The sequence below is a fragment of the Ochotona curzoniae genome, unplaced genomic scaffold (genome assembly GCF_017591425.1).
Source record: "Ochotona curzoniae isolate NIBS_2020 unplaced genomic scaffold, NIBS_Ocur_1.0 scaffold_4505, whole genome shotgun sequence".
In the NCBI taxonomy this organism is placed as follows: Eukaryota; Metazoa; Chordata; class Mammalia; order Lagomorpha; family Ochotonidae; genus Ochotona; species Ochotona curzoniae.
In genome coordinates, this window is record NW_024467118.1 from 25,691,233 (window position 1) to 25,979,590 (window position 288,358).

Here is a 288,358-nt window from a genome sequence, read left to right on the forward strand (position 1 = left end):
TCCGGATTAAATTTTTCCCCTCCTTTAGAGTTCAAATGAAAGCAGTAAAGGGAATTAAGTTTTTAAGAAGCTTCTCCCTCCGGCTGAGGGCCAGAGGCAGCCCACGGATGTGCCACGTGGCCTGCAGAGTCGAAGCAGAGGACCCTAAGAAAGTGGACTTCTCACTTTGTGTCATGCGAAGAAGAGGTGACATGATGGAGCCTGCCTCTTTCAACAGGACACCTGCCTGCCACTTTGCAGGCTTCCTGCCCCGGCTGACCGGGCCCCTGCAGGGCACTTTGGTAACCCAGGTTTATTTGAATTGGGACTATCACATGTCACTCTCAGTAGTTCTTTCTAAGCACAACTGGTTAAAGGTTGAATTTGGTTCTCAGAGAGTTGTATGGCCTTGCTTTGTTTCCACTTGAGGAAACAAGTTCAAAGATTCGCTCAGTCTAGTAGCTCTGACTTCCAGTCTGCTGCTTTCTTCCAGGTCCACCAGAGGCCCGATTCCCAGGTATCTCAAATTACTTCGAAGAATTCAGGAAAGAAGTGATGAGTGTCAAAGAATAAACACTGTGAGCATGCTCTGGCCACACTCCCGTAGCATTAGTGAGACTGCATTTGCTATTTATGGCTTGCTCTTCTTGAAGCGTTAAGTGAGCCTTTAGTGAGTTCTTCCTAGGAACAACACACTCCTCTAAATCTTTGCATGTATTAACTTCTCCTCCAAACAACCTTAACAGGGCAGTGGTATGACTCCTATTTTACAGATTTGGAAATGGAGGCACAGAAAACTAACCTGCCGTTGGCCCCACAGCTAGCTGCTCCGGGAGTTGCTGTGCAAAAACACATGCTTTGAGATTCTGACCACTCTGCACAAAATCCACTGCAGAAGCCCAATATGGGGTCAAGCCTCCCAGGCAGCGATCTTCAGTCCTGCTAACCCAATGAGCTCTCCTTGGAATCAGTGCTTTTTGACATCCCTGTAAATGTCCTACAATGAAACTCGTAGATAATTTCACTTTACCAATAATGCCATATTGGTAATTAGAAAGGAGCAAGATAAGGAAGGTGGTTTGTTTCAAAATAGAATGGCTTGAGCAGACGCACAGGACTCAGATGCTAATCCCTTGTACAGAATCACAGGGGTGTGACAGCCCTGAATCCAGACACCCAGGTGCTACATGGGCAGTCTCCCTGCTGCTGTCGGTATGATGTTTCTAAGAAGGAAAAGACTGAAAATTCTTTGACTGGTGTTGTGGTAGTATAATTGGAAATTTCCGTATATATGAAGACAAAAAACTGTTTTCCTTATAGGTAAGATGGAATTAACTATGTCCACCGATAGGAACGGTGGGACCTTCCAAGGTCATGGATGCCTTTATTGTATATACTGCTTTATGCACTGCAGGATCTCAGTTACAATCAAGTTTCATCCAATGAACGCCACACCCACATCTACCACCTAGCCATCTACTGAAGATGCACGGCTGTAATTCTGCGTTGTCCTCCAGGGGGTGCAGCTCAGCATGGTAGCACTGTTTAGTTCTTCATCCAGTTTCCCTTGTGGTTGTACTTTTGCCGTCCACTTGGAGAAATGTTATGTCCAATGAGCTAATTCATGCTAGGGAATTCATCGACCGCACATATCTGCAGGTTTTCCTCCATCAGTGGGGTGTCCCAATCAATTGAGTTAATACAGGCCATACATCATTTAAAATTAGGGAGATAATGTCTATGTCAGGCATTCAGTAACACTGTCTCAAATCATATTCTCACATACTCGGAGACACAGTGCATGTCTTTGACCTTATGATTAGAAGCTACATAGCTGGCAATATTACTTCACATCCTTAGGTTCTAAGTCCCTGCTGTGGCAGAATTCTAGAAGCTGTTCCTTTTTTTTTTATTAATGAAATTTATTTTGACATTCTTTACATAGTTAGAGTATGAAGGTTCAAGGGCTACAGGAAAGTGGATAATACTAGTATGTTTTCCATATTGTTACCTTCATGTTTAAAGGGGGGTATTAAGGGAGAAGGCCCACCCAATTTTCCACCCTCCCCAGGTCCTGGATGTAGGGCATGCTCTGAGGTTCTTGCTCAAGTGGCTTTGATATTGCCACAGTTATGAATCGCTGTCAACAAGCTTTTGTTGCATAGCATCTATGAGGCACTGTGCAACGTGCTGAGAGCACCAAGAATGAATACGCTCCAACCCAACAAGCTTCTGTTTCCTGGGTATTTGCAACAAGTATATTAGGTGCTTTATAAAAGAAGCTTGCTATCTTTTTGGCCCTGGGTGCTCACCCTGAGGGGAAAAGGGACTCATAAAATCAACACTTGAACTATACTGAACTAACTGTGGTCCTGATTGGGGAGTACAGAATAGCCAGGCAGCAGTCTCAGAGAGTATCAACTCATCTTGGGGAATTAATGTTGGATTTGAGCCTTAGGATTTGCCTAGAATTTGAATGAAGGAGAGTGGGGTCAGGAGTTGGAGAAGGAGGAAGAGAACAGTGATGGAAATAAGGTGATGAGCATATTAGGGAAGTATTCATGCACATGAAACAGCAAGGAATATCAGGAGAGTAGACACAGAATCCAGAAGAGGATGGTGGCAGCTGGAAAGGCACAAAAGCCTGACCTTTGCAGGGTTTTATACATGGCAATGACTTGACCTTATTTTCATTTTAGAGAGACTAGACAGCAAGGTTCAATCCAAACCACTTGGCTCTTGTAAGGGATATGATTAACCTGCCACCACACCAAAATAAGTAAACTCTGACACAGGCTTTGGTTACTGTCACAGAAGTTTGAGCCTTACTGTCTTCAAACCACGATTATTATTGAATGTGGAAGTTCTATTCTCTGAAAGATGGTTATGTCAATAATGAATAATAACATGTATTAAGCACTGCATGTATCCTATGTCCTTCATAACTTGTACCAATCTTCACACTCATGAAGTAGGGACTATCACGCATTCTTTGCAGATGAAATCCAAGCAGGAAGAATAATCCTCACATCCAGGGATAGACAAGAACAGTAGAGCCAAGATTTGAGCCAAGGAAGTTGGCTATGGAATTCTATAATTTTTATGGTGGTTAGGTTCAAAAGGCCTAATTTTCTCAGGAAACATATCCATCCCAATTTTCAGGAAATCTATGAGAGAAATATGATTAATTATATCATATTATATCCTTTAGATCCCCGGGGTTTTTGAAATAACCAAGTAGAGTTTGTGCTACATTGTGAAAACAGATAATACAAATGACTGAATAGAGGTACTAAATGATACACATTTCTCCCCTTAAGTATGAGAAACACAGGACACAAAAACTGGTGTAGCATGGATTTATTTTTTAATTACTTTATTTGAAAGATAGAGATTTTTTATTGACTTGTTCACAACATCTGAGTTTGGGTCCACTTGGGTAACGGACCTGAGTGAGCCCAGGAGTAACTAACTCCATCTCACCACTCCTTGCCAGCACACTAAGTAAGTTAAGAGTGTCTTGTTCTTTGTCACAGCCAGGTATACATCTGTGTTCCCACTTACCTGGACGGACACTGTGTTCTGTTTTCCTTATTTTCTCTTTGTGTTAAAAAATAAAACAAAGCAAAAACATAAAATATATTCCCAGAACAACCCTGCCTCATTTTGGCCATCTTTTCCACCATAAGTCATGTGTTTGCATCTCCTTTTGTAATCATAGTGCTTCTATTCCTACCATGTACAATTAATGTATTTTAAAAAGTTCTAACAGGAACAAATGACTGCTATATCCTGAGTCATCTCACAGCAACAGACTCAAATTGCTCTCCTTCCCCAATCAGTCTGATCGAGCATGTGGATCATCTGACCCCACACCAATGCCCTGGAACAGCAGGAAGCAGTCAGAAGGAAACCAGCGCCACGTTCCATTACTAGTACTCAGAGTCTGGACTGATGGGATAAGGGAACAGGCGTCAGCATCATGGCCTTTGAGTCCTCCATCAAGGACTTGCTCCTGCATTCCAAAAGACCAGTATAACAGGTGTATTATACTGCCCCCTTCCACAGGCCTTGCATTTCTCCCAAATTACCTTGCCCCTAGGAAGCAAGGTCTATCCAGGTCAGAAGGCCTGTCTACACTCCATTCTTTTGAATTCTCCTACCCCAATCTGGAACACCTCAAAACTCTTAATAAAAAGCCCAGTCTGGGCTGACGCTGAGGCTCACAGGCTAACCATCTACTCCATGGCCCCAGCACCCCATATGGGTGCCAGTTTGTTTTCCAGCTACTCCACTTCCCATCCAGCTCCCTGTTTATGGCCTGGGAAAGCAGTGGATGATGGCCAAAGTCCTTAGGACCCTGCACCCATGTGGGAAACCTGGAAGAGGCTCCTGGCTCCCAGCTTTGGATCAATTCAGCTCTGGCCATGTGGTCATTCAGGGGAATGAACCAGTGAATGGAAGACCTTTATCTCTTCTTCTCTTTGCAAATCTTTCAAATAAAAATAGTTAGATTTTAAAATAAATAAATAAATAAAAATCACAGCTTATTGAGAGACTGGGCCTCAGTCTTGTGGTCACTCCATCTAAACACAGCAGTGGGCAGCCTTCTCTGGATTCATTTTTCTTTTCTCTTCAATAGGAAATCTGATTTGACTGTGAATTCCTACCCTGTCTTGCTCTGTTCTGCCACTTTCTTAACAGGACCCAACCATTTGAGTCATCGTCACTGCCTCCCAAGTGCATTAGCAGGCTGTTGGAATCCCAAGGAGAGCCAGGACTCAAAGCCAGGCTGAGTTCGGGCATCGCAAGAAGCATCTTGATTAGTGCACCAATACCCGCTCTTAGGATGGATGTTGGGTCATAGTACATAGGTTAGTTTTCTATCAGTCTTTTCAAAGAGGAGTAGCTTTTGTCTATCTTATTTTTGTTTCTTCCTCTTACTTTAAAGATCTACTTATTTGAAAGGCAGAGTTAGACAGAAAGAGAGACACATACACGAGCATCTTCATGCATTGTTTCATTCTCTAAATGACGGCAATGGCCCGGGGCTAGACCAGTCCAAAATCAGGTGCCATAAATTTCACTTGTGTCTCTCACATGGATGTAGGGGTCAAAGCTCTTGGACCATTTTCTACTTCTTTTTCCAGGTGTGTTAGCAGGAGGCTGGATGGGAAGTGGAGCAGCCAGGACACAGTCTCTAACTATATGGGATGTCTATCTTTGGAGCAGTGTAACTCACTCTGCCACAATGCCAACTTCTTGGCTATTTTCTTAACTACAGGTTTAGTCTCCTCACCTGTGGACTGGAGCTACCTTACTGTTTAGATTTGTCCTGAGAAGTGAGACACATCCATCTCATATGATTTGCATCCCAATGGGGAGAGAGCCCTGCAGCAAGCTGGTATCGAATAGCAGGAAGCAGATGAAATGTTTTAGAGTGAGAAAAAATCCACTGGAGGGGCAGGAAACAGAAAGCATGGCTGAGAGTTTGATGGTTTTTGATAACTCCAGGTGTTTGATATCTTGTCTGGCCAACTTACCATTATTGCCTAGGTTAGGGAAGCCTCCAATTGTGTTGGAGATTCCTATGAGTTAATTTGTTTTCTGTTTCAGAGAGCACTTTCTTTGTCTTACTATAGTTTTTAATTCTAAAGACAAGGGATTAAATTTCCAGTTGTCTAGTTTTTTTCCCTATTTTTTTCCACCATGATAGAGAATTTATTAGTGACAATACACTAAACATTTACAGATAACCAAAAAGATTTCTGATTTTTGTATTTTCTTAAAGATTTGCTTATTTTTATTGAAAAGTCAGATATACAGAGAGAGAAAGTGTGAGGAATGATTCAAACATCATTGGACCCTGCGCCATTTCCTGCTCCCCCTTCCCCAGTTAGTGAAACTTGCAGCCTCTCGTTATCCACCAATCAGATGTAGCCTGGCACCTTACCTGCGAATCCCACTGCCCAATCCCTCCGGCGCCTCCCCCTAGTCTCTATCCACCTACCTGTGGCTCAAATAATTTCAGTCACCAGTCCCTGTGGCCAGCACACAGCCCACACAGCCCCTCCCTTCGCCCGGCTCTTCTCTATCCTCCTCCATCTTGTGCCTTCCCCTGCTCTGGCAGCGCCCATCCTGCCACCACGGCAAGAGATGCATCCCTTCCAATTTCCTCCCCCTCCATCCCTGCTCTCATTCCTACCCTGCTGGAATAAAGGACCTACTAAGTACCTTGCTGCATCTGAGATTTAGGCTTGCAGTAAACTAGTTGTGAAAAGAGGACCTGCTATGGGAATTAGCTTCATGTAACAAAGTAAGAATTGTAAGTGTGCTTAAAACCTAACAGGAGAGGCAGAAAGATCTTCCATCCGCTGGTTCACTCCCCAAGTGGATGCAATGGCGGAAGCCAAGTCAGAGGAAGCCGAGAACAAGGAGCTTCTTTCAAGTCCTCTGTGTGGGTGTAGGGTCCTAAGGCTCTGGGCCATCCTCATATGCTTTCCCAGGCCACAAGCAGGGAGTTGGTTTGGAAGTGAAGCAGCTGGGAAGCGATCAGGTGCCCATATGGGATCCCAGCACATGAAAGGTAAGGATTCTAGCTGCTAGGCTACTGCTCTGGGGCCTTTCTTCTTTTTTTTTTTAAGATTTATTTTTATTGGAAATGCAGTTTAGATTTATGCAGAGAAGGATATACAAAGACCTTCCATCTGCTGGCTCACTCCCCAAGTGGCTACAATGGGCAGAGCTGAGCCAATCCAAAACCAGGAGCCGGGAGCTTCTTCCGGATCTCCCATGTGGGTGCAGGGTCCTAAGACTTTGGGCCGTCCTCTGCTGCTTTCCTAGGCCACAAGCAGGGAGCTGGATGGGAGGAGGAGCTGCCAGGACTAGAACCTGCTTGCAGAGGATTAGCCAATTGAACTATTTCAACAGCCCCACAGAAAGATTTCTGAGAGTATACTCAAGGGGCCTTCCAAAAGTTAATGGAAATATGAAATGTTTATTTTTGTTGCAAAAAATTTGAAATCCATGGATAAGTTTTTCCTAGTACACATTTTTCATTTTGAAACCATCTCATACACTCACAACTGAAAATTTGATACATTTTATGGAGTTAGATTCAGTTCATTTTTACACAACCTAAAAGGTTTATTTAGTTTATGTCCAGGAAAAATAAGCATTTGTAGTCATGTTAAAACTGCTGAGAGGAAACTTGACATTTTTATTTTCAATGAAACATTCACTATTAAGTGAAATTATTCTGACGAAATTCTTACTTCAATTGTGAGTTACATAGTTTATGCTTTAGAGTCATAAAAACTGAAAGGCAAAAAAAAATATTGTATGTTTTCAAGTATTTTTATTAGCTTACTTGTGAAAATGTCCAGGTATGGAAGACCTTTCTTGGTTAAAGTGAGGTGGTTGTGTGTTGCTGGCATGGAGCTTTAGGTTTGAGACGTCATAAGCATGCAAAAACAATCTGTAAGAGGGGATGACATATTGAATTGATAGGAGTGCACGTGCTTCAAGTTTTCTGCTTCCCTCTGGTAGCATCAGCAGGCACCATCCAACACAAGGTCAGTGTAAGCACAGTGATTTGGAGTTGAATGGGATAAAATTGATACAATTCACAGGTAGCAGTTCTGGAGGTTTGCATGGAGACCCACGCCCAGTGGTTGACACTGAAGGCCTTGGGAGAACACAGAACTGAAGATGAGGCAAGCTGGCCTCCTGGTAAGATCGCCTCTGCTGAGCCAGTCCTATTCTAGGCATCCCAAACCGCAGGATGCTTGTTCAGACACAGCAATTGCCCTTATTTCTGATGTAGCCAGAACACTCATCCCATGGGCTCAGTTTTACAATTTTTTGTTACATCCTTCAAATGTTACCGATGAAACTTGACAACTCACACATGAGTTTGTGAAATGATGCAGACTTCAAAATGTATTTCTCTGATTGGCAGCACCTAATATAAGGTACAAAAAACCCTGTAATATGTATGAATGAGATTTATATCTTATGATTTTATAATCACTGATGACATTGTGTACTCCTACCGAAGAGTGGTCTTTCTACATTTTACATGAAGGACACTTTATTTAGAGTATCAATAGCCTGTGATTAAAAATCAAACTGAAAATAAGAATTTCCCCTCCAAAATAGAAAATAAAGAAAGGGGGAGGGAGGAGAGTGTTATTATGAGAACTGCATATTTGAAATGCATTAAGACCATGGCCTTCATGTTAACAAACAAAATATGAAAATATGAAAAGATGGAGCCATGAATTAGTTGTTTAGTTGCAAGCAGATTTCAGTCCATCCTGAGGGGTTTTACTGACAAGAGATTTTTAAAAATGCAGTGATTTTTTTTGTATTAGAATTTATTACTCACCAAAACAGCAGCTCTTATTAGATACACACCATTTCATACTTCACGTAGCTGGATTAAAGCGAAGCGATATGTGTATGTCACTGGAGTTGCAAATAAAAATATGTTATAAAAGTCCCTAGATGGAAATATCTCCCCAGAATGTGGATTTAATGATTTGATAGGGCAATATCATTTCTAAAACTAACAATCAAAGCTTCAACAATTTTCTTTTATGCAATGGTAAAGTTTATTTCATTATAATAACAATTAGCAAACAAAACGTTTGAAATTTGTGGTTTAAAACATGCACATTCACAAAAGCCCAAAGACACGTAACACTGCATAGAAATGAATATTACTCAACTGTAACAACTATTTATAAAACACAGTGCATCGAACATCAAGATAACAGACCTGAGAAAACCAGGATCACAGAGTCTCCACTCATGCAGCGTCACGACGCCTACAGCAGCTTCAGCAGGAACGGTGTTGCATGGAGCTGAGGACATGACTCGGTACTGAAAACTGCAGTTTCCCATGGTAGCTGCCTGCCAGGGCTGCCTCAATTTGAACCATATCAATTAGAAAAATGTAAAAAGTGAAACTTGAAGTAGTTAGACAACAGGATTTTGATTTTTTTGAATGCATTTATGGCTTTTTTCTAGAACCAGGAAACTTAAAACTTTACTTTTTAAATATTCAGCAAGAGCAGACTTAACCCATGGAGAGCTGCTGCTAATTCAAAGTAAGCAAATGTAAGACCTCAGTTTGTCTCCACTTCGGGGAGATTTATCTGCTGAGAAGTTACATTTTTTTAGAGGCAAGCAAAACAAAAGCTTCAATTGAAGTTGCTCAAATTTGTTTGTAAAATAATCTACTTATAAAAACATGTTGTGTGGAGGACCAATTAATTTGTCTGCTGAACATTAAATTCCAGGTAGGCCATGATAGATTTTTATAAGGCAGAACTAAACATGAAGATTTATTAGCAATAGCCATGCATTGGCCTGGATCGCTTTAAATATTAATTCATGCTAACCATAAACCTATCAAAAAACACAGCTGCTCTCAAACAGAAAATAAATCATGATGAAAATGGAAAACATTTATTTTATTTCCCTCAAAATTTAATCTACATTCCAGTGTAAAAGCTGTTGAAGGTTAATTAAAATGCAGCAAAGGATAACCAAGTTCCACAAGCCACTACAGTTATTTTAATGTGAGAAAAATCAGACTACGGTATCTTTAAGAGGCATTATAGAAATATTAATCATTAAAAAGCATTTATTAGGCACTGGACTGTATGGTGTTACCTTCAGAACCCACCAAAAGAATCCCATAGTGAAGTGAATGAGTTGGTCATCTCCTGATAAATTTTGTAAATGATTATTTATAAGATTTTAGATTGACTTGATGAAATAATTTATAAACTGGGAACTATCAGAGGGTAACTGCATAAAAATAAATACCAATGACTTTTTAGCTGTTAATAATTAGGACACTGTCTTAAGTAACCAAAACATGAAATATACATATCTAACTTCCTAACAAACATTTTAAGTGACTGCTGCAAGTTTTGGACACTGCACATATGGTAGAAGAAATGAGTGTGATTTGCACATGGAATATTTAGAATGCTGAATTGCAAAATCAATTAATGATCAGAATACAAATTGATATCTCAGAATTTAATTTTCCCCCTAGAAATCCAGAGGAATCACTACATCCAGTTGTGATTATACCATGCCTGTAAATGGCACTCCTTGCTTTTCAGAATACACATTCACTAAACTTCATTACAAAAGGTTCTCCACTGGGTGTGCCACGATGCTGAGCACAGAGTGGAAATGGGAGGATTCGAACTTCATCTATCAGTTTAAATCTGCTATGTTCCTGAGAAACACTAGTTTCCTGTGAATAACTTCTACAATATAGCATCTTTCTGGGTGTGAACCAGCAATAAATTTTTATATGTGTATATAAAATGCTTAGAAAGTTCATGCTTAATACTATAACTGTTACTCTTCCACATGAAAGAAGCAATTCCCCACTTTTCAATGTTAAAATTATGAGGATGTTATAATTATTTAATGTTAAAATTATTTCTACTTTAAGTAGCATTTCCTGTTTTTCAGGACATTTCAGCAATCGTCGTGAAGCAACCATGTGAGCATCTGCCTGAGTCCCTATAAGGGACTTTTAAGGGAAGAGTCTATGTCCTTTATTTCAGAAAACATATCTTCAAAGTTACTTCACTGTTCATTTTAATCCTAGTAAAGTCATGTGGCATTCTTCCCATGAAGGAAGTTTAAAAATACCAGAGCATTTCCAATTTAACATTATAAAGTGAATACAACTGCAATGATGAATTTTAAATTTTTATCCAGGAGGTCATCCCCTACTTTCTTGTCTGACCCGAGAAGCAAAGAGATTGACTTGATCATTCAAAACGAGGACCTCAGGTCAAAAAGGCCTAAAACAGGCACATTCCATTTTGAGATCACAGTGTCAGACACTAAATTACTATCTAGGAGAATTTTAGTCTTGAAAAGCTCTACTGAAATAATTCACAGTTTGAGATCAAAATTAAATTTTGTTTCCATACTGAAGTCAGAAAATTCAGTTCTCCTAGAACTACCATGATTTTGGAGAGAGGAGGCCACAGGTTCAGGGCCTCGCTGTTCTCTGGGATTGTTGTCACACGCTTTCCGGAAGGTGTACTTCATGCTTGCTGTCTGAGTTTTGTGGTTTGACCTCAACTCTCACTGCTGGGAGGCCCAGGAAAAGCAGCTCTGAATGTCCATTCAGTGGATGGTAACAAGTCTGTGGCTTCAGAACATTGAGTATGACCTTCAACTCTACACCTGAGGTCTTACAGATGTTTTGATTTATGCCTCTTTCATTCGGAACCCCGCACAGGAAGGGTCTTGGCAGAGGAGGATCGAACTTGTTGTTCCCTGTAGGTTAGAATTATGTCTGTATGTTGTAATCTTTTATTTGTACAAAATTGGGAGGCACACAGGGAACTAAATAATCACAAATACAGAGAAGGAAGCGATACACACCCTAATTGTAAATCTAGATTGGGCAAAAGAGCAAAAAAGAACATGAAATGATTAAATTCAAGGGGTGATTCAGAAAATCTTTCTTTTCAATTCCAGATGATTTTCTTTTTGTTAAAAAGAAGTTCTACCTATTTGCAGGTTAAGTCCACTTAAAGGCAATCTGAAAAAGGCAAAGAGTTTGCTTCAGCCTTAGAAATGTATCTGAAAATGAGCATTCCTTTCTTCTTTTTAACTGAAAATATTTGCTTTAAAAATAGTATAGAAAACTGCGGCCAATTCTTCTTCATTGTTGGTAGCAAAATAGGCATTTTTAGGACATGTCTCAGAAATGTTCAAGGTAAACTAGACATTCATTTCAAATATGCAAATAAAATCCACGTAGGACTGGTGTTTTCTGTAAAGGTACAGGCTTGAGTTAAACGCGTGTTTTCAAAACACCGGAAGTGCACCACTGCTTTATCCCAACAATCAGCCTGTGGGCAATTTGGGGAACTGCTTGCTAAGGGATTGGTGATGTTAACTATGGGTCTCAAGCACAGGGACCATCACAGTCACACTGAGTTTGCTACCCAGGACAGCAGGCATCTCCAGGGAAGCAAGTGAAGAGAACCAAGACACATCACAAGAGCCGAGACTGCGTACATGACAGAAGCCCATGCATTTATCAAACACGTTATCAGACACCTAGACAGAAGACTGGGAAACTCCACATTAATAGGTAAGCCTATTTTTCTTAAGAAGGAGAACTTAAAGACAAAATAACATCACACAATCTACAGCAGAAGCCAGATTTTGAAGAAAAATCTAAAGGGTGACAAAACATCCTCAGAAGTGACAGAGACACAGACACAGTTTTGAAGATCAGCATTGCTAATGACGGAGCCACTGGAACACTGGTGCCCTCCCACAGGTCAACAAGACAGACAACAAAGCAGCATTTGTAAGGCCGAAGGTGCAACATTGCAGATTTTAGTAGCCAATGCCTTGAGACAGTCATTTTGCAAAATCACTCTTAGACTGGGAAGTCAAGCATGCAGATCTCACAGCAGGACTCGAAGTAAGCTTTCTCTGAAATGTCTGAGCAAATGACTACCGAGTGAGAAATCCCCATCCTGAACTTCTTTGGCAAACATTTATCAAGACAGCTTTGACACAAACACAAAGTAATAATAATGCCTCGTTCAGAAATGCTCAGTAAGTTGAGTCAGGTCCTTCATGCTGATTAGTACCAGCACATGTATGTCTGCTTATCAAGAGTCCCTTTTAACTTCATATCACTGCAGAGTTGTTGCAATGCTTAGTCACTGTGGGGCAGAGCCAATAAACTGATAGTTACAGTCTAATGGTGTGAGAACGCCGACCTATTTCCATTTAAGAAAGCACTCTGGTGAGACACAAGATCACTTTCAACTGCTTTTTACAAAGACTTAGCAAAGACTTTAAAAATCGGAGAGCGATGATGTTACAGTATTCGCACAGTGCTCATGTCTACGACATACACGCATCTGCAGGTCCGCCTGGGAGACAAGCCCAGATCCACCTGTCTTCCCTGTGGACCCAGATGGACCGGGTTGGCAGACTGTGGTGACGACCTGTAGCTCTCCTTGGAGACAGAGCTGGGCCTGCCTCCCTGCCCCTTGCCATCACCATTCGTCAGGCCTCTGTTTTGTGGTGTCATAGGCTCGAATCACTTCAGATTGTGAAACGATCCCATTCTCATCTTGAGAGAAGGCATATCCATCTGCAATGCAAAGCAATAGAAATCGTCATCATGAAGTTGCTAGGAATCATTGTTGGTCTGAGTTTTGAGTAGTCATTTGACTTTAAAACTTTTTTTTTTCATTTTAATGATTTTTAAAGATTACTTTTTTTTGAAAGGCAGACTAGGAGAGGGAGAAGATGAGAGAAAATGAATCTTCCATCTGCTGTTTCACTCATCAAATGCCTGCAACAGGTGAAACCAGGAGGCTAGAGTTCAGCCCTGCATTTTCCACATGGGTGCCAGGAGCTCAAGTACTCAAGCCATCACCTGCCACGTCCCAGCACGCCCATTAGCAGAAAACCGGGAAAGCATCCTAACTGCTGTGCCGAAGGTCCATGCTTCGCGTCCTTATTTTGTAACTTTAGGAACTTATGTGTCTGTTTCACCTTCAAAAGCACAGGGACAATGATTAATCACATCCCGGAAAGACACAGACTCAAGTTGAAGATGAATTACAGGGTGCTTTATGGTTGTGGCTTGGAGTCTATGAACTCCTCCCAGAAGCCCAGGCAGGCATCCTCTACACCCGAATCCTCAGCTTCTGCAGTTCAACTCCCCTAATTTTTGCTTCATCATCACCAGGGAAGTGAAAGGAGTAAAGTGGGCATGTACATTTCTTTTTACATCTTTTTATGTATGTTGTATGGGGATGAGAAGGAAGGAAAAATGATATATGGATGAGGGGAGGTGCACAGCAACCAGCTGATTCAATCATCCAACATGTCTGCATATATACAGCATCCATTGCACCTCATAAACACATGTAATTCTTAGTGGACAATTCAAAAGATGCAGGAGAGGAAATGAAAACAAACGCAGCTGTTAAAGGAGGAAAAGAAGTCTCCTGCCTTCACGTGTCATGCCCTATGGGAGATGTCCCAGCATGGGCAGAGGGGGCGTGGGGATAAGAGCTGACCCCCAGGGGACTCACAGCCTCAGAACAGGCCGCTTGAAATACAACACACAAAAGCATTCAACATAAGGATACCTAAATGAAAATTAATCATACATGCAAACAATATGACATTAAAGATATATTATGAACTCCAATTGACTATGGGACTTTAAATATTATATTCCTCCTCAGATCCTTCAAATGCTAAAAGGGGAAAATACCTAATGATTTCTCACAACTCTAAATATTCATAAATATTTTTGAAGGGGAAAACACACGTTTCCCTGTGCTTCTTAAAAGATGAAGAGTCTTTAGGGAAGTTGTCCGAGTAGAAAAGATAACAATGCAGTGCTCACTTTTAAGGCAGGATTTATTTTACTGGTTCTTTGTAAGATTTAAGGGCACGCAGAATGTGAAAATATTATTGCTTTTTCTTTAAGCAAGATTTCAAAATGCTCTCTTTGTGTAAAAGCAAGATGACTGTGCCCAGAGGACTCTAACCATTTGCCAGTTACATTCCATGTTGCAAAGGACAACTTATTTTAGGTGTTAAACAGCTAAATACCTGCAAAATGCCACTCTAGTAAATGTTCTAATAGAGTTATGGCAAAGAATTTATTTAAAATAAGCACATTGACACTTACGGAGCAGGTTTTGTTGCAGTGACTCGGACCGGTACAGGTTCACATGGTTCTTCTTAAACACATTCTTGAGCAGCTGTGCTCGCTCGGTGAGGCTGCGGAGCAGGTGCAAACGTGAGAAACGAATACTCAGTTCTGCTGAGCCCAAGTATGCCCACAGGACTGCCAGAGTCTGACTCAAATAAAAGATCACTTGAAAAAATCTGTAGCCTAGCGATTCTTTTTACCCCATTTTCTCAAACAACAAATGAGATTTCCAGTATTTAGACAAGCCATTTTTTCCCCTACAGTCAAAGAGGGGGCTCTGTTTCTAATAATCCAATAGACAGATTTCCTCACACCTCCACATTTACATCCAATGATGATATAGAACCTGCACAGCACAATTAATAAAAAATACAAAACCACCCAGTAGTCTTTGCTCCTAAAAGCTTGGTTCACTTAGTACATGAATTCTAATTATGGCATTTGTAGAGTTAGAAATTAAGTAATTACTGCATATTTTTTGTAGTTTATATATATTTTAGTAGAAAATGGTGTTCCCTTAATTCCATTTTAAAAATTAACTTTTAAGAAAATAACAATAGTAGGTGAATAACAAGGAACATATTTATTCTTCTACAAATCTACATATTTGTTTATATATATATGTACATATTTGCCCCTTCTAAAAGCACAATGAAAAAGTAATGCCTCACTTTGCTCCCTGCACATTGGACTGTGTCTCACATAGTAGGAGCTCAAGTATTTGTTGGATAAATGGGTTTGAGTAATTCTGGAAGCGCACTTAACAGACACTGGGCTCAACAATCCTGATTGTGCCACCTCTCTCACGGAAGATTTACAAAACTTTGCTTTGATATGAAGAACTAAGCGTGTGAGCAGCAAATAAGTCATCCATATGTGCTGCCGAAAGTGTTTATGCCATTTTGTTTTAATAACTGGAACTGATTCAGTTGAAAAGTTTCCATCCTGTGTTTTTCCCACTATAAAGCTTTAGTGTAACTGCTATAAATTATGTGACTTCTGTATTTTGCCAGTTTTTGGAGGCTCTGAAATGGAACAATCTTTATCATATACAAAAAAAAAAAAAGGTCCCCTACAAAATGAGCTCATTGTGTAAATGAACTATACAAACATTTAGCCAGAAACTGAAGGGAAAATATTTAGAAATGCTGACATTTGCAGTAATCTTCCACATATTTTTTTTTTAAGTCTAGGGATGTTAACTAGTATTTATTAGGCATAGTTTATTGTCATTGGGAATAAGATGCATTAAGGCGAGAAAATGAATTAACCTAAGACTCCAGCAGTTCTGCAAATAGCTGTAAAGCTTATTTTTGACAGGGAGATAAACGGATAAAGGGAATGCAAAAGGACCCTTTTTTTTTTACTGAGTCACTTTTCTTTCCCCACTCATCTCTTTAAATGATCTAACATTACAGACCCCGGGACCCTGAGGGACACTAAAATATGTAACTGCTTTGAGGAAGTGTGCAGCCTTAGCCGCAGGTGGTCTGGTTTGCTTAACAGGCCTGCAGTGGAGGGGCTGCTGGACGGCTCTGGTGCCCAGCCCTGAAGGGGCTGCAGGAGACTTGCAGAGTGCAGTGTCACTGTGCCGCCTCCCCTTACCCAGACACATTTTCCAGGTTTCAGGCCCGCCTCACTGATGTGTGGCACTGCAGCACTGTAGTACTCAGCAGACAGAAGAATTGTGGAACCGAGTAACAAAATTCTGTTTTGTCACAGTTCTTATAAAGCTTTCCCTCACTCAGCTATTTCGAGTCAATGTCCAGTGAATGTGTGTGCGCGAGTGTATGTATGAGTTTGAAACAATATGAAAGTCTGTTTCTCTGGAAAGCAGCACATCATGGTGGAGTGTGAGTCATTTTTATGGGGGGGCGGTTTAGCTTTCAGTCTGCCACATCTTAGCCAGGTCACCCCTTTCTACATGTCAGGAGAACAATACTCAGCTCTCAGACAGACTGCAGATTTGTTAACACAGTGGCTGACACCCAGGAAGTACTCCACACACGCTGGTCCCTTCCACCAGCATCCTCCCGCATCCCAAGGGGAGTTTAGTAGAAAACAGAGATCATCAAAAAACAAAAGATACTCTGTAACAATCCTTGTCTTAAAAAGTAGCTAGCAAGCTAGTTAAAATTTATTTATTTGAGATAGAGGCAGGGAGCAAGAGAGGGGAAGAGGAGGCAGAGTCGGGGAGAAGACAAGACACAGGGAGAGAAAAGAAGAGAGAGGAGAAAGAGGAGAGAGACTGTGCTCACAAGTGCTTGCTCTTTACTCAAACGCCTGCAGCCACCACAATGAAGCTAGAAACCAGGAATTCAATCCATGTCTCCCTTATCTGGGGGAATTACCCGCTGCCTCCCAGGAAGGAAGCCATAATTAAGAGTGCATCTTGGACTTGAATTCAGGCACTCCATCATGGTATGTGGGCATTCCAAGCAGCGTCTTAATGATTGTACCAAACATCTACTCCTTAGGTTTATAGTTAACCTTACCTCAATGCAAGATGCCCATTGCTACACAGGAGTCTGAATTTAATGCACCCATTCCACCTCTTTAATAGGAAAACTGCTTGGTTTTCTTTTGCTTTTCCTTAGCTATTCAGAACCTGCTTTTCGTTTGGGATACAAATGCCGTTCAAAGGAGAGTACTTAACAAAGAATAAGTACTGGTAAGCTGTGTATCTGTAGACTTTCCTACCTTTGTGGAACTGCTCATCACTTCAAAATCTATGTACTTTTGTGCCACTCATGCTTGTGGATGCCGGCAGTACCACTGCAAGTCACATTATAAAGTATACTGGTAATGCATTAATAGGCACATTAAAGTCCAGCTTCTTCAAACAGCTTAACAAAACAAAAAATAAAACTAAGATACCTTATTACTAAAGCCACATATTCACAACTGTTGGCTAGCAGCTTTACCTAATCTTGTCTACTCTTTCATTTACATACCAAGCTTTGCAAATTCTGAGTTTTTAAAATGCAACTACACAATAACTAGCACTTAAACATTTCTACCTAATTTTCAAACATACTAAAAGCTGTAATTTAGATAGCTGGCAGACTAAAAAGACACCAGGTTTAAAAATATTTCTTTTATATAAGAAAATTTTACAGACCCAGCATATGTTGGGATGTGTTGTCTTTCAATATTTTCAGTGATCTTATAAGAGTGGTACATTTATACTTGTTTATATACTAGGTTGGATAAGCTATTTGGGTGGGCTCCTTTAAAATAAAACTCTAGACAGTAAAGAGTCTTTGATTCCTGGGCTGTTTGAAGAACAGCATGTGGAAAGCTGTCCTGTACTGGGAAGCAGTGGTGGAAGGAGGATAGCCCATAAACACAGCAGGTCTAATATCCACACCAGAGGGAATCACTTTCTGTTACTTGTCCTTACCTATCTGGGATAGAACCATTATCTCAGGCAGAAAGCTTTCGGAGCACATTTGATATATTTCTGTCTTCAACTCCTATGTAATACTGCTACAAAATTCAACGTGAACATTTAGCAATAAAAAATTCTTGTCCATTATTTTGGGAAATGTTAAATTGACCTTCAGTACTGTGAGCAATGCAAAGATTGGCTGGGAGGCAGCACCCATCACCATCTACACAGCTTCATTCTCAGACACTCCACTCTGCTCTCCTTTTCTGCTAAGGCTATGGGCCAATTGAAGGGACAGGCCCCAGGAAGCCAGGATAAAACTGTATTTCAGAATGGCTGAACAAGATGAACTGCTGGCACACACAGAGTGAGAAACAGAAATTACGAGTTTCATGTCCGTATCTGTCTATTAGATGTACTGCTTCACAAACATGCCCATCATACCCCCAAACAACTGCCCTGTCTCCAGTGAGCCCACCATGTTCACAATTATTTTTAAGAAACATTTGTTTTTGAATTCATATTTTTGAGGGTTTTGTTTAAGAAACAGTAATATGTTACATATAACTTCTGGATGCAATACTGAATGAGAGTCAGGAAATCTATATTCTAAGAAAGTAATGTATCTGCCACAAAATGTTTAAGTTCTTACATTGTGGGTTATGTAAACCCTATAATTGTCCTTACGTTTATAGGACAAATGGTTCCTGTCTTTCTTGCCAATGTTTGACACAAACATATGGAAAATAAATTTTTGAATTTTGAATTTTGGAACTGTTACGGTTCTAGTCTTCATTGCTGGAGTATGTCCACATAACAATTAAGGACAGAACATTCTTTCACATCTCATACATCGCTTTCTCAAGTAAAAATAAGAAGTCATTGGCTACATAGCTGATTAGGAGAAGGTCTGGGTTGGTTTTCCAACATTTTAGACTTAAATTGATTCTTACTATAATCTACAGCTCAGAGCAATACATTTAGATTGAATAAATGTACTTTCCTTCCCCAAATTTAATGGAATGTATCTAATTTTCTGGGTCCTGTGGTAAGCGCTGTACTATTTGTACTAAAAATGAGTATTTTAAGAAACATTTTTAATTTTTGAAAATGGAAAATATGCAAATACAGTGTTTACAATGTAGTTTCTCTGCAATATTTATTTTATAAATAACATATTATTGAGTTCAGTTCTTAGTGAAAATTAAGAATATTGGGGGTGGTCAAATCACAAAATTTGTTGAATAAAGAACTGCATTATTCTACAACAAATGATTAAATAATTGCTGCATTTAATATTGCCTAGTTTGGGAAGTATAACTTATATAATTTTGTGTTTTTAAGATCACTGCCTACAAACCAGCCATGCTTTTACCTGCCCTCTCATTTATTAATTTCTTTAGTCCATTTTCTTGACTGCTGATTCATCCACTAAATAAGTATTAGCAACTGCTTGGTGTTGGGTTGCAGCCACGGCTAAAACGCAGCCTGCTCCATTAAGGAACACAGCTAATAGGAGAGACAACAGTCCACAGGGTGAACAAACAGATCATGATACTATGCAATAAATGTAACAACAGAAGCTTACATATGATACAAAGGTAATAGGCTAACAATCCATTTTACATGTGGAATGTTGGAGAAATTGTGTTTAAAGTGGGTCTTGCAAACTAGAAAATGAGTAATGTAGGAGGGGTGTCTGGTGTGGTGGGACCAGTATGGATGAAGTCTGGGAAGTATCAAATAATGTGGTGTTTTAGAACCAAAGGATATCTGACAGTGCTGGAATATACACAATTCACGCTGTTTCCTCTTGACTAGGGAGATAAGATTCTTTATTATTCTTATTATATTAAATTTGAAATCCATCTTCTCCAAGATTCTTACAATACTATTGGTAGTAAAATCAACCTAGTAATTCCTTAACAACCTTCCCATGGAATTAGTTTAGCATGGAAGCTTTTCCACCCCACTGTTATTTTTCTCCTCTCTCAGCTCCTTTGTCTCCCCAGTTCTCTGAGATTTAGCAGCAAGCTACCATGGTCACCTGCATTACCGTCTGATCACATTAGTAGGCAACAAGGGCCATGGGACATTTGCTGTCCCAGGACTTTTTGTTAGCATTTTTCAGCAGTGGCTGAATGCTGACTTGTCCATGAGCTCCTGGGAAAAGCTAAGTAGCTATTTTAGGCTAATGAGTTAGGCAGCAATAGGAACTTTATCTGATACATTTTTCTACAGAGAACTTGGGAGTCATTGAGGGCAGAATCCACTTCCTCCCTCCCCTTTCTGACTCTTGGACCAATTTTATTTTATGGAAGAAGCTACAAGCATCACAGCCTGCACCATGTTCACGGCCAAGGGTGCTCACATTGAAATGTGGCCTGGTTATGATAGCTGAAGTTACTACAAACCAGGCAAGCAAGAATCCCAGGGAGGGGCTGATTGTAATATTTTATTGCAAATAGGATATAGTTCCTTGAAGAAAAGTAGTAGTATTGTCAGTGGCCTTTCTCTAATATGTGTTGATAAAGGGCTTTTTCACTATTTTATGAGCTGAAATTTTTTTGCCAGGAAAGAAAAACAAAGAGAAAACATGAACAGGCTCTTGGAGCTGAGATCTTACTTACTTACCTACTTATTTACTTGAGAAGCAAAATGACAGAGAGAACGAGGGAAGAAAAAGAGAGAGACTGATCTTCTATGTACTAGTTTACTTCCCATAAATGACAATGGCTAGGTTGGGTCACACCAAAGCCAGGAGCCAGGAGCTGCATCTGGGTTTTCTACATGGGTGGCAGGGACCCAGGTACTAAGGCCATCATCTGTTGCTCTCCTAGGTGAGTTATCATGGAGCTGCTTTGGAAGTAGAAGAGTTAGGACCCCACCAGCACAATATGAGATGCTGGCCTCTCAACTGACAGCTAAACTCTTTATGTCACAACACTGGTCCCCTGTATTTTAATGAAGGGGAAGACAGAGAGAATAGAATGCCAGCCACCCCAAAAGCAGGCATGATCATTCCCATTGTATACACAGAAACATTAATTCAGAGGTTTCAATACTTTGTGGCTAGAGGTGGTGCTGCACTAGCACATTCTTGACAAAGCAGCCGAAGGAGACGGAGGAGTAGATTGTTCAGAGCAGAAGCTCTATCAGCAGGCGTGGGCTCAGGGCCAAGTTTATGACTCCTATTCTTGGGAATTTAGTGTCTCAAGTCAAGGATGGGGATTGTTTTTCTGTTAAAGGCCTTTGAATGTTTATGATATCATTTGTAGGTCACACAACAATATCAACTTAAACATTAGCCTGCTATAGATGTACTGAATCCTGAATACTACCTGGGGTTGCCTGGGTAGGGCCAGACCCAATGCTTTCACAGGCCTTCCATGGCCCATGGGCCCCTTCCTTCCTCTCTAAGTCCTACTACCCTCATGTAGGAAAAAAAAAAAACAGTGATGTTCCATCTGCACAGGGCTATTGGAGGGACTCAATGAGACAGGACGTGTGAAATGCAGGTGAAGTGCTTTTCATTGCTGCCCCTTCTACAAGGAGGCACATGTTGTGTGCGAGGACCCGGCCTGGCCTAACCAGGGAGCAAGAGGTTAAGGTCTGAGCTTGAGTTCCCAGTCTGACACCTACTCCAGTCGATCAGGATTAAGGTGACATATGCACAGGGAAAATATTTCCTATATTTTAGACAAATCTTTGGATCCCTTTAGACTGATGAAAGAGAAAAAAATAGAACAACTCCTTGTCTTTATATTGATACTTTTTAAAATTGCAGACTATTTTCAAATATTTCAAATTTTTAGAAGGTTTCATGAATGCATTGAATTTGATTAGTCTTCTGACTGCTTTCCTTTGGGTTGGGGGAGGGAGGGTAACAGGGAAGAAGCGAACTTGATCAATGATATGCATTTATATCAGTTCCCAATAACATGCAAAAATCACAACTACAAACACAGGGCAGTCTGCCCTATGGCAAACAGATTTTGATGAGGTATCACTGTTTTAAGCTGGGTCTGCAACACGCTCTGTGTTTTATGATATTTTATTCTTACAATGTACTCTGGGGTAGGCATTATCACTCCATTTTATTGATTGAGCATCAGCCACGGGCTGAGGCTATAGATACCTTAGTGATAGACCTGATCGGAGTTCAGGAATCTCAGTTCCAAAATCTGTCAACAACACTGCCGGCTCCATGCCAGCTAATGAACACCAATGTCGCTGTGTATTTCCACAAACCAGTAAGAGATAACTTCAAGTTTACTCGGAAAAAAGCAAATTTATTGTATCTTACCTTTTCCCAAGCACAACGGCTCCTGGGTCTTCAGATTTTGCCTCCAGTTCCTGCACTTCATCTACTAATGTTTTAAAAGCGGTCCTCTTGATGCTGCAAGAAATAGAAAAAAGGCTTGCACGGAAATGCTTGTGTGGACGCCTGGTTTATTATCACGCTGTTCAGCACAACAACGAGTAGGGTCCAAGCGCTTTCCAACAGAAACTAAAACATGACAGGGATTTTGAACACCACTACGACAGGAGCAATAATCTTATTTAAAGTTAATGGTTTAGATTTAAATTTCACAGTCACCAAGTAAACATAATAGAATGAACTGTAATTATACCTTTTTTTTTTTTTTGGTGGGAAGAGATAGCATCCCAAAACTTACAAAAAAATCCTTAAAAAAATAAGTACAGTTTTCACCTCTTTCGTTTTCTATTTTATATGTATCTAGAAGCAGGCAATCAAACAACTACATCTTGCAACTATTGAAAAGGTGTATTGGGGTATGGCAGATTTTTTTTTCCTTCTACTCATTATGGGTTTTTCAGGATTATTTCTAAAAAATACTTGTACTTCTTAGTGTGTTTTTTCCTCCCATGCAGAGAATACAGTTCTTGGTAATATTGAAACTTCTTGCTTTAATTCTCTTCAACAATAATTTAGTTTTCAGATTTCTGAATCATTCCCTTCTTCTTTGTGTACAATTCAGCAATACATACCATTGTTAAATAGGAAACATCTTTAAAAAGCTCATGAAAAAGACATTTTGAAAAACTATGAATGGATTGAAAGTTTTACTTGCCTAGAAATAAACTCATCTTTCAGTTCGAAAAAATGAAACACATAAATAATATTTCTAAGTACCAATTTTGCCAACTCCCTGTGCTTGATTTGGCATTAAAGGAGTGAAACCTCGGATTTACTTGCACCTATGGCTCCTGGCGAAGAGCCGCATGCATACTTACACCTTGTACGCCACATCAAGAAGCAAGGCTGCCACAGGGATGAACAACAAACCCGTCCAAAAGACTCCAGAGCTGAACAACATGGCTGCCTGCAACAATCAGCACAAAGGGCCTTTAGAAACTCAGAAATGCATCATTCATGTTGTTTTCAGGTGATTTTAAAATAATTTTAACAATATAATTCTGCATCAGAACATATAATATATCTGGGTCAAACTTGTGAAATTAGCCAAATGTGCTAAAATATACACTTCATAAATCTTTTTTCCCCTCAAGCATGCATGATAACAAAATTTCCTCATGTTCCAAATTTTTTCATCTTCTTTTATGAATTTTTATAACTGTGGTCAAACAGAGTAATAAATCTCAACTTTCTTTTACAACTTGGAAAAATCACAATCAATCTTTTTGAACAAGCTAAAAATATACTTTGGATTAAATTTCTCTATAATATGATAAAATATAAAATACAAGGTAGGGAACTAAATTTACTATTTCTGGCAAGTGAAAAATATTTACTTTTGTAAAATTATAGGATATTAAAAACCATCCATATGAACCATGAATATAGCATAAACAAATTAAAATATTTATAAAAGCACGATTCAATTATTTGGGGCTCATATTATGAGGGTGGAATCTTAATTTTTATTCATTTACATGATATGTATCAATGTATGCCTGCTATTGTTAAAGTCAAACCAAATATACATTATTTAACCCAAATAAAAGTATATTAACACTAACTTTACTAATTCCTTTGTATTAAATCCCAAAGAGCTGTACCAGAGTCTTATAGGTTGTAAATAAAATGACCTTATAATTTAAAAAGTAATAAATTTTATTAGTTGGTTGTGATTATAGCAAAAAGTTGTGAAATCTGATTAGATAGCTCAACAGCTTAAAAAGAACTACACTATAAAATAAAATGGAAAGAAATATTTGCTTCACTTTTTTTAGTTCATTTGTTAAACAGTAAATTTACAGTGTCTAAATCCATAAATGTGTTATTGTAACTCCAGTAAAGAACAGTCTGAGAACACATCCACATTTGCATCCAACTATACATCACACAGGAAGATATGTTTTTAAACCAGACAACATTTCAGAATTAAAAATGATGTAGCGTTCAACTTTTCTAGGCACTTTCACAACTACACAAAACCAGTCCTAATCAATCAATCAAATACAAACGGTACTAATTTTAAACAATAGTTCAGACAACCTCTTCACGGACTCTCCAGTGAGCACCAGGAACTGCTTACGGGAGTTTCCTACAGCAACACAGATGTCCTGACACACAAATGTCCGTTCAAAGATGCTAAGCTTGTTAGCTACCTAAAATTGAAGAGTTCTGACTACATTTGAAATCAAACATGCTGCTGCTGCTGCAAAAAAACAAAAAACAAAAAAACAAAACCAAAAACCCAGCAATTTTTGCTACGTTGCTTCCATGAAATTAGCACCCATATTTTAGACACCAAGACGACAAAAAAAATATTCACATAAAAGTCACTTTATTTAATAAGCAAAACATGATCCTCCACATGTTCGCTGACATCCTCAATAGCGAAAACCAACACCAACTGCGTAACTGCGAATGCCTGTCAAGGCAGTGGGGTTTTGTTTCCAGTGAAGGGAGTTTTCTAATAAGGTAATAGAAAAATAAAACACACTTTCCCCCCTTTCTTGGTAGAGAAGGTAAAATAAAGCACAAAACTGAAAATACCATGTTGATTTAGCTTAATTTTCATACAGTTTAATTTGGGCGGCCAGAGAAGAAAGATTTATTCTCGCCCTCACCACCTTGTATTAAATGTCCCCAGTGGAAAAGGCAAAAGTGGTGGAGAGACGGGAGGCTGCTAATTCTGACCATTGTGATGCTAACGATGAATGAGGCAGCAAGTGGCTGCCCACTATTCAGTGCCCCAGCCTTTGGCTTTACAAATGAACAACATGAATTGAGGGGAAAAAAGTTTTTTTCTGCATCATATCTGAAAGCCTGTCAGATTTTTTTTTTTCTTTTGCAGAGTTAATCCAAACCTAAAAGATTTAAAGTCGACATTCACATTACAGACAGAGTCTCTTTGTATGTTTTGGATGAAGTGGGGGGGAGAAGAAATAAAATCCCATAGAGGTATTTCCTTCCTTTCTGCACAAGTAAGCTGGCCTCCTCCGCAGAAACCAGTTTTGTCTCTAACTTTTCACATCTCTGCACTTGCAGGCAGGTCAGCTGGGAAAAGGAGAACCACCCGCAGACAATGGTGGTCACAGGGGCCGCCTGTGCAGGGTTGGGCTGGGCTCCCACCCTGAGCCCTTTGCAAATTGCTCTTAGCTTAAGGAGATTGGCTCTCACTGCCCCTCCTCAAGGAGGCCCTGTGAAACCCAATGGAATCTGCCACAAAAGTGGCTCTGGGGCGACTTGAGAGGGATCAGCCTAGGGAACTGCAAAGCTGGTAAACTAGCAGGCACAGTCCTGCGTGGCGAACAAGCAACCGCTTGTCTCTGCAAGGCTGTGTTGGCTCGGAATTGGACCACGAGGGCTTCGGAAATAAACCACCATGGCCTGAAAGTGCAACTTGTGGTAAAGGAATTGTTCCGCAATTTCCGTGTGAACCTTGCAGGGAAAGAATGTTTGAGAAAATACGAGCCGGTGTGCATCTGGCCAAGCCAAGGGACCTGCAAAGAAAGGAGTGCCTTTTGACCCACAGTGGGGGTATCCGTTAGTGCTACATTCCCAGACCAGAGGAACTCTTGCTTACCTCCACTGTGCCCAGGTTCAATCTTGTAGGAGACAGAAATCAAGATGCCACCTGCCTACAAATAACTGGTGATGTGGATCTTAAGTTGAACTCTTGTAGCACTTTTATACTACAAAGGAAAGTTGTAATCTGCAGACAGCTTCTGAAAAAGAAGGTTCCTTGGCGAAACCTAAGATCCGGGCACTCCAACAGCAGGCAGTCTGGTGATAAAGGGCCCTGGAAATGCCTGTTCTGCCCTTCCCAGCTGTCAAACTCCACCGAAGTGACTCCTCTGTCTGCTGTCTTGGCTGGGACACAGATTGCAAGCATTGCACACCTGATAACATTTATAAAGTGGCTGCTATTTTTTTCTCAACACTGATTGTGAAAAATTCTTTCTTGTTCTTTCCACTTTTCTCCCATGAACCTCAAGAAAGGACATACTCCTATCTCAAATTAATTGTTAATTGGTTCATACATTTCATGATCTATATCACAATAATATTGCAATGCATGCTGGTCTCATCCAGTATTTTTAAATGCAATTCTGAAGTAACTGATAACTAATAAAGTGCTATTCATCTCAATTTGCTAATTTAGGAAATGCGCATACATTTTTCTCATAGGAATTATTATCAACTGCATAGGAATAACACATTAATTTAGGTAAGGGAAAATCATTCAAAAACAGTACTACAAAACTTTCTGGGTTATTTTTTGGTAGGAGATTGAAGGAAGAGAAATTAAATTTCAAAAGTCATTAGCGGCAATAACAACAAAGGAAAGCCCAAGAAGCAATTATTTGTTAAATCTGGATAAAGTTTACGGAAGCTTTTTAAAAGTTTAAAAACAGTGAAAAAACTACAAAAAGAAACAGAGAGAGCTCACAACTATGAAGAATTTCCACATGTCTTAAAGGAATACTACCAAAAAAATTAAATGAGAAATTGGGAGGATGAGTGAAATCAATACATGGAATTCTGCTGATATCCAATCATAACTACAGTCATTTATCTTCACAGGAATGGCTGAGAGCCCAAAAGACAGGCCAAAGATCTGGGGTGGAATTTCAAAATGCAACGGCAAGCAGTCAAGAACACAGAGATATGCAGGACCTCCCTGCAGTTACAGAAACACTACTACATCAGAGCAATGTAAAACCTTCACTGTCACAGCTGCAGGGGGGCCTGGTGGAACAGGAACTTGTCACAACTCATATTCCAATCAGCAATCCGTTGGCCTTCCTGAAAAGTCCTTGGCAAGCTCACTGTGGAAGCAAGACATTAATTTCTGTTCATTTGATCCTTCAACTTCAGAACTACGTGGTAAAGTCACATGTGGTCTTTGGTTATAGGTTAGCATCTCAAGAAGATGTTTGGTAGTCCTGAGCTCCCCAAAACAGAGTCTGGCCTGAGGTTTGGCTAAGGTGTAAACCTCAGCAGCTCCCTTTTAGAGAAATGTAGCATGGAGAAATGTAGTCAAGGCTTCCAGAACCAAGGTGTAGAGATCCATAAAGGGTGATGGAGACAGACAGAGGTAGATCTTCAGTCTGTTGGGTCACTTTCCCAATAGCTGGAGCCAGGAGCCAGGAGTTCAAGCAGAGTATTCCATATTGGGAGCAGGGGCTGAAGCAGTTGGGCTATCATTCACTGCCTTCAAAGATACATTAGTAGGGAGCTGGATCAAAAGCAGAACAGCCAGGATTGAAATGGGCACTCTGGGATAAAGGCATTGCAAGGGGCAGCCTTAATCTGCTGCCCTAATACTGGCTTCCTGAATTGTTTTTTTAAACCCTAGGTTTACCAAACGTATCTATCATCACATTCCCCTTCCTCCTTGGAATAATGCTTACTAACATCTCATGGAACTAATTTTGCAGAAAGCAAATATTCACTGTAGGTTATTTACACCAACAAAACATCAGCCAAAGCTAAGAGGATGCAAAGTAGCTGGCTAAGTAAAGGCATATCCATATGGCAAAATATTCTTTCTCTAAAAAAAATTATTAATTTTTATTGGAAAGCCAGATAGAGAAAAAGTGCTACATAAGGAAAAATTTTTCATCCTCTGATTCACTCCCCAAGTGGCCACAACGGCCAGAGCTGAGCTGATCTGAGGCTTGAAGCAAAGTACTCCCACGTGCACACAGGATACCAAGGCTTTGGGTCATCCTCGGCTACCTTTCCAGGTTACAAATAGGGAGCTGGATGGGAAGCAGAGCAGCCGGAGCATGAACGGGTGTCCATATGGGATCCCAGCGAATGCAAAGTGAGGGCTTAGCCACTAGGCCACCATGCAAGGTACTGTACAACTTTTTTTCTTAACTGCTAAAGATGCTGTTCACAGAGTATGGTGTTGGGGAACTGATCTTCTGAAGAGCCCTGAATAAAGGGAAAGCTGGCATTTTCTCAGAAGCCTGGGCTCTTGTAGAAATCCCTACATCACTCATAGAAAAATCAGCTAGAAATCCCTGCTTTGGCTAAGGTCTTTTGCTTCTACAACAGCACTTGAAAAGTACACACTTTGGTGCAAAAACTGTTAAAATTCATGTGCAAATTTTTCAAAATATGCATTTCAAATAACTTTTTCAAGACCAAATTTCATGTAGTAAAAACAGAATATCCAGCAGGCAAACAGTGTGGCTCACACACCTCACATCCAATGCAACTCAAACTGGACAGAAACTGCCTTACTCCAAGATTTGTTCTGTTCTTGTACAAGCCCCCTTGCCATACTCTTGAATTGTCTCTTTATACCACATCCACCACACCACAAATTCCACAGGGTTTTGGACTGTTTGTACCTAGCTACTTCTTGCCAATCATGCTGTTATCATCTTAGTCTTGTATATTTTCCTGTGATGGGCTCCTTGTTGGTTTCACTGACTTCCCAACTGCTGTGCTTCTAGCTACTCATCAAGCGGTCAAAAGGACATTTTCACAATGCAGAGCAAATTTGAGCACTTCCTGGGTCAAGTGCTGTCAATAGTTTCACATCGCTTTGACGATAGAAAATCTATAAAATGAACTCAAGATCTTCCCTGACTTCCGAGTGCTTCTCCAATATCATGTCTCAAGCCAGCTTGCAATCTTGAGCTATGTGTGTGGTTTCCATTCCTGAAAGGCAATTACTGGTTTCCTTGGATAGGATTGACTGGACCTACTTTGGGCTTCCATTAGTTTGGTACTTGTCACCCATTTTCTAATTGCTCTTCTGCCCTCCTGTTAGACTACAACCTCTGTAAGAGGAAGAGATATATTTTGATGAATTTTCACAACTTGTGTGCTTAACTGCTGAGCAGATGCTCAATAAATAATTGTTGGATAAATACCTCTTACAACCTAGCTTTTGGAGAGATTAAGTCAAAACCACGAGAGCCCTGGGACTCCATGAGCTGTGTTGCTTACAGTTTGCTTCAAGTTCTTATGTTCTGGCAGAGTTAATGCTAGATATTTATGTGTTTTGGAGAGAAGAGAGAAGAGACTAGTCCAAGTCTCTAGGCGTATTTTTCCAAAACATGTTTATTTTTTCTGCTAACAAAAGTGGAGTCATATGCATAAAAAGCAAAATATGCTAAATTATCTCTCCCCTCCCTCCAATCAATAGCAATATTACAGGGGACCAAAGGAAGTATGAGGCCTAAAAGTAATATATTTGCTTTTTTGGCTTTGTTTTTGTTTTGAGGAATGGGGAAGAAGGGAGTTTTCATACCAGCATTAATGAAGATTTTTTTTTCAGTGTTACATGGCATGAATCCTTCACTAGCTGCTCTAGCAAGAAAATACAGGGGTCATCCTCTTCTCCTTCCTTTTTCTCAAACTGTACACTGAATCTATTGGCCAATCTTACCTGTCCTACTTGAAAACTTCAAAACACTAATGTTCCTAGCAGTGCTATCCTCAACAACTAGAATGAGGAAGCAGTATCACCGGTCAGATAGGTAGGTACAATTTGGCATATTCAAATAATGGAACACTATTCAGCCTTAAAATGGAAGAAAATGTTGAAATATGCTGCAACAGAGATGTGCTAGGGGGAAAGGAGCTGGACACAAAAGGATACACGTTGTACGCTACTTGAGCATAGCAGCTAAAACAGCCAAGTTCAGAGACAAAGTAGAATGGCAGTAGCCAGAGGCTGGGGGTAGTGGTGACATGGTAGTAAAAGGACAGAAATTAATGTATGTAGATTTCATTTGGGGAAGATGAAGTCCTGGAAATGGACAGTGGTGATGATCACACAACACTGAGATTGCAATGAATGCCACAGAATCATATACTTAAAAATAAAAATGGTGAAAACACTCCATAATGCTAGCTATGTTCTACTACGAAGAACCATTTAAGTAAAACACACTTCCAAGGGCTATGTGTCCTGTCCTACCTCCCAAATCCAGAGTGTTTCTACCTCACAATCTCCACCCTGGCCTGAATCCTGTCACCCCGTCCAGAGCCCTAGCCAGCCTCCCGTGTAGGACCCTTGCCTTGAATCCTGTTGCCCCTATGCTATTTTGAACCAGGCACATGGCAAATCAACAGAGAGGTCCCTCTGTGACTCTGCCCACTATGTAGGGCCCTGGAGGAGGCACAAGTGTTTTCACCCTGGCTCCTGGCCCGTCTCCTGTTCTACCACATTCTGGCCTCTTCAGGGTATCCAAGGTTGCCAATTTCCTATCTGGAATTCTCTTTCTCCAGGAAGCTACAGGTCCTGCTCATGAACTGCTGGGTTTCTGCTCAAAGGTCATCTTTCCAGAAGCCCCTAGCATTTCTCACATAAAAGAGTCCTTATCGCACTCTATTCCCACACAGCTTCTTCCCTGGCTTTCCAGCCCTGCCCCAGCACGTGCTGTCACACAAGCTGCTCTATGGCTCTTTTCAAGGGAACAAGATTACAATTTTTCTGTGCTGTCCAAGGCTGAAGCCCTGGCAACTGGAAAAGGGCCCTGACAAGTATGAGTTGAAAAAAATAAACTGATGAGTCAAAATAGACAGTTAAGGATAGGAAACGACTAATAATATTCTTGCTTTTGCTCCTTCTTCCAAGTTTTATTCAATGGTTCTAAGTTACATTATTAACACATTTTTACTATGAATTTTATTTGTTTTTCAAAGATTTATTTATTTTTATTGGAAAGGCAGATATACAGAGCGGAGAGGAGGAGAGACACAGAGGAAGATCTTCCATCCGATGATTCACTCCCCAAGTGGCTGCAATGGCTGGAGCTGAGCCAATCTGAAGCCAGGAGCCAGGAACCTACTCCAGGTCTCCCATACGGGTGCAGGGTCCCAAAGCTTTGGGCCATCCTCGACTGCTTTCCCAGGCCACAAGCAGGGAGCTGGATGGGAAGTGGGGCCGCCGAGATTAGAACCGGTACCCATATGGGATCCCGGGCATGCAAGGCAACGACTTTAACCACTACGCTATCATGCCAGGCCCTGAATTTTATTTTTAAAGAAACAAAATAATGCCATTTTCAGACTCAGTGCCTGAGGCTAAGTTGTTGCAGATGGGATGTGCATATCACATTTGGGAGTGCCTAGTTGGGAGTTTTGGCTACTTTTGGTTTCTGATCCAACTTCTTGGTAATGCACCTAGGGAGTAACACAAGATGGCTCATGTGCTTGAATTCCTACCACCCACATGGGAGACTTGGAGGGATCTCCTGGCTCCTGGTGTTGGCATGGCAAGCTCCAGATGCAGTAGTAAACTAGCAAACAGAAAACTACTCTCTGGCTCTCCCATCACTGTGCCTTTGAAGTTAATCAATATAGTTTGCAAACGCAAAAACACTAACTTTTGCTGATACCAAAACAAGTAAAAATAAACATGATATCATCATCATTTTTAGTCACGTTCCAATCGCTTTTGCTCTATTTAAAGTATTTTCTTAGGCTACCTGACAGTTATAAGGAGAAAATGTGTTTAAAAAATATTTTCCTCCCTATGTCTACCCTCTCACTAGTAGGAAGAGCTGACAATTCAATAATAACTATCCTATTTGGAAGATGATATGTTTATTTGTTCAAATCATTAAAAATATTTCTCGACTTCAATCAAATTTTCTAGTTTCCTTCCCCCTAAGCACACATGTATCTGGCTAAGGTTTCTCTTCGCTGCTGCTGTCAATGGGCCCTTTCATGTTGTGTGTGTGCGTGTGTGTATGTAGGAGAGCTGGCTTGTCTTTCAAGATTTAGAGCTTTTCCAAAGGAGTTAACAAGCTGGAGGAAACCACAAACCTACCATACGTTCCTTAGGATTTGGACTCATAATGACCAAATTGGATCCAAGTAGTTGTTTCTGGCTATGATTCCAGTAAAACCTCCTGGTAGAACCATTCTTCAGAAAATCCATGGAAAATGCATATTATGAAAACATGTATGGGCTTCAATTTTTTTTCTCCCTCAAACTTATCTTTTACTTCAATTTTCCATGAATTTTTAAGCAATATGTATGGCTTGTGGCCATTCCCCAATACCTACGACTCCCATCTTATTGGTTTTGAAAGCCATTTTCCACGTCAAGAGATCATTCAGCATCTCCTGTTCCTCCTGTAGCATTTAATCCTTGTGGTCTCATAAGCAGGCGCTTTCTTCACAAAACCATCACCATCCAAAAATAAAAAAAAGTCCAAAGCTTAACTTCAAGTTCACAGGCACTCTTTATTTTAATTTTTCCTAGACCTTTCCAAATTTTGTCTCCTTTGCCTAATTTTTTTAATACTGTGTCAGGTATTTATTCATTTGGAAAAGATACAACTTGTGTTGCTGTGTATGAATTTCAGTGCCATCTTCTCCAATCCAGTGGTGGTGGTGTCTTTAATCTTGGCATTCTTAGCCATCCAATCTCAGAGGATTGAAAATATCTGATTCTCTGAATGCCAGACACAAAAATACCCTTTTGTAACCTGCTGAAATCCACAGCTTGAACATTTAGACTTTTATGGCAAAAAAGATATGTTAGTTGTCCCTTCCTGGCAATGCATCATGGATGTGTGGGGACTTCACACCAGCTCATCTAAACTAACTCTGCTTTCAGCAGTGAAAAGTGACATTATTTGATTTTAAACTTCAAAATATTTCTGAGAAAGTCCTTGTGCTCCAGGCCTGTGAAATACCCTGGTGTGACGTAGCAAAGGCCTCTAAGTGGTTTGACCCTTTCCCAGGGCCCATGTTTAATCTGTCTGAATCCATTAGGTCCTTGGCCACGAGGTGAAGCCTGAGAGTACAGAAGCATCTTTGGGCCAGTACTAAGTGAAGAATTTGTCGCCCTGCACTTCAGTCAGAGACAAATTCCAAGCTCATATGAAGTTTGGCTCAGAGACGTGAACTTCCACTGCAGTTCTCTAGTGGTTGTGTGCCTTGGGTATCTGTCTCAATACCCTCACTGTGAGGAAACCTATAAAAGAATGCCGATGCCAAGACATCTTTCATGTCTCCTGTGTTAGCTGAAAACATTTCTTTTTCTTTCTAAATAGTAATCAACATGCACTTTGCAATTTAATGGAAGTTTAATCATTTTTGCAACTGAGGCAAGAGATGATTCTTATGAAGAATTGGTTTACATGGGGAAACCGTTAGCGAAACATGTTAGAAAGGTGGTTGAATTAGTGCACAGTAGGTATCTGTATAAATCTTTGCACACAAAAATATGTTAAATGATATTTCACATAGATATAATAACCAATTCAGAAAAATCACTTATCTGTAATACAGTTAATTTGACCTAAGGGGAGTTAAAAAATATGCTTAGTCATGTCACTTTGTGATTCTTGAAGAAACAATGGTTAATGAACTACCTAAAAATGAAAATCTGCTTTCTTGTGTTCCTGGATATTATTAATGATAGGCCATGGTGTTAGTAATAAAAATAACAAAATCTGATTTTTAAAATATTGGCATTTTCCAACAATCCTTTGACTGACATTTTGTAATAATGAGATCTTCATGCCACAATTAATTCATGTCCACAATTAACCCCAATTATGCAAATGTAAAACAATTCAAATTGCAATGTTATATTGATTTAACTTGTGTTTTAGTTCAAATTCTATTATGGATTAGACATCAAATACTTGCATGCTTCATAAATAGCTATCGTGAGCTATTTATGAATTATAATAAACACTCATCAAAGAGAGCTGAAAACATTTCTTGCAAAGTTCAGTTATATGCTGAAAGCTCAAAATAATGTTTCATGGCTTAACCACCTATAACTGCCATTTATTGATTATTTCCTGTGACCCGAATCTTTATTCTCTAGCATTGGGATATTTTGGAGTATTGTAAAGAAAAACTATTTGCCTGGGCTGGTGCAGTGGGTAAGGCTACCACCAGCAATGTTGTTATTCCATATAGGTGCTGGTTTGAGTCCTGGCCACTCCACTTCCCATCCTGCTCCCTGCTAATGAGCCTGGGAAAGCAGTGGAGGATAGTCCAAGTGGATCCTTGCACCCATACAGGATATCCAGAAGAAACTCTTGGCTCTTGGCTTCTGCCTGGCCCATCCCTTTCTCTGGAACTCATTCAAATGAATAAATAAACCTTAAAGAAGTTATCTGCCACAACTAAAAGCAACTGTGATAGTGACATTCAGATAACTTTGTGACCTCATCTTTGCTTGCCTATTTATAGCTTCCAACATTTTCTGTTTTAGCAATACCAACTTTCTTCTTGCTCAAGTTGTTCTCTCTGAATCTTGTCCTCACATTTGCCTTTCTGGACAGCTCAGGTAATGGCAAGGAGGAGAAAGCTTCCTCAACAATGGCCTGGGCTTAAGTGCTCCTCTCCCTGTTAGCACCTGTGCCTCCACATCACAATGGTTAGCATCTCAGATGCTAAGGATCCCTTTGCTCTCTGAAACACATACTTCTCAAAATGGACTTTCCTTTTTCAGACTTTTGATCCACTAACACCCAGCATAGGTCTGGTCACACAGACGATGCACAAATCTCAGCTGAATTAAACTGCACTGGGCTCTTACACAGGATGAATGATTGTCTTCTCTATAAAAAGATAGGGCAGAACACTCAAAGAATAAGGAGAAGGGTGTTTCAGATAAACCCCAACATGTTTGCAATTATTTCCAGCAGCTCTTGATTACTCAGAAACAAAGACAACCCTTGGCTTGGGTAATTCCAAACAAACACACACAAATCTTAGAAACTATGCAAATTAGATTCTAGGCCACAGCATTTCTGAGTCTTTTCCTGAAGGACATTTGATGGTAAGGGGCTGAAAGCAGGGAGATCCCTGTGGGACTGAGAATCAACATTCAGAATAGTCACAGGAGCCAATGAATGATCTTTGTCTTTTCACTCTCTGCCAAAGGGACAGTGAAAAAAGCAAGCTCTTTCCCGCCCCCCCCCCAAGTAGGAACATTTGACTATCAATATATACTGAGAAGCAAATATGCAACAGAAAACAGTCCTTCTAAGAGGGTATCAAGAGAGCTAGAAATGTGTGGTTCTGAAACATTATTTTTCTAGGAATATAATTCTAAGAATAGTAGAAATAATGAAGAACAGAAAGTGTGTTGCTTCATTTTATTTTAATCTTCTTTAATGTGCTATTTAAAAACTTAAAAGCCACAGAAAAATGAGGACGGAATTAATAAAAAAGAATTTTTTTATTATAAGAAATAAGATTTTAACAAGTTATGTTAATGGTTAGACAAAACATAGTATCTCAATGCTAAATACATTTATTTGTCATATAAGTTTTTATACTTCTGTAATGTTTCTGTATTTCATCTCTTTGAAAACCATATCATACAGCATTGATTATTTGATTACTAGTAACTGAAGTTGTAAAACACAATGGCCTGTATATCAAGGCTAAAGGAGATGATTTTTTTTTAAGTTTTATTTATTTGAAAGAGAGGTGAGGAGGAGGAGAAGAGAGAGAAAGAGAAAGAGAAAGAGAGAGAGAGAGAGAGAGAGAGAGAGAGAGAGAGAGAGAGAAAGAGAAATAGATACATTGTACTGATTCACTTCCTCAATGCTTCCAACAGCTTTTGCTGGGCCAGGCTGAAGTCACAGGCCTGGCTATCTCATATGGGTATTAGGGATCCAAATACTTTGGGCCTGCACCTGCTGTATACCACGTGGATAGCAGGAGGCCGAATTGAAAGCAGAGGCAAGAACTGAATCCAGGCATTTGATAGGAGATATCGGCATTCCAAGTAAGAACTTAACCTACTCTACCATAACACTCACCAAGAAATGACCTCCAAAAGCCTTACAACTTCATCAAGCACTAAGCTTATGATCCCCTTATGAAAGACACATAAGAGGATTCTGAAAGTCCATTGGAAAAACAGAATTAAAAATTGAAAGTAAAAAATGTATATGGGCCTGGCATTGTGGCAAACAAGGTATATTGTTTGTAACACTGATAACTTATTTGGGTGGTGGTTCACGTTCCAGCTGCTGGACTTCTGATCCAGCTTTCTGCTTATGTGCCTGGGAAAACAGCAGCAGATGACTCATGGGCTTCAGCCCCTGAATCCAACAGGGATTGATGGAATTCCAGACTTCTGGCTTACTCCTGGGTGCAGACATTTGGGGAGTGAACTAGCAGATGAAGACCTTTGTATCTCTCCTACTCTCTGTAACTCTGACATTCCAATATATTAAAAAAGTTCATTAAAATATGTTCAACTTTCCAACACAAGTTCTGCCAAATTCAAGACATGTTTGTAAGCAATGGCACCAGAATGGTCTATCCGTCAGAGTTGGGGATATTGGGAATCTAGCCATGTCAATGTAGTCTTTCTTTTATTATTAACTAAACAAAAATGGGTGCCCTTTGAACACTTGGTAGAGTAGGAAGTGGAAGGAAGCTGAGAAGAGCCATGCCCCGTGATTTTTCCATTGAAACTCTTTCATAAAATTTCCCTTGCTGCTGAGAGGAATGATCGGAGGCATTTCACAGTGAGGGACTCTGATGAAGCGTTCCTGGGTGTTTTTCTGCTAGTGTTCACTAACTCTCACAAAACACTGTCCGAGTAAGATGTTACTTCTCTTTGGACCTCCACAATGTCAATTTACAAAATGTCCTGAGTATTCCAAATGACAGCTGTCCTGACCTCTGCTCTTCAGGGCCACTTTGGCTTTGACTGGGCCAATTCCACCCTTTGTAGCTATTGCTTTGATCGTACTTTGTCTTCAGGATTGTTTTGATAAAGTCATGCATACTCTTGTTACGATTTTTCCGATAAACGTTGCAGAAGCTTGATTCTCCTTAAAATTTTCATTGAAAACTATGCTATTGATTGCAGCCAATGTGGCTGCAACATTTTTGGCAGCTATTGTACACCTTCGTTTGTTCCAGCACATTTGTGCACTGAGATGTCTGTGGCGTGGGCTATTATTCTGAATTATTGGTCTTCTTAAATTGGGACACTGACAAAATTAATTTTTCCTTGAAATCTGGTGTGGAAGGCATGACCTGCCATGATGGAATCTGTCATCATCACTGTCAAAGTCCTTCTTAAGATCAATTATCCATTTGGAAATTGCTATTTATTTGAGGTATTATTTTTTTGAGGGGCGTGGGAAGCAAGGAGGCAGGTAGGGAAAAGAAGGAGAATTAATCTCCTATATGTTGCCTCGCTTTTCAAATGCTTACAACAGCCCAGGATGGGTCAGGCTGATTCTAGGAGCAGGAACTCAATCCAGGTGTCCCACATGGGCTTCAGGGACCCACTTAAGCCATCACTTGCTGCCTCCCAGAGCATTAGCAGGAAGCTAGAATCAGGACTCCACAGTCATCAGAGTCAGAAATCCAGTCCTGACACCATGATATAGGATGCAGGTCATTCCAAGCGGCACCCTTAACTGCTGTGCTAAACACCTGTTCCCCATAAAGCTTTAGTGATTTCACCATTCTTCCACCCAGGCTTTGCCATCAATGTGATGTTAGTTCTTGCTTCAATTTTAGCAGAATTCATGTTGTGCTGATAAGGGCTTTTTTTCCCCCCCAGACTGAATTCTTCTTCTCATCGCTTTAAATTAGATCCTATTCAGACATGCTATAATACGTCAGAACAAGTTTATTTTTTGCACCAAATCTTTGAAATTTGTGCAGTTTTTCATGATACATAACTTCCATGAATTTCTTGAAAATTTCTTACATAAAAGCTTTATATGTCTCATATAGAAAAGTTACTGACTTCCATGGCTGAGACTTGTAGTTACTTGCAGTCCATGTCTTACCCTCCCCTCCCATCTTCTTATATGAAATTAATTGATCCTTGGCTTTATACTTGGTCTTTCAGCTCAAAGACTACATTTCTGTTGACTTCTCTTTGCAGCCAGATGGGACCTCTGCTTATGATTTGGCTAATGCGATCTGTGTTGGAAAGGTAGGTGATTTAGAACAGGTTAATCTTTCCTTCTTTCGTTGGCTGGAAGTTCAGTAAAAGGACTAGTGTTTGGGCAGCCATTATTTTTTTAAAAGATATTTTATTTTCATTGGAAGGCAGATTTACAGAGAGAAGAAGAGACAGAAGCAAAGATCATCCATCTGCTGGTTCACTCCCCAAAGGTTCACAATGGCTGGAGCTGAGCCCATCTGAAGCCAGGAGACAGGAGCTTCTTCTGGATCTCCCATGTGGGTGCATGTTTCCAAGGCTTTGGGCATCCATTTTACACCCACTAAGGAATGACACTAAGGTTGGTGGGGTGGAAAAAGAAGATATTGGACTCTGATGACTGTGCAGCTGTTCTAGCAGTTGTGAAATGCCTGTTTCCCACGTGGCTCTTACACGAGAATGAAGTAACTCCTCATCTTGTTTAATCCATAGTTAATACAAAGCTACTTTTCTCTCTTACTGCTAGGAAAATATGCCATAAAATATCTAACTTTGGATGGTAAATGCTAGGGAGTTAGAGTGATAACTGAGAACTCACTGTTGACTCATTTTTCTTAATATATTATGAAATACAAGCATCATCTCCTATCACAAGTATTTTTGTACAACACACAGTATCATTTGCCACTATTTCTGGTAGCATCCTTGGCAGGCCATTCAAATGCTAGGTCTCATGAGTTAGGATCTGGGCTTGCATGGGGGTCCACTTCATATTCACCTCTCTGAATTTATCTCATAGTGCTTGCTCCAGTCACACTGGAATTTCTCTCTCTATTTAACAGAAGGCTCACTCGTATCTTAGAAGATATGTATCTGCTGTTCCTTGAACCTGAGTAGTTCTTCAGACGTCAGTTATCCCTGCATTGTTTAAGTTTCAGCTTAACTGTCCCATCTTCAAATACACACACATTGCCCAAAAACTTCCCACAACTCCCGTAACAGCCCGGTTCCCTATCTCATTATTCTTTTTCCTTCTTCTTCTTTTTTGAAAAAAGATTTTATTTATTTTCTTTTTTATTGGAAAGTCAGATTTACAGAGACAGGAGAGACACAGAGAGATCTATTTGCTGGTTCACTGCACAAGGGGCCACAACAGCAGGATATGAACTAATCCAAAGCCAGGAACCAGGAGTTTCTTCCAGGTTCTCACACAGGTGCAGTTTCCCAAGAATTTGGGCCGTCCCCTACTGCTTCCACAGGTCCTAAGCAGGGAGCTGGATGGGGAGCGGAGCAGCCAGGATATGAAACAGCACCTATATGGGATTCTGGCGCAAGCAGGGTGAGGACTTTAGCCACCAGGTTAATGTGCTGGGCCCATCCTTTTCCTTCTTATCACTTTGTAAAAATGATCTTTACTCATTGATCTTTGGTTACCCAGCTTATTAATTGCTTCTCTTTCCTATTCCCTGGTTCTCTTAATCTGAACTGCAATGGAGATCCTGTGCAATCAACCTGAAACAGTGCTGGACATTGATTAAGCCTTTAACACATATCTATGGAATGAAAGAATGAATTTGATGACAAATTGACTCACAGGAAAACAACTAAAATCTGTCTTATAAAAAGAGCTGCCTTTGGGCCCAGCGTGGTAGCCTAGTGGCTAAAGTCCTTGCTTTACACGTGCTCTGATCCCATATGGGCACCGGTTCTAATCTTGGCAGCCCTGTATCTCATCCAGCTCCCTGCCTGTGGCCTGGGAAAGCAGTAGAGGATGGCCCAAAGCCTTAAGACCCTGCACCTACGTGGGAGACCTAGAAAAAGCTCCTGGCTACTAGCTTCAGATCAGCTCAGTTCCGGTCGTTGTGGCCACTTGGGAAGTGAATCACTGGACAGAAGATCTTCCTCTCTGTCTCTCCTCCTCTCTGTATATCTGGCTTTCCAATAAAAAATTAACCAAACTTAACAACAATAACAACAAAGAGCTGGTTTCACTCAGCGTTCTTGCCTTGCTCACTGCTGCAGCCTCTTGGCATACCGTGACATTCCCTATTTCTATGGACATTAATGCCCCCTCACTAGCATTGAGATTCTTGTGGGCAAAGACCAGTTTCAGTCATCACTGCATCTTCCCATGCCTTGTACACAGCCTGGCACCCACTAGACACCCAAGACACACTAGACATGTGCTGCGTATTATGGGAGAAGATGCACTGTTTACAGAAAGCAACATTGGTCCTCACCCAGATCTAATGAGACCTCTGCAGTGAGCACCAACGTCCTGAGTCGTGATTACATTCATTACATCACATTACATCACACCTCACTATTTCTCTACATCCTTCTCTTTGGAAAGAGGGCTTGGGAGCGTCATACAGCCTGCTTCTTTGAGAACTGTGAAGTCCTCCTGTCTCATTTACTGCCAGGGGTGTGAGGACTGGGATCGATGACAAGTTTTACTGGATGGGCTTGCAATCAGGTTAGGGCAGTTGCTCCTCTAGGCCACCAGGCTACATATAGTAATACTGGTCATAACTCTGTCATATCAAAACACTGTTCCACCCCGTGCACAGAGGCTGATGTTATGGTCAATGCGTTATTACATGCTATCTAGGCAATTAAAATTGGATAAAGAAAGATCATTTCAACCAAGAAATTTATCACATGAAAAGTCATTTGTTATGTTGGATAAAATAGGCAACAGCACCATTTGGGGAAAAAAATAACCCATTGCTAATGTAGTTTATTAATGCTGTTCCTATGGGGGTGACTCCAAAGGGCTTGACAAAGATTTTTTATTGTTTTTCAGAGAGATTTTACCAACCTCAATCAAGAGATCTGAAATTCTGTAAAACACATGCTTGTTCCTTCACTTCAATTTCCTTCAGTAGTTTTATGGATCCCTGAGGCTGGGGCGAGCAGAAACAGATGGTGCTGCAAGGTCTTTATGGTGTGTGTCTGCAATGCCACGATAAATTCAGAAGTTTGCTGATACTAAGCTTCTGGTATTAATCCTGACATGAAATGATCCTTGGTGTGGCTTGTTTTCTTTTTAATATTTGAACCTAGTTTATTAATTATTTTGGCTGAAAGATTTTCTTCTGGAGAGTAAAAATACATATATGTGTATATGTACCCAAGCCCCTCACTCAGACCAGTTGGGCAAGCAGGCTAGCATGTGTTTATACAACATAGCAATTCTCCCCAGGGCCCAGCCTGCCTCATAAATTGTTGTACTGGTGTGAAAAAATACAAGTCGTATCTGAAAAAAAGTTCTCTTAAATCACAACCACATTTGTGAGAGGGAGGAAGCTGGTCACACTCGTTATTTTCCTTTCCTACATACTTTCTGGTTGTATTTTCCACCAAACTGTCTCCCTTCGTATAGCCTGCACCTCCCTCTTCTAAACGTCATCATCCCCTTTTCACAGTAAAATATCACAGTAATTTGTGGCACAGGGAGACTTGTTAATCGTTAGGATTTGGATCATGACTGTGGGCAGCAATGTACAATCACTACAATGGAAACAAAGTACAAAACTCCAGGAAGGAATGTTTCCCAAACGGGAACGCCCTGCCCACCAACGGCGGTGGGAACCGCCGAGACTGCCTGTGGCTGCAGCAAATGCAGCCTGCTCTCATTCCTGTAGGGACCAGCTGTGCAGTAACTTCATGCAAGTACAATGAGTTGAAAGAAGGGAAGGTATGGACTGAACCCCTGATTCATGAGAAAAATGTGCTTGAAGATAGCAGCTAAAGACAGAAATGCTGTCTGCACAGAATAGACTGCATTATTCCCAACCAGGTGGAAGTGAGTACTTAGCCCCATGGCAGTAAGCTTTAAACCTTTAAGGCTGATAAGGCTGGGAGGAAAGCCATCGTCGAGGGGAAAGAAAAAATCGGATCTCCCACATGGGTGCAGGGTTGCAAGTCCTTGAGCCGTCCTCAACTGCTTTCCCAGGCCAAAAGCAGGAAGCTGGATGGGAAGTGGGGCTTCAGGATTAGAACCGGCACCCATATGGGATCCTGGCACAAGAAAGGGGAGGACTTTAGCCACTAGGCTATTGCATGAGGCCCAACATTTCATGAGTAATAAGGTAGATATTACTCTTGCTAATATTGCTGTTAAGAGGAAGCATCGAAGGTGTCAACTGCTGATACATTTTCCACAGTGTGTAATAGCCAGGGCTAGGTCAGCCTGAAGTCGGAAACTTATTCTGGGCCTCTCACAGAGATCACCTGCTGCCTTCTAGGCTGCGCATCAGCAGGGAGCCAGAGGCATGAGTCGGAAGCACGCAATAATCCTGGGCACTTTGATGTTGGACACAGGCAACCCAACCAGTGTCCCAGCTGTTAGACCAAATGCCTGTTGCTCAGGACACATTTAGAAAGAGACAGGAGCACATCTAACTTACAACAAATTGATCAAGGCCTCAGGTAATCTGGGATGTAGCAGATCAACTCAAGGCCAGGAAGATGATTGCAGCAGCACAGGAAAGAGCTCTTCCAAGAGAGACGAAGGGCACTGGGTCCTAATTAGCAGGCATTGCATTCCTCAGGCTATTAATAGGAACTGGGAGATTTTCAAAGAAATGTGTGTTGAGTTCTCTGAATCCCTAGCTGTTGTTCTGCTTACCACAATGGGCTGTAATACAGGGTTAACCAAAACAAGGACACCTGGCATCAAAATAGTGCCTGAGGGACACAGTGGTTACATAGTAGGTACTGCTCGTCTTTCCTTGCCTTGTAGGTGAGTGGAGATTCCCCTTCATTAATGAGACATGGTTCTGTCTTCAGAGGGATGCTGCCATGATGAGTCAAGGTGACCATAAGATGCTGATCTACGTGTGAAACTGCACCTGGCTGAATATAGCCACAGGAACTTGTACCTGTCAAGCTGCCTAATTTGTATATTTTGTACCCTGAGGTTCTGCTAACTAGGGCAATACTGAAACTGTTGCTCTGAAGAGAACACAGCTAAAGAAGAACAGAGAAGCCCCATCTTAGGGACTGTAGGTCACCCTCAGGAGCACAGAGTACATAAAGCACTTCGAAGGCATTGCTGGTGGTGCCAGCCCATCCCCGAGCAGCACCGGAAGGAACAGCTAAATGTAACCAGCATCCATTTCTGCCATGGGAAATCTTGATATTCAGGGCAGCATCTAGAACAGAAGATCAGCCTTCCAAGTCACAATTTTATCTCTATATCTGACAAGATATTTTGTGTATCCCTGCCTCAGTTTACCCCTCTGTAACATGGTAATTTGAACACATTTGCTTGTGAGGAGCAAGTGACTTTATGACAAGTACATCTTCCTGACTCTCATAGCACATTTTGACTCCTTGTCCTTTTCCTCCTCTCGCGCAAACTGTTTGCATGTCCTGGTGACTTTCCCACCAGATTCCATCCACTGCCTGACCACGCTTCACCACTGCAGCCCTCCTGGCCCAAGGCACCATACAAACCACCTTCCTAGTTTTCTGCAATAATCAGAGTGGTTTGACACACAACAGTGAGTGTCCCATGTCTCCTCCTGCCCCTCTGCTGCCTCTTCACCTGAGCCCAGCAGATATTTGAGGCTCTATGGGGCACAGCGGCTCCCCGCCCGCAGTACTCTGCCCCACTGCACTTACATCCTTCCAAAGATCTCAGTCCTACAGGCTATCTCTTTCCACTAGAATCTTGAGTTGAAGGATAGCATGTGGCAATCTGCCTGCTTTGCTCAGCACTGAATCTCCAATGCCTGGAACACTGCTTGCCACACACAAGAACCTTGATAAATGCTTTCAAACAGATACAAAGTACTTAGAGCCTGGGATACAGTAAGTGTGCACTATGTGTTGGGCACCATTGCCATGGCCAATCTTCTCAGACCTGGCTGTCTTCCTGAAAACTCTATTCATGGATCATTTTCCCATGAAACCACACAGTGCAAGGGTGACACGAAGTCATCCTCTAAAATTCTTCCTGGAGTGGAAAAGAGATTGAGGGTTGCTATTTTCAGTGTATTCCACTTCTATGATGTGCCATTTTAACTGGTCTTTATTAAGCTTTTCGGCAACAAAATATACTTACATAAAAGGCAATCAAACTTACTGGTATGGACTCTGGATTAGGTATGCATGACTTATTAGTGGTGTTGACAAAGTTATCAGCACTCTACGTTGGAAATACTGTGGAATAGCAAATTCTGGGGGTTGCTCAGGTTATGTTCATTATATGGACCACACAACCCATGTCAATATAATTGGTTGTAGACATTTATCTATATGTTGGGGCTACAGCAATACAGCAGTATAAGTAATATGTGACAGATATGCAATATATATTGCTCTGAAATAAAAACGATGAATAAGTAAACTCTAATTTATCTGGCCACAAATATACACAAACATCATATCTATTTAACTATACACCCATCCGTTTCAAAAACTTTGTGGGAAATGGAATCACTTCACTTGAAGTCTGTGGTGGGCATTTTGCTTAATGCTTAGGATGCCTGTATCCATCCTGGAGTACTTAGAATTGTATTTCATGTACAAATTCCAGTTCCCAAGCCCAGCTCCCTCCTGATTAGAACTGGGAAGCAGCAGGGGATGGCTCAAGCAGCTGGGTCCCTGCCACCTACATGGGAGACCAAGGCTGAATTCCTTGCTCTCAGCGCTTGCCTGGTTTGGCCCTGGTTCTTACGGGTATCTGGAGACTGGACCGGGGAATGGACATTCTCTGTGTCCCTGCCTCTCAAATACTATAAAAATAAATAAAGCATATTTTGGTGCAAATATTTTTTGAAATTCATGCATACTTTCTTCAGAGTGTGCAGTTTTCATGGTTTTTGAAGATCCTCAAGCATACTGATCTATCTAAATACTGAACCCAGATGAATCTGTCATATATGCAAGCATATGTGTAAGTACATGATTATATACGTGTGCACATCTGCATGTATCTGGTTATATCCTTGACTGAGCATAGAATGCTAGGGTTATAAAACCATAAGCCAAAGAGTAGTCACTTCCTGCAATTGATGGGATTGTAACGTAACATAACTACTCACCCTATAGCTATCATAAAAATATTAAAAATTATTACCATGTTTCCAAAGAAATTGTGAATCTGTACTTCAGAATTTAAAGGATATTCTTATTACACTGTTATTTTGGAGTTCTTCTGAGGCCCATTTATACCCCTCCCCTAAATGTGCTGCAAGCATGAAAATACATAAATTTAAAGTACTATTATTTTCTATGAATGCATTAAACAGACATATTCCAAACAAGGTTGTAAAACTTATAGCTGATTAAATTCATTCTTTATATTTCCAACGGAGCACCAGTTATGGAAACACTACATTCAAAATAGCAGTAGTAATAAAACAACAAGAAAGAGGACCTCTGTTGTCACTTCCCACTGTATATGAAACGGACAGAAATGTGATGGAGTACTGACATTCATTTCACTGTGAATTAAACACAGCATCACCACAAATCTCAAGAGGCAGTATTAGGTTTTGTGTTTGGGTAATACAGGGAATTCCATATGCAAGGCTAGAATTATATTTGGTTGGCAAAAAGCCAGGCAAACTTCACACTTGTCTTAGAAGTAGGTGGTCAGAAACTCAGTTCTTGTCATCAAGCCTGTTGGCAATAGTTGTTTAAACTATCTGGGTTTCAAAATCTTTAGCGTTAGTCATTTTGAAGATAAAATAAACACTAAGAAATAAAGTAAAATGAAGTAAAGACTCAGGTCTAATGAAAAAGATATCAGGCAGAATTGACCTTGGAGAGTCAGTCCAATTGGACAGAGGACATCAAATAAAGCAGAAAATGGAACTGGCTTTTTCATATGTTTTCATATAACAACTCTCTCACGTGCTTGCATACATACACACCCTGCACGATCAGCTCTCTGTATCCCTGGGTTTGGCATCCAAAGATGCAACCAATAGCAGATGGAAAATATTTGAAAACAATATGCATCTGAACACATAGAGATATTCCCCTCTGTCATTATTCCCTGAATAACACAAAATAGCAACTATTTACATAGTCTTTACATCACATTGGTTATTATAAGTAATCGAGAATTATTTAAAGTATGTGGGAAGATGTGTGTAGGTAATAATGCAAAGATGTCTTTATGAGACCAACTTTCCTTGGTATTGGACAGCCTCAAGGGGTCCTGGGATCAACAACTCAATGACACTTAGGGACAAGTGTGTGTGTCTGTGTACTTGTGAATTCTTTGATTTTATTTCTTCAGGAAAAACTCAAAAACCAAAGTAAGGAGGGGATGCAGTCACAGTTCTCATACTCTGCCCCTTAAAATACCTGCCATGAATTTTTGAGTTTACAGGATACGTTTCCAAAAAAAACCTTCCCTTTTGGTGGAAGGAAGTATTTTCTCCCTGATATGTCTGGTTTCACTCTAATAGTATATAATGTCTTTCTAATAAATTTAACCACAAACATTTTTAAAAATGTGTCTGTATTCAGCTAATTTATAAAAAGCAGGATGCTGTCAGATAACATTTCACGAACATGATCTATAAAGCAGACTGTCCAAAGTGAAAGGTACTCAGGCAGTACTTGGGGGCAACAAATGCAAGGAAACCACTGGAAACAGTTCCTGCGACTGTGGTTAAACAATGTACTGTAACAGGGCTCATATTACCTTGATTTGCAAGTTACTGTGAGGTCACAGGAAATCCTGAAATGCTTTCCACATTTTCCTTTATACATTTTATGTCAAATTTCCTGCAACTGAAATCATAAACTAGCCTACTGCTGCACTCTCCTCTGAAGGAAAGGAGATCTTTTGACACACTCCCATGAGCACCCAATAACTCAATCCCTCCCCATGTAACAAGAAACTGAGACAGAACTGCAAATGGGCTATGATAAGGCTGAAATGTCAGATGCCCTAATTCTTCTAAGATGAAAACCAAGCCGGTATCATAGAGAGAAGTTGAAGAATGCATTTAATCCAGTGGCAGCAGACTTTTCTTTAGCATAAGAGATAATAGAAGAAAAGATAGACTGTCCTGAAGACAGAAATGCAACTTTTCCCCAATTCTTTTATTTAAAGTGTATTTCTAGATTTACAGTCTGACTTTTCCAATGGAACCTTCTCTGGCTCATTTTTACCTGACTCAACCTTTAAATCCACATTTTACTGTCCCAGCTAGGTCTAGCAAAGGATCAGTTGAATTAAATAAAACATCCAAGTTTACAATATTCTCTCAAAGATTTATCACTCTCCCTTGTAGGATTTGAAACTAGCTTTGAAATGGTGAGAAACAGTGTTACTGTAAATCAGCAGAATGGAGACTCGCTGCAGAGGATTTTGGGTTATTGGTGAACACTCATTTCTAATCTTGCTGGATCACAAGGGACGAGTACACTTACCTCCCCCGACATGTCAGGGGCCATCGGGACGGCAGGCCACAGTGATGAGTAGATCCCAAAAAACACCACCCAGAGCGCGATGCTGCCCCAGATTGCTATGTGGCTGAACTGTGAAGAAGGAAATACTTGTCACCGGTCTGTTGGTACAGAGAACACTAACACCAGTGGAACATGCACACCTTCGTCCATGATCTAGTAGAACCATAAAGGCATTATCTACTGGATTTTCCATACAACCTTGACAGAATTCTAAAATGGCATGCATATTTTTAAAGACAAACTAGATCTTTCATTAAGGGGACATCTCTTCCACAATGGCGATGACCTCTGTGGTTCTGGAATTTAGAACGAATCCTGCTTTCTTTGTTCTCTCACTTTTATCTTTTGTGTCTCTTACTCCCTGTAGGCCTCCTCCAGTTTTGCTATGCATGCTCTCACTGAAAGATTCTTGACACTTGTGTGGCTATCATCTGTACACTGATCATGGTCAAACCCAAGCCTCCTGTGTCACTCTGGCCTGAGTGTCAAACTCTTCTTTTGCTTGCTGGGTTTCCATACTTGGATATGGACATACAGCACAACAATCAAATCTAAAAATGAAACTTTTTAATCCAGACTGAGCATTTATACATATCTAAAGATAAATATTTTGCTAGTGTTGTTAGTCTTCTGAGTCATTTTCCCATGAATTTTTAACAGAGTGCCAGTTTAGGTCTATCTCCGAAAAGAGATTCATACTCAAGTATGAAGGTCTTCCTACTTTCCTGGAATATTCAGAGTATACACTAACATATTAAAAGCTCCAAGAAGGCTTGTGATGATATATTTTGTTTAACTTGGTATTTTTGCATTAAAATCTCTAGGCAGCCATTTCTCCCCCAAGTAGACGAGGGCAGAGTTATCAAGTTAGGCTGAAAAACAATAAAATATGTGGGTAGAACACTTAAGTGAATATGACATTTCTTGGCTGTGATCAGGACTCTCTTACCCATGTCCAGTATGATGTCTCCAGTCCAGCTTTCAAGCACACAGTTATCACAACAAACTGCAACAGAAGATAAAAATGTTATCTTATTATATAAATATGATAGTTGATTAAATGCCTGAGCTATATAAACAACAGGTGGCTTTGAACTGAGCCATGAGGCCGGTGGATTATTCTCTGCTTGCTCTGTATGTCCAGAGAAGCCAGGGAGTTGGCTGGGAGGTCCCGTCAGGCCTGGGAACAGTGGTAACTGCCCCTCACAGCACAGACCTCCCTCTGCCCTCTTTGCTCCTCCTCACCTTCTCTGCCGGAATCCACCCACGATGTTCCTGGGTCTGTCTCTGCCTGCCTTTCTGTACAATTCATGAATAGTAGCACAAAGTCCACGTCTGCATTCACTTGGCTTTTCAAGCTTACTTTAACTTCATTTTTAAAACCTCTTTCAAAGCATAAGCCCAACTTTCTGAATTCCAAAGATAAGCTATAAAAGCAAAACAGCTGGATGTTAAGACATCTAAACACTCCAGGACTTTACTTGCCTAATACCCTGATGAGTAGGTGAGGAGCCCATTACCCCTGAATTACACACATATACTCGGTGGCTATGTTAATAATTCTGATAGAGAGTGCCCAGAGCTGGCGGAACTTCTCTATGCTTCCTATCCTGCAGTGTGCTTCGTTTCTCACACCTGCTCTGCAGTTCCACTACCTGTATTTAAGACTCTATTATTTACTAGCTCTCTTGTTTAAGGAACCAATTACTTTACCTCTTTGTGTCTCAGCACTTTGTTCAGCAATCTGGGACTGATAAAGCTCATCAGTGTCATAGGGTGGCTAATTTGTTTGAGATCACAATACTGAAGAGAAGCCACCTGGAAGAGTGCCTAACACTGGAGTGTTGCCTATTATAATCTATTTACAACTAATGGCCAAATTCTAAATAATGTTAGTAGTGGTCAAGAGGGGCGGGTTCTCCGGCACTGGCAGGAGTTTGTGGAGACAAATAGGATGTTTGCCTAGGGTGGGTGCCTGGTCCTACTTCAAGGCACTTTAAGGCTCTGTACTTGGGATAAGTTGAGACACTGCTCTGTGAAGTTGTAAACTTAATTTTAAGGATGACAGCTGAGATTTCTTAGCAAGCTATTGAATGGAAAGTTACGGCTGTTATCTGTAGAAATAAGACTGTAGAAATAAAAGTTATGCAAATGTAAATATTAATTAGCATAAAGTACAAGGAGTTCTAAAATGGGGAATGTACTTTAGCATAAAGTGAAAGAAAAAGTCTGTCCTGAGACCTGGGTGGTGTACAGTGTGCCTAGGAGACATCTGTGATGTATGCTCTGATTTTTTTCCGCCTGTTCTAAGGATCTACTCACTTAGTCTTTCCTTCCATGTTGTGTGAGAATGAAATATCATCCCCTAAAATACATTTTTAATTTTATTTCTACTACTTTGATAGTTTGATGTCAATGGAAAACAAATCCCTGACTTGCCAAAGTCTTAACCTTTGGTAATGGCCTTAATTTCTTATCACCGAGTTCCTTTTGGGTCAAGTGGTTAAAACATGGATTCAAGCTCTGAAAGCATGTCCCACGCTGCAGTGCCTGGGTTTGACGCCTGGCTCTACTCCTGAGTGCAACATCCTGCTAGTGCAGACCATGGGCGGCAGCAGTGACAGCTCAACTGGATGGGACCAATTACAAGACAGACTGGGACTGAGTTCCTGTCTCCCTGCCTAGGTCCTGGCCCAACCCTGACCTTCATGCGCATTTGGGGAGTAACCCAGCAGATGGCAGATGTCTCTATCTTGTTGGCTCTCTGCTTTTCAACTCAATTGGAAAAGAAGAAGAAGAAGAAAAAAGCCCAAATCATAAAACCTCCTCAATACTGAAACAGCATATTACTGTTTTTCCTAAGCCTTACTGACAGCTGCTTGATATTTACAACAGCTTCCTTTTTTACCAATGCTGGGGGTGCAACACAGGAGTGGGAGGACAGCGCATGGGGCCAGCACTACACAGGGGAAGGCTGGACTAAGCTCCCATTAGAAACCCAACGTGCGAATGACAGGCATCAGTAGTCACACAGTGCTTTTGACTTCTCAAGAAAAAACAGTTCCAGAACCTTCTTTTAGTCTTCAGTGGTGGTGAGGAGAGCTGGATTCACGTGGAGCTTGACCACGGGGCTCAGTACAGAGCTGGCCCATTGGCCACAGGCCTGGTCATACACACCTAAGAACAGTTTGGCAATCTGTGTCATCACTTAATAATGATGGTAAAGCAAAATGGAGGGGAAAGGGAAAAGGAAAGGTAAAAAGGGAAAACAGGAAGTTAAAGGCGGAAATATTGAAAACAATACTAACTTGCATCCTATAAAAGTCAGTGAATCCAAAGGACGCTTTCAAAACCTTAAAAATCAAGACATCTTATTTCATTTTTAAAGGGGACTACAAACAATCCGTCAAGGCAGAAACACACATTTCCTTAGGAAACACAAGGAGCACAGGTGCAGGGCTTTGGTTTCACCTGTGGGGCTGGCACTGGGCACTCACCGTGTAAACAAAGTTCCCCAGCAGTAGATAATCAGAGGTTTTGCCATTTCCAAACACAGTACCTGCGGGAGAAGCAGCAAGGCTGGTCAGGGAAGAAAATGCCAAGAATCTCTCAGAATCTTTTCAAAGACAATTCGTTTAAGAATGTTGAACAAAGAAGAGCGGTAGGGGATGCACAAGGGAACCAGCAAGGAGGCTGGTTTTTAAAATGCAGGAAGAAATCCCACAAAGTTCCCCTGAAGCCAGGATATAAATTACAGATCCAAGAGCTGACATGAAGAAGTAATCTGACTTGTTAACCAGTTCTCCCTTCACAAGATTGAAAAAAACCAAATAGATCAAACTAATTATGCCAGCAAATCTTCATTCTATAGCCTGTAAGGCAGGGTTAGGCATTCTGAACTCTAACAGAGAACTTTGCATATGCCTATGTAGATGAAGTGTTAGGACTCATCATTCTTGCTTTCCCTCCACAAAATCATTGCCAAAATTGTAGACCAAAAAGGGATTCACAAAAGTAACTCACATAGGGCTAAGACACACCAAGCAGTGTTCAAACAACGTGTCTTCTGATGAAGGAAGTGATAGCTAGCAAACCAAAATGATTTCTACTGATAAAAAAATACTTATGAAATTGTTGACTATTGAAATGTGGAAAAACCCATGATTTGTGTTATATGACATTTCTGAACATGTTCAGCCATCTTTTTCACATTCTATTCTAGAAGTACAAAATCCAGGAATGGCCTAGTGAAGGACAGGATTAGACAGGGAGAGTGGGGCAGACTGGGGGCAGGCTTCTCAGGAGCAGCCACCCACAGTTCCTGTCTCAAGCTGCATTGTCCTGGATTATTTATAATGAGTGTCCATGGAACTGTTTCTTTCCTTACAGGATCGAGTGGAACTGCCTTGATGTGGTTTGGCAGTTAAAACGAGGCAAGATATGAAGCACCACGCATGGTGTCTGAGCAGCGCGACTCGGCTAAATCATCCCTTCTCACTGTCTGCTCCTTGGATCTCTTTATGCTGAAAAATTACTGAAGATCCATAGAAGGTTTTGTTTACATGATTTATATCTATCAGTGGTAACCGAATTAGAAATTAAAACAAAAATATGTACTGACATGTCTTAAAATAACAGTTATAAATCCAAGAGATGGTCATTTAAACAACGAATTTTTCAGAAAAAACAACTATTTTCCCAAACCAACAATTACAACAACAAAAAATACTAGAGAGAAGATTGGCATCGCTTTACATGTTTACAACCTCCTTAATGTCTGGTTTAATAGAAGGCAGCTGCATTCTCATCTGTTACTTTGGCTGACATACAAGTACATGAGGGACGTCTAAGCGTTAGAATGGAGAAGAGGATTTTTAATCCTTAATCCTTTCTGTCAACTGTGAATATTCTTTGATATGATATTAAAACTCAAGTTGTTTCTTAAAGATATAGAGGTAATCTGTTAAAGGTTTCCTTGCCAGTGTGGAGTCTGAATCTGGGTGAAGGAACATTTGGTATTCTGTTATACCAAAATCTGTTGGCCCTCTCTGCACTAGATCCTTTCCCAATGTTAACTCTATAATCTCAAAGGAACTGGTGCTGCCTCCAACTCCAACACACAGGATGCTGTTACGGGAGACACCTGTTGCTCCAGACCATGCACAGTGCTTCATGCACACTTCCCTTTTTGCCACACAGAGACTTGTGAGCGTGTACATCACGTTTGAAGATTTCAGAAGGGACTGCATTGATGGCTCCTTCAAGGACATCTCTAAGGGAAAAGGGAGAGCACCAGTGACACAGACAATGACAACCGGCACAGTGGTACCAGTGTTTCAGCTTAGTTCCTAGTAGCTCCCCCACTGCTGCTTCTGCATCAGCAGGAACAAAGACAATGTTTTTAAAATTTTAATTTTAATTTTTATTTCAATGAGATTTATTGAGAGAAGGAGAGACAGAGAAAATTATCTTCTGCCTGCTGGTTCACTCCCCAAGTGAACCAACAGCTAGAGCGGAACCAATCCAAAGCCAGGAGCCAGGAGCTTCTTCAGGCTCTCCCACACAGGTGAAAAGACCCAAGGTTCTGTGCCATCCTCTACCACTTTCCCAGGTCACAAGCAGGGAGGTGGATGGGAAGTGGAGCAGTCGGGATACAAACTGGCACCCATGAGATCCCAGTACAGGCAAAGTGAGGACTTTAGCCACTAGGCTACCTCACGGGGCCAAAAGATAGTCTTAACAATGTTACTGAATTCCTGAAATGATGCAGTGATGACCTCATGAGTCATAACAAAGAAGTGGGTGCTCTAGGGGTCTACAGAATGTTCTGAAGTGAGAAGATAAATGAATATATAGCTATATAATCTACAGCCATGTTCTTACAGCATGCCTAGAACAGCAGCTCCAAGCACTGTTTCCAGTGAAATTGGATGCCTTGGGCAGCTTCCCATGAAACACAAGGATCTGCTTATCAGGAAGTGGTGATACCTGGGAATTCCTAACAAAGCCTGTGGTTGCCATAGTTTTTTAGAGGCTTGCTGGTTTGAGCTATTTGTAGGCTTATTTATTTATTAATTTTCTATATTTAGAATGGTGAAATAGCAGTTTAACAGAATGCATATGTCATGCCTTCCAAGCCTATACCAACTTCACATTTTAAAGATGAATTTTAACTGGAGAATGTGACTTAGGCCCAGGTATCTCGAATTGCACCCTGGACTTCAGTGTCCCTGTGCTGCACAAAGTGGAATGAATCTACATGACTACCAACTGATGGACAGATAAGAAAAATGTAATACAGGTATACAAAGGAATATCATTCAGCTAAGAAAATAAATGGAAGACAGATTCATGCTGCAACAAGGACAAAGCAAGGTCACCTGCTATATAATTCCATTATATGATATATTAAGAATAGGAAAATCAACGGAGACACAAAAGTCAATGGTTGCTGTGGTGTTGGATTTGGGTGAGAGAGAAATAGAGACTGTTACTTGGGTACTCGGGTACTTTTTTCCCCAGATAGAAGTTTATTTGTTAATTTACTTGAGTCAGTGATGCACACACACACAGTGCTTCCTATCCCCTGACTGGCTTCTCAGATGCCTGCAGCAGCCTTGTGTCAGGCTGGAGGCTGAAGCTGCATGGCAGCAATCCAACCACCTGAGCCATTATTACAGGCTCTGAGGGTATGCATTAGCAGGAAGCTGGAGTCTGTGGCTGGAGCTGGGATTGTGGATTGTGGGCAACCGAACCAATGGTTTGCTAGGTCACATGAGTTCCCTGGGGTAGGTTATCTTTACAGCGTGTTGAAAACGTTCTGATATTAGACAGTGGTGGCATTTGCATAAGTCTGTGAATATACTAAATTTTTTTGTGTTGTAAACTCCAAGAGGATGTGTTTTATGGTACACAAATGGCATCTCAAAAACAAGCTCACTGTATTTCTCCTGGATTACTGGGTCAGTATTCTTAATACTGAGATTTTTCTCATCATTCCCATGACCTAAAGACTGAGAAATATTTACTGTTGTAATTTATTGAGTGCTTAATAAACACAGGAGATTAATGTCTCTGCTGGGGCGTGAGTTGCAGTCCTCTGTAATTCACATGCTCTCTTGTGAATTCACACACAATTTATTGACTACCTATGGGACAAGAGGTACTGTTCCAAGCCCTACAAATATAACTAAAGTCACCAATAGTCTGCCCTGCTGAGGCTCTGTTTGTAAAAGAGGTTGTAGACAGCATGAAGGACAGGGGCAGAGCTCACCCTGAGAGAGAGGTGTCGTGAGGACCTAGGGGATGACAAGGGGACAGAGTGCAAGGCTGGGTGGGACAGGTGTTGGGGGCTCTGTTGGATCGGTGACCTCTGGGAGGGCCTTTCTGAAGGGAGACCACAGGGGGGGAAAAACCCTGGTGAGGACTGAGGAGGGAATGGAGGTGAGAGTTTTGTTCTAAAGGAGCCAAGTCTTCATGGGGTTCTGAGGAAAGCAGCATCTGGCTTGATTTAGATTTTACAAGGTTCCCTTTGGCTACCTAGAGTGAGCCAGCACTCTTTTCTGTGGGCACCCAACTGGGGAGACAGTTCGCTTGGCCCATCCTTCGCACTGACATCTTTTCGGATGGTACACGACAGCCATTTTGGAGCAGAGGCATTCAATGATGGAGTGTCTCCTCCAAGATCTCAAGGCCAGGTCTGCTCTGGGACAGAGTGGCAGCATCCGCTCCAGCCTGGAGGGGAGCTGCTCTCGAAGGTGGCTGCAGAATCATTTCCGTGTGTCAGGGAAATAGACCATGGTACCCTATCTCAAAGAGAAGAGCATAAAATAACTCCCTTGGAGGGAACAGAAATAAAGTTTATCCTCGAAGATGAACATAAAAACAGATTAGAAATCTCACCCAGAAAGTCAGCCCCAGTACTCCGGAAAATGCTAACCTGTGTGATTAGGTCCAGTATTAAGTGCTTAATATAAGCCTCCTAGGTATAATAAACAGACTACATAAAATATTAGCACTTATTGTCTTCAAACTATACATCAACAGAGGAAAGGAGGAAAGAGCCTTGAAACGTAACTCTTGGGAAGTTCAGAAAACACGAGAAGGAAAGAAGAAAGGCTTTGCATATATTAAATCACTGGGCTCCCAAAGGAATAATAAAAATCTTTAAAGTGTGTACAGCTTCGGGATGCATGTATTTTAGGTTCAAGAAAATACCATAAAATGAAACACTGCTGTACTTTTTAACGTTTATCGACAATGAGTTATTTTTCTAAAAAAAGAAAGAGGACAGTCACCTCTTAGCGTTCATATCCTTTCTACTTACCATACTGAAGGGCTTTTAGTGGAAACCAAAACAGAATAACTGAGTGGAAGAGGCCATTTAAACAATGAACCCAGAAAACCTGAGGGAAAACAAAAATCCATGAGAACCATTTGTGATAAACTAGTGCTGTGAACTCTGACCCTTCTTTTTATCTATGAGCTAGATTCACAAAACGTGTTTCTGTCAGGCCACCACTGTGAATTCATAGACCTGACAGACACTTTCTGCCTCTTAGACGTTCATGGGTCATTTATTTATTTTTATGTTTCTCAAAATGTTTTTTCAGCTTCACTTCAATTTTCTTTCCTGCTTTTCAAAAGCCAAGTTTCAAGCATTTACATTTCTGCCACCAAACCAGAAATTCCTTAACTGAGGCAATTTTCACAATTCTAGAAGAGTGGGCTTTTAAAAAGATGGTAATTTGAGGAAGTCTCTTTTGTTACACTTAGTGTAACTGCAAACTTTAGAACAATATAGAATCACACTTTTCTCCATACACAGACACAAATACATAGTTTATAATAAAAAATAAATAGAACATTTCAATCGTATAATCACCAAAGCACTATAAACATGATGGAACCCAGCAAAGGCTCACAATTTTCTAAACACTGCTCAATATCAAGTTTCCTATTCCATCACATCATTGAATACTTATTACTTTTTATGTCTGAGGATCACCGGTATTTTCTTTGTAACATGGAAGTAAAAGATTAAGTCATAGAAAAAAAACTACTTAGAATTCTTGTGGCCTTCTGAACAGTTGCAGTTTTGTCATTTCAAAGTGTTTCCTGCAAACAACACTGATGCTAAATCAAATTGGCATGTATTAATAGTTTTAAGCTGTTCAAACAACAGAAATTAAGTTGCCTGCCTCCCAAAATTTTCCACTGTGATCTCAATGTCCTTTGTTAGCTCACCCAGCCACACTGGGTTGTATGATCCAATTTACGCTCCAATACATTACACATTTGAACTTGTGTTACTCATTAACCTTTGTCTCTTCTCCTCACTGTGTCATTACCACAAGTTTTTATTTGACAGAAAGCACAGGTGGGTGCAAGAAAAATTAGTTCTACTTTTCCATTTTCCTGACCGATACTTATTGTCACATGCTAATCCTTTAACCCCGGTCATGACCTTAGAGCCTGCGACCCTTTTTACCATAACAAATGGCAGGATCCTCATTCAAGGCCACCAGGCTTCTCCACTGGGGACCCACAGCAACTGCTGTGTACACAACTATGCATTTTGTAGTCATTTGTCCCTGCATTTGAAAACACTTTATGGGATTTAATCACAGAGTTCTCACTGAAATCATTAGAAAAATCCATAAACCCCAGACAAAACGGTTGGCAACTTACGTATGCAAAGCATACATATTCAAACGGATATAGAAGCTGTGTAACCTATTTGGGTTGGTCTTATGAGTTTTATAAAAGCCTGGACTGAACCGACAGTGAAATACTTCTGCGACAACAAAGGAGGCAAAGAACGATGTGCCCAGAGTGAAACTATCAACATCTACACCTTTTTCCTGGCCACAAAATCCTGTTCAAGCTCCCATGTGCACAGAGCATGAAAGGATGTAGCTTTGCAGGAGGGACTTTGAGTCATCCTATGAGGACTAAGGGATGACACAGCCTGCGGTTAGGACCACAGGACCCCAGAGCTGTGGCAGATGGGGTCCTGTGACTGCGACTGAGGCAAATGTGTGCACTGGTAAGCATTACTTTGAGTGTACCAGCAGGCATGCAACTTTCCTAACTCTCAGGTTACCTTTTAGGGAAATAAGAGCTCATGTCCATTGAATGTGCTTTGATTGTGGCTTTACATCATTTGAAAATGTTCACCATCAGTAACAAAAGGACATTACAAACAGGATATCATAAACAAACTTTAAAAGTCCACGGGCAAAGCATTAAAAAAGAAAATTACAGGCATTGGGCAAGATAGAGGTATTTTTCAGAATCAGTGTGTTCTTTTCCATAACAAACTCTGATTATTTAAAAACAGTGCCATCTGGTTGTTTGTGAGTATACGCATGTGTACACACACATTGGTAAAGATCAAATCTGAGAATAGCCTTCTGAGCCGTAAATGTAGCATGGCCATTTACAGTGTAAGGTTAGAGGCAGCAGGACACCTGTTTTCCTGGCATACACAGAATAAGTGTTGCTGGTTATGAATTAATATGCATTAAAATATCCCATATTAACTATCTGAAACTCAAGTGCTGAATTATGTTCATAAAAAGGGATTCTTTTACATGTGAGCAATACTGTGAAGGTACACTAAATTATTTGCCGTTTTTAAAATACTAACACAAAATTTTTTACTGTTTCTAAATGGTATCTACCTTGACTGTCAAAAAGCATTTTTTCCTTCTGGATGCTCACTAAGCAGAGACCTGAACACCAATGCAAATACTTGACAACATGAGAACACTTAAAACAATGCACGGAAACATGGATATTTAAAGATAAATCTATTTGGGTTCAGCAAATTTTTGAAGTTCAAGGTAAAGTTATCTTTTAACTCTATTTTATGTGAACATTTTGTAGTACCCTTGTATATTTTAGCAAACTGTGCAGAAAATGAGTCTTTTTTATCCTTTGGTTACAAAAGGTGACCACAGCCTACAGTTTCTTTTGTAGAATGTAAAGCCAGACTGTGATTTCAGATAAAATATTGAGTATTTTATCTTATGTTTTTAACCTCATGGTTTGGAAATCCTTAGCATTATGATTAAATGGACTACTTCTCAAAGACTATAGTTTTAGTGTCTGGCACACTGGATCTAAAATTCAAATGAGGATGAAGTTATTTCACAGGCTGAGAATGAGTAAAGACTTTTACAATGGCACCCAGACCTTTACATATGTGAAGCCTGCTCCTCTCAGTCCTGGAGAGCTGGTCCCCGCCAGGGGTGTGACCTTTTCCCTACAACACGGCCAAGACAGAAGCCAGAGGACAAAAAGGCCCATGACTTCTGTGTGCCCAATCAGTATACTGCTACCTGCCAGCTTCTGTGAATTGTGGTGATGTCTGAATTCTATGGCATAAAAAACGCCAAAGGAAGCCAACCATCCAAACCCTTTGCTATCCCTATGAGATCTCAAGAAATCATTTTCCATGGCTTGCATCTTGGAGTTAGCTGAGGCTGGCATCTCCTTGCCCTTGGAAAACCAGATGCTCCAGTTCCAACTGCACACATGCTGGGATCCTGCTCCTACCTTGGTGTTGAAATCCAGGGCGTTCTGAGATGTCTTGTACAACTCGGGGTACTTCAACATATTCTCTTTTCTGCATGATCGCTCAAATATTCCAAGAGTTAAGGGCGGCATTGCTGTAAACATCTGAAGTGCACAGATTAGACATTAAGCCAAGTAGTCAGGCATGGGGTGAACCTTTATCCCAAATATTTGATAAAACAGGAATTATTAAATAGCAGAAACTTACCACATTATATAGACCTATGCACCATCTTTCAAACAGGATCTGTCCAGAGAAACCATTAACAAAGGCAAACCAGATCTGGGGAGAAAACAACCCCAAAGCCCCAGATTAGCGCACAAAAACCGAAATGCAACGCTCAGCATCTCTCTGTGCAAACATTACAGAGCAGTGGCAGTAAGTAAGCTTTTTTCCTAGATTCTGTTGAAAATGCCATTTCTTTGCTTTTCTTTTTAGTTTAAAAGGATGATCTATTGCTTATGTCACAACATGCTTTGTTTCTAGGATAGCAAAGAGTGATAGAACAGGTAATCATGGATTTTAAAAAATAAGTATAAGTTTGATTCTAAAAGTCGCTGGAGATAATATAGGAGGACACTTTAAAATGTTCCTGGGAAAATGTAATTAAAAGATAAGTCTCCTTGGGGGCAGCACAAACTTTTGACTTTCACGTAATGTTTTTATTCATATGCAATTCCATGAAGTTTTTGAAGACCTGCTGTATTTATATGTCATTAAATTTTTAGCTTTAATTCTCCATTAAAATATTTATTAAGGCACAGTTGAAAGACATTTTCAAGTTACAATGGTAACATTTTATTTGGGAAATAATTTTCTGCAATAATATAATCATTGTTTTCTTCCTTGTTAGTTGCTTACATTCAGTTCTGTTAAATAATTTGCAAATTTACTTTCTGGAAAACCTGCTGTTCACAGTGTCTCTTCTTACCCAACTCTCCTTACAGTTATGTAACATGCATTTCTTACGTGCTATGTGCTTGAAAATGACGTTAAAGGATGTAGTTTATGGTACAGATATTATTATTTTGGACATTTAGCCTACATCTAGCTTTTGTTATTTTAAATAATTCTGAACTGAAACTCTATACATCTTTTTTATCCTTAAGTTGAAGATATGAAATTACATGAAATTCTTAAAGTTCTTGATCATTACTGCTATCAAGATTTTCAATTTGAATTTATAAATTACTAACTCAGATTTCATTTTAATAAAAATCAAATCTTTAGCATCTAGTGCATAATGTTCATGTATGATTTCCAACTCACTTTAAATTAGCAACCTCAACTCTGGAAACAAAATTAGGGAGCAGCATACAGAAGTTTTTCTTCAATATGTTAAAAACGGTTATCAGTAAATCAATGGTATACACATAATGTTTTTCAAAAACTGATCTTAATTATACCAGAGATCAAGCTGACTCGGAAGAAGTCTGGTTACATAAACAAACACAAAAAGATATTATAACCACAACTACAACAAAAATCCAAACCAATCAACAAAACAAAGAACCAGGAGAGCAATCCTGACAAGGTCCAGCAAATTCACCATCACAGCATTGCAGCTGCAAACTATGTGCACACTTTGTGTTTCATTTAATCTCATTATAGAAGCACGCGCTGCTACAAATTTACCATTTATCAATATGTGCCCAGGCTGGCCTCTCAGTGAACAGTCGGTGGATTCACACCGATCCTCTCCCCATGGGTACTGCAAAAGGATGATTGAGTGTATATAAAAACAAATGTATGCTTCATGAGATCCAAGAGCAAACAAGGTAGCAAAAGTACATGAAAAATATGCGTCTGCCTGTGGCGAGAGGGCTGTACCACAGGGGAGCAACAACAGCAGCCAAGCACAGGAATCTTAGTCCAATCTGAAATTCTTACTTGCTTTGCTACACATATTCACAGAAAAAAATGAACATTTGCCTATATAAGGAACCAAGTCTTCTGTGAAGCCAAACTATGAGAACTTAGTATTTGTATGCAAGTTCAGCTTAGTCTTTCTCTCTTGTAACACAAGTTGATAAAAACAGGCTGCAGCACTCTCTTCTGTTTTTGAGTCTGACCTTTTGGAGATGTGGACTGCATGAACACCTGTTTGTGAAACCCTGGGTGATGGTACCATTCTCCCTGAAGGCAACTGTGATTCACTGCAGTGCAATATTGTAAGAAGCTCTTTCAGGTTTCTAAGGGTGTAGTAGACACACAAGGGGATTATAAATGCAAAGTTTTAATTATGGCCTCTCAAAAACACTGTCTGCTCTTTCCTGAAGACAGTGGGGGCTCTTCGGTATCACATGTACCTAATGGACATGATTTGGCTCAATGATTACGGTTCTAGATATATTTGCAACTGTCGATACTGTAAAAGCTTGTGTTGTTAACGAATCTGTGTGTACAAACATTTTAAAATGTGAACCCTCTCTGTTTCCTTGTGTGTACTATCTGGTGCTGATTCAAAGTCTATAATAGTTTCAAATTGAAAACCCTCCTAAAACAAAATAATAATTATAGAAGATTTCAATAAAAAAGCACAAAAAGACAACTTAGCTAAGTTCAAAGATTACAGTCATAAATTAAATGTCTGATGGCAAAAATTTAAGAAGAAAATTACGTTTCTTTGCTATTTTATTTTTCATGCTGAAAGGTAGGTAAGCATGTTTGTAGGAATTTATTTCATGCATTTAAAAATGTTAACATTCTAGTATGTTACATTTTGTAAAAAGAGGAAGACGTGACCAGATAAAAATAGGGACTTTCAATATAATACTCTGCATATTCATGGAAATATTTTGGCATTCTAGTTTGTATATTTTAAAGGAGGAAGGGAAAGTCCTGACCAGTGGAGTCGCCTGGCAGAGGCTGATAGGGGCTGTCTGACATTTGTAGTAAGATGATATATTACGAACACAGTTAAATAAGACAACACCTATATTACCATAAACACATCGGATTCCCTCCTGAAAGCTCAACCAAAGCCAACGATGCATAAAGAAAGTGTCAGATCCTCTGGGAGTGTCTAGACTATTTAAATTCTTTGAAATGAGACTTTTTTTTCCCCCTCAGTAATTCTTGCTGGGAAGGCATCACCTTACTGACTTTACTCAAAACTTACAGAAATTAAAAACACAACATTGTTGTAGGAGCTTGCCATGAAAACTGGGTGTGACTGATAATTTGAAAGAAAAAGCCTTCCTTGCAAGGAAGGAGTCAGCCATTTCAGAAGGAAAAAAGTCTCTTTTCAAAGAGCCAAAAATTTAAAATGCACACCTAGGTCTGGTGCTAAGGCAGTATAAAGTAAAAGCTTAACACACCCCCCCCTCCCTGCCAGATTTGCACGAATTTGGTTGGCTGTAATTTATAGCAGTGAAATAGCGAAACAGCAACATGCCTGGCAACACAATGATGGGAAAGTAGGTTGTTGTAGAGATCATCTATAAACCCAGAGTGTCCAGGACGGGTCCTTTAGCAGTAAAGAAACCTCAGACCTGCTTCTGTCAGGAGTATTTCCTACATTCCCTCTCCCAGTAGAGGCGTGGCAGCTAAAGCCTCACAGACATTTTCCTGATGGAGCATTTCTGCATATTAAACAGCAGCTTACAAATAGTCCAAGAGTCCTCTGCTCCCACGCCTGGTCTGAAAGGCGAGATTGGAGACTGGCAGTTGTCCTCACTAGAGATTCAATGATGTGCTTTCTGTCTATTCATTCACAGTATTGGCATGAGCCATTAACATCTGCAGAACCTGTTTAGGCGGGCATAAGTCTGGTATCTGGGAACTGATTTAAAAGGTCAATTTGTTTCCAAGACAGTTGAATTATATTACAAATACATTTCCATAGAGTGCTAAAAGAAAATTAAAATGAGATTTACAGGAATGTTTAAGACTCACTTCCTACTTAAGATATATAAAGGACTGGATCAGTGTTAACTATCTCTTGCAGTGGCTTGAAGCTCACAGCCAAATGACCATAAATCACATAACTCTGGACCTGGAACAGAATGAGCAGGTTTAGCTTTGAGTTTAATATATTTTATTTTACTCATTGGTACATAAATTTTACCCACTTTATTGTCTATTGCCTATTAATCTAGGTTTTAAAAGTAGCAAGTTCACTATTATTTCATTTTATATAATTATACTTTTAAAAGATTTATTATTGACAGTGGCTTTAAACTCCTAGTATCTTAAAATGTTCATGCAATTAAATGGTGTGAGTTAACATTTCTTTGAATGACAGTGATTTGGGATGAGAAGAACATGTCATTAGAAAAACAGGTATACCGGAGAGAATCAAGATGGCAGAATAGGGTAAGGACATGTTTAAATGAACGGAGAGACATTTAATCAGGATGAAACAGAGAGGACACATTCCAGGAAATAGGAGAGGACAGAACAACAGAAGAGGGGTACCTGGAGACTGACAGACACAGGAAAGCAGTGAAAACAATGGTGTGGTGTTGCATTGACTGATACTCCTGTGGCATTCAGTTAATGTCGATCTGAACTCCAGCAGCAGCCAAAACTGCACCAGCAACCAGGTGGGAAGGGACTTTCACTGGGACCTTGGGAGTTGAACCAGACAAAGAACTGTCCATCCAGAAAGCTTTGCTGGATATGTTATCCTAGCCGACAATTTTTTTCTTTTAGAATCTGGAATATGTCACTCCATTCTCTTCTTGCCTGTAGAGTTTCCTGTGAGAGGTCTCCTATGAGTTAGTTATTTAGTAGCATGTTATTTAACTTCATGGTGTTGTTAATTTATTTTTTCTCCCAGATGTTGATTTTGTTTTGTGGATTTTCATTTAAGGGGATGTATAGTAGCTGTGTAATGGAGACTGTCATATCTAGTAACATGTCATTTAACCTCATGGCATTATAAATTTCTATTTTTCTTTCTATGTTGATTTTGTATGGTGCCTTTTCATTTAAGGGGATGTACAGTAACTGTGAAATGGAGACTAACATCCAGATGTGAGGATACAATGTAGTATGCATTTCTATTTTCAGACAAAGATGGACTTAAAATGAAACAACTTACTATATCTTGACAATAGGATGCTGGACTCTCTGCCATTGTCCAGGCCCACTATGATGGACATATGACTGTGTACGAAGAACTATACTGTAGTAATTACAAAGGGGAACTAGGCGGGGGGTGGAATTAGGGAGGGGATAAGAGAAATCCCAGGTGCCTCTTTAGTTGTATCATAAAATGATAATAATAATAATAAATAAAAAAGATTAAAAAAAGAAAAATAGGTATACCAAAAAAAGTGGAGATAGAAGAAAACTTCCTAGGAAAGACTCAAGGTTGACATCTAAAATGAAGCATAGTTTTTGGAGCTTAAAAATAACCTTGAAAGCAGATTTTCCTTCAAACATGACCATTCCATACTAAATTTTGCAGTAATGAATAATATTCATGTCCATGGATAATTTGTGCAGGTTCCTAATATTTGGTTATATTCCCTAAGAAGTTGTATTTTCATTATACATTTTAAATGATCAATACGTGAAAACTTATAACACTTCAAAATAAAGCTTGTGTTTACTAACCTGATTTATCATGAGAGCTGTGCTTACTCATTTTAACAAGGGGATAAAAGGCACAAGAAATTACTGACTCAAACACACAACAGTCTACAGCTAATGCATCAGCAAAGGTAGATGCAATTTTGAATTTTATTTGGTTGTATTTTATTTGGTTGCTCAAATTGTTAGCTTGTTGGTATCTAGTATGAGCAATTATTTTATATAGCACCTAGCTATGTGTTGTATTTTCGGACAGAAAGAGAGGACAAAGTACAGACAAACATTGGCATGTGGCATCCTCAGCTTTATGAGGACACAGGTGAGTCCCGAAGGGCAGTGAGGGTGGACAAGTCATGCAAAACCCACTGCTGTGCTTTGCAGAGGGGCTACAGAAACAGAAAACTGATAACCCCAGAACCCCACTACGTCAAACAGAGTTTCTCACGGTAAACAAATATAGAATGAAAGGTAAGTAACTATTTTTCACATCCTGTCTCACCATTTATTTCATGTATCCAGCCACCAGTGCTGGGGTGTCCTGTATGGTAGCCATGGGCTGTATGGTAGCCTTGAACACTTGAAATCTGATTTGTGCAAATGGGAATGTACTAAGATATAAAATACATACCAGATTCTGAGCACTTTGTACCAAATCAATGTAAAAATATGTCACCAATATTTTTTATACTGATTATATGTGAAAATTGTATTTTAAATATATTGTGGTACATAAAACCTCAAATTAAAATCAATTTGGGCTTTCCTTTTTGCATTCTGCTAACTTCTGTGGTTTCTGGAAGATCTGCAAGATCTGTGTGTCTTGCATTGTATTTCTGATGGCAAGCTCCTTTAAGGTAGGAACTGCACTGGATTTCCTCTGCAGTTGCTGGACCAAGCCTGGTGCCTGTAGGTGCTGCGGTGCTTTCAGAAGTGGTATCCCTGACCCAGGTTTTCATTTCTAAAACGATGCTATGTTGTCATGTGCCATCAATGATGTATCACATATGACGATGGTCCCAAATATTCTATCACCCAGTGACATTACAGCCAACTCAGATTATGTAAATGTTGCACTTTATGATGTTTGCACTATGATGGAATAACGTAACACCAAATCTCTCAGATATTTCTGCTAAGCAATGTACACTGTATTTGATCCACAAAAAGGGTGATAGAAACCCTTTGCTCTCCAGGAGCAGGGATTGAGTATTCTAAAATTATTACACACCAGTCTCATCTGAACTCATAATATTAACCAAACTAAAAACACAGAAACAGCCCCATACAGCATGGGTCACTTGTTACGCAACCAAGCGCTGTGCTTGGACACACAGGAGAATGAGCAGATTTCCCGTCCCAAAATCTCCACGTGTGTTTCCTTTTAGACCCACACCTTCACTTCCTCCTAGAGCTAGAAGTGCAACCCCCAGGTTGGCATTTATTACTCTCTTTACTTCTCTTCTCAAATACAGTTTCTGAGTTTTTATTAGCCCTCAGTAACATATTACATTCTTTGTAAGATTTTGAGCTTCATAAACATGCAGTATAGTTTTCACTCTTTCAAAAACCGAACACATTATTTCATGAGAAATTCTAATTCAATGTATCTTAACCAAAGCAACATAACAGTTCGAGCCATACTTTAAACATTCATTATTCTCCATGGCCCATAAACTTTTTCTTTGATATAGTAGCAAGTCATAAAATGCTAACTGGATATATGTAACATTAAGCATTAATTAAAACACCAAGAAAATGTCTTCAGAAAGAAAACTTCTTGAGATACACACATTGGCAAATAGCAAGGATTTCACATTTAACCTTCTATTACCTCAATTATATAGAGGACGATGTTCTTGTAGAAGCAATACAAAATGCATTTGGAGACTCGGTTATAGTTCCAGGCACCATGAACCATCAATAAATTTTTCAAATACTTGAACTAAAAGAAGAGGGGGAAAAGTTAGTGCTTTTCTCCTCCACGTTAGCTGACTGGGAGGGATGGTGCCTCTTGGCAGACATCAACACTTTACCTGTGCAATAGAGTAGTCAGAAGAATTAGCTGCCTGCAGGCCTTCATTGCCACTTATCCCCACACCAACGTGAGCTGTCTGTATCATGCTGACGTCATTTGCTCCATCACCAATGGCAAGTGTTATGACTTTGACTTGTTTTTTAACCATGTCCACGACTTCCGATTTTTGAAGAGGAGAAACCCTTAAATCAGAACAGATTCAAATGAATAATTCTCTAAATGACCATGACAGAAAAGTCTAGGTTTACAAAATATTTAGCTCTCTGTTAAGTAGCTGCTTACTTGTAAGGTATTGAGAAACACACACACACACACACACACACACACACACACACACACACCTCAGAATCAAATTTAATGGACAGCTAAAAGACACGGGCTCCATTGAATGTCAAACATTCGAGTTCAGAAAGTCCATTATTTGCCTAAATAATATCATGATTGCTATTTCTTCATATCTGATTGAAAAAGGCACTTAGGTTGTTGAATGGTAATCCAAATATTAAGTCTAAGTATTACCTGTAAAATAAAAGCTTCTAGCTTTGTTGAGTTGGTCTTATTGTCTTACCATTCAAAACAACTTAAAATTAATAGTGGAAAATTGGATAACCTCTTTTTCTGTTTTCAGACACCAGACCAAGAACCTCACTATAATTTATGATTTTATTTTCCTCCAAACCCAATGACTAATGGTGTGTTTATGTAGCAAGTGCTTATGTAGATGGGTCAGAAGAGAGAACCCCAGAATCTACTAAAATCAGATTAGGTATCAAATTAAGAGTAACTGTTCTCAACCTTTTAAAAAGTTTTTAGGCTAGTGGCTAAAGTCCTTCCTTGCTTTGCACGCACTGGGATCCCATATGGGTGCCAGTTCCAATCCCAGCAGTCTTGTTTCCCACCCAGCTCCTGCTTGTGGCCTGGGAAAGCAGTCAAGGATGGCCCAAATCCTTGGGATGCTGCATCTGTGTGGGAGACCCAGAAGAGGTTTTGGGCTCCTGGCTTTGGATCAGTTCAGCTACAGCCACTGTGGCCATTTGGGGAGCAAATTACTGGACAGATCGTCTCTGTCTTTCCTCCTTTCTGTACATCTGACTTTCCAATAAAAATAAACAAATCTTAAAAAAAAAGTTTTTTAAGAAGTAAGTCCTATGCAGCTGGTGCTGTGATACAGCAGGCAGCAACACTGAGGCACTGGTATCCCGCATGAGCAATGGTTAAACTCCCAGCTGCTCTACCTTGAATTTATCTCCCTGCTAATGTGCCTGGGAAAGCAGCAGAGGCTGGCTAAGGTCCTTGGGCCTCTATGTCCAGATAGGTTATCCAGAAGAAGCTCCTAGCTCCTGGTTCCTAGCTTTGGATTGATCCAGCTCTGGCCTTTGCAGCCATTTGGGGACAGAGCAATGCGATGGAAGACTTCTCTTTCTCTGTAACTTTGCTTTTAAAGTACATAACAGAAAGAAAGAGAACCCCTAAGACAGTTATAGAAAATTCAAAGACAGAAGGCACTCACATAATTAAGGTGTTTCTCATACTATACTGAATATTATATAGAAAGACAGGTGGCTAATCTTGGGTTAGGCTGACAATAGGCATGCCATATGCACAACGGTTTGAGTTCTGGCTGTTCTACTTCTAGCTTATTGCTAATGCACCTGGGGAAGCAGAAGAGAGTCCAAGTGCCTAGACCTTTGCCACCCTTGTGGGAGACGCACATGGAGTTCTAGGCTTCCTGGCTTCAGCCTAGCCCAGCCTCTACTGTATGGCCTTTGGAGGAGTGAACAGGCAGATATCTTCCCCTCCTATTCATTCTGTCAAAGAAATAAATAGAAATCCAAGAAAACCAAACCAAACGAAAAAACAAATAAACAAACAAGAAAACCCAGGAAGACTAAATAAGTATTAGTTCAGCAAATTAGTTACATAGTAATTAAATATTAAGAAACAATATATACAAGGTCAGTAGATAAGATAAATCTCAGTCACCTTCTTTATCAAGGGTAAATGGTACAGGTATATAACAAATATCTACTAAAACATATGGTAAGTCACTTATTGTTTTATTTATAAATGGAGATTGTTGCTCTAAAAGAATTAATTTTGAATGTTCTGATTATTTCTAGAGGAAAAGTTTCCAGTAGTAATACTCTATACAAACATGTGTCTTTAGGAGTGAGCCCTCAACGCCTTCAAAATGGTTTCAGACAATCACGTTCAAGGCTGACAACCATTGCATGAGGCAGTGAGTTTGCCTGCATAGGGAATGAGTCTTCTCAGCTTTATATTCTCAGTGCCTGATCCAGAAGGGGCACTCAATAAATGATTGCTCTAGGAAAGAATTATTTTTAATTTTTTTCTTTGGATTTCCTTTCAGAATCTGGCAGTTGTACAAAAGGATACAACTGTGAGCTCAGCAAGGGAATGAATATCAGCCTTTTTAATGGGCTCTTTCAGTATTAGCCCCCATTTTTCTTCGAAGCAATTTTCATTTCAATTTTACATTTTATTTAACTTTTCTTAGCAGGCTAATATAAATTGGTGCCTTCATTGGCTCTAGCTCAACGTTTTAAATATGAACTACAGCTGATATTTAGTCAACGTCAAGGACGAAAGCTCACCAAGAAATGATCTAGAAGGCAAATGGGAAATGGGCATGAAAAAAGAAGCACTGGAAAACATTGATCAAATTTCCTTTAACAGGCGAACGGTATAAATACATGATGAAATCACATCAGTGGAACTAGGAAACAGGGATACTTTATTCCTAAGCTGAACCTATAGGAAAGGGGAAATCTCTGCATCGTGAGCTAATCTCAATGATTTAAAGAAGTATAGGAAAAGCTGGACTACATTTTGTTTTCCTTCGTCACGGTGATTACAAGCAATCACACCTTTCACTATTTGATATTGTGATTTTCCATACTTGCAAATTAAAATTCTTTGGGTGTTCTGGGCTCCTTGCTTCAGCCTAGCCCAGCCCCAACTGCTACAGGCACTCAGAAGGCAAATTAGAAGATCTCTCACTTTCCTTCCCTTTCTCCATTTTTCCTCTATTCCCTGCTCTATTTTCAAATCCACAAGTCAATCTCTTAAAAGCAAATGCTTCTAAGATGTCTGGGCTAACTTTTTCTGATGCAGCATTTATGCAAATGTGCACCCTGAGGGGTAGAGATGAAGGCTCAGGTCCTTAAGTCCCTATCATACTTACAGGAGCCACAGACAGAGTTCCAGGCTGGCTCAGCATTAATTCGGGAAGTGAATCAAAGGATGGAGGATGTTTCTCTCTCTCTCTCTCCATTTCTCCCTCCTTCCCTCTCCCTCCCTTCCAAATAAATATACTTTACAAAACCCAAGTGTATGCAATACCCATAAAAAAAGACATGATGATTCAGTAAGAGTCTCAAAAGCACACTGTGACTGTTACCAGCAAGGATCTGTGCTTCCACTGCAAAGCTAAAACTAGATGACTGGTTTGGAAGACGATTCAAGAAACACAAGAAACCTAAATACATGACGAGACTGAAATACAAATATCTGCTACCATTCAAAACGTCAGATTCATGAGGGGACTCAGACACAGAAAAATAAATTCTTATAATTCTAACTCAAAATCTAAAAGTATAAATGTGTGATAGATGTAAAAAAAATCGACTTTGCAAAGGAGTCTGCTGTTTGTGCATATTTTGTTTTAGAATCCTCAACCATGAGCAACATTCCAAAGATTGTTTCAGTAGGAAAGACCAAAATGCAATGATTCCTTCTGTTTCAAGTTTGATACTGCACAATGATGTTTTGTTTACTGACAGGCTACATATGTGATGGTGGCGTCACAAGATTATATTGTAACTGAGACATGCCTGTAGCCTGTCTTAATGTTGTAGTATAATGCACTGCTCAAGTGTCTGTGGCGATGCTGCCTTATGTAACCCTATGCAATGTCGGTCACATAAAAGTATCTCATGTGCATGCAGGTGTAATAAATAATAGTCACAAACAATAATACATGACTTAATTATTGGCTTAGGTTACAGGTTTTATTGTAATTTTAGACTGTGTTCCTTCTATTTACAAAAAGTTTACTGGAGCCATTGTTGTGGCTCCATGTGGGTGCTGGTTTGAGTTTGAGTCCTAGCTGTTCCACATCCAATCTAGCTCTCTGCTGATGCATCTGGGAAAGCAATAGAGGCTAGTCCAAGTACTTGGGACTTTGCACCCACGTGGAAGACCGAAAAGAAGCTTCTGGTTTCTGGCTTCCATCTGCCCCTGCCCTAGCTGTTGCAGCCAACTAGGGGATGTAAGATCTCTCTCTGTTTCTTCCTCTCTCTCTCTATAACCCTGCTTTTCAAATAAATTAGTAATCGTTAAAAAATTTTTTTACTTATAGAGCAGCATGTTGTATGATTCTGGCAGCAGTTCCCATACAGCTCCTGTTTTCAAGTGCCTTGATTGTCATGCTGCATAATTCACCCACACTGTCTAGGGTTTGCACAGGTAGACTCCATGATGCTTGCCTGACAATGAGATTGCCTTAAGATTAAATTCTCAGCATGCATCCCTGTTGTTAAATAGCACATGGCTATAGCTACTGTACTCCAAATCTGGCAGCATTTTTTTTTTAGCAACTCAATAATTCTTCCTAGGATATTATACCTGGTTTTCCTAACAACTGTTGCTAGGTTATTATTTCAATGACTTACAAGATATTTAGTTAATAATGATTAATTATTACAACAGGAATAGGTATCTTAAGAGAATGAGCACCACTTGGAAAGTACTAAGTTAATTCATAGAAACAGATGAGCAAGTGCAGAGGGAGGAGTGTCTAGGCTCTGGGCATTGCTCCTGGGACATGTGGCAGAAGCACCTATGGAGATTCAGGTGAGTCAAGCTGAAGTTAGCTACAAAGGTCTTACACTATTTTTATAGCATTCATTACAGCAGTTGTTCCCTACTACAAGAATCTTTTGATAAAGATTGCTAATACTGAATTTCCTAAGATGAAAAAGTCAACATGGACTGCAAGAGGCTTCCTTGAAAAGCAGGAATTTGACTTGGCTTTGGCAACCTCACTGCTGGGTAAACAAAGAACCCTAATCTCTAATCTCTTAGATTCAGATTCCAATGTCTGCAGATTCTGCTTCTTTTTTTACTGCTGTATTTCTACCTCTTAAAAGGGCATCCCTTCTCTATCAAATTCTGTCTACTGTTAACTTTTGCCTACTTGTACAGTTTCCACAACAGCCTACAACAACCTTACCACATATCGGGTTAAATCATTCTAAGATCCATAAAAAACACACATGTATAGCTGTGAATAGCTACAGCTGTACCAAGGCATAATCTGTACAGTGATCCAACACATAATCTGGAAACAACATAAAGTATTGTTTTGTTCCCTCACTTGTGGATTTGCACCAAGATTTAAATTATCCAAAGTTTTTCTGTCTTGCTTTTCCTCTCTTCCTCTGTTGCCTTTTCTTCTTTGGGAGAAGAGAATCTATGAAGAATGACTAAAGATCTGGTTTTCTTCCCTGTCTCTCCACAAACAGAGGGTGGTCGTTTGTGATGCAACCTAGAAGTACAGTGAGTGCAATATATGTTTCAGATATTATTTTGGCTCTAGTCTTTGCACATGCTATTCATTATTTTTCTTACTCACTATGTAGTAACTCCCACTGCTCTATGAACATTAGATCAGAATGCTGGCAATCTTTTTTCACCATTAAGTCCAGGAGCATATAGGTGGTCCATCATCCATGAATCTTGCTTTGCACTGCTTTAATGGGATTAATTAAATGAGTTGCCTTTCTGAATGGAATATGGATAAATATTATATGTACATGCATATGTACAGACATAAAAACTATACTTAAAGAGTTTTTTTATAGGTAGTCAAAAGGGGTACAATAATTTCTTCTACCAGAGTTTTTTGAGGTTCACATCTTAAAAACATTCTCATATATATTATTGTTATACCAATGATACAATATTTTCTCAAAGGCTTAAAGAGTAAAGTTAAAAGTTGCCATAAAGTTGTCTTTAGAAGGTAAACCTAGAAAAAACTTAAGAACACGGAGGAATACGGTGTTTCTTAATTATCCTGAGTCTTTTATACAGTAACCAAGCTGTGGTATTTCCTAAGCTTGTGGTCCGCTCATAGTGTATTTAAAGGCCAGGATTATTAGTGGAGCGGATCTGCTGTACTTTCTTTTGCAATAAACTTCCTAAGATTTCCCATGTGAATGTAAGTCTATTTCCCCTTGTGTCATATTCTGTTGACTAACAAAGCAATTACAGAGAGTGAAAAACACTGAACTTAGGAGCTCTTTTTTCAACCTTCATTTAATGTTGAAGATCATAAGAAGAGTTTAAATTGAACAGAAATTAAAACACAGCAAAAAGTCCATGTTACATGTACCAAAATTACCTCAATCTTAAGGCTCTCCTAGAAACTCATCAAGGTTTTACTACTGGAATGAAAACAGCAGCTTACATAAGAAATCCCCTCCCAAAAACGACCCTTAACATATGGTACACAATGAAACATTCAACCACTTCTAGGCCAGAGAATTGTGCTATTCAAATAACTGATGAGTGAGTGCTCTCCTCGCCTCCAAAACCAACAACTGTGGATACCCTATGCAGTCGCAGGCATCAAAGAGACCTTACAATATGGGGTCTCAGGCTACAGAAAGGCTGGTCCAATACAGGCAGTCTTTCCCCAGGACAGAAAAAGAAAACAACTCTAAAACAGATTTTCTTTCTGCAATGCAGTTGAGACACAAAAGTTCTCTTTTGTGGATTTATAGGTAATAAATGGTTATAGGTAAACTACTGCTTTCAATTTCAATGGTTCAGATAATATTTAAAGCAAAGACTGTTCATGCAGGCAGCGTGAACTTGATTACTTTTACCTGTGCACAGATACTCTTAATTACGAACTGTCCAAGATACCTTACAAAAGTCACAAAAAGGAAAATTGTAGGAGAAATTCTTACTATAGTTTATACACCATAATGAACTTAGTTTATCTGCATTGCTGTCATTTGTTTCTTTTCATTTTTAAAAATATTTATTTTTTTATTAGAGAGTCAGATTTTACAGAGAGAAAGATCTTCCGTCTGTTGGTTTACTTCCCAAGTGGCCACAACAGCCAGAGCCAAGTTGATCTGAAGCCAGGAGCCAGAAGATTTTGTTTTTGGAGGGGGGGGGGGTGCATCTCCCACACAGATGCAGAGTCCCAAGGCTTTGGGCTGTCCTCTATTGTTTTTCCAGGCCACAAGCAGGGAGCTGGATGGGAAGTGGAGCAGCCAGGACACAAATCAGCACCCATAAAGGATGCTGGTACATGTAAGGCAAGAACTTTAGCTACTAGGCTACTGTGCTGGGCCTTCATTTTCTTTTTAAAAAACCATCTAGTTACACTGAACCTAGCACTGTACCTAGCACACAACAGATACAAAAATGGTGGTAAGGGGCTGGTGTGATGCTCAAATGGCTAATCTTCCACCTATAAGTACCAGTATCCCCTATGTGAACCACTTTCTGTTCTGGCTGCTTCACTTCCCAATAAACTCCCTGCTTGAGGCCTGAGAAAGAAGTAGAAGATCACCCAAAGCCGTGGGACCCTGCACCTACCTGGGTGATCCAGAAGAGTCTCCTGGCTCCTGGCTTAGATCGGCTCAGCTCTAGCCTTGTAGCCATTTGGGGAGTGAACCAGCAATGGAAGAGCTCTATCTGTCCCTCCTTCTTCCTGTAAATTTACCTAACTCATAAAAATAAATAAGTATTTTTTAAAAATGGTGGTGCAACTGAGTAAATGGCACTTCCATAAGAAAGAAAAATTCATCTCATTGTCCCATGATACTAACATTACAACTCTTCTTCATTTTCAACTGTTCACTTTTAGGCAGCAAATCTGTTTAATCTGCTTTGTTCCTAGAATATAAAGGGAGTTATGTGAAGGAGCTGAAATTCTCTAGACTTTCTGCCATGGGCAGTAAAGACAAGTCAAAAAATTATTCATGAAGAAGGAAACATTACTTCTTTTTCAGGATGTAGAAGTGCCAGATGTTAGCTGCATGTCATGATAAGATAGTTTTACTATTGAGCTAGTTTTAAGCAACAGATATTAAAAGCATTTGAGACCAAAGGGGAAAAAAGAGTATAAGTCATGCTTTAAAAATATTAACTTGGGTTGCCTGTGTAGGTGGAGCTGACATAGGATCCACGCAAAGCAGACATAGCACAGGGTGAGAGGACCATGAGTGGTTTTATGACAACACAGAGATTTCCAGTTTGGGAGATGAGGGGATGTGGTCTAAACATAAACATCATGTCTGTTCTAGGCATCAAGAGGCACAGAGGTTAGGGACACCCTGGCGGAATTGCTTAAGGAGGTCATCAAGCTGGAACTGAACCTGAAAAAGCAAGCAGAGCCAAGGCATGCCTTAGCTACCATTCTTCCACCCAGTACTGAAACCAGTGCTTATTGATCCTTTACCATGTGATTAAATTTTTATGGATGAATACAAGGAGACAATACATCAAAGGACCCTCCTTTTGCCCCTACTATTTAACAATTATTTTAATTATATGTACTAATGGTGTACAGTATGCTTGCAATGAACAAAGATCACATCAAGTGAATCAGCACTTGCATCTTTTTTTTTTAAAAAGATTTATTTATTTTTATTGGAAAGTCAGATATACAGAGAGGAGGAAAGATAGAGAGGAAGATCTTTTGTCTGATGATTCACTCTCCAAGTGACATGGGTGCACAGAGAGAACATTCCTTGTAACACTTTCCTTCTTAGCACAGACTTGGAGGCCACAATGAAGAGAGATAATTAAATTTTATATATATATTCATGTCAGTCAGCAATGGTCAGAAGAAAATATTTTTCATATATTGATATGGCTGCACCTCAAAAACTATGTAGAAAAAGGATATGGACAAATTGATACTGGAATATCATAAATACATTCTTATTCTTCAATGCAACACAAATATAATACATCTTTCTCACAGATACCCGAATGTACAGGCATTACATACTTGAGAATGTTTCTCTAGGACGGAGGATGAGAATGAAATTTGAGAAAATCAAATGTTAAAACTACACACAAAGCAAAAAGAAGTTGCTGCGGTTTAGGGCTCTGGGGTGATTCCTGGTTTGGTGGCTGGGGGTTGTGATGGTTAGTTTATACATCCTCCTGCCTGATACCCTGCTGGTACTTCCCTCTACAAAACAGATGTCACTGTGCAGTCACAGAGTTTGTGATGGCCCTACGTTTCTCATTTCTCTCCTGCTGTGACAGGTAACTACTGACACTTAATTTTAAAACACACTAACTTTGGTAATACTCATATCTGACAGGTTTTCTTTAGATTTAAGCACAGGGAAGTTTAATGGGGCTAACAGATAGTATTGCTGCACCACAGAAAGAATTTCCATCTTTCTTGTTTGTTTGAGGACTCTCAGAGAAAGGGACACAAATCAGGTAAGAAGAGATGGGAAATATTTTAGCTTTAGAGAAAAGAGAAGGAACACTCTGGAAATCTCACTCCAGGGAGAGACTGGAAGAGCAGCCAGGAAAGATCAATGTCAATCAACTGCTTCTGTGTTGGTTCACAAAGCACAGATGCCACACAAAGGTAGGCAAACCATGGCCCAGGGCTAAACCAGGCAGCAGGCAGTTTCCATGCCTTAAGTCTTATTAGAGCACGGTCATATTTGCTCAATTACATATAATCTAGAGCTGCTTGCCAGCTAGGGCTGCAGAGCTGCAGAGGCTGTGGTAGAGGCTACACAGTTGGCAAGGCCTAAGGGAATTTGGAGACTATCTGGCCCTTTATAAAAAAACAACGAAAAACCAGCCCTTCTGCACTTAATCTGTTGGACAACATTTCTGGGATCAGCTTCCTTCTCATGTCTCAATGTTAAAGTTAGTGAACATGAACTCTTGTCTACCAGCCCTTGTGGTAAAGTGCTTCCCCTGGGATGCTCTCTCCATTCTCTTTCCTCCATGTCCTAGCTGATCTTGACTCACTGCCTCCAGTGTGGTTCCAAACGTCAAGTTCTTCTTTAACTTGGCCTGCACAGGAGGTGCAGACAGGTTTATTTAAAAAAATGGACTCAGTGGAAGCCATCATGGCATGGGTTCATGGAGAACCAGTCACTAAACTGCTCCATGTTGCTATATAATAGGGTCAGTAGTTGGGCTGAACAGGAAAAAGCCACAGCTCCTGTGTGTCATGTCCTCTGCAAATCAGAACTGTAAGCCAGCCACTTGGAGACTTTTATTATGACTGAACAATATATTCAAGTGCTGATTCACTGGTTTAGGGAGGCTTTTAGTATAAAGTACAGAGCATGGTACTTCAAATCAATGAAATGAAAAGAATCAATCAGAATCTGAAAGCAGCTCTGAAAGATGTTTGTGTTTATTTGAAGATGGCAAAATACAACACAGAAGAATAAAACAAATAAATAATTAGAGATATGGTGATGAAAATCAAGGATGTATGATAAGTAAAGGGCTGGTCATGTTCAGGGTCTTGACACAGGAGTGGATGAGCTATGTGCTTTCCAGGGTAAAGCTGACAGAACGATAAAAGCTTTGCAGCTCTGACTGGGGTAGAATGTGGGGTGTTGGTGAAGGTGGTTTACCTAAAAGGAGTCACATCTAAAGCTATAGTGATAAACTACAGTGGAATTCTGTAGCATTTAGATTTTTTGTATGTTTTTAGATCTTTTACTATTAAACATGGACTTCCCTGGTGGATCCCATCAGGACTGAATACTAGGTCATTATATATATCAATATAAATTTAGAAACATATTTAAATTTATATATCATATTTATAACATATTAATAATTTATATATACTAACATATATAAATATATATAAATTTATAAATATATATTTACACACACGTATATATCCCATTAGGACTGAATACTACGCTATTTTATACACACACACACACACACACTTTAGTAGATGCAGAATAACAAATGAGATGAACAGGGTTGGGCAGACACTATGTGAAAGCAAAACATGTGTATTTTATGAAGTTTTAAAATGTGTCCAGTGTGTCCTCTTTTAGCCACATAAGTATGAAAGAAATATTCTCTCAATATTTCCCCCATCTATTCAGATTTTCTTGGAAGCCAGTATAGGGTTGACATTCATTAACACTTAGCAAGTCTTTTCAAAGCCAAACATCTGCTTGGCATCCAGTGGTGGTCACTATTTTTTTCTTTACAGGAATGTCTGTTGAGTATTTATTAGTTTCATTTGTGCTTTACAGCTACCTTTTAAGTAGACCATTTATGGATAGAAATCCTTAATGTTAAAGACAATTCTGACAGTTTCTAGGGCTAGATCAGCCTTGACCCTTTATTTAATATACTCATGCTATGACAGAAAATATTCAGAGTGTCCCTTCAGGCCTTTCCTTGGAGGACCCCTTGATCGGCACTGGGTGAAAGGTTTCGCCTGGAATGCCACTCCCTAGTGACAACACGCAATGAAGTCAAGTGCTTTTTTTTATACATCATAGGGGAAATGGGCTAAAAGAAGGTTAGGTTTGATTAGAGATGTTGCAAGTAAGGAAAAATGCTTACTTCAATTTAACTTCTGCTTTCAGAAGACATGAATACATAAATTATGTAGGAGAACGGTGATTACTAGACAGTCTAAAAGCTGGAGGCTCTAAGCCAATTTTCAACTGACTGTCACAGAACATAAGTCTCAAAATATGTTTAAACTAAACTGACAACTGCAGAAAAAAAATGTAAAATTCTTTGAAAGGCTGGGTTATGTGAACTGATGAAGACCTCAGAAACCACATGCTCGTTAATGCACACCAATACTTCACTGCAATGTTCCCACTCTCTTCTGCAGGGAATAGGAAAAGAGGTAGTACAGATGCTTCCCCAAATTAAGCTCTTCCAAGTAGCAGAAAAACTATTCCCAGCACACAGCAGTCAGCAGAAGTATGGTTCATCCAAAAACTTGAAGGGTTCACCATGATCCTCTGCCCAGCGTGAGATAACGCGGGCGGGGTGCCTGAGCATGTATATTTCCCACCCCGTAGGTTCAGAGCAGCTCTACTCTCAGGTGTCCTGGCACCCAGGTGCCCACGAGGACTGAGATCACTACTGTATTTTAACTTCTTTAAAGGTCGCAAAGCCAACACCAGGGAAGTGATGCTGTGAATCTAAAGTGCTGGAGAAGTAGAGATAGAACAAGCTAAAATATCATCATACCAATTGCAAAAACATGTAAAACCACAAGTGGCATAAAACACTGACAATTAAAGATCAGAATGGTCTATATGATACAGTCACCTCTCAGGATAGCTCTTGATTTCAGCGATGTCCACAAATCTTGCTGAAACGTACAGCAAACTTTTTCCGTCCTTTACCTATCCAAGGAATAGGCATCCCTATATGTCTGAAGATGGCACACGAACTTCTATGTGTCTGTGTCCCTGAGTACTTTTTCTGGAGGTGATATGCAGCTTCTATCTGCTCTTTTGAAATATCTGTGATCAGAATCAGTGCACTTGAGCAAGGGACAATAGAGGAAGAAATGCCACAAGGAGTAGCTTACTCAATGACTGAGGTCAAAGTACATGATGGTAAAAGCAGAAGACCCAAAGTTACCTGTGACCAGCACATGAAGGACTGACAAAAGCAGATTTTGTTCTACTTCTAGGATTTTACATAAAAGTTGAGGTAGTACATTCAGCTGACACTGTGAACCAGGACTTGAAAGAGCTGAATAAATGGCGGGGGGGGGGGGAGGTGGTGAGGGATTGAGTTCTGTCTCTGAATCCTCCTTTCAGCAAACAGTGGTGGGTGAGACTTATTGACCTCTGATGGAGGTTGTTACTGCTTCCTTCAATTCGGCTGCAGACTCAAGGGGGAAAAAAACGCATCTTCCTGACTGTGTCAGTTAAGCCAAGCCTCCAAACTGCCTTTGGCCCTGCTGCTGATAGCATCGGGGAGAGTGGCTGAGGTAATGCTGAAGCTGGGACACCTTGCAGAACCTCACTATCCATTACAGGAAAACAGCCCCATCTGGTCACTCTAGCTGTGACTACAGAGGAAGGCCAGACTCTCCACTGTCTCTCGCTGTGCATGGAATGACAAGCCACATACTGCAAGGAGATCACCTTTGTGGGAATCCCCTATTCCGTGCTCCCCGAAACCAGCATGAACATCAGTGAATTTGGAAAACAGTACTGCACTGTAGAGTTTGCAATAATAGTCAGTATTTATGGGGAGCATCCATCTTGAAATGGGGTAAAATTGAGAATTTCCTGAGGCTGGGAGACTGTAATCATCTGAGAAATGTGGAGTGACACTTATGTTTAATCGTAAGGAATGATGCCTGGATTGGCCCACTTATTCCTATCCAGGGCTGGAAGCACTATCCTGAAAATTACACCTCTAGGTCAGTGAGGGAAACGATCAGAAGATGCTATGCACTTCTAGTTTAAATGCCAGGAGGCAGCATGCCAGGGAGGTGCTGAGACATACAAGTGGCTGTGGCACTGATGCAATTACAGGCTTAGGCCAATTCTCAAGGCAAGCCAGTAGCTGCACCCTAGTCCTATAAGGAAAAGACAGAGTGCAAAGATCATTAGAAAAAAAAAAGCTGAGGAAACATATTTTACCTCCAAAAAATTCCAAATACTCTGCAACTCTAAACAAAACTCTGCCGAGAGACTTCTCAGTCCTGCAGCGAGCATAAAGCAGAGCTGAGGGAGCCTGGGCCCACACACGACTTTATAAGCTCTGTTCCGGAGCTGAGCTGCACGTGCATGGCCGATTGTGCTTCCTTCCCAGGGGCCCGGGGCCTGGAGGAGCCCTGAGGTCCGTGTGACTTGCGAGCAGCCAGAACGAGGATCTCAGGAGGGCCTTTCACAAGCCACACAACATACTTGTTCTACCCTCGACTTTGCTTTCTAGTTTTCCTTGCCCTCTGCTCTTGTTTAGTTTTGTGGTTTAACTTTTTGAAGAATGGTGGGAGGTACTGTGTTAAGCAATGCTCCAAGAATGAGGTTCAGCTGCGAGGAGAATTGTGTTATGCAAACTGGCCTCCCACATCTTTCAGACTTGTTGTGATTCCACTTAAAACACAGACAGAGGAAGTGTACAGGAAGCAGGTTCTACTCATCCTTGCACACGCAGTGTCTGTGGCCTGCACGCACGGGGCCCCGCATACGTGCTAAACTGGGGCAACTGTTGGTTTTAGCTAGAGGGCTCTGTATTCTGTTCTGTGGTTTGTTTCCCAATGGGAGCCAACAGTCACAACACTTAGGAGCCTTGGTGCAATTTCTTGCTGATCCTTATCATCCCATTAGTGAAAGTGTTTAAACGACTACATTTGGCACAAAATTATCATGATGGAAGAGTGTCAGAGCAGAACATTAGTAAAACCGTTGAGATCCCAGCAAGGAGCCATGGAAAGTCACTGCACAAGCAGATTTTAAAAAGCAAGAGGATAACAAATTGAGCCAAAAGCCATTTCCAATTCTTTATGGGTAAGCAAACGTCTGATTGTTCTTAACATTGCACATCTGCGTAATATATTATCCAAGAGTTTTAAACTAATATTATTTATTAATACATGCCATAGAGAAAGGAAAAAAAATTATATGACTAAAAGTACATTCTAGGGAATAATAAGCAACTCTTAATTCTCTGAGTATGATATAATTTTATAGCCTGGTTTATAAATGATACTGACTGGGTATGTTTTAAGTTATGTTTCAGAAATTGCATTTCAATAAAAATTTAGGAAGTAACTCAAGATATGGCTCTAAGTTCAGAAATATCATCATACTTGGGATATTTTACTAAATAAACCCATATAAACAAAAAGGCTTAAGAAGCTTACCATTCCTTTATTAGTAAAGATATTTTTAAAGAGAATAATCAAAGCCAATACAACAGTTTGGAAGATATTGTCAGGAGCACAGATTAGGAGAAGTGCTTCATTGAGTCTTCCAGGAAGGAAAAGCAATTTGGGAAGCTTCTACTGGGAACTTAGTCTGATCACAGTTGGTAAAACTCAATATGCAGATGGCAAAGACAGATATCCTGCAGCTTCATGGTGGTCATATAAAGGAGACTGGGCATAGGCTGGGAGGAGCCTTCGATTTTAGAAAGGCAGGGTTTATACAATTTAGACAAAGAGATGGGGAGGATACCCTGACAAGAAGTTGAGAGGGGCTAGAGCTAAGCAGGCTACAAAAACATAGTCCCATGGATCAGGTCTTGATATTAGATTTTAAATTAGGATATAGGGAGTTTTATAGACTGGAGGGTAAGAGACTGGGTATGGGCAACAAATAACCTTCATAAAAATGTTCAGTTATTTGGAAAATGATTTGATTTACACACCTCCCATCCTGCCATTTCCCTAAAATAAGTCCTCTGGCAATAGCATCAAACACTGAACTATAGAAGCAGGACCATTTTAGCAATATCCACAGATGGAATCGCAGGCAAACAACTGATTTTTAACAGATAATGAAAAGGAACCTATCAATTTGAATTCTCAACAACCCTTATTCAAAAAACTCCTAACAGATTCTCTCCTCATATCATGAACCTTCAGTCTTGAGTCAATGAATTACAAATTCTGGATAGGATGACTTCAAACAAATTTGAAAATCAACAACTCAGGATCTAGTCCCTTTTTGGGAGCACTTACCTGCAGCAAATAACAGCTTTGCATGACAAGGCTAGGTCCAGGAAATACTGTCGTACTCCAAAGGTTAAGGCATACTTCAGTGTTTTCCCATCAATAATAAGAGCAAAGTCATTCTCTTTGCCAAGAGCATCGCCGAGGTTAGTGCAGTGACGGCTGAGGGTCTCCCTTGTATCCTAGAACATGAAACACAAATGCCATCAACACTGATTCCCTTTGTTCTACCGAGATGCCATAAGGATGGTTGGCGGCTACAGTTAGTTACATCAAATGTTTTTTATGCTCCCGATCACTTCCACATACCTCCCCTCATTTCATTCTCACAATGGCCCCTCATGGTAACTGGACCTGCATTACCAGAAAAGCTAGATGGTGGTGACACATCTGTTGCCAGCAGGGCTGGGACCAGACTGCAAGTCACCTATTCCTAGGCTGGCTTGGTAGTCTCAGTTCATTATCCTAACAATACAACTACATGGCTGCAAAACAAAACAAAACTTTGTTCTGATATATTATCTAGCCAAAATTGCTTCATCAGTAATCAAAAGAAAAAACTTGTGGAAATTATAACTTAAATAATTTATGGATTTTTTTTTGCCAGTCCTCAATGGAACTGAAATTTAACTCTTGGTAATGGAGAGGAGGAGGAAATGCAGGATCTGTAATCTCTTCCCACTTCATGAACTGACTTCTATAATTTTAATCATGATTTCATGACACTGTATTTTAGCTGGGGATGATGACATGTGGCTTGCTAATCTTGATGGATGAAATAAAAGAACGCTTTTAAAGTCAATAAATAGTTCACTTTCAGGCACAATAAAAACCTTTCATGTCAGGGAAAGCTTTTTGTTCACTTCAACTATACAAAATGGATGTATTTGTCTCCCTCTGTCAAGAACTGCTTTCCCAGCTCGTCAAAGGCAAAAAGTTTTGGGACATTGAGTTTTTCTCTTCAAATCCTGTAGACTCTTCATGCAACTTAGGAGAGTCAAATTCCTGATGCACAAGTGAAGAAACACCACGCTGGGTTGGCACCAGCAAATATAAGGAATTACTTCCTTCCTGTTGGAATTTTTTTGTGGTGAGTGCTAAGCTTGCCATTATTTAGCTACAAATACACATTTACATCATAGAATATAGCTTATCACATGCATGAGAACATAATTTTAGTTCTGATTTATGGATGGTGTATAACCATTTTACACTTATTTCACAAACAGGGAAGCAGAGGTAATTAAAGTTTTATATTGGGGGATTTTTGAGGCTGTTTCTGCAGTTGACACTTTTCTCTGGAATTTCAGAAAGTGTTAATCAAAATATCAGAACCACATTGTATTGTAAATAAGAGTGCCCAACTGTCTCAGTTGTGAATTTCACGTAACAGTTCCTCCACTTTCCCATTATGTTAAAGACCACCAAACGGCAGCATTCTTTACAAAATTCTGTTCACAACTCTACAAGAGGAGGAAGTGGCTGTTTTAATTTACAATCTTCACTCTGATTTCCTGCTGGAAATTGTTGGCCCAAGAGGAGTTAAAAGGAGGTGAAAAATGCAGTAAGTTTTGCAGGCAAAATTTACTCATGGCAATTTGGAGTGGATTACTCCGATTCTATTAAAATTTTTCATATAGCTTAGGTGGACAACTGTCTATGCATAGGTAAAAAAAAATTGTATACTAGTTAGCATGTACCACACTCCAGGCACAGCTTCAAGGGTCACAGATAAAGAAGCAACACTGAAGCCAACATCTGCTGCTGCCCTGAGCTTGAGGCACCACTGTTATCACCACTCTGCACATGAGAAAGTGGAATGTAGTTAAGTCCTGCTCAGAAACACATGGTTACGAGGGCTGGTGTGTGGTGTAGAGGGTTAAACTTAGTGACACCAATCCCATGGTAGAGAGCTGGTTTGAGTCTTGGCTTCTTTGCTTCCAATTCAGATTCCTGCTGATGTGTCTGGGAAGGCAGTGAATGTTGGTCCAAGTGCTTGGGCTCCTGCACCATATGGAGATCAGGATGCAGTTCCTTGCTCCTGGTTACAGCCTGGTAGAGCCCTGGTGGCTGCAGCCATTTGGGAATGAATTAAGGGATGGAAGATTTTTCTCGCTTTCTCTTCTCTCCTTCTGCTGTTCTATTTTTGAAAATAAACCAATAAATACTAAAAAATTGTTAAGCAAGAAATAAAATATTCATACTTGTACATAGAAAGTCATGAGTATAAAAAAAATACATGGCTTACTATGAGTAGTATGACATTGTCATAAAAGCAGACACAGAAACCAATGGAAAGTAAGAGAGAACTTAGAAATAAATTCATCTATTTATATAGCCAACTAATATTTCAACCAAGGCAATAATCATACATATTGGAAGATGAACAGTCAACTAAGGGGTGTTGAGAAATCTGGACATGTATTAGACTCTAGAATCTTCTCTCCCACAAAAACCATCCAAAAAATGGCTCAAAGACTTTAATGTAAAAAGTGAAACTTTAAAAATACCATAAAAAATATATGGGAAATGCTTATGACAGTCATCCAGGCAAATATGTTTTGGAGCCAAACTTCAAATGCCCAAGTAACAAAAGCAAAAACTGACATGTGGGACTATATCAAACTAAAGAGCTTTTGTACAACCAAGGGAACAATTACAGAGTAAACAGAGAATCTACAGCATGGGATAAAATAATTGTAAACTGCTGACTGAGCAAAAGGTTAATTTTCAGTGTTTCAGAACTCAACAGTAACAAGAAAACAAATCAAATAATCTAATTTAAAAGGTGAGAAAATGACTTTCTCAAAAGAAGATATACAAATGACTGAAAAAGTTTATGAAATAATGCTAAGCATTAAAACAGTAAAGGGATATCACAAATAAAGGTTCACTTTATAAAATCAATGTTAAATCATGTCTCTTCTTTCTCCAAAGTCATTCTAGGGCTTTCTAATGTCAACACAATAAACTTCTTCAAATGACACGGTAGGCTTTCCAGATTCCAAGGCCAACATGTTTCCCTTCCCAGTCCTTTTCTCACTCAGGATTCCTTCATGTTCCTCTCTCCACAACCCCTTTTTTCTTCAGGGCACAGTCCTTGTCTATGAACCCAGGCTAACTTCACCCAGCCCTCCCAGGCTGAGTCCACACATTCACATGTTGCTTCCTCTGAGCTAGCAAAACCCTCAGCTCCAGCAACTAATATAGTACCTGCAATTAGAGATGCCCAGGAAATATGTACTTATTCAGTGTGAGTCTTTATAAATTCTGATCTTACTCCAATAGCAGCATTCTATTCCCCCTTATGATCACTTTTGATTAAACACACACACACACACACACACACAGAAAAAGATAATATGAATCAGCTTTCTCTTTCTTACTGTCTATTTTTCTAGGGGATTCACATAGTGAATTCAATAGTGTTTCACAAGCACTGCTCACTAACAGGCCTACATATTTGTTAAACAATTGCCTAAATTCTGACTTCTGAGCTGAAATTCTGAAATGAAACCTGAGAGGGAATTCAGGAAATCCTCACATTTCTTTAAAGTTCAGCTGCAAAGCAAGGGGGAAAGTGAAGTAGGCCTCAGCATAGTGAAATGCCCTCCCTCCCCACCCCATGGGGTGAGGTCCTGTGGGCTTGACTCTCCCTCCTTTCTCAAGTCTGCTCTAACACCTGAACTGTTGAGAACTGTTGAGAACTCTCTTAATTGTGGCATCCGTATCCCTGGGTTTCCTTGGTGACCATCACAGGTCTTCAGCAAATCTGAAGGTGTCAGGAGACAGCTGTAAGGTTTCAGAAGGTGAGTGAACACCTGCCTGCTGTGAATTCCCGAAGGCAGCACACTGTGGGTGTGAGGTAGTGACAACCCAAACCCCAGACATCTTCTCATTTTAGCTTATGGTTTTCTTTGGTAAGTAAGCTCTGTTGTTGGCTGAGTGCTGCTGCAGTTGTATTTTTTATTTACTGCAGAGACTATTTCAAAATTCTTTTATTTATAAAAGCTTATTGGATTTTGCACTAGGTCTGGGAATTCTACTTTATGGTCATGTCGCATTGAAGCTTATCTCCTGTAGCTACAGATAAATTTATCATTGTATTAGCTGTTGCTTCTTTTTTTCCCCCTCAGGCTACTGAAAGGGGAAATGTTTATACATTTACACTTAGTGAGTTGGGAGAGTGAAAATAGATAAGTGAGACACTAAATCAGAAATAGATCCAAACCCATGGAATGCAGCCCACTCAAAGGTTTCTATCTCCTGGTCCTGTCGATTTTAACTTGCGGGCAGAAAGAAAAAGAGAATCAGGGACATTCAGTGGTAAAAGCATTTACAGGGGAGAAAGGAGAAGGCTAGTTCAGACAGGTAAGGAGGGAGCCACAGGGAAGGTGGGATTTGTGTGGTCTTTCTATGATCATCCTGGCCACCATTAACTCCACTGTCCCTGCAGGGAACACTGCTCTTGGCCGAGCACACTAGGGAAGCCCTGGGTCCCGAGGCTCCTATCTTTGACTCACCACGCAGGTCATGACCAATAACACCATGTAGAGGTTAACACTGGCAACACAGAAAGGAAAAATGACCTCATTGGGAGGTCAAGCTTCACTGCAGCTCTCTTCTGTAACATGGGTGCCCTTTCTTGATGATCAAAATTTTGATCCAGGTCTAGTGAATTCTTTTATTCCCAGAGGCTACTGAAGATCTCTTCTCCAAGATTCCAAACTTGGTTCCTGTCAGGTTAGCAAGTACCCATCTGTTTCACTGAGAACACTCAGAGACACAAAGAGACTTCTATCTGCTGGTTTACTCCCTAACTGCTGGGAGCCTGAAACTCAGTTTCCCATGTAGGTGTTAGGGACCATTCAATTGAGGTATTACTGTTGCTTCCCATAGTGCATGTTAGCAGGAAGCTGAAGTCAGGAGCTGCATCCAAGAACTGAACCCAGGCACTTCAATATGGAACACAGAAATCTTAATTGACATAAAAAATACTTATTCACCTGAAAGGAAGAATCTTAGGTGTGGTAAGAAAGAGAGCAAGATATACTGATCTCCCATCTACTGGGTTATTTCCCAAATAGCTGCAACAGCCAAATCTGAGCTAGCCCAATGCCAGGAGTCAGGAACTCTAGTCTCCCACATGAATAGCAGGTACCTGAGTACTTGGGCCATCATCTACTCTCTTCCCCGGCACCTTAGCAGACAGCTGGATGGGAAGCTAAGTGGGTGGGACTCCAACAGGTGCCCAAATATGAGATGCTCCAGTGCCAAGTGGTGGCTTAACAGGCAGCACCGTGACATTGGCCCTTAACTGTTAGGCTAATTACCTCCCTCCCCACCAGATCCTGAGTAGAGTAATTAATGTCTTCTTCTAGTACTGCTTCCCCCCTCATTTCTCTTTGTGTCTTCATTCCCCGCATAGACAGTATTTTTTTTCCCCTGTAAATCTACAAACAGGGTCATAGCTACTTAGTGATCTTGCCAGATTGCATAATAGCAGGCAAGCGAGAAGAAAGCAATATTTATTTGGTTATAAAAAATATGCTTGGAAAAGACATGAACAACAAAAGAAACATTCAGCTGATAATCAGGCCAAGCAGTATTTCTTGCAAAAATAAATTTAAGGGCAGAGTGGGGTCAAACAAATATGATCACAAAACACTCATCAATAACATAAAACACCACAACAGTAAACTTTAAGAAATTGGAAAGCAGCAGCTTTATGGTCATCCTTTTTACTACTTTGACATGTTGCAAATGCTCCCCTTGATGTAAATCACTGAGTGCTTTCCCCAAGAGAATCTGATGCGGTTCTGTAGAGAAATCCACCAGGAGCCCGGTTTGTTTGGAAGATATCACAGTGCACACTTGGTCACTTTCCTTGTGGCAAAACTTACTTGGAACAGTCTGAAGACTTCACAAGCTAGACGCACAGGGAACATGCTTGGCCACTGAGAGCTATGTCTTTCATGGCCAAGATGTAATGGTGCAGAAAGCACCTGCATAAATATGGCCCTTTTCAGCTTCTAGGCTTTCTTTCAGTGCTTTACAAAAAAGATAGCCTCATTTAGGAACAAATCTGGGGAACACTGCAGAGGAGAATGTGGACATATCCTTAAGGAAAGGAAAGGCAAAGTCTACAGCTTCCAGTGAGAAAACTGGTTGGGTAACAGGTCATAGGGCAGAGATGAAGTGAAGATTATGGAAAACAGGTCCAACACGCAACACCTGATGGCCGTGGCTTCCACACCTTTTTCTGGGGCTGCAGTTAATCACTTGAAGTAACAGTAAATAATGTGTGATCACTCATATCTATCCCGTGGGGTGTCAGCTGGTTAGCCAAACACCAAACATGAAAGGTAAAGGAAAAAAAGCCTCCTGATGTGTATTTATTCATAGTGGCGTTTGGGTTTAAATACAAACAAGTGTCTGGTTTTATACTCATTTTTTTTTTTTGCAAACCAGTTAAATGCATGCAGATTAAATGACAAACTTATGTGGTAAGGTGGATTCTATTCTCAAAGAGCAAAATGTTAAAATTCTTTATTTAGAACATTATTTCCTAATTTGAAAGGCAGCGAATCAGAAGCAGAGACAAAGATCTTTTTTCCACCTGTGGTTTACTCTTGGTTTATTCCCTATATGCCCACAATAGCTTGGACTGGGCCAGGTAGATGCCAGGAACAAGAAATTTAATTCAGGTCTCCCGCACAGGTCACAGGGACTCAAGTGAATATGTGAGCTATCACCTGATGGCCCCGGGGGTGCACATCTGCAGGAAGCTGGAATCAGAAGTGGAGCTGGGACCTGAACCCTAAGGGAATCCCCTGATGTATCCTAACTGCTTTACCAAACACCTGCCCCACTTATGAAAATTCTGAATCACATTGTGAGACAATATAAATGTTTAATAGTATTTTTTGTTATAGAATGAATGTGCTTCCCTTCAGTTAATATTTTAAAATCCCAACTCCTCATGTTGCTTTTGTGAGGTTACTGAGTCATGAGGTGAGGTTACTGAGTCATGTTACTGAAACATGGCATTAGGGGCCTTGCAAAGAAATGTTGAAGAAATCCCTTCCCCTTTGGCCCATGCAGGACACATCTTGAAGACACTCTCTTGGTCAGGAAGTGAGCCCTTGAGGTGTTGCATCTGCTAGGACTGTGAACCTGGATTTCTCGAACTCCAGAATTATGTAAACACATGCTTGTTGTGTGAGCAACTCAGAAGGTGGCATTTTTGTTTTGTCAGCTAAACTGAACTGACAATTTTATTGTTCTTGCATTTGATCCTTCCCTTCCTGACTTCACCACCAGTTAAGTGAACAAGCACACAGTTGAGCTACAAGATGAATCACTGTTGAAGGAAAATAGATCTCCCTGTTGTCAGAATTGATTTATATTTATGAAGTCTCTGCTTTCCGTGATAGTACCAGTAACACGGTTTTCTGTTTTCACTTAACCTTCCTTAGAAACAACAACATGAACCAGAAGGTGGCAAACTCCTTGTAGGAATCCTGAGGAAGCAGAATGTGATGAACCATTAGTTTTTAATACAGACTATGGTTTGCTCCTTTATAAAACTCTCAGTCTTTTCTAGAACTCTGCTCTAAGTGGAAAGAGGAAAAGGACTGAAGGCTGAGCCACTGCTCAAAATAATCTTCAAGACTTGTTAGTAGACATGTACAGACCACCAACCACTGCAGACAGCAGGCATTCACACAGGACACACAAATGAGCAGCCACATAAACATGGGAGAGGATACAGAAGAGGCTGGCCTGACATGTCTGACATGTCTGAGCTCTGGTCACCGTTGCATGATGCTGAAGTATACCTCAGCGTTCAGAACTCAAGGTCTCTCCCCACTGCAGGGAATGTATGCTTTTCAGGAAGGACAATATTTTTCTCCTTCTTTGAAAAACAAAATTTAGATGCTTTATTTCAGAAAAATTTCTTACCAAAAGGCCCTCATTAAATGGAATATAAAGCATGATTTTAAGCACTAATCTAAGAAACTAGAACTCCAGAAACGCTTTTTGACCAGGTAGCCACAAAAGGCATGGTGTGCTGGACAGAAGTGCATCATACATTTTAGGAAACAGTGTTCCTAAAGTTCATTTCAGGTAAGTTCATTTCAGGTCTACTGATGAATGTTTCCACCAGGAGAATCCTTGTATGCATGTATGTGCGTATTTTCTATGCTACTGCTTCAAGATTTATATATTTAATTTGGCTTATTCTAGAAGGCCATAATATGGTACCAGAAAGGACTGAGTTGAATCCTCTGCCACTTATCTGCTCTGTTCCAAAGAAAGCTAATTCTTGGAATCACAATTTTCTTATTCATTAGATCAGGTTAGTACATATTTTGTAGACTGACTCCAACAATAGAATGGATTTTCTCTGCCTCTGGCATCAGGACTGATAGAGAAACCAACACAGCAATAAGAAACTTCTGCAAGTCTTCATACACTGCACATGATAGTAGACTCTAGGTGGCATATTATTGGAATACTTTTAAGTTCTGTTAGGAAATCTCCCAAACACACCTGTTTTAATCTATGTTTGGATGCTAATACCTTACTCTACCAATTCCCTTTTCTATTATACCAAAGAATTTGAAACTTATCCTCTCAATTCTAAAAAGATTCAAATACCATTATCTCCTTTCAAAAGATTCATAGCTCTTGCTACCTGGCAGAAGCACAAGTATTTATGTAAACGAATAACTTTGTATCTAATTACTTTTCATTTAATTGAAAGGAGGGGTGGGACATAGGACAGAAAGGCAGAGAGACATAAAGAGAGAAATCTCCATCCATTGGTTCACTCTCCAAATGCCTGCAACAGTCAGAAACCAACCATGTCAAAGTCAGGAGTCCAGAACTCTATGTAAGCCTCATACATGGGTGACAAGGACTCAAGTACTTGAGGTAGCATGTGTGGCCTTCCAAGGGTGTAAAACAGCAGGAAGCTGGATCAGAAGTGGAACTAGACTTGAGCCAGGCATTCTGATGTGGGATGTGTGAATCCCAAGTGAAAGTCGGCTGTGTCACTTACCCCATTAAAAAAATATATTTTCTGAACTTCACTGATAAAACAGCTAAACTGAAAGTAATTTGCACACTTGCACACTTACAGTGCATTTCACTCTCATTACCTATGTATTTTCTGACTAGATGAGCACATCAGTATAAATCACAGTATTAAAATAATTAAAGAAAATACACAGTGTACTGTGCTGACATATTGCTCATGCTGGTTTTGTAAGATATCAAGTTTATTAGGTATGGATTGCTCTCAAAATAGAAAAAAGTTCACTGTGAGGGAGAAATCCTTTAATTTTGGTAAGGACATATCTTTTAAACATTCTATAAGCTAACTTAAAATTCAAACGGTGGAAACACAAGAGAAAATGAATAGCCAAAGTTATCCTAAAGAATAAAAATCAAGCTGGAGGAATCACAATTCCAGACCTCATGACATACTATAGAGCCATCAAAATAGTCTAGTACTGGTACAAAAACAGTGACAGAAAATAAATGGAACAGAACAAAAACTCCAGAAGGGAGTCCACACATGTATAACCAATTAATCTTTGACAAGAGGACTGAAAATTATGCAGGAAAAAGTTTGGTCCTTCAATAAATGCTGTTGGGACAACTGAATAGCAGCTGCAGAGGTAAGAAGCAAGACTCCTACCTATCACCTTATACAAAAATCAGCTATAAATAGATCAAGGACCTAAATTTGCAAGCAGACCATCAAACAATTACAGGAAAACATAGGAAGCACTCTCTAAAATACAGGAATTGGGAAAGATTTCTTGGAAAAGTCACCAAAAGCACAGGCAGTCAAAGCCAAAATAAACAAATGGGACTATATCAAAGTAAGCTGCTGTACAGTAAGGGAGATGATCAACAAAGTGAAGAAGCAACCAATAGAATGGGAGAAAATCGTTGCATATTACACGACCCATGGGGAATAACATCCAGGATTTACAAAAAGCTTCAGATACTCAACGATAGTACAAGAAACAACACTTTGAAGAAATGGGTGAAGGAAATGAGTAGACATTTTTCAAAAGAACAAATTCAAATGACTAACAGATATATGAAAAAATGCTCATGCTTCCTAGCTGTCAGAGAAATACAAATGAAAACCACATTGAGGTTCTACCTAACTCTGGTGAGATTGGCCCACATTCAGAACTCTACTAACAACATCTGCCGGCATGAATGTGGGGAGAAAGGCACCCTTCTTCACTGTTTGTGGGAATGTAGGCTAGCACAGCTACTATGGAAGTCAGTATAGAGAGTGTTAAGAGAACTGAAAATTAACCTGCCATATGACCCAGATATCTCATTTCTGGGAATATATCCAAAGGAAATAAAATCTGTATCTGAAAGGGACCTGTAATCCTGTACTCACAGCAGTACAATATACAATAGCAACGACATGGAAACAACCCAGATACCCGTCAAAAGAGGAATGGCTGAAGAAATTGTGGTACATCTACTCTGTGGAATATACTCATCCAATAAAAATGAAATTCTACCATTTGCAGCCAAATGGTCCCAACCAGAGACCATTATGCTCAGTAAATTAAGTCAATCTCAAAAGAACAAGTATCATATGTTCTCTCTGATATAAGGCAGCCTTCATGTAAAATACAAGATAAAAAATAGGTAAACATGCATGTACATATAGCCATCTAGAGGAACTGTATAATAGAGACTATCCTATTGAGATGTGAAGACACAGTACAGCAAGCATCTCTACTCCCAAAGCAAAGATGGACTCCCAATGACACTGTTAAATACATCTTGACAAAAGGATGCTGGACTCCGTCATTCTCCATACCTACAAAGTCAGGATGCACTTAGATAGCAGAATTATGGACTTAGGACTGTTTTTGAAGGATTGTATTATTGTAATAAAACAGGGGAAATCAGTTAACGGGAGGAGGGGAAATCTTAGAGCCTTTGGAACTATATCATAAAATAATGTTAGTTTTTATTTTATTTTTATTCAAAAAAGTAATAAAAGTCAAATATAGAAGTCTACAAAAGTCTTTCAAAATGTTTATGGAAAATGGAATTAAAAGATTAATTTGTTTGGAGGCAAATATTTTTGAAGTCCACACACAGTTTTTCATTATATGCATTTTCATATTGTTTTTGAAGATCTTTCGTATGCAGGCATTTCAAATTTTTACACCATTTTCTGTGAACTTTCTGGAATACTTTCACATACTAGAACCTTAAAATAACACCTATTTTATTAGCTGTTTTGGTGGTTTGTGGCCCCACCTAAGCAACATTTAAGACATGAGGTTTTTACAAATTTATGGTCAAATAATGTTTCAATCATTCTATGCTTTTACACTCTCCAAATGTTCACACCCTAAAATTGCAAATTAACGGAACATTCCAAGAACATTCTTAATAATGCATTATGACCATATTAAGTATGGATGATGTTAACACATTCTTAAGGAGAGTGAGTTATTACTCCCATAACAACAACATGGAGAAACCTTTGGGTATTACTAATTTTTCTACAATGTGTTACTGAGTAGAACACTGGACATTCAATACACTCTGTTGAATGCATGTATCAACTCTTCCTCCAACTAGTTCAGGTGGTAGTGAAAGAAAGTATGGGGCAGGCATTCGGCACAGAAGTTAAGATGCTGCTTGAGATGCTTGCATCCACTAACAGAGTGCCTGGGTTCAAGTTCTGGTTTTACTCTTGATTCTAGTTTACTGCTTATGCACATCCTGGGGGGCAATGGTCATGATTCAAGTGGTCAGGTCCCTGTCTACACAAGTAGGAGACCTGGATTGAATTCTAAGCTCCTGGGCTAAGTCCAGCCCCATCTCAGGTTTTATAGATACCTGAGAAATAAACTAATGAATGGGGGATCTTCATCTGTGTGTCTTTTAAACAAAACAAATTAAAATACTAAGACAGTAGGAAGAACCTACATTATGCACAACTGACACATCTAGTATTCATAGTCCATTCCCACTGACTAGTTCCCTCTGAGTAGTTTTCCCCACAAATCTTGGGTGTTCCTAAGCTCCTAGCCTATACTAGCACATAATGCTTAAAAACATACACCTATGGAACCTAACAGATATAAAACAATTCTCAAAAAATGGGTAAGGGCAGGCAGAAGGTGAATTCATTAAAACCATATGGCCATAGGAGTCTGTCCAAAACAGCTCAGTGGCAAGCAGCCAAATGAATGCATTTAATCAATACATATTGCTATAGATACTGGGGAGAGAGGAAGGGGACATGAACAAAAATTTGTGTTTTGCTGATATCCAGATATGGTTTTTTCAGACTGAGGGTAGATATAAAACGCTGTAATTGAGGAAATGGCCCAATCCCCCAGAGTGGTCACGCCACAGGAGAAAGGTCAAGGGTCAGAGAATGGAAGCTGGTATGAGGTGGGAGTTGCAACACTGGGTAAATTGCTTTTGGCCCTCAACAGAGGTTTGAGATGTGGGACTATGATGGGTTCCATCAGGCAAATAACTCCTCGTGAGGCATCTAGTCTCACTTAGGGTATATTAGAGAGGCAGTGAAGTGTTGAATCTGTGTCCCATTTACAATTTAGGTAGGGATGGGGGTCTGTACCAGAGAAAGACAAATCCAGGGAGAGGAAGGAAGGGTGAGGTGGGGGACACAATTATATAATTTAAATAGTTTTGTGCATAAAGGCTTTTATCACCCTGTCCCCCGCCCTGGTAATTATTTTCAACCACCACTGAAAAACCTCCTGAACCCTCATTTTGAACTGCAGATTAAGTATTCTCCCATGGCAGCTGTGAGGCAAACAGGGGAAGAAGTGCTGGACTTGGGACGAGCTGGCTCTGCACACACTCAGGCTCTCCTGCCTCCATTTACAGGAGTAGGTTGTCCAGAACACATAGTTGATCAGCTGACAATAAGCAGATTACCACAGCAGTGGTTTAGGGAAGGCAGCAATGGGGCTCGTAAGACACTGCTACTCACAATCAAGGAGAATGTAATGGTAGATGTATTTTCCTAATGATTTGAATTCATTAACATAGGACAAAGTTGGAGTTGTGGCACAGACGTAATCCCACTGTGTGCAATACTTCCATCCCAACTGGGCTCCACTGTAAGTCCAGTTCCCTGTTAATGTTTCTGGGGGAGCAGTGCAAGATGGTCCATGTGCTTGGATCCTGGCACTCACATGAAACCCAGTGAGGCTCCTGGCTTTGTTTTGGCTCAGCTTCAGCCATTGCAGCCATCCGGGAAGTGAGCCACTGGATTGAAGGTCTCTGTCTCCCCTTCTCTCTCTGTTACTCTTTCAAATAATCTTTTCTTTTTTTTTTTAAGAAAACATAAAGAGAGTATTAAAAAACCATTACCTGTGATATTTTCTCAGTACAAATTCCAAATGCACACAGTTTCCATCATATATGCAGGCAGTCCAAATAGTTAATGGAAATTAAAAGTTCTGATGCAAAAAAGTTTTGAGATTCATGCATAGGATAGGTCTTTCAAATTTTTATGAAAATGCTATGCATGATTTTAAGATATTTTTGGTACCAAAAGAAACATCTTTGAAATGCACATCCCATAAATTTGTTGAAGTACACTTGTATAATTCAATAAAATCTTACATGCAATTTTTTGTTCTGATAAATCTTAATGTAAAGTCTCCCTTGAAGTCTAGAAACTCTGAGTGCCCAAACCCCTCTCAGAATGGCAAGGCTCATTCAGCTTCACTGAGGCCCTGGCTATGAACAGAAGGGGAGGTTAACCAAGTTAGAAAATATGGGTGATACCCATGGAATGCTTGCTTCTATGACTGAGTCACTGCTGCCACTATAGAAGGTGCAGTCATTTAAAAAGAAAACCACAAACATCATGGACTTTGCATGTGGAGCAACTGGGCTGTGAATCCAGGATCCAGCACTGGCTAGCCACATGGACTCTAAGTCTACAGCCCCAGTGCTACAGGAGCACAGTGTTACACTTGTAGAGTCTCCCAGGGAAGTTTCTCCGAGGTTGTCATTTTTGTGGTCACTCCGACTTATCAAAGGGATAGGTGGCAGAGATGCAAAGGAGGCCCAAGGCATGGCATGATTCACAGGCACCAGAAATGTCAACAAGCTGGTAAGGGAATGGCGAGGGAGCAGACTGGTTAGACAGCAATCATCTCTAATGATAGGGCTCAGAGAGTCCTTGGTAGAGTGTAGACGTTTTGCTAAAACTGAGGTAGAGAATATTCAGGCCCACGGGGAGGAAGACTTTGAAGCAGAAACAGCATCCCTTAAGCTTTGCACTCGAGCCAGCCTCACTGAACTTTGTTCTGAAAAAGGGGACACATTTAGTTCTACGAGACCAAACAATTCTTTTTTTTTCAACTTCATACTTTGGCTTGCAGTAGACCCTGCCTTCAACCAGGGGAAAGGAGAACAGATTGTTTGTTTACACACGGCATTTTCAGCTTTTGCCATGTTTACATTTTATACTAACTCATTTCTTTCAAATGCAATGAAGCTGGCTTTTTTCACTGACAGCTACTTGGAAGAAGCCCTGTGCCAACAACATTTGAACACTCTTCCTCCAGTGGGACATCTTAGGCAAGGTTCCTTGCTTCTGATACGGATACATTAACACCTCAAAAGTTAAACTAAGCTCTTAAAAATTTCAAACCCTTGAGCTGAAACAGCTTTACTAATGGTCAAAGAAAACTGGCAGTGTTAAAGCGCCAATGCTGGCACAGGAGAGAAAATAAGCATGGTTCAAAACCTGCCTGAGCTATTTCTCAAAGCAATACAAAATATATTGTATTAGACTCAGGGGACATATCAAAACAAAACCTGAAGTAGCACAAATTCTCTCCCCCCCTTTTTTTTTCTGGAGTCAAGTCAATAATTTGCTTATTCTGGATTTCTTTCAGAAGCTGTTCAACAGTGGCTAGTTACCAAAACAATGAGGTTTGTCTGTATAATACATACAAGTTGAACTTAAGAGAGTCCAGATGACAACTTCGGTATTTATGTCCGGAACATCTATAACTTATAGTTGAAGCTTACATGGTGTTAGAAAGTCAAATTCAGCTAGAAAATATTAGCAAATCCATAAATGGTATTCTTTTACCACAGTGTTGAAAAATGTATTCTAATGCTTGTTAACTTAATACCCGTTGTGGCTAACAAGTCGTTTTCTGTAAAAGATATCAGGGAGGGGAAATGTTGGTACCCATATTTAGACCAATGGCTGGTTTGGGGTCATATTCTCAAATTAAGCAGAAAAAATTAAGTAATTTAAGAGCAGAGTGGTTTCAAGCCATTTCTCAGAGCAGCAGGCAGTTGAAGTTCTCCCTCAGGGATAATAATGCTAAAAGAAATTCTAAGAGTGATGACCCACGGCTAATAATTAATATTTCTTCAGTGCCACCTCTATGCCTGGCAGTTTCTTAGTATTTAAAGACACTGCTTCACTTAATCCTTACTAGACCAACACATGGAATGCATATTTTCATTAATCTTATTATACAGGAACACCACCCTATTTACCTAACATTCTGGAATCAGATGATTTGGATCCCGTGTCCTTTAGTGTCATCAAGCTACCCTCCCTAGCTTCCTCCTCTGTAAAAATAAACAGGAGGTTCCTGTGTACCAGATTTTCAGGTGCCTACTGACTGTATAGAGTCCTCAGAGGAGTACTTGGTGCCAAGTAAGTACCTAATGATATGGAAGCTCTTGATTTTGCCTTGACTGGTGGCCATGCACAGAATCCCCCAGTGAACACAGTAGCCCTACTCAGAGTCAGAACGCTGCATTTCCCGCTGGGATTGCTCCCCTACTCGCCATGCATCATGGGGTGGCTCTTGACGAGGTGGAGGGTTGCTGTCAGCAACAGCAGAAACAGCCCAGGGACACTGTGTCCAGATGGTCTGCAGGGGAGTTAGGCAGGGCTTCCTGGAGTTGAACCTGGGAACACTGGGAATCCTGAACCTCTAGTGGAACAGATTTAGAAATGTGTTCTGAATGTATCCAGCCCCTGCTTTTAATTTCCTAGGAAAAGAGGCAGCAGGAAGGAAGAATAAAAGCAGCATAAATGGGTTTAAGATCCAGGTCTGCCTCTTGGACAGATCCAACAACTCTTCACACAGAAAATGTGCTAGGGGAAGATGACATCAAGGGGAAGGGTGGAGTATATCACTGAAGACGTAGGAAGGGTATTCTGGCACCTATGTATCTTTTTAAGTCACACAGTTAGTGCTGTAAGAAATGATGGATTGTCCCACACACTGTGGACTTGACAAATGAAAATGTGAAATCCTGAACTATCTCAATGAAGTAAGTATAATTTTTCTACCATGCAGGAGAAATTCAGAACAAATCAACTTTCATAAACATTTTGAGTTGTCTAAAAGTATTTCTAGAGATTCAGAGTTGTATGCTATGATGAATGGAACATTACAAGCACATATCTTAATATATGCTAAATCAAATCCTCCCAGAATAATTTTTGTGCATTTGGTGAAGCTTTCATCAGAAGCTAAAGATAGTTCATGGCATGAAAATCCCTAGTTTTTCTAAAGATTTATTTTATTTGAAAGTCAGATATACAGAGGAGGAGGAAAGACAGAGAGGATGATCTTCCGTTTCTTGATTCACTCCTCAAGTGGCCACAATGGCTAGAGATGAGTTGATCTGAAACCAGGAGCCAGGATTCTCTTCTGGGTCTCCCATGCGGGTGTAGGGTCCCAAGGCCTTGGGCCATTCTCGACTGCTTCTCAGGCCACAAGCAGGGAGCTGGATGGGAGACAGGGCTGCCAGAATTACGACCAGCACCCATATGGGATCCTGGCATGTGCAAGGCAAGGACTCCAGCTACTAGGCTACCATACCAGGCCCGAGAATTCCCAGTTCTTAGTTCACGTCTCAGATGTTTCCAGTATCACCAAAGTAAAAGATAAAGAAGAGGTGCACAGAAGATCCATGGGTACATGTAATTAAGTACTTTAAGCTGAAGGAAAAGGAGCTCAAAGGCAAAATCTTTCTGATTCTCCCTTGCCCTTGTTTCTTGTACTTCTTTTCCCCATAGTAGGGCACAGAGTTTAGAATTCCTCTTCTTCAAGATGGAATTGCAGAAATTGCTATCCTCGTCTTCCAAAGTCAGCCACGAAGCCTTGAAATACAACTCCAGGGGTTAGTGTGAGATGTAGTGGATAATACCACCACCTGCAATGCTGGCCTCCCTTATGGGATCATAGGTGCAGGTTAGTATCCTGGTTGTTCTGCTTCCAACCCAGCTCCCTGCTAAAGGTCTGGGAAAGGCAGAGGAAGAATTCCCAAGTGTTTGGGCGCCTAATGCTAATATGTGAGACTGGAAGAAGCTCTGGCTCATGGGTTTTGCCTTTCCTGTTATGGCCACTTGGAGTGTGAACCAGCAGATGGAAGATCACTCTCTTTGTCTCTATCTCTGTAACTCTGACCTTACAGTAAATAAATAATTCTTAACAAGTAAAGGAAAAGAAATACAACTCTAATTTTCCTTAGCATTTTTCTTTAAGAGATAGCCATGCAGAAATCCTTTGAGCCATCTCATCTGATAGATTCCAAAGCCCTCATTCAAGAAGAGATCTGGTTCAATACTCAGGAAAAAGGAAGGCCATGTACACAGGCCAAGAATATTCTTTCTGTCTAATTATATTTGGGGAAACATAATTTCCCCAGGGTCCTTGTGTCTGCATTTTTAACACCTTCCAGGTAACATAAGTCTGAAATACCTTTCTCTTGTTAATCTTGTTACTGAGGTATTGATCATGACTCTTATGTTGGGAGAGAAAAGGTACCCATAAGCTGACCATAGGCAACAAGCTAGGTAGGAGTTAAGAAGTGGGAAGATTTTTTCATAACTTTTGCACAGCCCTGAATTATAACTTTACACTTTGATCCAGTATGCCTAATTTCCCATGATGCATTTGCTTCTACACCAGGAAGGAGAAGATGTCATCATGGCCATATGGAAACTAAATTTCATGAGGAATTTTCAGGAAACTTCCAAAAAGTCTCATGTACACTAAACTCAAGCTAAACCTTACTCCATTGCACAATTAGGATACCAACACTATTCCCTTAAACAGAACCTTTCACATGGGATCAACCCTTTTGGGTTTGGTCTCTGGCCCCTGATGGTCCTTCCCTGGCCTGCTCTCTCACTCTCTCCTCATAGGCAACTGTATGTTCCACATATGATAGGCATCTTTTGCTGTAGGGCTGCCAAACTCATAGGTGAACAGAAATCCACTCCCTCATCTGAAGTAAATCCTACTCTTAGAGATACTATTTATTCCCCTGCTTTGACTTCTCATCTCTGTGAAGGCAAGCACTTGGAATATAATTGGGAAACAAATTGCTACAATAGCATCACACTTTTGCAGTCTTAGAATCTAAGAAACTTTGCTGTTGACATTGGCAAGAGCCTGGCAGATCCCTGGGTGAGAACACTGAGTTGCTCTGGGCACCTTCTTGGCAGAGAGGCTGTCCTGGCTATGACAGAAGTTGGGAAAGAAGAGGCAGAATTCCTGTGCGCACCCCATATTGCCTCAGTAGAGCAAGACTCCCTGTATATTGTCTGTTCCTGTGTATTGTCAACTGGAGTTGGTTTCATGTGTTTATTCACAAGTTTTTAGAAATGCCTAAGTGCTTGCTCGTTCTATCTATCTATCTATCTATCTATCTATCTATCTATCTATCTATCTATCTATCTATCTATCTTTTGAAGGACAGTCACATACAAACTCAAAAACCAAAGATGAAAAAGCCTAAAGCTATTTTTGAGTTGATTAAGAAGATGATGGGAGGATGTAAGTTTCTACTACCCTGGTCATCTAGAGAAAGTTTTCTGCTTGATATTTTAGAGCCTCAAATTAATATTCTGTAAGGAGTTAACATAAGAAAAACACCTAGCTTTCAAAAGTACTGGGAACAATGTGGTGGAATATCACTTGAACATAAGAAATACTTGTTAGTTATAACCTGTAAACTTAGAAAAAATTGGAAAATGAAAAACGATTATTTTTATATCAAAAACAATCATGTAAAACAACATGTAGGTTACTGAAATATTAGTCTTCTGAGAAAACTTTGTAACATTTCCTTTTTACCTATGCAAACATCAATTGTTGTTTGTGTTGATGGGATGGTAATCTTATATATTCTTACTATCAGTTGAACTTGAATGCTGATAGGATGCTTTCCTTTTCCATGCCCATGACACAATAAATAATGATTCACCCAAAGGCACTGTAGCATAGCTCATGATTTGCCTGACATCCCAGCCTTGAGTTTTATGACACAAGATTGGAAGGAGCTATGCAAATTGATGTTTCTTTTCCTGCTGAGAAACAAATGATCACACCCCAGGGGGTCTGACCCCAAACCACCAGTCCTGTAAAGTCACCATTTAACTCCCTGGGAGAAAAACAATCCCTAAATAGCAGTGCTAGGATGCTGGGTAAATTAGTGTTAGTTCTTTCAGCATGGTGTTTGCCTGAGATCTTTTATTCTGTATGACCACTTGATTGGTCAAGGTGTTAAACCATTTTTCTAAATTTTTAAAAATTATTTGAGCAGCTAGCACAAAGGCTCAACCGGCTAATCCTCCACCGCCAAGTGCCAGCACCCCATATGGGATTCATGTCCTGGCTGTTCCACATCCTATCTTGTGGCTTGGGAAAGTGGCTGAGGATGGCCTCTGTCCTTGAGTCCCTACTCCCATGCGGGAAACCTGGAGGAAGCTTCTGGCTTTAGATTGGCACAGCTCTGGTCACTGTGGCCTTTTGTGGAATGATATAGCAGAAGGAAGATATTTTTGCCTCTTTCTCCCTGTAATTCCACCTTTCCAATAAAAATAAATAATTAAAACATTATTTGAGAGGCAGAAAGTAAGCAAAGGGGAGGGAGAGAGTAAGGGCTTGTCCTCCTCCTTCCTCTGCCTCCCCCAGGTCTACTGTGGGCAAGGTCAGCAGGAACCCCATGACTTGAGCCATTATTGACACTGCCTCCCAGAGTTCACATCAGTAGCAGGGTGCATTCAGGAGTCAGAGCTGGGTCTCTAATCCAGGTGGACCTTCACTGGTGTCTTCAGGGTTAAGCCAAATAAACATTCCAACAACCCTACTTTTAAAATCTCAGATATGACTGCTTACTATCACAGGCAAAGGTGATATATTTTATTCTGAAATGGAAGCTCTTGAAATGACAAGTAAATAAGTACATATATGGAGACACCATCCCTGCTTTCCCTGAAACTGATTATTCACTTGTAACACTTTGCTCCAGTAGGAGTAAGACTTTGAAAATGCTTCTCAATTTTGAGTTTCTGCCTTAGGAACCACAAAATGAAAGCAAATACCACTGTCCCAAACCATACACCAACACACTGTACTGCTTATTTTTGTGGTTCAATTCTCTCTTTTTTTAGTTTGGGATTCTTTGTGTGTGTGTGTGTAAATGTGTGTGTTGCTTGATACTTAAACTCTTCAGGAACATGTTGATCCAAGAATTGGAGAAAAACGACAGAACTGAGTGAAAACAAAAGGAGCAATGTTACTGTGCTCTCCCAGGTAGAAACCCAAGTCCAGATGAAACGGATCCCTGTCACATGGCTTTTTCAACTCTGGCACCAATATCACAGGTTCATACATCAGAAAACCCATGTGCCACTGTAACCCGGCTGTCAACAGAGGCATGACTACTATCAGGGATAATGGTATTCACAACACTGTGAACAACTGCAGCTACAATCTAGACCACTGGATGGCTCACATTCAGGCAACACATGGGACAAGTCTGAATTTCATACCCACTTCCTTTTCTTTGACTCTTATTCTGTTCTTTGCCTATATACCTTGCATCCTTACCCTGCCAGATCTGCATAGGCACATTACATTCTACCTGGTAAAGTCCAGTGGTAATGAATGTTTTTCTCTTGCCTTGGAAGCACAATCTAAAATCCGGCCCTGCCATCCACTCACATTAGCATTCTGGTCTTAACTCCATCATTTCTCAAAAGGTGCCTGATAAACAGTGTCACCATTCAAAAAGAATCAGGTTGAAATGCACAGACACATTTAGTAAGAAAAACAAAGTCAAAAGCAATGTGTCTAACATGCTGTGACTTATTTCCTCCAACAAAAGGCACACATACCGCTTTGGTGGGGCACAACGGTTGTGGATGGACACATAAGGAACTAGAACTAGTTACCATCCCTAAGGCAGCTCAGGAAAAGTAGAAGTACATTTACTTTGTTATTGGCCTCTTGCTCTTTTTGTAACTTATATCTTATATTGCGTGACTATATTGATGCAAACTACTGAAAAAAATCATCTTATGTTCAGGTTTGATGTTCCCCTTTAAATGTACCAATATACCTTGATTTTGAAATTCACCTGTGATAACTTTCTACTTATAGTGTGTCCTCTCCCACAACTGCTCGCCTCCACTTATGCTAAATGGTGCTTACATTATGCTTACATTATTACACTTATGCTAAATGATGCTGTCCTACAAGTGACACTATTTTCCGAGCAAGCTAACCTTTCGTCCTACAAGTCTATTTATCCCTCCTGCTTTTTCTGTTCTGTCTAGATACATTTTACTGGCCTTATTATTTGTGAGTTTCTGGAGGACAGCACTGTCTTGCTCATCAATTTTCATAAGATAACTTAGATATAATAACCCAATATTAAACAAGGGAGGAATGGAAAATGGAGATCATGGTGTGCTATGGGGTGGAGACCTGTTATTCGAATTTCTGGTGGGTTCTTGGTGCGATGCAGAAAGGCTGTCGAAATGACTTAAGAAGCAAAAGCTTCCAACCACAGGCTGAAATTTTTTTGAGTGTGTGGGTTCACAGAAAGTTCCCCCCTTGAGACAGTCCAAACCTGCTGACATCTTGGCCACCTTCAAATGGGTGGCACAAGCATTGCTGACCCATTTCCTAACCGGTTAAGAGACCACCAATGGGGAACCTTTTACCTGTAGGTTCCTGTCCAAGAAGGAGAGGTCAGCGAAGGCTGAAATCCCAAGATGCTTCCTCAAACCTCTGTCGTCTCTTCCTCCTCCTTCCTAGAGGAACCCTGCCGCTGGGCTTTCTCTCCGGAGGCACTTTCCCTTTCTCGCTTCTTTCCCCACTCAGCTGGTCTACAAATACACTTCTCTGTCTGCAACTGCCCTTGGCTTCTTATTTCTATATTAATCTGAGGAAAGAACCCCCCAAGCTTTCTTTTCTAGTAACACTCCTGCAATAAACAAAGGTGTAAACAATTCATATGATAACAAAATCATCTTTGAGAGGTCTTAAGGTAAAAATTTGAGTTTTCTTTTACTTCAGCTTTTTCTCTGTCAATGCTTTGATGTACCCTGGTATCATCTGAGGCTACAAGCAGCTCATGAGATCCCAAGGCAGGGAAAAAAGGATTGTGGGACTAATAGTTGTAAGATTATCAGTCCAATCTAAGTTGAATACTTCTTATACATCCCTTTTCTTCTACAGTTGACTCCTAAACATTTACCTCATTATTCCCCTCTGCACTGTCCCGCCTACACATCTGGTGTCTCAACTCCACCAACACCCCGGACTGTCAGGTTTTCTCTGCTTTGCTGTTTGCGTCACAGCAACTATTTCAAGCTCTGTATAATCACCTTTTCTGCTCTGTCTTCCACCTTAAATTGCACAACACGACCTCTAAATTATTTACAGTTCATACGACCTATATGCTATTTTCTACACTTATACTTTACCCTGACGTTCTAACCAATCTTTCCCTCCTTTCCCATACATAACCATCAAATAATCAGCCAGGAAAAAAAATCCTAGGAATTAATGAACCCTCCCAGAAATCAGGACATCAAAAGAAAAACATTTCCTGTGATTAATGAGTACTTTGCGTGGCTCAATTGTGCTATGTACCATCTATTATGTATCATCTATCTGAGAGGCAGAGAAAGAGACAGTGAATTTTCACCTACTGGTTTTGTGGTTTACTTCCCAAATTGTCACCAAAGTTGAGATGGAGCCAGGCGGAATGTAGCTGGCAAGTGGGAAACTCAATTCAGGACTTCCATGTGAGTGGTAGGGTCCCAGCCACCTGAGCCATCACCTGCTACATTCCAGGGTCTGCATTTGGTAGGACAGTGGAGTCAGAAGCCAGAGCTGGCTATCAAATCCTAATACTATCACGTGGGATACAGAGGCCTTAACCTCTATAGTTAATTGTTTGACTAAACACTGTAACCCCATTTTGAAAAGAGGTATACAGATACTAATACTGAAGCTAAAACCGATATAAAATGCTCAACCTAAAAAATGCTCAGCTGTGAAACTACTGCAGTTAGCAAGCAATCCCTGGACACATTACTTTCATAAAGTAGACCTTTTGTGTCTCTCAACATCAAGTAAATCATCTAACCATTTCTTTTGTCTGTCACAGATATACAGCTTTAATCAAGGTACCCTAGGTTAAAGCACAGCAAAAGTAACAAGGAATCTTTCAGCTTCAGGAAGATAAAATATTTCCATAGCTATCAAAATACAAAATAAAACACAAGATGGCTACATTATTAAAAGAACTTTTAAAGATCACGATTTTACTTACATCCAGGGAGCCTTCATTTATAACAATCATTCCCATGTTCTTCTTCAGAAGTTTGCAAGAGTGTCCTGTGCCCAAACAAGAGTAAATCAATTAATACAATTGTTCCAGAGAGAGACAAAGATGTCAAAGAAATGATATCATCAAAATAGCCACAGTCAGCTTTTCTCCAGGGTTACTGAAGTTACAAATGAAACACCCCATGTTCTTGCTTGCTGTTGGAGGTAGGGGGAAAAAAAGACAGCACACACAGGTGTGGGAAGACTTAGCGGTCAAGATTCCAGGTGATTTGAATACTAATGGATGGATATGAACATCCTTCTTGACAGCCAACATGGAGAGCAAAAGTTGAGCCCATGTTTGACGCCAGAGAAGGGTACAGGCTAGTGGAGGCGAAGGCAGTATGACTGTCTTGGAATCCCCTGACCCAACACAATCTTCCTGGTACAGACAGCCATGACATCCTCTCCCTTCCTGTCTTTCTTGTTTTGTTGCAGGGCAACATCACCCCCTTGCTGAACCTATCTTGGATAGTATCATTCCATTTAAAATATTGTCAATACTCAATCTCACCAAATCTCATTCCAGTCCATGGTCTGAAATACATAAAAAAAAATAGTTGCCCATTCTGAAACTCCTATTTCACACTGACTTCTCTCCTGAACTCATTTATCCAGGGACATACTTAACTGCAGACACCTAAGTATATAGCAGGCATTCTAAGCTAAGCAAAGCAGCCAGGTCCCTGACTCTCATCCCAGGAAAAACGCTCAGGATTCCTTTGTTTAGGTCACAGCATCTCTCTCCTGCTCTGCAGTCACAGGGATTCCTCTCCTTCAGCTTTGTTGGTTCTACTTTTCAAAACAAACAAACAAACAAACAAACCAAAAAAACACACTGAGAATTCAACCAGTTCAGCCCACCTCCAAACTTCACTTCCCCTGGATTAATGTCACAGGCTCCTCAGAGCCTCCTGCCTCCCAATGGGCTTCCCTTGGAGCCCAGCCACAGTCATGGAGTGACTGCTTTCAGAGTCGTCAGACTGTCTATCCTCAACTGTGAACCATCCAGTCGTTTTTACCCTTGCAGCAAAACCAAGCTCTTACATTGGTCTGGGAGGCTTTGTCTCCACTGGGGTCAGCTTTGCTGCTGAGCTCTTTCCTGCTCTTCTCCCTGTTCTGCACATGTGCTCTGTCTGACCCCAGCAGAAGGCAGCTTTGTCCCAATCATCACATGACAAGCTCTCCTTTTCCAGGCCCTTCCTCAAGCGTCACTCTCTCAGTGAGTTCTCCACAACCTGGTTTGAAACCAAATGCCTCCGGGCTGGGTCTATCTTCCGCCCACATTATGGTTCTTTTTGCAGTTATTGTCATGAACATGCGGTACACTTCTCTAACACCCTTTATTGTTGTTCCTATGACTGCAATCCTCCCTGCTCAATGGACAGATTTTGGCTCCTTAGACGTCATCGGTGCCTGGACCTGGAGTTACTGATTCCTAATGACTCTTCCCCACTTTTTTTTTTTGAGGAACAATCATGGCTCAAGAGTCCAAAAGTTAAATGGTCTCACTATTCAGCCAGCTGCCTTGTGCTGTCCTCCATGTGAGAACACAGGTGCCTTCATTAGATTCTAACGTACTGGTGTCTTGATCTCTGACTTCATGGCTCCTAGAACTGTGAGATGTAAGTTCCTGCTGTATACAAGCCACTACGTTTATGGTATTTTGTTATAGAGGCTTGGAAGTACTAAGGGACTTAGGTAGGAAGACTGTGTCCTTCTAAGAATAGGAAACCACCAGAATTATAAATGCTCAGAGGAAAGGCCATGGGAGGCCACAGAGACAAACTGCTGCCGTTTGCAAGCCAGGGCAAGGCCTCACTAGAAACTGATCCCATGGGCACTTTGATCTTGGACTTGCAGCTTTCAGAATATCTGAGAAAATAAATGTGTGTTGTTGAAGCCACCTAGCCCAACCTAACACAAATGTTTTCCAAAATGGAAATACAAAGGAACTGCAGAAAGAATGCAAATTAGCAACTGTCTTTCTTCCTTTCCCAGAAACTACTTTTGGCCACATGAATGAAGTGTCAGTCCACAAGCTTGCCACAAGTCCAAATTCCAGATCTTTACAGCCAACTGTGGGAAAGTTATCTACATGCGCCACTGATGCATGGAGACAGGGTGTCAACAGAGATGCAAGGGAATGAGATGGCATTTCATGGTGGTAAGAGCTAAGTTCTGGGCCCGGCGCGGTAGCGCAGTGGTTAAGGTCCTCACCTTGCATGCCTGGGATCCCATATGGGCGCCGGTTCTATCCCGGCAGCCCCGCTTCCCTTCCAGCTTCCTGCCTGTGGCCTGGGAAAGCAGTCAAGGACGGCCCAAAGCTTTGGGACCCTGCACCCACGTGGGAGACCCAGAAGAGGCACCTGGCTTCGGATCGGCATAGTATCGGCTGTTGTGCTCACTTGGGGAGTGAATCATCGGACAGAAGATCTTCCTCTCTGTCTCTCCTCTCTGTATATCTGCCTTTCCAATAAAAAAATAATAAAAATAAATCTTTTAAAAAAAAGAGCTAAGTTCTGACTGCATGTAAAGTCAGTGAACTTCAGAGAGGCTTTGGGGCCCTAAGTAAGCAGAAAAGCCTAAAATACTTGTTAGTAAGAATGCAAAATCTTGAACTATTACATCTTTCAAGTCTTGACACGTCTCAAATCTCTCTTCTAAAATTTATCAAACTGTTAAAAAGGATCAAGATTTAAGTTAGGTGAATTACCAATGTTGATGGCAGTTTCTTGCTTGTCTCCTGTAAGGATCCAGATTTTGATGTCTGCTTTCATTAGGGTTTCTATGGTTTCAGGTACTTGATCTTGTAGTTTATCTTCAATGGCCGTAGCTCCAAGTAGCTGAAGATTCTGTAAAAAACGAGTGGCAAAAGTTGTAAGAAAAAAAAAAGTTCAGATTAAGAACAAAAAATGGAAGTACGTATTAAATTATAGATTAAATGATAATTCATGGACTCTGATATACATTCCAGCTAATCCCACTCTTTTGGATCTGCAATTTCATCCAGCTCTTTTTACAAGGCACTGATGTTGGCTGAAGCTGTGTCATCACCCCTCTTGTCCAAAATGCACAACTGATTCTAAGAACTATATTTGGGTTTGGGGGACAGTAAGAAGATCCAGTTAAAAGGGAGTAGGTAGCTACTAAAAACAAGCTAACAAGAATCCATGGATGATTAGTACAGTGATACAGCCATCTTGCTCACCTGTTTGGAAAAAATAAGGCTACAAGCTACTACTATTAAGTTGTAATGTGACACAGTGTCAGGAAATGCACACACAACAGAATAAGAAATGACAAGGAAGACAGCAGTACATCAAGTGGCAGCCTGAGACCATAAGGAAGCAGGTCTAGAAGTTCCAACACTTCCACATTTGCATGGTGGAAGGACCAACCCTCCCTAAGGTCTCTTGCTCACCAGATGGCATTGTGGCTTTGTCGGACTGAAGACAGATATCACACTCTGAAGAAAGCTGTCCCAATGTCTTGCTCACAGCAACATCTACTCCCCTCAGGGACATGGTGACAGTGGAGGGAGTATGTTCTATCCATTAGGAAAACCTAGCTTGCCAGTGAGTGATGATGTTCTTGCTTGTACAGTGACGTGCTGAGAGCTAAATGCTTTTTTCCATCACATGTGCTTTCTCAGCAGAGCGCTGCAAGTCACAGCCAGCGGATTCTCTATCCTGGTCCCCCAAGGCCTAACTTTCAGTGTGACCCACTTTAGTACTTACCTTTCTTCTCAATCTTTTTACCCTCTCTTATATTCATTTTTTCCCATTTAAAATATAAGAGAAGAATGAATTCCAGGAAAATTAAATGATGAGGACAGAGTTAGGGATAACAATGATAACTATTCCTACTTTTCTTCTACGTGGAGCCCTGTTTCTACAATTCAACTCTAAAATTAGCCTAATGTTTCAGTTAGGCATGAAAAACAAAATTAACTACAGATACAAACATGAAATGGAGGGACAGAGAGAGAGTGAATGAATGAATGCATGTCTGTATAGCTAATGCTGGAGTTAGGAGTGATTTTGGCTGTAAGTAATAGGAAAGTCTGACAAGGTATTGAATAATACGTTACAGAAGTAGCAGTGAAGCAGTCAGCAGTAGAAATTAGAATGGTGGTTCAACCATATTCAACTCATTGCCCTGATCTCTCTCAATATGCTAAAGTGGCTGTCACAGTACAGAGGACAACTAAATTGTCAAGAATAAGCAGGTAATATCTGTCGTGTCTCTGATTTGAAAAGCAAACATGTTTGCAGAATTCCTTGGCATATCTCCAAACCTAGACTCTCTAGACTGTGTTCCATGGTTATCCCTATTAGTATTTGGTTTTCTTAGCCTCCATGATGGAGGCAGCCAGGCAAAAGGGGTAAGGGAATGGCAATTATGTTAATCAGCCAATAGTCTCTGCAACAACAGGCGCATACCGGGCCTGTGCCTGTGTAGTGTTTGTGCGCATATACCGAAGCGTGCATGTTTATAAATATGCACACTTATGCATTCTACCACTCTACCTAGTGAAATCTAGTTCATTCTATAAAGCCAAACTAAAAACATATTTCTTTTCTAAGGCTTCCTTTAGTTGCTAAAACAGGTTTTCCCCTTCCCTGTGCTTTCACAGACCTTTGTTCCTCTTCAAACATTTTGAAATTAGCTGCTTAAATGTAAGATGGATAGGCTGCTCAACAATAGGATGCCAGTCTTGGTCATTTGCTTATTTCCACGGTTTTGGAAGGCAATGTGAGCCAATGACAGTATAACAAAAACAAAGATCCAAATTCCAGGATTGAAAATATTACTGCCATCAGGTCATTTTGTTTTCAGTAACTTCCAAAAATATGGACAGCAATGAGATATACTTAACACATGATTCCTTACTATGGAATATATAAAATGGAAAAGCAACTTTCCTTCTGTGAGAAGACAATATTTACTTTATTACTTCTAATGGGAAGCAGATTTGAAAACTAGCATAATCCCATGAATAATTTTAATCAAGACAGTAAAGGAAGAACAATTTAGCATCAATGATGCCAGCTTCACAAATGTTGTAGTTCAATGTTCAGACCATAATTCTATCACTTTTTCCAATTATTTTTAGGGCATTTACAGTTAAGTCATTCTGGCTTATGTCCCTTCATGATGTAGCTGTGTTCAAATTACAAACATTTTACAGAAAATCTGATAAGGGTTTTTAATACTCATTGGGATAGTTCAGCAATACAAATTTTCATTTTTTAAGGAAAAAAAGATTGTTTTTGGTAATATGTGTCACAAAACACTAGAAAACTTGATCATGTGAGAGCTGATATTATACATATACACAAATATATCTGTTTTTTAGATTTACTCTAAGGGTGAATGATCTCAGCTAATATAGCTATATATTACCATACACAAATACATTAAAAATAAAATGACCTCACTGGGAAGATTATGTTGAAATATTTGAAACAAGGAAAGCATCTGTTTTTATGTAGGTATAAACATTTGGCTAACCAGGGAAAAATGACATTTCAGGATTCTTCAACAAGCTCATAGAAAATGGTACCAAAAGAGAAGTTTATCCTGTGAAGAACATTTCAAAATTATGCTAAGTAGAGGTCTTCAAAAGTTTACTGAAAACAGCATGCATTGAGAAAAATTATGTATGAATTTCAAAGCTGTTTATCGGAACAAACATGTTTTAATACCATATTCCTACAACTTGCCAAAGTGCTCATGTAAGGATTAAAGACTCTAGGGCCAGCAAGGTATGCTGAGAAAAGTTACAAGTAGGGCAACATTGAGCATGTTGGTAGCTCTGCTAACAGGAATTTCTAGGGGGCTGGCATTATGGTACAGCAGGTTAAACCTCTGTGACCCCAGCATACCATTTAAGTGTTGGCTCAAGTCTTTAGTATTTCATTTCTGATCCAGCCCCATGCCTAAAAGAGCAGTGGAAGATGGCTTATGTCCTTGGCCCACTGCCACCCATGTGGGAGACCTGGATGGAGGACCAGGCTCCTGGTTTTGGCCTCATGCAGTCTCAGCTGTTGCAGAGGGAAGATAATTCATTCTCTCTCTCTCCTTTTCTACTTATTTGTAACTCTGCCTTTCAGATAAATAAAAGAGCATAGTTAAGAATAAAGTTCCTAAAAAGGGTAATGAAACATTCTGAATATTCAGGGAAAACTGCAATGAATCTATTCTGATACCCATTAAAGAAAGACCACGCTCCACAAGTTACTAACTTTGCCTTCATCCTCAGAACTCCTGAGAACAGCTCTTCCTAATTTTAGGGGAAGGCTCTGCTGACTCCTTTCCTCTTGCCCTGGTGTCACTCCTTATGAGATTAGGATCTTGAGTGATTGGCTGTTCTGCTTTTGGAAATTAATATCTTCAGCTATATAATGGTCATTAGAAAAAAAAGATTTGAACTATGCGTGCTTTTCCTGATCCTAACCCAAGAGTGAGTAGGCTGTAATCAATTTCATCCCAAATATGTATTACCTTACACAGATGGCCTCTAATGGGCACTATGGGAATTACATATTCAGCAAGTGCTGAAACGTGATAAAATTCCCATGGTGTTTGTGGAATTAAAAAAAAAAGTACAATGACTAATTTTGCTTTCAAAATGTCATCATGCCAAAAGTTATAAAGGTTTCAGGTTGATGACTCTTTGATATAACATATAGTTATCATTGAAAAATCGTGAAATAATATTTATTCACTTAGTAAAACCTCCAAGAAGTGTATTTTCTCTTTTAGATGTTTTCAGGGTATGCAGAAGTGTTAAGAAAGTAGATAAATGTGAAATATCCACTCCCAGTGAAGAAAAAAAAAAAACATTTTGCTCAGAGTTAAAACTTCATGTAGGGCCTGGTAGAACATGTGACAGACTTATGCTTTTCCCCAATGCGTATTTACATCACTGAATAACAGAACCTCAGCACAATCTAGTTCCATATTAGGAAATATTCACTCAGAATTCAGGTGATAGTATCTTTTTAAAATGTATGTGGTGTGTTCTTAAATAGGATGAATGTAATAATCAAAATGATACCAATTTAGGCTTAATATTACAACAGACACAACTTGGCAGGGATTTCCTTAAAGAAACAATACTGATAAAGTAAGATTTTTTTATCATTGAAATAACATAAATAAATGGTGGAAACATTTCATAACCCTTATTTTAATAGTAAAAAAATTATTAGGAAGATGAAAAACCAACTAACATTTTCTGAGATAAGGTATCAGACACTACCCGTCTCTTCAGTGAATAGCTTCAGGGAGGCTGAGGAAACTGAGTTCAAACAGAGGTTCAACACAGACCCAAAAGGAATGAATGGGAAATAAAACGGACATTAAATAAAAGTAGGGATTTTATACAAACCACCAAATTCTAAACACTTGTCTCTGTTTTACTTTATTATTTATTCTTTTATCATTAATTTGGAAACCAAAATGACAGGAAGAAATGGAGAAATCTTCCATCCACTGGTTCATTCGCTGCATGCTTGTAACACATAGAGCTGGATGAGGCTGAAGCCAGGAGTCAGGACCTGACTCCCATGTGGGAGGCAGAGCCCCAAGTACTTGAGCCATTATTTGCCACTTCCCAGGTACGTTAGTAGGAAGCTGGATAGGAACAGAGATGGGATGCAGTCCCAGGTACTGAGATACACGATGTCCATGTCCCAATCACAGCAGCCTAATCTGCTGCACCACACTGCTTGCCCCTGATCTTAAGTCTTTAATAACACTGGTTATTTGTTTCTACAAGTTGATTTCAACCTCAGTCCCAAATTTCTAGTGCCAAGTTTGGTTAATTCCCTCTTTCCCACTTGCAGGCCTCAGACTCACATTTTGGGCTTAGCTCCCACATGCATGCCTGGTTTTCAGTCACTCACAAATACTGAGTAGGCAGTTCTGGGCAAGAACTCAGGGCTACAATAGCTGCCTCCTTCCTTCCCAGAATATACCTCTTGGTAGGTCTCTCTGGATTGCTTCCCTGCCCTGTTTTCCAACTACACCTCTTCATCTTTTGTTCAGCTTCACTCTCTTCAATCCTCAAGCAACGAGGAAAGGGCAAGGAGTCCAGAGTGGTGTTTTTCAACTTTAGCACCACCAGGGTCACCTCTGGGGCTTATTAATGGTGGACTTCACACCCACAATGTCTAACCGGATAGGTATTAGGGGAAGCCTAGAAATGTGTACTGGTTACAGTGCTGTTTGGGATCCCCATATCCTCTATTGGAAGACTTGGGCTTAGTTCCAGGTCCATTTCCAATTTCAGTATCCTAATACATTCCCTGGGAGGTAGCAGGGAATGGTTTAAGTCTTTGAGATCTTGTCATCTACATGGGAGCCCACAATTAATTTCCCCAGTTTTTCACTTCTGCCAGACTCCTGACCTGATTATTGTAGATATTTGGGGAGTAAGCCAGTAGACAAGGGGTATCTGTCCAACTTTCAGAGAGCAAGAAAAAGAAGTTACATGTGCAAAGACAGAGATACGAAAAAGAGTATGCTAGAGAAGTTGCTATTCTACAAGGAACCCCTAAGTCTAGTGTGGGGTAGTGATGGAAACTGTGAGGCTAGGAATGAAGCTTAAGGGTCTGTGTGTTAAAGCTGAGTGTTCCAAGGACAAAGAGCAGCTGGTGAATAATTTTCAAAATGGAGCAGGGTTTGAGGGGGAGAGGAAAAAAAGAGGGGATAGGATTAGATTTACGTTTCAGAAAGTTCACGAGTGGTCAACTGGAGACGGGGTGGGAAGAATGTTGGCTACAAGAGCAGGGAAGAGGCTATGGCACTCATCATCGTCTTTGGCTTCAGACATGTTAAAAGCTGGGGTTTGGCTGTGCTGTGTGTGGGATTCTCATTCCACCACGCTGATCCCCTAAGACAGCTGAGTTCTCCATTCCTCCAGGCAGCATTCATACTCAAGATTTTTCTTCTCAACTTCTTTAGTAAGCAATTGACGATGGGGTTTTATTTTAAAAGAAGGAAGCCTTCTCTCCTTCCATTTTAACCTGGATGACAGTCGTGAGAATATTAGGAATGGCTCATTTTCCTGTCTCTCAGAAAGCACAAACTGGTTAATTTTCTCAAAGCTAAGAAAAAGGTTTTAGCCTAGTGTTTTTCGAACCATGGATATCATGTTTGAACTCACAAAGCCTAGGGTTTGGCAAATAAGGCCAGCATTTACACACCCAGCTGCAAGGAATCAGGATTTGATATGTGATTGGGTGTAACTTGCAAAAACAACACATCCATCTTATCTGAGTCAGAAGAGCCCAACACTGTGGAAAGCCTACCACAAAGTGCTCCTAAGAGGAATTTATCCTGCCAGAAACAGAAGCATGTGATTGGAGAAAAGCAGGATCTTCAGAACCTTCAATCAGAGGATCTTAAAGATGAGTTGACAGAACAAACACACAAAGCATTTTCTCTTTTTAAGGAACACAGATGCTTCAAAGGGCACAGAGAGTTTGCCTCATTTACTGAGTTGACAAATCTGTTATACATGTCAATGCTCTCCCCACCCCCAGCACTCATCTAGAGATTATGCAACTATGCACTTGATTACAGTTCTTCAAGTCTGCAATATTCTTCACATATTGCTGCTTCTTCTAAACCAAGTCAGCACCACAATGTCTGGATTATTAAGAAAGGATCTGGAACTAAGGGGCTTGAATTCTTGTTCTGCCAACCACCGGATATGTGCCCTTCAGCAAAACAACTTAACGTAGGAATCAATTTCCACAACAGCTTTAATCATACTGATTTAACAGGCTGTTCTGGGGATGAAATTTGATCAGTCAACTCAACTTTTTTTTAAGTGGGAAAAACCATTGTACATACCTATGACATAGCTATATTTTTGCATGACCTATTTATTCTTTCCAAATTAATAAATTATGTACATTATAAAATGCAAAAACAAAGTTATAGGAAGGATGAGATGAAACAGAAATTCTAACATTTCCTTGCTCATCCTAATGGATCATTCTGCATACCCCAATTTATAGGACATGAACTAAACAGGGCCAGCAGTAGAGCTCTCAGGATTCAGTAAGTGCAAAAAAAAAAAAAAAAAAAAAAGAAGTGGTGGGATTAATTAGATCAGGTGATGGACTGCAAATGGTAAAACAGGAGACTACTGGAATTTTAAATCCCCAAACCACCAGCACATCATGTAAATTTTCATTTAGTTTCTGGTTCAAATGAAAGTGATATGTTCAGCTACTGAGAATAGATGTGGTTGTGTTATCCGAAAAAGCAGTCCATTCTAATACAGAAGTTACTGTGAACTTGGCAGTCTAGTACGTTCAAGAAAAGTCCTGTTTGCTATTAAGTTTTATACTTCTCCAGGAATCCGAAAACCATTCACTGCCACATGAAGTAAATGGCGCTAAGCTATTGTGTTGAAGTCACCCTAAGTGGGATAGCTGGTTCACATTATACCACATCAAGGCTGTCTTCAAACATCTTAAAAATGCCAACTATATTTTGCGGAGTAAAGTAAATATTTTTTTTCCTTCCATACTGTGAAAGGAAAAAGAAAATATCATGCCTTCACTGTCCTTAGTGCTTGCCTCAGTACCCAGGACACTGAACACTGTCTGGAATGGAGTTTTAGTTTTCATGTTTATTGCCTATCAGCCTTGTGTAAGCCAACTAAGAGATTTTTCTATCTCTCTCCTGCTGTGCACCAGAACCTGCAGAGCCTAGAACGGATTCTGTGATGCAGCGCAGCTCAGTGCCTGCTGGATCTCTCCAGCTACATGCGTCTCCCATTTCCATATAATGAACTCTGGAGACAGGCTGCTTGAACAAAGGAGTCTAACCTTCTCAACGCTGCAAAACTATTAGCTCTGCTTTTCACATCTCCCAAAATGCTGTCATTAAGTAAGCACTTACTAAGCACCAGCTTTAATAAATGGTTTAATAGAATGATTTATTCAACTATTTATGAGCTGATTAGCATTTAGCAGATAGTTAAATACTAGACACATGATGAATATACATAACTCCTCATGAAGTTTTAAGCTGACACAGGACATGTATTAAATAAAAATTACAAAATGCATGTAAAACACAACATGACTGTCGCATCAAAGGAGAGCTAGATTAGATGACGCTTAACATCATCATGGGTTCTGATTTTTTTTTTTTACTGTTACCTTCAGAAATAGTATCCGACCTTTAATCTATTGTTGAGAGAAAAATCTTTGATAGAAGACTGGATACATTTTCAATTTTTAAAATCACATTTTTCAGTGTATACCTCATAACCACTTCATCACCAGGGAAATACTGCTTTAATCAATGTTCATCAAGACAGATACTCTATCTCATGCTGTTTTACAGTGTTTAAGATAAACCATTTGCTTTCATAACACACACACTCTTAGTAGGTAATCTATGTACCAGTAAAGATATAATTGTATGTTTCTACTGAAGCAGACAAAATGTTTAAGAGATTATGTTTTCTATGAAGACACAAATGGTTTAATTATAAAACAGAACATAACATCAGAGCCCTCTGTACTGTTAATTTTCAAAGGAATCCAGCAGCAAAGGAGAATATGAAGCACAAATAATTTAAGATTCAAGTGACAGATCAAAGGTGAGAAATTTCAGTATGAAACAAAGCTTCATTACAACCCAGTGGTTTGTAATTCTTCCTGGGCAAATGCAAATAAATGAAACTAACTTTAAATTAAAACTGATTTTAGAAAGTATAGACCAACATTATAAGTACTCTCACTAACTAAAATTGCAAATCCAATTGTGATGTCATTAAAAAAAATGAAGGTTATGAAAGACGAACAGGCCAAGTTAGTCATCTCATGAAATGACACAACTGACAATTCTCTCAAGAGGTGATGATCTGAGACTAGCAGGTGCCATTGTTCACAAAACCCAGATGGAAGCTGTGATTCTCCTTCTCAGTGGGGCTCAAGACAGCTGAAGGCTATGGCATGTTTCTGAAGGTTACTTTTGCAGTATATCTACCTGAACTTTCTGGTTCCAGAAGTTAGGTCTCCCTAACAAAAAATGTCACCTCTTGACCTGTACTGAGTAACAGATTTTTTTTTTAAGGATGCATCAGTAGTTGATCCTTGATGTAACTCATAGAATCAGTTATATAAATGTGATGGAACACAAAGAATACAGTGTTACATCACAGATGATTATATTTTACAGATGGATTCAAGACCCAAACAGCCTCTAATAGTCATTTTTCAACAGGCATAACAGCATCCAGAAGTCTTTTCCTTGTCCTTGTTCCTTTAGGGCGCCGTGAGAAGCTGAAGGCAGTACCTTCTTGTGCCCAGATGCGCTGGGTAGGAAAGCAGCAAAGCATTGAACCAAACAGAATTGTCAGAATATTCTTTCAAGCTTATATTAGGAATTATCACTCTCAAAGGGATGAGGCTCAAACTGAATTTTAAAAATGGAATTACGACTAATTTGAACAAAAACTGGAATGATGGGAGAGAGTGAGTAGGTTTAAAAGCCCATTCTTAGTGTAAAGTTTTCACTTATTTTATAACATAGAAAATAATTATGTTTGCAGGAAAAGTTTTCTAAATCTTTCAAAGTCTTTAGTGTCACACTCCTATTAATATGTCAGTGGCATTTGCTGTCACTGGTTGCAGTTTGTCCAGGCACATCTTGTATGAGAGCACAATGTTATTCTATTAATTAAGTATGGGCCAAGCAATGTTTTGTTTGGAAAACCAGTTCTGTCTGCTTTCAAAAATCAAAGATTTTAAAACCACTCTCCATTGGGGGGGGGGGAGAGGGACTGTCATCTGCTAAATATAGTATTATGGTCTACATAAAAATAGATGTGAATCACAAAACACAGACAGCAGAGTCAACATGTCTCAGCTAATGTAGTGGAGGAAGAAGCCACAGAGATGACCCCTATGACCGTGGCAGTGGAGTTTAAGGTCAGGGCAGCACACAGCAGCTTCTGTGATCACATAGGCTGACATCTGTCTCACTGGGGTAGCTTTAAAGCATTCAGCCACAATTTTGGCTGTACACTGGCTCCAGCTGATTGTAACAAAAAACAGGAGCTCAGCCCAGGAAAGAAGTGGTACCACTTGGGCTCTGGAGAAATGAAAAACCCTGGCTCTTCAAAGGATCCCGCATGGCAGAAGCATGCTCTGAAATCTTGCTTGTCAGCCCAAAGCCTTGAGACTCCACATCTGTGCAGGAGACCCAGAGGAAGCTCCTGACTCTTAGCTTCGGATTGGCTTAGTTCCAGCTGTTGTGGACACTTGGGGAGTGAACCAGTGGAAGGAAGATCTTTGTCTCTCCTCCTCTCTGTACATCTGACTTTCCAAAACAATCAATCAAACAAACAAACAAACACATCTTTTAAAAAGTTTATGGTATGAATCAGTACACAGGAGACTGTTCTATCTCTTTCCCTCCATCTACTCCTCTTTTTCTCTGCCTTTAAAATAAAAAATAAAGACCAAAACCAAAAGATAACAGTCCTAATTAGGAACAGACTGGTTGAGTATGGGATTCAACTTCCCTTTTCTAGGTTTAAACTGTTCAACAGAAGTTGGACAAATTAGCTTACCAGGAGGTGAACATGGATTAGCTCTAAATTTCCTTTTTTGTATCTTTCAGCGAAGTAGCAATCATAGCAAAAGTTTCTGTATTTGTATATTTAAAACAATACAACTACTTTTGATATGGATTTCCCTAGGCAACCTGAATTTCAGTGTAACACGTGATCGCCATCTGCTGGTACAGCGTGAACTTCTATTTCAGTTAAAAACTAGAAGCCACAAGGTTTTTATTAAAGTTAAAAACGAAAAACATAACTGTCAAATCTAGAAAATGCATAAACTTTAAGGCATTCAGGGTAACAATGCTATCTATACACACAAAATACAAAGTTTTTGCCATTGTGTTTCAAGTGGAAACATGTTTAGAAATCATAAAATTTTTTTTACTCTATATAAGTTCTGATTGGTGTCTTCATTTCCCTGAAGTGTATATTAAAGGAGACAGGAGAAAAATAATGATCTCCAAACAAGGAAAGGAAATGAAAACATTTTAAAGACTCAAAAAATTGCAAAATAGGAAAAATCAGTACTATTAGTGCACTGGTTGAGACATTAAAAGGATCATGATCAGGGTTCCAGATTATTCTATTTTATCACATAACATTCCAAAACCATAATCATGTAAGTTGTGTTAGAAAGTGGTGACCCCTCCCCTCCATCACCCATTATCACCTCACAGAGATGGGGGACTGGGAGGGTTTCAGAAAGTCAGTTGGCAACAAGTCCCTGCTGTGAACACACCTGTAAAACTGGCAGGTGCCGTGGATCTGGTCGCAAGGCATCACATTGTTATTCATGTCTTCTTAGGAATAAGCAGGGTTAAAAATTAACTTCAAATATAAAGGGGGAAATCTCTGATATGCACCTATCTATCAATAACTATCTGATGACATAACCTGTATCTATGTGGATCTCACCTGCTTATAAAAACACATAATACCAGGCCTTGGTCATGTGCTATATAACATGGGAAACAAACCATGTTTCCTAACATTATCAGAATCTGCTGAGGAGACCTGATAGCAATACCTACACAGGATAGAGGACCGTCTTCAGGGAGAACCTGGCAATATCCTGGGCAGAAGGAATTCAGTCCCAGAAGGTTCTGGGAGGTGTTAACGGTGCTGGCCACCCTTCATGACAGAAAGGACAAAACTCAACAGACAGGAAGGAACAAAGACACTGTCAGCCTTTAGTTACTTGGAGGCAAGATCACCCAACCTGTGACTCTCACAAGCCAGTTTAGATGTGCAAACATGAGTACAGAAGAAGGAAGCAATCATAGGGTTTTATTTAATGGAGAAATTAAATGTCAAGATGAAGACATGTGGGTGCTATACAGCCTGAACACTGAACAGGAGTGAGAATTTCAGCTCACATTCTTAGGAACTGCATTAGCATGGCTAAATTATTAACTGGGCAGTTGCCCTGATATCTTCATATGTGAAACAGGGCTGATAGCATCCCAAAGGGATAGTGTGAGGATCACACACAAGTTACCAGATGAAATGGCTGCCTTGGAACCGCTCTCGCACACAGCAAGTACCCCACAGGGCTGTATGCTTCTTTCTAGGGAGCAAGAGTTCTCGCAGTTGACACAGCACCCATCACTTGTTCTCAGGAAACTGAGGCAGAACAGCCTAATTCACCTGTGACATGAGACGTGTTTAGCTGTGAGCGAAATGCCAGCAGTGTGTAAGATGAGCACATAGAGTGGCCAGGGTTGAGTGCTGGACTACTCATGTATCTGTCATTTATCATTGGCTACAGATTTGCATATACTGTATTATTTTCATGCTATTTTACATCCTCCATGATATACAACTACTAATCTTAGGCACACATGTGCTGGTGTGTAGCATGTGTATGGTTCAGCTTGCTCCACATCCCCAGTGACACAGAAACAACACGTGGAAGATACTGGCACAAAGACTACCAAGCCTTGCTCTCAGAATGTGAGAATGGTGAAGATCTATACAAAGCATCATCTAATCCCAGACTTTTAACCTAGATGAAGACCTGTGCATGCTTGAGCCATGAGAGGAACTCCAACACATCCTGTAGGTTCCAAGCAGTGGCCCGCCTACCTTCTCAATGAGCTCGTAGCTCTCTTCAAGCTTGAGCAGCCTGTTCTGCACAGCCGTCGAGGCACGCTGGTACACCTTGCGCCACTCCTGAAAGTCGCTCTCTGAAATCTCAGCCACAGCAAAACACAACGTCCTAAGCCCTGAAAAAGAGCACAACCACCAGCTCCAAACCCTGGGAAGATTTTATTCAGATGTCTGCAGTTCTCATTTGTGTGTTGACATCCAATTCAATGATGGCAGGGTCTTAGTGTAAAGTACATCTGTGTTCCCCTTGCCTTGAAAGCTGCCATCTTGCTTCTAATCCCCAGTGCTTTTTGTGCATCATCTATGCCCAGACTGACCTTCCTGAAACCTTTTTTCAAGCTATTGCTTTGCTTCCAATCTTGCAATTATTTCCCATGATGAAATCCAAACCCCGCCCAAAAGCAATGGCACAGTGATGCCTTATCAGCTGCCTCCAAACACACTCCCTGCCATGTGTTGCCCACACAGCACAGTCTCTGCACAGACTGCTCATTGGTTCTCCATTCCTCTTCCTCCTCCACTAGTGGATGGCCTTTCATCTCCTGTAAGAGTCACCTCAGAAAGTCACTGCTTTGAAGCAGCCTCTCCTCACCCAGGAACTCATGGGCGGAAATGCACAAACACAAACGCTGCAATGCGTGACTGATGTTCTTCGCACTTTTCCTCATGGGTCTCCTTTATTTGATTAGAGCTCCTGGAAGGCAGGATCCAGCATTCTTCATAAGACCTCCATTGCCCTGCACTGTGGCAGATTCAAAACAGTGGCTGCACAGATTCTCATTACAGAAGGGAGAAAGAGCTCAATAGTGTCCCCTGGGACACTGGGAAACTTTCTTATTGGGACACACCCATCAGAGTATTTTTTGCTGACTTGACCACAGCAACTCTGTATTATAAAAAAAAAGTTTTCATTGGGGGTTAATCGGGAAAATAAGCCATCAACCATCAATGTGCCTTAGGAATACAAGGCTGATGTTGGAGATTATCCCCAGTTCAAAGAGTTTGTCAGTCTCAGAATTCATTTCACCCTTACCCAGAGAAAAGTTGTAAGCTGGAAGAGGGATAAAGCAAAAGCATTCATCAGCCATGCAAAGTGGCAGTTATCTCATACTCTGAGTATGATAGGACTACAGGCTATTTTTATGATTGCAATTCAAATAATAAATGCCTACATGAACATGTGAGACATACCAAGCAAAGGGAGTAGGGTATACCATACCCAGAGGATCCTACTTTCCAAGAAAAGAGGAGTGGTGTTCATTGCCAAGTTACTGATAATGGGAACTTGGACCTTGGGGGCTGTATGAGGGGATATTTTTCTCATTTAAGAAACTTGGCTGGGTAGCCATGGAGTACAAATGTCACTTAGTCCAGGGCCAGAAACCAAGGAGTGGAGGTAGGGCCCAGTCTGTCCAGGGGCTGGAATGCCTTTCCCAGCTCACAGAAGGGACATGTGTCCTCCAAACTCCACATGCACACAAGCAGACAGTGATGGAGGCTGAGTGGGTTGGACAACCACTCCCATCTTTTCTCAGTCTGGAGGAAGAGGAGAATGGAGTCAGAGAGCAGGCTTGGTGCCACTGGTGACAGTTCCAGCAGAAGAGGACAGGGATGGAAAGGGAGATGAGAGGGGAGAACCCGGCTGCAACCCCTGCTGTCCTGACACAAGATCAGACAGCACATGCTGGCGGGGGCAGGTGGCAGGGAGGCTTCGCTAGCCTCACTGCCCTTCATTTCATGTGGCCCATCTCTGTGGACGATGTGCCACCAGGACCTCATGTGGTGAGTGTGTCAGGGGCACAGAGGCAGGGCTGAGCTTGTTGTTTGCAGGCCACAGGCCTCACACAGAGCCTGGCATGTGACAGGGACTTAGGAAAACATCTTGAGTTGTAACTGGATTGAGTAACCATTTTACTAGTTCCATAAGTTTTTAATTAAAAGCCTTGAGTTAAAAATTGAGTAACGTTTTTAATAGCTCTAGAGATTTATGCCTTCTCTCACAGTATCTCAGTTGCTTGACTCTGGCTTCTTTTTCTAATGTACTGCTGGAGATGCAAAGTATTTACTATTTATTTATTTGACAGGGACACACATGCAGGAGAGGGACAGGGCGAGAGACAGAGAGGGAGGAGAGTCAGTGGCTATGTTAGGTCAAAGCCAGGCGCCTGGAACCCAATCCAGGTTTTTCATGTGGGTAGCAGAGCCATTACTGCTACCCTCCTCCCCTACAGGGTCTGTGTTAGCTAGAAGCTGGAGCCAGGAGCCAGAACTGGGAGCTCTCTGATATGGGATGTGGGCATTGAATTGCTTGGTAAAATGCCTGTCCTCTCTGTTTTAATCATACACTCACCTTCTGTAGCAAATTGTTCCAAGTGTTTTAAGGTAATTTCTTTGTATTTTGAAGTCTCTGCTAGTCGCTCATAAATGACAGTGTCCTGGAAAACAAACAGCAGGTATAATGCACTGAAGTAAGCATTCTGAGTTTCATGCAGTTGATGCTGGCAACATGACTAACAGCAAGTCAGTATAAAAGTTAACCACTTTGAGTATAGGTTTTAAAACCTAACACATCTCTTATTAATGTTTGAAAGGCAGAGTTACAGAATGAATACGAGAGCAGAGGAGGGAGAGAAAGAGGGGAAGAGGGGGAGAAACAGGGGAAGAGGGAGAAAGAGGGACAGGAGGGAAAGGGTAAGTGGAGGGGGAGAGAGAGAATAAGAAGCTTCCATTTGCTGGCTCACTCCTCAAATGCCCTCAAAAGCTTGGGCTGGACCAGGTTGAAGCCAAGGAATTTCATTCAGATCTCCCACGTGAATGCAGGGGCTCAAGAACTCAGGGGGATCTTCTGTTGTTTTTCCAGGCACGTTAGCAGGGAGCTGCATTAGAAATGGAGCAGTTGGGACTAGAACTGGCACCAATATAGGATGCTGGCCTTGCAGGTAGAGGCTTAACTTGCTGTGCCACAATGCTGGCCCTGACAAAATATCTGTAATAGTTCTGTTTCCTTAATGACACTTCAGAGACACAGAAATCCCCCTGCCTGTGAAAATGCTAGTCCACGGAGTCAACCAACCTTGGATAAGTGAGGCCTCTGATGCTTCTATGAGTCCTAAACACACACAAACTTCGTGTTTGGTCACTACTCTCCAAATCAAACAGCAGAACAAGTATTTATTAGCATTTACATAGCACTTACAATGGACCAGGTGTGTAAACTAATTAGGAGTGTGGCAGGACATGCATACATTACATACAGATAATCCTCATTTTACATGAGAGACTTGAGCATTTGTGCATTCTGTTGTCTTGGTGGGGTGGGGCTCTGGAATTAGTCCCCTGCAGATCTCAAGGGAAGCCCTAGGCTTGCATTTACACCTCTTTTCTTGCTATAGTATAAATCTCTATATAAATCTCTGTATAAATCTATAGTACCACAGTGTTCACAGTTTCACTGAATCAAAACCTTGCTTACCTCCCATATGCTGTAAGACTGTTCCCTATCCATGACTTTTTTTTACTTTATAAGTTTTTAAATTTTAGTTATGTATTTTTAAGTTTTCCCCATAGGAAGAGAACAGGGGTCATGTGTTTCAGATATAGTTCTGGGAAGATAACAATACTTCCCCTCTCCCTTCCTCAATCCCCACTCCTTCCTTTTTCTCTTTAAGTATTTTCAACAACATATTACCCATTTACTTCACAGTCACAGTCTTAGCTTACCACTAACCAGAATGTTTGATAAGTAGAATGACCACTGTTTCTCAGGAAACAGACAATGGCTATAAATAATAACCCAATCATAAGATGTGAGTTTCATTCTTACACATTATTTGCGTATTCTACCTTAACATCACATAGGGCGAGTAAAGGTCTCATGCAACATTCTGAATGTGCTACAGGGCACAGGACAAAAGTCAATGCTGGACTGGACCGAGTGCAGGAACCTGTGGTCTTGTTGTAGTACTTACCAGGGCCTATACATGCCAGTGTGCACAGGATATTCCTAGGGTGTGCTACAAGCTCACTGAGTCACAAAACCTTCAATAAGTTTGAGTGGTTTTTTTTTTAGTATTAAAATTTTATTTATTTACACTTGAAGGCCAGAGTCACACAGGGAGAAGCAGAGACAGAATCTTCTATCCACTGATCCATACCCTAAGTGACTGCAATGGCAGGAGCTGGGCCAGACCAAAGCCAGGAGCCAGGAATCTCCTCCAGGTCTCTGACAAGGATGTAGGGATTCAAGGACATGGGTCATCTTCTGCTTTCCTGGGACATAAGCAGGGAGCTGGATTGAAAGTGGAGCAGCAGGCACTTGAACCGACATCCAAATAGGATGCCATGGCACTGACCCCTAGAGTGTCTTTATGGAAACACTGCTCACATAAGAGGCCCATAATAGGGACAACTTGGGACTAACCTCAAGCTCAAACTGCCCGAAATGGCTGATTCTATGAGTGCCACTTCAGCTTTAAGACTCAATTTACTTTGTAAGATTCAACTGTTGGATTGTTTTTTAGGTCCCTTTGAGCTTGGGTTTCAGATAGCACTGATGTTTTTCCAGTTTTTTTGCACCTTTGTAACTTGCCTGCTACTTCTTTAGTTCCTCTGCAACTGTGGCTGAATGTTTAATATTTAGTCCAAAATGGTTTTATTAGATCAGGAAAAAATAAATCATTTACCTGTAATTACTTTCTCAGTGGTATAACCCATTTTGGGGTCTCTGGTCTCAGGGCTGAGGTTTGGGGGCTGACTAATGGTGCATGATTTAGAACCCTTGGGAGAAGCAGAACTTTGTGACCCCAGAACAGATGGAATAGTCCAGGTACCAATTACACATTCCTTTTCATTTTTCAGTGGCAGAATTGGAAGGGGGGCAAAGTAAAAGGAAATGACAATTTCCCCTCACGGCTCCGTTGTGAGAATGAAAGGAATAACTTAGGAATTCTAGCGTTTTCCAGAGGCTCATGAAATTGTCAACAAAATTAATACTGGCTACCTTAACATCAAGAAAAATCTGTCTTAAATTCAGAAAAGCAAAGGGGACAAGTAATACAGTTAGAAAGACTGAATTCTGTAGTGTATCCCCATGTCAGCAGAAGAAACTGATACTCAGAACTAAAGAAATGAGTTCTCCCCTTAGGTTCTGGGCAGGCAGAGGCAGAATGTGGCCTTCTGCAGCAAGCCAACTGCCCAGTTTACAAATGAAAAGTACATGCACATTAAAACTTTTCCACACAGAGTACCGCTTCTTTACTTAGGGGTTATAGCAAGTATTTGGCACATGCATAGGCTCAAAAAAGGTGTTTTCCCAGGACCCAACACTTGGGCATGCTTGAGGGGCAAACTTGGAGGAGCCTCTAGGGTCTTACACAGCGAAAATTCTTGGCAGAGTTTGTCATCTGGCATCTGGTGCCTTAGAACAGATGGCAAGGGCTGCTGCTATTGCAGTGGCACAGAATGAATTACACTCCTAAGAGCCCTGGGATGGCAGGAAGTTTCACCTGTGATTGGTAATCATTGTCTTTGGCGTGCTTTCATTTCAAAAAGCTGATGTCCTATTCTTGTTTCTACCTTAACCATCACATAGGCTAAGTTCAACACTACTCCTTTCTATCTGCCTTGGTACATGTTTGAAATTTTTGTTAGCAATAAGATAGCAGTGGGGGAAAAAACCCCAGCAATCAATACTGAAATTACCTAGGAAATCTTAGCAGCCATTAGCCAATTTCCATCAAGGAACTGGCTCTCTGCTGTCAGGTTAACCAGCAATGCAAGGCTGACCTGCTGTATGCAGCCTGGGCTCCCTGCAACCGGGACGTTAGCCAACACATCAGAAATACCCACATTTAAACAAACTACTGATAAAGACTTTTTTGTGTGTGTGTGTAGCTCAGAATGATCTGATCTTGCTCTCTAATGCAATAGTGACCTGCTAAAAATGCTTATCTTCAGATGTGGTTGGTTTGTATTTGTTACAGAATTTCATTTAGAACACACTTAATTTGAAATCTTTGGTACATTAAGTTTCCTATAATTATTAGTCAAGTTCCTTGTTTTTTTCTCTGGTATATAAGTCAGAGTAGGAGTCTCACTTTCCTGACTAAATTAAATTTTTACTCGTATAAATGTAACTCTTCCAAAGTTACTAGTTTTCATGGATATAAAGTGTATAGTGTGTACCTCTTTTTTCAAATTTAAAAATTAACAGGGGCCAGTACAACAGCTCAGTTTGATAATCCTCTATTTCTAAGTGTGGTATTCCCATATGGGAGCTAGTTCCTGTCCCAGCTACTCCACTTTCCATCCAGCTCCCTGCTTATGGGATCCTGCACCCACATGGGAGACCCAGAAGTTCCTGGTTCCTGGTTTTAGATTGACTCAGCTCAGGCCAAAAAACTGGTCATCTGGGGAGGAAACCAGTGGGTGGAAGTTCTTTCTGTCTTTCCTTCTCTCTGTAGATCTGCCTTTTCAATAAAAAATGATCTTTAAAAAATTAACAGAGCAATTAAACCTTATTATAAGAAATATGGAAAGATGAAGAAAAATAAGTCATCCATAAACAACACACACATACACATATGCACACACACAGGTCATTATTTCTTTTTGGGGTATTCAAGATGAACTCTTCAGCACTGTTTTTCAGTTCACTAATTCTATATCTACCTTATAAATTGCATATAAGACTTGTCCCATTTCTCGATTTAAAAAAATATTTAAAGGGACCAGTGCTTTGATACAGTAGGTTAAGTCTATACCTGTGGCACCAGCATCCTGTATTGGCTCAGGATTGAGACCTGGTTGCTCTATTCCTGATGTAACACCCTGTTAATATGCCTGGGAAGGCAGCAGAAGATTGCTCAAATGCTTGGACTCCTGGAAGATCTGGAAGAAACTCCTGACTCCTGGCTTCAGACTGGCCCAGCTATGGCCGTTGTTGCCATTTAGGGAATGAACTAGCTAGTGGAAAATTCTCTTTCTCTGTCTTTCCTTCTCTCTCTAATTCTACCTTTCAAATAAAATTCAAAATATACAATGCTTACCTTATAGGTGTTTCTATTTTCTATATTAACTTTTTATTAAAAATAGTTGAAATTTATACATTTATCATGTTTTTTAAGCTCTAAGGATCCTTTGTGACACTGATCTACACAGATGATACAATGTTAAGTCAATTCATGTTCCATTTGTTGATGTTGCTTACTATCTTGTTTTCTTGCTAGTTTTGAAGCTTTGCTTCTGCTATGACCCTGTTTGTATGCATGTCAATCTAGTGATTTTGTATTTGTACACTACCTAGAGAGGTGAACATGAGCTCTCCTCAGCCTTTTTTGATAACTGGACAAACTCACCACTGTCTTAGGCTGGCACCTATGGTTTATAAGAGCAAATACTATTTGTGCCCAAACTTCCATAGCAGCCAAGTTCCCTTACCCAGCTCAAGACTTTCATTCAATGAATGTCTCTCATTTTCCATATTGGTTCACAAAGATTTTTTATCTTGCTTTTGATCTTGGTTTGTCTTTCACATTTCTCTTTATACCATCTTGACTGCTGCCATGATTTTAGGTTGAAGGAGATACACCAAAGTTTGAACACATCATGCTACCTTAACTGGAAAATGCTACTGATGAATTTGCAATGGTCCTTACTGCTTAGTTTTTCTACTGTACTTGCTCCTTGTTGATCATTCACTCTACTGTAGAATCAAATTCTAATATTTTTTTCCTGGTTCTTCTGCTTCTCTTTTCATATGTTCTCTTCATTTGAGATCTTTTAACCCCTTGCTTTTAATTTCTAACTACACATGTGAAACAAAATGAAACACCCTCAACTACTTCTCCTGTGACATCGAGGCATCTATGCCTGATGGTGTAGGATGTATCTCCCAACTCTGTATTTTGGTAAGTGGCTTACTGCCACTCTTGTTTGGACTTTGTCAATGGCCTGAACTGACAGCTCTATCTTTGCAGCTCTTTTGAGTCATAAATTCCCTTCCAGATGACCAGGGGAAAAAGAAAATTCTTGAGTGTGAAAAACAAAAATAAATGTGATTCAACTCACATCTAAAATTACAGCTACTCCCTGGCAAACTACAGGTAGTTTCCAAATGTTTCTTGCTATTTAACATATTTGTATTTTTTTGTTTGTTTGTTTTTCACTATTTCACCACATTTTATTATAGCCAAGTTGGGAGTGAGAGGAAACAAAACAATAAGTTAATAAAGGCAATCTATCCTGGTAGCTATTAAAAAATAAGTTCAACTTTCTTCTTATTCAATGCTTTTTTCCCCCAAAGTTTCCAGTCAGAAGACTATTCAAAACTGAAAATAGAAGTAAATGTATTAGTGTTGTAAACTGAACATGTACCAACCACTTCTAATGGGAGGTCATATGGGACCGATGCAGTAGCTTAGCGGCTAAAGTCCTCGCCTTGCATGCGCCAGGATCCCATATGGGTGCCGGTTCTGATCCCAGTGGGCCCACTTCCCATCCAGCTCCTTGTTTGTGGCCTGGGAAAGCATTTGAGTATGGCCCAAAGTCTTGGGACTCTGTACCCATGTGGGAGACCAGGAAGAAGCTCTAGGCTCCTGGCTTTGGATCAGTTCAGCTCCAGCTATTGTGGCCACTTGGGGAGTGAGTCAGTGGGTGGAAGATCTTCCTTTTTGTCTCTACTCTCTGTATATCTGACTTTCCAATAATAACAATAATAATAATAATAATAACAATAATAATAAGATTCGGGAAAGTACAATTCAGAAGGAAAACACTGACCATTGACCTCAGTGACTTTCATTCTTCTATTAGTGTAAACAATTTTAACTAGGAATGGTCAGCTGAAATGACACATTTCTTTTTCCGTTAATATAACATGCCAATCTGTCAAAGCTAACCAATAGTCAGAAATATTGTTATAATTAAAACAATGCAAGATAAATGTTAATCAACAGAGAAGAAATTATAGTAGTTAATGTGATCCAAATTCCTTCCACCCCCCATTCTATGGTCTTTTAAAAATGAGATTAAAATCAGAACAGATTTTAAATTATGCAACTGTAAGATAACTTTCTATATTGTACTGTTTTCTAACATAGCTTATATAACATAAATCTGAAATATTTCATATACAAAATTGAATCATAAACGTAAATTAGGCCAAACATTTTCAAAGCACAAAATTTACCCACATAAGGAACTCCACGTTTCGCCAGAAAAGGCTGAACACTATTACTATAAAACACCAACAGAAGTGGGTGTCAGCAACTGCAGGTTAAACATCTGTGTTACATTTTCACAGCAGACTGCCTAACACAGACATGGTAAACCAGTATAAATCAAAACTTTAAAAGACAAAAGTAAAAACTTACAGCTCCTTTGCAGTAAAGTCGTAACTTCCCGGACGGAGTGCGAACAATCACTGACATTCTTTTTCTGGCGCTGAAGGAAAGGTTTTCCAAAAAATGTTATCACACAGAGGATATGCATACATACACTTATCACGTCTCACATACATTAGTACTAACAGTGAAGAAATAGGCCAGATTATGAGCCCTATCCTTTTACATAAAGACCATTCCCTTGCAGTATGGTGGGATATCTGAAAAATTACACTGTGTTCTCTAAGGCACAGAGGTACCACCAACTGTCCTGGAGGAGTCATTTGCAAAATAGCTCCCTAAAAATCTGCAAGAGTGAATACCCAACAGACTGAATTCCTAGTTTAGCATTCTGAGATTTGAGCCCTGTTTAAGCCAGTATCTTAAAATAAATCAAATACTACAGTTTTTATAAAAAGCTGAATGCCTTTCAATTTTAAATCCATACCCAAATACATTGCCAGTGTTTAAAAACAACTTATTGGGACTGATGTTGTGGCACATTCCAGCTCCCTGGTAATGCTTTTGAGAAAGCAGAAGATGGCCCAAGTGTCTGGGTCCCTACCATCCACATGAGAGAGCCTGATGGAGTTCTAGGCCCCTGACTTCAGCCTGGTGCAGCCCCATCTTTCTTGGTCATTTGAGGAGTAAACTAGCATATGGAAGTTTTATTCTCTTCTCTCTGTGTCTTTCAGCCTTTGAAGTAAATAAAACCATTAAAAACATACTTAGGCATTTACAATTATTCTTTATAATGATTAATAGCTAGCCACTGGCATCAGCAGAGCTCACAACCGTGGACAAACAGCCCACCAGACAGGACTCAGGTCTGAGTGCATGAACGTTCTCTGCAGCATTGAATGCAGGCGTCTGCATCTCTGCTGCTGAAAGATGAATTCAAGCACCAGTGGCAGTTGTGCTAACGTAAAGGTCAGAAGTTTCTTAGAGAAGTATTTAGAAATATTTAAGTTTCATATTTCTGCATTTATAACCACTAGGATACTACTATCTCATGCTCCATTCCTGTTCTTTAACACTTTTTTCCTCATTAAATTCTTCACCGACTCGTAGATCAGACAGTAGCATCATTCTCTTCAAGAAGGTTCTTGACACATTATTCAGTAGCATGTTATCTAACTTCATGGTGTTGTAAATTTCTAACTTTCTTCCTGTTGTTGATTTTGTTTTGTGGCTTTTCACCTGGGGGATTTATAGTGACTGTGTAGTGGAGACTGTCATGTCCAGATGTGAGGATACAATGCAGTGTGCATCTCTACTTCCGGATCGAGGGTGGATTCCCAATGAAACTGTTGGATGACAATGGGATGCTGGACTGTCTGCCATTGTCCATGCCCACAATGATGGATTTATGATTGTTTATGAGAAACTATACTATTGTAATGATATGGGGGAACTCAGTGGGGGAGGGATTTATGGGAGGTGGTAGGGGAAATCCCAGGGACTAAAGAACTGTATAATAAAATAATAAAAAATGTAAAAAAAAAAAGAAAAAAGAACAAAATTGGGGATTGAGACATAAAAAAAGAATATACTTATTGATACTTATTGAATCTGCTTTGTAATGATACCTTTTTTTTTTTTTTTTTAACCACAACCCTTCTAGATTCAGGCCTCTCTTAATTCAGTTTTGATAACATTATCCCAAACTCATCCAGTTCTCTTTTTTTTCTCCTGGTGAGATCCCCAAATTCTAGCATCCTCATCTTTATTTATTTATTTATTTATTATTCTTATTATTTTGTTGTTTAAGAAAAAGTCCTTATTTGTATTTTTCTGAAAGAGAGAGAGAGAGGGGTAGAGAGATCTTCCATTTGTGATTTCACTCCCCAACTGGCTTCCACAGGTGAGACGGGGCCAGGCAAAAGCCAGGTGTCTCCTATGAAGGGCAAGAACCCAGGTCATTGAGTCATCACCTGCTGCCTCCCAGAGCACACAGCAGGAAATTGGAATTAGTGCTACATCAACCTAAGTAAACAATTACTAATTTTGGTGCAAAAAGAAAGAGACGGGGGATGTGCTCTAATTCAGCATGTAGCTTCCTACCTATTCTCTTTAAAGACTTTCAGAGCATAGCAGAAAACAGTGTTTGCCTAATAAATTGGACACACCCCATTATTTCTTGTTATTAATCATTGGTATGCAGGCATTCTCAATCAAGATGACAACCAAAGTTAGATTAGAAAGGAAATGACTCTTCCATGCAGTGCACATGCATGCCTTATAAAGAGAGTTCTAGAAAAAAGATGCACATTCCAGTCCCTGAAGAATAGCACTACTTCCTAGAGAATGGTGATACAGTATTTGTTTATATAAAGATTTATTTGAAAGGTAGAGTAGTAGAGACAGAAGGAGAGAGAGAGAGAGAGAGAGAGAGAGAGAGAGAGAGAGAGAGAGAGAGAGAGAGAACGAGCCAGCGAGCTTTGATTTGCTGGTTCACTTCCCAAATGGTCCTAACAGCTAGGGCTGAGGCAGGCTGAATCCAGGAGTCAGGGACTTAATCCAGGCTTCTCATGTGAGTGTAAGGACCCAAGCACTTGGCCATCTTTTGTTGCTTTCTTAAAGACAACTAGATACAACACGTATGTAATGAGAATGAGGGCTTCCTGATCCATTTCTATTCCATATAAATCTGGATGTCTCTAACTCTGCTCTCAGTTCATTAGCCATAGACTCCTCCTCCTATGGCTAGTCTTTTGAATCAGCTGTATTCCAGGAAGATTTTTGAACTTTCATGAGAAGCCTACACTGCAACATTCGGTTGAAAGCTGTCATGACTATATACATCCAGTGCAGTTAAAAAAATAAAGGACTGGTCATTTTAACATTTTAAAAATAAGTTTAATTACAAACACAACACACTTTCTTGTTATTTCAATGGCAAAAATAAAAATAGGTACACATTTATTTTATTTATACAAATCACAGAGCAGGTATTTTACCTGGTGAACTCCAAGACATTGAGTAATTCATATCTTTCTTCCTGTCCCAGCTGTGAAGAAATGGAATATATCAGTAGATACAGTTGGAAATATCTTGGGCTTCTTGGACATAAACACTGACCACAAAGTATTATTAGAAAGAAAAGACAACGTGAACAGATTTTTCTTTCTGAAATATGGAAGAAACTTACTAACTTTCAGGTTAAGATACACAGAATGTAAAGCCCAGAAGAGTAGAAAGCCAAAAGGAAATCCAAGTACCAGGGAAGCAGACTTTAGAGCAAAACCATCCCAGACGGGAGAATGGAAAGCTTCTAAGGAAAAACCATGATTGGCCAGTTTATCTGGAAGAGCTGTGTTGGGAGGAGAGTACTAGGAAGTGTGTGAAACAGTTGGTAATAGAAAGAAAATAAAGCTATTAAGACAGTTGAGGTATTTATCTTAAAGAAATAAAGTAGAAAATTTATTTTTGGGAGTAATTCTGTGTCAGAAAACACAATATTTAAAAATTATATAATTACTGTCAATAACAATGCTGACCCATGAATACTGGCAAAGATGGAATAGAATAATTAAACAATGATTCTTAAGATAATTCACATATGTAACACAAAGATTTCAAGGTATAGTTCAATAAAAATTGCAGTCAGAAGGTACCTTTGTCAAAAGGTATAGTATGTGCAGCCACCAACCCAATCAGGATATGTGGTGCATCACCCCTGCTCTAGCAACATCCTGGTGCTCTTTGCCAATCAATCCCCTGCCCTGAGGCAACCACTGCTGTGAATTCTATCACCACTTACACTTCTCAGGGAGCACATACGTGAAACAAAATAGAACTTTACACTTCTGTTGGATAAGTACAACATAACTTCTGGGTCAGGTGTAAGTTCATTTTCATTAAAAATGCTAAAACCTTTTCCAAATGGCTTGTACACTTCACTACTAGAAATGCATGACTATTTCTCTTGTTCTATATGCTCATTAATACTTGGTACTGACAGCCTTCTTGGTGCATATGTGCAGAAGGATCTCTGAGTTTTAATCTGCATATCCTGATTGACTAATAATATTTTTATGTTGCTGATCATTCATTCACATGCCTTCCTTTACTCATTTAAAACTGAACTCTAGTTCAAGCATCTGTGCTCATGGAAACCATGGCATGGATCATGCCCAGTTCTGAGGTGACTTTCCTGCGAAAGCCACTTGATACAGGATTCATGTGATACTGAATCCATTAAGGATTCAAGCTCTTGAAAGAATGATAATTGGATATGTTTTGAAAGATAGGGCTTGTGTCAATGACTAGAGAAATATCCAAAAGGATAGAAAATGGTTGCTTCTGGGATGAGGGCTTCTATTTCAATATAAGCCTTGAGATTTATTTTTCAAGTTAGGCATATGTATAATGTTGGTTAAACAGAAAAGTAAAACAAAAATAACTTACTGAATCAATAATCACTGAGTCGGGTGTTCTTCCAGTGAAAACAAAATTCAATTGTTTGGCTGCTCTGACCAAGGCTCCCTCATCTATTTTAGGAAAAAAGTGAAAGCAAATATATAATTAGAAAAGATTATTCCAAATACAAGAGAAGTACATTAATCTAATATAATTTTAATTAAGTTTTTTATTCTAACTTGTTACTGAAACCCAATTCCCTTTAAATTACAAAAGAATAAGAAATAATCTTAAATGTATGAGACCTATATAGAACTCAAAATGATATTAAGTCATACTGTGAACATTAAGTCTTAATGCTAGTCATGCCTTCCTAAATGGATAATACAAATGTATTTAGCTCACTATATTCATAATATTAACTTTCTGAAATTCCTTAAACTTTAACCTTTTCCACCTAAAAAGCTGAATACAGATAACTAATGGGCCAATTAAACAACCAATTTAAATGGACACTTCATTCATACTCATGGAATTACATCAACTTTTCTTTGTGAGGGTGGGTATAAAACAAGGAAACATTCACACAGTTTCTAGTGTAGCCATATGAGTGAGACAGAACATTTTCTAGGCTCTTTAGCAATTTAATACATTCTCTAAGTTGCAGGTACTAGTTTAGAATGTGGTTTAAAAGCACTCACAAATTACTAACAAATTTCTCCAAAGTACATTCTTTCTGTCCTAAAATTTTATAGTGATCAAATTGATATCTACCAAACTTCACAGTAAAAAGATCTGAAACTAATCTTAAATATTAACTGTTGATAAAAGTACTAACAAATATTTTATGGACTTCTTTTTAAATGTGTGAAACTTTTCTCACTCAACTAAGCAAAAAGCTGCTTATCACTTTTAAAAGAGAAGCAAAATTGAAATTCTAAAGCCACATCTAAAGGTGCCTCAAAAGTTCATGGCAAATAGAACAAAAAGATGAGTCTGTTCTCTTGTAGAAAACACCCTGGAAATGCATACATAAGTTGTTTTATAATACACATTTGCATGAACTGTTTGAAGATCCCATATGCACTCTGTAATTTTAGGTGACCAGCTCTTTTCCATCCGCTTGTATGCAAACACATTTTATGACTAATAGCTTACTATTATTTATTCATAAAGAAGGAAAATATTATGTTGAAATCAAATAAATTATTCATAGAGAAAGATAGTTGAATAAAGTAGCACATTTTTCCATTTACATGAATTTTATTAAAATTCCTATATAACTTATGTTCCATACTAAAAATTACATATACAAATTCACATATTTAAACATATATATTTTAAATTTGAAAGCCAACTTTCCCTAGTAAATGATTTTTTGAGGTCTAAAAGTCACACTCAATTTAGCTATTTTCCTTCTTCCAATTAAACTGATTTCTTTTCTAGGCAATCCTGAATGTTGTAACAAGCTTCGCTACAGACATATTTTAGCAATTGCTTTCTTTGTACCTGGAGATGCTGCTTGATAAATAATCTTGTCACCCTCGCGTTCAGGTACTGCCGTGTGACAGACTGCCATCATTGTGAGAAATTCACAGATGATAGGAGCGGTTGGCTAAGAAATATACATGCAGGTTAGCCTGTTAGTGTAACTAATTTTACATCCATAACAATATGATTTCATGCGAATCTTACTAAGACACTGGGGTGTAGGAGTGTTAGCAACCCAGAGCAAAAATTACTCAGGGATAAATCATACTTCCACTCAAATTATTCCTTTGTACACTTTCCCATTCACTTTTTAAAAATCTATACAATCATGAACTCATGCTGGGCAAGTAAAAAACGACTTTCTAACAGTAGATTTTGGTAATTATTCAAAGTAATGAAAGTCAACAATTCGGTAAACATGGATGACAACTGAGAACCACAGTGATTGGTTTTCATTCAAGATGGAAAAGCTAATGGTCTTCTGTTGCTTACATGATTACTTTGGAGATTTTCCAGCAATGATGAGTCACTAAATGTTTTTTCATCTCCAGACTGTGAGCTCTGCCTAGGGGTGGAAAAGGAGACAACACTGATTCACTTACACACAAGTCTGCAGATCTATGTGCAATTTGATTTTAAAACAGACTGCAATATGGTAAATGTTTAGTAAAGGAAGCAATTTAGTCTGCATTTCTAAATATATCACAGATTTCAAAATTGTATCATAAAATATATTCAAGCATTTATGTGACATTTATAATGCAATAGGAAATACCACTTATTACATATAATATTTTATAGTCAATTATTATACTATAGCTACATGAAATTCCAAAAACAATCAAAATATTTGAGAAGATTGTTAATACAGGGATTTGAGTTTATTTTAATATAACATCTTCAGTTTTTAAGTATTATAAAATGTGTTGATTGCTTCTAGTTCTACTTTATATGAAAAATCTCTGTAGTGATTAATACATATTTATCATATGAAATACAAAAAATGAATAATAAACTGTTTGCTTATCAACATCTACCATTATCAAAGTCTAAGCAAATATTCTGTTTTGAGTGCTCAAGGACAACAAACGATTAAAAAAAAGCAGGATGTTTTGGGGTTATAACTGTTAGAGAAGCAGGTGTATTATGTAGTTCACCAAAAACAAAAGGAATTATAAGTATGTTGATAGTCTACTATTAATCTCATGGTAATACCATTTATTACCAAAACAATGATTTATAAAGGAAAAACAAGGAACATTTATATTGGAAATAGCAAAACAAAGGAATATAGTTTGCAATGTACGGAGGACATATATCTGTGTTTCTGTGCACAGAAGTTCAAAATTCACCAAAAAATAATGAGTGCAATATCAACTAAAGATCATCCAAAATGCTCTTAATTTTAATTTTTATAGGTTACAAAAAATCTTCCTAATATCAATGTGTCAAATATCAAGACCTCCAGATTTTAAAGTCAGAAGCCAGAGAAGAATGAATGAAAACAGAATTTGAAATAGAACATATAAATATCATCAATATATTTCTCCCATAAACCAAAGTTCCTTATTTGCATATGTGGTATATTACTTCACAAAATTACACTAAAATACAGATCTTTCAACACGTAACAATTTGGTGCATTCCCACTAAGCAGAATGAACACAGTATCATCATTATTCCTACTGCTGTAGTTTCAAAGATGGAGGGGAAAAAGCCAAAGAACTTTTAAATGACTTATTAATTGGTAGACAGAATAAAAAAATTCTTAAATTATTATCAACTATTAAAAGCAATTTGTTACTTTGGATTTTATAGAGTTTACTAGTGTTAAAACATATTAATTGGGGTCAGCATTTGGTGTAGATGACTGTGTTGATGCCTGCAATGGCATCCCATGTGAGTGCTGGTGCAAGTCCAGGCTGCTCCAGCTCTACTCAAGCTCCCAGTTAATGTGACTGAGAAAGCAACAGATGATGGTCACAGCAGTTGGGCCCCTGCCATCTATGTAGGAAATCGAAATTGAGTTTTGGGCCCCTGGTTTCAGCCTGGTACAGTCCTATTTTTGCCCTTTAGGGAGTGAATAAATAGACGGAAGCTCTCTCTCTCTGAAGCTTTATTCAAATGAATAAAATGTTAGAGTATTCATGAATGGTTCATAGACACATTATTTTACTTATGAGACAAATTAATGTCATGAAAATCCACAGTAACATCGTGATCCACAGCGCAGGACAATGAACATTCATATACATTATCCACATTTATGCACCACACACATAAAGACAAAGGCAGTATAATGCAAAGCACAGCTTTTCCCTAGTTTTTCACTCGTTTTTGTTTTGTTTACAAAAGGCATCACTTTAATGTGACAGCTGGATTTGTTTTTGCTGGCAGCTGTCTGCAGGGCTGCTGCCAAAATGGGCTTGTGCTGGGACAGGTGTGTACAGTGTCCTAGGCAGACCAGCAGGCCCTGTGGGCTTCCTCCATCTCCAAATTCACCCCAAAGTCTGTATTCAGTAACCACACAGAGTGCCTCCTTCTGAGGTACCCCTAACCCCTGAAAGACAAAGGATGGGATGAGGTCAGGTTCTTGGGTGGGAGTCTGGATGCAGGTTGTGTTTGTAGCAGGTGCCAGGAGTGCCTGCCTTGAGAAGGAGTGACTCCAGCTCTGATTTGGACCAGCAGGGGCTGATTTTGTGTTGTCTTAGAAGTGGATCTTGTCTGGCACCTCAAGGATGCTGCTCTTGCTCCTGCCACACCTTCTCCCTCCCTTGCATGCTGTCAGCCTGAGCTCTCCAGCCCTCCCTACTGCTCCTGGCATTCCTCCCAGGTAGCAGGGAAAAACTGTTTTGTCTTCTTCAGGGAATTCCACCTGCTGGGGCTGGTGAGAAGCCTTCAGTGTGGTGTGGAACTTGTGCTGCCAGGTTTGCTTTCCTGTGTTCACTTCACTTTTTACTGGTGTCAGGCTAACTTCTATGAGTCAGAAGCTGCTGAATTGTAAAGCACATCTCCCCAAGTCTGTCTTTAGCTGCTCCAAACAAAATAAATTAACGGGGACCATGAGGCAAAGGGAATTTTAGTTCTGAGAGACAAATGCAGGCACAGGCCATGTCCTCTGGCTGCAATCACAGTCATGTGATTCACGAGGCCTTGACCAAGCATGGGCTATGCACATACTCTAAAATCTGAAGGTGCCCAGGTTTTTCTTTTTTGCAGAAATATAATGTTCTGACCACTCATCTTTTCCTTTGCAGTTAAAAAAAAATTTGAAAGCTAGCTTGGAGAGAGAGAAGGAGAAAGATAAAGGAAGGAGAGAGAGAGAGAGAGGAAAACAAGTTCCCCCGTTTGTTTGTCCACTCCCCCAGTATGAGTAGTAGTTTGGGTTGACATTGGGTGCTGGGAATTCAATCTAGGTTTTCCACCTAAGTGCCAGGATCCCAGTTCCTTGAGACATCACTGCTGTTTCCCAGGATCTGGATTTGCAGATGACCAGAATCAGGAGCCAAAAGCAGAAATCAAACGCAGGTATTATCTTAGTGGATACAGGCCATCTTAAACACTAGGCCAAGGCCACTCCTGTAATGTTTTAAAGAATATCATCATCAGGACACTAGAGAAGAGGCACTCTCTCAGACACTGAAACTAATGAAACCCACCCTATTCCAGCCCAGCCTCTTCTGTTTTAGAGGCCAGGTAAACACATGCTCCATGCAATGCTTCCCAAAGGACTTTGGTTTAAAAGAGTTACGGGAACAACACCTGCCTAGGAGCCACCTGCTGCAGGCAGAGCAGGCTGCTGAACACCTACTCGGGCTCAGAGCCCACTCCAATTCAACTCCCTGCTGTTGGTTTGAGAAAAGCAACAGAAGATGGCCCAAGCATCTGATTCCTGCACTCATGTGGAAAAACCAGAAGAAGCTCCTGGCTTCTGGTTTCGGCCTGGTCCAGCCCTGGCCACTGTAGCCCTCTGGGGGGTGAAACAGCTGATAGAAGATCTCCTTTCAGCTTTCTCCTTCTCTTGTTGAAGCTCTTTCAAATTAAAGTTAAAAAAGTAAGAAAATAAGATCAGAATATAGTACTTTCTATTGAAATTGTGGTACTAAAGTCCACAGTGCATTTTATGGTAATCTTCTGGAGAATCACACTCATTAGTACAGATAACAGAAAGAATATGGTAAAAAAAAAAAAGCCTAGAAAAATGTCATTGAAAATATGTAGTTTTGGAAAATAAGCATATCTTACAACTACAAGGAATACTAAGAATAAACAGATTTGTTTTTCTCTAACCCCCAAAACTATTATCAATTTAGTAGATGGTAGATTTTTAATACTTAGCAATTCAACTGTGATTGAATTGAGGCAATAAGTTAGCTGTTGATCCTTGGTACCAGTTTGGAAGTAGTACTGTTTATATGTTTAAAATGAAAAGTCATCATCCAATTATCTTTAATGTCAACAGAATATGCTTAAAAGCGTTGATGCCTAGATTTGCCTTCACACTAGGCTAAATGTAAATGTGTAAACCTTTTAAAATAAACAAATAGTAATCTACATATATTTAAGGGCTAAACACTGTGAAGGTTTTTTTTTTTACTTGGTATTTTTGTCATGATAGTGACTGGCTTGAATAGTAAAATAAATGTAATCTGAATTTGTATGTGGGAATTAACAGACTATACATTGAACACAGCCAGACTGTGCTGTACGCTCAGATTTTTGATTTATGGAGTCATCTGCCTCTATTCTTGAAGCCTAGCAGAAGGTAGACACAGCCAGAAGCCCAGGGCATAGAATGCATCCAGGTTCACACTTGATCTTGGTTTCACAGGCAACAGGACACCAGGGATTGAGGTTGGACAAGTGGCACATTTATGAATTTGTGAAGCTATGCACGACTGTGCTAGCTTTCCTTAGATAAGTCATACTTCACTTACGTTTCCTGCTTTTGGTATGCAACACAAGGAATTTACTGAACTACATTCCAGGCTGAGAATATCAAATGCAATGGAAAAAAATAACTGCAAAATTTCAAATATATCTGTGCCCTAAAAACAGATTCTCTTTGAAGTTCTTGAAAGTCTGGTGTCTAAATTAGTATGGAACAAGCACATGTTTCATAACTGGATATATCAGTGTTTTTAACTCTGGCTCCATATTATCTGGTTGTAGTCTTTGGGGGAAAATTATTTATTAGTTTCTTTGTCTAAATTTTATTAAATTTTAATTGGCAAACATGTCATAAAGATTGAATGCCATCGGAGGTGATATGCACTTTCAAATTACTGACCAGATCTATTTAAATATTTTAAAAACAGAACTCACTTAACCTTTAAAAGATTCAGATGATGTAGCTAACATTATTCATATTTCTCCAGTTGAGACCACAAAGGGAGCAAATTTGTTCAAGGGTACCAGCAGGACAAAGATAAAAATTTTGGTGTTCAGAATTTAAAATCCATTCTGTGTAACACAGGGTGCCACTTGACTCAGAACACAAAACCTTTACTCCTTTATCTTCACAAGACTATGGGTAATGACTTTATAGGTGAAGAATCCTAGCATACGTTTAAAAATAAAGTTCACTTTATCATAAAGTTAGCAAAGACTTTTCTCATGTTTGTTTTCAAAAATCATTACTAAGTTTATATGAAGATGCAAGTAAAATATCAATGAAAAAGACGGCATTTTTATTTGCAATTATTTTGTTTAGAATACAGTATCATTGGGCTGGTACTATGGTATAACAGGTTAAACTGCCACCTGCAGGCCCGGGAATCCTATATGGGCACTGGCTCAAGTCCTGACTGCTCTGTTGCCATCCAACTTCCTGCTAATGTGTCCAAGAATGAAGCAGATGATGGCTCAAGTCTCTGGGCCCCTCCTTTCAAGTGGGAGACCTGGATGAAACGCGCAGCTTTGGAGTGACTCATCCCTGGCTGTCACAGCCATTTGGGAAGTGAACCAGAGTATAGAAGATCTCTTTTTGCCTCTTCCTTTCTCCCTGTACTTGGGCCTTTCAAATAAACAAATATATTAATCTCTGAAAAGAGAGAATATTAGATCATATTTTTCACAGTGTTTGATAAAACCAATTTACTAAAATAGGTAAGATAATATCTCTTTTCAACAGTCATATGTCATGCAATAACTTATTGAAAGAATACTTCAAGTAATTTGAGTGAACAAATAATTTTAAATAATATTTCCACCTTACTGTAAAAAATATATGTAGTGGAGATGATTTTCTTCTCTTGGGAAGAACTGGGATACTTTTTCTGGAGAAATCCAGTATCAAGTCTACACTGGTGAACAGTGTTTGCAGTTCATAGAATTGTGTTAATATTATAGAAAAGCAACAGCAAGTACAGGTACACATGGCCCCCTACTTACAATGATTCAATACAAGGAATGTAACTCAGTGGTCAAACAGCATCTGCAATCAGCATTTTCACTACATTCTCATGGAATTAAATAAAAGTGAATATGTGCAACATTATATTCGAATTACCTGCCAGCCATCAATAATCTGGTGCATTAAAAAACACTAAGATCTATTTAGTTGTGTGTGGGTGTCAAACACATGATACTCCAAGCAATGAGCCTGTGGTGACTCATGAGTTATCATATGAACCGAACAGCTGCTTCTGTCAACTAACCCTCAGTATGAGGTTTCCTAGATGTCTTTAGAAAACCTCTTCACTCAGGTTGGAGAATATTAAAGCATGTTATTGGACTTCAATGTATATCAGAAATATAACAACATCACAAAACACATCAAAAATCAAAACACAGCCGCCTTTGAAGCCTCAATATTTTTCTAAAGTCGTTAACATTTCAAGAACCCATTTTCTAAATTTCCATTTGCCACCAAATCCTGAAAAATTACAGAAAAATCAAGCCAACATTATTCAGCTCTAGCTAAAAATGGAAGTTCACAGAAGAGGAGATATTAAATATAACAAAATTCACAAAATATAAAAATCAATCCTGTCTTAACGAATTTAATCATATTGCCCTGAGTTCCAGTTCTTGGCAGTACAGTCTCTTATTTGTCCCAGACATTTCATTAATAAGTCATTTCATTAATAAGACTTTTACAATAATCAAAACAAGTATAAACGGAAACTTCTGTTGCTTGTCTGTCAATGCATCTTTCCGCAGCTCTGCAGGGTGCATAAGTTGTGGCAGCAGGTGGCAGTGCTGAGCTAAAAACCCATAAAGCGACAGGCCGTGTCACTGAAATCCTAGGTCATCCACAGCCTAGAGAGGCTGCAGATCATTACAGATTTTACTAAAATAAACTATAGGAAACTCTGGTGAGCTTAACCTTTTCAATCCATGATTATGAGATGTGCCTAAAGGTTACTCAATAGAAACTCAAGGACATTCAATGCATTTCAAAAAAATACTTAATTTACAGGCAACGTGGTCAGCAGTGCTCTTTCAGAAGCAGTGAAATGTGTCTAATAAAGCAATAGGATATAAACTTTCAAAAGAGATTAGTGAGACAGAAGGATGCATGCAGCTTACCATTCATCAGGGGAGCAGCCATAATCCTCTGGTTCGGGGACATGGCTTCCGAGAGAGCGGGTGGGGCACAGAAAGAGAGTGAATAATCACGGGAGGGCAGGAGATGCAAAGGAGGGAGGGGCTGAGAGCTGGAACCTCCACAAAGTTAAGAGAATGAACTTTTAGCTGAATCTGAAAGAATGGCAGTTAGTGCAGTTAGTAGTACATGCCGCATGGGAGCTAAAGAGCCTTACAAAAGTATCCTGGACCTAGACAGTCAACTTGCCTTTTTACCACAAAATTTATTGATTTTTATGCTCAGAATTTAGGATCTAGTAAGAAAAAGACAAACTTAGCAATTAAAAAACATGCAAAGGTCAATGGAAAATTAATCATCCAATCACATATTTTGGCAGAAGAACATTCTAATTCAACAAACATGGCTTATAAACAGCTTATAAACATGGCTTATAAACGTCTTTTAACAAGTGCATTAAAGTAAAAGTTAACTGCCTTTCTGCAGGAAAATGAAGCCACATTAAGAAAGATAAGATATTAAAAAATATTTATCCAAGTCACAATTATTTTTTATCTCAGAAAGCATGTTCATCAATACATTCTTTAATTTCACTCATCAGCTCACTTCAGTAGAGGGAAACACTGACGGATGTACTCTTTACAAACAGTTTTTTAGTAGGAAGAGGCCTGTAATACATGACAGAGTAAATTTCTTGTTTCCTATTTCTTTGATTATGTATGACCACTCAATATTGTTTAAAAATGCAGAGTTCAGTATAGTTATAAAGTCACTGTTCTTTCTAACAATATACAGTAAGCTTCACTGAAAACCTGTGAGCTTTTTACTCCCTTAATCTCCATCACACTTTGCCCTTTTATCAGTTTGGTCATGACATAGATCTCATAACCCTAGTGACAAAATATCAAAATGCCTCTAACGCAGTATCCACTGCATCACTCCCATCGCAAGGGAAGCAGTCCCTTTTTTTCTCATCATTCTCTTCCCTACCACAGAAAGGGCTTTGGTATATGCTTTAGGGGAAGAGTTAACGAACTCTGTGCTAGGCTGGACTCCCAAAAAGGAGTTGGCTGCAGCAAAACTGAAAAATGGCCACACCTCAGCACAGAATGCCATCGCTCTGATTAGCCTCCAGTGTGGGACCCCTACCCGGGAGCAATGCCAGGGGAGGGTTTAGAGGCACACAGCAGCAGCCACTGTGCCCAGGTTCTACCAAGTTGTATTGCTGTGATATGCTGGCTCCTGACTAATATTATGGACGAGAACGGTGCTTCCCAACTCACACAGCTTTTAAGTTCCACAATTCCAGGGTCAGAATGTCTCTCCCCAAGTCTGCTGCAGTCCTGGCAGCACGCTGAGTGGTATCCAGAACGTCATGTGCAGCGGTGACTGGCACAACCTGCTCCCAGTCTTGTTCCTGAGTTTCCCAGTGATTATGCTTCAACATCTCTGGTGTCTGCTAAGTGGTCGGCTGCCCTAGGGCATCTTTAGTGCTGTCCTACTGGCTGGGTACATTCAGCACTTCATCAAACCTTCTTACAACTTAACTGAAGAAACATTTTCTTAGAGAACATTCCTTGACCTCCCTGAATAGATCAAATCTCCCATCAGAAACAGACTGTTGGACTCTGTTGAGATTTCAAATCTGCACATTACAATTACTTAATCAGCACCCACTGACCCCTATTTTGACTATAAACATTAGAGAACAGAAATTGTGTGAACTTTTGTTGATTACTGTATCTCTAACACAGAATATCACCCACCTAGAAGATTGATGAACATTTATTACTATGGATAAATCAATAGGTGGCCTCTATCAGCATTTACCATCAATCATGGTGAACATTCATTATAAATGTACATGCTATATTCTTAGACCATGAGGCGAAGTGTTGCAATAATTGTGAGGTTTCTCATGGTGAATCACTTCGCAGGGTTAGGGAAGTAGCTGGTACTTTTTGCAAACATCTTGCTACACTGTCAGTAAATCCATTCATGTACCATGTCCACAGATAAGCAATACATTGCTTCTTTTAAGCAATACATTGCTCACACATATGTAGTATGCTTATAAAGATTTTTTTTAAGTCTAAAAAACAGTTATGCCCCATTCAGTTCAATCTATCGGTAACGTCTTACTTGTTAAAAAAGATGGCTTCTAGGGTTGTATCTCAGGGTCTTTACTAAAATTCAAACTATCAAACACAAAAGCATCTTACAGGTTTCTGGTATGCAAGCATTGTGATACACTTGATTTATTCTTACAGGATATGATTTACTAAGATAAGATTTTGATAGTAAATGCTTGATAATGTTTCTAATTTGTAACAAGTTGCTACTATCTTATAGCGAAAGCTAATGAAACAGTTTTATAAATTCAAATACAGTGGACATAAAACACAAAGGTGATCACTACAAATCAGCATCATTGGCAACTAGGTAAAAATCTTTGTGTTTGCCCAACATGAGTTGAAAAAGGCAATCCTTAGGACAGAAATGAAGTGAGAGGAAACTCACTGAAGCATTATGTTGAATGTTAAATACTTTCTCCTTACAAAAATATGGGACACACAGAACTAGCCAAAGGTTGCAATATCAGGAACCTTGTTCTTCTAGCTGACAACATGCAAGAGCAATCACCTTTGGCTCTGCAGGGGTTGACTGGGGTTTATCTTGTTTCTCAGAAACAGCGCTGAAGCAGCAGCTCTGACGGCACTTACTGTTGCTATATGGACATGCGTGCCACCTACTGTGTCTTGTGATATCATCTCAGGGTAGGCACAAAGACCTCCCATTCTTTTGTTGATGCTGAAAGCACACACATGTAATACTTCTCCATATAGAGCAATTACCCAATACTGCTATGGGACACATGAGGGGCTGGAAGGCCCCCATAACTTGTAGGAAATCCCCCACAGAAAGGTGGTTGGCAGTAATTGCTCTCTTCTATATCTATCCCTGGAGACCGACTGGAATCAAACTAACTTTTCAGCACTGCAAACAGAAGAAGTCCTGTTCCTCTAGTGCTTCACACATGTGCCACCCTCTACAAAACCTGAATTACAACTGTACCCCAGGATATGCGGCTTAAGCATTCAGACAGGGCAAAGGAGACTTAAAAGTACATACACAAGCAATGGAATTACTGGGAGCAGTTTAGCTGGTGTTACTCCACACAGTTTCCAGTATTCGTGAAAACATGATACAACATCCAAAGATATGGTCAAATTTCACAGACAAATCAGCATTTGTTTCCTATGTCTAAACCTGCCAGAGCTTCCTATCTGGAAAAGGATCTTGGAGGTTGTGTGGTCTTCCTTTTTCACTTTAAGGAATCAGGGAAATCTGAAAAGGAGTTGCCCAAGGTCATGTGGAGACCCTGAAGTGAAGCTGGACTCACATCTTGTGACTGTACACATCATTAACTTGACTGCCCCGGGGGAAATGTGTTTGGCAACTTAACATAAATAATGATGACACTTTGATCAAACCCAGCTTATTTTCTCACAATCATCAATGATGATTTTACCAGCAGGCATGGGAAAGTGCTGATCTTCAGAGCTACTGGTCCTGTAGCAGGACCTTGTATAAGGACCTGTTCCAAGAGTGAGGAAAGACGCAATACATTGTAGAAAGGAAGAAGTCAGATGAAATCGCAGCTTTCTGTTTTGGTCATTTCACAATCCCCAACTAACAATGTGAAGAACTTGCAATTCAATTGGCAACTTAACCAAAAAAAAAAAAAAAAAAAAAAGGATTACCAACTATTAAACAGGTCACCATAAAAGTAATATTTAAGAAGAAATACAGAACTTGTATAAAAGCAAATATCAAAGTCCAACATGAATGGATGACAAACTCCAGAATCACAGTAAGCCTTTTCCTTTCTTTTCTGGAATACTTGTGAATGTAACAGAAACATACAAGACACCACAATGTGTGGCTGCAACTCAGGAGAGTGGGTTGGGAGAGCCAGGATGGCCTGTTTAGGAAAGTGGCATCAAAGAAAAAAAGATGCAAAATAGCATTCAGTCCTGGAAATTGTAAGCAGGTTTCTTAAATGCAATGTCTGTATTACTGTGCGAGACATTCAATCAACTATCTCTGTAAACAGTTTCAAGCAGTTTGGAGTAATTTCTATTCATACTCTCTCCAAACACAGGGAACAAGATCTCCCTTTAAGTTTTTTTTTCACTGTAACCTCACGAAAAGAAAAGCTCTTATTCTTTTAGATTTTTCCATGAAACTGGTTATTTATAATCTGAACCAAGGTGCTTTTGAAATTCCACACTTTTTACAGTGACACACTACATGAAGACAGAGGGTGAGTGGGAGAAGCCAGCAAACCCAAGCAAGTGTCCATGCTTGAGTAATCCAGAGGGCAATAGGCAGTGGCCACACTTGTGAATTGGGAGAGTGGGAAAATTTGGTGACGGGTCAGTATCCATTCCCCAGGAGGCTGTTGTTCCTTTTCGAGCTGTCCTATCTAGGGAAGACAGAATCAGATTTTTTCATATGGCTCCACAAGTATTTTCAAGTGACACCTTCTGGACAGGGTAGGCAACCACATTTGGAAATGAGGAGAAAGTTGGGAAGGTATAGAGTAAGCATATTCAAAAGACAAGTCATAGCCTGGGAAAGATTGTGGCCACATCCATTAGCCCTCAGATCTAAGAGTTTCAGGTCACTAACTCCTTCCCATCTTCAGGATTTCAGATCGCTCTCGGACAGCAGAGAGAATGATGACAGAAGAAATAAAAAAACAAAATCAACAAATAAGCAAAAGCATAACTGTGAGAATCAACAGTATTTTAACTAGAAAGCTGCTCAAGGACTGACTGCATGCTCTTACCACACTCAAATTGTACTCTTAACTTTATAGCAGTGCTAATGGACGCTGAAACCAGAGACCTTCAGCAACGCCAAAGCCCGACTCAAGTGCTGAATACAGCCCACATCTCACGTCATTCACAATGAAAACAATACCAAGCTTATAGATTATAAAATACACTTTTGTCCTGAAAACAGAAGCTTTCTAGATTCAAAAAAATTCCAAAGATGACAAATATTCCCTAACAAGAAATCCCAATGCCAGAAATTGTCCACATTAATTAAGTGTTTCATATTCTAATTAAAGGGGAAAAAACTCACCCATAAGCAACTCCTGCTATGGTGCACTTCTTAAACTGCATTACATTGCATGTCAAGGTGCCAGTCTTGTCCGAAAATATGTATTTAACCTAAAAATTTGAAAAAAATTAAAATGTCATATTAACACTTCAAATGTTGTTTAATGCCAGAAGAACAACCCTTATATATTTTAAGCAACTTTGTTACATTACAGGGGCACAAGGAATGCCTAGTACCTACTTTCTGTAATTCACCAAGGTATACATTTGGCTTAACTTAGTGTTTTAGCAACAAATTATTTCATGAACGGTACTAAGATTTTTTTAGGAAAACTAGTTATACAGAAATATCCTCAGTGCAGTCTGAATTTCTACTAGAAAGTACCATTGCCATGACTTAATATTTATAGAGCATGAGAGCATCTCTTAGCACGTCTCGACATAGTAAGCAATTGTAGAATTGGCAATAGCTTGTGCAATTAACTTTATGTAACATCTGAGTTGTTAAGAAAAAGGATAATTCTGGTCTAATTGCCTTCCGAAAAGAAAGAGTTGGGAAATGGCAGTGGTATAAAACAGAAAAGTCTTTTTTCAGCTAGTATACACAAATAGATGACAAATATGTACATAGACATGAGTAACATAGTATGAATTATAAATGTTAAATTCCCATTTGACTAGACTTAAACAGCATCACTGATGATTTTTTTCCTTTCTTCCTGGATGAAAACTATGATCAATTCATTACATTTATAACTTGAAGAGCATTCTGCACTCTATATGCTAATCAGGCTAAAGTATGAGGAGCCTCACTAGGCTTGTGCGGTATTTTACTATGACAGCAAATTCCAGCTTAAATGGCTTTTTAAAAAAATTACTAAATATGAAAATTGTAAGTCACATGCTACCACATATATTTACACCAATTATTCAAATACTGGAAAAGCAGCAGCTGTCCATGCATCCGACGCTGCCACAGAAGACAGGAATTCCACCAAAACTGACTCGAACTCAACAAAAGTCAATACGAAGTTGAGTTTACCTGACCAAGTTCCTCATTCAGATTTGACGTTCTGGCCATGGCAGCAGTGTCTGTGGGTTCATAGTGCATGTCCAGATCCTTTAAAAAATAAAGAATTAATTCAATGCAACTAATAAATAAATACATGTAAATTAAAAAGACAGCAAATAATATCTTCATTAGTAACTCACTGTTTAACAGGTGAGTTGTTTATATTAGGCAACTCACATTTCTTGTTTTCCATGCACCATTTCAATTGATTTTCCTGATAAGTACTCAACACAAAATATTATCTCTCTTAGATAGGGTAGGATAGTATGGTAGGCAGAGAGTCTCCTTAGAGTTAGATAACCCAGGTTTACTATCCTACCATCATTGTACATGTGGGTCACCTATAGTAATGATGAGATAAGGTATCACCCATGAAGTGCTTTTATTGTGCTTAACGACATGAACACACACACTCACAGACACACATATTAAACATTGCTCAAGTAATCAGGTTTTCAATCTCTGCAAAAGTTATCCAAGAGATTCTATCAATTTGTACATTGTACACAAAAGTTTTTGCACTGTATATACTCATAAGTGAAACAAACACATCAAAGGCTTTTTATTATATGCGCCTGAAGCTTGCCTATATCATCCTACATTTCCCATAGATTATTTTACTAACAGATCAAGGCCTTAGTTTACAGGCCCAGCACAAAGGTTCAGTTGGCTAATCTTCACCCTTCAAGTGCTGGGATTCCACATGGGCACCAGTTTGTATCCTGGCGGCTCCACTTCCCATCCAGCTTCCTGCTTGTGACTTAGAGGATGATGGCTCAAAGCCTTGGGACCAGGTAACCCGTGGGAGACCTGGAAGAATCTCCTGGCTCTTGGCTTTGAATCAGCTCAGATCTTACTATTGCAGCCACTTGGAGAGTGAACCAATACAGAATATCTTTGTCTCTCCTTCTCTCTATACATCTGCCTTTCCAGTTAAAATAAGTAAATCTTTTAAAAAGGTTGTAATATAAATATTCACAAAATAAAATGATACAGGCAAATTCTTTATTCCAGTTAATTTTTCCCATGTTTGCTTTCTGAGCCTGATCAATTATTACTTTTGGAAACAGATATTGGATTTTGTGTGCTATGTTTCAAGAGAGACATTAAATAACTGGATCACATCCAGATAAAAGAAAGATGATTAGAATGGGGGAGGGTGAGCTGGGAATCTCATGAAATGAAGACCAAAGGATATGGAGGATGTTTAGTTACAGACAAAAAGTAGAACAAGCATATAGCTGAGTTCACATTTTACAAAACTACCATTTAGCAACAAGATTTTCATAATACATCCATTGAGCAGGCCAGCATCAAAGAGAAAACAGTTGCTAATCTCATTTTCACAGGAGAAAGGCTGCATTGTAAGGAAGACCATAATAGAAGATCTCTGTTTATTAAAGAGTTGGTTGAAAAGCATAAGCTTTCAAATAATTCTATAGTTACTTGAGGCAAACACAAGGGTACTTTAAAATGTTCAGGGAAAACATGTGTTGTGAAAAATCCATGAATGCAAGTCCAAAGTTTTGACAAACAAGCACCTCTTAATTTTTGGAAGTATTTCTCTTAAAAAACACAAAGAATAAAATGTTCAACTCTTCTAGCTTTACAATAAATTTCACTTTTCTACAAATAACGCTTTTTCCAAGTCTCCCCACAAGGGTGAAAGGGGCCCAAGCACTTAGGCAACCCCCCACCCCACTAATGTTCCCGGCCATAAGCCAGAAATTGGATCAAAAAGCAGAGCAGATGAGACACGAATCAGTGCCATATGGCATCTTGACACTGGCACTGGAGGATTAGCCTGTTATGCCGTGGCACCAGCCCCCAAAAGTTCAGCAATTTTAACTTTGATAAAAATAAAACTACAGCAACACAGCTTATTTTTAAAATTTAGAAAACATGTCTAACACATTTTAAAAATATTTAAGAAGAAATTAATAAAAATGTAAGCATGGCCAAAACGGTCTAGAAAAATAGATTACAAAGATGAATAAACAAATTAGTTGTTACCAGTAGCAAATATAATATTTTTGCATTATGTTTTAATGTCAATTAAGTTTTAGAGTATGTTAAGAGATTCCTTGATTCATGTAAATATTGGGGGATACAGTGAAGGCATAATTTACCAATCCTATATTACTGTCCATAAAATAAGTTTCAAATAATGGCCCCTTCTCTACATGTCAAGAGATCAAAAACCCTACTATGCTCCCCCTCTTTTTCACATATGCATATACACACGTTTATGGTAATGATAAACACTAATAATTTGTATTTACCCAATTTATGAAGTATGCCTGAGTAAATTTCACCACTTCTAATGTAACCAACAAGCTGATAGGAATGAGGTTGTTGAAAAGGATAATGAAGGTCAAGAAATTCAGTCCAAAATTATTAGCGCCACCATCTGTTGGAGAAATTAGGGAAAATGTCATTTACAGTTTTATATTTTATATAAAATAATACAGTTTTATATTTTATATTTATATAAAATATATATCATATTTATATTTATATATTTATATAAAATAATACAGTTTTATATTTTATATTTGCATGGATCAGAATTTTAGGATAACAAGAATTTTCCATTGTCTGGAGCATTTGTAGATAATTTGAAAGAATACTGTGTTGATAAAAGGCTAATTGTCAAAAATGTCATTTGAGATGGAATTGTAATACATGTATTTAATATACTGCTAATCCTTTTAGGAACTGTATAGTACTCATGGTGAAAACAGCACCCAGTATCATGGTATAGTTCCAAACAGGAAGTTGAGGAAACAGAGAGAAGACTGAGTTTTAACAAGTGTCAGGTCTCAATTGTGCAGAACTACTTTTGTAATGAATTCTTACTAACTTAACTTGCATTTTAAAAGTAAACCAACAATCACTTTTTGGTCTTTTGGATAAGAGTATGCGTACAAGCAAATGAGCAGAACAGTAACAGCAGAAACAAGGCAAACTTGTGCATACTGTATGGTCCCGGGCAAACTGACATCTTCAGCAAATCTTACTCTTCCTGCTAATGAAAATGAAACAGCTGGGCCAGGTACACTGAACACTATACGAAGAAACAAACCGATTTTGGCAGTAGGAGTCCTAGTGTTGGAAATCATACCCCTATGACTATAAAAACAACTGGGATAAGTGTAAAGACAAATAAATATCAAAAACATTTCACAGTTCAATTTTTAGTAGTAGTCTACTAGAATTTATATATATACTTTTGGAAATTATATTGGCTAGTGGAGATGCAGATTTGTTTCTTAAAAAATATTACATTGCATTTATAGCATGGATAAATGCTCAAAAAAAAAAAAAACGGCTTAGCAGCCACTATACAATATGAAAATCATCACCAGGGGATTCACTGTGTTTCCTGAGGTCCAAGAAATTCCATTCGGCTGAGGTACCTCTTAAGCATGTGAACTACTTTTGGGGGCTTCATACCTATGTATGGATGATTACACCATAACATATTCTATCTATGCAGTGACAGCCTCCATATATTCATTTGATTTTCTCTGATAGTTATAAGCATCTGTGTTAAATATATTTTGAAAGCATAAATTTCATTTATTTATAGCATGTAAGAGACTAAATATTCTATGTCTCTAGGGAATACTCATTTTGTTATTAAGGATTGAAATGTGGGAGAGCCCAAAATTTTACTTATTTTGCTGGATATCTCATTGAAAAGTTAAATTAAATGCCCAGCTATCTTTGGCAATATGAGTTTTGAAAACATACATAACATTGGGCCCGGCGTGGTGGCACGGTGGTTAAGGTCCTCCCCTTGCACGCCCGGGATCCCATATGGGCGCCGGTTTTAATCCCGGCAGCCCCGCTTTCCTTCCCGCTCCCTGCCTGTGGCCCGGGAAAGCAGCAGAGGACGGCCCAAAGCTTTGGGACCCTGCACCCGTGTGGGAGACCCGGAAGAGGCTCCTGGCTTCGGATCGGCATAGCATCGGCCGTTGCGCTCACTTGGGGAGTGAATCATCGGACAGAAGATCTTCCTCTCTGTCTCTCCTCTCTGTATATCCACCTTTCCAATAAAAAAATAATAATAATAAAAATAAATCTTTAAAAAAAAAAGAAAACATACATAACATAAATAAGATCAGTTGTGAAACAAATATGTTTGAATGAGTGGAAAAAACAAGTGCAGTAATCCCTTGACTGCTTACAGCTTAGGTTGAGATACCAGTCCCTCCCAGAATGCCTTCGATTCCAAATGGCTGAGCCCACGGAGCAGACAAGAGACATGGCAATCAGGATACAAAATAGGATCAGAATCTGCATATTTGTAATCCGTTCCACGTTTGAGAGCTTAAGTGGAGGACTCGTTGAGTTCTGTCAAAAGAAACATGATGAATGATGAAAAGGGATACACATAAAGAACTCAGTAATGTCTTCTTAGCATCTGATGACAGTGACAAAGACACAATTCACTATCTAGACATGAGGGTGACGCATGTAAATCATGCAAAACTCACAACAAATATAGGAGGTGTCAGTGGCTAACCACCTCTCTTTCTCAAGGTCCCTATGCCACTCATACCTTTCCCTAGGAAGCAAAACAATGACAGAGAAGGAAAGAACATTCCCCTTGCAGACACAGATTTTGCTCATCACATGCAAGATGAACATGCCTTCCTATGCTACCTAAGATAAAAGAGAAGTTTAGGAGCATCTAGTCAGTTTCTCAGCTCAATAGGAAAGGCAGAGAAGGCCAGAGCATCCACAACCAGACATGGGCAAGTCTGAATGCAATGTTTAAGGATCTCAGACTTTCATATTTGTAGTGGCATTTAGCAATATTTTACTGAATGCCAACAGCAATTGGCTGCAAGGAACCAAAGAAGCAAGTTTCCTTGGTTATATCTATGATTCAAATGGCCATCTGTGCCAACCAAGGAACCTGCAGGGTGGAAAACTAAGTGCCTTAATCAATACAAAAAGGTTTACAGCATTTATAGACATGGCTAGAGGTGGAATCAATAGGTTCCCTGTCGACAGGTAACATCTTCAGGCTTGGGGGAAGCATAAAGGCATTAACCCGCAGGGCATGACTGCCACCGAGTCTCCTGCACTAACTCCTAAACACCAAGAGTAGGGCAATGTAGAGCATGAGCTTTATCAGACAAATGTAATTACCAGTGTTAGTATTAAACAATGTCTAAAACCTAAATGTTAGGACAAACAATTTTATATACAAGTTTTTCTTTTATGAAAAAAATAAATATTACAATTTGGTCAATGCTGAGCAATCTTTATTATACAAACAATTTTTTTATCAGTCACAGAAATTACTGAAAAAGAAGTAAATAAAAGAGGTAGTAAATGTTACTGGTGAGCCAATACACAAAATCACCACTAGGATGGTAATGGGTGACTTGTGAAACTCTCCAGTGTTTCCAGGTGATGACCCCTTCTTTTAGGGAGGAAATTTGAAGAAGTCACTCACCAAAGTATCAGATTCTGAATATATGGGATGGGGGAGGATCAACAATCTGTGACAGTTGGTCTGCTGTGTTTGGAACTAGCACCTGCAGAGCTATAGACAATGCACTTAGAGAACACATAGGTGCAAAAGGCTTCACACATAAAAGTTCACCTGCATCAGCTTGGTGTCATGTCCAGTGTAGACAACGATCCCGTGGACCCACTGCGTGTTTCTCAGCTGAGCACCTCGAAGAAGGATCTGATCTGCGCCCAGGGGAATAGTGCTAGGATAGATTACGTTGATGTTAGAGCTAATGCACCAGAAAGCTATAGCCAGTACAGAGTTCTGAAAGATTTCATTACTAAAATGCCCCTCTGACATTTGCTTTATTTCTGAATTGGGAATCATTTCCCCACCAGTAGCAATGGAAACAGCTGGAAGGAAGTATTAAACGTTCTTATCTGCAATTGCCTGAATCCTGTTTCCTCAATATTCTCATGTTGAAGCTCTCACCCTCACAGGGACAGTGGTGGTGGAGGGTACCTTTGGGAGGCACTTAGGTTTGGAGGAGGCCGAGAGGGCAGGGCCCTCCTGATGGGATTAACGCTATTAGAAGAGGAGACATCAGGAGCTCGCTTTCTCTGCCCCATGGCGGCACCGCCAAAGAAGAAAAAGAGTCTTCATTGGAATCTGACTACACAGACATGCTGATTTTACATTTCCAGACTTGAGAATGGTGGGGAAAATAAGCTTCTAATATAAGTCTGCAGGTCTATGGAATTTTGTCCTAGAAGCCAGACCAAATAAGACACACTATTCAAAATAACAGATAATATTTTGGAATCCAGAGACTAATCCTCAAACCTACTTAGTGATTTTACTTGCAGAAGTTGATTGGGTTTCTGAAACGTTCATAAGTGAAGCATCTAAGGAATTTATCCCATTTTTGAACATCCCCCTGACCACACACATGATTGCTTTTGGTTAAAAATAGTGCTATGTAAAAAAAAAATTAAAAAAAAAACACTAAATATTCATATGTCACCATATACTTACCTTATATCCATCTTGCCAGAGACAAATCTCTGTACTTAAAACCTCTAGGCCAATCATTTTATAATACATAAAGATTAGAATAACGAATACATTTCTAATGAATGATAATCATGTTCATTCTGTATCATTTGAACCATGTTTTCATAAATAAGGTTCAGGTGAGGCTCTTTTTTTTTTTTCAGTAAATAAGACTATTCATGGTCTCAGCATTTGGCCCATCCTTGGCTTGCAAGCGCTGAGATCCCACACAGGTGCCCGTTCTTACCCTGGCCACTGCACTTCCCTTCCAGCTACTTGCTTGTGGCCTGGGGAAGCAGTAGAGGATTGCAATAGAGGAGGGACCAATGCCTTGGGACCCGGCATCCATGTGGGAGACCCAGAAGAAACTCCTGCCTCCTGGCCTCAGATTGGCTCAGTTTTGGCCACTGAGGCATCTGGAGAGTGAACCAACAGATGGAAGATCTTTCTGTCTCTCCGTCTCTCTGTAAATCTTTCCAACAAAAATAAATAAATCTTAAAAAAAAAGTGTTCACTGTAGTATGTGATGCAAACTCATTGAGGAATATAAGAACCATAAAGCTATCACAGCTATCTTGTGATTCTTGGTGAAAATGTAGTATCTACAGAATGTAATGGCTCTCCTTATCACCAAGTCTTCATTTTGACAAGAGAAACAAACTAAAAGCTGAATATAGAAAAAAAATGCCTTTAAGAAGTCTGGAAAAGGAAAGAATATTCCCCAGAAAATTCTCTAGAAAACGTAACCCTTCTCAGGTTGGTGAAGTGAGACGGAAGCCCTCATGTCTGGTGCATTTCTGGGGACTAGGAAGTTTCAAAGGTCAGGAGCAGCTTGGGCCTTGGAACTTTTTCCAGAAACTATGCACATTTTGCTGGTTAGAGTGAAATCAACCCATCTGGGTAGGTGATAGCACTTGAGTGAATCTTTAGGCAACAGTATATTCTAATATGCAGGAAGAATGAACCAATTATATCTCAAGAAAACTTAGTTATTAGGGTTTTGCTTAATAACAGGTAAAATTTCAAAGTTTTGGGGTTATGAGACTGTGACACTTATTCTTAAAGGGGTCAAAACACAGTAACTCCAAAAGACCTTCAAGAGTTCTGGGCGTGTGTGGGATCACTATAAAAATACAGATCTTAAAAACTTGTTTCCTCTTTCCATATAAAGCATATTTTACACATTTTATGTACCCTAAATCCTGGCACCAAATACAATGTTTCTTCTTCTGCATATATTTTCTTTGTACTGGTTTGACAAGGACAGACTCATCAGAAATGGAAGTTGGCTAGTTAACAATGTCAGAATCCAGAATCACTAGCTGTATAAATGACTGAATTTATCACTAGTCTACGACCATATGTTCATGGAAAGATCACTGTGCAAATTTTAGACCAATAATTACAGGAAAGCATTTGGTGGCTCTGAATGAGGATACACATTACCCAGGGTATATTTCAAATATGTGTTAGAATTGAGGTACAGTAATACAATTACAAATATAACGACAACATGGATAACATTCTCTCAGGCTAGTGGATTCAATTAATGCGGCTAGTTGTTCCTTAATTTTACACTACAAATGCCCAAGAGGTATGGCATAATGTAGAGAAAGCAGAGAAAGGAGGGAAGGAGGAAGCAAATTTCTGCAGGAAAACAACATACCATGGTTTGACTGGTATGGTATTCTGCCACAAATGGACATAAGACAGGCACTCCCTGCAGGAAATGGGTCCTCCCCAAACACCAATCGGTGAAAAATATGTTCTTGTTTGTTTAAGCAATCAACCAGAACAGAGTAAGACACAGAACAGGAGGATTCATCGACTGTGTTGCTGCTGCCTCCTAGTATCTGCCAGGGTCCCAAGTCCACTGCTTGTTGCATGAATGGAGTAAAAGGGAGGGAAAATGGAATGGAGGGAAAGGCAAGAAGCAGTTAATAACAAAAGATGATTCTAGATGATAACAGGGCATAGAAAAGAGTATGGTGAGATTATATGGAGAGAAGACAAGAAATTATGCAGTAAAGCCTGAAGTCTCTGACTCACCTACCGATAACAAGAAAGGATGCAAGCCCATGTGGGTTGGACAGTTAGGTCTGCATCATGAGTCTTTTAGTCAAAGAATAGGCCATAGGTTATTTACCCAGTAAAAAAGATGCCAGATGCATGGAGTATCCTTAAAGAATACCCAACCTTCAAACTGGCAGGACCCCCAGAGAACCCATCTGCTATACCACATGGAGAGGAATAAGACACAATATTTTCACAAAAGAACTTGGTAGAATATAGAGAAGATTTTTAAAAAAAAAAATAGACTTGGAGAATTCAAATTTAGAACACCAGAAAATACTATGTATTCAGACTTGGATGACAGCCATACACTGCCACTTACTGAGTTCTGTGTTGTTATGAAGACTGATTTACATACCCGTGCCCATCAAGTCGGATATTTCCAACAAAATCATAGAGATGTCTGTTTGGACTCTCACACTCAATTCTGCCAGAAATTCTCATCAAACTTTCAATGTCTTTGATGTCTGAGGTTGCTGGCAAGCCCTGTTTATAGAAATTATTAAATAAGCAAAGAAAATACTCAACAAGTTATGTCACGGGAAGAGTAGAAATTCAGAATTCAACTGTCTTAAGATCTAGGAGATCCTACTGTTTTGTAAGCAAGCTTCATTCCTTATACGATGCTTTGTCAAACCTCCCCAATTTTAGCACAAGAACAGGAGGGCTTCCTTGAAACTACTAAGGAGACAATAAATTAGTCTGCAAAGATAATTCAAGAGCCCCCCCAAAGCCATTTGCTTCCAAAATTAAAATGAATATTTTACAACTAAAAGTCTATTTACTAAGTCTACAAACAGGGACAAAACCAGTTTAGAATCTACGTTCAAAGACAGTGGCTTTGTTTCTTCTTTTATTTTTTAAGTCACTCAGGAGAAGCAGTCCTAGAGATTTCTTCCTGTTACATGGCTGAGTCCTAGCACTTTCAAGCATTTGTTGAGGATCCTGTTCCACCACAGCCAGTGCTTCCACATTTCTCAAAATACACACACACATTTTTTTAAAGTCTCATTTAAAACTTTATAAAGGAAAAACTTACAATTGCTTTCTATTACGGACAATATAAAAAAGAACTATTATATATTCCCCTAGATAACTTAGATCTTTAGAACAGCAATGGAAACTACAGCTTTTTAAAACAGCAATATCAGATTCTGTTGGGCCAGGTGAACAAGCAAAATAAACATACTAACAAAATTCCAAAGCACGGTGGTTCTTACTATCATTATTATCGGGGTGTTGGCAATTACACAAAATCACCAACAATATTACAAATGTTATTTCTATGATGGACTCTATTAGCCAGGCACATATATCTGAGTGTTACATCATTACAATACCAGTTTATTAAACCTCTTCACTGTGGCTCAATGAAAAAAATATTTGCAGTTGCAAGGAAAATATCTGCAGTTTCACTCCAGATAATAACACAAAGAAACAAGTTATTAAACAGCAATGATAGCATAAACCTGCATTGTCTTTTACCTGTCTTATTTTCAAGTTCGTTTCACCATCTAAGTTGGACGTTTCAATGTGGCACATGGCCTGAGGTTCACTGCAGTTTAGAAGTAAGAAACACAAAGGTTAGTGGGGGAAGGAAAGACAGTAGTAACAACTTACTCAACTGCTTAGATTCACCAAATGTTTTCTGTTCTACAGGAAGCCACAGTTATCATTCTAATGGCAAAGTGCTGGGAGGCAGGACCCATGCATGACAGCTCCCGGATCAGCTTTGCAGGCAGAAGGACCCTAATGCCACTCCCTGAGAATGATCAGTAATGATCTTCAAGACAATGTAAATGAATAATTTGTCTCATTATATTTAAATGAAATAACCCATGTAGACATGACACAATATGTATTTGAAATACAAAACGAGATTTGTGTCCAGACATATCTTCAACTCAGTAATATCAGTGAGATTTTGTGCTCATGGATCACATGTAAATTGGTTAAGGAAGTGGTTGATTAGAAAATTCTAGATTGCTACTTCTACAAACTTGGCACTTACTGTCCCTTTAGTTATGAAAAATAGCACTGCATGAATCATAGTGCTAAAATTTTAACACCTGTGTTAAAATTTATATGAACATTTTCCAATGAGAGTGGATGAATACTTTTATAATACCAAGTTCTGCTCTTCTATTTCTTAAGCTTGCTAGGCATTCAATTTTATTTTGATTCACTTCAACATCTGTATATATTTTAAATTCATCAAATCAAGTGATTAGTGTCCTATTACCTTATTTTTGTAATTTTGAGGCTACTAGCTCTTCTCTTCCCATTCCTCATAGTTTATAACAACCTTGTGAACTCCAGTTTCCTCTGCATGCTTATGTCTAGCTGACTTTGTTTAGACATCCCTAACCACTGCTCTTCCCTCCTCTCTCCTCACTCTTCTCTCCATCATCTTCCCAGTACCTGTGTGATTTCTGTGGCAACAAAACCTAAAACTACAGACAACTTGGCTATATTTGATCTAATCCTAGATGGAGTATTTTACATGTCCCCACCACAGAGTTCCCATAAACTTTGATGGGCGGTACCTGTTGTAAGGAGTGTTTTATCCTAGGTACAATGCCTGGGACAGTCTTCTTTTCTTCATATGCTGACTTTAATGTCCTAGCAACTGGACACACATGAGTTGGTAGATCAACTGCATTAACTTGATCCTCAACTCTAAGGAAAAGCACTCTGAGGCTAAATCCATTGTAACCTTGGTTTACTACACTGCTAATATGATATATTTAGAGCAAAGAGAAAAAAGTTTTCTAAGTCTAAAGTATCCAGAATTTTCTAATCAACTTTCAATTTGCACATGTGAAAATAAACTGTTCCAAATTTCAGAGTGAGGATGGGATACAACTTTGTGGCCTATAGGTTTGACAGTCCCTTAAACACATGGAGATAAATCAAATGTTTCACATATTTATCTTGAAATAACTTTACAAATACCTCAACTCACTCTGTAGGCTTCCTTTCATAAGGACTGCCACTTTTACCCAACTGGATAATCAAAACTTTGTTTCTTAGTAAGTGTCACAACACTAATTTGCCTCTGGCAGCTGCTCCAAATTCGTAATAAACTTCTATATGTGTTTGAAACACAAATGGCTTATTAAATTATAAAATGCATCTTCTGGTAATGTAGAAGCATGATGATAAACAAAATGGTAAATGACAACAATGATTCCATGTACTGGCACTCATATGCTTTAAATTTTTACTGATTAATATACTTATCCAAGCCAGTCTCCTATTAAAATAACATTCTAATTCTGTCTCTTTTTTGTTTTTCCCACAAAGCAATTTTTCTTAAACATTAAGCAGAAAGTTAAAAAGCTCCAATGGAATGGCTGACTTCTCTTGGAAGTCATGGATACACACCCAAATTCAGAACATTCTTTACAAATCACTTAAGGTAGCTGTGATGGAAGCAGCTCTTAGAGTGCTGTGAAAAGGCAGCAAGAAATCTTAGAGGAGAATCATGCTAGATCATTAATATTTCAGCAAGTTATGATGACATCCAAAACACAAACCACAGAGAGGCAAAGCAGGCTTTCTGATTAGTAAGTGGAAAAATGGAACAAGATGCGCATCACGATACAGACACTAGTACACAGCTGAAATTTATCACAGGAACGTGCACTTCTTCACGAGTCACAGTGGGATAAAAACTGATCCCAAAGCATGCGGTACGAAATGTGTAATATCCAGCTTTGTGCAGGGGGTCCTCCATAAACCCCATGTAAGCTCAAATTGCAATCGTAATCACTGGAAGGATTCTATACACAGAAAATTTAAGATATGCAAAGACAGGAGGTTTAACATCTAATCAATTTTTATTGACTATTTCATGAAGACATTAATATTTGAAAGAATATCCTGGAGAGGTAATAAATTAGGTCTTCCTAATCAGGCACTTTTTCAAAAGATGAATATTTATCAACATTACATAGGAAATGGGAATCTAACTTTACCGGCATGTCTCTTGCACTCCTATTGAAAATAACAGGAGTTACATCAGCCCGAACTAAAGGCAGTTATCATCCTACATGATATTTGCAAACTGCAAAACATCATGAAATGTCCATACCAAGAAGTATCAGAAAGCTCAAATTTTAAAGAGACAGGATACAACTTGGGTGTAACTGCTCTCAGTTTAGGGTGAGGACCCGCATACACATCCTGTACAGCTTGGTGGTTCTAACCTGGAGGACAGACTGATGAGATCTGCTGGGAGATGTTCCCCATTGGTCACCTTCACTATTTCCCCTACTGCCACCTACATGTCCCAGTTTAAAATAATGAAAATGGGGGGAGGGAAGAGGATGAATAACACAGGGAGGAAAAATAAATGGACAAAAGAGACAGAATATAAAATTATTATAGAAAATAATACATGTTAATAAAAATGTGTAATGCCAATTTTTTCAAAATTTATTTTGATCAGGTCTGAAGGTACAGGAAAATATTTAATACTTACGGATTACTGTTTGTTTTTAGGCCCAAATTTAAAATTTTTAATACAAAATTATTTCCTCACAATCCTATCAAATTAAAGACAGAGCTACTTAATCTTACAAATTTAATTTAGTCCAATTCCTTAATGTTGTGATATAGAATAATAAGGATAATATATTAGGGTCAGTCATTAGCTAAAGTTTAGAGGTTAAAAATAAAACCAATAGAAGCCAGTACCACGATGTAACAGGCCAAGCGTCTGCCTGTGGTGCTGGCATCCAGTTTCGGTGCCAGTTCTAGTCCCAGCTGCTTCCTTCTGATCCAGCTCTCTTCTTCTGGTCTGAGAAAGCTGCAGAGGATGGCTCGAGCCCTTCCATCTGTGCACTCAAATGGGAGACTCATAAGAAGCACCAGGCTCCTGACTTTGGATTGGCTCATTTCTTGTTGTTGTGGAAATTTGGGGAATAAATCAGTAGATGGAAGATCTCTCTCTGTCTCTCCTTTTCTGTCTGTAACTACCTTTCTAAAAGGATTTTTTAAAAATAAAACAAGTACAAAATTATGCTTTCTGCATAATTTATTCATATTTCTTAAGATTAACATACACTTAAACTAAGTAAGTGGGCAGAAATAGTTATCTAATAGTACAGCCTTTATATTATATTTTAAATCTACCAAACAACCAAAATCAATAAATGAGAACATCTTTTTAGAACATTTTCTCTGTTGAAATTTAACCATTGTGTATGTTGTACTGATTTTAGAAACTGTTTGGATCTATCAATACTGATAGATACCAGTAAATGTTTTTAATATTTAGAAAATATTGCTACAGAATAATCTAAAATTTGGGAAAAACAAGCATGTAGCTTACAGAGGAGTTCAGGGGCACAATAGGCACATATGACAAATACTGGGAAATTCTCAGCTTAGAAGCAAGTCTAAGGTCAGGTCCAGATGACCAATTATCATCACATATTTTAGCAAAAGCAAACATTGTAATTAATTGTTCAGCATATATGCCTTTCTGTGACAGTATCTCTAAGAGTTTAATGCAGAAAAATGTACTTCCATTAAACTGTTAGAAGCTATTATTACTATTCTGCAAAAATACAGCATTTTGATCATTACTGATCCAATACATTCTTCAAACTTTCACTCAGTACCATAAAATTCTAAAATTTATCTAAAATTCAATTTATCTAAACAAAAATAACTGATAAATAATAGAACTGGCTCATTTAATCTGTCTTTCTCAATGAAAGAATGCTAAGCAAGACTTGAGAGATTAAAAGTTTATTCAAAATCATTGAGCCAGGATAAAAATCTTGGTTTTCTGCCTCTTATGCAGAGTTCTCTCCATAATCTAAGACAATGACAATGAGTTCACACTTAGACTCATCCTCACATAGTCACCTAGGCATCCCTGGCTTTGCTCCAGTTTCAGAAATATATCTGATAAAACTGACAATAAAAAGAAATTAAGGATATAAGTGTTGATTACAAAAAATCTCTATTAATATACCTGGTGGGAAAAACAGCTACAGTTAAACAAAACCAAATAAAAAAGTCACTAACTACAGTTATCAGCTCTTTCAAATATTTGTAGAGTTTTTATAAGTATCCAGATAACTTTTTTTTCTTCTTCTTCTTTTTCTTTTCTTCTTCTTTTGTTTTTGGAAAGGCTTATTTACAGAGAGAGAGAAACTGAGAAAAAAAATCTTCCATCCATTGGCTCACACCCTAAGTGGCTGCAACAGCCAGAGCTGAGCCAGTTCGAAGCCAGGGGCTTCTTCAGGGTCTCTCATCCAGGTTCAGGTTCACCCAGGCCATCCTTCACTGCTTTTCCACACCATCAGCAGAGATCTGGTTCAGAAGTGGAGCAGCCAGGACACGTACTGGTGTCCATATGGATGCTGGCCCTTGCAGGTGAAGAAGAGCCTGTTGAGCCACTGAATCAGCCCCATAAATATTCAGATAATGCTTATCTGCCTAATTCATTGTCACTGATTTGTCACGAACCGAGTCACTTTAAATCATGACCTGATTAAATAGATTTTGAAAAAAGGACACAGTCCATATTTTCATGTGGGTTTTACAAATAAAACTGTCCAAGGAAATGATGATTAAACAACCTCTAAAATCTTGGAAACATTCTTAATTTATATCAGGACTAGCTTTTTTTTTTTTTAAACCTGAAACCATTTGAAAGTCATATTATTTAAATGGTAACCATGTCATATATTTTGAATACTAAATCAAAACTATTTAAAATAATGAATAAAGCAAAAAAATATCTAAATCCAGCAACAGAAGGAACTTAAAGTATTTTTGTTGGAAGAATATGGCATTTCGATAGGTATGATGACATAAAAAATCATTCATCCTATATATTCTGCAATTGGAGTGAAGAAACTCTGCAGGGATATTTGAACGCATCATAACGGAATGTACAATGAAAATGGATCGAGAGATAAAATTAATAGAACTCAACCCATGTCTTATATAAAATAAATGACAGGAAATCATAACAAAAGTTAGCGATCTGTGCAAAATAGTTTGGACACATCCAGAAGGAGAGTAGACCCTCAGCTATAATTATAACTTTTTTTAAATACTTCTCATTTTATTTTATACCAAAAGCCTGAAAGAGCCCTTCAAGTCCAATTATTCCTACGTGCTTAATAAAAAAAAAAATCAGTGGAGAGGCTTAAAGATCTTCGTTTATTCCTTATTTCCTTGGAGAAATCACCAGATCAATGCAGGGTAGAGAAGCCATCCTCTACACTGTTTGAGCATTAGGAGGTGTCTCTACCTTGATGAGAGAAGTACAGTGTCAGCAGGTATATACTCTTTGCCTTTTATTATAACTATATCTCCAACATTTACCTGAAAGAAAACTGGGAATCGGTTAATTTTGTGCACTGAAAAATAGTTACAAATATACAACCCACTCCAATTAAGCATAGACTACAGCAAAAATGGCTCCTGGGAAGCAAGAATCACTTAAAATGGCATATAGTTATCTAGCAGGGTTGGCCAGGGACAGGGCCATCTTTTTAAAAATTAATGCTGTCTGTGTTGGATCAGTCCTGTAACTCACCCTAATAAAATATATCTATCCGTTTTATGCACTGAGTTGACATCTCAACTTGTCATGTCCTTTTGTTTTGACATAATCATAAAAAGGAGGAGTTTGCCAACCGAAATCTTTACACACATTAAAAATAAACATCCTCATCTCCTTACAATATTATTTGTTAACTCAGTGATGAACAAGACACAAACGAAACTTAAAGGTACACCAAGGGCACAAACTGGTAGACACAACTGAAGTGACAGTTTGTCACACAGCATTGGTAAACAATATAACTGCAACTAAGGAACAAGCTGGCTTTCCTCACCTGACTGAGTTATCATGAGAGCCATTCGCATTATATCATGAAGCTTGCCTTTTCTTTTAGTGCACAAATGAACCTAAAAGTTTCAATATCTCTTGGTATTTCAGTGCCTCATCATTCTTTCTTGAACTCTAAAATAACACTTTACTCGGGGAATGAAGCAAATAACATAAACAGTAAGGATGATGGCAGAGGGATCCCACTGTGTCCTGCTTTGTATGTCAGGAAGGTTAAGTAGGAAGGTGGGGTAAGGTAGGAAGGAAGGTGTCCTTTTATTTACAATGTGTGTGTTGACTGGGAAGCTCTGGATACCTCAAGTGGAAAAAAAGATTTATTGTCATTGAAATAGGAAATGTGGACTATGCCTGCAACTGGTTAAATTGTCAGGGGATCTGGGATCAAGCACCCCTATCTCACAAGAGGACAGATAAAAATAAAGACCACAAGAAACCACAGACACAAAAATAAACCAGCTCTTAAGATAATGTGCTGTGACAGTACCCTAACAGTAAGATAAGAGATTATCTACAATTAGAGAGAATGCTATCCAAGTAAGAATTTAATTGTTCTTTCATCATCTCCTATGTTCATGCTTCCTCATCAATGAAACTGTATGTTTCATAAAAATCAGGGCCACATGTATCTAAAACCTAGTGCAACACATAACAGATTTCAACAATGCCTGATTGGAATGCTTCCAATGTATTTATCCATCGTAATACAAAAGAAGGGCATGTAATTTTAAACTGCTGGAAATATTAACATCTGCTTACTCAGTGGCCTAGGTCCACTAAATGCTCAAGCAGTTTGTCTCATATACTGTGAGGAAACAAAGAACTTGGTTCCTGCTAGGATGCTTATGTTAGGATCAATTTCTCAACAACAACAACAACCACCTCAGTATGTTTTCTCTTTGCTTCTGAGCCCATAAAATGGCATTCCCTCTTCCAGCATTGTGTATGTATGTACGGGACAGAAGAAAAGACCAAGACAGAAAATGTGTTTTGATAATTTATTCCAGTGGGAGGAAGGCCATGAGACGTAGGTGTACTCCCCAAATTATTAAAGATTAGAAAATATTTAAGGCTTTGTATTCACCATTTTGAGCTTTCTCAAATCACTGACATTAGCAATTATGAGGATGATGTGAAAAGGATTAAATTATCAAACTGTAAAGAATGGAGTTAAAACTGAATTTGTTTTTGTTAAATTCTAGATCCCAGAATTTTTACACTTTTATCATGAGATACAATGTGTTTAACCCAAAGAAACACAATTCATGGCAGAAATTTTCATGCATTAAAGCAGCTCTCTAGGGAGACCATTTCTGTGTGCATTCAGCTTCCATGTTGCACTTCCCTGCTAACCCACAAGGGTGTGTTTTGAGCACTTGGTCAAGAAGCCATTTTTACCTAGCTGGCATCTCAGCATAAAAGAACTTGTTGGCTTCTAATTCTGTGTTGTCATACAGGAACCCTTATCTGGGTTGCTACTGCAAACTCACTGTGTGGCCCATATATTCAGTAAATATTTGTTAATGAACACCATGTATTTTTTTTTCTAAGTTGCTATGGCATGTTAAATTATGGCTTTATTTGCCACAAATTATGTCTATAAAATGCCATAATTTCTTATAATTTCTCTGTTGGATATCCATGCTTCCTAATTTTTCATTAGTGTAAATAAGGCTACAATAAACATCTTATGCAGGTAAAGGGATTTTCTACTTTATTTCCTTGATGTGAATTCCTAGAATCCTTTTTTTTTAATATAAAAAGCCAAACTACTCATCCATAATAGTATATGAATGAAACACATAATGATAAAAATCTGAAATACATTGAACATATAGCAAATGATACCTCAATATTTAAACTTACACACTAATACTGCTAGATCCATTATTAAACTGACTCTCACTATGGTTACTTATTATTGTTAATTTTTAATTTTCTCATGGTTTTAATCATTTGTCATACTGCAAATACTTGACACATGATGCCTACTTAATTTGTGAAATTTGTTGTACATTATTTTTAAATTTTATGTAATTCATAAATCTTGAGATGTTATTCTATTCTAAATATTTATCAAAATATTCTATTTGTATTCTTTTCAGACATATATTTTAAAAATTAAGATTATTTATTCTTTGTTTTTTTTAAAGATTTTATTTTCATTATTTTTTTATTGGAAAGGCAGATATACAGAGAGGAGAGACAGAGAGGAAGATCTTCCGTCCAATGATTCACTCCCCAAGTGAGCGCAACGGGCCGATACTATGCCGATCCAAAGCCAGGAGCCTCTTTCGGGTCTCCCACGCGGGTGCAGGTTCCCAAGGCTTTGGGCCGTCCTCGACTGCTTTCCCAGGCCACAGGCAGGGAGCTGGAAGGGAAGCGGGGCTGCTGGGATTAGAACCGGCGCCCATATGGGATCCTGGGCGTGCAAGGGGAGGACCTTTAACCACTTGCGCCACCGCGCCGGGCCCAGATTATTTATTCTTAATGAAAAGGCATATTTATAGAGAGTAGGAGAGGCAAAAATCTCCCATCTACAAGCCTAAAGCCTTGGTTCACTACAGCCATATGGGAGACCCAAAAGAAGCTCCTGGCTCCTTGCTTTTGGCTTGGATCACTCAGCCCCAGACACTGCAGCCATTTAGGGAGTGAACGAGCAGATGAAAAACCTTTCTTTCCTCCTCTTCTTTTCTTCATAAAATATACCTTTCCAGTAAAATTAAGTAAATCTTTTTTTTTGAAGAAAATCTGTTTATCACACTTATACTTTATCTATATTCTATCTAAAAAGGTTTAATTCCACAAATGCCAGCCAGATGAGCATAAAAGAAATAATCTTTTTGTATTTAAATTTTTCTCTCATGAAAATGCAATGAGCATCACAGAAATTAAAGAAAGCATAATGTAGGCATTTTCCTCTTTGTTAATCTTATGTCAAGACAAAAGAAGTGAGGGTGGTGAATTTTCAACAAGAAGAGATGTCAGTCTTTGTTGTAGCCACTGACTTAAAGTTAACAGAAATGCAATTAATTCTTACTTCAGAGGGACTTTTTTTTTTCCTGGATGGGGATACAAGATAGCCCTTAACATCACATCGCAGGGAATACTGGAGGGCAACTGAACTGCTATTTGTGAGATCAACTCCTTGTAAACTAGCAACCCTCAGAAGCAAAGACTCCTCGGTTGAATTCTTTGGCCTCCAAAAAATGTTTCACCAAGTTACAAAGGTTTATTTTCTTCCAGAATTAAGGGAGAGTCAATCATACCTGCTTACCTTTTGACAGTGAGCTCTGACAAGCACTGGGCACCTGGAGAGCATTTATTGCATTATGGCACACTAACTGTGGGAGGACTTGGAGCGGTCCCACTAGCAGATTACTCCCTCTCATCAGAGAACTGACTACTATTTCATTAGAATATTTCTGGTGTGTAAGACTTTTCTTTAAAAAGGAATCAGCATTATGTAAATGTGATTCATCTCAACAAGTGGAAATTGAGGTGGAATCTGTACATATGAAACATCAGAACTCTTATTTTTATTTGTATTGGACAGATGACCAAAACAAAAAAATCAGAAAACAAAATAGTTCATGGTTAAATAAAATCTATGAAAAAAGTACTAAAAATATACTGTGGATGAAATAAAATTTCCTAGCTATTAAGTTTCAAAATAAATTTTCCTAGAGTATTAAGACATTAAATAGGCATGATAAAGAATTTATGTATGTCCACATTATTAACTAATAATAACAGCTTTCATTTTAGTAGAATCTTTGACATCTATCTATAATACAATATATGTAAAGTATATCCATTACAATGTATTTCTTTGTATTTGTTTTTCTGGGATAGAATAGCAATCAAAGCATACCTTTTCCCAATGAACAATTTCCCAAGCACCATTTCTCAACACTGTAAAGACAAAAGGTGACATTTAAAAGAACTTTTAAAAACCACTGTGAAAAGGCTGTGACCAAATCATCAGTTTAAATGACTAGCTTCAGAGTAAACAGTAGCATTATTACAGATAGCAAATATATGTGAATCATGCAAACAATAGAAACAATGTACATCTCAGTGCCCACAATCTTTTCTCTAATGTTATCAAGGCTTTATTCAGTACCCAGAGGTATCAATAAGCTTGACTGGAGGAGAAAAGTTGCAAAAAATGAAATGGAGTGAGAGGCTTTGCAACATCCCTAATGCCACAACAGTAGTAATATGTTTTTTATTAGAGTCAATACTTTTTTTTAAGATAAGGAGCAATTATGTTTTTAATAATAAAAACTTTAGCACATGGAATTAACAGGTACATTTATCTCACACACAAAAAGTCAAATTATGCATATGTAGCTTACTGAAAAAAGTGAAGAGGTGACAATGATTAAATCTGATAAGTAGGAATTTCTGAGGCTTTCCTTACTTCAATGAAGTTATCCTATACTCTGTCACCTCCCACCTGTCCAAGGCATACTGAACACAACAGTAAGCACTAAAATTTAAACAAAAACAAGAATAGGGAATAATGTGAGTAGACACGACAGCCTGTAAAAGAAGTCCACTCACCACTCCAGACAGTGAATTCCCTGAAGGCAAAGCTAATAGTTACTTCAACATTATATTCCCTGGAAACAGCACAGTACCTGGCACAAAGGGCTACTCAGCAAATATTGAAAGAGTAAAAATTTATAGGTGAAAAAACATTAATTTCACTTTCTTTTGATGTTATGAAATAAAAAGTTTGAGACAGCTGGTAAAAAATAGACACTTTCATTCTTGAAACATTAAAGAGAAAATCTAATGCTTAATTATAGTTTTTGACCAGTATCACAATATAAATTATTTTAATCTAAATAAAATATTTCTAAATAGAAAAATCTAAATAGATTTTTGTTTCAAAGCTCCCTTAGCGCAGGGATTATATCTCATTCATTTCTTTTTTTTATGGTAGACTTTAGAATATTAAGTTTTATTTATTTGAAAGAGAAAAACAGATCTAGAGAGCTTTCAATGGTTCATTCCCCAAAAGTCAGCAAAAGTGAGGGCTGGGCCCAAGCTGGCATGAGCTCAAGCTGGGTCTCCCATGAGAGACGCACAGACAGGTACTTAATTTATCAAGTGTTGCTTCCCACAGTAAGAGGCTGGACTCAGAAGCACAGCTGGGACTTGAATGCAGTCACTCTAATATGAGGTGCAGGTACCCAAGTGACATTCTAGTCCCCGAGCCAAATACCCAGGCTCGACTCATTTCTTTATCTCTGGTATCTCACAGTGCTCTTGGCAATAACACTTTGGAATGCCACACAAACAGAATACAAGAATGAATGCCTTGCAGTACATTTTTGGTGACATGATTTCAAGTTGAAGAGCTAAAACTCGATTTCTAGTATAATATCGTAACTAGTGAAAGAATTCAAGGTTCCAGTGTTAACATCCAGGGGCCAGAAGTCTAAATCACCGGTATCTAACATCAATATAAGTGTCTTACAACAAACTCTAAGGCCTGTGGAGTTTACCTAGCTGTTCTCAGTCCGTGGACTCCTTGACATTGCTCATGATCACATAGCTCACAGTAAGACAGGCCTGGTTTAAGGTGATGCCTCTGTGGGTTTCTAGCAGTTTCTTTTTCAAACTTATTTACAATGGATAAAGAATAAGTGGAAGCTTTAACTCACCAACATAATCACTTAACCCAGTGGCTAAAATATAAGTACTTAAACAGAGTCAGCAAAGTGCCATTCATATTAACTATATGCAAGATTCCTTGACAGCATAATGATTTGACTAAATTTATAATCATTTAGATCACAAAAAATTTAACAGTTTCTAGGTTTCCTTATCACCATCTCCTTGTATTCTTCCTTGTATTAATAAACATTCTCCCAACTGCAATACTTTAAAAAAATGTCCAATATTTCTAATATTAAGAGATTTCACTAAAAAATAAAGGTTTTAAGGTTACACAGGATGAGTAGATTTTAGATATACGCTGTTACACAGCACAGAGACTATACTTAAAAATAATACATCATATTATGTTTGAAAACTCAGGGCTGATTGTGAACATCTTCATCATAAAATGGAAAGTATATGAGATTATGAATATGTTGCTAGCCTGATTTAATGATTTCATGACATACATAGGTCAAAACTATATACCATATGCACAATTTTATTTGTTGAAAAAGATTGGCAATAAAAATAATAACATATTGAACATGAAGAGTCTATGAACAAAACTCACCAAAAAAGAAAAAAGAAAAAATAGGAAATTAAGAGTTGTAACTATTTGGAAATCTCAGAAGTTTGAGCAACTGGGCCATCAGTGCACACATGGTGCTTTGCAGCTGAGACAAAAGCCAAGCGGCCACCTGTTGACTTGGGGCTTACTAGTCCACTACTGCATTCATCGTTTCCTAATCGTCTTACACCCAGCCAAGTCCCCTGTTTAGGATATTTGCTTAGCCCATGCTCATGATGCTATTTTTCAACTGAATTACAACAAAAAAAAAAACTGAATGGATCTTAGAGTTCTGTCTGATGAGCTTTGAGAAGTGCAAAGTTCCCTGTGTTCCCCACCAAGAACAAGATCTCAAACTACAGAAGCATTCCTTATGGCTCTTTGGCAGCTACCTCCCTACCCTTACACTGTCCCTGGGCAAGTTCAGTCAACACAGAATACTCTTATATTTCACACACCTGGACTCTGACAGCATGTATGTATTTCTGTATTGTATATTCAAGTAATCTCTCTAAGATTCTATTCAACAGATTTTTCTTTTGCCCATCCAATACACAGCACTATGATATACTGACTTCCGGACTCTGTTTATTTCACTGATCAATATGCACCTCTTCACAGTACTGCATTGCCATCCTGATGGTGTAACAGTGAGAGCCTTGGAATTACATTTTAAAAATGTTTCAACCTCTTACCCCTATTATTATGACTTCCTAAGTCCTCTGCATTTCAATATAAAGTTCAGAATGAAACAAGAACGTGCACACGTGTACACACACACACTTCTTGAAATTTGATTTGGGGCTCAATTTGAATTCATGGACATACTATATCTATCCATTTACTTGTATCTCTACTAATTTCTCCCTAAAAATTTAGGTTTTAGTGACTCGGTCTCTAATTACCTTTATTTCTTGATATTTGTTTCTTACTGTTACAAATGGTATTCCTTATTCTACTTTTCAATTAGTCATTGTTAGTATACAGAATTTCATTAAACTTCTCTACAATGATTTTGGTTTCTTATAACTATTAAACTTACTTGCTATATTGGGTATTTTTATTTGTAATGCTTTTGTAATGTCAGAGCAGTGCTTCTGTAATCAATTCATCTTGTGCTTTGCTTTGCTACAAATACAATGTTATTAGGTTGTTTTGCTTGCTCATGTGCTTCACTGTTCATGTACTTATTTTAAAACTGTTAGTTTGCAAAACAAACAAACAAAAACAAACAAAAAAACCTGTTCAAAAACACGGCAGAACTTTTACTACTAAAAATGTCCCATAATGTTATGCCCCAAGCAACTCAAACACTGCTGATATTTTTAAATCTTTACTATCAGCAAAATCATCATCCCAGCTCAAGAAACCACTTATCTCCCAACTTGAGGTGAGCGGTAGCCCAACCACTAGTTTCATGAATTCATCATTCATCTTTTTCAGATTTTGTTTCCTCAAGGTATTTACAAAGATTTCAGATATTTGTAATAAATATTGTTATGTACGAGTACACACACACATAATGAGGTTATGTCTTACTTAAGCCTTTTCCATTGTCTCCCCTTCTCTCAGGAATAAGTTCAGGAAACTATGGAGCCTTTTCCTTTCTACTCTCCATCATCTGCCCTTGCCACTTTCTCTGCAACTTCACCCCTGACACATGCTGAAGAGTACCAAGTTTTGTTCTGCCTCAAATCCTTCGTGCAGGTTCTACAATTGGAATGCTCTTTCCACTCATCTTATATACCTCTATGCTCTTATCAGATCTCTCTCTCTTTTTTTTGTTTTATTTTAGGGTGTATTAAGGAGTCTTTATTAATCAAGTTTGGTGATAACAGGGCCCACTAAAAATTAGCAAATGCCAAGCCCATATGACAATTCAATGTTTTTGCAAAAAAACATTTTTTCTTACTTATTTGTGCGGCAGAGTGACATAAACACACAGAAACACACCTATCATCTACTGGGTTACTTTCCAAATGAGTCTAAGAGCCAGGCTGAGCAAGAGCAAAAATCAGGACCCATGAAATCCATCCAGGTCTCCACGTGGGTAGCAGGCACCTAGAAACTTGGATCATCAACTGTTGTCTTCCAAAGTTACATCAGCAGGAAACATGATCAGAAGCAGAGGAGTTGGGATTGGAATTGACACTCTGATACAGAATGCTGGCATCCCAAGTGGCAGCTTAACCTGCAGAACAACTCTAGCCTCCTGGTCTCAGGTTAAAGTCATTCCTTTCTTCTTTTTAAAAATTTATTTAAAATTTAGAGTTATATATAGAGGGGGAGACAGAGAGATCTTCTATTCTCCAGTTCACTCCCCAGGTGTCAGCAATGGCCAAGGCCAGGCAAAGGCAAAACCAGGAGCAAGGATCTTCTTCTGATTCTCCTACAGGGGCAGTAAGGACCCAAGCATTTGAGTCTTTTTCCACTAATTTTCCCAGCAATTAGCAGGGAGGTAGATTGGAAGTGGAGGAGTTGGGTGTAAAACATTATCCGCATGGGATGCTAGCATCCTAAGTGGTGAGTTAATACCCTGTGCCAGGAAGCCACTATTACTATTCCAATATTCATTTTATTGACATCCTATTGTTTAGTATGGTCTCTAAGCTTCAATCAGTGCCCTTCAGAGCACTTATCCCAAATTCACTATACCAAGGAAAGATTCTTTAAGGTCTGTCTGCTTTCCTAAGATTCTGTCCTACCCTAAGATTCACAACAGAATCCTTCTTTACTGAGCTCAAGACTATACTGCAAGTGTTAGGTCTCAAAAACTCGCTGAATGGAAGGCTAGATTCAAAAGCATCCCATGTATTTGGGACCATATGAAACCACAGTATTAGTTACACAGATTTATGATTTAGAAGATAAACCTTGCTCTGAGGAGCAAGGTAGACTTCATGCTAAAACAACAGACACATGACATTTAGTAAGTAGTTTCACAGGAAACTACTCCAGTAGCTCTTCAAAAAGTTTTGCATACAGTGATCATCTCATTCCTAGTATATGCCCTGCAGAACCAAAAACCCACGGTCTCACAAAACTTATTCATGAACATTTACTGAATGTCCACTGATGAACAGTAAAATGTGGTATGTACATGCAATGGAATTTTTCCATAAAAGGGAATGTAACGATAACACCACAACATGAATGAATCTTGAAGACAAGTGGAAAAAGCCAAACACAAAAGGCCATATATTATATGATTCCGTTTATATAAAATATCTAGAATAGACATTAGAATCATTAGAACAGAGATTGCTGCTGATGCACCAAGAAGGATGAATGGAGACTGATGAGTTATGGGTATGGGTTACCTTATGTGTGATAAAAAATGTTCTGGAGATAGGTAGTGGTAATGGGGACATAACTGCATATAATAATAACCATTGAGCTGCATAGTATACTTTACAATGGTAAATCTTGTGATATGTGGATTATAACTGAGTAAAAAACAGCAATATAGAAAGATTCCAATGAACTACTAAACAGTTCCTTTAAATAGATTCCCTTCTCAGTTTTATAAGTTATGCAAATGATTTCCAGCATAAGCAGTTGGAAAAGCCTATGTTACCATGAGGTGCACTAATATGATGTCAGCTCAGGTTCACTGCTTTCAACTCTGTAATCTAAACTAGCCCTGCTGACACTTTGCAGATGGTTGCTAGTTCACAACTAAAAATAGCCCTGACCCACTCTCCTGGGTCCCAGCAAGCACAACAAGTGTCACCATTTGCTTCTCAGACCTAATATACCATGCCATGGAGCTGCCATCCCACCAAGGACAGCGAAGCCAGCAGCACTTCCACAGACAAGCACTGGGCACTGTCCTCTACATCTACTTCCCATGTGTGTTTTCTGCACCTCCTCCCTCTCTCCCAGTTTTACCCTGATTTCTCTATTTTCTTTCTCCATTCAGGCCTTTTTACCCAATCAACTTATCACCAATCTCTTCCTCCAGCCACACAACACATTCTCCTACTCCCCACCCAAGCATTTCCTCTCCACCTACTTTTGAAGAGATACATCGGAAAATGCAGCCTGCTTCAAAAATGAACTAGTTTAACAAACTGGTAAGTATATACTCAGTTAACTACGTTTTTATTTGTCAAAATGTAAAATCAGTACATTCAGTTTTCAAGAAGTACTGATGTACCCTACATTCCTTTCTCTAGACAAGCTTATGTTGTTTTTCCTTTAAAATTTTTTTTCTGCAAGTTGATTTTATGCTTAACATCATAAATACTTCCAGGGCAAAGCATAGAGATCAAACTCATTTTTGAAAAATACTCCAATGCATGGATATGCCAATTACAACAGCGGGGATAACGGATGATCTCATTGAACTACATAGGATGTATTCACAGAAGGATTTAATCACTGGGAAGGATATGCTACAGCAGGAAAAAGCACAAGGGTCTGAGTGACTTCAAGGCATTTGCCATTCATCCAGCAGGTGGATTTTTAACTTCTGTGGTAAAGACACAGTGCCCTAGTGTCAAGGAGGCCTGGAAAGCTTTCCGGAGGGCTTTATTTATGCCCAATTTCTAGTCAGTGATCCAAGCCAGATCAGCCACTGAAGTGAGTTTCACTAGGTAAGACATGAATTTACTATACTCTAAATGTAAGTACGGAAACCAGGCTGAGAGCATTTTGAGGGGGGTTTCAAATCTTAAACAGCACCTAATATACCACCAACTTGTTCATCTTATCCTTATCTTGACTAGTGTCACATTTCAGGTGTTGCAGAGATAAGCACAGAGCTATCCAGGCTAGCCTAAACAATTCTATTTTACCTGAGATCAGACAAGCATGAGTCAAGCAGTCAGCTCTCATTTCACTGAACAAAGCTCAAGGTCTACTCTTTCTGCCCCTACAAATACCACAGGTGTATGTCCACAGGACTGAATCCCATAAGATTAAATTTGAAAAGCAAAGCTGCAGATCCAATGCATTTCCATTTGCACTTTTACCAGATACAGCCAGACTGCTTCCCTAAGAACTGACAGCAAAACATATCCTCATTAGCAATGTGCTCTATAATTAGACACCAAGACAAGCATAAATCATTATGATTCACTTGGATTTTGTCAATGTGGTAGATACTTGGTGTTTATTCTAAAGACTGCAGTAGCCTCAAGTAAAAAGTAAATTACTGTTACATCTCTGCACTGAGTTAGAATCTCAAGTAAATGGGGTAAAATAGCTTGGAAAAATATCACAAACTCTTGCTACTCAACACTTGTTACATTGACCTGCCATATCTACAACATTTGCAGCTTGTTAGAAATGAGGCCATGTTCCTGTTTCTACCCCTCATTCAAGGGAAGGAATTACACAACTAGAAACTTGAGGCTAGACCCTTCCTAGGATGTAGAATTCTCATGAAGTTAACAATGAAGTTGCAATACTGAAAAAGTGCCTGTATAAATCAAGAACTTGAAATACTAGCCAAGGACAGAAGTCGATCACATAATTGACTGTTGCCTTGCTTTTGAAGTGGATTTCTAAACATCCAAGCCTTGGAACAATTAAAATAAACATTACAACATGTAGCATGCTGCTGACTGAAATAGCAGCCTAGTTATTTTTAATCACTAGCCTCCTCTGACTCAGCTCCAACCTGGTTTAATTAAAGCAAAGAACATTATTTGGATCCTTGTAGATGCTTGGCTTTCTTGGGCAAAAGGAAGAGAGCCACTTCTGTGCCTCTGGAGCAAGTGAGCAGATGGAGAGCTATGGAGGGGAGGACTGGGATGTCTGCAAAGGGACAGAGTGAGCAGGGACAGAAGGGCTAGGACAGATGCAGAGAACAGCAGCTCAGTCTCATAAATGCATAACTCTTCCACCTCTCTCCATTTCAGTCCATACACACCTGCTACAGTTTACACACAGCCTAATTAGTCTGAAACTATAGATGGCAAAAACTCAAACAAACATCTCAAATGTAACTTGTCTCGCTTACCAGGATACCAGTTAACAGCTTTGAGTTTCTTTTTGAGATGAAAACATTCTGGTATTGTATCTTGGGAATGACTTATTCCAAGACCTTGGAGGTAGTGGACCCCTCTCACTAGATTCAAGTTGGCCCTGCCCAAGTGCAGAGGCTCACTGACATCTGAACCTATTTCTCTAAGAGAAATCCTGTCACTCCACCATAGTCAAATGGTCTGTCACAGGGGAGCTGTTCCTCAGCACCCCAGTTCCTTCTCAGGCGGACAACAAGGCAAGTCCTTCCTAGGGACAATGGCACACTACCAATGCCCCAGAGTACAAGAAAGCACAACAAAGCTAGGGTGCTCCACTTCCTCCCTGGGAGTCAGCAAGAAAAAGAGAGCTTAGGTCATTGTGATGAGTAAGATTGCAGTCAAGAATTAAGACTACAACCTGAGCAAAGAAGGAAAGCCAACAGACACACAAGCATGAATTTTACACTAAGTGGATCTCTACTTCCAAAGACAGTTTTGCCCCACAGCAGCACAGACTGACACTGCACAAAGGAGCCTTTTGCATATACTTGACTATAAAGGTCAAGTGAAACCCCTATGTGCAGGGCCAAGCCACGAGTGTCAGAGAACTTCCTGGCAGCTATTCCTCTCTTGACTGAATTACACAGACTGGTATTAAGTCAGCTGACAGGGTCCCTATCAACTTATCCATAAAACTTATAACTCCAGCAGCACTGGGAAGGTCCTCACACATCCACCAGGGGACTTCTAGCAATCTGTTTCTGCAAGCCCTCCAGGGGATTCTGATGCACAAAACCTTTGTGTGTGTGTGCAAGTGTGTGTGTGTGTATGAGAGAGAGAGAGAGAGATTGAGATCAGACAGCAATTCCCTTGAAGTGCTGTTCAGAGCCATGAATTGTTTACTTTTCTCTTAATTGAGAAATTTGAAAGAAAAATCTCTTCCTATAGATTTACCAATGAATCATTCCACAACTGCTTGCTTGCAGTCTGGCTTCAGTTTTCACAGCCTCATAAACACTTTACAGCTAAGAACTAGAACTCTAGTTAGAAAGAATTAAGAACTCAATTGCCTTTGTACTGGTTCTCTTTTTATTTTAATATTTTTTTATTTGAAAGGCAGAGTAGGAAAGAGACAGATTGAGATAGACACACAGAAATCCCTCATCCTCTGAGTCATTTCCCAAACGCCCATATTATCCAGGGCTGGACCAGTCTGAACCCAGGAGCAAGTAACTCCATCTGAGTCTCCCAAATGGGTTGGGAACCACATACTTAAACCAATATCTTGCCTCCAGAGGTGAGCATTCAAAAAACTTGAACAAACAGTTGACTTGGGACTCAAAGCTGGACACTCTGATTTGGAATGGAGGTATTCTGAGCAGGAGCCTAATCGTTGTACCAAATGCCCACCTGTTCCTCTTTAGAATCAGCAGCTATGATGTTTCAGTTTGTCCTCCTTTACTAACCAACTCCAGTTGGATCTGCTTTCCTCATTGTCTGCTTTCCTCATTGTCTCTGCCCTCATTCTCCTACCCAACTAATCAAAACTCAGTATTTCTGTGCCTCTCCCTTTTTCTCCTCCCCACACAGTTATCAGATCAGCTGGATCATCCCCTTCAAGCTTCACACCCCGACATTCTAAATCCTCCTGTTAACAATGTTCCTCCTACCTCTGCTCCTTTTGCTCTCTGACATGTATCCTATGCTTTTACCAAAAACAGACTGATGTTCTCGGAACACACCTTATGTCTTCCCAGTCCCAAAGCAATGTTTCTATGATGGCACATCCGAATGTTTTCAGCAAAAAATGGAACTAAAAGTCAGCTTACTTTGGTGCAAAGTTTTTGAGATTTATGTATAGTTTCCCCCAAAAATAGTTTCCAGAAACTTTGAGGTACTCTCAAATTGGTCCTTTTTCCTGGGTCAGAGCTACCACCCCAATCTCACTGCTTACGGAAGTTCTACTCATTCTTCAGGAAACACAGGACATTTTTGAATCCCCACTGCTGTCATTTGCATGCCTCCCACCTTTTAACATCCTGCATTATTGTATCAGTCTGCAGTTTATCTCTCCTAGCACTGTCAGTTTCTGCAGGGGAAGAACTAAGACATGTCTCAGCATTTTTTGCAACAAGGTCTTACAAAAAGCGATGTTCACTAAAGACCTTCTGAAGTGAAATAGCAACTGTTATAACTTTGAATCACACCTGCTTCCCCGGGAAATCTGGACATGTCATTTATTTGGGTTTTGGTAAAAACATATGCAAAAGTAAATACTCTTAAAACTGGAATACCTGGTTCAAATTAAAATAAAATAATAATAAAAGACAAAGTGAGTGAGGCATGCACATGTAGGAAATGAAACCATGAGTAAAGTCAAAAGCCAAGCTGAAATCGGGCTATTCTCACTTAAACTATTTCCTTAATCTCCCCAGTGAGCTTGTTCTTTTTTGTGTGTGCTTTTATTTATAGGATGAATGAAAAATAATCTTGGACTGCATTTTCCCCAGAAATAAATTTCTCCCTCTTATCCCAAGTTAGTGCTCAAGATAAGTAATAAACTCAATGTACAGTCCGTTTTTGCAATAATTTGAAAACACTGAATATGTTTTAGGCATCTGGAATTGTTTAATCCATGTATCCATTCAATGTGATAACTGAAGCAGTACTGTGTAAGAATCCTTTACAGGCATGCTGACACACTCTTCAAAAAAGGATGTATTTATTTATTTCGAATGTCAGAGAGAGGGAGAAACAGAGAGTGAGATCTTCTACCCATTGGTTCACTTCCACGTTGGGCACAACATCCAGGGCTGAGTCAGGCAGGAATCAAAGAGGTTTATCCGGGCCTCCACATGGATGGCAGGGCCCAAATGTTTGGACCATCATCTGCTGCTTTTCCTAGGTTTATTAGCAGGCAGCTGGATTAAAAGTAGAGAAACCAGAAAGCTGGACCAGAGCCATATGAGATGCCAGCCTCATACTGTAGTTTTATTCACTACACAGCAACTCTCCTCACACCATACACCCCATATACCTGGCAGAATATGGATGGATTAGGTGGGGGGACCCTCAGGGAGACAAAGGTAGCACACTCCTGTTTTTATTATATCAAAAGGACGATGATGGTTTTGAAGTCCCTTGGCATAACACTCCACTGCACAGCACTGACATCAATCAAACCAGGAGGACTCAGTCTTGTTAGTAGGTCATTTCACACTTAACATTGTCACACATTTAACCCACAGGAACTCCATATTTCCTTGAGCAGTACGCAACCACATGCACCTGTGTGGAAGCAGTGTTGGTGGTGGCTATCAGCCATCACCAAAGCATGCCGATGTAATTGTGGGGAGAAAGAGGCAGAGGGGAGATGACTTATTCTAAAGGCTCTGCACCTGGTTTTAAACAATCCCATTGAATCAGTTTGCTAAGAGCCAGAGCAGCTTTGTCTCATTAAACCAAGAGGTGTCCTCCTGTAATAGAGTGCCTGCTACTATATCAAAATAAGAATTCACAGTGTAACTGAAGTCACTGCTGCCGTCATTCAACTATAGCATCCTGTCACAGCATTCAGTCAAGGGATGGAGAGGGTGCCAGATACCATGGCTCTATTCCCCATACGAGCACAACTACCCACATCACTCATCAAGGAACACATCCAAATACTGGATTTTTAAAAAAGCACATCTGCTGTTTGGCAGGCATTTATAAAATTTCCTGGGGCAAGTTAAGACTCTGACTGTGATACAAGCATCTCATACAGGTACCTGTTCAAGTTCAGGCTACTATAGTTCTGATCCAGCGCCTTGATAATGTGCCTGTGAAAGTAGTGAAAAATGGCCCATCTCTTCTATGCATCCACGTAAAAGATCTAGAGAAAGTTCCTGGCTCCTGGCTTCCAACAGGTTTGACTCCAGCTGTTGTGACCATTTAGAGAGTAAACTAGAGAATGAAAGATCTCTCTCTGCCTCAACTTCTCACTCTGTAAATTTACCTTTCAAATAAAAATAAATATTTTTTTAAATGTCCAAACATCTGGTTTCTGCACAGGAATTCCACTTTTCCCATGGCCTTGACTTTAGTTCAGATGAAAGTGAAATATTCAAGTTGCAGTTTTGGAAGGCTCGTAAAAGCAAAAAGGGAAAGTTTGTTTACACAATTTGAAAAGAGAACCAGAGTAACCACCCCTCAAAATTCATGAGCACTTGCTTTCATTTACATTTAGCAACAATAGTCAATTTACAAATTCTTGCAGATATAAATTTAGCAAAACAACCCAATTCAGGGAAAACAATGAAAAGGTATCTCCAGTGTGTATGGACACATGAAGGAGGGTATGTTATGTCAAAAACAGAATCCAAATAAAGTGGAAATCTGGTTAAAGGGAAACAGGGGCATTCTGAACATGGCAGTGTCTGGGGGTTTCAAGTACTGGCAGCAGGAAGTAGACACAGTACTGTGTCCACCATAGGGAAGGAATGAGTGGTTAAGATGATGATTTCATGACTTTGAAAGGGAAGGTGAAGCAAGGACTTGGGAAAAAATAGCATTTCCTCAGCGCATTTTACACACGGAAATCTGTCTAGAGAGCGGTTTGTTCGGTCCTCACTAGCTCTGCATGTACAGCATATCTATTAGGACAGACTCAGGATAGGAGACACAGGGGACACAAATATACAAAGCGGTTGTGCCTGCCCCATGCAGTGTTCTTATCTCGCCTACACATGCCACCACAACTCTTGAGGACAAGTAGACCCCAAAACTTATCGAGGGTCATGGATACCCCTGGGATTCCCATCATCAATCTATTCTGTTCTCCCACTGCAACTTGGTTCTTGGAATTCAAGATAAAATTCTGCAACTGCCAGGCCACTAAGCTATCTACCTAACCAAGTTAGAAATATCCAGGGCAAGAACTGGCTTATTCCCCTCAGAGGTGGTGGTGACAGGCTGTGAAGGAAAGCCTATGTGTAAAGCTCTGAGGTCCAAAGTCCGTAATTTGAGCTATAATTGAATTTGTTAGTTGGTAAAAATGAGGCATGAGGCAAGTACTACTCTAGGGATAAAGGTTTGAGAATACTGGAAATGAAACTAGTAATTTATATTTCTGGAATCCCTAGGGGAATCACAGAGGAAGAAAGCTACTTTGCGATGTCTTGTGGAAAACCAGGAAAGAAAATACTCATTTCTCTAAGAGAGACAGGTTACTATCTGAATGAGGGAAAGATGTTCTTTCACATTCTGTGCTTGTGCTAAACATCTAGAGAATGAACATTTAACTGTAGGACTTCATTACTTTTAAAAAAAATACACCCTTCCCATTCCTACTACCCATTGTTGTCACAATTCAGGAAAGCAAATTGAATTTCATCATGCATTCATGACAACAGATGGTTTTCTGATTTTCCTATTAAACAGTTGAGTTATCTGATGGCAAGCCGGATCCTTCTCATACTGCCAAGCCAAGCCAACAGACCAACCCCTACATAGGTAAGGAACAGAGACATTAGCAGAGAGTTTCGAACATTAACCTAAAAGGTATAATCTCAATATGTTACTTGCAAAGTATTCTGTTGACTAAAACTTGAAGGACAGAAATGGAATATTTCATTTTTGAAAGGAGGTAGATCTATACTTCTCCCCATCTCTGCACCAGAAGGTTAATTCCGTGAACTCACAAATGGGATTGACAAACCATGACTGGTAGCCAAGAATGAGTATTTGCTTGAATGGGCAATGATAGGGAAGATGTGTACCTAGAGAATCTGTCAGTGAGAGGACTAGTGGCCTGGCATCATCCAAGCTACGATGGCTGCACTTCAACTGTATACTGCAGTGACTCTGTGGCTTAGGATTGAAAATAAGTAACTCCTAACTGTGGGAGATAGGAGCATTCTACTGCAAGATGCAGAATAAGCTAGAAAAACATTTGTGTATTTTGTTTCTAAAACTATTACAGAATATTCTGAGTAGCATGGCAACAAATGCAAAAACTCCCTACCTCCAAAAATGCCAAGACTTGAAATATCTGGGTTTTACCTCCACCCTTTCACTTCCAGTGGTGTCCCTTCACATCTAAACTGGAATAGCTTTGTTTCCAGACTTCCAATAGTCCCATATTCCGAATGATTCTCTTCCCTGTCCTTACACTATCTTTAATCCTCCTTCTGGTGTATAAAGCTTCACCAACCAGTTGGTTTGCAAAATTTATGTCAGAATCCCTTTGACTTGGATTTAAAATCCAGCGAAAATTTGACCCTAGCCTACCTTTTATCCCTCCTTACTTATTGAAAGGCACAAAGAGGAAGCAATGAGGCAGAGAGATGGAGAGAGAGATTGCGCATGAGATGGTGCTCAACTGGTTTATTTTCTAAATGCCAACAACTGCTAATGGTAAAACTAGGATCTAGGAACGGAATCTAAGTCTCCCACATGAGTGGCTGAGACACAATCACTTGAGGCATCAACTGCTAGCATTCAGGCATCTTAACTAGCATCTCTTCTTAAACAGTTATTTTAATGTTCATTTTATTTGAAAAGCAGAGATAGCGGTCTTTCATCTGTTGTTTCACTCCCCAAATACTGGTAACAGTCAGGGCCGGGCAAGGGGCAAGGGGCAAGGGGCAAGGGGCAAGGGGCAAGGGGCAAGGCCAAAGACAAGAACCAGGAACTCAATCTAGGTTTTTCACATGGCAACAAGGACTCAATCACTTGAGGCATCACTTATTACCCCCCAGGATGCACATTAGCAGGAAGCTGAATAGGAAGTAAAGGAGCTGGACTCAAACCAGGAACACCAAATATTGCATGTAGGTGTCCCACATGGTCATCGAACTGCAACACATGCCCGCCATTTAATCTGTGTCTTAATCACTGCTTCAATACTCACCCCTAGCCCACCTTTGGAGTTGTGTGTTTGCTTCCCTCTGAGATGAACCTATTTTCTATGCATGCCCTGATAACCGGTCAACGCAACCTTCTTCCTCTGCTGTTCAGAGTAACCGAGATCTTCTCTTTCAGCCTACATGGAAAATCTTCCACACCCCTCTCTGTTCACCCAAAATTCTCCTCAAATTCAAATTTCCTCCCTCATTTTGGATTTCTACAGCATTTGCCATGGAAATCATTATTTGCCACAAAAGAAAAAAAAAAAAAAACCAAAACTAAGGAAATCAAGACTGTGTCACCCAAGCCATTTAACTTATATACATGATAATATCTTATCATGTGCTTCCAAGTGTTTTTTTACGCATTTGTGTGACAAACAGGTTGCGACCTCTGTTAGTTTCCAACCTTACATTTTGGTATTTACCATAATAATTTTGGTGAACATTTTAGAAACTTTTTAGGTTAATTAATACATACACCTTTTTCAAATGTATCAAAACTGGGCAGGCAAGCCTTTAATGAGACTTGGTTGATATCCGGCTGCCCTTTTGCTGGGTTTCCCTGGATGCTCCAAACACAAAAACCTCTTGATCTGCTTCCCCTTTCCCTTTGCAACTGCAGCTTATGCTTTGACACTGAGACTGATGTTGTTACTTCAAGTTCCTGCTTTTTAGGACATGGCTGCACACGCACAGAAGAGACCCAAAGCAGAGAACCTCATCACACAGCATATGCATGAGCAACAGCAGGCAAATCCAGTTAGTGAAACCAGAGGAATCTGGGTGGACATGATCCACTTCAGAAGTGAGAGGTCCCTTCAACACAGAAATCTGCAATTAGAAGTTCATCTTTTCAAGATGGTCTGATCGAAGATTTGCTTTGCCAGGTTTTCCTGCCCATCAGCTTTCTCCTACCTCATCTCTAAGCTATCCATCAGTGAGGCAGATTTAAGACATATTCTCCTGCCTTGCTACTTAGTAATAGCAACTGAACCTGTCTCTTAGGCCAGGAGTGGCAGGCAGGCAAGAAAGCAGCAAGAAAGCAGCAGGGCATTTGGATAGGGAGCCATAAAAATAACAATAATATAAAAACACTACAATTAGCAGACATTATTGGCCAACATCACAGATCTTCATCACTTCACCAAACTTCATCGTGAGATGATACTCTGAGAGGCAAGCTCAAAGATGAGTCTGGAAGACTTTTTTACAGGTTTTTGAGCTTCACTTAAAAATGTGAGTGCACAGGGCCCGGCGGCGTGGCCTAGTGGCTAAAGTCCTCACCTTGAACGCGTCGGAATCCCATATGGGCGCCAGTTCTAATCCCGGCTGCTCCACTTCCTATCCAGCTCCCTGCTTGTGGACTGAGAAACCAGTCGAGGATGGTCCAAAGCCTTGGGACCCTGTACCCATGTGGGAGACCCAGAAGAGGTTCCAGGTTCCCGGCTTCGGATCAGCATAGCATCGGCCGTTGTACTCACTTGGGGAGTGAATCATCGGACGGAAGATCTTCCTGTCTGTCTCTCCTCCTCTCTGTATACCTGACTTTGTAATAAAAATGAATAAATCTTTAAAAAAAAAAAAACCTGAGTGCACAGTTGCTACCTGGCTTGTACTAGAGGTCATCTTGTTTTTGACTGCATCAAAATGAGACCTATAGCAAAAGAGCTACACACAAATGCCAAGCCTTCCCTAGAAGCTGGCCAGCTGTCAGGCACTGTCTTTATTTCTGGGTCATATGTCACCTGCAAATATAGTCAACTCAAGAGTGCCTCCAAAATACTTTTCATCCAAGCAACATTATATTTGATCGTTTTCTATACATCTTTTCTAGAGTGACACATATAGATCACAAGGAAAATAAAGGCACACCAGAGCAATAAACATTGTCAAATAACTGCAGGTTTTGTAGGTAACACTTGGGAGCACATGGTTATGAGGCACTTAAAACACAGCCTGCCAAAAGCAGTGTCACTGCAAATCATTCAAATGTGAATTTATGCATCATAGGAATAAACTCTACAAAGCAAGAATCAATCTATCCTGGACCATAAAGTTCAGAAAGACACAGTATTCTCACTTGCACAGCATTTAATTGAAGTGATGTGCATCTGTGAATCCAGTTAGCAAACAGGAGAAATAACCTGTAAAGTTCTTACCTTGGGTCTGTTTCTTATTTACCGCATTGTCAGCCTTGTGTCGTTTCTGAAATTAAAAAGCACGCAGAACAACTGTAAGAAATTGAATGAAGTAATCAAACAACATCCTTAATAAAAGAGACAAAGCTTGGGTTTTCCAGGAATTTTATTCATTCACACTCATATCACTGTTTTAAAAATCGGAGAGGATGTTTGGAGGTGAAGAATCAGGGGCATTTGGGAACTTAAATTTGAAAGCAGTATCTGCAGTGTTGGTACATAGTACCTACTTCTGGGGACACAGATTTGTGAAGCTCAAAATATTTTCATATACTAGAAAAAGTTCAACTTTTACTCTTGCTTAAATAATTCATGTAAAAAAAGACTACAAGAGAATTATCTATAATAACTACCTTCTAATAATGGCATTGAAATATTTTCAGCTTCTTATGAAACTCATTGTCTAATTATGTCCTCTCTATAATTTAAAGATGTACTGCTGTCAGTGATTAGACTAAAATTCATCTCCTATCTGCACAGTCTCTTTTCTTCATTGTTCCTTAACAGCTCACCCACCACTTGTAGCCATCATATCACAGGACACCGCTTTCCTTCCTCCACAAAGCACCTATAACACTAAATGGTAAGCAGGTGAGTTAGTCAAAGGCTGCGTGGGTGAGTTTGAAGTTACGTGAGCTAGAGTTTCCACAGCAGTAGGAACAAGAAACAGAGGTCGGGGGAAAGGTGAGAATTGGGGTGACCAGGGAAAACTATCTTCTTTAGCCTTCAACAAGAGGTTTTCCACAGCTTCTGGCTAAACTTACAGCATGAAGTCTAACAAAGGCATCAGGTTCCATTAACACTGAAGAAATGTGCTGTGTGCAACTCTATTCAAAAATGCTAGCCACTCAAATCCAAGATTAAATTTAGCTGTGCTCACCTGGCTATTACAGGATGTGGGACATACATAAAATAAGCAAGTTCCCAAGTGTTCAAAGTGAGAAACAAGCCATGGTTTTCAGAATCACAACACATGTGTGTAAACCTCTCTAAGAGAAAGGACTGACATGGTGGATTGCAACACTTCTCCAAAACACAAGAGCAGCCTAGAGTAGCAAAACAACAGCTTGCAACATGAACAATCACCCACTGAACTGCACAAGATGCAAACAGAACACTCAAAACGTCTCTGTGTGGAACAAGCATTGAAAATGATTTCTTCCACATCCACGTGCAGGAAGACACTGCAATTCTTTCTTAGCATGAAATGCTCACTAATAAAAGAGCACTATTGTAGACTTTAAATAGGCCTATTATGGGTTCCAAAAGTAAGCACAATTTGCTGGAAAAATAATCTCAAATGAATTGTTAAAGTTCTGCTAAATTTGTAGCATCTGTAGACAGTATTTTATAATTGTAAAACTCTAAAAATATTATTTTCCATTTATAGCAAAGTTAACAAGAACATTACAAAATAATCTAAAATAAATTCTGAGTCCAAGGTAAATTCAGATATTCAAAGCAAAAATAATGCACAGCTATGAAAAACAATGGTTAGATTCACAACTAAAGTAGACAGATAAAAGCTAATAAATGAAACATTCTTCCTCAAACAGGAAATTCAATCTTAGTGAAACCTAAAGTGATCCTGAACATGACTTTCCACCTGCAGAGAATTTCTGCACGGTAGCATCTCTTCCTTCGACCTTTCTGCCACAGAATAAATTAGGTTACTTGTCAAGAAAAGAGGTTGAAAAGTAGGATCTACCCAGATTGCAAGCATAGGACTAAAAAATGAAAGCATCTAACTTTTGTATCATAATTCCTTTTACAACTAACACTTCATGAAAATAAAGCTACTGAGTTCAATTATTTCTATCATTTAATAATCAGTAGGATTCATTTAGCATTGCTGAAAGCTGCTGAATAATTTAATGCCTTATCAATATTTGATTGACAGTACATCAATATGCTGTCTTATTGAGAAGGGCATGAGCTTCAGGAAACTTCACTGGGCAATGTTGACCACTTCCTCATTCTGGAAACCCTTCCCTCCCTAGTCATACCTTTTCACATCACTGCCTAGGTTTTTCACTTGCACATTGACCCCAGCATGTCCTCTACCAGCCTGCTGGTCAGTGATCGGACTTGTCAATTCATATGCCCCAGTCCCCTCTTCACTTCTCACTCTACATTCCCTTCTGAGCTCAACTCTTTCAGACTTGTAGACCCAGTGATAAACAATCATATATGTATCAGAGAGGTTTCCTGTCTGAGTGCCACAGTTATATCTAGTTATCTCCTTAAAAACTCTCTTGTAGGGCCTCAAGGGCACCTCAAACTGTGAGCACAAGGCAACACACAACCTTAACCCACAAGATTCAGTTCTTGTTTTACACACACACACACACACACACACACACCACCTATTTTTACTAACTATCCTTGCACATTCTTCTCATTGCTCCCCAACCTCTTCTTCACACAGGATGTATTTGCCAAAAACACGTATTATGTGTCAGGCACTACTACTACTGCAGAGGACATAGCAATGAACGAGAGATTCAAACCCTTGCTCTTGAGGGATTTACATGCTAGTGACTGGCATTAGACTATGAATAAAGTAAGTAGATTTTACAGAGAACTCTGCGTGGTGATAAGGCTTGTCAAAAATCACTTCGGGCTACACATACATAAACTGAATTCATTTTACTTTTTTCTACATCCTTCATAATGATTTCATATATTATGTTTTTAAAAGATTTATTTATTTTTATAGCCAAGTCAGGTATACAGAGAGGAGGAGAGACAGAGAAGAAGATCTTCTGTCTGATGATTCACTCCCCAAGTGACCTCAATGGCTGGTGTTGCACTGATCTGAAGCCAGGAGCCAGGAATTTCCTCCAGGTCTGCCATGCAGATGCAGGGTCCCAAGGCTTTGGGCCATCCTCGACTGCTTTCCCAGGTCACAAGCAGGGGGCTGGATGGGAAGTGGAGCCATGGGGACTAGAAGCAACACCCACATGGAATTCCGGCATGTTCAAGCCAAGGACTTCAGCTGCTAGGCCACAGCACCAGGCCCAACGGTATATTATTTTTTACTAGAACACCCTTCTAAATAGTGTTCTTTTCCCAATCCATTTTCCATCATTTAACCAAAAGGATATTTGGATGATGACAACATATTTAACAATTTCTTCACTGCTTTACCATACACTAGGAAAGACGTCATGTGTATTATGTCATTATCTTAATAGCTAGCATGATTATTAATGTCCATCTTTTCTATTAGATTGCCAGCTCCATTGTAGCTACTTCTATTACCAAGAATGTTGGTTCCTGCATGTTGACTTGATCTTTCCTAGAAGAACTGACATTTGACAAGATGCAGATTTTCAAAAAAGAGTACTCCAATAATTTTATAGCATTTTAAAGTAAGTATAAATGTCACTTGCTATAGGCACATAGAATAGGTAAATATGTAATATCTATAAATATATAATACAAAATAAAATATACATTATTAGCTTAAAATGTCCAAAGCACCAAGAATTAAAATGTATGAAGTGGGTAAGTCTTGAATATCTCACCTGAAGGCAATTCTTTTTGCTTTCTTTTTTTTTTTTTTTAAGATTTAGTTTTATTGGAGTGGCAAATCAGATTTATGGAGCTAAGGAGAGGCTGAAAATATTCCATCTGCTGGTTCACTACCAAGTGGCCGGAGCTAAGCTTATCTGAAGCCAGGAGCCGGGAGCTTCTTCTGGGTTTCCCACAAAGGTGCAGGGTCCCAAGGCTTTGGGCCATCCTCTACTGTTTCCCTAGGCCATAAACAGGGAGCTAGATGAGAAGTAGAACAGCTGGGACACAAACCAGTGCCCATATGGGATCCCAGCTATTACAACGTGAAGTTTTAGCCATTAAGCCATTGTGTTGGATTCAGTAATCCTTATTTTTAAAGGTTTCAGAATACGGGTTGGCATAGTCGAGCAACAGGTTAATCTCCCACTTACAAGAGCTGGCATTGCATATGGGCACTGGTTCATGCCCTGACCCCTCTACTTACACTCCAGCTCCCTGCTTTTGGCCTTAGAAAGCAGTAGAGGATGCCCAAGTCTTTGGAACCTAGCACCCACACAGGAGATCCAGAAACAGCTCCAGTCTCCTGGTTCCAAATAGGTTCAGCTATGACAGTGGCAGCCAATTGGCAGTGACAGAAGATTTTTCTGTATCTCCTTCTCTCTGTAAATCTGCCTTTCCAATAAAATAAATCTTTGAAAAAAAGTTTCAAAATAAAACACAGTCATTCAACAGCATAAAAAATAGCTGAAGACAATGTAAGTAAGCTGTGTCTTATTCACTGATACACAAGTGCAAACACTATTAGTCTTCACTAACAATGAGTTCTCGACTTCCCATGGAGCTTGAGATAATACTTCTCTTTTCAATTAGTTCTAGTATTAGCTATGAATACATATAATATGCACCGCCTATGGGTCAAAACACCAAAGCAGGGTTTCTATTCCCTCTTCTACTCCCCTGCTATGATGAGCACCAACACTGTACACATCAAACCTTATTCAGACAGCATTCTTAAGTGACTGCATGGAGCAACACTGTCCTCTATCCTGATGGCCACGTGTAGTGTCTCAGTAGCATAAACTTCTGACATGGTCATATGACTATTGCTGCAGCAGGTTTAACAAATCCTAATACATATTTTTATGAATGCATGATGGCCTAGTTCTTCAGATATTTTTTTACAGAAAGAATGGATATATCTGTATTATCACTACTGATAAAGACAGGTCTTTGTTCAACTACCTAAAGTACAGTCCAATTTTCTCCTTTTTCAAGCAATAATTCCAACTTTCTATCATTTTATAGATATAAACTTATTAAGCTACTCTTATAAGTTATAGTCAATTTTTAACACTGGAAAACCATGTTTAGGATACCTAATAACACTTGCACTACATTCTTTATGGACTGCTTGAGTAGGTTCTTTCTAATCATATTCCAAGATTATACTATGCTGATAAGATTTCTCTTAATGAATTTCTTAAATAAAAACTTATTTTTCATGTATTTTCGAAGCCAAGAGTCCTAGAAACTATGGTTTGAGAGCTCATAACTTTGCAGGGGAGGGAGGATGTGGGTGGAAAGAAATTTAGAAAGTATAGGGAGGCTCTGGAACCAAAGGGCCTTGTTGGAATCTGGCAGCTCCAGTTATCAGTGGTACGACCTGGAAGCTTCCTTCCTCTTGTAGAATGGGGTAAGAACTTCTTATAGGGCTGTGAAATGACTGAATAGATGCAGAGGACATGGAATAATATATGGAGCTCAAGCTCCCAGTGATGTAGAGTCAGCAACTCTGGATGGATGAGATTCTGATTCCATCCCTTTCTTGGACAAGTTATAGGACCATGCTAAGCCTTGACTTCCTCAGGTTTACCTGGGGCTAACATTTGCTTCCCAAAATCTTAAAGAAAATTAAATGAGAAAAGCATTTGCAAAACAATAGTGCAAAGGGTGGTAATGAACAGGTGCACAGTTAGAATTGGTTTAACAAAAGAAAAGAGAGTATAAAACACAAAAAGAGACAAAATTGTAGTAAAAACCATGCCTTACAAGGACGTAACATCCAAGCAGAACGGCAAGTGGGTGGGCAGCTGTACCGGAAAGAACACTTTTCTCTGCCAGTGGTTCCATCAAGTATGTCAGTTCCCTACTCCTCCACACACCTCTGCATCCACTCAGTGGGATGCTGTGGTGACTGCTGATCTAAACGCTCAATGAGTCCAGTTCTAATGGGTTTAGTGATGCTGTATCTCATGCCTTCTTAATGAGGTCCCAGTTTGATTCTCTACACAAGCAAAGCTAACATTGTGAAACTTTAAATTGGAACTTCCCAGTTTACCAGCCTTTCCTGGCCTTACTATCTGACTTCCCTAAGGCCTGACGGAAGGTCATTTTAGAGAAGTAAAGAAGTACATAGTTTAAAAGGATAGAAAAAGAAAAAGAGTCCAGATACAGTAAAATCTGAGTTTTTCAAGTAGCATTATTGTAGGTAAAATAGGGAAGGGAAAGTCTGATTTTATAAGGGAGAAAATTACTTCCCTTTTCTTTACTGCTAGAAAATGATAAAAATAGCAAAACTATTGTTATTTCCCTTTAATATATATAAAGAAAGGTTAGAGCAAAATGAACCAAAGAGAAAGCATATGTATTTATTGAGGTCAAAACTACAATATTTAAATTTAAAAATGAAAAAGTAACATGAGTAGGCTCAACCTCCACCTGCGGTGCCAGCATCCCATGTGGCACTAGTTCATGTCCTGGCTGTTCCACTTCAGATCTAGTTCCCCGCTTATGGCCTGGGAAAGCAATGAAGCGTGGCCCAAGTCTTGGGTCTCTATAGCCACTTGGGAGACCCAGAGGAAGCACTTCAGATAGGCACAGCTCTGCCCATTGCAGCCATTTGGAGAGTGAACCAGCAGACTGAAGATATATCTCTCTTTCCTTCTCTCTGTGTAACTCTGTCTTTCAAATAAAAATAAATTAATCTTCAAAATATAAAATAAAAAGGAAAAAACCTTTTGCATGCATATAACTGGAAGATTACACCATTTAATTGAAAACAATGCTCAAGTATAGTTTTCTTTTTATATCAACTATCAGATTTTAATTTTTCTTTTATGACACTACAGATAGAAAAGAACACTGTCAAGCATTTAGCAATGTTAATCTCATAGAAATCAACAGAAATTATGCTTAGAAGTAGGAATGTATTCCATACATTTGTAAACTTAATGAGCATTTTAAATAATCTCAGCCCAAAATTAAATGACTTAAGAAATTAATACTTTAAAATGTCTAGAAAATCAATGTATTTATGAAGAGTTAAATACTTACAATATCTTCTATTATCTCTTTGATAGCGGCCACAGCTAAAATAAATAAGAGAGGAACCAGTGTTGTATAACGACCCGTTGGTGACACATCAGGTATTTGCTATTTGAAAAAAATGAGAGAGAGAAATCAGATGAAAATTAGAAAATTAAAAAATTTAAGTCAACTTTGAAACAACAAAGACTAAGTGATTGTAAAATGTACCACAGCAATTTTACTACCTTAGCTTTCTAACATGAGGTGAGGAAATTTGCTCATTTTTAATGAATAGCTCACAGGACTGTTATAGCCAGAATTGGTGAAATATAAGATACTCAGTGTATCTACATACTAAAACATCATATGTCCATTTAAAATGATACTTCAGAAGCACAGAGAATACCTGGGAAAATATCCATACATCATTACAGGAATAAGGCAGGTTATACAATGTATTCTATGCTCCCTCCTTTTTCATAAACTAAAACAATAAATAATGCTTCAGAAGGGAAAAAAATGAAGAAGGGTACATATCCAAATTTTCAGAGTATCTACCTCTGGTGGGGCAAAAATCAGTTTTAACATTATTTCTTTCTGCTTTCCTGATGTGTTACATTCTTTTCTATAATGGATGTATGTTACTTTTTTTATTTAATCTATAACTTTTTTCTGATTATAACAAACTCAAATAAGAGAAACACAGGCTTTAAAACGCTTATTCTTGCATTTTAAGGTTTAGAACTAAAAACCTTTTATGAAAATGAATCATTTTAAGAAATTCCATTCTGCTTTACCACCCAGAATGAATAATCTTTGCCACAACAGATTTATAGAACTTTTAAAATAAGCTAATAAAAACGAATCCAAAAGCTTACAAAGGAATAGCATTCTGATCTAGCTTGATCCAGAGATGGAATGATCCTTCCTACCCAGGTTCTCCCTCTGCACTTATAGAAGCCTCGGGGGCTTGCCCTGGATAAAGCATTGATTAGTATCTGAACATGTAACTCTGCATGAAGGTTTTATAGTGTGACCTTACCTGCAGCAGTGCAATAAAGAGAAAAAATGAATTAGCAGCTCTTCTGAACTGAGAGTAGAGAAATCTTGGAAGAAATGTGATTATGTTGTATTTTGCAGTGCTAGAAAACAAACAAAAATTGCAAAGTAGCGTTAAGACTCAAGTAGTTTGCAATCAACACCCACATTCACAAAGTTCTGCTACCATCACATAAAAAGGAAACGACTGGGAGAACACACTGCAAAGGGTTAAATGAGAAGGGGTGAATGGGACTAGCTGAATAGTGAAGTGTGAATACCACAGATTCTGTTATCTACAGAACACTTCTTGTTCTATTTGGCCAATTATTCTACTCAACCTAATAAGCAGTAGCTTCCAAAGAACAGTTTCAGGTAAGCTAATATATAACACATCGCACCAGACTCACTACAGATACACAAATATTCTTTTTTCAATATCTTGAGGGACATGGAGAGTTTTCTGGAATTTATGCCTTAATTTTCTGCATGGACACGCTAAGTAATTGGCTAGGATTTCACACGAAATACACGAGATACGCCCAGCATCACTGCTTCCATCTTGGGAACAGGTAGATCTTGTTTATCAAGCTGGAAGGAGACTAAAGGAGACACAGGCCAGCTTTGCCAAGTGGAGAAAAGCTGCTCTGGAATCTGAAGTAGTGAAGAGGAATTTAAAAGGATACTTCTCAATTCTGGAATTCTCCACTGGAGGGACACGGGCCCAGTGGCCACTTGGTGGTAACCAGTGCTAACAGGGAGGCTTTCTATACGCCGACGTAGCTGATGGCAAGGCAGTGAAGCGAGCTCTACGCCCTCCATTCCTGAATACCACACTGGATTCTTTTCAGTCAAAAGTTTTGGGTGCAAAATTTAATGACCTATCCTAAAATGTTAAAACATGTCAACCAAATAAAATTGGATTCTGTGACAGGTTTGGGACAAAGGCATGTACCCATGAACAAGTTTCATTATTCGGACTTCAGAAACAGAATTTTCTGTCTCATCCTACTCCAAGACTCTTATTTCCATACTGGACAGCAAATGAGGAGACAGCCTATTCATCCTGGTGCCTGGAAGCTCTCAATCATTAGTTGACATTCGGAGAGCTCTTTGCAAGCATTTATTTTCTCTTCAGCCTCTGTGGTTCCACTATGATGGCTGTCCTGTGGCCTTTTGTGGTAGTTCCCACCTGACATGGTTGTTGCAGAATTTCGTCAGCTGAGGCTGGTTGATAAATATAGTTCGTATTTCTTCCTGGTCAGCTAATGAGGTCTTCTCTGATACATCATCCGTTTTCTCATAACCTTAAAAAATGAGACAGTCTTCTTATTGACTAGATTAATAGGCCAAATAAACATGTCATAACCATTTTAATGTTTGTTGACTTAAAGTTGAACAATTTCTAGCATTTTGCCACATTCACTTCATATCCACACATACACATAGAAATATACAGCTACTTTTTCTTAAAAGAGGATATGAACATCACCAAGTGAGTGATTCATGATGATATAATGTTAGGGAAGAAGGGTATACTGTAAGTACAAAGCATGATTCAGAAGCAATACTTACGATGTTTTGTCAAATGATACGGCATCCATGACATTTTCATGCACTATATTAACGTCCACAAATAAAATAAATGTGATATTTGTTTCTCTGGGTCTGGATTAACTATTCTTAAATGTAAAATATATTAAAAGCTTATGTTTTTTCTTTTATTGAAATTATTTGTTTTATAGTAAAATCTCTACATTGAACTCTTCCACCAGGTGAAAAAGAGGCAACTATTAGTCATGTAGACACTGACCCATTTCAACAATACTGAAATAAACTTTTAGTCATCTTTTGCCATGAAATGTTCAAGTTATTTTCTGTTCTCACACAAAAAGACACCCTAAAATAATAAATTATTGTAAAATGTTTAACATTATGGCTTTAGACAAAACTAAGTTGCAAACAGTAATTGAGAATAAATAGAAAAACTTAAATTACACACTTCTTGTGTTTTATTTTTCTTTTTGGATGAGAGAAGTAAAATGAAATCAATGGACAACTACCACAATGATTGATCTAATTGAATATGGTCATCTAATCTTCCCTCCATTCAGAATAAATGTTTCCAAGTGAATTTCAAATGTCTGAAGAACATTTTGAACCATCTCTTAGTCATCGGAACAATGCAGTTGCAATAACCAGGTTCTGTACTACAATGTCGACAACACACCTTAAAAATACATGTAAGTTCTATAAGGACAGACAATACACAGAAACAAAAATTAAACTGCTTCTTGCACCAATGACACTGGATTAAGCCAATCCCTCATACCTTTGCTATAAAGGTACGCCAACAGTGCTCACACTCCCCAAGACAACGTTCCCTCTCTTCCCTGCCCAGCAGTCCCATCTTCTTCCTGAGTAACTGCCAACATAGGGTCTCTTCTGAAGTACTTTAGGAGGTCAAAGTTAGGGGATTTCTCTGTGTCGCCTTGGCACCTGACCCCAGCAAAACACTCACCAGCAGGTTCTGTTGCCATCTGTCTACGCTTCATTCTCCCCCTACCAGAATAGGCACTTCTTGGGGCCACGGACGGTGTGGAATTCATCTTCCTAACACTGGTACCAACAAACAGCAGGTACGTGATAAACAGTGTTAGCCAGATAAACACACATAGCAAAGGACAAAGGAGTGGTTACTGGGTTGTGTTTTTTTGAGGGCAAGCAAAAGCTTCCCCGCCCATTGATAAGGACACAACTGATAGCCAAATGCTACTAACAAACTGTACTGAGAAAGCTTGCCCACAAGGTGTGGTTTCTGTACAAGACCAGGGAAGGTGGAGAGCATGAGAACAGAGGCACAATGCAGGGGCACAGGCAACACAAAGATGGCAGACAGAAGGCAAGGAGCCATGGATGAGACACCACGCTGAAGCAGTACCCTTTATTCACACTTCAGCTACGGAAGTGGTAGAGCATGAGTTTATTATTTCTGTCCCATCTTATCTTCACACTCTTAACAATAGTTCCTTACTGAAGGATGGGCATTTGGCACACCAGTGCTACTTAGGAGGCAGGCATCTCCTACTGGAGTGCCCAGGTTTCAGTCTCAGCTCTGCTTCCATTTCAGCTTTCTGATAAGGTGCACCCCGAAAGGCACCCAGTGACCCAGGTACTCAGTACTTTGTCACCCATGTGAAAATCCTAGATTGAGTGTGAGGCTCCTGGCTCTCGTTTGGCCCAGTTCTAGTTGTTGCAGGCATTTGGCAACTGAATAGAAGACTCTGCATCTTCCTCTGCCTTTGGCATGAGTAAATGTGAGTGAGTAAACATTTTTTTTTAAAGATTTATTTTTATTGGAAAGGCAGATATACAGAGAGGAGAGACAGAGAGGAAGGTCTTCCATCCGATGATTCACTCCCCAAGTGAGCGCAACGGCCGATACTATGCCGATCTGAAGCCAGGAGCCTCTTCTGGGTCTCCCACGTGGGTGCAGGGTCCCAAAGCTTTGGGCCATCCTCAACTGCTTTCCCGGGCCACAGGCAGGGAGCTGGAAGGGAAGCGGGGCTGCCGGGATAGAACCAGTGCCCATATGGGATCCCGGGCATGCAAGGTGAGGACCTTAACCACTGCGCCACCGTGCCGGGCCCAGGAGTAAACATTTTAAAAGGCTATTATTTATGGGACAGAAGATGCAGAAACAGTCTGCTCACACTGAGGTCACGGAGAACCTCCTGGGTTGGGGAAGAAGCCTGGAGCTTGTCATCCTGTTTGGCTGTGAACCATGGCAGACTTTCCAGGTAGGAGAGAAACACAGGGTGAAAGTTACATTTTATCCTTATCATTCTGGCTCCAAATTAAGGCCTGCCATGCCTATTTCACTGCTGTGGACACATTAACAACTTTGCCCATGGTCACACAGTAACAATTGCTCACCACTGCACCATGTTTTACATACAACACCAGCTCTTCTCTCTGAGGTTGTGTCATCAAAATTTTGCATATGGATTATCAGAGGCAAAGCCATGTTAGAAATTCTTAGAAACCCCTGATTAGATCTTCCTGAACAAGGACACACAGGTCAGTGCACTGTCTCTGGCCCTGGGATTTGCACAGCAGCCTCAGATGATCCACCTTCCACTCGGCTCTGAGCAGTGGCTTCACATTGTCCTGACATTTTGTTGCTGGACTTCTGAAGGTCTGGCCTTGGATGGTCTCAACTACAAATCAAAACATCATACATGCTTATCACCAAATAGTATCATTTATAACAGAGTTTCCAGTGCCAGAGGTAACTGAACATCCATCTCATTATAACTTCAATTCCTACTTACAACTTTCCATGGAGCAAAAGACCCTCCTGGGACAAAAGGGTTTAGAATCTATGCCTTTCCCCTATCTAGCAATCAGTGTAATGAAAATCTAATGAATATGCAGGACCTAAATCAAGATCAAATAAGGGCACTCTAAAGAAAAAAAAATGCAATTAAAATGAAGGGAAAACTCTACACATGATATCTGTTCTCAAGACACGGCCTTTAAAGAGAGTAGATGACTCTTTGTACAGCTAATGGCGTTGGCTGTGTTCATGCAGGCACTGCAGAAGAACCTTGGAAAGATGATATATGCAAAGCTGGATTTATGGCAATCACCTGCAGCTCTGAGCTGCCCTGACCAGGTGTGAATCAGCAGGGTGGGGATGGGAATCCCCACTGAATGCAGGGAAGGAAATCCCAAAGTCACAGGAGCTAGTGGGCACCATTCCTGTCCCTTCAGCACTGTCAGGGACACAGAACTCCCACAGGCATATGAAGCCCATTCCCAGGATCTCCAAAGGCCATAAGTTGGAAAGTGGTAGTTTGTGAGTCTTACAATGTGAATTTTCAATGAATTTGCCTTACATATTATGCTAGGTAGATTACATCTGCACATAGAGTTAACCTATCATTCTAGACTCAGTGTGTAAAGATAAACAGCCTTTTATGAGCATTTTATTTAATGCACCAATGGTTAGAGAAAAGTAGGTAGCAATTCTGTGTCATACTTAGGGATCAGAGGTGCAAGCACATTCCCTACAATCAATTCAATAGCCATTCAATACATCTCACAACTCTGCTTTTATGCTATTCTTAAAAATTATCTGTTTTGCAAGTTCGCCATCTTCACCCACTGTGACAACCACAGAGAGAGCTTCACTGAGCTTCAGCTATAATGTGGTGGCAGGCAGCATCAAGGAAGATTCTCTAGCACCTTCCCTCTAAGGTGGCCAAGGGGTTGTACCTTCCTTTAACTGTTTTCCCCAAGGAGGGAAGATTTGTCCCTTATAGTTCATTAATAATGTAGAGGGCTTATTCACATAAATTATTAAAATTTACTAGTCGTTCCTAATCCATCTGTCTCCACTCTTAAGGAATACTAAGAGCTGAGTCAACTTTATGTCATGCCTTCCAAGAAAGCAGAAGCAAAGGGAGGAAAGCCATGGATCTAATAATACTCATAGCTCTTACTGAATTTCTCTGGCAGGTGAGGCCTTCACAAGTTGTCTTTGTCTTTAAATCATGCGAACAGTAAAGAGTGCTTAGAGAAAGAAATTGGATTCATCACATTCTCTACAGTTTTGTAGTTTTCTAAACAATACTGCACAGAGAGGCTGCATATTCAATTGAAATGAAGCCCAAATCATTCCACTGTGAGCTTCTGTGATCCCTTCAATGGCCCACCCTCTCTGGGTTGGCAGTGAGATGGCCTGGGTAAACTTTGAAGCCCACCCTGGAAGATAATCAAACTCCACATCAAGTACCACCAAATGGAGACTACTTGGGATACATCAAAGCTAAGAATACAACATGATTTTAAGTAGCCACTCTCATAAAGCATCAGTTTCCTAATCTGTTAAAAAAAAAAAAGTTTGTGTCTTTGTCCTGGTGTAGTTGGTATTCAATACACTGACATACACATATAGTTGGCTTTAAAGTCTTTATTATCTACTTAATTTATTTGAAAGACATATCTCCCATCTACTGATTCATTCTGCAATTGTCCACAATGGCCAGGGAACCAAGAATCGAAGCCAAGTCTACCACATGGCTGGCAGCGACTGAAGCATTTGAGTCATCACCTGCTACCTCTCAGAGTGCACAGCAGCAGGAAGCTGAAATGTGGAAAACACACTCATGTGCTCTGACAGGAGATGCCAGCATCCCAAGCCACATCTTTACTACCAGGCCAAACAACAAACCCTCAATTCAGAACCTTGGCAATTCTTCACTCTAGGTGTAACTGCCAGCTTACTTGCTTCCCTGATTTCATAAAAAATTACTTGGGTTAAACCTCTCATTCACAGAAAGCTTTCAACATCTGCTGAATTAACAAAGGAGTAAAAACAATTAGCAATGTATCAAGAGTAGGCCACACCCTTTAAAGTATATAAAATAGGTTATATACTCATGTAATACTGATGTGTAAATACAACCAACCAATAAACGTATGACGAGAAATAAATTTCCACAGGAACTTGAGTAACTGAGGGTCGCAATCAGTTCAGCCCTCCCAGGTTGGCATATTCGGAGAGCCAGAGATAAGTGACAGTGAGTCAGGTAAGTATCAAAACAACACACACCAGTGCTGAGATAAAACGGTCTCCTGGCATTGAGCTGGTGCAGCCTGATATACCCAGCCCTGCAAAAGGGGCAGACAGAACTGCAGGATCAATATCTTCAGCCTACGGTTAAAACCCTTTCTCATCTGAGAAGGTGCTGCCAATGATTAACTCTACAATTCAGTCCTTCCCTGCTCATATCTGTCATTTCCTCTCCCAATAGCATTATCACCAAACACCACAGGCAAAGGAATCCATCTGTTCCTCTTACCACATCGATCTTGAAGAGTCAAGAAGGCACACTCACCTCCCCTATTTTCAGTTCCTTAGCGCACTCCTCAACACTGCTACAAGTACAGACACACAAGTTATGGCAATAGTGACGCCAGGCACTTCCTCCTCCACCAGAAGAGTTACTCAGATGTTCACCCTCATATATGCAGAGCTCAGCCAAATACTGGACACCCAATAACAGCATCATCACTCTTCTTACACTACAGCTGCACAGGGCACACTGGCAGGCACATTCATGCAACGGACCCCTCAAGGGCTGCAGCTGCACATTTCTACCTCTGAGACTCTCACTGGTGTGCTCTCCAAAGTCTGTAACTCCTTAAAACCTGTACAAAAAATTAGATTACACAGAGACAAAGAAGGAAAGCTTAGAACAGACAAGAAATGGTCAGCTTGGACTCACATATACCTTACTAGGTGGGACACAAAGCTTAGTTACTCCTCACTAAGGTATTAAGGATTTCTCTATAAATCCCATCTTTCAATTGTTAACATATGCCCGGTTAGAGTAATAAGCCTGTCTAGACTATCCTAAAATTCGCCAAGTTCAATTCAATCAAGCTTCAATACTATAAGCTGCTAAATATAAAAATGAAAAGACATGAGACAGCTGAATAGTATCCTATAACCATTTTAAGGTGTATAGCAGCCAGTTGTGTATAAACTAAAATTGAAATGTCAATGAAGTAGTCACAGGATGTGGTTAAGAACTTGCATTTTCCAACATATTGGTCACTCAATACCATGTCAATTAACTCCATAATGTTGTAAATTGTTGTTGTTGTTATGTTGTGGCTTTTCATTGGAGGGGATGATATTCTGCCAGCTCTACTTTCAGACCAGGGATGGTCTCCCAAGGAAGCTGTTGAAATTATTTGAACAATAAGACGCTGGACTCTATACATGGTACATGCTTGCAATGAAGGAACCATGACTGGATATGAACTGTAATACTGCAACAATGTGGAGGAATCCACCATGGGGAATCCCAGACCCTATGAAACTGTGTCATAAAACAAAAACAAACAAACAAAAACTTGCCCGAATGAAGCCTGTCTCTTGGAATTGATGATGCTGGTTAAGTTTCTACTGAGTAAGGGAAAAAATGCCATTATTATGTTAAACAGATTAGACAATTTAGTAATTCAGAATTCTGGCTATAGTAAAAATTGTACATTTAATGTGTGTGATAGGCTGGTTCTCTCTTATTTTTCTCCAGTGGAAAAGTAGTTTTGTCTTTTGAAAGGTGGTTTGTTGTAACTAATGTTAGGATTACTTAGTATTTCCTGAGCAAACCCTAAATGTGGGACTTGCCCAGGCCACTGCTAATTATAAATATACTGAAGGCTATTTCTAGACTTCTTTAAGGACTAGAACTTTAGGATATATAAATTATTGCCAATCACTTTTAATTGCTAGCTGTGTTAGCAAGGAGGACATCATTTGGCACTTAATGAATCAGCAACAGGCTCCCAATGCCCGTTTTCAAACTCAAGCAATAACTTTCATTATGGAGAAAACATAGGATAGTGGTGGGTCAGTATCCTGATTAGGACTCTGAAATGAACGTATGCTCATTTTCCTCTAACAGTTTTTTATCATTAAACCCACTTAGTGCCTATGAGGTGAGCTCCTGTTCTTCTACCAATTACTTATATGATCTTACATAAACTACTCAAACCCTAGGGGTTATTCTTTTTCCTTGTAAAATGAGAAAGCTAGACTGATCATCTGATGTTCCCATTCAGCTCCCAAATCCTGTGAAATTAGTACTCATCGGGCACCGGGCAGAAAAAGTCAATAGCTCATTTGTTCAGAAGAGCACAGACATTAAAAAAAAATTTTTTTTCACTGCTTGATCCTTTATCACGATGTTTTCCATGAACCAACAACCCATCATGAGGTCAAATGATGCTTTGTTATTTTTGTATGTAAATTTCCATTTGTGATAAATATGTGCAACAATGATGATAATCTGCGACCACATTGTTGATCTTCTGACCAGTGACCGCTGGGTTACTCAGGATATTAACACAGTCCTTTTTCCTCCATTTAGCCAGATCCATGATCACATGCTCATACACATGTAGCAAATTCTTCACAGAGAAGAAAAACACTCAATGTTTATTAAAGTGGAGCACTTTCAACTTTCTCAACAGAAGTACCATTTCTTAAATGTTTCATTCATCCTCACATATCATGATCCAGTTTGTAAGACTCCTTGTTCATTCCTTTATTCTTTCAACATACTTAAGTGCCTACTGTTGCGGGGTGCAAGTGAGATCACATCAGAAAATTCTAGGGCGTTTTAAGAAGTCTTTATTAACCAAGCTTAATGGTAACAGGGCCCACTAGAAATGAGCAAATGACAAGTCCAGTGGCAATCTAGTCTGACTAGAAATCCCGAGAGGAACAAAAGGTCATTACCATAAAACCCATCCATTAGACTGAAGACCCTCATCCCAGCTTCCCCAGCAATAAAAGGTCTGCAAAACAACCTGGGCACACTTAGAAAGCTGCAAACATTCACCTTTTCCTGGCTTCTCAGCCAACATTCCATTACTGTTAGGCCTCACCTCTCCCAGAACTCTTGAAAGTACACAAATTAGAAATACAAAGCATCTTAGCATTTATAGTTTCACTGACTCACCCAAGAAGTAAATAGAGGGTGAGGAATAGAGACACAGGGGCCATGTTCAAGGGTTACATATCCTCGGAGTCTGTCTGCAGGAAGCTGGATAGCAAGCAGTTACTGGAAGGGCCAAGAGTTGGAGCACCAGAGCAAAGGAAGCACACAACCAAGAGTGAGTCCCTCCTATCATGGGCCTTTATGGGGGTTTGTAAGGGGAGTGGTTATGCCACAATGCAATACTGCCCCCTCTCAGTTTCAGGTGATGATGCGTGTGCATCACAGGTGGGCAGAAGGGACCACATAGTTTGAGGGGTGGGGAGAGGCTTTCAAGCTTGTGACCCTGAACTAATTGCCTAGGACCACAGCACTACGTTTCAGGTAGTTCTTAAAATATCCCAGAAACAACAGCAAACAAGATAAAGCCTTGCTCCTCAGGGACTTATTTTCTAGGGAAGAGCAAGGTAATTTCAGATCATGGTACAACGCACGTACAGTCTTTGTGCTTCAGTGTCATCATCTACGTGATGAAAATAAGGAGCAGCTGTTGCCTCGAAGGGTGGCTGTTTATACCCAGAGAGGCAGCAGACAGTCGGCAATACACTTGATGTTCTGGTTGATTGCAATTGCCACTGTGGCAGCTGGGGCTTTCTACAGACAGGTTGGACAAGGCCCCTCAAGGGGATGCTAAGTTGAGACCCCCTCCCCCAAACCCAAGCAAAGATGAAGGACAGCACAATCTTAGGAGAAGAGGAACAAAGCCCTGGAAGGAAACTAGGACCGACATGTCCGGCAACATGAGGAATGGTAATAAACAGGGGAATTTAAAACAAAACAAGGCAGGACTTGATGGGAAAATGTAAGCAAATATAATCTGTATTCCTTGTGTGGTAGGAACCCATGGCGATAGGTAAGCAGGAAGGTTTTCTGCGACTGTGAGGTAACCCATCTGAAAGATGTTAAGGCCTGGAGCAGACTGCAGTGTCAAGGATGACAACACACAGATGGGACACATGATATACCATGGAGACAGAGTTGCCATAACCCTGGTCACCTTCTGGGACTCTCATTATTATTCCACCACTGTTTGGTGTCCTACCCACCTACTACCCGGTGCTACTCCAAGAAAAAGCTCAAAATGAGAAAGAAATATAGGGTGTTCTTCTAAATCTCATCCAAAATCTTTTGATTACATGCTAAATTTACTGTACTGTAGTTGTACAAAATTAAGGAAAATATGTTGGGGCTGGTGTGGTAGCTGAGGGGCTAAAGTCTTTGCCTTGCATGTGCCAGGATCCCATATGGGCATTAATTTGTATCCTGGCTTTTCCACTTGCCTTCTAGTTCCTTGCTTGTGGCCTGGGAAAGCATTGGGATACTGCACCCACATGAGAGACCCAGAAGAAGCTCCTGGCTCCTGATTAACTCAGCTCTGGCTGTGCAGCCACTTGGAGAGTGACCCAGCAGAGGGAAGATCTTGTTCTCTGTCTCTCCTCTCTATAAATCTGATTTCCCAATAAGAAAATAAGTAAATCTTTATAAAAATCTAAAAAAAGAAAATATGTTACTCTAATTTTGCCCATTGCTTTAAGCAGGACTTAAAAGACAACACATGATGAATTTGTCCGATGAATTTTTCTATTTACTCTCAAATACTCCATCTTTGGATAGCCTCATTTTTTTCTCTTTATAACACAGTAATATTTACTATATATATTACACAGGGGGAGACCCTGTGGCACAGGAATTAAAGCCATGCCAGAACCCCACACTGAAGTGGTGGTCTGAATCCTGATTACTTTACATCTAATCCAGCTGAAGCAGTGGATTACAGGTCAAGTAGCTCAAGAGCTTGAAAGCCTGCCACTCATGCGGGAGACCAGGATGAAGTTCCTGCTTTCAGCTTTAATCTGGCTGAAGAGTGGCAGTTGGAAGATTCTAATCTCTCTCTCTCACCCTCACTCTCTCTATTCTTTCTCTCCTTCCTTTTAAGATAAATAAATTTAAAAATAAAATACAGAATATGTTCAATGAAAGCAGAACAGAATCACATTTAACAGTGAGAGGGATCTTTCAGAACTCTGAGGAGTAGAACTTACTTTACACAAATTATCTTCTAGCTGCCTGCTCTCTTGCACAGGTTCTATGGTGATTATACAAGATAACACACACGTACAGTACTCAGGACAATGTCTGGGTCTTCACATACATGCAAAACTTCTACCTATGATTTTTTATTTACAAAATCAGAAAGGTAGATTGTGGGGCAAAGCAACAGTTTTGTTGTTACATTTGTGTCCAAATTCAATTATGGCACTTTTGCCCAGCACCCAGCAAATCATTTTACTGTCTATGTTCAGATTCCTCACTCACAAGATACAGTTAACATGAGAACAATGTTTTGCTAGCAACACGGAGTAGTATGTATCACAGTTCCTGTTCTTCTACCCCTCCGTGGAGACTACAAAGCTAATTTGTCTTTCAAAATATCTGGTGCAGGAAAAACAAAAGTCTTTTAAAAAAGATTGATTTATTCATGAGAAAGGCAGTCAGAGAGGAATATATACACACAGAGTGAGAGCGAGAGAGTAAGCAAGGGAGAGGGAACGGGAGAGGAAGAGAGAGCACTTGGGCACTCCCAGGTGCATTATCACAGAACTGGATCAGAAGTGGAGCAGCAGAGATTTGAACCTGCAACCACAGAGATACGAGGAGTGCAGCTGTCAACTTAACCATTATGCCACAAAGCCAGTGCCAAAACAAAGTCTTGCAGATACTAATAAAGCATTGACACATTTTTGGGGAAATTATTTAATTAAATTGTGTCCAAGGTGAATCAATGTGAACTAAAATAATAAATTTTATCATACAATATTACAAAACAATATTAAATAAATACTTGTTTGTCCCAAATTGTCATTTGAATGGGGTTTATGCACTATAAATGCAGGGGTGTGTTAAGTAGGAGTGAGATGAGAACAAGATACAAGATCATCAATTTGCCTGGTAATATGGTTACAGAGCCATTAACTTCTTGCAGGCTCTACTTTATAGCAATTATAAGTACAATTGTAACTGGAATCAGGATATCTACTACATTATTTCCTAAACATATTTAGGAGAATCTAACTGTATAACTTTTTATTTAATGGCTTCCAATATTTGATATTACTAAACTATATTAATTGTTCAAGTTTCTTAACCTAGACTGAAGTTATTAGGCAAACAATCATGCTTACAACAATCACAGAATCTAATAAAAGAATATGAACTGGAAAACAAGCCTGAGACTTTAGAGGAACAACTGCGGTAATTGGTATGATTAAAGTTAGGTGTGACTTAGTGGAAAATTATGAGCATTATCCACCATTTTTTCAAAGCCTTATTATCACACTTCAACTATATACTCTGGGAAAATAATCATTAAAAATCACACTTAAAATATACTTGTGTGAATACATTTTCTTTCATATGTGCTGAAACTTTCGGGTCAAAATAATCTTTTGCTGAATAGTTGAGATATTTGCATTTTATTCTGTTTTCTAGCATCTTACCAGATAAACAGAATGATAATCAGAAATACAGGGGCAGTTACTGCAGCTACAAAGGAGAGTTGAACATCCATGTTTTGTATTGTTGGAGCAGAACTGTCATTTCCAATTATTGGTTGTGAGCCTGGCAGCAGCTGCTGAGAGAGATGAAAGCACAAAGAGCCAGCACTCTGAAAACTAACTGGTACTTTAAAAAGGTAAGACTTTAAATACCATGTTCTCAAATATGGCGCCAAAGAAATCAAACACCTTTAGAGTAAAGTAGCCACAATTCAGCAACACGTTTTGAATTTCTAGAGCAGTAGCCAGAGTGAAGATGCAATCTTGAATTACATCATTTGCACCATCCCTGGATGGAGCATTATCCATCAGATTTGGGCTCCTTGTGGTGGACATCTGCTGCTCTCCCCAGCTCAGCAGCTGCTTCTCCTGGAAAGAGCCCACTGATTTCCTTTGGGAGTCCTTCCCGTAGCAGGAAGTTTGGAGGGACCAGTCCATCAGGCTACAGCATCCCTTTCATACTTAAAGGTCAGTATGTGGCATGAGCAGGGCCAATCTAAGTCTCTCTACCATCTGGACAGATGAAGAGGCCAGATCCAGAGAGGACAGACACTGCAGTTCTTTCGAGTGCTGGGGGCCAGCTGTCCCAGTCCTCAATGACTTACTCTGCAGAGCTTTTCATTTGAGCCCAGCAACTGCTCCACCTCCCTAAGTGTTCTCAACCCCTGTATTATGGAATTTTAGCAGAGGCATTCCAGTGCTCTGCTAGGGGCCAACTCTCTGTCCCAACAGCCATCATGATACAGGTGAGCACTGACACTTGACCTGGCCTTGGACATCCCTCAGAACATGAACCCAGTTCCCTGTGCCTCAACTACCAGCTGGTTTTTCTGCTCTACACAGAATGACAACCTGGAAGATCAATGCAACTAGCTTGCTCAAGCGATCACTGCACTTCCTGGAACCTCTCTAACAGGACCTACTTGCTGGATCAGATTTCCCCTGAGGCTAACAGCTTCCTTAACCAAGCATGTGCTAGGTAACTACGGTTAGCCACCCAAGGAACTTGCACAACAGTCAGAAAACTTTCCACATCGTTAACTTCCTGCCTATTACCCCCTTGTTCATGTAATTGTATTGTTACAATATCTCCTCCAAGTCCATCTCAGTTATAAGAAAATGCTATATAATAAAGGGATACCCCTGAATAGGCAAAACACAGGCACCAGCTTAAAAAAAACTGATTGTTTTTCATCATACTCAAGAGTTCACAGTTTAGCTGATTATTTTTCACATATAAAAGTACTCACTTTCTAGCTTGTTTTTTTTATAAGGAGACTCACTCATGGTTCGAAAACTAGTGAGCACTGAAGGCATAGTGCCTTAATTCATTCTTCCAAACAGCAAGCTTGAATTCACTTCTTCCTCTATTTCTTCTCTGCTGGGTCTATTTCTTTTTTTTTTTTTAAAGATTTGTTTGAAAGGCAGAGTGACACTAAATGAGTGAATGAAGAGAGAGCACGCTGGCAGGTGCCCAACTGCTCAGACATCATCTGCTGCCTTTCCAGGCACATTAGCGGGAAGCTGGATTAGAAGCAGATTGTCTGGGTTTTGAACTGCCACTGCAATACAGGGTGTGAGCATCACAAAGTGGTTTAACATGCATGTCACAGCACTGGCCCTCTTGGATCTATTCTATCTCAACAATTTTTCTAGTTACATCTTTTCCTTCAAAATCTTACGTGTGATGAAAATCAATACATTTTTAAAGCCAATCAACAATTACTTATATATTTTTTAGCCTATCAGAGGTATCTCTATCACACATTTTGTTTCCTTTGAGGCCTGGTCATTACCATACATGGTGTTTTCCTTAAGTTCCTTTGCGGGAACTGATACAAAAATAAACAAGTGTGAAAATATATCAACACCATTTCTTGTCAAAAACAGGAAAAAAAAATGGCTTTACACTTCCTGAATTTGTGCTGAAGCTCTAAAAGTAGTATTATGAATTTGAAGGGATTGACACTGTGGGGAAAAGAGTGTTCCTGACATTCAGAGAAGAGTGTCCTGAAGCTGTATTAACATGAGAATCTATGCTTGATCCTGGGCCTCGTGCATAGCAAGCACTCTGTCTCCTTGGCAGCCAGCCTTGGATATTAACTTAGAAAAATAATCATCTTGGGCATGCTGAGGTGCTTGGAAACAGCAATTAAAGATTTACAAATGCCAAATCATGCTTTATTACAAAGGAAGAACAATGGAAGGTGGGTGGAATTTAATGAAGGCCTCTTGTTCTTTAGAGGAGTTAAAGGGTGTGTGTACAACATGGACTGAAGCACTGTAACAGAAACAGACTATCCTAGTAACAAGGTTTTCTCTTAGAGGATATCCAGGAGCAATCTCCTAGACATCTCAGTTTTGCCTTGCCTTGACATCAAGTAGCTCTGATGTGCAGAAGGTCCAGAAACAGGTACAGGCATTGTGACACAGGGGTTTAAGCTACTGCCTGCAACACAGGCATCCTATATCCAGATCCAGCAACCTGCTACTGTGCCTTGGGAAGCAGCAGCAGATGGTTCCTATCACCTAAATGGGAAACCCCGATAGTTCTGGGCTCTGGCTTCAGCCTGGCCTAGCCCTTGCCACAGCAACCATCTGGGGAGCAAATCAGAAGATGGAAACTCACAAAATGTCTCTCTCTCTCTTTCTCCTCTTTGTCCCTTGCCCTCTGTAGTTCCACATTTCAAATACATTTTTTTTTTAAGAAAAGAATAAATAAGATGAGAGATGAATACTGTGGACTGGGCTCTAATGGACACAAAAGTGGCTGAAAAGTAATGACACCCTCAAGAAATGTTAACTTTACTGAAGAGCTGCTGGCAGTCCCAAAGAAGACTACCAGGCCAAGTCGACACTTATTCCAGACCTCAGCAGGACACAATCAAATTATCATGATACCAAAAAAAAGGCAGGCAGTTAGAGAGCTGTGTAAGTGACCCAATACTTGTGACAGGCTCCAAGGAGGGTGAAGGGGGTTGTGCACAGAGTACTGCTGCTGTCGAGATTGCTGGGACAGGCAAAGGAGACAAAGAAGACCATGGGTGAGGTAGGACATGGGCCTACAAGCTCAGGAATGAATATGAGATACACAGACACCTGAGAGTAAAGGGAAGGTCTTTACAAAAAGCTAGAAGCCTTGGCATGACAATGAATTGATTGACGAGCAAGGCCTGTTGCCTGCTACAGCCAATGCTGATCTGATGTCTTCAGATATTGAAAAGCCCTGCTCTGGCTTCTTCTTTGCTTCTCTATCAAGGATAATCATCTTGAAACTGGAGAGCTGAGAACAAACATTAGTTGGAAGAACCAAGGCGAGAGAGAAGGCAGAGTATGATTAAGAAAAAAGACAAGCCAGCACATAGCTGCTCTAAGTAAATGCACATTTTATAACACTATGTATATTTTATAGAATACACATTTTATACTCTACATAAAGGCTTTAAAAAGAGGAAATGATATGGAGACAATTAGAAGCATGGTTTAAAGGCAGCTGGTAACCACTGGAGACTAGCAAGTCCCTACAGATCAAGTTCTTTGCCTTTTCTGCTTTTTTCTCTTAAATTATTTTTTCTCAAAATTCATTTATTTAGAGGCAGAAGGAGAATCAGTGGAAGAAAGTGGTAAAGGAAAAAAAAGAGAGTGAGATGCTCCATCTGATTCTATATTCTGCACTGTCAGGGTTGGGCCAGGTAGAAGCTAGGAGGTCAAGAATTATATCCAGGTCTCCATGTAGGTGATGAGAACTCAATTATCTGTGTCCCAGGGTGGAATCAGCAGGAAGCTGAAACCAGGAATTGGAGCCAAGCAGGTATTAAACCTAAATATGCTGACAGGGATGCAGGCTTTTTCTAAGCAGTACCTGAACTAATAAGTCAGACACCTGCTTTCCTTTGCTTGCGTTTTGGAATATACATCCCTTAGAGTCTGGATTTCAGGAGAGTAGCACAGTCCTATTGGTCTAAAACAGAGACTGTGATTCCATGGTTACCTAACAAGATGAACCACAACTAGTTGACAAACATGGAGGAGAGCTCATCTGGGTTTATCACCCTGCCTGTGAGCACTTCCAGAAGAGTCTGCCTTGGCCCATGCTTGATTCCTGTTCCTCCTTCCCTTTCCTGGCCTAGTACCCTGACCCTAAGGTTCAGGGTCAGTACTGGCCTCTGACAAGCGAGGCCTATCGGATTCCCTCATGGGAACGACTTGTGAACCAGGCACACAGGGAGATGCTACTCGAAAGCCTAAAAAAGTCAACAGTGCAGATACAATGTGGCGGACATCTGGCCTAGCAACATGACCAGAAAATAAATGATTTTATTGTTTTTATTGTTTTCTTAGCAAGAAAGAACCTGATAAAAATTAGAACTGCCTGCAAATGCAATGACAGTCCTTAAAGGAGGTGTGACCCCTGGACTGAGAGGTCTCCAAGTGGGAACTGGATAACCAATGTTGGTAGGTTGCATCAGGCCCTGCTTGGCACTAAATGACTTCTAAGTTTCCTTTACAACTTTAGACCTTCAGGATCTGTTTAAAAAGTATTAATTTTTGTTTATCTGAGAGACAGAGACACAGCAGACAGCCCTCATGCATCAGTTCATACCCGAAATACTCACAGTGGCTGGAGAGTCTTGCAGGTAGATGGCAGGGACCCAACTACCTGTGTTGGCACTGCTGCCTCCCAGTGGTTGCACTTGGGGAAGCTGGAGTCAGAAGCACATGTCAGGTATGGTGTCCAGGTATCCCAATAGGATGTGTGCATCTTAACCACCAGGCTAATCACCTGCCCTGATTAAGACATCTTAGAAATGGAATGATAAAGTCATCTGAGAACCACTCAAATTATATCAGTGCAGGAAGCAAGTTTTCAAGACTGTTCATGGAAGAACATTATAGAATTAGTTATTAAGCTCGTAGGATAGTTAACCCCACCGACTTGAATGATAATGTGTTCATAGGAAGATACAACTGAATTACAGTTCTCAAGGAACTTAAGAAACCTTGGAAAAATATCAACAAACAACTATAGAAGTCATCTGAGTCATTGCTGTTGTCATGTTTAGGGGCTAACACATCTTTATAACACAAAAGCAGGCAAATAGATGACTGGTTGCATAGACTAGTCTTCATTTTATTAAAACAAGCACAAATAATATCATCTTGGTGCTGCATTATTCTCAGAATGAGTCACTTGGGTCTGATTGGCACCTGCTTTTTACCTACACTGTGACTGTAAGGCAGAAAACAATAATTCACTTTTATTTTTTTTCACAAAGTCTCAATCATCAAAAACACTGAAAGGAGGAACTAAAGCTACCTGCCAATTATGACTTTCGTGGGAACGCAGCACAGCATGCATCACAACATAATTGCCTCCAAGAGGGAACCACTACGTTCTACTACCCAGAGCTAGACACCACCTGGAATGAGGAAAGGGGTGACATTTGCATCTGCCTATGGATCACAAGCAGAGTCACATCCCAGCAGGCAAAATATCTAACAAGTTCACTGAACACATTTGGAACAAAGGGAATCTCATAAAGGAGTGCTTAAGAACTCCATCGTGCCCTGACATGACCCTGAGAATGGGTGCGGTCCTGAGCTGGCCTGTCTGCCATCAGCACTGTGGGCAGCATGAAAGAACCCATCAAGACTGGTTAAACAAGATGGGCTCAGAGATCTAAGAGACATTTGCACAGAAACAAGTCAGGCATGGCTAGCATCCTTTGTCAGGATGTAGCTAAAAACACATAAGATAGCTCTGCTAAAAGGAGTAAGCCAGGATGTTTGAATGACAACTGGTGGGTTGCAAAGGCTTAGAAGACCCAGTGCAATGCTCAGTGATATTAGAGCAATGACACCTACACATGTGAACAACGACCCAATTCATAGGTAGAAGTATGACAAGAAGCAAGAGAGAACTGAGGTTCAAGAACCTTCTAATGGCACAAAAACAGTCAGCTGGTGAGGAATCTCCTTACTCAACGGTTTTTTGACCTTCAGATGCTACCCCTACCAATGAGATTCATGAGATCAGTACCCCTGAGCTCTGGCTTTGTGGCCAGTGGTAAGCAAGGCACACCGGGTATCTGATGATAAGAAAATACCATGAGATTTAAAAAATCACTCCAGCATGTGAAAGACTCGGCTCTCAAAATATGAACAGCTTGATCTGATCACTATCACTCACCAGATGCAGATTCAGAAGCATTTGTTAGCTTCTACTTTATAACAAATGCTTTCATTTAATATCTTCATTCTGGAGAATGTCTCTGCAGTCTGGAGCACATCAAAAGCCAAGAGAACACAAGGATGACATGAGAGAGTGTTCTCATCAAGTCTAAGGATGAAGCAGAGAGTCGTGGCAATAGAACTATCAATCCCCAGCAGGTGCAGAAGCCTGAGACTCACAGCACTGAGGCACTGGAGTTCTAAAGACTATCTAGAAAACAGGAGAGTGGAAAAGAGGAAGAAAATTCTGACATCTGGATTTTAGGATCAATGCAAAAATATTCTTCCTAAGAGAACAAAAGGATCTGTATAAACACTTGTGCTTCGGCACACAGGGGCTTCTTGGTTTTTTTTTTCTAAGACTAAGAGTTTTATGCCCTGAATCCAGTGTTTTTAATCTTAGCACCATTATATTGGGCCTGGTGCTATGGTGTAACAGGCTAAGCCTCCACTTGTGGAGCCAGCATCCCATATGGTCACCAGCTGGAGTTCTGGCTGCTCCACTAGTGATCCAGCTCTGTGCTAACAGACTAGAAGTGTACTGAGTGCTGCACACAAGCACACAAGTGCTTGGGTCTCTGCACCCAAAAGGAGATGTGGAGGAAGCTCCTGGCTTTGGACTGGCTCAATTCTGGCCATTGGCCCTATGGGGAGTGACTTGGCAGATGGAAGCTCTCTGCCTGTCTCTTTCTTTCTGAAACTCTGCCTTTCCTTTTTTAAGATTTAGTTTATTTTTATTTGAAAGGTAGAGAAAGGAGAAAGCTGGATCAGAACAGAACAGCTAGGATACAAACTAGTGCCCATGTGAAATGCTGGTGCACAGGCAGGACTTAGCTTACTATATCACAGTGCTGGCACTGGGAACTCTGCCTCTCACATAAAAACAAATAAATCTGCTAAAAATGTTTATTTGTATGCATGTATTGTGTACAGGTAAAGAGAGAAAAATATCTTCTATTCTCTGGTTTACCCCTGAAGTACCTACAACATCCAGGCCGAAGCAAGGAGCTGAGAACTCCATCAGGGTCTCCATTATTGGTTGCAGAGTTGCACGGTCCCAAGTATGTGAGCCACCATCCACTGCCTCCCAGGATGCATTAGCAGAAGGATGGTTTGGAAGCAGTGTAGCTAGGATTCAACTGAGCACACTGATGTGGAATGCAGGCACTGCAAGAGGCAGCTCAATTTGTTAGGCCACCACCACCTCAACCCTGACATCATCATTTGAAGCTCAGGGACCAAAACTTCAATCCTGCTTCCTCTGTTTTTCAGTATTCCACATCCTATGTAACAACAAATAATGTCAGCCCTGCCTTTAAGGTGTTTCCCAAACCTGATCACTTCTTCACCCTCACTGACACATAGTAGCGGAAGTCAGTAGCATCGTTCCTCACTTCACCTTTTATCCTCAAGATGAATTGGGACTCTCTGGGTGCTCAGATCCAGAAATCAGCAAGTTGGAAGCTGCTGGAGAGGTTATGATGTACAGCCAGGCTTGATGTCCCACAACCCAGCAGGTAGATCTGCGTTACCATTTATCAAGGAAAAACTGGGAGCCTCCAAAAGGCTAAGTGACTTGTACAAGGCCACAGAGCTTGGAAGGCCTGGATCCCAGTTAGGAACCAGGCCTACAGGGAGCCTCAAGTGCCTCATGTTCAATTCTCTCCAAGGCAAATATTATTTATAGGCCATTAGTTTACAATGCTGGAGAGGGGACAGGCTTAAACGAGTCATTGTCTCAAGTCACAACAAATGTATTCTACTTGTTAGATGGTTACTGTGTCAAACAGCCAGGTACCAAACAGCCTGAAGTCACAGGAAGCACAACCATCACTAACCTATTAGTTTGTGTCAGTGGAATTAAAAAAAAAATGGAAAGAACAATTAACAGTCAAACATACAGGAAAAGTCTGGTACCTTTTAGAAGAGCTCTGGCTGGAAGGCCTTAGTAAATAGGCTTAGTCCAAATTAGAATATACAAGAGTGGTTTATCAACCACAGGGATGAATTCCACCGGGAAAGTCACTAAATAACATCAAGGGAAATTCAACCTGGGACCTGGGGAAATTAAGAGCTACCCTCCACCCCCATTCCTACATCTTAGCTGCTAATTATGTTCAGTTGGAAATCAACAAAAGACCAACTTCACATATGATTCTTTTCCTAAGCTTTAAACAAAAGGACGGCAGTTAAGTAGCCATTTGGGATTAAACTGCACTGAGAATTCAGACTTCTACTAGGTAAAATGTTTTTTTTAAAAGATTCCCATCTGGAAAATATAAGTCACATAATAAAAGTCTAGGTGCAGAAAGAATAAGGACAGACAAAACTACAAAATTAAATACAATCATGCAAGGGTTGGCCACAATACACTTGATCTAAGGCACTGAGATGTTTTTTAATCCTCAGAGTTTCAAGTGTGTATCACATGCATTATCAGGAGTGGCCACCACCTGTATCTTAGAGTCAATCCACCCCACTGGCCACAGAGAAACCACCTTGGGTCAAATGAAGAGCCTCAAAAACGGCAGTATCTCAGCAACTAAGGAACGTAGGAAAATTGGGAGTTGGGGTACATCTTTATATTCAGTGCATGAATCTGCAGAAGACAATTTCAAGTCATGGGAGCATAAATCAGTAACCGCAGACACACAGACAGCAATGTAGCCTCTGAAAATCACATTGCTGCGCAGGTTTCCCAGTCTTCTACAAAATTGTTCAGCCAATGTTTTCTAGCTGTATATGACTAAACATGTGGGCTACAAATAGGGAATAAAGTTATTAATAGCTACTACACACTAAAAGTAAACAGGTTAGCAGAAAACTAGTAAGAACACTGCAGAAAAGCTCATATTTAATAAGCTCCCAGAGAAGATAGAACATCAGCTAAAAACAAACTCAATGTGTTGTGCTTTTCAAGACTGCACTGAATTAATGCTCAATTTGGAATTTTAAAGAACACCTTTAATACCTAATAATTGGCTGGCATTATACGAACTTGACCATTTCTGAAAGAAGAAATTAAGTTGGTTCATCAGGTATTGGGGTGATAGACAAAAAATTTACTAAAAACTCCCATACATTCTTGATACCCTGGCTGGCAACCTGTATGGCTGTACATATAATCTAGACTCCATCCTCTGTAAGCAAGTTTGAGGACCTATACCAGTGGTTTTCAACACTGAAGTACATAAAGAATACCTTGTTTTATATTTCCATGGCTGAGACTGAATGACCCTATTGGTGGGGGTTAAGTCCAAAACTCCATATTGGCTAGAAGCTGCCCATCTGAGTTATCTAAGCAGCCAGGGTTGAGTTCCTTTGAGGTACACAGTGAAGCTATAAAACAATCCACATTTCACAGGTTTTCCACTGTCCTGTCACATTACACAGTACACATTAGAAATAGCAGGCAGAGTCCTTTTTCCTTGTGTCACTTGTTTAACATCTCATCACAACAACGAGATTAAAAAAACCTGAACAAGTACATCTGAAAACATTTATCACAACCTTTCAGGCCTGAATGGAGACTGAAACCAACTTGAAAGTCAAGTATAAAGCAGCACATCAAATCTAGGTAAAATTTGTACATGAAGACCTGTTGCATTTCTTTGATCAGAGTCATGCTGTAGCCTAAGTTAAGGGAAAAAAGAGAAGAATGAGAAAGGAGCTGGAAAGGGCCAGGTGGTCACTAGGAGAGACTGTGGTAGTTGTGGACTTCAGGACCAAAGGTCTCCTACATGGGGGAACAAATCTGTTCAGATGGGCTGACCAGGCGCAACAGCGGCGAAATTACAAGCAAATGGCATTCAGAAACCATGGCAGGTTAGGCCAAGGGCATGGCATCAGACTTCCTCAGAAGTGGTGAGCCCTAGAGGCTATGCTAGTGTCAGAAACCAAACTGCCACAAGCAAGGCAGGAAGATGCCAGCACTGTAGCTTTTAAACTGCTGTGACAGACACAATGACAGGGTCAGGCAAAAAGGCACAGGATTTTCATGCCATGTCACTAGAGTCTCAAGTCAGAACACATTAAATTTCTCCTACAGAGAAAGCTTTTAGCATTGAGGTATAGATAAACCTATTTGGGGAAGAGGGAGGGACAAGGGGAAACTGGAACTGGATTTCTTTTATAACAAGATAGCTTAGCCTTAGGACCAGAGTGTGAAGAGAAACCTGAGCCACTCTAATTCAAATGGCTGTCAAAATCATCTGTCTGTTTCAATATGGAATACTACTCATTGCTTGCTGGCCTCACTCAGGAGAGGCACTCATGCGCTCTAAACTCCACTTTGGAGTTTCCTGCTCCAGAACTAGGTTGGCTTTTGCCTTCTTGGTAACAGATCTTGCCTGAAATGTCACTGTACTAACCTGACATTATCAAGCACTGCCCAGAGGGATTAAGATCAGCTCACACCACACAGAGACCTAATTTGGACAACCCCTCAGGGGAGCAGGCATTTGGCGTAGTACTTATGACACCCATATCCTATACTGAGCTTAAATCCCAGCTCCTGACTCCAGCTTCATGCCAACACATTCTCTGGCAGGCAGCGGTGATGGCTCAAGTGATCGGTTCCCCACCTCTTGCACAGGAGACCTGTATTGCAGTTCTACATCTTGACTTCTGACTGGCCCAGCTTCGGTCATTGTAAGCAAATGGGGAGAGACTCAGCGGATGGGAGCTGTTTCTCTCTCATTCTCTTGAATGAATGAATGAATGAATAAAAATTCCCCTTACTAAAAGTCAATTAGAGTTGCAAATAATCCAAGAAGTCAAATTCTATCATTCCTTTAGAGCAACACAAGTGATAATGACATCTGGCATACTAGTCAAATCCATTTCACACTAACATACAAATGAATGAAGACAACAGGAAGGTACAGCCACATAGTTTTGCTTGTCAAACCTATTAAGAAAAGGGATCCCTCTTTTTCAACAGAGGCAAAACAACAGATGCAAAAGATGCCACAATGCAGCTACATAAAAACACTAACCAGCCACTAGGGCCATGTGAAAGCAATGTAATCTAAACACTGACACAACATGAGGTTTTATGAGGACATACATGACTGCTTGCTCTTGGAAGGAGGGAAGACAAAAGGCTTAAATCCCTCTCCAGAGCTCTACATCCACACAAGTATTTTTAATAAGCTTCTCTGAGCCACAAATTTATGTTACAAAATTTTACATTTGAAAAATTCCAATATATCCTAATTAGAAGCTGTATGTTAAAAGTATAATCCACAGCTTGGCTATTCAGGCTGGGATGTGCACAAAATAGAGGACTATCCAATTGGGATGTTCTATAAATACAAAAATATGCACCAGATTTACAAAATGTAGTGCAATTAACAAATGTAAATGATCACATTTAAAATTTTTGCACCAATAACCTGTGGAAATAATTTGGATATAAATATAAATTTGTTTTACTAACATAAATACCATATTTATGTTAATAGACTGATATTAAGTACATTACTAAAACTAATTTCACTGATTTTCTTTTTACATTTTAAATGTGGCTCCTCTAATATTTTAAGTGGCACACAATTTAATTCTCTTAGTGCTGAAATGAGATACGAATGTTAGTGTGATTCCATAGATTCCATGGAAACAGTAGCTAAAACTTTGCTGGTCAAACCTGTGGGCTTACTTAAACAGAAAAGATAAAGAAGGAGAAAGAGTTCCACTATTATGTAAGGGCTATTACGCATAATCTTAAAAGTAGCAAGCTGGAGGGTCTATAACAATTCAGCAGATAAAAACAAAGTACTCTTGCTTAAAAAAAAAAAGTGTAACCAACTTACACCAGGTCAAGCATGATTGGAAACATCACTTAAAATAATCTGCATATAATGTATGACAAAACTTAAAAACATACAGAAATGAAAATGAAGTAAAAAGAATATTAAAAGCATTCAGATGATTAGTTTAAAATTTATGGTTACCACCATCCAGGAGCTTAGCATCTCAAATCACAACATACAATTTTAAAAGAATTTTGTTCACAATATTTGCAGAAATCACAAATAAACGAGGAATAAATCATTTATATGGTCAAGATTTATATGAAGAAAAGTCTCCTGGGGCCTGCAATGTGGATTAGTGGATAGACACTGCTTGGAATGCCAGTGTCTCTTCCAGGCGCTAGTTTGAGTCCTGGCTGCTCCACTTCCAATCCAGCTTCCTGTTGATGGTCTCAGGAAAGTAGCAGCAGATGACCTATGTGACAGACCTAAGGAAAGCTCCTGGCTTGTTTGCTTCAGACTCCCGCAGCCCCAGTCATTGCAGTCATCTGAAGATGTGAGAAACTACATGTGAGGAGTAAAGCCGTGGATGGAAGATTCTCTGTCTCTGCCCCTTTCTCTCTGTTATTCCGATTTTCAAATAAATAAGATTATTAAATACACAGTTACTATACCGAGAGGATAATTTGGGGAAAATGAATCCAGAAACTTATTTTCCCCTTAAAAGTAAATCCTACTGTTCTTACTACTTACTACTGAACTACTTAAAATGAAACTATAAAAATGACATTAGGGCACAGTCTTAAGGAAAACACTTATAAATATTGTACCTCATAAAAATTAATAATGTGAAAACACTACAAAGTTGGGAGATAAACTACAAACAGGGAAAAGAATATACTCAACATATAAGCTCTCAAAAGTCCAACACAAACATGTAAGAACATGATTAACACAAAGGAGAAAAAAATCACCATAGTAAAATCTGTGTAATATAATAACTAAAGCAATGTGATCCTGAGAATATATTTATTTATTGCATTGTATAAGAGGACTGCAAAAGTTCATGAAAAATGGGATTTAAAGTATATTTTTAGCACAAAAAAATTTGAATTCATGGATTCACAGAGATTTCAACACATGCATAGAAACTAAATGTTATGCATGGTATAACATGTTATGTATAAACGTTATGCACTCTAAATAGTACATATGGATTTCAAAATATTTTACATCAAAATAAGTTTCTTTCGATTTCATTTCAAACAAAACTCTTGAATACCCTCGTATATTCAATGGTGTATATTCATACGGCTAGAGAATGGATGGAGAAATAGGAACTCACCCTCACTTTCAATGTGAGTATGATCTTTTCAGCAATTTTGAAATACGTCTCAACTGTCACAAAAAATGTAAAAAGATGTTTATTCAATAATTATCTGGTAAAAAATCAAACTGAAATTATCTAAATGTGCACCTATACTGTCTTTGTGTGTGTGCTTTTTTGTTGTTGTTGTTGGAAAGATGTATTTACAAAGAGGAGAGAAAGATCTTTTATCCACTGGTTCACTCCCCAAATGACCACAAAGGCAATAACTGAGACAACCGGAAGTCAGGAGCCAGGAACCCTTTCTGGGTCTCCCATGTGGGTGCAGGGTCCCAAGGCATTGAGCCATCCTCTGCTGCTTTCCAGGGTCGACCAGCAGGGAGCTGGATGGGAAGCAGGGCCACTGGGACAGGATATGGCGCTCATATGGGATCCCAACCCTTGCAGGGAGAGGGTCAGCCAGTTGATCCATCCCACTGGGCCCCAGAGCATTCTTTGATAAGTCTTATATTACATAAAATGCTCAACTATGAAAATTGATGATATTGTTATGCATGCAACAAATAATTATCGAGCCTCTAATAGGTGACACACTGTTCTAAGCACCCTAAATAAAAGTAGTGACAGGAAGTCTAACAAAAGTCACTTCCTTAATGGAGTATAAACAAATCTGTATTAGACTGGCACAAATATTCAGGATGTAAGAAACAAAGGCTAACAACAAAGCAAATGATGTTTTTCTGAAATAAATATGCATTTTCTTTTCCTAGAGAACAGTTGTACTGAGATACTAACATTTTCTACATATGCATATGAATTTTATGCAAAATTGTATAACAGCAATGTGATTATACTTGGATGGCAGAATTTAGTGAGAAGTTTTTCTCTTTTCTTGAAATCATGTTTACAGTGTGAGATTTTCCAATGAGCACGTTGTAGCTCTACAGTCAAAATACCTAAGTGAAGCTCTTCCAAAAATTCTCTGAGGGCAAGGTATCAAGAGAATAAGGTCACTGAAAGGTCTAAAATCCAAAAAGGAGTGGAGAAGAAAAGTCCAAACTGTAGCTTTTTCAACAATTACATTCTATTGGAACTCTGTAGATAGAGAGCCACACAGAAAACATTGTACTCACTTCAACAGTCCTCAGACTTAGACAAACTTTCCTATGGCTGTAACGTAGGCAAAGGCTTTAACTGTCTCTGCGTTTGAAGAGACAGAATGACAAGAGGATTGAGTTCTGTAAAAACCATTTAGTTCCATCCAATTAATGCAATTCCCAGAATTACATCACAATGATACATAATTTGAGACTTTCAAATATTGGTTCTGTGACACCTCATCTTACTCTCACACCATGCCACTTCCGTTACAAACTTCAAACTCATCTCCCCCATTTCCTGTGGGATCTCCTTTGTTTGCCACATCTCTTTACTCTACAACCCAATTAGCTGGTACATAGGAGGTGCGCCACACAATACAACACCTACTAAAGAAACAAAATTTTATATTTATATATATGATAATTGAAATAGCCTCCAGAGTTTTCCTTTAAAAATGCTGAAAGGGTTTTTTTTTTTCTTAAAGCAAATTGATTAATGGTCCTAGGGTCACAGCAAATTCACAAACCCACTGCAACACAATTCTCATAAGTTCTCATGTTAACACACTATTAATTCAGAGAACAGAATCCATCATAGATACTTCACTTTCTCCCTCTCATTTCTGAAGTCACAAATTTTAAATTTAGAGTATAGTCAAAGGTCTAGTGCTTCACTAAATAAAGAGTACAACATATAAAACCAAAATATTTTATAGGGAACATGCAAAGTCTATAAACAAAAACAATTCATTTCTGAGGCATAGAAATAGATCTTCTCTCTGTTTGTTTACTCCCGATACTTGCACCAGCCAGCAGCCTGGAACTCAATTCAGACCTCAGGCACGGGCAGCAGGAACCCTCTGCCTAGAACTCAGTTGCTGCCCTCCAGGGTGTGCATCAGCAAGAAGCTGGACTGGAGCACACTGCTGAGATTGCAAACAGGGCCTCTGGGATGGCATGGGGACATTTCAAATTGTCATTTCACCACTCTGCCCATCCAGAAATTTTGTTTCTCTTATGATCATTTTAGTAAATGAAACAAAGTATTCTACAGGGTTACAAAAATTCCAAAGTTACCATTTAGGAAAATGAGATGGCTAAAAATATTTGCAAATTTATCATTTTGTGGATGTTTCATATTATCAAATGAAGGCTTCTACATTTTCCCATAACCAATGCAAAACAACATGCAGACGATTGGTAGGTTTTTTTTTTCTCACATGCACATTTCTTTAGTCTTGAATAATTTAATGCTTATTATTTTATATAGAGGGAAAAGTAGAGGCGGTCCTACTCCATTGAAGCAGGGGGCTTTGGCAATCTTAGGACCTGACTATGACTGAACCTGTTGCCAACCCAAAATCTTTTCTCGCCTTTTCCCTTTAGCAACACTACATTGAGTAATGTGCCCAGCTGGAAAACTCCATTTCCCAGTTCTCTTGCAGACAGAGGCTAATGCAAAATAAGCTTTAGTCTGTGTGTGGTGCTTTCAGGAAAAAAAAAATCCTCTTTCTCTCACACTGTCATTTTTTCATGCTTAAAACGCCCACACAATGACTGGCGCCCCAGCCACCATGTTGTGACTTAACAGGACTCACAGACCAAGGATGATGAAGCACAGGCCAGAGGAGGCAATCGACTTGGCATAGCAGGCTCAGCGGAGGCTGACTGCACACCCTGGGGTTAGGTGTGCAGATGAAAAACTGTTTTATGTAGGCCACTATTATCTTAGTGTCTTTGTGCAACTTCATAAACACTGAAATTCTAAATTACTGCTGGACAACTGCTGCTCTTGCTTTGAATCCATCTCTTTTGCCCTATACTCATGATAGCCAAGGGGTATCACGTGACCTTGCTGGCCTCCATTCCCACTGTTTTTAGATGGCTTCTTTAAAGGGCCTTAACTTTGCATTAACCTTTGCTCTGGACAGTCTCTCTGAGAGGATGCCTTACCCCCAGTTCCCCATGTGATTTAATTCCCTCACCCCTTTTACCTCAATTTGTCAATGAAGCCTGGACTAAAGCATCTGATAGGGTTACCACTGTGCACATTTTACTTTCTCTTTAGTTTCCCCACAGCACTTAATAACAGCTTTTGCAACTTGCTGATGTTTTCTGCTTGCTTTACCTCCTTACTACAACATAAGTGCCTTCAGGTGGCACTCCTCTGCTGTTCACTCACGTAGCTCAACAACTTGGAACATAACTTGTAGGAGGTCAACAGATAGCTATTGAATGACATAGAAATCTCTCCCTTTCTCCCCATTTTCAGTGTTCCATTCTAACACAAACCATCTGTTCATTACAAGAACTTCCAATGGAGTTGTCTGAGAGTTCTTTCGCCTCCAGAACATCCAGCATACTTCTAGGCTCATCTAAGAATTTTCTTTGTCCTTTCAAATGATTCAGCTCCCAATTGGCCAGGTCAGACACTATGTACTGGTGTCATTTTCCAATAAGAAATTAGATTACATGAACTCTAGGATGCTGTTTCAATATTTGGTTTTGTATCCAAATGACTCATCTTGGCATTAAAAAATGCTCTTTGATCCAGCAGTATTCTACCTATCCAATCTGACATTCTCTTCTTCTCATGTTTCTTTAAGAACTCTGACATAAGCCATGTTCTCTGTTACTACTTTTTCACATTGTTATTTTCTACCTTCACCACTCTCTCCACAGCTGAAATGAATATTGCTTCAGAATACTGCTGCTCAGCCTGGGACCCTGAGGCAGCATCACCTATCATTTATCACTACTGTGAAACAACTCCAGACCCTCACAGACATCCTGAACCAGAATGAGAATCTGCACTGAACAAGAGGTCAGCACATCCTTGGGGTTTGAGAAGCAGTGCACGAGGACCTCCGTCAGACCTTCATGAGGTACGCGCTCCGGCTCAGAAATAAGTTTGTGCTAAATCCCAAATTTTCCACAGGACCTATACCATCCACAGCAGCATGATGTTCAAGGCACAACATTCTCTCTTAGGCTATTTATTTTCTATTCCCTTTAAGTCCTTTCTCTCCAATTTGCTTGTAAACAACTGACAGAAAGGCTGGTCTAAGTAGGGAACAGAAACCCATTCAAGTAGCTTCAAAGGGGAAACAAACAAACAAAACAGCTTATTTTAATACAACTTGAGAACTGGTAGTGGAAAACTCAGGGAGAGAAAGGGAGGGCTCTAAGGTCTGGCGACCCTCTCTCATCAGCTTTGCGTTCCCACCCATTCTATTCTCTCCCCTTTCTCTTTATTCAGTTTTGCTCATGCTTATCTGCAACATCTTCACTCCTGTTTCAATCATCCATTCTCTCCTCTACCAACCGACTCACTTTCTCTTCCTGCTTCGATTCTCATTCTAACCTTCACGTTCCCAAGTGAGATATGGCCAGCACAGAAAAAATCTTTGTGGCCAAACCACAAGGTTACAAGTGTCTGAGTCATTTACGCACCAGCCGCCTTTGGGTGAAGGGCTGATGATGTTCCCCTCAGCTGAAACCAAGCGGGGCTGCAACGCAAAGGAAGGCACTGGGCAGCAGCAGCTGTCAGGGGAAAATAAACCTTGGGCGAGAAAGGTGTGGGCAGGGCAAGGCAAGAGTCACATGGCCATCTCATAGGATTCTTAATTTGTCTTTAACACAACCTCAAATGCTGAGAAACTAAAACAATTTCAGAGGGAAGAATCATTTACAATGAAATCAAACAATTCGGAGGGAAGAATCATTTACCAAGCACCATTACGACCCTTATACTGCACTGGACCTTCAGGCAATGTGAAGGCTGATAAAAAGGCAGTCCTTTTTTGGTCAGAGCTCTTAATCTGAATGTATCACTCAACCAGTTGCTCAACCTTGGTTCCTAGACCACTCTCACCGTTCCAGTTCCCTAACTACCAGTGGAAATCCCCACCTTCAGCAACCTCCAGGAGAGCTAAAAGGCCATCTTCGTAGGCGTGCTCTGAACAGCACACACAAAGGCCCATCTAAACCACCACTGCAGCCTCTCTGTGTTAAACTCTCGGGTGCCAAAGCTTGTGCACTGCTTTGCACTGCTTCTCTTGCCCCTAATTCCCACAACAGATCATCCACAAATCATTATTTAAAAATACCAACTATTACCAAGACCAACTTTTATCATCACACTGTCTGTCTGATTCAAAAGGTGATTAGCAAAATTCATTTCACTCAGAGATGTAAACACAGATAATGTTAGTGTGTGCATTTTTAGTATTACCTATTCAATTACACATCTAAAACTCTTAACAGCCTATATGAATATTTGAAGAGGCTATTACAAGTGACAGTGTGTATTCCTTCGCGGGACACAAGTCAGTTCTGACTCTGTGACCTTTTTGCTACAGAGGTCCACTTAATATTTTCTAAGTATTGGATCAGAGAATTCTGGATGATAGCATCCAGCGAATCTTATTATTATTATTATTATTATAATTCCACGAGGACCTTAGGGAGAAAAAGATAATAAAATGGCCTGTCTCAAACCTTTAGAATCCCATTCTCCTAATGTGTGTATGCTTTTTAAAAAATCACTTCAGCACCTGCCTGCAGTGGAGGATGAGGAAGAAGGCTGGAGGTCAGTGATGGTGGTAAGGTAGGCTAATTCTCAAACACCTGCCATTCCAACTTTTGCAGAATTAGGTATAGGTTTGTGGGAGAGAAAAAGGCAAACAAAACTCAAGACACACACAGACGTCACACAGAGCACAATCAGATACTCAAAGAGTTGTGTGCCACCCTCCAGGTAGGCCAGGGTGATGGGCACAAGCGAACGCCCTAGGACACCTGGTACTCATTGCCTACAGGTGTAGCCATTCAACAGCTGGCCCGGGGACGAACCAGCTTCCACCACGCTAAGAGTCTGCTCAGCTGGAACGAAGCGCCGGCTTCACGCTAAAGCGAAAACAAAAACGGAACCTCAGCCGGGTGCAACTCCCCCGCCAAGAGGCAGAATTGCAGAGGCTGGAACCCCTGGTACACACGGAGTCTTCTCCCTCCCCTACAACGCTCCCTGCGCTCTGAGAGGCGAGGGTCCCCGGACAGAAGGATCCCGTAGATGAGAAAAGCGAGCCGGCTTCTTCGGGGGCGGGGGGCAGTGGGGTGGGGGCGGTGGGAGGGGGTGGGGAGATGCTAAGTGAAGACCCTGAGGTCCGCCCACTAGCGGACGGGGAGGCGAGCAGGGCGGGTGCGCTCGGTGACAGGGACCAAATGGGCAGGCTGCGGAGCCAGCGAGCCTCGGGGCTCCCTCCCACCACTCCAATTTGGGACTTGTGGAGCCCAGAAAAGGGGCTGCCAGTGCACCCGGAATGACACCGGGTAGGGAGAAGGGTCGGCGGGGGACTGCGCACGGTGCACAGACTGCCTGCTCGGGTGTGTTCCCCCATAGTCTCTCACACTCACACTCACGCTCACCTCTTCTACGCCCCCACCCGGCCCCAAACCAGCCCGGCGCGACGGCGGCCACTCACCCTCCGCACGCGAGCGGATCTCCGACACCGTCCTCCGCATGGTGGGCATCGCCGCGCCGGCCGCAGGTGGGTCCTCAGCCCCGACTCTGCACCTGTCACACCGCGGTGAGGCAGGCAGACCCGGCTGCGCCGAGCCGGTGTTCAGCAGCAGCAGCCGGGGCCCCGCCGCCTAGCCAGGGCAGAGCTCCCTCCCCGCCCCGGCGCGCAGCCCCGTGCACGCCCACGGGAGGAGGAAGAGGCGGCGGAGGCGACGGTGGCGGCGTCCCCAGAGCCGGGCGAGCTCGGGCTGCAGACGCGGAGGGGGCGCTCGGCGAGCGGCGGCGCGCGGGCGCGGACGCGCGCTCCCGGGATCTCGCGGTCCCGCGCGAGGAGGGCGGAGACCGGGCCGGGAAGGCGGCTTCCGCCCCGCCCCCGGGAGGACCGTACCACTGTGCGAGGGAAGACGTGCGACGGAGCCTCCTCGGCCCTCCGCCTGCAACCTCATCCGCCCAGCGGCTTCTCCGATTCACCGGTTTGCTTCTCAAGTGCGTTTTGAACCGTCACGTTTTGAACAGACGGAAGGAGTGGGCTGGCGGCGGCGTCCTTGCGTTTCGCCTCCTACGTCTCCCCGACTTTTAGCAGCAATGGAGTCTCCTGTCGTCTGAGAGGAGGCTGTGTACTGTGGGTGGCGGGAGAGGCGGAAAAGGCTGTGGGACGCCGAGGTTCGGGCCCTGACCGCGGCGGAGAGCAGAACGGGGTGCGCCCTGGTGTGTGTGTGTGTAATCCCAAGGCTCTCTGTGCACCCAGAGCGACCCGGGGCCTGGCCTCCAGCAACAGGCTGCGCGGCCCGGACCGTCGGGGGGCAGGCGCTGCTCCTCCGCTTGTGGCGCCCGGGACCGGCTTGTGAAGCGGCCCGGGGCACCCCGGTAGTTAGCGTTGTGCTCACTGACAATGCTCTGAAATTACAGTAAGATCAACTGTTGGCCTGGAGCGTCCCACCCAGTGTCTCATTTTGGGGGTTGTATTTTTGATTCAATTCTGCAGAAACTCGTTTTTATCAGCAGTGGGCCGAGAGCTCATAGGCATAAAATCTACAAATATATTAAAACGTTACCTCAGGTCCTATGGACTAGCCTAACCTCATTACATTTTATTTTGTGTATCGAGTTCTGTGCTAATGAATGATCAAAACAAGTACACGGAGTATTTTTAAAAAGTACTGTTATTTCTCCTTCCAAGTGCAGATGTTCTGTGTAGATTCTGCTGAACTGGCCAGAGAGGATAAATTAAATTAAGACGGATTTGCTGCGCTTCCTCGGCACTGGTTTGTTGGAGGAGGGCCTCACATGGAGGCCTTTTATTTGAACTGCTTTCAGATCCTGAAGGGACAGATTGGAGAGATGTGGTTATTCTCCAGTGAAATTTAAAAGAAAAAAGACGAGAGAAAGAAATCTGCCCATCGTATGTTATCTCCATTCGTGGTATTTCCTCTGCTTCTTGGGGCTAAGGTTTGCTAATCAGAGCTTTGCCCTACATTCATACTCAGCCAGGAGTGCAATGCATATTCATGAGGAGTCCACCCTCCTTGGCTTTAATTCGCAGGCTGGAATTGAAACAAAGAAAATGGATCCCCAGTGTTCACGGGGCATCTCAGGGGGTGTCCTTTCCAGGGGTGGCTCAAGTTTACATACATGGTCTTCTAAAAGTGAAGTGTTAACAAGGACATTTCAGTTCGGTCATCACTGACTGTTTTCTTCCAAAGTCCCAGGATCAACTTCTATAAAGCTGACTTCTCTGGCATGATGAACAAAAGTCTGAAACAAGTTAGAGAAAACAAACAAAATAAAAAAAGCAGCTCTCTGGCGTGAGTGAACAGAAACTGGCCCTCAGGGCTTTCCTAATTAACCTTGAAGCTGTTATTTTACAGAACACCAGAGCCAGTTTTTACCCAAAATCAGTGCACAAATCACTGCCAGGTTTGATTGGTGCAGTATCACCTTTTCAGTTCTTAATAGTCCTTGGATGAGATTCAGATCTGTTTACAAAGAACAATCCAGGGATTTCCCGACACAACCTTTGTTTTCTGCATGTGTGTGCTTTTAACAGCCTGTCAACAAAATTGGTAACATGTGTGACTCAGACAGGAAATGAGGGTCATGCAGAAGAGAACATTGTGTGATACAGTCTATAGCTTCCAGCTTGTCCTTTCCAACCCTATGGAATCACTTCCTCCATAATGGCAAGACTATCCCAATGGCTTCATTCCTGGAAAACCACTCACCTTGCTTGCTAGACATCCCATGTGTTTAATGCCTCAGGAACTTGATGGAAAGCCTGGTTCTGATAATCTGCATATGCTTGACTTGGAAGCTCTCAGATCTTCTCACTTTCCATAGTGTGAGAAGCAATGTGGGCTTGCCCCTGGCAGGGAAATCTGCTTCTAGTAATGTGAGCTTGTCACAGACCCTGTCGCAGAATTCAGATGTCAACAAGAACATGTGAAACTATTCCAGTCTTTTGAACGTGGAAGTGGGTGAGGCAAGGACAGCTTCTCTAGGAAGTGGATTATTTGAGGAGAGTTTCCACCAAGAGCTGGGTTTTACCATCTTCCGTAAAATATGCACTGAATGCCTAGCATGTGTGAAGTGCTGGGTTAGGTGACTCATGGAAACTAAGCAGCAATGCAGCAACTTGGTTCACACTTAGTGGTCAAGTAGGCAAGCAGCAACTGAGAAAAGGGCAGCTTCCAAGAGCAGGACCCTCAAGAGGGACTTGGATCTATGGAAATGAGGAACCCTCTTTCAAGGTAAGAATGCTTGTCACATAGCAAATATTCTGTAACAGTTATCTATTTAATAAACATTTAAGGAATTTGGAATGATAGAAGAACATATGAGAGTGTTTTGGGGGAAAAGGAAGAGATCAAGAGATCCATTTGATTTTTTAAAGGGAATCCATGGGTGGGTGGTTCAAGGACCTGCTTTGGGAGAATCTTAAGGATATGCTAAAGATCCTCCCCAGCCCTTTCTTTACTTTTTTTTCTGATGAGTTGTCTAAATGAATGGTGTGAAAAGCTCCCATAGGCCTACTTTAAAGGTTTTTTTTTTTTTTTTTGTATTTTCCCTTGAGTTTCCCTATTAAAAAAAATGTCCTCAAGTTTACCATCAAAATGCTCTAAGGTGGTGAACGTTACATGACAGATGTCTGTCACATTTTCAGTAACTGCCATATAGGAAGTCATGGAAAACCATGGCTTTCCCTTTGGATTGGGAAAACTTGTGTTATTGAGTAGCTGGGGATCATGTGAGTATGTGTGAACACATGCACTATGTTCTGTTGTCATTGAAGTCTGTAAATGTCAGTAGAGTTTGTTTGACCCAAGGATCTAGATACAAACTTCAGATAGGTCAGAAGTGAGTATTACATTCCTAGAGTCAGATGAAGGACAGTTGCTGTGGTCTGAATGGTTTCCTAAAGTTCTTATGCTGGAAATGTTTACCTGTGATGCAACGGGGGATCCTGATAAGATCAAGACCACCTCATGGCTAAATAAATGTTGTGACTGGATGAATGTCATGTTGATATTGTGAGACTGGGCTTCTTATAACAGCAGCTTTGGACTCTACTTTCTTACTGTCGCTTGTGTTTTTGTCATATGATACCTTCTATCATTAAGACACAAGTCCCTCAACAGATGCTAGAACCTTGACATTGGCCTCTAGAATTTTCAGAAGTCAATCTCTTCTTCAGAAATTACTCATGCTCAGGTGTTGTGACATAGCAGCACAAAGTGGACTAAGGCAGTAGTTGAAGTTACAAAGGAAGAAATATAACGAAGGACCCAGAGTACATCACTGCTAGGTGCTAAGCAGATTAGAAATTAAACTTCCATACTGACTGAATTAAAAGAAAGAAGGAATGATCTCCTAACACACCATATTAAAATACCTACTTATCCATATGTTAAAGAATTCAGTTGGGCCCTTATCTCGCACTATATACAAAAGTTAATTCAAAAGAGTTCAAAGACCCAAATATAGAAATTAACTATAAAGCTTTTAGGAGGAAAAATAAGAATGAGTCCTTGTGAATTGGTATAATGAGTTCTTACGCAAGACACACACAAACATGAACAAAAGAAAATATAAACTTGACATAAAAATTAAAAACATTCATGCCTCAAAAGACACTATCAAAAAAGTGGGAAAAAACTAACCCGCAAAGCCATAGGAAACTTGTGTACTATATCTTTTTTTTTTTTTTTTCTGGAGTGGACGGAGTAAGCTCCTATTCCAACTGCAGGATCCAAAAATCCATTTGATGTGTATGGCATATCTTACAAGTGACTTATACCTAGAATATATGAAGAACTATGATTCTCTTTAAAATATTATTGTAAATATTTCTTGAACTTATAAATGATATAATTTACTGCTCCCATAGATTTTGACATTTTAAATGGCAACTTCATTGAGATATAATTTCCATCAGAATGCAACTTTACAGAGAGAAAGAGACAGAAAGATCTTTCATCCACTGGTCTACTCCCTAAGTGACCAAAATGACTGGAGCTGAGCTGATCTGAAGCCAGCAGCCAGGAGTCTCTTCCAGGTCTCCTATGGTGTAGGGTTTCAATATGTATGCCTGTAAAACCATCCTCATATTCAAGACAGTAAACATATCCATCCCCTCCCAAATCCTCTTACTTTATGGTATCCTACCTGTGAGCACAGATGGATCTTCTCATTTACTGGGTTTTTTTTTGTTTTTTTGGTTTTTTGGTTTTTTTTTTTTTTTTTTTTGGCTTATTGAGCTCCTGTTGTGATCTAGATATTGAGGCGATTATCTGAGATGGAGCTGTCAGCTAAAACACAAAATCTAGTTGTTTAAAGAGCTTACCTTGCATCAGGAAGACAAATATGAATCAAATAATAGTGTAAATCAGTGTGATTTCAGCACTCTATTATACTCTAGCATATACCTGTATACATTGATTGCACCTTGTATGGCTTCTTGGCTTTCACACTTATTTTTGGTACTCTTCGGAGCTGTCTATAGGAGTGCTAAAAAATTGCACTGAGCATGTTGTTTCTATGGTGTGCTGTGAATTTTATCTTGAAAATAGGGTGATGTAGGCTGATGTAGGTGGTGCACAGGCTAATCCTCTTCCTTGTGGTGCCAGCATCCCATATAGGTGCTATTCCTGTTCCAGCTGTTTCACTTCCAGTCCAGCTCCCTGGTTATGGCCTGAAAAAGCAATGGAGGAGGGCAAGTCCTTAAGCCTCTGCAGCCATTTGGGGAACTTGGAGGAAGCTCCTGGCTCCTGGCTCTGGACAGTTTCGGCTCCAGCTGTTGTGGTCATTTAGGAAGTGAACCAGTGGATGGAAGATTTTTTCTTTCTCTGTCTCTTCTTCTCTCACTGTAAAGTCTATCTTAAAAAAAAAATTAAAAACATGGTGGCATTTGACACATGCAAATAAGCATAGCCAGTAATGTAAAGCAATTGGATTTATTGTTGAATACAAGATTAATATCAAGAATGAAAAGAAATATCTTCCAAAATATTAATGTTTTTGCTTGTCATGTTGCATTAGGTGCTACTTCAGGGATGAGAAGTGGCAATAATGAGATAAAAAGTACTGAGAGGGGAAAAGAATATTCCAACACTTTCCATGAAAAGAAAATGAGCACAACAACACAGGATATATCTGAGTATCAAATGACAATTCTTAGTTTCATGGCTTCATTTACAAAGAATGCCAAGCTCAAATAAGATAATTTCTTAATTAGGTGAAATAAGCCATAGCTTTCAAATATGAAATATTTGCCAATTGTATTGGGACCTCTTGGATGATACATGCTCTGCCCAGAGGTTCATAATTCATTGCAGTGCTTAGTAGATTTATTGGAAAATCACAATGTTGTTTTTTTTTCCTCTGACCCCAAAAAATCTCAGAAACAACATTTGTTGGAAAGAGGGATCATTTATCATTGTAGATTCTTGCCAACTTTGAACTCTGAGGAAATTCACTAAATGAAAAGGAGAATCAATTTTTAATCCAGGACTACATCTAAGTCCTTACTCCCTAAGAAAATAAGCTGGCAAGGGCCATTTTAAAGAGGTGGCATTAAAGAAGTGAAGCGAGGTTTGCGGAAGCCAAAAACGGGGGTGAAAGTATATGTGATGCAAAGATGAGTTCAGGAGCAAGCAGCATCCCTCTTAGGTAGTGGACTATGACTCCACTTGCAAGTTACTTTTTCCTTGTTGTATTCTGTCTGTTTTATACCTGGTAAAAACTTGGGAACTGAGCCGAACTTGCTGAATTACACCTGCTTGTTCCTGTTCCAGTTTCCTTGGGACTCCGACTCCAAGTGCCTCCCAGGACCTTGGATAAACCTCTAAAGGAGGAAGTTGCTATCTGTTGCCTGCATAACACGTCGAAGATTCTCATGCCCACTGATTTAGCTCTACACCTAGCCATGGTCCCTGTTGGCTTCCTTTGACTTGTTCTAAGAAATGACAGAGAGACCTGTAAGTTGGGAAAGACTGAGGAAAAGATTGGAATTAGTACAAGGAAACCAAATTACAGAGGATCATTCAAACTAGCCAAGATGACAGGGAGTCATTTTGTGCCCTGGGACACAGTATGCATCTGTGCTTTAAAAAAAAAAGATTTATTTATTTCCATTGGAAATTCCAGTCAGATTTACTGAGAGAAAGACCCAGAGACCCATTCACCATCTGTTGGCTCATTTCCCAAGTGGCCACAATGGCTGGAGCTGAGCTGATCTGAAGCCAGGAGCCAAGAGCTTCTTCTGGGTCTCCCATGTGGTTGCAAGGTCCCAAAACCTTGGGCCCTCCTCAACTGCTTTCTCAGGCCACAAACAGGGAGCCAGGAGGGAAGTGAGGCAGCTGGGACATGAGCTGCCACATTCATAATATCCTGGCACATACAAGGCAAGAACTTTAGCCAAGAGGGTATCATGCTGCACCCATGCAACTGTGCTCTTAAAGATCCTTGTGGGGTGGGCCCGGCGGCATGGCCTAGCGGCTAAAGTCCTCGCCTTGAATACCCCAGGATCCCATATGGGCGCCGGTTCTAATCCCAGCAGCTCCACTTCCCATCCAGCTCCCTGCCTGTGGCCTGGGAAAGCAGTGGAGGACGGCCCAAAGCCTTGGGACCCTGCACCCATGTGGGAGACCCGGAAGAGGTTCCTGGTTCCCGGCTTCGGATCGGCATAGCATCGGCCATTGCACTCACTTGGGGAGTGAATCATCGGATGGAAGATCTTCCTCTCTGTCTCTCCTCCTCTCTGTATATCTGACTTTGTAATAAAAATAAATCTTTAAAAAAAAAAATCCTTGTGGAGGTAACAGAACACAGAACATGAAGAAGAGGTGGTGACCAGGTTGGAGATGACAAGAATCTGCTTAGTTAACAGAGAAGATGGTGACTTAAAAAAATTCAGCTTTAGGGCCCGGCGCGGTGGCGCAGTGGTTAAGGTCCTCACCTTGAACGCACTGGGATCCCATATGGGCGCCGGTTCTATCCCAGCAGCCCCACTTCCCTTCCAGCTCCCTGCCTGTGGTCCAGGAAAGCAGTCAAGGACAGCCCAAAGCTTTGGGACCCTGCACCCACGTGGGAGACCCGGAAGAGGTTCCTGGATCCTGGCTTCGGATTGGCATAGCATCGGCCGTTGCACTCACTTGGGGAGTGAATCATTGGACGGAAGATCTTCCTCTCTGTCTCTCCTCTCTGTATATCTGCCTTTCCAATAAAAAAATAATAAAAATAAATCTTCAAAAAAAAACATTGTTTAAAAAAAAATTCAGCTTTATTATCACATTGAGACGTTTTTATGTCATACTTGAAGGACCATGGCAGCTAAAGGACAATAGTATGTTTATGTGCAGAAAAGCTGGTTTATATCCCTTCTATAGTTATAGTAATGGTGTGTTTGTGAGTGATGTGTATGTGTGAATGTAGGGGGCTTCTTCAAAAGTTCAGGAAAATATTTTTTTTTTATTTTACATGATGTTAACATAGTTATCGGAGTGGGATGGATCAAGGGTTAGGGAAAAGTGGGTGTGATCATCATTCCACATTTTCTATCTCTCCTTCCTGTTTTGTGGGATGGGGCAGATAAGGGGAGAAGCCACACCCAGCCTCTCAACATCCCTAGTACCTAGGGATGGAGAATGACTACCCAATATCACCCAAGGGTTCCAATGTGGCACACACTCTGAGGGGTCTGTCCAGGCGTTTTGATAGTTCTGAAATGTTGATCTTGCCAAACCAAGGATGAGGGAACTCTTTCTTAGTCAACTTTAGAGTCTCCATTCATGCAGTTATTTGCTGTCATCATTTGGCTAGGGTAGTCGTCCAATTCATTCTGTCCTCCTTCCTCTGGGATGGTACAGATGTCCTCTGCAGGATTTAATGGGCTGCCATTTCCTCCCTGTGGATTGGGGCCAGCTGTTCACTACTCTGTCTTTTCCAGTGAGGAAGACCAGTTCTCTCAGGTGGGCCAAGGTGACCAGGGCCCTACTGGACCCCCACCCACAGTACTCATGGACCAGGCACCAATGTGCAGGTGGGCCCAAGGACCTGGGCCAAGTGACCAGAACCCTGCTATGCCTCTAGCCCTCGGGGGCTCACAAAAATGGCACCCACCGCACAGGCAGGCCAAGGACCCAGGCCGTGCCAGATATCCCATCCCTGGGCCTCATGGACCCAACACCCACTATGCAAGCATGCCAAGGACTTGGGTCAGGAGACTCAGGCCCCAGCAGACTCCCTTCTCCTGTGGATCATGGACCTGACACCCACTGCACAGGCAGGCCAAAGGACCCAGGTCAGGTGACCCTGTCCCTGCTGTATCCCCTACTCCCAGGGCTCACAGATCCAGCACCCACTGCACAGGCAGGACAAGGATCTAGGCCAGGTAATCTGCATCCCACTGAATTCCCTGTCCCTACCCCTCAGTGCTTATGGACCCAGCACTCACCTCCTCTTGAGTGACATGATTCACTGTAACCTGGCTCACTCCAGCCTGCCCCCAGTTCCAGCACATACTGGTGGGTGCTACAGCCTAGCCAGGCCCAACCAGTCCCTAGTTCTGGCCCTGATGTGAACTGGCTGTTGTTACAGCCTGAGCTATTCCCTCCAGCACTCTGTCCTGGTTCTCAGATCTGCCAGTGGATGTTATAAACTGGCTCAGCTTGGCCCACTCCCAGACCTGACCGACATGTATGCCCATGGGTACTCTAACCTGTCCTGGTCTGGGCTGCTCCTTTCCTTGGTTCTTGTGCTCCTCTGCAAGGACTGCATTCTGACAAAGGAGTTTCCCAAGCTCCTCTATCAGATCTCCTCCCAATGGCAGATGTTGCACACACTGGTGGTCATTGACCCAGGTTGACTTTGTCTACCTCTTGTCCTGGCAGGAAAATAGCCTTACCCACCCAGCCCACACCCGTTATAGTTCTCACTGTTGGGTGCTACAGCCCAACCACGCCTGGTCCAAACCCACATGGCTTTCACATGGTTCATTTGGAGCTGAGAGTTAGCCTAGCTGATTCTAATAGAGGTCCCCTCATAAAGTAGTGATTTAAATAACTTGGAGGTTTGTTTCTCTCTCATCAAAATGTAAAGGCAGCTTCACACTGTCATCAGAGAGCCAGAACCTTTCCTTCTGCTCTATAACAATGAAACATAACTGTCTTCAATGTCGCCTCATAGTCTTAGCTGGCCTATGTTGTACCATTTATCATATCCACTTTGGAAATTGGGGGAAGAAATAGAACCATAGGGACAACAAGAGACTCAGCATACTGAGATTCTTTCCAGCACCCCTTCCTGATGTCTGACATAGGGAATGTGTGGGTACCTTATTGGCCTGTTATATGATTACCTCAGAGCTGAAAAGGAAGCTTAGGCATTCATTTTTCCATTCAGTCATCGATATGCTCAGATAAAATTAAGGATCCTGATACCAATAAGGGAGGAGAGAATATACTTGCAGGTGGCAGTCAGAATTCTCTGCCATTCTTCCCAATAATCTCAGAAGTTTTTCTCAAGGTTGCATTATAAAAATCTTCAGTATTCATAGACACAGGCATGAAACTATATTTTGTTTCAGTTGTTTTCAAGACCTATAAGCAAAAAAAGAAAAAGGGGGGGGGAGAAATATCTTACTTCATCCTAAAACAGACATGATCAAATAGATTTTTAAATTTCTGGGACTTATTAAAGAGTTACTAAATGGTGCCCAACTCCAGTATTGAATTGGGTTCTGTGGAAAATAGAGGTGAAAATAATTATGATGTGGTAGTAGCTTATTAAGGTGATTTTTTCATTAAAAACAGAATCTTGGGGATAGAAAGCAATGGATGAAGCAAAAACATTTTTTTTTTCTTTACCAAGAGTAGAGGGAAAAATAAAAATGATAGAGATTTCATTGTGTAGAGAGAAACTACAAAATGGTGTTTTTGAGACAGGAATCTTAGCTGTGTGCAAAGTGCACTGTGAGGGACATGGCTGATAGTGGGACGGCCTGGTTATGAAGCAATGGGAATACCTTGTTGATGGGAATTTCCTATGTACTAGCAGGTTGCTGTTGGATCCTCAAATAATTTCCCCGAGAAAATGATCTATTAAAAATTTAATATTGGATTTATTAAATTTATGTACAAAATAGTTTTTCCATTAGCTTTGAAATTTTACTCAATCACTTTATTCTACTTAAAAATCTAGCATGTTTTAAGGATTGCTGTTAGGGGTATGTTTGATTATAATGCTTTAGTTCATTTATAAGCCTTAATTCCTCTAAATATTTTAAACTACACTAACAAAGTTACTAAATTGTCTTTTTTTTTGGCTCTATCCTTTCAGAAATTTAAAAGGGAAGAATATATTTGATAGCAGAGTATAAAGGTGGAAAAGGAGAGAAAGAGAGAGGTAGACAGAGAAGTAGATAGATATCTTCTACCTAAGTGGTTTATAGCCAAAGTTTATTTGAACTGGTACTTTGATATAGGTACCAGTATGGTAAGCAGAAGCTTGAACCACTGTGCCACTTAAGGCCCTCCTAAGTGACCCTTACAATGTAAGTTGTAAGATTCCCTAACTATTTTAATATAAATCAATTAGTTCCATCAGCTTAATTTGGAATCACACAGATGATGTACCTCAGTAGTAGGCCAAATTCTTTTTTCTTAACATGTATTTATTTTTCTTGGAAGATATATTCTACAGTGAGAAGGAGAGGCAAATATCTGTCCACTGGTTTACTCCCCATGTGGCCGCAATGGCCGGAGCAGAGCTGATCCGAAACCAGGAGCCAGGAAGTTCTTCTGGGTCTCCCATGTAGAGGCAGAATCCCAAGGTTTTGGGCCCTCTCTACTGCTTTCTCAGGCTACAGGAAAGGAGCTGGATGGGAAGTGGAGCAACCAGAACACAAACTGCCATCTATACAGGATCCTGTTATGAGCAAGGCAGGGATTTAGCCAATAAGCCAATAAGCTATTGCTGAGCCCAATTGGTCAAATTCTAAATACAGTAATTTTTTGTGAACTTATTAAAAATATTGACACTGTAGGTATGATTTACTTCACTTCATCCCTGTAGAATTTGCTTCTCTAGGTTTAAAGGTATTCTCTTGGGAACAATCATGTAATTCACACAGTATTAGGGTTGGCATGCTAAGCACTCTTGTGGTTGTACTTTCAGCTGCCTGAGGTTGAAAAATTAGCCAGAGATGTCATTCGTGACCTTTGAGCTCCAGAATTGCTTGTACCTTTGGTTTGTTTCTTATATCATTGGCTATCAATGGTCTTAAGTCCAGATTTAAGTCCCTGCTTATATAATGTTTTGCTCTGCTACAGAAGTCCACAGTTGGCATATGATTGCTTTCAACTAGTATATGACTGTATCATGCTACTCTAAGTTCTTTTCATGTTTATAACTCACTGAAGATATTAGGGATTGGTGAGAGGAATCCTATAAAGTGGACAGGAAAAGGACATTTCCTTTTAAATTGGCTACATTTACCAAAGCATTTAATAGCTCACCTAACACTTTTGTTATCAAAGACATTTTCATCCATGAACCTTAAATAATCCTCCTCTTCTATGGGAAACTCAGTTTCTATATGAGATCAAAGGCACTAAGCTTAATAAAAATATGATTATCATGCTTGAAAATGTATATTAATTTCTGAATATTATCACAGATACAGGAAAAGCTTAAGCTCCTTTTCATGATTCCTTACAGGCACTTGACTATAAGGCTGGGGAGAATGTTCTTGTTGTAAAACTTAATATGCACAGTGATAATGAAATAAAACACTGTGCCCTGACCTACAACATACCTTACTTTTAATTTTTCTGTATCAATTAGACAGCGGAAGACTTTCTTAAATAGAATGTAGGTTTTCCTTTGGATTTTTTTTTTCCTGTAACATATTAGATGAAATACTCAGGGAATCTTATTTGAGAAATGAGATGCATTTTAAGTAAGAGCTAACCAGAGAGGTAGTACGTGTTAAAATTTCTATTCTGCCAGAAATCTGGTGCAGTGAATATACCATCCGGGCTGATAAGGAATTGATAGTCTCACATTCTTTCAGTTTCATGATGTTTTCCTATATTGGGGAGCAAATAGTTTTTCTTATTGTCACTAGTTTTGTTTCTGTTATCACAACACAGAATGTTTTGGACATATTGGCAATTGAGAATGTTCAATGAGTGGATTACTCATATTGATCACTTTGAAGAAACCTAAAGAATTTGGCATTCAAAAGCTTGAGACAGGGCAAGTTAAGGGTAAAATTGATCTGTTTCCCAGCTTCCTGGCCAAAAGACTCCAGCCTGTTGTTGCTGCTATATCATCTAAACTCTGTTCTTTTGATACTGAGAAGTTGTGAGAGCCTTGACAAATGCCCAACAAAATCTGTCAAGTAGGAGTCAAGGAAACCGTTTCCTCCCACCCAGACATGGGCATCAGGCCATTTGTTTAGGCATAGAGAATGCAGTTCAGAGCAAGGTGTTCTACCTCCCCTGAGCTCTGCTCTCTTATTTCCTCATAGTGCATTAAACTGTCTGAACACCTGACATAACAGAGATATTATTGCTGCTGGAGTATAATAGTTTGTTCTGTTATCCTGGAATGCCCTTGCACTGGTAAAATTAGAAGCTGGAGAACTCAATGAATTTTCCCATCAGGTGCATTTCTCCTCAGCTCTTCCTTACTGTATTCCTTCCTCCTATATTAGAATCATATCACTTTTCAGGCTACCAGCTTGTCTGTGCAATCATTTGAGGTGCATTTAATGCATATGGAAGAGATGCTTATGGAGCAGCTAACAGAAATGAGGATAAGAATGTTTCCTTTTCCTGACACCTTGGAGAAAGAGATAGTGTTCTTTTTTTTTTTTCTAGAAAGCTGAACCCTCTATTTTAAACATCAAAAAGTCTTTTAAACTTTTAGAAGTTGTGCAGGATAGTGCTTAAGCACATATACTGCTGAGACAGGTTGGGTTTTGGTTCTGATTCCATGGCTTTCTAGCTAAATAATGTGTACTTTACAGAGCCTCTCCCACCTCGGTTTCCTCATCAGTAGACCTTATTTTATAGGATGTGGTTAGGATTAATATGATTTAATTAATTTATGTGTAAAGTGTCCAGAACAGTATCTTATAGGAATTGTTATTTTTAACCATTCATAGACAAATGCCTTATTTTCCTTTATGGGATATATAAATATTGACTATATGGTGCCTTCCATCATAGAGAAATAATAAAGTCATGACTTCAGGGAATATCATGATGATATTCATATCGATGATAATATTACCTATTGATCAGGTTTTTTGAATTTTATTGATTCATTCAGGCAATAAATATACAAGAATGAAACATTTAGAAGTAGGTTTAGAAGATAAAAGTTCTTGGCCAATGTCACACAGCTAGAAGTAGAGGGTTTGAGATGCAAACTCATCACATGCCTGCTGGTTAGGACTCCTTTGTCCCCACTCCAGTGGTTCTCAAACCTGTGTATGTATCAGATCACCTGCAAGGAGTGCTTGTTCAAACATGGATTTCTGGCTTCTGCCTTGGAACTTTGGTTTCTGCAGTTCTGGAATGGAAGCTGAGACAAGGAATTCCAAGTTGCCAGTTGATGCAACTGTCTAGAAATCATACTGGGAGAACCACGATCCTGTAAGACATGACTCTAGAATGTCTTTAATGTCAGCTCTCACTTGATGCAATCAGTGTGTACTCTTTGCTTTCAAACATGGCTAAACATCCTCAGCCAATGAAAATCCTCTATAGCCCCCGTAAACTGTACTGCGTTTGTGGATTTTCTGAGAGCATGGCTATTAATTGTTTCTTCACTTGCAGCTCAGTTACTTGGTACATGTAGCCCATAGAGTCTGACTTATTCCCTTGAAAGTGGTTGAAAATTATTAGTGGTTGAAAATTATTGAGGAATTAGGTCAACAAATTTAAAATACTCACAAAATGTGTTTTTCCTTTTTCCCAATGCTAAGAACTTGCTGCTCATCTAAGATTATTTAGCAGAGCATAGAGAAATCTAACCATTCTGATTCAGCATTTTTGTCTCTTCAAATCAGGAATCTGGTTCATCATGGATGATCTGGGCACAAAAAGCTCCTTTTGATGCTCCACTATAGCCAAAGTTAGGTTAAGTATCCAGTTCTTCCTAAGACCTTCCACTAATGGGTCCTTCCTGGTAGCCTAGTGGCTAATGTCCTCACCTTGCATGTGCCGGGATCCCATATGGACCCCGCTTCCCATCTAGCTCCTCACCTGTGGCCTGGGAAAGCAGTCAAGGATGGTCCAAAGCCTTGGGACCCTGCATCTTTTGGGGAGACCTGGAAGAGGCTCCTGATTCCTGGCTTCACATTGGAGCAGTTCCAGCTGTGGTAGTTGCTTGGGGAATGAAGAATCAACAGAGAGATCTTCCTCTCTGTCTCTCCTCCTCTTTGTATAGATGACTTTCCAATTAAAAATAAAAAATAAATCTTTAAACTGAAAAAAAAAAAAGACCTTCTGCTAAGCATCTTTTGCCTGGCAACTTAACATCACATAACTTTCTCTTTTCCATATGTAGTGCAACTCATGCCTACTTGACACGTGACCCAGGCAGGGTGAGGGATGCGGCCCATCTGTGCCTCAGATCCTTACCTCCAAAGTCGGGGTTCTTATTTATATTTATTCTCAGGAATATGAAATTAGTCAACAAAGATAATATCTTTGAAACAATGCTTGACTTAATAAACTCCAATTAAATAATAGCTAAATAATAGTAGTAAGGCTTTAGAAAACATACTAAAAATTGCAGTTTTCACTGAATACTCACAAAGTTTGTACAATGATTGGAGTCTATTAAAGGTCTTTATGGACCAAAAAAAAAAAAATGAAATCCTGTCTTTTCTCAAATTGTTAGTAAAATAAGCCAGTCTCGAAAAGACAAACATGTATTTTCATATATGTAGGTGGCTAATATAGAACACACACAAGAATATATAGAATAAATGGTCATTTTTAGCCTAGGTATATACTCCAGTAGAAATGTATGGTCTTTTAAATTTTTACTTGTTGCCTGGCCGTTGTGGCAGCTTGAGGAGTGCATCAATGGATGGAAGCTCTTCCTTTCTGAATATTTGACTTTGCAATAAAAATTAAAACTAGAAAAAAAAGCCTGTAAATATGGCTTAAAATTCTGACTTTGCAACCATTGTTGAAGAGGAGAAGGGCAGGAGCACTGAGGGGGGAGAAGCAAGGGAATGAGAGAATGAGAGAAGAACTGTAACAGTCTTCTTGAACTGTAATCTGGAATGCATAAAATCTGTTTTCTCTATGTTAATATTATAAAAAGTGAAAGAAAACAAGAACATAAGAATTTTTAAACCATACAATCTTTCAATGCTACAAAAATGTTTATGGGCAAGACAGATTTTAAAAAATAATTTATCCTGAAAACTTCACATATGCTAAATGTAAGATCAAAACTTGGAGAGCTGCTTTGTTTATATATTCAGATTTCCACACAATATTGAGACCAAGTATTCTAAATTAAAGATATATGCAACTCCAGATAAAATTCCAGGTTTTTTTTTTCATAAAATTTGATGAACTGATCCCAAAGTTCATATTAAAGAAAAAGATCCAAGAATTATCAAGATAATGAACAAGGTTGAGACAGTTGCCATTCCAGGTGTCATTACTCAGGAGCAAGGTGGCTAATTGAGCAGAAAAGAGTTCAGAGGAAGATATCAACATAAATGAAGCTTTTATAAAAATATAACATTATTAATCAAGGAATAAATAAATGCTGGGGTGGGTGGGGAAAATGTCTAATCATATTTTAAAATTAAAATATTCACTTAATGATATGAAAATAAAAATTGAAATATAAGTATAAACATATTTTGAGAAAGCCTTAAGTCATAATAATGAGGGGCAGAGTTGAGAAAAGAGTAAAATGAAAACGGAGTATTTCAAATGAGCTGCAGTTTTGTTTGAATTTTTGTTTAAGTTTGCAAGCAACTATGAATAGTAAAATATAATAGTTGTTTGTTTTTTCAGGCACTTTGTGTTTTTAGAATATATCAAAATTAGAAAGTTTTGGGCCTGGCATGATGGTTCAAGGGCTAAGTCCTCACCTTGCACTTGCCAGGATCCCATATGGGCGTCAGTTCATGTCCTGGCTCCTCCATTTCCTATCCAGCTCGTTGCCTATGGCCTGGGAAAACAGTAGGGGATGGCCCAAAGCCTTGGGATCCTGTACCTGCATGGGAGACTCAGAAGAAGCTCCTGGCTCCTGGCTTCAGATTAGCTCAGCTCAGCTCCTGCTCTTGTGGCCAGTTGTGAGTGAACCAGCCAGATGGAAGATGTTTCTCTCCATCTCTCTCTCTCCATAAATCTGATCTGCTGTTTCAATAAAAATAAACAAATTTTTAAATTCCTGAAACCTAGGAATTCAACTTTATTTACAAATGAGGCTATATAGATGTCTTCAAGTTTTGATGAGTCCATTGGAATGGACCCTACATCCAATATAATTTGTATCTTCAGTAACAAGAAATTTTGATGGAAATACCTACAAATGAACAGCATGCTTTAAATAAACAATGCATTCCTAAATTATACAGAAAAACTTTAGAAAGTGAAAAGAGTTAATTTATTACAATGAGGATAGCAATGTAGAATTTGTGGAAATTGATGACACAGAATGTATACCCTAGAGAAGTGGAAGTCTTTAATTCAGAAACTGATCTATCTACTTTTCTTTCTTTCTTTCTTTCTTTCTTTCTTTCTTTCTTTCTTTCTTTCTTTCTTTCTTTCTTTCTTTCTTTCTTTTTCTCTCTCTCTCTCTCTTTCTTTCTTTTTTCTAGATTTATTTTTATTGCACAGTCAGATATAGAAGACACAGAGGAAGATCTGCCATCCGTTGATTTACTCCCCAAGTGGCTGCAATGGCTGGAGCTCAATCAATCTGAAGCCAGGATCCAGGAGCCTCTTCCAGGTCTCCCACATGGGTGCAGGTTCCCAAGGCTTTGGGTCATCTTTGACTGCTTTCCCAGGCCACAGGTGGAGGTAGAATGGAGGCAGGGCTGCCAGGATTAGTACTGGTGCGCATATGGGATCCCGGCGTGTGTAAGGCAAGGACTTTTGTGCTAGGCTATTGCACAGGGTCCAGAATAACTTTATTTTAAATGATTATTTGAAGGGCCCAGAGTGTAGCCTAGTGGCTGAAGTCCTCACTTTGCGTGTGCCAGGATCTCATATGGGCGCTGGTTTGTATTCCAGCTGCTTCACTTCTTTTGCAGCTCCCTGCTTGTGGCCTGGGAAAGCAGTAGAAGACAGGCCAAAGCCTTAGGATGCTGTACCCACATGGGGAACTCAGAAGAAGCTCCTGGCTCCTGGATTCGGATTGGCTCAGCTGTGACAGTTGTGGCCACTTAGGAAGTGAACCAGCAGATGGAAAATATTTGTCTCCTCTCTGTAAATCTGACTTTCGAATAAAAATTAATAAATAAAAATAATTTAAAAATTATTTCAGCATACACTAATTTTGGAATAAAAAACAGCATTATTTAAACATAGAATTACTTAGTAGTGTATAAAATACATTAAGCTGTGTAGTTATTGTGTGAGCTGCATACACTCAGGACCACAATCCATGATGTTGATTATATTTTCTGTTATGATTTATACAGTTTCATCCTAGAAATTTCATGTGTGAATTTTTTCAAAGAAATATGATTACAGGAATGTTTTCCAGAATGAATCCCTAAAATTGCTGCATTGTTTTAGCTTTTAAAGGTTTTTAATGCATCATCACATCTACAAACATAACTTTTGTTGAATCACTGACTATTGAACACCATGTGATCAAGCATTGTTGATTTCAAAAGCCCCTTTAATCAGATCAATTTTTTTTCTGCTCTCCCTTTGAAACAAATTATGAAAAATGAAAGGACATTCCATGTTCTTTCATCCAATATGAAACTAATAAATCTCTAGGAAATTATTTTTAATATTTTACCAAGAGAACCTTACTGTAATCAAGATCAAAGTGGCTTCATAGCTGCCGCAGAATTTACTGCGCCAATAGCAAAAACGGGCTTTATTGTCCTCTATGTGTGTGTGTGTGCAGACATTATTTCTGGGAGTTTCTGTGTATCTTGTGGTCAGACTACCTTGAAAAGATCTCGATGATTAGACCAGACAAAGACAGTGTTTATCTGAATATTATCCATTTTCAGTGGTAGGAAGTATAATTACGTCTAGAATAAGGAAAGCAAACTGAAAGGACAGAAGCACTAACAATGACAGAAAATTCCGCAGATTTAAAATATCAAAAGTTACATTTGACATCTAGGGTAGGCTGTTGTTTACAGTTTTCTAGAGAGGACTTTAGTGCTGATATGCAAAAACATATAATGATTTACTGTTGTGTATAAAAAATAACCTTGGTGTTCCTACTGATAGGAGTACTCTGGTCTTTTTCTTTTGAGGACTCAGTAGTGAGCATGTTTATCATATGGAACATTTTGATTTTGATTTTATTTCCCTTCACATAAAAATGTATACAGAGCTCATTAATTTATCTTCAATTTACTGATTTGCCAGATAAATGGAATATCTGAAGACTATCTACATTTCTATCTTGAATATGAAACATATGAAGAAGGAGTTAAAATATTTCAGATTTATTAGAAACAAATACTATGTAGCTAATCCTAAACTTCAGAGCCAGTGTTGAACTTTAAGATTTTTTTAACTTAGTTCACCTGTGGTTACCTCATAAGATTTGAGTTTTGATTCATATTTATATCTTTGTATGTTGGTTCTTCCACTTAATTCCTTGATTTTGTCCTTTTATTTAAGAAAACAAATATTATGGGCCTGGTGTGGTAGCCTAGTGGCTAAAGTCCTAGCCTTGCACTCTCTGAGATCCCATATGGGTGGTGGTTCTAATCCCAGCAGCCCCACTTCCCATCCAGCTTCCTGCTTGTGGCCTGGGAAAGCAGTTGAGGATGGCCCAAAGCCTTGGGACCTTGCACCCCTGTGGGAGACCTAGCAGGGCTTCCAGGCTCCTGGCTTTGGATTGGCTCAGCTCTGCTTGGGGAGTGAATCATCAGATGGAAAATCTTCTTCTTTGTCTTTCTCTCTGTATATCTGACTTTCCAATAAAAATTTAAAAAAAATTAAAAGAAAACAGATATTCTTAAGGAATTGCTAAATTCTTAGAATCACTTGTTAATTCAATTTTCCCCATTTCTTGATATTTACAAAGAATTTCTCTAGAAAATAATACTCTGAGTTTTCTGGAAAATGATTGGAATGGCAGATAGTTGAGGCATATGTAAAAATACAGATAATGAGCAAGTTGGAACCATTGTGCACACTAATGATGCCAAAGTTACAGTGAAGATGTGGGGAAAGATGTGATAGTAAACATGAATTTATGGTGATATGAGGATAAGTTGATCATACCACAATGGAGAGCAATCTTGAGATACAAATACAGGATGAGCAAACGGGACCATCCCACTATTCCAACTCTGTCCTTGGAATGCAAAGTTATATACAGAGAAATTCTTTGAGCAAACTTGTAACAAGGGAAATAACTCAATGCATAAATATACAAATCATGATTTATTCAAGCTAATACCATGCCAGATTTGTAATGGTACGTATAAGTAAACACTTAATTTTTGGAGCAAATGTAATCCTGGGCTAAAAATGTTGCAAAGATTCTTATTAATATAATACACTTATGGAAATTTAAAGAGTAATCATATTTATGGATGCCGCCATACATAATAAAAGCACATTCCTGGGCATACATTCCAACTTTAGGAGGGTGATGAGCTCTGGGAAAGGAAGAGTACAGGCTTAGAATATAAACATATCAGTAAATTTTCCCTGCTTTTTTTTTTTAGCAAACAAAGTAAAATATTAATATGTTTAAACTTTTTTTTTAAAGATGAAAGGCATATTTTGAAAGCCATTAAAAAATGAACGGCATTTTTTAAAAATTGAAAGGGAGAATTAAAGCAAGGGGGCTATATTCACTGGTTTACTCCCTAAATGGCCATGAAAATCTTGCCCCAGGCTGAAATCGGGAGGCAGCATTTCCATGTGGATCTCCCGCAGGGCTGGTAGGGATCCAAGCCCTCTGGCCAGCTTTCACTGCTTTCCCTGCAGTGCCTGAGGTAGAGCAGCTGGGTGTCAGAGTACCAGGAACCAGCTTAGTGTGCTGTGCACAACACTAGCACCTTTAATACAGTATTCAAACAGTGTTACATCTGCAGGTATCTTTTACCTTATATTTTGAGTTTAACTGGCTTCCTAGTGAAAATGAATTTTTAAAAATCATAATCAAAAGGGCTGAATACAAATAAACTAATGTAATAACTTTCCTGGTGGGTAAAATCAAAGTAGGGGAATTGAAGAAGTTTTCTTTCAAGCTGGTAAATTGAGTAGCTGGAAGAATCAATTACCAGTAAGTGAACTTTGAAAATAGACCAATGCAAATTGCTACTCCCATATGAACTATTCGGATATAGTCTTTAACAGAATAAAAAATTAACTTCTCTAATGCTTATATTCCTAGGTCATAAAATGATAAGAGTATTATATAATATTAAAAGACTTATGTTCTTATGCTTATGTCCATATTCTGCTGTAGGATGTAATTCTCGCCTCTAAAGTAGGCAATAGTATAAGCCACATTTAAAGGTGGATTGCATACTTTGTTCACATGGCAGAACTGGTGTATTGCTAGCAAAATGACTCTTTCCTATTATTTAAGTGAATAGAAATTAATAATAAATAAATGAAGTATTTTATTGCGGCCCACACACTGAGTTGCTCCTCATGCAGTTTGAAATTAACTTAAGGAACCTTAAATTTATATATTAAGAGACCCTGTACTGTTCTCTTTGAGTGTTAAACAAACATTATTTCAGTGTTAGAAATTACTGAAAATGAGATTTTAAAAAATGTTTAATTCAGCTGAAAGAGTGACAGAAGGAGAAAGAGGAAGGGAAGGAGGGAAAAAATGAGAAACCTGCCATTCAGTAGTTCACTCTCCATTGGAAACAGTGGTCCAAGGATTTGGGAACAGTCCAGGACCCACAAAGCCAGGGTCCTGAAACTGTGTCCCAGGTCTCCCACAGGGGTGGTAGGGCCCAAGCACTTGGACCATTTTCTGCTTCCTTCCTGGATGCATTAACAGGGAGCTGGATTGGAGCAGCCAGGGTACAAACTGGCACTCTGATGCAGGGATGCCTGTGGAAAAAGCAGTGACCTCACCTGCTGCGTCAGAGCGCTGATCCCCAAACTAGTTTTTTAAATATATAAATGTGAGTTTATATTAATAGGGAATGACACGAGTGGGAAAGACATGGCTGCTTCATGGCTTGGAGTAGCTACAAAATTTTGTGTGGATATAATTAGATCGATTATATGGTGATTATGCTTTTGAAAGACAATGATTTTGTTCAGAAATGGAAAACTGCTCATTTGAGCATTTAGACATTTTCAAATTAAAAATTATAAAGGTAAAGTTTTGATGCAATAAAATTCAGGGAGAAAGATTGCCTAAAATATTTTTCAAGTATATTGATTTATTAAAAAAATAACTGAAGATTATATGAGATATTTTACTGTTCAGAAAATGTTAAGTCTGTGAAGCTAGTTAGGAAGAAGCTTATTTTTAATATTAATTACAATTAAATTACTAAACCATCAAATGCTCTAATAAGCAGTGGTTACTTCCAGGCCCTAAACAATGCCTCTTAACTACTGTGGTCTCATTTAGTCCCAACAATGCTTTCAGGCAAGCTCACTGTATTGCTTTGCAGTTTAGGAAACTCAGAGCTTGAGAGACTGACTATAGGGCTCAGACCACACAGTTTCACAGTGGCAAATTCATAGTTCCATCAGCAGGAGGATTCTGCTATACCACATCCTTCAGGTGGTGAGGTGGACTTGGTGTCAGGGAAAGCAGGTGAACCTTAGCTCACAAACTTGCCATCTCATTTCATAGCAGGTTGAGCATAGACTGCTTCTTGATGAGGAGGAGCCACAATGAATGATAGTAATCTAAGGTTCCTCGTTTTTAAAATGTTTATTTACTTTCATTATATTTGAAAAAGAAGAGAGAAAAAGAGAAGGACAGAAAGAGGGAGAGAGAAAGATAGATCTTCCATTTACTGGTTCACTTCCCTGATGTTTGTAACAGTCAAGGAATCCAGAACTCCATTTGGGTCTCCCACATGGTGGCAGGGATTTAAGTGCTTGAACCATTACCTGTTGCCTCCCAGGGCACATGTTTGCAGAAAACTGGAATGAAAATGGAGCCAGGACTCACAGCTCTAATACTCCACTTACAGCTATAGTACTGGCACACCAGAATTACAGGCAGACATCCCAATTAATGTCTTAACTATTGTGCCGAGTACCTATTCCACTAAGAGCTTTTTAAAAGACTGGAGTACAATTTAATAGGAAAATATTGCTGAGTTTGGCAAATGTGCTAGATAAGAATGAATGTTTTTTCTCCCCTTTTTAGGCCATGAAAAATTGTGAGTATAATGTTCTGAATTATCTTCCAGACATCAAAACTATAAAAGACTACAATGAGTGTAATAGGCAACAGAAGACTGTACTTTATTTATTACTATAACATGCACATAGTAGAAAATTGGAAAATACTGACAAAGAGAAGAAAGGTCTTCAAAAATCTTTATCACTGAATGATACCTTGGTATGCACACCTCTGTATATACGTCCTTTAATGATATTCAGTAATCACAGAAACCTGTTTTAATGCATGATTTTGGCTTTCTTTGAAGGTTAAAAGCACCATTTTATTCTTTAGTGGGCAAATGGAGCTGTAGAAATGTCAGTACATTAAGTGCATTGCAACATGATTTTTGACTTCCTGTTTATAAATCACTTTAATGCAGCTTCTGTTGTCTTCTCTTTTCTACTCAACTTGGTTCATCACAATAATGATTTGAGGCTTGATGCCAACTACTTTGTGGGTGTCAAAATTATTATGAATTGAACTGTGGAGCTGATAAATCAATGTCAGTTGTATGATTATTTTTCTAGGTTGGAAGACTGAGCCTGGGCCAAAGTAAAAACAGACAAGCATGATTTTAAAAAACAGAAGATGCTCTACAAAGTGAGAATATATTTCGCATAAAAGAAAAGTGAGGGGTCAGTACTATGGTGTAGTAGGCTCAGCTTTTGTCTGCAGCACCGGCATCCTATATGGGTATCAATTCATGTGTCAGCTGCTGCACTTTGAATCTAGCTCCGTACCTATGATCTGTGAAAGCATCAGAGGGTAGCCCTGGGCCTTGAGTCCCTGCATCTATGTGGGAGACCTGGAAGAGGAACCCAGCTTCTAGCTTTTGAATGTCTCAGATCAAGACATTGCTACTATTTGGGAAGTGAACCAGCAGATGGAAAATTTCTCTCTCTCTCTCATGCTCCCTTTCTGTCTTTCTCATTTTCTCTCTTCCTTCTAGCCTTTTCTCTATAACTCTGCAGTTCAGATAAAAATAAAATCTTTAAAAAAACAAGGACAGTGAGAACCTCAGTATAATGTCTATACCTCAAGCTAGTGGCCAGTAAGAAATATGATTGAAATCCAGCCATCGTAACCAGTGCTGTTTCATCTACTGCATATTGTGTCTCACACAGGATCTTGTCTGATGAGCCAACATGGTAGTGTGTATGGTCTAACTTCATTAGAGTTTGTGATTCCAATTCATGGCCGCATGTAACTAGAGGTCCTTGAAAGCATCTTCATTAAGAAATTCTATGAAGTGTCCCCATCGCTCTGTAAAAGTTGCTCATGTCATAGGAATAACAGAATAATTGCTTCTAGAATCTATAATGTAGAATAGACAAAAGAAAGGCTTATTATTTTTATTGTTACTAGTTTTCAAAGTTCTATGACTAGACCTAGTGGCATGGTACAAGTTTAAGCAAAAGGGATGAAAATGGGGCATAAGTTGACCAGGAAATAACTGATTGAACCTCACTATTAAAACCTTTCTCTTAATTTCCTTTCTCTGTCTGTTGTCATTATCATTTTTACCATCACTGCCATTTTTCAAATTTTTAGAAAATTTAGAATTTAAAATTCTATTTTTTTCAATTGTCATTTAATAGTAAGAACCAAGTTATGTCATTCCCTGTGCACATATTACAAAACTGAGACTCAAGTGACCAGAAGTGATTTAGTCAAAGTCATCCTTACCAATAATCGGCCTAGACTTTTAAAAATGTATTTAATTGAAAGACAAAGTACGGCAAGAGAGACAAACAGAAACACACACACATGGCATGTTTTAAGGTTGAATACGAAGGGTTTAACATGATGTAGATAAGGGTCAGAGCCACACTATTTGTTTAACAGAGAATACAGCTGAGAAATAGGAATTACAGCAGAGATCCAACTCGTTGTGCTGCCCTAGAGATTTATGGCAGGTGTTCTTGCAGGTGCCATAGGGTGTAATTTACTCTGCACACCTACACATAGGCATTGAAGCAGCAGACTGGGTCCTGAGCACATACACCTCCAAATATGTGGTTAGTTGCTAACACTGGGTTGGAACCAAAAGAAGACTGAAGCTGTTAGTGGAATTATTTGTGTTGTTGGGAGAATCACAAGTAGAGAAATAAGAGTTCACTAACCTGCTAGAGTAAGTTGAGTAGGCACTAATAATGGGGATTTACCTATTCGGTAGAATTCTGTCAGTTCAGATTTTTGTGTATGTTGTGACATCTAGTTCCAAAAAAGAAGCAGCGGTAGAATGTAGTCAGTATACTTTCTCTGTTGCTTGTGGTTCCCTACTGATGAGAGAGGTTTGTGTGTTTTAAGGCACAGGGCAGATTAGTGGAGAATATTGCAGCTGAGGAAATAACATGTATGGATGACAACAAGGTGATGAAAGAGATCCCTCTCCCTAATGGTAATGCATTCTGAGAGGCAGCAGACCAGCTTTCTGACTGCTGTTGGCACAGTATGCACATTTTTCAATTTGAATATTGATGATAGTAACTCCCAGAGTGTGCTCTCCAGATCAATAGCATCAGAATCAACTGGCAGTTTGGAAATGTACAATTTACACTTACCCAGGACTTACTGGATTAGCAACTCTAGGGCAGGGGAAGCCTTCCAAGTGACTGTGACTCAACAGAAGTTTCAATAACACCATTTGTCAGAACAGCCATATGTGATTTATATATTTGCAGAGGAAACATCCAAGAAAAGTCAAATTAATCCTAAATATCATGATCAAGATCACACAATTAGGAAATGGTAAATTAACACTAAAATTCATCATGACAAATTTCTAGAATCTATATGCCATGCTGCTTCCAGACAAATTTATTGTTTAATTGAATTTAATCTGTTCAATTTAGGTGTTGTCTCCAAAGGTGGTCATCCTATTATATCATCTGAGATGCCTCTAATACAGAGCTTGTTTTTAACTTTGATTTTGTTTCTGTTTTTTTTTTTTGAGTTGGTATATGAAAAGTTACAAACTTATGGTGTACAATGTTGCCTTTCAATGTATGTATACATTGGGTAATACTCAAATCAAACATAGCTATCCATTCACATATTTATCATTTCTTTGTGGTGAAAAGATTCAGAATTTTTTCTAGTTTCTTAAAAATGTGCATTACATATAAATAGTAAAAATATGTGTATTGCTATATATTTCCTGTCTAACTGCAACTCAGTACTCTCCACTCCCATCATTCTTTCCGGGCCTGCATTCCCCTTAGTTTCCCCAGATACTGATAACCGCTTTTGTACTTCAAAATTCTGGGAGGTCAACTTTTTTACACTCTACAATTAGTGAGATCATGTTATGTTTGTCTTTCTGTGACTGGCTTATTTTGCTTAGCATAATGACTCCAGTTTTATCAGTATTGTCAAAAATCATGAGCTATCATCCTCTTATGTAATATTCCGTTGTATACATATGCCACATTTTCTTTATTCACTGATCAATTGATAGACATTTAGGTTGTTCCATTTCATGGTTCTTGTGAATAGTGCTGCAGTAAGCATGAACATCTGCGTTCTCTTCAACAGACTGATCTCACTTTCTTGGCTTACATTCTCAGTAGTGGGGTTTCTGAATTATATGATAGTTATGTTTTTATTTTTGGGAAAACTGTTGTTTTCCATAGTGGCTGTGTTTAATACAGCACACAAATCATATAAAAAGAGTATAAGGGAGATAAAAATCCACCCAGCTGAGTCAGAGAATTAAATTTTCATAATATAGACTGACAAGAGAAAAGCATGAAGTTTCTTTAATGCAAGAGTTACGTGACACAGGACCTCCCACAAGAAAACTAAGATCTAAAGAGGCAGGTGCAGTCTGTCAGTTACATGCTGACCTTATTGTTCCATGTTTCAAGCTAATAAAAGCATTATTAGTGTTTTGGTTTTAGATTTACTACATTTATTAGAAGCTCAGAGTTTAGAGAGAGGGAATAAGGAATGCGGGAGACAAAAGAGATCTTCCATCTGTTGTTTCACATCCCAAATGGCCATGATGGCTAGAGTTAGGGTTGGCTACTGCCAGGAACCTAGAACTCAGGCCCAAGAATGTGGGCCATCTGCTGGTGTTATCCCAGGTGCTTTAGCAGGGAGTAAGCAGGACCTGAACTGCTTTACATATTTATATGTGTGTTTAGCTTTTATGGCAAAATGGTGTTTATCCGCTCATTATCAGGTTTTAAAATTACTAAGAGGAACAAAGGAATGATGAAGGTTCAGGCAATCCATTTTTTTTTTCTTGAGTACAAATGATAAATCATAGCCATTAGAAACAACTTTCAGAATGTGTGCAAAATATGCACAGTGAGTTGTGAAGATATAATTTTGTGTGGAGATGGATGAATTTGGATTAAATGTGGTAAGTTACACTCATAAAAAAGACTTGAATCATTATTCAAAACGTACTTCTATTTTAGATTAAAATATCATTAAAAAATTTAATTATTAAAACGTTACCTTATTGTCATTTAGGCCTGATCTTGTGATTTCATACAATACATATTTCTTAGATTATGTAAAAAAAGATAAAACTTTGGCAAAATGATTCAGAATTATATATAAAAATGGAAGTAAAGCAGAATTAAAACTGATGAATGTAATAATTTTAATAATGATAATAATAAACTGAATATGCTCTTGAGTTTTCTTGAAAATTGTGCCTTGTTAGTGCTTGGAAAGATAAAAAAATAAAATGAAAATGAAAGTGCACATCAGCTACTGGGGAAGTGGATCGTATATCAGAGAGTGTTTATAAAACTTCAAAACAAACCTTCTGTTGCTTTAAAGATAGCTGCCCAGAGTGTATTCCCTCACCTGCCTCCCTAATTCTTCTTAAAGCCTGTGGGTATGTGTGACCACCTGTCCTGGGTAGGTGCTCTAGTTACAGGGAACTCTTCAGACTGTTTGCTTCAGAAAAACTTGAGGCAGACTATTTTGATGCTTCTCTTGCAGGCAAGGCTGCCATGGACAGTAATACTGCACATGTTGTGCAGTTCACCACAGCTCTGGGCCCATGGGGAAACAGAAGCCACACTGAGTACTATTACATTATCCTTCCCAAGGATCAAGAAGCTTCACTGTGGGAGGAAAGAGAGTAATTCTCTAATTTGCACAAAGAAGATGTAGTGGCTAAGTTAACTATGACTTACATTACAGCCTTGGTGTGACTTGGAGATGGAACTGTTCCTGAAATAGAGGTGCAGGGGGTGGTGGAGTCATACATCCTGATTAAAATGACAGATACAGATGGCTTACTGTCATTTTTATCCTTCCTGACCCCTCCATAAACAGAACTGGTATTTCAAAGACCTTTCCCACTTAAAAAAAAATTGTGTTTATGTTTAAGGAAATAGTTTTTATGTTGAGCAACAGATTATTAGTGGGATCCACTTGGGAACTTCCACTTTAATTTCAGTTCTCAAGTTACTAGAACTTCAACAGAGGAACACTTAAAAATATCCTTTATGATACGTAGTTAGCATTTTTATTTTTTCTCATTTAGTTTTACTTTCTGGAATTGAGCTAGGATATTTTGCAGTAATAATCGGTGGCTTTTGAGGCACACAAAAAACTAAACTAAGCAGCAGTTAGGGGCCCAAAACAGATTGCAAAGTTATAAGAAGGATTTACAGCAATTTTTCTAATCTCCTTCCGTTGCTGACCACTTGATTTTGCTACTTAATGTGGCTGATTCTGTCACTTTTTAACATTTTTCTGAGAACTTTTGAAAATTCCTGTCTTTTAATGTAAGCCAGGCAAAGCAATCTTTAACCTGCTTTTTTTTTTTTAATTTAACACTAGGCTCCAGGATTTTTTGTAAGTTTTATACAAATTTACGGTACAATTAGTGTTGTGCTCAGGGTTCTTGCTGATAATAGCAGACCCTTATGAATATTGCAGTGAAATGCATTGTCTTTGTATTGCTTGTATGGAAAACCGAGAATAAAGGTGAGCCATTGAAACTAGTTATTCCAATTTATTTTGAGTCTTGCCTGTTGTACAAGCTTTTTTTGTTGTTATTTATCTTTTTTACACATTTGTGGGTTGCAGTATTGCAAGGTACAGGTCACTTGTTATTCAGGTTTCCAGTGGCTGTGTCTGTTGGCCTCAGCTTCCTCACCTCCTGCACCTTCCCCTCATGAAAACCTCCATGCCACACCAGATTGGCCCAATGGTTTATTGCCATTCTTGCTACCATGAAAACATACATATGTTCTCCTTTGTGTGAAGTTTTCATTATGACCCACAAACCTGAGGCAGGTATCTCAGCAATCTTTCGAAATTTGTTTTCCATTAAGTACTTTCTCTTTAGAACTGACGCATAGGGCCTGCATGATGGCTTAGTGACTAAATCCTCTGCTGCTTTCCCAGACCACAAGCAGAGGGATGGATGGGAAGTGGAGCAGCCAGGATATGAACCGGTGCTCATATGGGATCCCTGCACTTGCAAGGGGTGGATTAGCCAGTTGAGCCATCGTGCTGGGTCCCTAGAAGATATTTTTTTTAAACATAAACATATCTTGGGAAAGACTTTGTGTTTGAGCAGAGTAAGATGTTGCTTAAAATTCCTACAATCCCACTTCAGAGTGTCTGGGATGGCGTCCTACCTCTGTTTCCCATCCATTTTCCTGCTAATGTCCCTGGAAGACAGCAGATGGTAGCACAAGTACTTGAGTCTGTATCACCCACATGAGACACCCTTATGGATCAAATGCCTGGCTCATAACTTCATCCTGGTTCAGTGCCAGCTGTTGTTGGCCTTTGAGGAGTGAACATGTGGATGGAAGATTTCAATCTCTACACTCCCAATCTTTTTTTTCTGAATTTCAATTAAATAGATAGATAAAACTTATTTCTTACAATTAAGAGAAAAACACAGAGCTCTCATTCTTTGGCTCGTCCCCAAATGTTTGCATCAGCCTGGGCTGGACCCGTATAAAGCTAGGATCAGGTAATTCATCTTAGGCCTTTGAGATTTGGATAGCAGGAGCCCCAGTACCTGAGCCATCAATGCTATCTCCTAGGATTTCATTAGCAAGAAGCAGAATTCAGTTTCTGGAGCTGGGTTGTTTTTAAGCATACAGAATATCTCCCATCCTGAACTTCAAAGATTGGATAAACATTTTCTTTTAGTTTCTTCAATCTTAATTTTCTCTAACTTAATTCAGTGCATAGTTTGAAACAAGATTCTAAATCCTTGAGTTGCAGGGACAACTCAAGGATTTGTTTTTTTGACATGAATTTGTAGTGTTCTAGGCTTCCTGCAGAAACATTAAGCAAGAACAACATATTTTCAAACTTTCAATGTGCATTGCCTCAATGACACCAAAAATAATTTTTTTGTACAACATTCGGATGTGATGAGAAATTCAGAGTGTTTGGATGTCCTTACATTACAGTTTTGCTATTTTGAGCTTATGGATAAATAAAGGCCCTCCCAACTCCCACCCAGTGAATTTATCAAGTGTTTCTACACATCCATGTTCTACAGGCCCTTCAAACTCAACCCATTTGTAGTCTCATTGCAACTGTCCACCTCCCATGTCTTCCAGTGTAGTTAAAGACCTTCTTTCCGGGCCCGGCGCGGTGGCGCAAGTGGTTAAAGGTCCTCGCCTTGCACGCCCGGGATCCCATATGGGCACCGGTTCTAATCCCGGCAGCCCCGCTTCCCTTCCAGCTCCCTGCCTGTGGCCTGGGAAAGCAGTCGAGGACGGCCCAAAGCTTTGGGACCCTGCACCCGCGTGGGAGACCCGGAAGAGGCTCCTGGCTTTGGATCGGCATAGTATCGGCCCGTTGCGCTCACTTGGGGAGTGAATCATCGGACGGAAGATCTTCCTCTCTGTCTGTCTCTCCTCTCTCTGTATATCCGCCTTTCCAATGAAAAAATAATAAAAATAAATCTTAAAAAAAAAAAGACCTTCTTTCCAACTAGTTTGTGGCTACAGCATCATTTCTGATTTGTCGTTCTGCGTTCCTCCCTACATATAGCTCTTCGATTCCTGCTTTGGTTGTCACTGCCTTTGCTCTCAGGGTCTAGCCTGCTTTCTCCTGTACAGTGGAGTGTTTAGTTCTTGCCTCCGTTATATCAACTGTCTATTTTCTGCATAGGTATCACTTGCTTTAAGTTACAATTTTGAAGCACTGCTTCTTCCTCTCTTGATCCTGGAGGGGCTTCCCATTGCCCTTGAAATAGAGTTCATGATATCTAAAGCTGAACATCAGCTGGATCTCCGTCCAAGTTCTTTCTCAACTCCTGTCATTTCTGGCTGCCCTTAAGATCTATGTTTGTGTTACCCAGGTAAATGTATCAATTTTAAGTTCAAATATTTACACATCCATTCCTTTGGACTGTTTTACCCATAAACATCCCTTTCTGTGGGGTTTTATTATCTACACTTTAATCCTTTACCCTATTATTTTTGGCCACAGAAAACTCTCCTTATTTATTTGGTTAAGCATGATGTTCAGCACTCTATGCTTCTATTGTATTTGTGTACACATTTTTATAGTTCAGATTAACTTCTGCATTATTTAAGATACAATATTGATGATGAGATAATACAGTGAAATCTTAAGGGCAACCGATGTGGTTATCTGTTTTAGTAGACAGAGAATATCAGCTCATACCCGAGTTGCTATTATTAATTCTAGAAGAAAAGCTGCAGTAGCTCCTCTCAGCTGTACAGCTGTGTGAGTTGTTGTCTACAGTGTGAACAACTCAGCCTGGTCCGTACTGTACCTTTTAATAGAAAGAACTCATCCTGAACAAGAGTGTTTGTGTGCAAGGAGGCCAGGGAATCTGCTCAGAAGACAGCTTGAGAAGCCAATCCTTTTTCCTTCTGTGGTTTACTGGTTTAATATGCCTGAAGGTTTGAGAGGGTCCTGATGTGATTTCCTGTATCAACAGCTGCGTGAAAGCACGGAAGAGGAACTCACTGTGAAGGAAGGTGTCTTGGACTTTTTCTCAGGCTCACTCTTTATTGGGAGCCAGTTGTTTCTGACATTGCTAATGTATGTACTAGAAACTTTTCTGATGGAGCATTCTAGTCTAGTGAACCTGTGAGTGCGATTTAGGGAGATGGAGATTCTGGAGCCTTAGTGTGAGATATCACCATTACCTCTGCAATTATGTGTTTGCATAATTGCAAAGCCCTTTGTTTGTGACATTAAGTGACACTAGGTGATGACAACAGAAGTCCTGAAAATCAGAAATTGAGGCTCACCAGTGCTGTGATGAAACTATTCTTTTTTGACTTGTCAACTACAGATGTTCCTCCTTAAGCTGAGTACCCACCTCATTTACCCAGAGCCCCCAAAGGGTAGGGGCTTAGTTAACTCTCGATGGGGCAAGGGCAATCAGGTCATCTAAAATGTGACCATATTTGCACTCCAAGCTGGTTAAGCAGCTTTCCCTCTTGCACTTGGCTTTGTCTGTGAGTATCTGCAGTGTAGAGACCTTGGGGATTAATCTTTCTGTCTCACTAGTGATGAGCGCAGTGAATTGAAGACTGTAAATATTTGAACTGAATCCTGTCTGTTCATGTTTATAATTACACTTACAAAACCGAGAACCTTTTGGAGCTTTGTGTCACACAGTATTTTGCATTTGCAGAAAATACAGGTTTCCTGGAATAAAACTGGAAGCAGTTTGGCCCTTGCACTTTTGGGGGGAGGGGTCTCTTTTCGGTTATTACCATGTAATGTCATTGTGTTACAATAACACTCATACAGCATTACTCTATTTTAGAAAACTATTTTGTCAAGTTGGGTTGACATTGAATTTTTATGCCCCACAACATTAGTCTCTAGGTGTGGAGTCTTACAAGGATGTAGATTTAGTTTGTCTTGCTCTGTTATGTGGAAATTGGTTACCCTATACTGAAATTTAAAATATCACTTTTTTTTGTTTTTGTTTAGACAGGAGATTCTGAAGTGTAGTGTAAGCCATGATTAGAGAATGTTTGTGTTGACCACCTATAATTTAAATACATAAACATGCTCCCTGGGCTTTGTGCTGGCTCAGTGTTTTCCTGGTCAAAGAACCTCTTGTGCCAGCCTGACAAGGTTTACATTGTGAGTTCCCATTTTCCATTGTTCTCTGTTTACATGAAAGGAGACTTAGTGGATTGCTAGAGTTTCACTTTTCAAACCTTTTGGTGCTTGGTGTTCGACTAGGAAATAAATATAACATGTAGCAGTTTTGCTGAAATTTTATAAGAATTTATGTTAAAGACAACAGTGCTTATCTGTCTATATATCTATGAGTGTACACTAACATGTTTGTATGAATGAGCATGTGTTTGCGTTTATCTATGTAGCTAATCAATCAGTAATCTTTTAACTATTTGAGGCTGTGCTAGTAAGTGTTTAACAGGCTCCCCAAGAAGATAATGTGTTGGCTTCTAAACTTTGTCAATTTTTATAGCATAAATTCTCCCATCCAGGCCCTTTTCAAGTTAGCAGTGTGGCATCGCTGAACTCAAAAATGGAAAGTGAAACACATTGATGTAAACAATGTCAAGAGCATTAATAACAGTAAAATAACTAGGATACATTAGTATTGAGTCCTGAATGCTCTTTGTTTTATTGTGATTTATTTGATTGTTATCAATTTATGTCATTTGGCATTTAATAAAATCTGTGTTTGAAAAATACTTGCGAAATTCCTGAAAGTTTAGCAATTGATTTCTGCAGGTTGGTAAATCCAGCTTTCACAATGCAACAGTGTATTTTTTTTTAAGATTTATTTATTTATTGGAAAGTCAGATATACAGAGAGGAAGAGAGACAGAGAGGAAGATCTTCCATCCGATGATTCCCTCCCCAAGTGAGTGCAACGGCCGATGCTATGCCGATCCTAAGCCAGGATCCAGGAATTTCTTCTGGTCTCCCACATGGGTGCAGGGTCCCAAGGCTTTGGGCCATCCTCGACTGCTTTCCCAGGCCACAAACAGGGAGCTGGATGGGAAGTGGAGCCGCTGGGATTAGAACCGGCGCCCATATGGGATCCCGGGCGAGGACTTTAGCCGGTAGGCCACGCTGCCGGGCCTGCAACACTGTATTAATCTATCAACTTCTTAGCTCATTTTTTTCCACCTTTCACTTGTAGCTAAAGAGATCATTGTTTATTGACCTTCATAGTGAATATGAAAAAGCTAGTCTGGAGAGAGAAGTAGGACTAGATTGCTAAGTATAATAAAGATTGGAAGTGTTTTTGTGTCATACAGATGAGTGCCAAAGTTGTAGCATGGGAGTCAGGAAGTAGCTTGTTTGGTCTAGAAGGATGGGGAATATAATCCTTCCTTCTCCCACTGTAGAAGTCATAGGGAAAGTGTATACATTTTGTTTATATCATGCAAAATTTAGCTATTCAAATTTGAAAATAGTGTAACTATTATTAACTCTGTTCTGTAATAAAAAATTAAAACATAACATGAGTTCACATTTATTTGTGTAGGGTAATTATGTTGCAAGTTGCTAGAGAGAATGATTGGAGTCTTCAGGTACGTGTCTGTCGGATACAGCACTGTAGTTTTCCAACAGGTACTTGATCCGTTTCATTTTCCATATCTTATTTGAAACTTTGAGTTATCTTAGTGGAAATGTATTCTTTATAGAGAAATAAATAATGTGTTCTGCATGAAGACTGAGGTGGAGCAAAAGTAGACTAGATACTAGGTTGTAAGAGGTATTTGAAAAATGTGTATCCAAAATTGTATTTGAAGTACAAGTTCATTTGTTAAATTCTAAATTTTGGCAGTATATAGGTTGCATGGAACTTTAGAGTGTCATTCTATAGTCCAATTCTTAAAGTTTAATTATAGATACTACCATTATTTGTGTGACCTTGGGTGGTACAATGGCTGGAGTGTGGTTTGTTGAACTCGGGTTCACACGTTTGAAAGCTCAGTCTCCAGTGTAATGAATATGAGAGGTGGTTGGGTCTTTGAAAGGTGGAGACTAAAGGGAGGCTATTAAGACATTGGGGTTCTGCCTTCAGAACAGATTTCCCAGTTATCCTGTGAGCCTGGATAATTCTGGTGAGAGGCTTTGTTACAAAGTAGCAGACTGGCTCTTCCTGTCTTTCTGACTTATTGCCTTGTTTTGTGATCTCTGTATTTTACATGTGCTCTCAACATAATACTCTCTTTATGACACAACCAAGTTGATGCCAGGGCCAACACTGTAAGTTAGCGTGGCCTATTTTTGTTATGAATTACTCAGCCTCAAATATTTTGTTTTATCGACAGAGAATGGACTTATATGAGTAAGTTATCTAGCCTTTTTGTGTTTCAGTTTTTTTGGCTATAAAACAGGGAGTTTAGTATCCATGTTTCCAACTTATGATTGATTTATGGTGGTGCAAATGTGATACACATTCAGTAGAAGCATACTGTACTTGAAATTTTGAGTTTTTCCCCCATGACTGGCTGTTTACAGTATGATTTTCTCTTGTGACGCTGGCTCGCGGCAGCAGCATCTCCAGTCAGTCCCATGGTCATGAGGGAAAACAGTGACTATTACAGTGTGCTGTGTTGCCAAGCTGTGATGCTTGGAAAGTTAAGGCTACTAAGTATATTTTCAGCTTACATCGGTTTATCAGAATACAATCCCATCATGAATGCAGGAGCATCTGCAATGCATATTGTATTGTTCTGAAGATTAAATCACTCTGTATAAGGTACTTAGAATAATTTCTGCCACACTGTAAGCTTTAGAATCAGTTATTTTAAATGATTGAATGATTTAGGAATATGATGACTTAGAACATAAGACATATTACTTTTTAATTAATGCATTTATATTTTATTTTTAAATACTTTATTATTTTAATAAATTAAAAATTGGAACTTAATTCAGATGAATGATGTATTTACCACCTAATCCATTGTAATCATGTTTAAAGAATTACTTTATTTGGAAAGGTTTTTTTTTTTTGGCTACATTTGACAAAAAATTGTAATGATGGCAAGTAAATGGAATACTAGAACCAATACAAATCTGAGTGCTATTAGAGAGCAATATTCTAAGTAGCATTTTTGAGATGGTAACATATAAGAGAAGCTTTCTTATGTAACATTAAGACAAAATCCATTGCAGACCAAAACGCTAACCAAAATATTAACCAAACCATTTCCCCTGTGTGCTATTCAGTAGTCCATGTCCTGAAATTTATGGTTCTAATATTTACTAAATCAACCATTGAGTTCAATTTGTATAAAGAAGTTCATTTAACTTTTTTTTTTGTATTCACAACTTGAGAAAGCTGGATTTCAGAGAAGAAAACTCTACAGCATTATTTAGCACAAATGAGATTTACAACAAGTGTTAATTTTTGATGTCTCAAAGGAAAATATCAGTCTTTTCTTTCTTACACAACTTGAGTGCCCAAAGAAGTATCACCGAAAGAAAGCAAAACATAAATAACAGTCCATTCTTTTACAAACCACATTGCATCACATTTCTTGGTCATTAGGTTGTCACCGTTGTGCTACAATGTTGACACAGCAAAATTAGATATTAGCTTTCAGAACCATGAGGACAAAAATGACTTTGATGAAGTGAATTGAATTGAATTTCACTTATTTTGAGTTCTTGTATTTTGTGGTTGTTGTTGTTTTGATGATAGCTTTTCACGTAAAACACATTAGTCAACAAAAAAGTCAACCATTGTGGTTTGGCTTTGCAAGTTACTGTTATGTACACTGGATTTCTGTTCAAGTTTAATAAGGCCTGCCTACCTTATTTGAGTCCTGGACCAACTGAGACAGAAGAAATAAAACCAGTATAGACAAAGGAACTAAACTATTGCCTTTCTCACTGGTAATGCTGATACTTCACCAAGTGCCTCCATTTCTGCTAACAGAAATCTAAGATTAGGCAAGCTTACCTTGCCAAAGTCAGTCCTTTGAACCCGCAAGCATCCTTTTACAACCAAATCATTACATCTCATGGCTGGGATCAGGGCAGAGGAAATAGAGATATAAAGAAAAAAAGGGGGTGGGGGAGGAGGGAAGAAAGAGGTTGGACTCTTCGCCTGATTTCTCCTTCTATGCTCAATCATCTAATCAGTTTACTGCTCCATGTGTGGCAGGTAGGTCCAGGACATAGAAAAACCAGGATTATTTCACGAGAGAGCTCATTCAAACGGGAGGAAATCAAAAGAAAGGGAAATTCTTGTAATTCTTCAGACAAAAACACAAGAACTAGTTCTAGTGGTTTTTAATAGAGGGCCTTTAATTTGTTCACAAAGGAGCTGGGCTGTCAGAAGGGACAGTGTGTAGGGAGGTGACTCATTGAGGAGTAGCAGCAGGAGGGCACTTCTCTCCTTAAACAAAGCAAGATGGTCCTGTACCTGAGTCCAGAGTCTGCAGGCCCAGCAAAAGCGGGAACCACAGATATTCTGCATGACGGAGAGGGAGGGGGGCAATGCCCTAGCTCCTTCTTCCTCTCCAGCTCCTCTTAGGGCTAACATCAGTTGTCTACCAATTGGCAGGGGAAGCCTGGAAAACAGCTGCAGGGGCAGCCCCAGCGCTGTGGAAAGCAGAGATGGCATGGTGAGGGGCAGGTGGGTGAGCAGACAGGGTCAGCATGTGCATGCATGTGCATGGGTGTGCACACACATATAGCCCTTCTGCTTCATGTTTTTCTGCTTTTGAACACTGTGTACCAGGTAGATCAAAGCATCATTTTAGATGGAATGATTCTTTTCTGTTTTCAATATAGATTTTAGCATTGCTTGGAGACACTTTCTATGAAAATAAATTGAAGAAATTTGAAAATCAATAATACACAGCTTGACTCTTCTGAAAAATTCTGGCCAATATTCTCTGCAACACACCTTGATAATTGGCTTTCAGTCTTTCCTTGATGGTGTCTATTTATTGCCTAAATTCTTAATAAGGCTTGTCCTTTTAAAGATTTATTTTTATTATTTTTTCATTGGAAAGGCGGATATACAGAGAGGAGAGACAGAGAGGAAGATCTTCCGTCCGATGATTCACTCCCCAAGTGAGCGCAACGGGTCGATACTATGCCGATCCAAAGCCAGGAGCTTCTTCCGGGTCTCCCACGCGGGTGCAGGTTCCCAAGGCTTTGGGCCGTCCTCGACTGCTTTCCCAGGCCACAGGCAGGGAGCTGGAAGGGAAGCGGGGCTGCCGGGATTAGAACCGGCGGCCATATGGGATCCCGGGGGTGCAAGGCGAGGACCTTTAACCACTTGCGCCACCGCGCCGGGCCCAGGCTTGTCCTTTTAAAGATGCACATTTTGTGCTCACTCTGATACAAGTTGTGCAATATTGACTCTTTCTATTCAGCTCCTGTGCATCAATTGATAAGCAACTTCCAGCCTGAATTCTTTTTGTAGTTTTCCCAGAGCTCTATAGTCTACACTGACTCAGTTGCATGTATTTCTGGATATTTTCTTGAGCACTTATTTCATGTATCTTGTCCTGTGTGTCACTGTTTCTAAGAACTGGCAGTATTTTAAAAAATCATGAACTCCCTAAGAAGCTAGCTGGCTAGCACTAAATTGTATGGATCTAGTTCAAAGATCTGAACATTGGGGGCTGGCATGGTGGCATAACAAGCTAATCCTCCACCTGCAGCACCAGCATCCTGCATAGGTATCAGTTCATGTCCCAGGTGCTCCACTTACATTGCAGCTCCCTGCTTATGGCATATTTCACTGATGGTAGGTGATTTCTAAAGTATCTTCTCAGGAAACAATTCAGGGAACCAAAAGGATCTTGCCTTGGTGGTGTGAGTTTGAATCCTCTTAGCACTTTTAGGAAAAGCTTAAGTACTTTCTGAGGGTGATTTTTTCTCCATTCCACTACAGAGTACCACTAACCCCCAGCATTTTCTTCACAACAGTCTTAAGTGGAATTTGCCTTAGATGGATCTCCAGTGCATTAGCTTCTCTGGTGTATAGTAATATTTCCATGGATTAGAAAAATGGGGTAATTTGTAAGTTGTTTTATTGAGGGAACAAGTGATTTGAGCAGAGAATTTTTTTATAAAATTATTGTAAAGTTGTTAATAAGATAATGAAGGGTCAGAAGAGAATCTCTGTTTTTATAAAAAAGATTTATTGATTTTTGTGTGAAAGGCAGAATTACAGAGAAAGAAGGAGACACAAAGAGAGATCTTCTATTCACTGGTTTACTTCCCCAAATGGTTTCATTGGCTAGAGCTGAGCCAGTCTGAAGCCAGGAGCCAGGCCCACATGGGTGCAGGAGCCCAAGGAATTGAGCCATCCCCTGCTGCCTTCCCAGGCTGTCAGCTGGGAACCGGATTGAAAGTGGAACAGCAAGGATTGGAACCACTGTCCATGTGGGATGTCAGTGCCTCAGATGGAGGTTCAACCTGTCAACAATGGGTCTGAGGTGGCTAGAATGTAGTCATTTCATGTAATATTTAGGGCTGAAAGAACAAAGGAAGGAGAAAGGAGTTCCTAAAACCAGAGTCTTAAAAAGATGAAACCTGTAGAGCTGAAACTTACACATTTGAAAAAGGGGAGATCTTGCTCAGGTGATTTTATGTCAACTTGTATGAGGAGCCATGTTGTAGACCAAAGGTTTGTATTCCCCCACACTTGTGTTGAAGCCCAACTTCCAATTTGGTGATGATTTGATTGATGCCTTACTGCAGTGGTTAAATCACAATATTGGAGCCCACATGCATGAAACCAGCTCCTCTGAAAGCTTCCTTGCCCATTTTATCAGGTGAGGTTAGTCTGTGAGCCAGAAAGTGCAGTCTTCCCAGACACTGGAGCTGGAGTCCTGAGCTTGCACTTCCTCATCTCCTAAACCATTAGAAATGAATGCCTGCTGTCTGTAAGCTACCTTGTTTTTGGTGTTTGAAATATTCCAAATGGACTAGAACAGGACTGAAGAGGGGATGATACCCATAGGGTTAACGGCAGCCTTGATGAGGCTGATTCTTGAAGAGTTGGGGAAAAGCTGTTAGTTGGATATGGGTGCTATTGCGGGAAAGAACTGCTGTTGCCCTGAGGGTGAAGAAACATTGCTGGTGATGGACAAAGAGCAGGGACCCTGCAGGCAAGAGTAAATCTCTTCTCCTTCCAGCTCTACAACATCTCCTTATGTTCCTGTTAGTGGGAGCAAGCTGTCAAGTCTCCACTTCTGCAGGACAAAACTGAGTATTCAGCATAGTGAGTTTGGAGCTGAGAGACATTAAGTAAAATGACTGAAACATGAATATTGTGAAATACAGAACAAGCTATGAGTACATATTTGTGATTGTCATAAAAACACATTACAGAATATCTGCTGTCTGCCACTTGGAAGTACAGTGTCTTTTGCACAAAGCTTTCTGGAAATAATCTGTGTTTGCCCTCAAAGAGGATAGAGACTAACCTACAAAATCATTAATGTGATAAATGGTTCAGCACAATTATGATCAAAGTACCATGGTAACATACATAAGGGAACCAACCCGATAGATACTATATCTAATATTAGTTCACTTGTTAATTAGGTACTACGTATCTGCATAAATAATATGTATTCATTGTACAAAAACAGAAAGGTGTTACTACTGATGTCGGTTTAAAGGTAACTGGCAAAGGTAATGCAGCATTGTTTTGGCTGCTCTCCTTGCATTTTCTCTGAGTTAATCCTCACATATTTGTCCAGAAGGTGCTTTCTAGTTTATTTCTTTATTTTCAATTCCAAGAAATTCTATTGCTGTCAAATTAAAGATACTCAATTTCAGGATCAAAATTTTATTTTGTTGATTGTTTTCTTTTTGTATGCCATAAAATGGACAACTATTCTATGGTGCTTGAATTATCTTGATAGTAATAATTTGACAGTGATACTTTCATTTTTTAGGTAGTCTGCAATTATTTCCTGTGCACATGCTATGTAACTCACACCTTATTCAATTCTTGTGGAATATAGATTGAATAAGAGGTGACGTGGTAAACAATTTGTGGCTCACTTATCAGTCTTTACTCTGTTGTTTCCAGCAGAACTTGGACTTTGTCTAATACTGCGGTGTAGTAAGAATAGCCCTGGAATAAATCACATTTGACTTGAGACTGTTAAAATAGTTTTGTTACCCTCTGCAACAGTTTAGGGTGGGCTTGTGACCAACTCTGGTTAATCTGCTGTAAGGAGAATATTGCCTTGGACCTCTGTGGAACAACTTGTCACCTGAGAAAAGGACAAGATGTCCTATTTTGCATTTTTCTTTGAGAGCATATATGCGAGAGAGGAAAGCTCTCTGAAACCCAGAGGATGATAGCTTCAAAAATCAGAGAGGAATGCCAACTGGCATCCAATCATGTTAGCCCTCTGAGTTTATTATCCTGGAAGAGCCTGAAGTATTACTTCTACTTGTGATAGTAATAATATTGTTTCAGGAATATTTAATTGGGTTAGATGTTTGTTGAAACCAATCTTCTGGAAGAGATTATTATACAATGTTTACTTTTTTATAAAAAGAGTTCTGAAAAATGAATAGATTACACATAGATTATCCTAAACAGATTAAATGGGAGTTTCGAGTAGATACCATATAGGTGTACGGTAAATAGATCAAAGGTGATTTAGCCCAGTGAGCAGCAACCTGTCTGCTTTAAAGAGCAGCATTTCCATGCACACCCAGGAGACTAGGGAACTTTCTCATTCCTATGGATTTTCTCAAGCTGTGTTTTACTGGAAGTTTGGTGGAGGTGCCTGGATTTACTCTGAACCACTAACCTGCTCCTAAGGACCATTTAGCTTCCATTGTTTTAAGAGGACATGCCAGTTGCCTTTATTTTTCATCTTTTAAAACAAAGCAAACAACCACAGAATAAAGCATTTTTAGGTCTCTAAGTTCCAAAGGTTCAATGAGGTAAAAGGAATTTGGTGCAATTTTTGCTCTTTTTTTGCATTGTCATCATGACAATGCCTTTGTAACAGGCAATTTTCAATTCTAAGGAAAAACTAGGAACACTGTATTTGAAACAGATTTCTGTCTGATGTCTCAGACAGAAACAACATTTCCTGTTATTTCCACAGTGATGTTGTGTTGTCACATATCTTTTTTATATGTCTTTCCTTTGTATAGTTTGATTTTCCTATGTCTTATAAAATTTGCACTTCTGTACAAGCTAAGCATAGACAAGATGCTGGTTACCTATAGGGCAGTGGCTGAAGGACTAGGAAGTAAGTAGAAGCAAAAGAAAAATAAATACTTGGAGCCTAGGAGCACACATTTAGCCTTGCTCATTTTTGAAGGCTGCCCCAGAGCTTCTGGGCCAAGTCTGAAAAATTACATGCTACTGGCTTGCAGTATCTCATATGCACATATATTTCTTTAAGAAAATGTAATATATTAGGCCTAGTATGATAGCCTAGTGGCTAAATCCCTACTTGGTAGATGCAAATAATCTCTAAATCTCAAAATAATCACTTTTGTGGTTTCTGATGTGCTCATGCGATTTTCTTTCTGTTGACAAGTTTACAAGTATTTCATCACTGTTTCTTGTTGCTTATCTTATCCCACAATGAGAATGAGTACAGAATTATAATAATGACTAATCCTTTTTTTTTTTTTACTATTTATTATGTTCTAGACCAAAGATATCGTATTGTTATTTTTATTTTTAAGGTGCCGACTCTGAGACATGGAGAAATGAAGTCATTTATCTGTAGTCACTCTACAGCTAAATACAGATAAAGCTTCTATTAGTCAGATTTCTATCACAGGCAAACACAACCTAATGAACACATACCTCAATAGTACTACTGAAGCAAAAGCATCTGGAGTGTGGTATAAAACCCTGGCTCTTCCTCTTATGAGGGATATAGAAAAATTGCAATAGTGTGACAGGGGTTTTAAAACCTTATTATCAGAACTGGAAGGGATTATCCTGAGAAGGATGATGAGGGGAGAAATATAATATATGACATACCTGAAGGGCTCTCTGGTAGATTGAAAGTATGGCCACAAATTCCTCCCATTCCTATGTGCATATTACTTTGTAATGAAACATTTCAGTTCTCCCACTTACTGGTGAGCCATCCGTTGAATCTCCACTTGGCCACGTTTCTTAGGTTGCTGGGACTGCTATAACAAATTTCCACAAATAAGGTGACTTGAAACTTCAGGAATGTGTTCTGTCTTTGTTCTGAAGGCAAGAAATCTTAAGGCACTGGCAGGGTCAGACTCCCTTCGAAGGCTTTAGGGGAATATCTGTTCCATGCCTTTCTCTTACCTTCTGTTCTTGACTTTCTTTTGCTGGTAAACATGTCCTTTTTGACTCAATCATATCCTCATGTGTTTTTATGTCTCCTCTCCTTTTCTCATAAGGGCTGTTCTACTGAACAAAAGGCCCACTCTATTCCAGTATTGCCTCATTTTAGCTGATTACATGTGTGACAACTCTATTTCTAAATGAGTTCACATTTTCAGCTTCTGGAAAGGACATGACCTGGGTTTGAGAGCTGAGTACTATCTAACTCAGTATATCATGTGGTTTGCTTTGACCAATAGGATATTAGAAAGCAGCACATGTTAAGCTTTTTCAAGCTGATCTTTGGAACCTTGAGCCCACCAGGTGGCAAAGTACAGGGTGGCTTATGGGGAAGATGAAACAAAAATAAACTGTCCCAGCTGAGGCCACCATAGATAGCATCAGCAGCTAACAACTGTCTGACACATGAGTCGAGTCATTCTGGACTACCTAGTACAACTGAGTTGGTGAGACTGGAAGTATCATCTAGGTGACACACAAAATCACGAAAAATAATTAAAATAGTTTGGGATATGTTTTTTTGTGCAGAGGGAACTCTTGTGGGTTCCAATATGAAAAGGGAATTTCTTTGGGAAGGTTCTTGCCCACTTTGAAATGCTGTGATTTTAGGATTTATTGATTTTCTTAAGCCATAGAAAGCCATGTTTTAGTTTCTTGCCCCTAGGAACTCAATAATAAGTAGATCTGTCAAACAGCAGACCCAGCCAACAGCTAAGTGGAATGAATATTAAAGCATAGTTGTTTGGGAAACTGAATTAGAACATTAATACCCTTTTCACATCTAAGACTTCAGTGAAAAAGAGTTTGGACATTATAGTTTTAGAAATAGTAAATAAAACTTTGTGATTTGATATTTCTTTTAATGTGCTCTTTATGCAAGAAACTGAAAAAAAAAACCAAAATTACTCAGAATAGACTAAAATGTATGACATTTTCTGATACTACTATATCTATTCTTTATAAAGAATTTTGAATTATGAATTGGAAGTTAGTAAACCACTGACATTTCTGTTTCATTTGTTTCCTGTGGTTCATGGGTCTAGAAGCTATTGATTTTGTACCATCTGATTCATCAGCATGGCATTAAACTTGGGGTTGGGCAAGGCCTGAAAGTGTTAGACTAAAACTAGAGACACATCACTGGGTAACCCTCATGGATAATGACATTTACTTCTTGGCATAACAGTGAAACAATTGTAGTAAAAATATCCTTGGTGAAGTGCACAACCTGACATAATAAATCATTTGGGATGGTTTCTAAGAAACACATGTAGGGTTGGTAATTGTGTGAATGTTTAAGCCACTGCTTGGGACTGCCACATCCCATATTGGAGTGCCTGAGATTGGTTCTGACCTCTGCTTCTGATCCAGCTTATTGCTAATGTGCACCCTGGGAGGCAGCAGATGATGGTTCAAGTATATGTGTCCTTGCCACACACATGAAGGCTCACTGGAGTTCCAGGCTCTTGGTGTTGACCTGGCCCAACCCTGAAGCTAATGCAGATATTTTGGGAGTATAACAGTGGATCTGGAGAATGAAAATGGTGGCATAGGGTAAGGACATGTTTAAACAGATGGAGAAACATTAGCCAGTTTGAAGCAGGGAAGGAACAATCCAGGAAACAAGAAAGGACAGAACGACAGCAGGGGGCATCTGGAGACTGAAAGATATGAGAAGGTAGCAGAGACAACTGTGTGGTATTGCAGGGACCAATACCCCAGCGGCATTCAGCGAGCAGCGATCTGAACTGCACCTGCAGCCAGAACTCCACCATCAACATGACAGGAAGGGACGTTCATCAGGAGCTCTGAAGGTGAACTCAAAGAACTGCCTGTCCTGCTGGTCTGTTTCCTTTACCAGGAGCAGAGACAGACTGGCAGGTCCCAGACAGGCGGTACAGCAACAGGGTGGATTTCACAGCCCAGTCTGTCCCCTAGATCTGAATAGGGTGCCATTTTGAGTAAGGAGGCAAACACTATGGGATAGGACTGCAGGCACTGAAATGGGAGTCAACTCATTTCTGCAACAACGTGACATTCTACAGATTCTACCCAAGATAGGTCTGGGTAGCCCTTAGCCTGGATGCCAGCAGTGAACTCTAGTAGTGGCACATCAGGTGCCATTTTGTACAGTGTGGAAAGACTTTAGACTGCAGGGACAACAGTGAGGTGCACATCCACTTAGCTGGGAGTGAACTCACTGAGCTCGGTGCATTGCACTGGTCCCACAGAGAAAATAATACCGACTTTGGCATCATACTCAAAATAGGTCTATGTAGCCCTCAGACCTGATGGCCAATAGGTTCTGGCAAGATTAGCACCACCAGCAACCTAGCCATATAGGATACCTGGTGTCTCTCTAATCCTGGGTACTGTTTGAATTGAAAGTGGGAGGAAGTTTGTATAGACAATGGTGCAGCCTCTGTATGGTATCACACAGGAGTGGAGAGTGGGGACCCAGGAACTAGGGCTACAGAGACCATGGTGGAAGTCTAACATAAGAACTCAGACCTGGAACTCGCTGGAGGTTGTAGCACAACTGATTGCAAACAAAGGACTGTGTACGAACCACAAGAAGCAAAATAAAATATAGACCTGTCAGTGACACAGCTTAGAAACCTGCCCAAGGAGAAGAATCTGATAACCAGAAGTACAATGACCAACAGCAAAAGAAGAGACACAGACACAATGAATATTACTGAAGACTCCCCTGCAAAGGAACAAAACCCTATGCCAGGGCCTGGCGGCATGGCCTAGTGGCTAAAGTCCTCGCCTTGAACGCGCCCGGGATCCCATATGGGCACCGGTTCTAATCCCTGCAGCTCCACTTCCCATCCAGCTCCCTGCTTGTGGCCTGGAAAAGCAGTCGAGGACAGCCCAAAGCTTTGGGACCCTGCACCCATGTGGGTTACCCGGAAGAAGTTCCTGGCTCCTGGCTTTGGATTGGCATAGCATCAGCCGTTGCAGTCACTTGGGGAGTGAATCATCGGACGGAAGATCTTCCTCTCTGTCTCTCTTCCTCTCTGTATATCTGACTTTCCAATAAATAAATAAATCTTAAAAAAAAAAACCCTATACCAACCTCAGAGGAAGACATCGAGAAAATGGTGTATACAGAATTCAAAACACTTGTTTTAAACCTTCTTAACAATGAGAAACATGGAAAGCAGACATTCAAGGAATTTAAGAAATATGTCACACTGGAGATGAATCAAATGGAAGCTAATGCATCAGAAATGAAGAATACAGTGGAGCAAATTAAAAATACAATGGAGAGACTCCAAAATAGAATGGATGAAGCAGAAGAAAGAATCTCAGAATTGGAAGATATTTCCTGTCACCAGGGGTAAACAAAAATCTGGAAGCAGAGCTGGGTCAAGCTAAAAAAAGCATTCAAGAGTTGAAAGACACTATTGAAAGACCAAATATAAAAGTTATGGGAGTCACAGAAGGTGCAGAAAGAGAAGCTGTGATAAAAGGTGTATTAAATGAAATAATAAGGGAAAATTTCCTTGATCTAGAGAAAGAATTGGGAAACAACATCCAGGAGGGGCACAGAACTCCCAACAAGCGTGACAAAAAATCATCTTCACTACACATGAAACTTGATTAAGTTCTCTTCAATTAAACACAAAGAAAAGATCCTTAAATGAGCATGTGGAAAAAAATCATTTGACATATAAAGGAATGCCGATTAAACTCACAGGAGACCTCTCACAGGAAACTTTACAGGCAAGAAAATAGAACAACATATTCCAGATTCTAAAAGCAAAAAATTGTCAGCCCAGGATAACATATCCAGCAAAGCTTTGCTTTGTCTTTGAAATTGAAATAAAATTCTTCCACAGTAAACAAAACTTAAAAGACTACAATTTTTGCAAATTTTCCCTGCAAATGATACTTAAATTTTTTTTGATAGAGAAGAGGAATAGCACCCACAAAAAGCAAAGGCAAATATGGAAAACTTCCCAGTAAAAGAACAAAAGAAGACTAAATCAATGAATAACCCATTGCTAAATTGACAGGACCAAATTACCATCCATACATGTTAACCCTGAATGTAAATGGCTTAAATTCATCAATCAAATGTCACAGATTAGTATACTGGATTAAAAAATAAAACCCATGTATTTTTTGACTGCAGGATACATATTTCACCAACAAAGATCAGTGGAAACTATATCTCATGGATTTTGTGGGGTTTTTTTTTGTTAATTTCATCTCTTCAAAACACTTTCTTCTCATTAAATTCTTCACTGACTCATAGATCATACAATAGCATCATTTTCTTTTTCATTTCTTCAGTGACACGTTAGCCATTCAGTACCATGTCATTTAACTTAATGGTGTCGTTAATTTCTTTTTTCTCCCTGATGTTGATTTTGTTTTGTGGCTTTTTATTTAAGGGGATGTATAGTAACAGTGTAATGGAGACTGTCCTATCTGGTAGCATATTTTTTAACCTCATGGTGTTGTCAATTTTAATTTTTCTTCCTGTTGTTGATTTTGTATTGCGGCTTTTTATTTAAGTGGATTATAGTAACTGTGTAATGGAGACTATCATATCCAGATGTGAGAATACAATGCAGTATGCATCTTTACTTCCAGAAAAAGATGGACTCCCAATGAAACTGTTAACTATAATTTGAAAATAGGATCCTGGACTTTCTGCCATTGTCCATGCCCACAGAGATGGACATATGACTATGTATGAAGAATTATACTGTATTAATAATATGGGGAAACTCCATGAGGAGGGAGAGGGTCCTAGGGAAGGAGTAATGGAAATCCTAGGGCCTATGGAACTGTATTGTAAAATGTTAACAATAATAATATAAAATAAGTAAAATTTAAAAAATAGTGGATGGAAGACCTTGCTTTCTCTGTCTCTCCCTCTGTTACTCTGCCTTTGAAATAAGTAAAAATTGATAGCTAAACTGAGGCAATACAGATAGTTGGAATAGAACATTTCTGGGATATAGTACATTGAGTATAATTGTGCCAAATATATACAGAGGGAATTCAATGCATTATATTTAAGTTGAATATATATAATCAATATATATAATGAACACGTACGTAATAACTATGTGTATGTATACATGTACATGTATTAGGTAGATATTTTCTTTTTCATACTGGACTCCTGCTAGTGTTACTGAAAGCTCTTTCCTTGTCCCTGAATAATAATCAAAATAACAAGACAAGGTTTGAGGGTAAAGGAAAGATAAATTTATCCTATCCATAGAAAAGGAGTTAGCAGACTCATGTCTACAGAACTATGTCTTGTTGAATAGGATGTTTTGGAATTTTTAAGGAAGCCAATAAAAAGGGAGAATAGGAATACGGGGAAAACAGGATAAAGGTAACTGCATGTTGGCCTCCAGCTGGGTGGTAAGGGCCTGTTTGGAGTCACAATGACCATCTAGTCCGATTATAGCTCGTGCTCACGTCCCAGTTCCTGGTTTGTTGGCAATGCCATACTCTTTAGGGAGCATTTATGATGGCCAAGTGGACTTTAATGCTTTCTGTCCTGGCTCAGGAATTTCCCCCTAGAATAAACCTCTCAGGAGAAGGCTCCCGTCAGAGTGTTTTCTGAATTTAACTTGTACCACTCTGAATTCAGTGAATTAAGCTAAGGGATGGAGCCTGGGAAAATTTAGCCTGATGATATCTAGCATTCAAGGCATTATTTAGGGACTTGGTTTCATCAGGATTTAGCTGTAATAAGATTTTCTGTGTTATCTCAGGCAAGTCTAAAACTTTTCTAAACTTTAATTTCTTAGAGGAATCAGCCTTATTACGTTATCTTTAAACTTGTATCTAAGGGTACAATTCTATTACTGTCCAAGGGCAATAGCATCAGACATTAAACTGTGGCCTTACAAATTCTCTAATTCGTTTATATTCCATTTGGATATTAAAACTATAATTGCTTGAATTCATACTGGATGTCTGGCACTGAGAATAAATACTTCATCATTTATCATAAGTATTTAATCAAAATAACAAAATTATTCAGGTAAAAAATCTGAGGCTTTGAGTGCTCACAAAAAGTAAAAATCTTTAAGTATATTTGTATCAATCTTCTCATTTCAAAAATAGTTCTTTAATTATCTTGATTGTAGCTTAACAGTATTGTTCCAATTAACAACTACATGCAAAAATACACAGAAACCAGCACTCTAATATTTTATTGTCTATAGTCTAACAATATTATTTCTATAGTCTAAAAATTTCATTTTTCAGCTTTGTTATCTGCATGCATATATGAGCAATCTTGAATTTATAGGAATGGGTAGATTGTATCTGAAGTACCCTACCAAAAATAACAATCATATAAGTTAGTTACCTTGTATTTTAAGTGTCACTATTGAAATTTACATCAGTAGGTCTGAACTGATAGAGACAATTTTCCCTTGATGAATATGAGCTGATCAGTAGATGTGACTCATTTTGTGATGGCCGAGGCCAAGCTACTTTTGCACTAAATACCGTGATAAGTAGCAGGAGTGGGGGAAGTTTATCCCCTTCTCCTCTGTACCCCTCTAATTCATGGAGAATTCTGTTTCCTTGTACAAATATCAGCACTGGTTGATTCTGCTTTTCATTATATGGGGAGGAGAATGAAGAAATCAAACTAGTTATGAGTCAGTCCTCCTGGAAGTAAGGGTAGCCTTTTCCTGGGAGCTAAGAAATAAATGCTAATAACCATTTAAACACTCAGGATATTGATGTGAAGACTTGCTTTCATAGTCACATTCATTTGGTAATTAAGTTGTAAGAAATTTCCAAAAGTCTGAAGAACTTGACAATTGCTGAATGCAAAAATAAGGCTTAATGCAATCAAATAAGGAAGGAACCATGAAAACATTATCTTACCTTTGTGCTATCATAACAAGCACCTTAAAGTGGGATGTTTATAAGGAATATAAAATCACTTCCTCATAGATCTGTGGCATTTAAAGGCATCTGGTGAGGGACTCTTGCTGTGTCAGTCCATGGTGGAACACAGAGGGACATATAACTGAATAAATGGATAATTGAGACTTAATTGACTTGACTCTTCACTAACCACGTGATACTATATGTGGAAACAGACAACTAAAGACAACCAAAGCCCTCATGGTCGCTGTGTTCCTAGCACCTGGGCACTACAGATCATATAGGCAGAAAGGAAAAAGAGGGACTTGCATCTACATCAGTGATATATGCAAAACTTACAGTTGAGGTAAATGGCAAATAAAAAGATCACTGAGTGTGAAGTTATGAAAGAGAGACATTGGAATTCCTTTGTGTTTTTACCTAATTTAAATTCTCATCTTTTAGTCTTCATTACACAGACATTAATTCTACTGGCGGGGTTAGTGAGTGAATGAATTTGTTCTCACACCACCAGTGCCATATTTTCCATAGTATACTTGCTAATTCTACTGTACTTGTTGACAATCACAGCTGTTTGTTGTTGTTGGAAAGGGTCAATTCCTTACCTCTCTCAGGGAAGGTAAAACGTTGTAAATTGCTGTCACATGTCGCTCAGGACCCAGCTCGAACACTGCGGCTTCTGTCATCTTCCTAAACCTTTTTTCCCCTTATCTGTCCCAGTAGATGATCCCAGGATGTGGTCGTTTCTTTGTCCTTTTCTTCGTTTCATGGAATTTATAATTTGTGGCCTTTAAAAGAACAGTTTTCTACGTTATTTTCTTGTCTTACACTTACTGAAATATTCATGTGTTGAATGGTTGGACTGGATTACCATTTTAAAGTCTACCTTAGTGTAGTCAGGGTCGCTAGGATTAATTTAGAATCATGCCAATAGTTAATACTAACAAATCCATACATGCATACTTTCATTTTAGACAGCTACAGCACAATGAGGCTCCTCATTGTTTGATCCATAGAGGAAAATGTACACTGTCTCATTTTGGGCCCCATAGTTCCTACTGACTGGCAGAAACCCGTGTATGTTAATGCAGCATACATGGGAATGAGGCTGGCTTGGGAAGCTGAATGTGCAGTGGAAGGCCAGGAACTCTTTTTGCTTAGTCAGGTGTCTCCTGCTGGCAGGATCTGTGCGACCAGAGAGCTTCCTGGTGGGTTGAGCAACCAGGAGAAATCACTGATACCCATTTTAGGAGACTGATTAGGTGGCATATGTGTTACTGCCACTTTACTACCCTCTTCATGCCAGTGAAGAAATGCATTGTTTGAAGTTTGAATCACCACTTACTACCACACAGAATAGTATACAGCTGAGTCATACACTACTGATGATATGTAAATTTATACTTATATATCAGAGATATTTTTAAAGAATCTGCAGGTATGAATGTAAGAGGGTATTTCAAAAAATTTCATTAAAAATGAAATTGAAAGAGAAATGTATTTTTCTGTAACTTTTTAAAAAAACCCATGCACATGAATGGTTTTCCAAAGTTTGTGGGAAATGACCTATTCTGAAAAAAGAAACTATGAATTGATTAAATATTGAACTCAAACACATTTATTATTTAATCTATTTTTATGAACTTTTTGAAATTCTATGATATGTAATTTGTGCAAAATCTCGCAAGTTGGTACTGTTGTTATCATTTTGCACAAGAGGAAAATGAGAGAAGGATCAAGTGATTCAGTAACTGACTGGAGCCCATGTTTCCAGAGTCTAGTTACCACCCTGTTGTGCAATTGGTTTTTGTGGTGTATAGAGCTGGGAAAAGCAGGATACAGGGACATTCTGATATTTCCTCCGATTATTTAGTAGTTTCCACCCTGGACATTCCTTGATTTGTGTAAATAGGTCTCCTACTAATTTACAAAATGGATTAAGATGTAGGAACTGGGGTTCCAATTCATAAAGGAGTACTAAAATCTGTGCAATTCATTGGCCCGTACATCTATAAATTATTCCTTATTTAATTGGGAAAATGAATATATCTCCTTTTCTTTAACTATTATTTGAATGGAGCCAACAAATAGAAACTTTAAAATCCCTTTGTGTCTCCTTTAATTGCCACAAAATATTGGACACATTTGGCAGTGTTGTGTATTGTTTAAAGCAGTAAGCATGTGGGATAGAAGAAGATTTGGTAAGTGCTGGTTCCCTAACATTGGCATTCATTGTCAGCAGAAATTCTGAAATGATATAGAGGTCATTTATGATAATGATTCATTTATTTTGTTATATAACTTTGGAATTTTTAAGTATGTCTCCCTGTTTTTTTTTTTTTTTTCTATTTCAAAAATCACACTAGAAAACTTGGAAAGAGTTCAAGAATGCAAAAAGTAGGAGCTGTACTTCCAAACTGATAGCTATGGAATAAAAAGCTTCCAAATGTTGTGGAACAATTATATATAATTGTATTCTTCTTAACTACCTTTATCTTTAATGAGTATTAATTAGTAAAATTTGATTATGAGTGATAAAGATCCGTGAACAGGAAGGACCTCCCTAGTAAAAGTTGTTGTCATTTTATTTCTAATGAATGATTTTGAAATGAAGAATGATATATAATTTTATCAGAATAACATTTACTTTCTACTGCCACTAAAACAATGTTGAACGATCACTGAAAGGATTGCAGGTCTGTGTAGAACACAGATCAACAACCAGGTTTTCCTCAGTGTCACATGCACTCTTTTCTCCTCATTTGTACCTTGGCATGATTGACACTATTCAGTAAGTTTGCTTGAATGCATACATGAGTGAATTATTGAAATGAAATATAGCTATATAAATTTGATGTATTGAATTCCTTCTTTTTATCTGGTCATTTTCTCTCTTTTTCTGTATATGTTTTGGGTGGTTAATTATCTGTACTGCGTGAGCAAATTATCTTAATTCCTGTTACCTGGGTTTTCTCCCCAGACCTAACCCACTCTGCTGCAGAATGTGGCTCTAATTATAAACAGGGCCACTGCAGATATAGTCAGTCACAATGTGGTTGTATCCAGATGACTGATATCCATACAGAAAGGAGATGTTTGGTCACAATCACACAGGGAGAATGCTATGTGATAGCGAGGGCAGAGATCAGGGTGATGATTCCAACAAGCCCAGAGCTGCCACTGATCACAGCAAACCACCGGAAGCTGGCACAGGAAAGAGATTTATTCTTATATGCAACAGAAGGAGTATTTCCACTACCTTTAGCTTTCAGAATGCAGAATTGCGATATAATATTTTGGTTTTTAAGCCATGCAGTTTGTGACCTTTCCTATGGCAGCCCTAGCAAATGGATATGATTCCCATCAGTTGCTTAAAAGGTAACAGATAACATGGTTGAGTATTTATTTATTTATTTATCTATTATTTAAAAGTCAGATATAAAGAGAGGAGGAGAGACAGAGGAAGATCTGTCGTCTGATGATTCACTCCCCGAGTGGCTGCAATGGCTGGAGCTGAGGCAATCTGAAGCCAGGAGTCAAGCACCTCTTCTGGGTCCCCATGTGATGCAAGGTCCTAAGGCTTTGGGCCATCCTCGACTGCTTTTCCAGGCCACAAGCAGGGAGCTGGATGGGAAGTTGGGCTGCTGGGATTAGAACTGGTGCCCGTAAGGGATCCTGGTGCATTCAAGGCAAGAAGTATAGCCGGCTACCATGCAGGGCTCTATTATGTATTTTCTTAGGAAGTTTATATAAAGCTTAGAAAGATTGAAGACCCAGTAATTTAATTTATGATTACTTAATCTGTTAAAATAAAAACAATGGCTGGTCAGATGCTTTTTTCTCTCTTCCCAGAAGTCTAGTATTTCATGTTTTTAAGATAAGCATGAGGGATTTCATGCACTCAAAAGTGTAACTGTGAATGATTTGTTCCTGTAATGTGGATGAATAGTCAAGGGCCTGAGGAATTTGAAGAACGAAAAGTACACTACAAACCGGCTCTTAAACATGTCCTGAGAACATTTTGTTTTTTCAGGGTTATGGTTACTGAGCACAACCCTCGTAAGAGTTCTTAATTTTTTTAATCTGCTCTAAACATAAGCCTCACCCTTCCCATTATGGTTTGAAAAAAGATGGATGTGTCCATTAAAAGGTTTTGTAACACCTGGAATTGGACTGTCTCTGCAATGGAAATAAACAGCATGCTTTGCTGATGCGCATTTTAGACCTTAGAGTTTAGTGTTAAAAAAGTAAAGCTCTTGAATTTATGATTTTTTTTGACTCCTGAACTGCTTGTTGGAACTTAGCAGAGGTAATTAATATTGCTTGAGGTGATTGGCTGTAAATTCACTCCATAAGGAGCATGGAACATTCAAGATTTTAGAAATAACAGACACTTAATATATATCTTCTGCATTATGTTTCCAATTTACAAAATCTGGTTCATTTGGTTTACTTGGTAGTAGGAGTATCAAATGTAGGTAGAATCGTCTGTAATATTGTAAAACTATAGACCATTGAAAGGTTATTTTGCATAGTTAATTAAATATTCATTGCGTGTTTACTATTCAGAACCTGTTCTGAAAATTTCTGAAGTAAGGGCAGCAGGCAACAAAAACAGAAGCTAATATATTTAGGAAATTTCTGAGAAGTCTTAGAAAGGAAAAGATGCAAAGGTGGCCAGGAAGCATGTTTTAACTTGTAAGTCCTGTGGAGGTAGATTTCAGAATAAGGAGTTTCTGATTCAGGGTGGCTAGAAAAGATTTGATCGAGAAAGTAAGATTAGGGCACCAGCATGTGAAAAAGAGAAGACAGGCCTTAGCAGCAAAGCAGGTTTGGAGAATCATGACTAGGCAAGGCTGATGATAACAAGAAGTTGAAAGACAGAATTTTTGGGGGAAAGCTGCACAGATGAACAATTGTCAGTCATTGCAACATGAGAAATATTTTGACCACAGAAACAATGGAAGAGGACAAGCTCAAGTTGAAAGATGCTGCCCAAGAATTTAAGCCTGTGGCTTTCAAGACCTGGCCTGAAGGGGAGACCAGGATGGATGTGAGTGGTGTTACAAGTGGAAACACCATGAAAATATCTTGAGTAATTAAAATATGAAACTGGGGAGGCAGAGCTGAGGGTCATTGTGTGAGATTTCTTGGAAAAGTTGGTAGAAAATGCAATTACATAGAAATAGACTGTAAGTTTGTTTTGAAGACCAGTGGTTTTGAAATCAATACATAGTATTTTCATGATGTAAATTTTCCATGAACTTTTTGAAGACTCCTCATAGAAGAGTCAAAGGTTTCCGATTTAACCAAAACTAAACAGCCTTAAAATAATGCCTTGTTTTTTTATTTATAATCTCTGATGACTGGCATACACATAAAAATTGTTATAAAAGATCTACTAAGAAAATTCATATGCTAAAATTTTCTGTGTGCCATTTCCCACTATGATCAGTATTGCTTTCTGAAATTCTTCAATCTCAAATGTATGTATAGTAGTTGGTATTCAGCAGATTTCTACAAAAATTAAAATTTAACAGACTTTGTGGTGCAGATTTTAATATTGACATTAACAAGATGTACATAAAGAACCCATTTTATGCTTCCTAATCTGTTTAAAAGTCCTGAAAATAGGTATGATTAGTTACTTGTTTAAAAATTCTTTGTGACCTCTCTTCATTCTTTAAATTAAGATTGAAAATCCCTGTTTTAATAAATAAAAACACACAAGGTAGGAAGATAGATTTTGATCTATAGAAACTGCTAAGGTTTAAATCATGCTTTTCTTTTATTTAGCAGCTATACAAGCTTGTGCAAGTTGTTTAACCTCTCAGAGCACTAGTTTCCAATAAGAACAAAATGACAAAAATAATAGAATTTATTATTCACATAATAAGAGATCAGTCACAACATGAATACAATTACAGAAGTGTTCAATACTTCTCTGGTTCAAAATAGATTTGTACTGTCTAGATCTTTCTCCAACAGACTTTCCCTATAATTATTTTGTCTGTTTGTCTTCCTGCTGCCTATGGTGTTGTCTTTATAGATCTGTGTTTGATGATTTATCCTTCTCTGCTCTTATTTGTGTTGTACCTCTATAACATACCTTCCCCATTTTGGAATTTTATTTCATTTATTTCAGAAGCAGACAGAGAGAGAGGGAAAGAGAAAGAGAGAGTGTGTGAGAGAGATAAACTATGCATTGGTCCTGTCCACAAATATCTGCAAAAGCCAGAGCTGAACCTAGGCCAAAGCAAGTGGAAATTCAATTCAAGTCTCTTATGTTGATGGCAGGGACTCAATTACTTGAGTCATCACCTACTGTACTGTAATAAATTTACCTTTTAATTCCATTTTCCAACAAACTTTTCAAGTAGCCTCGTCGAATCACTTTTCTTTGGTACCTTCTTCCAAGTTCTACATTTAATTGTTTGAGATATCTTCATTTCTTGGGTTGGCTTTTGATGTACTGGATAAGCATTACCTGCAGTGGCATCCAAGTGCACTCTAGTTTGTGTCCACAAGTCCTTCCGCTTTCATCTGCTGCTTCCCCTTCTCAAGAATTCCTCATTCCTATCATCATCAACTAACTACCTCACTATTCCCTTGGAATTTTTACCCCTCCAGTTCCATCTGCTAGTCCATAAACTTCTCTCCCCATATAGAGAATTCCCACAAGTCCTTCAGGTTTCAGCTTGAGTTATCCTGTCATCCTAAACCTTCTAAGTCATGTCCATCTGAGTTTCATATCTCTCTTCTCTATTCCCATACCTTTGTAATAGCACTTAGTGACAATGTGATACAATTTCCAGGTAATTAGACATTCTTTTTCAAAAAATTTATTTATTGGAAAGCCAGATATACAGAGAGGAGGAGAGACAGAGAGGAAGGTCTTCTGTCCACTAAATCACTCTCCAACCGGCCGGGATTATAACTGGTACCCATATGGGATCCTGGCGTGCTCAAGGCGAGGACTTTAGCCACTAGGCCACGCTGCCAGGCCCATACATGTATTTTATTTAAAAAGGTTGTAAAAAAAAGCCACATAATCCAGTAGTCTCTGTCTTCTGAATTCCTAAAACTGTAATAAGTCAGCATTTTTTAAAAGATGATACTTTTGTATTATACCTTAAGAGTCAGAGGGGACCAGGAACAGAATTCACTGTTTATCCATAGCTGTATCTTTAGCTTTCAGTCATGTGTTGTCCACTGGGTCCTTTGAGAAGGCAGTTAAGTACAGAGAAAGGCTTATGTTATCTAAGCCTGATCAAATGATTAAATTTGTTGGTAATTGATGACATCATGTTTTTTCCTCATGGTATAGAAATGCTTCAAAACTGCTTTAGTAAGAGCCTATGGACCTACATTAATAAATACCCAGCAGAATATCTGAAACAATTAATTCTGTCACATTAAAAAGACTGGAGAGGAGGGAGTACATACAGTGAACAGCATCAGCTCAGTGATGGCACTGTGGGTTTTGTAACTTTCTGTTCCTCAGCATGGTCAGTTTTTCTCCTTCTTTATAGTGCCATGATGGAAGGTGACTACCTGTTGTTCTGAGCTTTTCCATGACACATAATCCCCCCAGAAGGAGGGTGTCAGAGGGAGCAGTGCACCAAGACTGGTAACACTAGCCTTGGGATTTCAGCTCATAATATCTGTCTTTGGAATTTTACTCCACGTTATCAACCCACTTTGTTAGCAAGAAAGAAGGAAGGAATTACAGTGGAAAGGTAACTGAACTGATATTATCTGTTAAATACAGTCTTTTTTTTTAAAAAAATGTGAAATGTAACAATTTTACGTAAAAGCTCTACCTTGGAGCTTTACGTCTGTGTCTGTGCTCACAGCAGTATATTCCTCTGTATCTTTCCTCTTATTCTCGCTAGTTAATCATCCCTTTTCCTGAACTATGTCTATCACAACACAGTGCATTTGAGCAAAATCTTACTATATGTTTACTACCATATATAAGACTGAATGACATGCACTTCAATATTTTCTTACAAAAGCTTAATAACTCATTCAAATGAATTGGCTAATGCTAATTCATTAATACGGTGAATGAACAGTAACTATGGATATTATGTTAATAAGAAGTGACCATAAAATGTTTTTAAGAATATGAAAACTTGTCTGATCTGCAAGTTAAATTCTTCAATATTTCTAAAAGCTTCTTTAGAAAAATTGAAAAAGCC

The 288,358-nt window shown here is 39.6% G+C and overlaps 1 protein-coding gene and 1 long non-coding RNA gene across 3 annotated transcripts; both read right to left on the reverse strand.

Moving 5' to 3' along the window:
- Positions 1–9,249: 9,249 nt before the first annotated feature.
- ATP8A1 (ATPase phospholipid transporting 8A1) lies at positions 9,250–230,124 on the reverse strand. 2 transcript variants are annotated; one of them, XM_040966355.1, is made up of 37 exons: positions 229,879–230,124; positions 198,045–198,159; positions 196,857–196,956; positions 195,842–195,940; positions 188,951–188,996; positions 171,560–171,600; positions 164,018–164,091; positions 161,292–161,361; positions 160,165–160,292; positions 156,831–156,942; positions 155,401–155,566; positions 153,490–153,617; positions 151,178–151,255; positions 150,158–150,246; positions 144,988–145,032; positions 137,947–138,019; positions 137,473–137,578; positions 136,012–136,094; positions 134,562–134,611; positions 131,593–131,662; positions 124,572–124,656; positions 122,198–122,337; positions 109,220–109,358; positions 106,448–106,512; positions 82,778–82,950; positions 67,040–67,223; positions 66,838–66,948; positions 59,673–59,747; positions 59,447–59,569; positions 56,211–56,289; positions 51,382–51,443; positions 48,834–48,890; positions 47,846–47,953; positions 23,388–23,476; positions 22,435–22,527; positions 14,714–14,805; positions 9,250–13,153 (listed from the first exon to the last, which is right to left on the reverse strand). In XM_040966355.1, the coding sequence occupies exons 1-37, from the start codon at positions 229,925–229,927 to the stop codon at positions 13,056–13,058; spliced, it is 3,495 nt and encodes a 1,164-aa protein (XP_040822289.1). In that variant the 5' UTR covers positions 229,928–230,124; the 3' UTR covers positions 9,250–13,055. The 2 variants fall into 2 exon arrangements, with proteins under 2 accessions (XP_040822289.1, XP_040822290.1); XM_040966356.1 differs by lacking the exons at positions 144,988–145,032; positions 164,018–164,091 and adding an exon at positions 167,086–167,159 and having other exon boundaries at positions 229,879–230,122.
- Positions 146,128–150,150, reverse strand: LOC121146801. The gene is made up of 2 exons (XR_005882250.1): positions 150,018–150,150; positions 146,128–149,893 (listed from the first exon to the last, which is right to left on the reverse strand). It is a non-coding gene; the product is annotated as an uncharacterized LOC121146801 (long non-coding RNA).
- Positions 230,125–288,358: the final 58,234 nt, after the last annotated feature.

Excerpts from the sequence above, each read along its gene's own strand:
- ATP8A1 (XM_040966355.1), bottom strand. The coding sequence starts at position 229,927 with ATGCCCACCATGCGGAGGACGGTGTCGGAGATCCGCTCGCGTGCGGAG. Across the intron at positions 22,528-23,387 it reads CTTGATGTGGCGTACAAGGT|CATCAAGAGGACCGCTTTTA; the intron begins GTAAGTATGCAT and ends TATTTCTTGCAG. Across the intron at positions 13,154-14,713 it reads ACTGCAACAAAACCTGCTCC|ATGGATATGCCTTCTCTCAA; the intron begins GTAAGTGTCAAT and ends TTTGCATTGCAG.